The 254,764-nt window shown below is 42.6% G+C and overlaps 2 protein-coding genes and 1 non-coding gene across 5 annotated transcripts; 1 reads left to right on the forward strand and 2 right to left on the reverse strand.

Annotated features, from left to right (window-relative positions):
* The first annotated feature begins 4,277 nt into the window (after positions 1–4,277).
* Positions 4,278–130,897, forward strand: RASAL1 (RAS protein activator like 1). Of its 2 annotated transcripts, XM_089655420.1 has the most exons (21): positions 4,278–4,573; positions 49,842–49,898; positions 85,833–85,946; positions 91,044–91,105; positions 92,119–92,248; positions 97,276–97,357; positions 100,699–100,845; positions 101,002–101,093; positions 102,597–102,714; positions 102,789–102,939; positions 103,980–104,044; positions 104,509–104,621; positions 115,216–115,408; positions 115,609–115,746; positions 118,610–118,754; positions 123,672–123,844; positions 125,282–125,422; positions 125,562–125,697; positions 130,143–130,263; positions 130,470–130,549; positions 130,645–130,897. In XM_089655420.1, the coding sequence occupies exons 1-21, from the start codon at positions 4,509–4,511 to the stop codon at positions 130,764–130,766; spliced, it is 2,445 nt and encodes an 814-aa protein (XP_089511546.1). In that variant the 5' UTR covers positions 4,278–4,508; the 3' UTR covers positions 130,767–130,897. The 2 variants fall into 2 exon arrangements, with proteins under 2 accessions (XP_089511546.1, XP_089511547.1); XM_089655421.1 differs by lacking the exon at positions 115,609–115,746.
* On the reverse strand, positions 110,724–111,015 carry LOC149443648 (signal recognition particle RNA). Its single transcript, XR_016306644.1, has one exon.
* Positions 130,898–136,203: 5,306 nt separating the features above from the next.
* On the reverse strand, positions 136,204–243,358 carry DTX1 (deltex E3 ubiquitin ligase 1). 2 transcript variants are annotated; one of them, XM_089655423.1, is made up of 10 exons: positions 242,714–243,358; positions 241,305–242,001; positions 207,254–207,944; positions 169,680–169,741; positions 166,240–166,401; positions 154,286–154,347; positions 150,646–150,804; positions 149,735–149,896; positions 148,958–149,047; positions 136,204–144,551 (listed from the first exon to the last, which is right to left on the reverse strand). In XM_089655423.1, exons 2-10 carry the CDS (start codon positions 241,558–241,560, stop codon positions 144,333–144,335), a joined length of 1,863 nt encoding a protein of 620 aa, XP_089511549.1. In that variant the 5' UTR covers positions 241,561–242,001; positions 242,714–243,358; the 3' UTR covers positions 136,204–144,332. The 2 variants fall into 2 exon arrangements, with proteins under 2 accessions (XP_089511549.1, XP_089511548.1); XM_089655422.1 differs by having other exon boundaries at positions 242,678–243,358.
* Between the last annotated feature and the right edge of the window lie 11,406 nt (positions 243,359–254,764).

Below are 254,764 nucleotides of genomic sequence, written 5' to 3' on the forward strand. Positions count from 1 at the left end.
TGCACCATCTATAGCTCGCCTTAGGCTACTTTCACACTGAGGAGTTTTTCAAGCGTTTTTGCGTTAAAACAAAGCGCCTGAAAAGCTCAAGAAAACTGCTTCCCTATGTATGTGAATGTATATCTATGTATGTTTTCACACTGAGGTGTTGCGCTTGCGGTGCGGTGTAAAAACTCCTGCTTGCAGCATCTTTGGGGCATGTTTGGCTAGTTAAAAAAAACATAACATAAAATCCTACGCTATAATATATATGAAACCCCCTGATAGTAAGACAATCAATAAAAAATAAGCAGCCACCTTAATATTGCAGGCAACAATATATCAAATAATAAAACATAAAAATGTGGCGCTACATTTAGCCAAAAAAATTATAAATTTGTGCAAACACATAAAGTGAATAAAAAGTCCACATGAGAAGTTCACATATGTGAAGGAAATATGAAACAGAATAAACCCCTTTAAGGGACATCAATGTTGTCATAAATACTTCAAATCTGGGGCAGCACAGTGGCTAAGTGGTTAGCACTTCCGCCTGGCAGTACTAGGGTCGTTGGTTCAAATCCCAGCCACGGCACCACCTGCCTGGAGTTTGCATGTTCTCCCTGTGCCTGTGTTGGCTTCCTCCGGGTACTCCGGTTTTCTCCCACACTCCAAAGACATGCTGGTAGGTTAATTGGCTCCTGTCTAAATTGTCCCTAGTATGTATATGTATGAATGTAAGTTAGGGACCTTAGATTGTATGCCCCTTGAGGGTTAAGGACTGATGTGAATGTACTATATATATATGTAAAGTGCTGCGTAAATTGACAGCCCTATATAAGCACCTGAAATAAATAAAAATAAATAAGAAGATGAAGGGAATCCACCAACACCTGGAAAATTCTGCCTTTTACTGGACAAACTTGACCCCCTCGTTAAGGTTGGGTCAAATTACACGATATAGAATCCAAACGTATGCCACGGACCTGAACGCTTCATAACGTCAAAGGATTAAACTGGCCCCCAATAGTAGATGAATGGAAGCACTTGCTGGATAATTAAAAAAATTGGCTACAATCCGGACACTGGTAGAGCTCCAAACTTTAACTTCATAGATTGAACAGAGAAAAAAACCTGCAAAAAAGATTTATCCTCATAGAGGACAAACCCATTCAAGAAACAAAAAAATCCTCATAGTGTAGTAATTTATTAAAGATTTATTGCCCCAAAGCATATTATAAGCATATCATAAAACTTACATCAATGTATTGATAAAATAGCATGTCACCAAAAGATGGAGGATATGTTTCAAACCATTAGAATGGCCACGACGTTCTGGTATGTGCTCTGGCTCCTTCCTACGCGTTTCGTCATTGGTGACGTCGTCAGTGTCCTTAGGCTCCATTCACACCTGATGATGTGGACTCACAGGTGGAATTTGCCACAATTTTGGCCATGATTCCAAACTGCATGGCAACTGCTGCAAATGCTTGACGTGCATTTGGGTGCCATTCATTCTAAATGCCATACCCAAACATGGTGTGATTTTGATTCGATTGTCATGTGGAAAAACGAGCCTTTAGAAAAATCATGTGAAGGGCAGGATCTAGCCCAGCAATGGGCAAACTACGGCCCGGCGGACCATTTAATCCGGCCCGCGGAGCGTGATAAAAAAAAAAAAACAGCCAGGGCAGGCAAACATTGGCTGTCAGGATGTGTGTAGGCGGGGCAGCATGATGAACGTGAGGGGAGCTAGGCTCCTCTCACAGTCTGCCCTGAAGACCGGAACGGCGCGGGAACACGGCGAGAGGAACGCGCGGAGCAAAGGTAAGTAAATTGATACAGGGGGGACTTGGCTTACTACTTGGGGGGGGAATAGTACTATGGGGGATGAAATACTATATGAGGGATGAATATGGGGAATGAATTACTATAGGGGGGATGAATTACTATATGGGGATGAATTACTATATGGGGGATGAATTACTATGGGGGATGAAATACTATATGAGGGATGAATATGGGGAATGAATTACTATATGGGGGATGAATTACTATATGGGGGATGAATTACTATATGGGGGATGAATTACTATGGGGGATGAAATACTATATGAGGGATGAATATGGGGAATGAATTACTATAGGGGGGATGAATTACTATATGGGGATGAATTACTATATGGGGGATGAATTACTATGGGGGATGAAATACTATATGAGGGATGAATATGGGGAATGAATTACTATATGGGGGATGAATTACTATATGGGGGATGAATTACTATGGGGGATGAAATACTATATGAGGGATGAATATGGGGAATGAATTACTATAGGGGGGATGAATTACTATAGGGGGGATGAATTACTATGGGGGATGAATTACTATATGGGGGATGAATTACTATATGGGGGATGAATTACTATATGGGGGATGAATTACTATGGGGGATGAAATACTATATGAGGGATGAATATGGGGAATGAATTACTATATGGGGGATGAATTACTATATGGGGGATGAATTACTATATGGGGGATGAATTACTATGGGGGATGAAATACTATATGAGGGATGAATATGGGGAATGAATTACTATAGGGGGGATGAATTACTATAGGGGGGATGAATTACTATGGGGGATGAATTACTATATGGGGGATGAATTACTATATGGGGGATGAATTACTATATGGGGGATGAATTACTATGGGGGATGAAATACTATATGAGGGATGAATATGGGGAATGAATTACTATAGGGGGGATGAATTACTATAGGGGGGATGAATTACTATAGGGGGGATGAATTACTATGCTTACTATGGGGGAATATTACTATACTTACTATGGATGGCATGGTAGTGGCTGGGCCGGCCAGCAGATAGTGGGGGGCATAAAAGTTTTGTAAAATAACTCTTTTTATGCTTTTCTACCTTAAATTAATCTAAACATTTAATGTTACAAATTTTAATTTATATTAATTCACACATACACATCATTCATCTACTCTTGGTCCGGCCCCCGGGTCCAATATATGAACCCATTGCGGCCCTCAAGTCAAAAAGTTTGCCCACCCCTGATCTAGCCTGTCTGATCCGGGGGTGAAACGTATCAGCACACTTCCATTTTATCCTTGTGGCTATGTGCACTGCGGCGGTTAGGCTGGGCTTCAGTGTCTGATGCTACTGGTCCTGGGGGTGCGAGACCAACACCCCAGCACCCCCCCAGATTGCGCCCCTGTTCGGGCAATAAACACACATAGAGCAACCTATTGAAGTAAATAGGTTGCCCTATGCGCAATACGTGGAACTGCTTAAAAATCACCCACACAAAATCACGAGTGTGAATGGGGCCTAAATATTATGTGCTAAGGGCCGGCTCACCCCACGATTCAGGAACAGCACAATCCTGTGCGATTCGCATGTAGCTCGCTGCAGTGCAATTGCAAGCCCTTTCTTTTTGAATGGGCTGAAATCGCACGGCACTACTTTTTAAAACACTCTGTAACAGGATCACATGGTACAAAATTACAATGTGATCCGGTGTTGGGAAATCTATTGTTGCTGGTGGGGGGATCTATTGTTGCTGGAGAGGTACAATGCGATCCTACGCCTGGGGTGTCGTCAGCATTTTATTGACAACCACTGCAGTGTGTTTTGCATACGGGTTGGATCGCACAGGAGCACAGCACGCTGCTGTCCGATTCTGGTGTGAACGGGTCCCAATAGCAGTTCCTCTTTCCTGCGTCAGAATGTTGTGGGGTGTGTAGACCAGGGGTGGACTGACAACTCATGGGGCCCCTGGGCAATAGGGGATCATGGGGCCCCTGTGTCCTCGCCCGCACTCAAACCATACCCAAAAAAGCCTATGAAAGGTACCAGGGGCATCCCATGGGGCCCCCTACTGCCCCCGGGCCCTCCGGCAGTGCCCGAGTTCCGAAATGGTCAGTCCGCCCCTGGTGCAGACCTGTGAAGGCCCTCCAGTGTAATGTTTGGGGGGAACTTGTGTACCCCTACACATTTGTCTGATAAAAGAAATAGCATTGAGGAGGGAATCTCCCTCCCAGGTCTTCCCCCTGACAGAGGTCTCTGACTAGACCTAGAAGGGTTAGCTCTCCTCCAGCCCCGGATGAATGGAAGGAAGGCCAGCATCCAGCCCCGTGCCATTGGATCAGCAGGGCGCTTGTCTGGCAGCAGAGTCGTGCGGAGCTGTACACAGGTAACCAGCGGCTCGTCCTCCTCACACAAGACTACCTGCAGGGGGTCGAGCCTTCCCTCCTCCCTCATGCAGTTCTCGTAGTCACCACACTTCGGAGGCAGAGGCAGCACACAGCCGTCCCTGCTCACATCTCCGCCGCTGACTACCTGTGGATAGTGTGAGGGAGAGAGAGCGGGAGAGGGAGCGATGGCGCGGAGCCCTGCCCGGGCTATGTTCTATAGGAAGACACACACCGCATAGAACTATGACGGAGAGCCCCGGACTGCCAGTCATGTGTACAGCCCGCTGAGCACACCGAGCACCATGGCCAGGAACACCGCGCTCTATTTCAGGCTGGTGGAGGGGAAGAACCTGCCGGCTAAGGATGTGTAAGTCCTATTGTGTCATATGTACGCTCATCACCTCCTCCAAGAAGTTCATACAAGTGGGAGGACGGCGCTGCTGGCCATAGAGGGGCCAAAGCATTCACCTAGGGCTGACTGGAGATTCAACTACGGGTCCTACAGGCACCCCAATATCATTTATTGAAGCCACAGTCTAAAAACCCCACAATGAAATATATTGCAGGTTACCAATATTGGATGTGGTGGCTGCTTTAGTTTTCTTTTTAGGTCTTTTTTCCTTTATTTTCACCTGGTGATCCCTCCAGTAACTCACTCCCTATCTAATCACCTGGCGATCCCTCCAATGACTCCATATCTAATCACCTGGCAATCTCTCCAGTAACTCACTCCATATCTAATCACCTGGTGATCCCTCCAGTAACTCACTCCATATCTAATCACCTGGTGATCCCTCCAGTAACTCACTCCATATCTAATCACCTGGTGATCCCTCCAGTAACTCACTCCATATCTAATCACCTGGTGATCCCTCCAGTAACTCACTCCATATCTAATCACCTGGTGATCCTTCCAGTAACTCACTCCCTATCTAATCACCTGGCGATCCCTCCAATGACTCCATATCTAATCACCTGGCAATCTCTCCAGTAACTCACTCCATATCTAATCACCTGGTGATCCCTCCAGTAACTCACTCCCTATCTAATCACCTGGCGATCCCTCCAATGACTCCATATCTAATCACCTGGCAATCTCTCCAGTAACTCACTCCATATCTAATCACCTGGTGATCCCTCCAGTAACTCACTCCATATCTAATCACCTGGTGATCCCTCCAGTAACTCACTCCATATCTAATCACCTGGTGATCCCTCCAGTAACTCACTCCCTATCTAATCACCTGGCAATCCCTCCAGTAGCTCACTCCATATCTAATCGCCTGGCGATCCCTCCAATGACTCCATATCTAATCACCTGGCGATCTCTCCAGTAACTCACTCCATATCTCATCACCTGGTGATCCCTCCAGTAAATCATGCCCTATCTAATCACCTGGCGATCCCTCCAGTAACTCCCTATCTAATCACCTGGCGATCCCTCCAGTAACTCCCTATCTAATCACCTGGCGATCCCTCCAGTAACTCCCTATCTAATCACCTGGCAATCCTACCAATAACTCACTCCCTATCTAATCACCTGGCGATCTCTCCAGTAACTCACGCCCTATCTAATCATCTGCCGATCCTTCCAATAACTCACTCCCTATCAAATCACCTGGCAATCCCTCTAGTAACTCACGCCCTATCTAATCACCTGGCAATCCCTCCAGTGACTCACTCACTATCTAATCACCTGGCGATCCCTCCAGTAACTCACTCCCTATCTAATCACCTGGCGATCCCTCCAGTAACTCACTCCCTATCTAATCACCTGGTGATCCCTCCAGTAACTCACTCCATATCTAATCACCTGGTGATCCCTCCAGTAACTCACTCCCTATCTAATCGCCTGGCAATCCCTCCAGTAGCTCACTCCATATCTAATCGCCTGGCGATCCCTCCAATGACTCCATATCTAATCACCTGGCGATCTCTCCAGTAACTCACTCCATATCTCATCACCTGGTGATCCCTCCAGTAAATCATGCCCTATCTAATCACCTGGCGATCCCTCCAGTAACTCCCTATCTAATCACCTGGCAATCCTACCAATAACTCACTCCCTATCTAATCACCTGGCGATCTCTCCAGTAACTCGCGCCCTATCTAATCATCTGCCGATCCTTCCAATAACTCACTCCCTATCAAATCACCTGGCAATCCCTCTAGTAACTCACGCCCTATCTAATCACCTGGCAATCCCTCCAGTGACTCACTCACTATCTAATCACCTGGCGATCCCTCCAGTAACTCACTCCCTATCTAATCACCTGGCGATCCCTCCAGTAACTCACTCCCTATCTAATCACCTGGCGATCCCTCCAGTAACTCACTCCCTATCTAATCACCTGGCGATCCCTCCAGTAACTCACTCCCTATCTAATCACCTGGCGATCCCTCCAGTAACTCACTCCCTATCTAATCACCTGACGATCCCTCCAATGACTCCATATCTAATCACCTGGCGATCTCTCCAGTAACTCACTCCATATCTAATCACCTGGTGATCCCTCCAGTAACTCACTCCCTATCTAATCACCTGGCGATCCCTCTAGTAGCTCACTCCATATCTAATCGCCTGGCGATCCCTCCAATGACTCCATATCTAATCACCTGGCGATCCCTCCATTAACTCACTCCCTATCTAATCACCTGGCGATCCCTCCAGTAACTCACTCCATATCTAATCACCTGGCGATCCCTCCAGTAACTCACTCCATATCTAATCACCTGGCGATCCCTCCAGTAACTCACGCCCTATCTAATCACCTGGCGATCCCTCCAGTAACTCACACCCTATCTAATCACCTGGCGATCCCTCCAGTAACTTACTCCCTATCTAATCACCTGGTTCACGTATGTGTGGGCCGCAATTTGTGCAGGCACGAGAGCCCATTCATTTGAATGGACTTAGGTGTCCCGGGACATGCAGGGAAGAAGTCCCTGCACTATTTGGGAAATCGCAGCCCGCACGGGAAACGAGGTTCCCAATATGGTTGCGATTTCCAGTGTAGGCGGCATGCCAGTAGAATTAATGTCATATTCTTGCGGGTCCTGCATTCCTCTGTGTGGGTGGTGCAGCTGCAGGTATTTGTGCGTTTTGCGCAGCGGCACCACCCACACAGATGTGAACCAAGCTTTAGGGGGCTCCATTCTGGATGGAGGAGCAATGGAGACACCTTTGGACAGCAGCATTGTCAGTTCTTGGGGGAGGGGAGTGTTGGGGTCTGATCTGGGGGTGTAAAGTATCAACACACTTTAATTTTATCCTTGTGGTTATGTGCATCACGGTGGTTGGGTTGGGCTTCAGTGCCTCATTCCGGTATCCGCCTTCCCTTGTGCCACGGGGGGTTGGGTATGATCAAAGCATCAGCCCCCCACAGCACCCCTACATCTGGTCCTGGTGTTAAATGTACTAGCAGCCAACATCTAAAGGCTCTATGCACACTAGCAGTTTTTTAAGCTCCTAGAAGCTGTTATTAGCATTTTTGTTCTGCTCCTAGAAGCTAAATAGTGTTCTCCTATGTGTCCATGCAAAATAATTTTGGCCTCTGTTAGCAAGCCTCCAGTGGGCGGGGTGAAACGTGTCAGAGGGCATGGCCAGTACAACGGCCGAGGCCATTCCTCAACATTGGACTCCTGGGGTCGGTTGAACAGCGTCCATCCCTTCACACTACTTTAAGCTATTCAAATTTTTTTAGCTTCAACGTCTAGAAGCAGAAAAATAGTTATTTTTGTAGTGTGTTTTTGGAACATTTTTCCAGCAGAAAAAAAGCTAAATGCTACTAATAGCTTTTTCTCCTTTTCTTCTACGTGTACTGTAAAAACGCTAATAAAACAACAATGCTCCTAAAACACTATTACCAATGTTTTTTTTTATCCAGCATTTTTTTTTAGCTTAAAGTGGTTCTAAAGGCAAAAGGTTTTTTACCTTCATGCATTCTATGCATGAAGGTAAAAAACCTTCTGTATGCTGCTCCTCCTAATACTCACCTAAGCCCCCTCATGATCCAGCGATGTGTACTGGAGTCTCGGCTATCCCGGGACTCTCTCTTCTCATTGGTTGAGACAGAAGCGAGAGCCATTGGCTCCCACTGTTGTCAATCAGAGCCAGTGAGAAAAGAGAGGGGACGGGGATGGGCTGCGGCTTCATGTGTGAATGGACACACTGAGCAGCGGGTGCCCCCATAGCAAGCTGCTTGCTGTGGAGGCACCTAACAGGAGGGAGGGGCCTGGAGTGCTTGCGGGGGACCAGAGAAGAGGAGGATCCAGGATGCTCTGTGCAAAGCCACTACACAAAGCATGTAAGTATAGACTTGTTTTTTTTTTTTTTTCTTAAAAAAGACTAAGCCTTAAAAATAAGAAAAATCTTTAGTGCGCATGGAACCTAAACTTGACTTTCTGACTTTCTGAAAAATGCTGCTAGCGACACCCCCACCCATACCCATAACCCTAACATTTTTTTTTTTAATTTTACATAGGGGACAGGTCCCTATTTTAGACAGGTTCCCACTTCCTCAATTCTAGGCTAGAATGATGTCTGCTCAAACTGCCCTCTGCCCACGACCTCTTGGCACATGTGACACAAAGCTGCAGGATTAGTCCCACAGCACCACACAATCAGGAGGTGGCTGTGATTCTCAGAAAGTCATAAGCAGCTCCCAAATCCAAGATGGCATTGCCAGGGACCCGCAGCAGTAAGAAGGTGGGAAGACAGCGCTGGACACCAGGGACTGGTAAGTACCTCATTTATAAAGATCAGCAGCTACAGTATTTGTCTTAACTTTTATTTTTTTTTAAAAAAGGTTGAGGTTCTTCTCTAAACTGTTACAGCCACAGTTTTGTTCCTTTTGGGACAAAGGTGTTGTAGAAATAAAAGCTGGCTATTGTAATACTTCGTACACACGATCAGAAAATCAGATGAAAAATGCCACTTTCGGTGCGATCGTCCTGTAATCTGATTGTTAGTACACAGCTTTCCAGAGCCGATCACAACACAGCTGAAAAGAAGAAACACAAAAAATTTTCTCGGACAATACCAGAATAAGCAATTTTTGTTTAATCAGTACAGTAGTTGTCTGAAAAAAAGACCACGCATGCTCAGAAACGAGAGAAAACATTACAATACATTACATTACTTCCGAAGTTGTATTCTGTTGTACAAGAATTTTCATAATTTTAGTAACCTCTCCATTTTTGATATGAGACTAGCGTGCAAAAAAAACCAGACGATCATTCGTTCAATATTCTCATCGTGTGTACAAGGCATAAGCACCCCTGTAAGTTATTATTATTATACAGGATTTATATAGCGCCAACGGTTTGCTCAGCGATTTAAAATATAATAGGAGACAATACAGCAACAATACAGTTCAGTACAAGAGGGTTAGGAGGGCCCTGCTCCTTGGAGCTTACAATCTAAGAGGGAGGGGCTAGTGGTACAAAAGGTAGTAACTGTGGGGGATGGACTGGTTGGAGGAGTAGAAGTTTCCATTATTAGCTGAGGGCAGGATAGGCTTCCTTGCAGAGAGAGGTTTTCAGAGATCGCCTAAAAGTGAGCAGAGTAGGCGATAGTCTGATAAATTGGGGTAGAGAGTTCCAGAGGATGGGGGAAGCTCTGGAAAAGTCCTGGAGACGAGCATGGGAGGAGGAGACAAGGGAGATAGAGAGCAGGAGGTCTTGCGAGGAGCGGAGAGTACGGTTTGGGTGATAATGGCTTTATAAGTTATTGTTAGTGTTTTGAATTTTATCCGTTGGGCAATGGGAAGCCAGTGAAGGGATTGGCAGAGAGGGGTGGCAGATACAGAACGGTTAGTAAGGTGGATGAGTCTGGCAGCAGCATTCATGATAGACTGAAGAGGGGATAGCCTGCGATGAGGTAGGCCAATGAGGAGGGAGTTACAATAGTCAAGACGAGAGATAACAAGGGAGTGAATAAGTTGCTTAGTAGTTTCCGGGGTTAAGAATGGGTGTATCATGGAGATGTTGTGGAGGTGAAGTCTACAAGATTTGGACAGTGATTGGATTTGGGACTGAAAGGACAGATGGGAGTCTAGGATTACACCTAGTACCCTGGCATGAGGGGAGGGACTGATGACTGTGTTATTGATCTTGATGGAGAAGTCAGGGGAGGGGGCGCGGGCTGGGGGGAATACTAAGAGCTCAGGTTTGGAAAGAATGAGTTTGAGGAAGTGAAATGACAAAGTGGTAAATAGTTTGACTCATCCCTCTGTCACTTTTGCTGGACAGCTTGGTCTGTTAAAAGAAGTTGACTAAAGCTGGCCATATGTGGTTAGTTCTATTTCAATCAGCTGGTAGGCTGGAAAAAACAAACAAACAGATTCTTCCATCCACACAAACAAGCTGCTTGGGGGACTATTCCCAATTCCGCTGGGGCAGTACATTTTGACAGCAACACCTGCAGCTGTCAGAATACACTGATTAGTGTCTGCAGCTGTTTGTTGTTACATGTTCCTTTGACTTCTTTTGAGCAGGGGAGCCTACACACTAAGGGCTCGTTCACACTTGACTGTTTTACCAACTCTTGCCAAACACCCCTATAGCGTTTGGCAAGCGTTGGTCCGGCGTTTGCGGAGCATTTTTTAACGCTCGGCAAATGCTCCGCAAACGCCGCATGAGCGGTTCAGCAGCGGTTGCTAGGCGTTTGCCGAGCGTTAAAAATGCCCCACAAACGCCTATAATGAAGTTTGGATGGTGTTACCGCTCCGCAAATGCCACGCAACCGCACCGCAAACGCCGGCTGGCCGTTTGCAGAGCGGCACTATAGACTAGAATAGGAGGCTTCAACGCCTCCTGACTCGACCAGAGGCGTCCGTTTTGCCGCACCGCGACACACCGCTACGCTACCGCTCCCGTTAGAACAGCACCATGTGCTGCAATGGGCAGAATTGTCCGAGGCATTTGGGAAGCGGTAAAAACGCTTCCCAAACGCCTTTCTGCCGCTTGAAAACAAGGCTAGTGTGAACGTAGCCTAATTGAAATGTGTTTAGTCCCTGCTGGACCAGGCAAATTTTGATCAGTGTATGGTCAGCTTTATTGGTCAGAGCACCAGGTGACTAGAGAAAAAAAGAGCATTAAAGGATAAGTTCACCTTTTGACCAAAATAAATGCACATTTTTTTACAGGTAAAAAAAAAAGTACATTTAATATTTTTGGTTGCAGGCACCTGTAAAGCATTGCACCAGTGATCAGTAGATCACTGGTGCCATGCAGGTCTCCTGCAAACCTATCAGTATATCTGCTTGCCCTTGCGGGATGGATGGGCAAGCAGATATACTGACAGGAAAATTCAATGAACTACCAAGGCGCTCCACAGCTCAGACAGAAGCTTACTAGTTAGGCACCAACTGTAATGATTTTAAAGCTGACCTCCATGGAAAGGAAAGTGCTCCAGTGTAGTGAGGTTGCCCCCACACTGCAAGGGTTAAATGCTTATTTACATCTAGCAGTTTTACTTACCTGATCCTTCATTCCCAAAGGGCTCCCTCCAGGCTGCTACTCTGATCCCCACAGCCTCTTCTTCCTTATACTCTGGTTGTTTCCTCTGAAGTCTTCAAGTCCAATGCAGTGGCCATAGCCCTGTACTGGCCACTGAATAACAGTCCACTGCCGGAGTATAGGAGAGCGACGGCTGCAGGGGGGCAGAGCATCAGGTAAGTAAAACTGTTGTTGTGGTCCCCTAGACCTAAATGAACGTTTAACCCTTGCAGTGTGGGATCAGCCCCGCTTCTAGGTTGTATTCTGCTTTTCCTCAGAGATGAGCTTCAAGGAGCATTGGCTATCTGTCTCCTGAGATTTGTCCAGCCCTATTTTAAAGTATACTTAAGCCCAAAAATTCAGATGTATAGCAGCTTTATCTGTCTTTAGAAGTTGTGGCTGCATTAGTTTTCTTTTTTCATTTTTTTCTCCTTTATTTTCACCTGCCAGTAGCACACTTCCTGTATCAGGGTGAAATGATTCACTCGCTGTACTATATCTTTGGAAGAGCACTTTTGTTACCTCAGGCTTCTGATTTGGGCTACAAATGCCTCCCCTTTTCCATCTGCATAACCTAAAGGAGGCATTTTGTAGGTAACAGGGGCAGGAGCTAATAACTTTGCTTGAGATGTCAGTTCAGGAAACTGGAAGTTACAAACATACTGCATTTCTATCAGGATGAACAAGTATTTTTCTGTACTTGCAGAAAATGCACTTAGCCTGGAAAAAAGAAAACTAATGCAGCCACCACATCTAAGGAATTGTAATCTGCAATATATAACATTATTGTTCTTGGGTTTTGGTATAATTTAACATGTTAATGTAATTTTCAATATGTTTAACTCTGCCACTCAGGCACTTCCTGTTAGGGGATGACAACTGTCTCCCTGCTCTGCTCATGTGTTGCCACATGTGCCCCTTGTGGATACTACAAGTGGCCATACTGGCATATATTCTGCAGGCATGCTTCACCATTTGTAACTAAGAAGAGGAAGTTCCCTTGACATCACTGGACTGGTTAGGAGACTGCTAGAAAGGGTATGTATAGGGGATTTTTACCTTGCCTTTACATCTCAATTGTGTTTTGTTTTGGGTTTTTTGTTTGCTTTTTTTTTCATTAACAGCACTCAGCAGGGAGCACCCAGTAAAATCCGATCTAACTGCTGCCTTCCATACTTGTCAGTAATTCAGTAGATAGTGATGTGAGGACCAGGATGATAGTCTGTGAGTACAGCCCTTTACAGACACATTAGAAGTGTCAGGCCATGTATTTCTATCCTCACAGGTTCACTATGGGGAAATCTGCACTCACCTTGGTGCTCTGTGATCTCCATAATGAACTGCAGCCTTAGGCATTTCTGTGCTCTCTAAATTCCTTGGCCATTTTTAATATCCGTAGAGTTTACAGTAGGGGGTACGTTATCCCATGTGTTTTTATTATGAAGGAAATCTCTACCAGAGTGCATGCATGTTGTGTATAGAAATCAAATGGCACTACAGAGAGAAGCTGAGAAATCAAGAAAAGCTCATGAAGGGTTACATATTAGACACACTGCCACACTGTTTCTGCACATAGGTGGTATTTGCTAATGCTGGAAGAAACAATAAAAACTCCATCAAAGTGTTATCAAACAAAATGTTACTTTATTTACATAGTGCTGGCATATTCTTGCACTCCCTACCACAGTACACACACCACAACTATTTTGGATAAACGCCAGTTCACTTTCCAGTCTTGTGTTGTGTTTTGGGTTTTTTTTTTTGTCCATATTTTTTTTAATCAAAGGAGGAAACCAAAGCACTCCCACACAATCAAGGGACCCCAGTATTTCAAAGTGAGTACCCCTGAGCCTCTGTACTTACGTTTTTCCATCTATACTATGCTTGTTATTTAAATAAACAAAAAATTAAACATTTACAAATGCTTTAATACCTTTTTTCAGGGCTTGACAAATCCCATGCTCCAGGTTGCCATGGTGACTAGAAATTGCGCCGTCCGCCTGGGTTCACACACACTGCCTCCCATAGACTTCAGAGGGAAGTCGCGCCCCATAGGCTTGAGAGGGAAGTCGCGCCCCATAGGCTTGAGAGGGAAGTCGCGCCCCATAGGCTTGAGAGGGAAGTCGCGCCCCATAGGCTTGAGAGGGAAGTCGCGCCCCATAGGCTTGAGAGGGAAGTCGCGCCCCATAGGCTTGAGAGGGAAGTCGCGCCCCATAGGCTTGAGAGGGAAGTCGCGCCCCATAGGCTTGAGAGGGAAGTCGCGCCCCATAGGCTTGAGAGGGAAGTCGCGCCCCATAGGCTTGAGAGGGAAGTCGCGCCCCATAGGCTTGAGAGGGAAGTCGCGCCCCATAGGCTTGAGAGGGAAGTCGCGCCCCATAGGCTTGAGAGGGAAGTCGCACCCCATAGGCTTCAGAGGGAAGTCGCGCCCCATAGGCTTCAGAGGGAAGTCGCGCCCCATAGACTTCACTGGGAATAGCAATGTCAATAGTAACCCTATGTGAACACTTATATCTGCATGCCACTCTACTCTATCACTTGCGAGTCTAGAATGCCCCGCTTCACACTTGCACAGGACCCTTTTCATAATGGCACTCAAAACAAAAATGTGTGTGGATCGCATCTGTGTGAACCTCCTCAACAGGAATACAAAATATCTAGCCTGTCATGCGAATCTGTGAGTTTCACAACAAATCCAGAATCACATATATGTGAACCAGGGCAGCTCCATTCACACCTGGGCATTTTGGGATTGCAGCAGAATCACTGTGCTTGTAAAATGCAGGTTCATGTGCCATTATTTTCAATAGCGTCTAAAACATGGTGCGGTTTTGCCGTGATTGTCGCGTGGCAAATCGCATCACATGAAGTCCCGGTCGCTGAAAACCCACACTACACTAAAAAAAAAACTGGCTCCTAACTTTTTTTAGCTGGCTCCTAGATTCAAAGCAAATTTGTCAAGCCCTGCCTTCTTTTATGACTATTAGACAACACTACTGAAGATTCAACAAGCCGTATTGGTAGTAGGTATGGAGTATCACTAGATCTTGAGGCCTGGTTTTTGTGCAGTCTTAGTTTACAACTATTTACAACTGTCACATTTTGGCGAACCCTTTAGAGAATAGTATATATAGGCAAATAAATACAATTGTAGGTAGTTCAGGCATATGCAGATACACGAATATTAATCACGTCAAAGTAGATTAAGTTGTTTAATAGTAGCATGGCATGGGTTCTCCATATCTTTCACTAGCACAAAAATCTTTGTTGGTTTGACTATTTTGTCTCATCAAAGGATCATCTAATGTCTGCATAGTTTGCTCATCAGAAGGAAGAGGGAGTGTGGAAAGTCATACCAAAAGGGGGGAGTTTAGGTAGGATCAGAGAACATAAGTGCAAGGTTGGGGTGGGGGCAATAGTTCCCAACTAAGCCCTTCTTGACTGCGACAAAGAGAGATTATATTTATGAGTACACCATGTTTCAAAATTCTTTAGAATAACAAAATACTATTTAGGCAGCCCACATAATTGTGTGTTGGTCCAGCCTATAATATTCTGCTTCCAAGGGATGTTATAAATACACGAAAGAGTTCTTTCCAAGGAGGAGAAGCGGGCTTTCAGTTGCTGCAGGAAAATAAAACTGACCGGGTCTAGTAAAGGCTGCTGCTGGATCATGGGCATGGTCGCCATTGCGACCTCTATTGCCACGTCCACGTAGGTTACTAAAGCCTAGTACACTTGATCAGAAAATCATACGAAAAATACCGCTCATCGATCATATGATAATCCGATTGTTAGCACACAGCTTTCGTCTGAAATGATTCAAAGGGACAAACACAAAAATATTTCTTGTACTATACCAGATTGTAATATTTTTGTTTGATCAGTACAGTTTTTGCCCAAAAATACAATACATAATACAAGAATATTTGTAACTTTAGTATCCTCTGTGGAGACTAGCATGCAATAAAAAAAAAAAAAAAAAACAGACGATCATTCTTCCAATATTCTCATCATATGTACAGGACTTAAGAGTTACAAAATGTAGAAACTCTCTGTCTATTGAAGGCATAGGCGATTATGGTTGTGTTACACATAATAAAAGGCAAACAGGGATATGTGAGTTAAACCTGAGAAATATTGATTTTGTCTCAGGAACTACCTCCAAGTGTTTCATAAATTGAACATAGGGAAGAGGGAGAGAGGGAGGCAGCCCTGACGAGTTCCATTGTTGAAAAAGAACCATTCACACATACTCTGGCCAGTACCTACTTTCTTAATTTCTATGCATGCTGGTCTAAGTGCCAAAATTTTCAGTTGTTTTTGGTTTGTTTATCAAAAAATAAAAAACCCAGTGGTGATTAAATACCACCAAAAGAAAGCTCTATCTGTCTCAAAAAATTATAACATTTCATATGGGTATAGTGTTGCATGACCGCGCAATTGTCGCTCAACGTGCGACAGCACTGAAAGCTGAAAATTGGCCTACGCAGGAAGGGGGTGAATGTGCCCGGTAGGCAAGTGGTTAAATAAGAGAAAATGCATAACATTGTGGTCCTGAATTAAATTCACTAGCTGTTACACACAATGCATTTCCATCCTATTTATCTCTTCACAGTGTTCTATTTGCAGGCTGCCCTCCTGGTGGTTTGCAATGATTAATGACAGCACTACATATGGAATATGCTGTTTCTCTTGGGATTTTAACCTTACTGGAGTCTTCTAACACCCTAGTATGAGTGACGCTGCATTCACACAACAGCCCATAGATCTTGTTCCTTGTTCAAGCTCCTGTTGACAGGTGTTGTTTTTGTGCTTTTGACGTGTTAGGAATTCATGTCAAACACTGGTAAGCAAAGTCAGAGTTCAGAAGTTGCATTTGAATTGCTTTGCATTGGGCTGCATTTCTCTAGGGCACAGCGTGACCTATTCTGTATATAGTCTTAATAAAGGATCCATGAAAATCTTTTGTGTGTATGTACATTCTATAGAAATAATTTTTGGGCTTCCTGGCTTCAGGAGAGCAGATCGTTAGCACATTAGCAGCTCTCTGACTTCCATCACCTTGTAGGGTAAAGTGCCTGTGCCTCCGTTTATAAGGGCCCATTTACACCATGCCGTTTGGGCCCATTTACACCATACCATTCGGGAACACTTGCACAAAAATGCACTGGCCCTCTGCAGACTCACGCAGGTGGCATTAACTGCCCCCATGCATCTAGCAGACACGCTCTTTCTCGCCCATAAAAACACGTGGTACTGCAGTACCATGTTTTTTGGTGTGGCACAATTTTAAAAATCGCAGTGTCACTTTTTTGTGTTTCTTGCACATAGGGCAGGCCATTGAATTTAATGGGCTGCCTTAAAACACAACGCATAAGAATCCGCAAAAAAGCGCATGTGCTTGGCTGTAAACGAGGCTTTATGGCACCCTTACACATTATAGATGCTAAGTTTACTGCAATGGATTAAATATTTAATCTAATTAAAGGTTTAGTTTGCCTTTACAGAAAAAAATGTAAAGGTGAACTAACATTGGACACCTTCCCCCAACCCCCCCTATTCCCTGCTGTACCTACCTCTAATATTCCTGAGCTACCACGGCCGGCCCAGAGGTCTGGGGATTTGCACTCCCTGCTGTTCTGCCTCTTCTCCATCAGCTAGGACGGACCAGATGGACCATCTATGTGAATTGAATGGAAGGCAGGCAGTCTGCATTATGAGTATTCGTCCCAGGGCACTTACTGCTTTTGGTCCCCTTTGTGATAAAAAATAAAGTTTAGTGAAGAAAGTAGTTGCAAATCAACCCCACCTCCGACCAAAAAATTGTGCCCCAACTCTATACACGCTCATACAAACATAAACATACATGGCGCCTATATTCAAAAATGTACATTTGTGCTAAACATCTTGCATATCACTGTGCATGCCTGAGTGAGAGCAATAGTTCTAGGGTTATTAGTCACAGCTAACTCCAAAATGATGACCTGTAGGGGTATTTAAAGCATCACCTATAGGAAATTTAGGGTACCAAAGTTTGTCACTGTTCTACTGGCACATGCAATTTTAAGGCTTTTAATTTTTTGGATAAAAAACTGATTTTATGCTTCCAAAAAATTGGGTAATATATTGTGTTTTTGTGCCCTAAAATTAACTGTAGTGTGTCTTTTTCATACACTTGCTTTATAAACCATTTGGCTAATATCATGTGACACAGAAATTTGGGACTACTTTCATTTTATTCTCCAGGGTTTCTACCCAGCCTATAGTACAATAACAGCTGGGCGAGACCGCTCTCATTCTGGGAGGATGTCAGACGATGTCCTCCAATTCCTGGTGCGCATGTGCTCCCCCGGGGGCACGCAGCACGGCGATCGGTAGTGAGCTGTGTCCCTCAGACACAGCACATCACTGATCAGAGAAAAGAGCCAATGACGTTAGCTCTTTACCATGTGATCAGCTGTGTCCAACCACAGCTGATCGCATGTAAACAAATGCTGGTTATCGGCATTTCCTTTTCTTAGTGCTGTCACTGTCTTAGTAAAGAAAAGCTGGTAACCGGCTTTCCTGTGACAGGGGACGTTTGCACTGATAATCAAGGCACTTATCATCAGTGCAGCATATCAATGACCATTAGTGCAGAATATCGGTGCCCATCAGTGCAGCCTCATCAGTGATTGTTCATCAGTGCAGCCTCATCAACGCCCATCGGTGAAGAAGAAAAATTACTGTGCTAAATTTTATAACAGAAACTAAGGAAAAGGTGTTTTTTACGGCTTTTTTCATTTGTTTAGCAAAAATTTGAAAGCCCAGCAGTGATTAAATACTACAAAAAGAAAGCTCTATTTGTGTGAAAAAAATTCTAAAGCTTTAATTTGGGTACAATGTGCAATTGTTATTCAGAGTGTGACAGCACTGAAAGCCGAAAATTTGGCCTGGGCAGGAAGGGGGTGAAAGTGCCCAGTATTGAAGTAGTTAAACAAGCCTTTGGCAAGTCTCGGCAGGCTTTAGCTAGCTTTGGCACTGCCTGAAGCATGTCAAAGTCTGTTAAAAATTTGTTTATAGGTCAACTATCACAAAATATTAATTCATTATTTAGTTTTGTAAATAAAATTAGGATGCAACATGTAATCATGTCACTTTAATGGTAATTGTTGTTTGTTCCTAATTGTTTTATGTTTGCAAAATTAGTCCGAATTTGGTGCGATTGGTATATTTTCCTAAACTCCACACTTCCATGTTTAGGAAAATATGTGCATATGTGGGACAACACAAGTACAGGGGCACTTTTATGGCCTACTGTACGCCCCACCTGCAGCTCCCCAGCCATGGTAAAATGCAAAGTGTTACTTGTATACACCAGGCATATTTTATGCCTATGTACATCTGTGTGCATGAGGCCTAATGGATTTCAAGAAAGCTGCTTAAAAATGGTTTTATTCCATGAGAATATTTTCTGATGCACTTTACATTTGGGTTTACAAGCAGATTCTATAATACCTGCACTTGGAGTCCCCCTGCAAAGTCCCACAAATACCTGCTGCACCTGTCAGTGATATATACCTAATGTAGCTTCCTGTGATGGTATGGCAACAATGCTACATGGCTTCTGAATTAGGAGCAGAGTCGCCACGCATGTATACTGTCCCTGCTTGCACCACAGAGGGGAGAAAAGCTGTTGCAGTGGGTGTGACTGTCAACATTGTCACTGCTGATTCACAAGTCTGTAGCTTGTCAATCAGCACTTGGCCACACATAGACCTGCCCATTGCTTTCTGGATTGACAGCATTTCCTCTTTTGCTGGAACCCTCCTCTGTAGACTGCAGTGTCTGAGAGGGGATGCATGTGAGACCCAAAGTAGTATTAAAAGAGAAGTATGGACAAAGCTTTTTTGGGCATACCTCTCATGGGTGATATAGGAGTGCTCTTAGTTTTGCTCTCCTGTGACCCAGAATCATCTGACAGTGGGCTAAAGCCCACTGTTGGCTAAAGTCACAGAGTCATTCCAGACTCTGGAGAGACACAACGCCACTGAGAGCCTGAGCTAGCTGCTCACGCCCCCTCTCCTGCTCGGCCTGGATGGGCAAAGCACAGATCAATGACTGAATGTCTTGGACCCGAGAACTGAGCAAACAGCAGTCATGTGATTGCTCAGTTCTTGGGCTTAGAGACAGCAGGGGACATCTGTAGCATCAGACCAATGCTGTAGTTGGTAGGTGAGTATGTGTGTGGGTTTTTTTTTTTTGTTTAAAGTAATTTTTCCCGTAAATCAGAAACTTTTTTTTTTTTTTTTAATTTCCTCCTTGGAGCTTACTTTTTCTATTTGTCCCATGGCCATGCTGCTGTATTCCCATTCTCTCTGTGCTGCCAGGACCTGTGGAGGCCTGTGGGAGTCTCCTCTGTACTTTCAACTCTACATGCAGGCATTTAGAATGCCACACACACAGCCAGTGTGAGGGTGACACCGAGCAAATGCCATGTCTTTTCCTTCTTGACAGTGGCTCTGTGTCCTTCTGTCTGCGAGCACAATACTCTGAGCGGCTGCACGTAGAGTTACAGTACAGAGCGGGAGCGTGCATGTTGCAGAGACACACAGGACTCCACAGGCCCCAGGGGCACAGAGGGAATGGGTATATAGTGGTACGGCCAGGGTACTTGTTTAGACTTTTATAAAGGAGACTTTAGTTGTAATTTAAAATCACAATATATACATTTTAAATTATCAATAAATAGTAAGTGTTGCAGTATTGCATGTACATATATACAAATAAAGATTGAAACCAAACTAAAAATAGGTATATGCAAAACAATATACCAATCAATATTATCCAATGCGAGTGAAATTAAAGACAAAAAAAATTGTACCCTTTAAGTTAAATAAAGTGACTAAAAAGACCAGTAAAAAAAAAAATGTCCACAGAAAGAATGTCACATAGTCCACAGTAAAATTTGTGTGTCAGTCCCCTTTAAGAGAAACACTCCATAATCGTCTCCCTCTCCTCTGCAGACACCGGTGGCACCCAGCACCACAGTGAAGGCAAGATGCGGGCTTGCCAAATGTACCGACCTCTGTATTCAGAGTAATCAGTAAATGCTCAAATAGCTCAACAACAGTGGCAACTCTCCACTCCAATCCAAACGTTGTTATCCCGGACTGCTCCTCAGATGGAAGTCAAATGCAAAGTAGGCAGATATAAGCATGTAAAGATAAAAAGATAAACACCTCTCATAGTGTAGGCATCATAAAACACAAACCTCCCCCGTGACGTCATCGCGTACACGTTTACTGGAAGTTGATGCTATTCATGCCAGTTTTGTGAATATACTGATATGCACGTGTTTGCTTATGTTTGTAAGTGTGGTTCTTGCCTAATAAATCGTGTTTTACGATCCACAGTACAAGTAGCCGGCGACTCGGAACCTTTCTTAATGGAAATCTTTATTGGTTACATAAATACAGGATCCATAAACTGACGCATTTCAGCTTCACAAAGCCTTATTCATAGCATGGATTTTCATTAGGAAGCTTTCCGAGTTGGAGGCTACTTGTATTGTGGATATTTGCTGTGAGGAGTGGACACCTCAAGCCAGTGCACTGGTTTCTTGTCTCCATGTGGCGAATAGAGCAGTTGAGCTTTCGTAAGATTTGTTTTCCGGTTTTTTATGATGCCTACATTATGATAGGGGTTTATTTCTTTATATATGATTATATCTGCCTACTTTGAGCCAGTCCGGGATAACAGCGTTTGGATTGGAGTTGAGAGTTGCCACTGTGGTTGAGCTATTTGAGCATTTACTGACTACTATGAATAAGGAGGTCAGTACATTTGGTAAGCCCACATCTTGCCCTCACTGTGGTGTTGGGGGACTGGTGTCTGCAGAGGAGAGGGAGAAGATTGGCAGACAAATTTCACTGTGGACTCTTTCTTCATTTGATATTCTTTCTGTGGACATTTTTTTTCCACTAGAGTCTTGTTAGTCACTTTATTTAACGTAAAGAGGACTATTATTTTTTTTTTTTGTCTTTCATTTCACTCACATTGGATAATATTTCTTGGTATATTGTTTTGCATATACTTATTTTTAGTTTGGTTTCAATCTTTATTTGTGTACACGTACATTTATTGTTGTCCAATAGAGGTGTTTGCTGTTCACACAGGTTTTTTTATGTTTAGCACAGTTTTGTGCGTTTTCCACTTTTTAAGTATATGTTAAATTAGCTTGCTTCATTAAAGCATTGTAGCATGGAAAATCAGAATGAGTGTACAGTGTTTACATTTCTGGCTTGTAGTACACAGAAAACTGTATTGGAACTGTATCAATTACTTTTTTTACTGCTGGACAAAAATTGTGGCTGTTGGAAGCAACATGGGTCCCTATGACAACCATTCCCAGCTGCTCATTATTTGACCTAAACCAACAAAGTGATCAAAATGCATGCTGCATTTCCACATGTCTATATTTGTCACATTTATGTGTGAAGAGGCAGAAAATTTTATTAAGGCATGCCAGAACTTGTAGTTCCAGAACAGCTTCTGGGCTGCAATAGGAAACCTGTGAATGGCTAAACATAATCTGTTTATTGTAAAAAAAAATATGATGTAGTACATATATATATATATAATCTCAAATGATGTCTAAGAAGCACATAAAAGCTGCATTGTACTCTTCATTACGCCAATGATTTTGGCAAACAGAGCATAAACCTTATTATTTGTTTGCAGTTTAATGCCTAGGAATTAGGAGATCTTTCAGCAACTTTGTATTTGCCATTAAAGTACATATAAACCTGATCACTAGAATCTCACATAAGCTTTAACATGTTAGTGTCATTTCAAAAGTTAATTTTAATATTTTTTACATCTGCTACTTTCATTTAAGCTAGGTTCATGTCTGTTCGTTTTCCCTTTTTTCCCATTTTTAGTGCATTTTTAATGAATGTTGTAGAGCATTGACACGTTTCCATTTTGTGTTGCAGTACAAATAAGTACGTTTTACATTTTTGATGCCTTACTACGTATTTTCACGCATCTTTGGCTTTCTGTAGTGATATAATTACTGATGGATCTGCTTATGAGGGGGCTTAAAATGCATGTGAATGCATTACATGTGCATTTTCATAGGTTGTCATAGACTTCTGTTGGCCTCCGCTTATGAAAGTGCACAGAAAAGTGGACATGCCAAATTTGAAACAATAGAATGCAGCACAGACTCTACTCTCAAAAGTTTTAGGCAGGTGTGAAAAATGCTATAAATTAAGAATGCTTTCAGAAATAGAAATGTTCAGTTATTTTTTTCAATTAACAAAATGGAAAGTAAGTGAACAGAAGAGAAAATCAAATCAATATTTGGTGTGACCACTTTTGCATTCAAAACAGCATCAATTCTTCTAGGTACACTAGCACACAGTTTTTGAAGGAACTTGGCAGGTAGGTTATTCCAAACATCTTGGAGAACTAACCACAGATCTTCTGTGGATGTAGGCTGCCTTATATCCTTCTGTCTGTTCATGTAATTCCAGTTAGACCATGATGTTGAGATCAGGGCTCTGTGGGGTCCAAACCATCACTTCCAGGACTCCTTGTTCTTCTTTATGCTGGGTGTACTGCATTGGGTGTATGTTTGGGGTTGTCCTGCTGTAGAATAATTTTGGGGCTAATCACATGCCTCCCTGATGATATGGCAAGATAGAGAAGTATCTGCATGTATTTCTTGATTTGAGTTTATAATTGACCCTGAGCAAATATCAAACTCTGTTTGCAGAAATGCAGCCCCATACTTGCAGGGAACCTCCACCATGCTTCACTGTTGCCTGCAGACACTCATTAATGTACCGCTCTCCAGCCCTTCATTGAACAGACTGCCTCTTGCTACAGCCCAATATTTAAAATTTTTACTCATCAGTCCAGAGCACCTGCTGGCATTTTCCTGTACCCCAGTTCCTCTGTTTTCAAGAATAGTTGCGTTGCCTAGCCTTGTTTCCAGGTATGGCTTGACTGCAGTTCTTCCATTAAGACCACTTCTGGCCAAACCTCTCCAGAGAGTAGATGGGTGTACCTGGGTTCCAGTTCTGTGCATGTGCTGATGGCACTGCTGGACATGTAATGTCAAGATGGGTTAGGACACAATGCTCAGGTGTAATGGGGCAAAGTAAGAATAATGGGATTCTCCATCATGCGATTCTCCATTTTGTTTCTCATGAAGCAAAATGCTCAGGTGTAAATGGGTTCTTAAGGGTTGCTGCTGGCGAGTCAGTTTTTGTTAACATAGGCACTCCTTCCAGAACGACATCTTGCAAGAGCCCTACCGCTACCCACAGTGTGTGGATAGACACTTGGGAGCCAAGACAGCAGCATTGTTTTACTGGAAAAAGAATCACTGTATATATGGAGGGAGGGAAAGGTGGAGAATAGGCAGTGTTCTGTAATCAGCAGGGATAGAAACACTTGGGAGTACAGTGCAGCAGAGGCAGCATCCTCCACTGGCTGCAATAAGTTATCAGTTCACTGAATTTCTGGCAGGATAAATGGATGTTTTTCTGTACTTGAAATAGGCCTGTACTGGATAGATGAAGTGGATGTGTGTGTGGGTTCTTAATTTTTTCCCCAGGTATACACCTTAATACATGCACAAAACATTGTATGTGAAAATGTTTTGAAATTTTGAGCAGAAAACTGTCCACCCTGTAGCCAGAGATAGACCACTATGGGTGGTCTATAAATAGTGCTGCTATAGCAGACTTACAGTTGAGCTTTCATGTATGAAAGCTGTTAGATCGTGAAGACTGATAACAAACGTGCTTTTTTTTTCTGTTGCCCAACATTCTCTTATCTTGGCTTGCATTTATTTCTACATTTTTGTTCTTTCTATCCAAAATCGTTATTTTCCACTTTTGGTAGCTGATATGAATAAAGCAATAAACTCAAAAACAAAAATGTAATATATTGCAGCTTACCAGTGCTTAGATGGTTATTTTCACCTAGTGAACTGGCCAGTAACGCACTTCCTGCCTTGGGCTGTCTTACTCTTCCATGAATAAGCAACATAGCCACTCTGGCAGGGCCGAGACAAGAGGGAGCAGGAGGGGCAGCTGCCCCAGATGCCTGTAGCATGTGAGGTGGAGCAGGGGTGGGGACGCAGCCAGAATTTCTGCAATGACAAGCTGACAGGAGTAGTAACAGCTGCATCACTACTCCTGTCAGCTTGGTGCCGGATTACATATGCCAGGTCTTGTCAGGAGATGGGGGCTGGTAAGCAAGCTGTAAAGTCCCGATTTGACAGTCCCAAGGCAAGAGCACTACAGTGACAGGTGTGTGAAGGAGAGAGCCAGAGTGACAGGTGTGTGAAGGAGAGAGCCTGGAGGAGGCAGGGGATGTGCTTTCTAGCTTCACACTCCTGTCACTGTAGTGCTCCTTCTCTGAGCTCTCTCCTTCACTCTACTGTCACTTTAGTGCTCTTCCTCCCGGCTATCTCCTTTATACTTCTGTCACTGTAGCACTCCTTTTCCCAGGTTTTCATTGTGCACTTTTATGACCTTCTAGCTTCTGGCATCCTAACAACCAATGACATCAGTTGATAAGGTTCAAGTGGGGGAAGTGGTGGTGGGGTTTTTTTTTTTCTTTTCTTTACCCCCTCGTTCCTCCTTGCCCCCTCCCTCCCCCACCTCGCTCCCCTTTTTCTTCCCCTCCCCACTTTGTTTTTTTTTTGTCTTGGCAGGACGTTGGGGGAAGGCAAATGGGAAGAGGTGTTCATGATCAGAGCTCCACCCTAAAGTGGAATCAAGAGTGGGATTAGGACCACAAATGATTCAGAGGCAAAAGAATAGCCTAAAAAGGGAGGGGATGGGAGGTTGAAGCGGAGGGAGAAGGATATGGGGGGGGGGGGGTTGGCAGCCTTAGATTATGCAGGATAGTAGGAGATATATTAGTCTGGAGAAATTCTGGATAACGAAGGAGAAAGTATAGTGAAGAGAGGGAGAGAAAGGAGATGGGAGAAAAGAGATGGGAGGAGGTGAGAAAAAGAGAAGAACGGAAGAGATTCACTTTGCGACTTATAATGTTAGAGGTTTAATTAGTCCAGGGAAGAGATTTAGGATATTTAAAGAACTTCAGCATAGACTCTCTTCAGTGGTATTTCTACAAGAGACACACCTAGTACAAGAAACAAATGTGAAGCTACAATTCAGATATTATCCAGAGTAGTATTATGCAGATTCCCCAATTAAACGTGCAAAGGGAGTGGCAATAGGATTTGCGAAAAACATAAGGTTTAAGTTGGATGAGAGATTGGTAGATCCGGAAGGGAGATTCCTGTTCTTGAAAGGAAAACTGCAGGAAATAGAATGTTCATTAGCAAACATTTATTGCCCGAATAAGAGCCCAGAGGTATTTTTAAAAAATATTCTGAGGAAATTAATGGATTTCCAAAAAGGTAATTTGATTGTGGCAGGAGATTTCAATTTTTGCATGGATCCACAGATGGATGTGTCCTCTCCGGTGCAGAGAGATAGTAGTAGGTCTCTGAAAAACTTGAAAAAATTTTTATTTCAATGTCAACTTGTAGATATTTGGAGAATTAAGCATATGAAGGAAAGAGACTACACATTTTACTCTCATGCACACAAGATGTATTCAAGACTGGATTACATACTGTTGGACCATAGACTTTTTGAGTCTCTGGTTAAGCTAAACATAGTGGTTATGTCGATTTCTGATAACACTCCTGTCACAATGCAGTTACTTTTGGGAAATGAGCAGAGGCGAGGAAACTTATGGAGGTTGAATGAGTCACTTCTCCAGGATCAAGAAACGGACTGGAAAGTAAAGAAGGAAATAGAGCAATTTTTTGAAGAAAATTACTCTGAGGAAGTGACGGTAGCTACGGTGTGGGAAACACATAAGGTCTATATCAGAAGAATTTTAATAGCGATAGGAGCAAAAAAGAAGAGGGAAGGAAGAAAAAAAATAAACACACTTTTAAGTGAACTCTGTGACTTAGAGCTGACACAAAAAATTAAATAACAAAAGAGATCACACAGAAGATAATAAACAAAAGAGAAGAATTAAATAATTTCCTGGAAGAAGAGAAGAGGAGAGTGATAATAAAATAATAAATGAGAGATATAGATGGGGGGGATAGACCAGGAAAGTATTTGAGGACTCAGAGGAAAAAAAAACTAGGAATTATATTGAGAAAATAAAAGATAATAGAGGAGAATTAGTTCACTCAACCAAAGATATAGTAAAAGTGTTTAAAGAATATTATAATAAGTTATATAATATTAAGCCTCATGGTACCATAGGAGAAGAGGAAGTAAGAAAAACAGAAGACAGGCATATTTAAAAAAGGCAGGATTACAGAAGTTAAGCGAAGAACAATTCAAATCCCTGGAAACAGCAATAACTCAGGAAGAAATACACCTAGCATTAAAAAAAGTCCAGGATCCAGGTCCAGGAAAAGTCCAGGATCCGATGGGTATACAGTGAGATATTATAAAAAAAAAATGAAGAAATATTACTACCTAAACTGAGAATATATATGAATGCTTTGGGAGGAGAGATGGAAATGAGGAAGGAATTCTTGCAAGCTCATGTGGTCCTCATACGAAAGGAAGGCAAAGATGACACTGTTCAAGCTATAGACCAATTTCCATATTAAATACAGATACTAAACTATTTGCAAAAGTGCTGGCAAGTAGATTGAAGGACCTAATGCCGAAATGGATACATATAGATCAAGTAAGGTTTGTCCCAGGGAGAGAGGGTAGAGACCACGGATTAAGATCCCTGTTCCTCATACAAAAAAGTAGGAAACAGAAAATCCCAGCGTCATTACTCTCGATTGATGCTGAAAAGGCATTTGACAGAATAAATTGGGGATATATGTTAGATACCTTGGCATGGGACCTAGAATGAGATCTGCAAAATACTCACCATGCCTCTTTTTAAATTCCTTGGGGTGTTTACTTTCCATAAAAGAGTTATTTGGGGGGGGGTTTGGTGCTATCCTGGCATGTCAGGACCTTTGAAACTGTGATAGGTAGTGAGGAAGTGAAATGAGGAAGTTACGCACCTTCAGGCTTTCAAAGTGGTCATTGGATTTCAGGCTCCTGTATGTGGCTGGGCTCCCAAAAAGTCTCACACATGTGGTATCCCCATACTTGGTAAAAGTAGCAGTATGTATTTTGGGGTGTAATTCCACATATACCCATGGCTTGTGCGAGAAATAAATAATTTAAATGACAACTTTGTGTAAAAAAAAAAAAAAAAAATGTTTTTGTCATTTTCCAGAAACTTGTGGAAAAAAGTTTTTACATGGACTCAATATGCCTCTCAGCAGATAGCTTAGGGTGTCTACTTTCCAAAAAGGGGTCATTTGAGGGTGTTTGTACTATCCTGGTATTTTAGCACCTCAAGAAATGTGATGAGCAGTCAGAAAGTAAAAGCTGTGTAAATTCCATTATCTATACCATAGTTTGTAAACGCTATAACTTTCACACAAAGCAATAAATATACACTTCCTGGGATTTTTTTTAACCAAAAACATGTAGCAGAATACATTTTGGCCTAAATTTATGACGAAATTTTAGTTTTTTTTGGATATTTTTATGACCGAAATGAGAAAATATTGTTTTTTTTTTAAAAAAAACATTTTTCTTCAAAAATTTTTTTGTTCATAGCGCCAAAAATAAAAAGTTCACAGGTGATCAAATACCACCAAAAGAAAGCTCTATTTGTGTGAAAAAAGGACATAAATTTCATTTATATACCGTATTGCATTTAATTGTCAGTTAAACTAGCGCAGCGCTGTATAGCAAAAAAATGGCGTAAATTGTAGTATCTATACCGTAGTTTGTAGATGCTATAAATTTCACACAAAGCAATCAATATACACCTATTGGGATTTTTTTTTTACCAAAAACATGTAGCAGAATACATTTTTGCCTAAATTTATAACTAACTTTGAGTTTACTATATATTTTTTATAGCTGAAAGTAAAAAAAATAGTTTTTCTTCAAAGTTTTCGGTCTTTTTTTGTTTATAGCGTGAAAAATAAAAAGCGCACAGGTGATCAAATACCACCGAAAGAAAGCTCTATTTGTGTGAAAAAAAGGACGTAAATTTTGTTTGGGTGCAGCATTGCATGACTGCGCAATTATCAGTTGAATTAGTGCAGCGCCGAGTAGCAAAAAGAGACCTGGTAATTAACCATTAGCCGCCCCGGCCAATGGCCGTTTGGCGGCCGGCAAAATCCTTCAGCGTTCCGGGTGGACGCCATATGGAAGTCAAGGAAGCTCAATGGACTGCGAGAGCACTGCCCAGCATCTTCACAACAAGCCATCAGCCGCAAAGGCTGACGATACTTGTAGGCATTTATTCACAGGAAACTGTGAATGAATGATGCATCCATGTGTGCAGAGCCCCGCAAGGCTGTGTTATATTCAAATTGTGACAATGAGCGCTGGGAGAAGATCACTAGTCTGTTGTCACAGGGAGGAGGGGCAGCAGGGGAGAACTGCAGATGCTGGAACATGTTCCACCCTAAAAATGGATGTAACGTTCCAAAAGGTTAACTTATCCTCCATCAGATGCTAATTGGCCACACCACTGTCTCTCACCCAGCACCTCACAATGTGTCCATGAGCAGCGGAGAGCAACTGGGACTAGCGGAGTGCAGTCTGACCAGCCAGAGATGTAAGTGTGGCCCCCTGAGTGATAGACAAGAGACCTAGGCTTGGGCTATTATTTGTAATGGAATTACCTCCTGGCCTTACCACTAAATACTCAAATGGATATGTGTTGTGCTGATGTTTCATATTTGGGGATCAGTGATGTCATCCTCTTTATTTATAGAGTGTTCTCTAATAAAGCTGGAGAGGTGGGGCAGGGACTTTACACTCTCCACCTTGTCCAACCAGAGAATAATTTCATTCAGAAAAGTCACAGCATTATCTGGAGTATGCCATTGGTGAGCGTCTGACCTCCTGTGTTCACAATGCTTCAGACCAGCCGCTCAGCTCAGGACCCAGAAGAGAGAGCAGATCACTGGTATAGCAGTATCTACTTCAGTGATTTCCAGCTTCCAGGAGCATCAACTAGGTATGTTTTATAAATATGTACTGTAACTACTGTATGAAAAATATACAATACCTGGATTTCATCTTTAAATGACACCAAGGTGGCAACATTTTTGCAGCTTGAAATTTGCAAGCCACAGACAGTCCTGCTGCAGCCTTGTGGAATGGTCAGTGGCATGGCTGCGGAGGTTGCAACTTTCAGTGGGTGGCCCCGTTGTAGCTGTCTTGATCATGAGCCAGACTCTCCTTGCAATTATGTGGAGGAACAGGGGTGCAAGCTGTATTTTAGTGTGTGTCCAGGGGAGATGTAACACCTTTTGAGGGTTAAACTCTGTCAAGCTCTGTTCTAGCTGCAACAAATGTGAGTTTCCACCTTAAAATGATCTAACAAATGTTGTTCCACAAGACCTGTGTGTCCTTTTTGTTCCCTTCTGTTAACCTTTGTGGATGTCCTCTATTTGGTTTGGAGCTACTGGATCAATTGCATCATTTTTTGAAAATGTCTTCCACTCTGCACACAGTTGCTGGAAATTGCCACTACCACTTTGTCCCAAGGATAGAACTTATCATGCAGTGTGCGCTTTCTGCTTGTTTCTTTTGAACTACCGTGTATGTTGTGCCACCTGTTTAGTGTCGCACAGAGATTGAGCTTTATTGTTCTGAATCTAGGCGCCCGTTCAGATTGATAATAGACTTATAGCTGGTTGATTTTATCAAAATCTAGCAAACATATGTCATATATTGCCTGGGATGTATAGTATTGTATAGTTAACTGTGTGGGGAACAAAAATGAGACATAAATGGGTAGAATAATGACCTTACTGGGTTGTTTTGTGGACTATATCTATAAAGACACAGTAATCCTCGAGGGATGGTTCTTGAATGAAAGATCTGTGATCTCTTGATTTAAAAAGCATCTTTCTTCACTGAGACATTTGCATTAATCCCATGTCCCTCCTGTACCTAAATGGACACAGCCCACTGTGCAAAGATATTGTTCAACACATGCCATAAGAAGCGTACATTAGATCTGAAAATTCAGTTTTTTTTTTTCCTGTATAAGCAGCAGTGATCTCAGAGCATTATCTCTACCCTCCCTTCCTGAGACAAATCCAACCTGATCTCTATGTATCCATTCTGGCATCAACTTTTTCAGTCTGTTTGCCAAAACCTTTGCAAATATTTTGATGTCTACATTTAGCAGCGCTATTGGTCGATAACTCGCACATTGCGAGGGATCTTTATCTTCCTTCTGTATTAATACTATATTGGCCTGTAAAGATTCTGTCCTTATCTCTATCCCCTTCCCCAAGGCGTTCATGTAGATCTTCATCTTAGGTATTAAAAGCTCTTTATATTTTTATAGTATTTGACCGTATATCCATCTGGACCCGGACTTTTCCCTCCCGCCATGCTTTTTAACGCTGTTTTTATTTCCTCTGCCGTAATTTCTGCTTCTAGAGACTCGAGTTGTATTTCTCTTAATTTCAGTAGACCAGCATCCTCTAGGTATGTCCTTCTTTTCCCTCTGTTTACTGTTTCCGTTTTCTCGAACGTGTCCTGAGGTATGATATTATACAGCTCGTTATAATACTCTTTAAATGTACAAGCGATATCCTTGGTTGAGTGTACAAATTCCCCCTTGGGATTTCTTATTTTCTCAATATAATTTTTATTTTTCTTCTTTCTTAAAGTTCTCATAAATACTTTCCCGGCCTATCTCCCCACCTATACCTTTCACGTGTTATTTTATTAAAAACTCTTCTTTCTTCTTCATTAACTGCATTGTCTCCTTAGATCTTTCCCTTTTATGCACCTGTTCAAGATCGTATATATAATTTAATAATCTATCTATCCTTTCTCTCCTTTCTTTTTTCTTTTTTGTCCCCAGTGCAATGAGTAGACCTCTAATGTAGGCTTCATGTGCTTCCCACACCGTTGCAACCGACACATCCTCCGTTTCGTTCACTTCAAAAAACCATTCGATTTTCCTCTTAATTATCTGAACGAACTCTTCATCTATGAGAAGTGCCTCATTCATCCGCCATACATACCCTTCTCTCCCTTCAATACCCCATCTTAACTTCATTGCAACTGGGGCATGATCTGACAAGGTGCTTCCTTCAATTTTTACTTCCACCCACTCTATCATCCGATGTTCCACTAATATGTAATCTAATCTAGAATAAGTCTTATGTACATGCGAAAAGAAAGTATAATCTCTCTCCTTCATATTCCTAATTCTCCAGATGTCTACCAGTTGACACTCATGCAACATTTTCTTTAACATTCTCAAGGACTTGCTTTCCTCCCTTCTCACACAGGAATTAGTGTCCGTCCGTGGATCCATACAGATGTTAAAGTCTCCTGCTACTATCATACACCCCCTTTTGAAATCCATTAATCTCTTCAACACTTCTCTCATAAACATCTCCGGCCTCTTATTTGGACTGTATATGTTTGCTATTGTACACTCAGTGCCCCGTAATTTACCTCTCAAAAACAAAAACCTTCCCTCCAAATCTGTTAATCTCTCCTCCACCTCAAACCTTATATCTTTTGCAAAGCCTATAGCAACTCCTTTTGCTCTTTTAATTGGTGAGTCCGCATAAAACCATGTTGGAAAGTGTCTAGTCCTCAATCTAACCTTTGATTCTATCTCTAAGTGTGTTTCCTGCAGGAATACTACGGAGGATTTTCTATGTTGTAGTTCTTTAAATAATCTAAATCTCTTTCCTGGGCAATTTAACCCCTTTACGTTATAGGTTATATATTGAATTTCTTCCATCTTACTTTTTACCTCCGGGTTTATTCTTCCTCTTCCATCCTTCTCTTATCTTGCAGAGTATTACTACCCCCCTACCCTTTACCTTTCCAAAGTCCCTACCCCCCTTTCCCACCAACCCCTTCCACCCCCCCTCCCCTATTTGTTCTTCCTTTAATCTTTTTCCATATCTCTTCTCTATCTCTGTAGTTATGGAATTTAACAATTATATCTCTTGGTTTTTCTACCCCTTTTTCTTGTTGATACTTCCCAATCCTGTATACTCCGTCCAATTTAAAACAAGATCTGAAAATTAAGACATAGTGATTAATGCCAATCAAGTTGACATACCCCAATCCTGCAGGAGGATGCTATCATTCCCTGTAGTTACAGTGTTCAGATTTCAGTACTCCCTTGTTAACCCATCCTTATTATAGTGGAACTTTTAAGAATTAATGCAGATTTGCTTCCTAGCTGGTTATTGCAACATGTCAGCTGTTATATTGATTTATTGACTTAATTTAGATTCCAGTATCCCGTCTATGCAGATGACACTGTCTTGCAGCTCCCAATACCCCTTTCTTGCTATCTCATAATCCTCTCTATCTGCAGTCTCTACTTTATGTCCTCATACTTCTTTAAACCAATTATACATAAATGGAATGCCATTTAGCTCTTGCTCTACTTAGCTGCCTGAAAAAAAAAACAATTACTGTTGAAAACATTCAATAACTCTAAAGCAGGCCATACACTGGTAAAATTTCTTTCAAAAAAATGTAATCTAAGGACCATTCGTTCGGTTTTCGACTGATTAGATTAAATGGATATTAGTTTTTGAATGTGGTAATGAGGAAATTCGAAGGACCAGGATGGAACATTTTTTTTGTATGAATTTTTGTGAATGATTTAGTTCGAAAGTACATTAAGTCCAAAACTGAATGTTAAACTCAAGCAAAATTAAGTACTTTCAAACAACATTCACCAAATCATCAATTGTACTGATTATTGTACGAATATTTTATTCAAAATTCTATTAGGGTATGGCTTTACCCCCAAGCTTGTTATATTTAAAGCGATTCTAAAGCTTCATTTTTGATTTTTTTTTTTTTGTAAAATAACAAACATGTTATACTTACCTGCTGTGTGCAGTAATTTTGCGCAGAGCAGCCCAGATCCTCCTCTTCTCGGGTCCCCCACAGGCTCTCCTGTCTCTTACTGTCTGTCAGCTGCCCCCATAGCAAACAGCTTCACACATGGAGCCGTGGATTGGCCCCGCCCCCTCTCTCCTCATTGCCTGACTGGCTGTGATTGACAGCAGCAGGAGCCAATGGCTTCCGCTTGCTGTCTCAGCCAATGCGGAGGCAGACACTTGAGACAGCCGAGGCTGTCATTCACATTGCTGGATCACGATGAGGCTCAGGTAAATATTGAGGGAGCTGGAAGAGCTGCTGCACACAGAAGGTTTTTTACCTTCATGCATAAAATGCATGAAGGTAAAAACCTTCAGCCTTTACAACCACTTTAAACATATCCTGCATCCAAACCTCACTCACACAAGAAATTGCTAAAATGCTAGTGCATATACTTGTGACAAGAGGAAGGTAATACATAATAGGGAAAACCAAGGGAATATGGAAATTACATGTTAATATTTAATATTTAAAGTTCAAGTTAAAAGGTGAAAAAATAACTGCAAGGGAAATTACAGTCTATATCACATGCCCCTTGTGTGCTGTTGTCTCCTCTCTTTAAGAAATCCTCCTTTGTTTTCCCCCCTCCATGTAATGTGTCGAGTGCCTGACTATGTCCGCTCCTCCATTCATAGAGCCTGTATTATAGCTGCTATGAATGAAAAAGAATCTAAGAATGGAGGAGGGGCGGATGATTGAAAGATTATTCCCCTCCATTCATAGATGATGTTTCATTTAGACGTTGTACTACTGACTGCTATGAATGGAGGAGCTGGGTGGAAAGGCTAGGCATAGTCTCGAGTACTCTTGAAGACTGCCCGCCAGAGCTCTGTTGGCTCCATTAACCCCTGCCACACTGGAAGATTGCGCTGGTAGGGCAATTAGGAGGAGGAGGATTTCTTCTAAAGGGACAGGATACACAGTTTAATGAGTTTGAAAAGTAAAAAATTTAAAAGGCAGAGAAAAAAGGTGGATGGAGTACTTTTGTCTAATTTCTGGGAGATTTTGAAGTATCTGTGAAGGTGGACCAAGAGGATCTCATCTGATATTAATAAGCCTTTGGAGCAGCAGTGATGATTTTTGGAGGAAGTAAAGGAGTCACTATATCATCATTTTTCTAGACGCTGTTCACACTGGCAATATAAACAGGAGTTTGAGGCACATTTTAACAGTTCTCAGACTCTATGTAAAGCAGTCTGCAATTGGTAATATAAACAGCCTATGAACGTGAAGCATTTTCATCTTGTTGCTGCTCTTCAAAAATGAATCTTCATGTGGAGTTTGGAAAGAGCTGAAGCTTTTCGATTCCTTCCATTCAAGTCTATGATAATGTGCCATAACACTCCATAAACAGCAATTTTATCAGTGTATATATAGGGACAGCACTGTCTATAGTGCCAGTCTTCTATTTTATCTGTGGTCAGCACTTGAAGAATTCCTTTATCTTTCTATGAAGGTGTCCTGTAATTAAAAAACAAAACAAAAAAAAACCTCTCCTTTCTGATGCTACAGTACTAGCCTACCAAGGAGGTGGACTAATATCTCCAAGGTATAGGTAGAGTAAGTGTTCGACCCTCTGCTTAATACTGCTTGAGAGGCCCAACCCCCCCCCCCCCAAAAAAAAAAAAGTGCTTATTTGCCAAGTGTCAGCTCTCATTGCTGACTGGGCCTGCACCCACCAGTAGGGGATGATGGCATGGTGGGAGATTTACATCCCCCTATGAGTATGTAGATGACCACAACACTCATGCAAGCAAGGAATTAAAAATTCCATTTTGAAGCTAGAAGATCATCAGCCTTTTGGCTTCTACCAGTGATGTTCACGGTTTGTGTTACTTTAGAGCACCTGCTGTTCTAAGTCTTCCTCTATGGAGAATGGAAAGACCTATGCAAGATGTTTGCACCCCCAAACATATATTAGCCTTATATCTGTTTAAAGAGGACTTTTTTTATGATACTGCAGTGTCCTGCTTTAACAAAGCAACCACCATTCCTGTGGAAGTCACTTCTGTATTTTAAGAACCCCCCCATAAATTATTGGAGGCTGTCTCTAGATCTGAAGAACATCTCTTTAGATCGACTGTGAATCCCATTCTCAAGGATGCCACAGGGGGCAAGAACATCCATTTTCATCAAACATCTTTGACTGAGGCACAGTTTGAGAGAGTTCGTCCCTTACTTCAGGTAGAAGAGTGTCTTTTTTTTTTTTTTTCATAGCTTCCCAAATGTTTTGATAAATCCTCCTTGGCATGGTCAGGGGGGACTTCTGTTAGCCTTTGTGGACACTTACAATAGCTTACATCTCCAATGTTTGGGTTTAACTAGAATTTCTTCATTAACACTAGAAATTCTGAAGGACCCTCTGCACACTGGTATATACCCTTTCAAGCAGACTATGCAATAAATAGGGATATTTAGTTCACACATATTGCAATACATGCTTAAGCTGGCCAACTGCGTCAAAGTAATCCCTCTATGGCCAGTCCTACTCTGCTCTGCCTACGCAAATGCTACTGTGGACACAATGCTAACATAGGGGAAAAGACGCAATGGGGGAGAGCTACAAGGTTCAGGTCTGGCTACTAGTGTTAATATGTGGTTACACCCCTTTAGCACCTGATGGATAAATGCATGCACTAGCTGTTGGGATTTGAGCACAGGTATCTCTTGTTTGTTGTATTGTTGGGTCAGTAGCCAGACCTGAACCTTGTAGCTCTCCCCCATTTTGTCTTTTCCCCTATGTTAGCATTGTGTCCACAGTAGCATTTGCGTAGGCAGAGCAGAGTAGGACTGGCCATAGAGGGATTACTTTGACGCAGTTGGCCAGCTTAAGCATGTATTGCAATATGTGTGAACTAAATATCCCTATTTATTGCATAGTCTGCTTGAAAGGATATATACCAGTGTGCAGAGGGTCCTTCGGAATTTCTAGTGTTAATATGTGGTTACACCCCTTTAGCACCTGATGGATAAATGCATGCACTAGTTGTTGGGATTTGAGCACAGGTATCTCTTGTTTATAGGTAGACACAAGTCTCACCTATCCGTGTTTATGAGCATGCTCTTGGTACTGAGATGTCCATTACATGAATATCTGGTTGTTTCCATTAGTAGTAGTGATGTTAACAGTTTTTGTTTGAGAAAAAAACTACTGTTCGATACTTTTGGTTTGCAGTAACCTTTTAAATGTTCTGAAGTTTTTTGGGGTATTCCTTCTTCTCCATACAAGAAGTACTGCTTGGATTGAGAATAAGAAAACACCCTAAAAGCTTGTTCTGAAAATGTAATTGTTAATGAGCATAACAAATATCACAGACTGTACTCAGTGGTTTTTGTTGGAAGTGCATTAATACAGCTATCAGCTTTTGCTTGAATAGAAATGAGAGGTACAGAATGGAGCATTCATCCCTTTCAGCAACAGATGTACTCCTTTTTAAGGTACAGTTGTGGCCAAAATTATTCAACCCCCAATGCTGTAAAGGGGTTTAGGGACTATAGTGTACATTTGGAATTGTATTCAGAATCAAATCCTACAAGGACGTTGTAACTACCCAAATGCAACTAAAATGACATCAATTGTTTATGTAATACAGTAGTAAATGGTTCTTATGTGGTTTCTTCATTGCCACAATTATTCAACCCCTTAAAGACTACCACTCTGAAGAACAGAGGTTCATACAGGTGCTTTCCATCAGGTATTGAAAACACCTGTGGATGTCACCGAGCAGCAATCAAGCATAATAAGCACCAATTAGGCAGCTTTAAAATGACTGTGATACTCAGCTCCTTCTAGACATTTACTGGTGTGGTTACAAACATGGTGAAGGCAAGAGAATGGTCCAGGAAGACAAGAGAAGAGGTGATTTCTCTTCACAGGAAGGGCAATGGCTATAAGAAGATTGCAAAGATGTTAAACATACCAAGAGACACCTTAGGAAGCATCATTCGCAAATTCAAGGCAAAGGGCACTGTTGAAACGCTACCTGGTCGTGGCAGAAAGAAGATGCTGACTTCGACTGCTGTGCGCTACCTGAAGCGTAGAGTGGAGAGAAGTCCCCGTGTGACTGCTGAGGAACTGAGAAAAGATTTGTCAGATGTGGGTACAGAAGTTTCAGCCCAGACAATAAGACGCACACTGCGTAATGAAGGCCTCCGTGCCAGAACTCCCAGGCGTACCCCCTTGCTGTCTCCAAAGAATAAGAAGAGTCGACTGCAGTATGCCAAAAGCCATGTGGACAAACCACAAAAGTTGTGGGATAGTGTTCTGTGGACTGATGAAACAAAATTAGAACTGTTTGGGCCCATGGATCAACGCTATGTTTGGAGGAGGAAGAACAAGGCCTATGATGAAAAGAACACCTTGCCTACTGTGAAGCATGGTGGAGGGTCAATCATGCTTTGGGGCTGTTTTGCTTCTGCAGGTACAGGGAAGCTTCAGCGTGTGCAAGGTACCATGAATTCTCTTCAGTACCAGGAGATATTGGATGGAAACGTGATGCAGTCCGTCACACACCTGAGGCTTGGGAGACGTTGGACCTTTCAACAGGACAATGATCCCAAGCATACCTCCAAGTCCACTAGAGCATGGTTGCAGAGGAAAGGCTGGAACATTTTGGAGTGGCCATCGCAGTCACCAGACTTAAATCCGATTGAGAACCTCTGGTGGGACTTAAAGAAAGCAGTTGCAGTGCGCAAGCCTAAGAATGTGACTGAACTGGAGGCCTTTGCCCATGAAGAATGGGCGAAGATACCCGTAGATCGCTGCAAGACACTTGTGTCAAGCTATGCTTCACGTTTAAAAGCTGTTATAACTGTAAAAGGATGCTGTACTAAGTACTAAGATTGAATGTCACTTGGGGGTTGAATAAAACTGATAATGCTGTGAGCACAGAAAAGACATTTGTGGTTATTTCATTATAACTGTTATGTTATATTTGTCTGACCTACAAGTGCCTCTTTAATGTAAATGTAAGCAAGATGACTGAATGATCAAAAGCAATGTCAAACTGGCCAAAACACTCAATTTCAGTGGGGGTTGAATAATTTTGGCCACAACTGTATTTTCTATTCAAGCATAACGAGCTCAAGACTTTTGTTTGTCATCATGATCTTGCTTGTGTACACCAGGCCATGCTAAAGTGTTTCCTTTTGCCAGTAACCTGGTGTTCTGGGAATAACACCAGAGCTCTTATTGTTTTTTCAAGCATACCCAGTGTCCCTAATCTAAGAATGTTTGTAGGCAAAAATTGCGTATGCCTTGGGACATTCATACTGTATAAAGGCACATTCCGTTTATCTATAGAGTAACACACTTTCTACTTTATCACTCAATTAAAACCTTGTTACACCAATAATGCTAATATTACAAAGTTATCTTTACTAGCCAAATATATTATGCAAGAGAACCTCTGTGCCTATCTTGGTATGTAGGTTTTTTTTCATGCACTGCCAGCAGACTGTGATAGAAAAATAGTCCAAGAAGACAAAACAGCAACAAGATAGTAGACATGTAGGATGCACTTTGATATCTGTCTTCTTTGTATGAACATTTATCCAATAGAATGCTTATTTAAAAACTATTTTAATTCCCCCAGACAGACCCTCCCTGCAGGGTACTGCTAACAGAATGATCTGCATGCCAAAACTATGCATTTTTTTTATATCCAGATGGATCCTCCCTTTCTTTCCTCACGCACCCACTCTCTCTCTCCTTGTCTTCATCAGCACTCATTATTTAATTAGAAATCCTAATTAAAAAAACAGCTGATGATAGCTGGTGGGAGGCAGAGGAGGTGTAGAGACAGGCACAGATTCAGATGATTTAACACATTTTGTGAAGACTGAAAAGAAAATTCCATGTTCATTTTGTTTGTGATTACATAATGTTCACTCTTATGAGTGGCTACTGCAGGTAGCATGTTATTTCAAGAGCTGGTAATTTTGGTTGGTGGGCTTTGGGGCTTTTAACCGCTTTCAGTACACCCTATCCCTAGGTTCACACCTAAGCGTTTTCCGCAGCATTTTGCAGAAACGCAGTACAGTCCATTTAAGATGATTTCCTATGGGACATGTTCACATGTCCACGTTTTCACCCGGTGCGTTTTTTGGAAAGGGTCAGGGACTTTTCTGAACACAAAAAGTTGAGTTTTCAATGGAAATTCTGCAGAAAAGCATGTAGTGCGTTTTTGCCGCATTTTGATGCAGTTTGCATTTTAAATCTGCCTAGCAACAAGAAAAAAAACACGCTAAAAATGCAGATACCAAATCGCAATGCAAAATCCAATGTAGAAACGGCTCAAACAACCTGCATAGGTGTGAAATTAGCCAAAGCAGATTTTCTGCTGCAGGGCGGACGTTTTGTGCAAAATCACATATATACACGCTTGTTTGGATTTGTTTTTACCAAAAATATGCAGCAGAATACATTTTGGCTTAAATTTATGAAGAAATTTGATTTTAAATTTTTTTACTGGATATTTTTTATAGCAGAAAGTAAAAAATATTGTTTTGTTTATTTTGTTTTTTTTTCATTTATGGCTCAAAAAATAAAAAAACCAGAGGTGATCAAATACCCCAAAAACAAAGCTCTATTTGTGGGAAAAAAATTATATAAATTTCATTCATGTACAGCTTTACATGACCGTGCAGTTGTCAGGTAACCTCTTGGCGCCTCCTGGCCCTTTAAGGGTTTCAGAAGCCAGGAGGCAGGGTGGGGTTTAGGGTCATGTAACCACTGTGACACGCCGTCACGGCGGTCACATGATCGGGAAAGGTCCCGATTGAAAGAGGAGATCGGGACCTTTCCGTGAGTACTGGACATGTGTGCTGAGAGCGCGCCCTCTCAGCACATATGTTTTTTTTAATAGAATGGATATGTGCGGCCGCTCGGCGTCTAGGCCCGAAGGCCACACGTTTCCATTCAGCCAGTGTGAAGAGGTTAAAATAACGCAGCGCTGTATAACATAAAATGGCCTGGTCATGAAGAGTTGTAAATCTTTCGGAGTTCAAGTGGTTAAATCCCTATCAGCCTTTACTACAAAATGCAACCTCATTATTTCCTATACAGCAAATAACTGACAGACATAATGTATAATTTTGTTGCCTATGCAAGACACTGTACAGAAATGCTGTGCTTTCTATGAGTATTGGTCACCTACTTGTCCTCAACTCTGTTTTAATGAACTCCAGGCTACAATTTTATTTACAGCGGAGCTCCACCCAAAAGGGAAAGTTCCGCTTTAAGCCTTTGTTTGTCCCCCGCTCCCCATTAAAGATTGGCACCTTTGGGGAGCGGGTACCCGAATTTGACAGGTACCCGCTCCCACTTCTGCTGCGATCGCCTAGTCTTGTGGGACACGTGACAGGTCCCAGAAGACTACGGGGCCATTCACAAAGTGCAGCGCTTCTCATGCATGCGCAGTGGGCACCCAGCTATGAAGCCTCAAGCTGTCACAGACGGGTGCCCACACTGAAGATGCCGGCACCAGGGAGAGAATACAGCCGGTGAAACCAGCAGTGGTGAGGACACCGCTGGACTGAAGGACAGGTAAGTGACTATATTTTAAGTCAGCAGCTACAGTTTTTGTAGCTGCTGACTTTTATTTTTTTTTTCCAGGTGAAATTTGGTTTAATAATACATTAATAACATCTGAAGGACAGATACACTTCTACAGAATGTAATTGTCTACTGTATGTTTATGTGCTATCACCAGCCAGGTAATACTAAATATGAAAAATATGGAGCTCTTTCTTTGGGCACATGGTTGTCAAGTGTGTTAATAAACACATCATCTCTTCAGGATCTTTGAATGATAGCAGGATGCTTCTGAGAATGTGATTGATTGACTGATGATAAATTAACATTTTGTGCAGCAGAAAGTCAACCATGCACAGCGCAGTGTGGGGAGAATTTATCACATAGCAAATCATCACACGTTGCAACTTATTTCTGTAGGACAATGATACATTTTTCATAACTGCTCAGCAGTGACATGATGAGTGGAATACAAGGAGGAAAAAACTGATTTGTGGCAAAGGTCAAATATGTATCTACTGTAGATCTAGCATTAGAGCAAATTCTGTTTTAAAACACATTGGGATTGATTATTTTTAAAAGAAGGTCATTCACAGTAGACCACACACATTAAAGCCTTCCTACCACCACCCTTTAATTGATTGCTTTAGTAAAATAAATAAATGCCCTTTTTTTTTATTTACCTGAGGCAATGGCCATGTGACTGCCAGCCCAAGTCTTCCCTTCAGTTTACTTTTTCTTCGGGTGTCCACATTACTGTCAGCATGATGTGTAGACTTGGGTGGTCAGTGGTGGATCCCCTCAGGAGAAAGAGTAGGACTGATGTCATGACAAGCAATAGCAGGGGACTGGTGGTCTTGGAACACCATCACAGTGCTGGGTTAGAGGTCCTTCTCACTGGATATGGAAACAGAGAAGAACTGTACAGTGCATTTAGGTGGGTATAATTATTTTTACCAAGTAAGGATGGGGGGGGGGGGGGGGCTGTGGGGATGGGATAGAGGGGAGGTTTGAGGAAACCAAAGTTCTTGCCCTGAGTTGGGCTTTAAGACATGTTGCTTGCTGTTTAAAGAAAAACTAGTATGAATTTATTTGAATAGCAAAACATGACCTGCAGGATTTTGTTTCTGGCACACAACAACACAATGGCTTGTGTACAATCATGTCAAAACAACCTATATAAATTGTTGACTTTTTTATTATAAATGAAATGCCAAACATTACATCTACATTTAAACAGTGTCTACAGTTAAGGGTGATGCAACTGAACAAGTGACACTTAAAATTTACATGGTGTGTTAATTCTCATAATCTAAATAGGTGAAAATGCAGATTTCTCACATGGAAAAACTAAGTACATTCCTACATTTATCAATACTTCAAATCCATTAGCATTAGGATTGGGTGTTCTTGATTATGTCTCAGTGACTGGAACCTTCTTAGAGAGTAGCTGGTTGAACCTCCGATATGTAGGGGATTATTTACTAAAACTGGACAGTGCAAAATCTCTGGTGCAGCTGAGTGTGGTAGCCATTCCGCTTCTAACTTCAGCTTATTTAATTAAGCTTTGACAGTAAATCCTGGAAGCTGATTGGTTTCTATGCAGAGCTGCACCAGATTTTGCACACTCCAGTTTTATTAAATAAACATCCCTAGGGTTTTAGAACTGGCTGGCCAGCAAGTTCAGCCAAAGAGTTGACCATTAAATGGTAATTGATGTCAAAACGCATGCCTCTTCAATCAGAATGAAATTTTACCAATTAACCTGCACAGGAAATGCACCAGAAAAATCCTTTGTTGTCCAAAAAGAACATTAGAACAAGACTATGGTTTGCCATTGAACATGTAAGCAAACCCGGCCTTCTGCAACAATGTGCTATGGACTGATAAATCAAAGGGGGATTTGTTTGGCCATAAATATCATAATAGTAGACATGTTTGATACAAACAACATTTTCGGAGAAGTACCTCATACCAACTGTGAAGCCAGGTGGTGAAAATATTATTGTTTGGAGTGACTTTGCTGCTTCAGGGTCTGGGCAATTTGCACACATCGCGTCAACTATAAATCCTGCATCATATCAAGTTGAAGTTATTCTGGAATTATACATATCCCTGTATATTGTGATCACTGAGAAACTGCTAAAAGAGAAGTCTGGAAATGTGAAAATCAAACATACCTACTACCCTAGGGGGATGCAGCAAAAACCACTCATTCAGTTCTCGGTCTTCAGTGAGCAGAGAGCGCTGGGCTGTGCAGGGAGTGGGGGTGGATGGCTCAGGCTTTCAGTGGCATGCTAAAAGGCTGAGCCAGCTACCGGTCAGGCATCTGGATGAATCCTGACTTTAAATTCCGGATCTCTCAGGGTCCTGGACCAGCTCAGTGATGTCAGCTGACAATGTACTTTAGTCTGTTGTTGGCTGAAAATGGGTCATGAGTGCAGAACGAAGTGCACTCCAGTGGTCGATAGGAGTCCACAAGAGCTTTGGCCCTACTTCTCCTTTAATGGTTTATGGAGACAGTCTCTTTAAAGAAAAGCTCAAGGCTCGCCCACAAAAATTAAAAGCCAGCAGCTACAAATACTGTAGCTGCTGACTTTTAATATAAAGGCATCTACTTGTACAAGGGTCAAGCAATGTCATCATCCGAGCAGATTCTTCAATCGGCTTCGGGTGCTGGTGCCAGCATCTTCAGTAAGGAAAACTGGAAGTGAAGCCTTGTGGCTTCCTACTGCACATGCGTGAAGCATGCTGCGCATTGTGAATGGGCCGCAGTCTTCTGGGAGCTTTGAAGTGTCCCAGAAGGCTGTGGGAATTAGGAGGAGGCTGAACTTCCAGCTCAGAACACTGCGGCGATCTGACCCGGAAAAAAGAGCGGGTAGCTGTCAAAATCAGGTACCTGCTCCCCCCAGAAAAAGTGCTAAATGTGGGAGTGGAGGGGGAAGGAGACAGACAAGCCGAGCTTCCCCTTTTGGGTGGAGTTCCGCTTTAAGGTTGTACTATAAATAAACCCATATGCAGCCCTGATGATACATTTTCACTAACATTAAGACAAAATGTACCAAGTACACATAATGTATATTTTACCCAATAAAAGCCAGTATTTATCATTTGAATATTTTCCCTGGGTTCCAGTAACATTAAAAAACATATATTTTACTAAAAACTTTCATAGTCATGCTAAAAGATATAAACTTGCAAATGTTATTTTTAAATGTAAATTGACAAAATGATTGCAAGAGATGTGTTTTGAACCTGAATAGATGAAGAGAAGACTGTGGGGAACTGGGTATAGGTCCTATTCCCCTTTACTAGAGTTTACTTTTTCTTTTATATTAAATAAAACTGTGCAGTTGAGTGTACCCTACTCTGATCCTGCTAATCAACCCCCCCAAAATACAATGATTTAGTTGTGATGCTTTATACCTTGCCAATATTACTCTTCCAGATTTGGCATAGTTTGGTTGCATACCCTAGTAGAAGTTACTTTGCTTGCTATTCTTGAACTGATATTTAGAACCACACTAGAGATTAATGAATGAGGAACTATGGATTCAGACCTCACTTCAACTCTTTTACTATATTAAAGGGAAAGAACAGGTAATTTTAATAAGCACATATATTGAGTTCAGTATATTATAGTTCTAGTGAAGTCAAAACCAAGAAAGCATAAGTTAGAGGTAGCCCCGCCTACACCATTTCACATGCCAGAGAACTGGGCCAGAATTGACAGGGATGTGATGAGTAAGCAGGCAGACCTTCATATCATAGGGAAACCTAGGGATATTGATTAATAACAGCCTGTGGCATTCTTCACACTGCTTGAATCTAAACACAGTATGTTACCTACCCCACATTACTTTTCTGTGAGTACTGTGCTTTAGGTCATACATGCCATACTGTCAATCCACACCATACTGACATATTAACAAAACAAAGTCATTTATACCACTAAAATTACCAAATTCCACCAAATCAATTAATGTGTACACTTTTACTAGTTTATATTAATTTATTTTCTGACCTCAACATTTTAAATGCTTCTTGTTCCATATGTTTTTTTTTAATACAGAGATGTGTAATTTAGCCACTAGAGGGAGCAAACGCTCAGTTTGCAATCTGCCTTCCATCCTAACAACTGTTGAGTTAAGGTTTTGGTCACACAGGCAGTGCTTTGTTTCCATAAGTGCAGGTTCACACATATGCAGATTGGATGCGGTTTGAACCATGAAAAACATTGCTTCCTATGGTTCCTGTTCACACTCTTCCAGGAATCCTCACACACTGATCCAGTAAATATCCGATTGCCTCTCGGGGGATCAGAAAGGAATTTTTTTTCCCAGGCGGAGCAAATTGGATTGTGCTTTGCTGGGTTTTTTTGCCTTCCTCTGGATCAGCTGTGGGTATATGATTATAACTTTTTTCTGTGGTTGAACTGGATGGACTTTTGTCTTTTTTCAGCCAGACTAACTATGTAAGGAGTGTGAGGGCATTTTGGGAAATCCACCCACACCATGTTACTACCAAAAAAATAAAGATGGGACCAGCAGCAGAGGACTAGAAGCTCCTCCTGCTTAAGTTTCCCTGCAGACAGGCTAGGAAAGAGCTGGGTCATGTGACAGCTGTATAGTGATTAGGAAAAAGATAATTAGATGTTTTTTTATTATATTAATTACAGTGTCAGCCCAGCTGTGTCATGTGATTAGCCGTGGCCAAATCACAGCTAAGCACAAAAAAAAACAAAACACTGAATTAATCAATGTCATTCGGGTAAATGCTTGCTTCTAGCAAAGTAATTCTTTGCTATAAGCAAATTGTGTAAAAAAAAAAAAAATAAAATACTGATCACTTCCCCAAAGTAGTACAATGTTACTATGGTAACATTGTACTACTTTGGTCATAGTGAAATATAAAAAAAATCTTTAAAAAATTTAAAAAAATTTAATTTTTTTTTTTCATACTGTCACCAGTCATTGTCCCTGATCACCACCTAGCCAGTTATATGATGACGCTGTACTGCACTGGTGACAGTATGTAAAAAAAAAATAGTGAAAATATTTTTTTTTAATTTTCCGAAAAATTCTGACAAAATACAACTTCACAAAACTCGCCATGCCTCTTATGAAGTACGTCAGACTGTCTACTTTGCAAAAAGGGGTCATCTGGGGGATATCTGTACTGTTCTGACATTCTTGGACCTCAAGAAATTAGATTGGCTGTCAGTACTTCAGGATTGATCAATATTCAGATCTATACCATAGTTTGTGAACTCTATAACTTTCCTACAAACTAAAAAATACATCCTAATTTAGGTTATTTTCACCAAAGAAATGTAGCAGAATACAGCTCGGCCTAAATTTATAAAGAACAAATAATTATTTGCAAACTTTTATAACAGAAACCAAGAAAAACATGGGTTTTTTTTCACAATTTTCGGTCTTTTTTGTTAATTTAGCAAAAAATAAAAACCCCAGTGGTGATTAAATACCACCAAAAGAAAGCTCTAGTTGTGTGAAGAAAATGATAAAATTTTAGTTTGGGTACAATGTTGTATGACCGCGCAATTGGCATTCAAAGTGTGAGAGCGCTGAAACCTGAAAAATGGCCTGGGAAGGAAGGGGGTAAAAGTGCCCGGTATGGAAGTGGTTAAGTGGCTGAGGAGTGGCTATAGGATCTCACTGTGTTTATGACTGTATCATGACCGGTATGGAAGTGGTTAACATAGGAAATGTGTTACTGGTCTGGTCATCAGCTGAAAATAAAGGAAAAAAAGATTGGTAAGAAGCAATATATGAAATGTTTGTTGTTGAATTTTGATATGCTTTAAATCAGGCTTTTTCAAACTTTTTATCCTTGAAATGATTTTCAGGTCTTGGGTAACCTATGCTAAAAATTCTATCTATAGTGCATGCAGGGGCAGACTGACCAGTCGCATTGTTGCTCGATGGCCTGGGGTCAGTAGGTCGCTCCACAGATGTCATACAGGGGCAGCATATTTTGATCTGTCTGAATGTGTCCGCCTGAAACCCAGACACATTATTTAGACAGGAGTGTGGCTCTGAGCGGGACCTGGCAGGATGGGAGTGGATGAGGAGAAATATGTACCCAACAAACGGGATTGCCTGTGACAGTATGGGGGAGTGGAGGAGGAGGCAGCGGTAGCCTCAGATCCCGGAAGTAGCTCACCTTTCACTTCATGTAGTGGCAAAACTAGTCAAATAGATATAAAGATAACTGTGCAGTGCTAAAAATGAGACTCCCTAAACCTAAAAATATTTTTCTTTATCGTACATCATGGGACATAGAGCAGGCAATTCATGACTATGTGGGTTATAGGCCACCTATAGGTGAATGGACACTGGCCCACCAATCAGAGAGAAGGTTCTCCTCTATATAACCCCTCCGATACATGAAGTACTTCAGTTTTTTTGCCAGTGTTTGTAAGGTGGATGGTCACTGAAAATGTTGATTTGCTCTAGGAGTACACCTGAAAGTCCAGGATGTTTCCATTAGAGAATCAGGGACTTTAATCAGATCCATCCGGAAAGCTTTGAGCCAAAATGGATGGTACCCGAGCCTCGCTGGATAAGAAGAATCCTCAAGGTTTTGCCTGTAATGCAGCCTTATGGCACAGGACCCTGCACAGATGGAACCCTGTGCATTTTCAAATCTGACTAAGGCATTGCCAGGAGGGTGCTATACGGGACCAAGGCAGTGGCCCCTCAGCATAAGTCCTTGAAGGTCTGTATGACAATGCCCGCCGTGAAGGTTGATGCCTGACGGAGGTCGGTCAATCACTTTTTTCTTTTTCAAAAGGCAAACCACTTTTCATTACAAACACAACACCTTTGCCAGCACTTTGTAGAACTATCCATAAACTAGAACAGCCAGGTGTGCAAGTTCCATCCAACTCTCTCACAATGTCCTTTACGATGACCATAAATTAAAATGATCAGGTTACAAAAGTGTTTAAAGTTAAACCGGCCATAGATATATGGGATCCTGGACGGCACTGCAGGGACCGGCCAATATTCAATCCATTTTTGAGTAGGCTGGTTGTACTGATCCATGGATTGACTTCAGTACAACCAGCCTGTCTGATTTTTTTACATTGCAATTATTACCGGTGGCCATAGCTGCCAGCAGCGAGCATTGTGTTCTAACAGCTGGTAAGGCGCCTCACCAGCAGAACACAATTGCATTGCAGGAATTGAGTGATCTTTCTTTCCGTCCTTTTCCCTGCAGGAGCAAATTGGATCATGCTTTGCTGGGTTTGTTGCCTTCCTCTGGATCAACTGTAGATGTAGGATTATAACTTTTTTTTTTCATGGTTGAACTGGATGGACTTTTGTCTTTTTTCAGCCAGACTAACTATGTGGTTGAAGGAAAGAACATTGTATCATCTATGGCCTGCTTTAGGCTAAGCCATGGGAAGTAAAATTCATGTGCTGTGGGTGACCCATTTAAATGGCATAAACAATATCCAGCAATTTTCTAACCTGACATATGATTGCTCTCTACTCAAAGATCTTTTGTCTGAAACTTCCTCACAGCAGAGGACCAGTTTAGAAAACCGTCATCTAATCTCTATGGGCACTCAGGGTTGCTAATACAGGAAGTCCCCGAGTTACAATCATCTGACTGACATGCGACTCATACTTAAGAACGGAGGCAACGTGGCATCATGCTGGTCCCCAAAACCCCCGGGTGGCCATCTTGCTGCTTACCGCATTCTGCCACCTACTGTCCGGTGGACCTGTCAGCAAGCCCACATTGCTGCATGGCCAGTTAAAGTTTTACTAAACCCACAACAATAAAATCAGTCTGTATATGCAGTAAAGCATGCTTGTTATACTCACTGTGGAACCTAAGGGGTTAATCCTCTGCATTCTGTAAAAATGCTGTTTGATCCTGACTTCTTTGATCATCCCCTTCCAGTGTCCCCCTCTTATTTACTGATAAAGCATATTGTGTGGAGTCACTCTGCACATGCTCAGTTTGGTGTGTATTGCTAGAGAGTTTTATTTTTCTTGGGAGAGTGCATGTAGTCAGCACAGGGCCAATCAGCACTGTCCAAGCAGAGATCAGGGGTTCTGCATCCTCCTAGAGCAAAATTAAAATTCCTCCTACAAGCTTTTGATAGACACTGATAGAAGTCACAAAACCTCTATATACTGCTGATGAAAAAAGGTATTTAGCAGTTTATATTTACTAAAATAATTGAATTTCCATATTCTGTGCACTGTGGTAGACCAGATATAGTGAATGCAGTGTCCTTAACCCTTCCCTATGCTATCCAAAACGTAAACATAATTTTTGGCTGGAGCTACACTTCGAAAATGTATCTGTTCCAATTTACATACAAATTCAACTTAACATCTATTGAACCTATATTGTTTGTAACCCTTGGGACTGCCTGTACAGAGTTTCTGTTGTGCAAATTTGTCTCAATGTAGCAAATAGTTCAGCAATGACTAAATTGAGTGATAAGAATTGTTAAAATGTAACTAAGCTGGACAGTATGTAGCTATTGTAACTAAATATTTGATCTTTTTTTTTTCTTCCTCTCAAAGGTCAGGGACCAGTGACCCATACTGCATAGTCAAGGTGGATAATGAAGTTGTGGCACGGTGAGTTAAAATAAAGGTTCTGAAATACATTTTTTGGTGAATCAAAAATTGTACTTTATCACTGATCTCGCTCTTGAATAAAACAAATAAAATCCTTTCCAATGTTCAATCTATGGTTTTCATATTTGTATAATAATATATTAAACTTGTAGCACGGTTCTGTCTGCCTTTTTTAAATGTTTAAATCTGTATAGCACTGATATGTTCCATAGCATTTTACTAAAAGACATGAGCCATCAACATTTATCTTTTCCAAAAACAGTTTAAAGCCCAGCTGCAGCCAAAGCTTGTGTTTTTTGTGTATGTGTGTTTTTGTTTTTTTGTGGGCTTTTTTTGCTAGAGTATTGATAGATTTATTCCCATGTCAGACCTTTACTACTGTCTGTGTTCCCATTTGGTGGTTTTCTTCTGTCAGACAGAACATAGGGTAAGAAAAATATCGCTCCACTTCCTATTTGATGGGTGTCAGACCAGAAAAGCAGTAAGGAAAAGTCCCCAGTAGGCAGAATGTTCTGGAAGTGTGAAGAAGGTTTAGAACCTCTGTCAAGATTATATGCGGTTTGTTTTCTCATGAGGATGATCCCCTACATCCTGTCAAGGTGACAGGTGTCAGAACAGGAAGAGAAAATAAATCTCTATGGGGAAATTGACATCATGTATGACATTAAAAAATGGCTGCAGTTAAACTCTGCAGTTGAAATACATATATGTGAGATGTGTAACTGTTAAAAACATTTTGTAATGCTGTTTAAACACTTTTCTGATTCTTTCACTTCTACTAATGCTTAAAACAAAAAAAAATAATAATAATAATTGGAATATGATTATATCTCATATTATATCTAATATATTTTTATTCTCTCTTCTCATTCTACCACATTTGGCCAATGTTTGGGAGGAACATAGGAAAGAAATGGGGAGTGCTAGAATACAGTCCCAGATATATATTCAAACAATGTATATATAAACCAAATAAAGGTAAAAATGTAAGTCTATACATGTAAGGTAAAACTTGGGGACATGTATAATCTGGCATTATCCTAATGGGTATGAGTCCAGGAATAAGAAATGTCTCCTTGGTGGATGTAAGTCTTGGGATAGAAGGCAGCCAGCTGTCAGAACAAGAAGCCACTCTAGTACACAAAAGGAGAGAGGGAAAACACAGTGGCGCCACTCTAAGTATAGATGTTGGATAAAATCAAGCAATTTCAATAAGTTTAAACACTTACAAGTGTAGAATAGAAAATGGCATGTCACAATGCAGTGTGTCCCAGCGGTGCGACGGCTAGATCCTGTGCAATCATCCTCCTTGTGCCAGCCTCTCTGATGGTGTCCAGGGCTCCGGGGATAGCAGAGAGGCACAGGGGAGCTGGCAGCTGATCACGTCACCTGGAACCAGAAGACTGTGTGTGGCACGCGTGTGGAGCATGCGCGCTGCTTTCTCAGGCCATGAGTCGGCCATCTTGAGTGAGTTTTATATAGGAAGCAGGGGCAGGTGGACTATACAGTGCAGCAAGCCTGCACATGCTTCGGTAATAAACCACTGGGAATTATTATATGCACTCAGAAGACCTAACAAGCACATAATGGCTATTGACATGCTGAAAATACATTTGTAAATACATACAATACTTACAATGGATGTTTTCATAAAAAAAGGGACTGCTTTCATAAACAGACCATAAGGGTCCTGTGAGGATGACAATGAAACAAGGATCAGACAATAATAATAACACAAAAGGAAGGGGTAATTAAATATTACCAGATGAACCTGATGGTGCAAAATAGAATGCATAAAGGATCAAGAAGTTTTTAATACTAGATAATACAAACTGGTGCATTATATGTTAGGGAATCTAGGGGGGTCAGCCGAAATAACAATAAATGTTTAGGACAGACCTTGAACATTATAGTATTGGAAAAGGAGGGAGGGGAAGGAAAAAAGGGATTGTATGTAATGCAGGGGTAGAACCAAGTTGCATAATAGGAGATATTATAGAACAGTATTTAATTCCAGTTCTTCGTTGAGGCCACCAGAGGCCAGGGTATCAAGGGTGTAGATCCAGAAGGTTTCTCTTTTACAGAGACACTTATAGCACTCTGCTTGAGGGAAACCTTTGGGGATGGATTCAATAACCCACACTCTAAGGCCAACAGAAGACTGGGAGTGAAATTCAGAGAAATGTTTGGAGACACTCAATTTATCCTTCCTATCATCCACTCAACGCCTATGTTCACCAAATCTTTGGCACAGTGTTCTGATGGTGCGGCCTACATAGTGGAGTCACAAAGGGGCAGAATAAATGATCAATAATGAACTCTGATGAACAGTTATGACATTCTTCTATATTATAGGTTTTTCCTTTAGTGGTAAGTTGTTTTTTTGTCCGTGTTTGACATGTTTGGGAGGAAACCCACACAAATGCATACAGTTAAACCATACATATGTTATGCACTGACTCACTGCTACGGTGTATGAAAACTGGAGAAAAGCATAAAAAAATATAGAACAGCTGCCAACATGAACCAGTCATATTCCTTGCTTCCCAGTAAATGAAAATGAAATGGCTCCTACTTTGCTTCATTTTTCTTTTCTCCAGTATTTATGCTATCGGTTTGTACAACCCTATATTGACACTTTTATTCAGTTCAGACACAGATGCATATGTGGTTCCGTACAAATAATGGTATCCAGATCCTCATTTTAAGCTATTCACCATGATATTTGATTAATATGTGGAAAAGTATTGTGTTTAGACAGCAACGTAAGTTTAGCTAATGAATAGTACCACAGAACTAATTGGGCCCCAGACACAAGGGCTTTCATACTGCTGCTATAATAAAGTATGTGCTGCCAATGTTAAGTGAAATGAAGCAGAGTGATGTCAGTGGCATTTGTCTAAGCAGGGTCACCTTGCTGCTATGTTAATTTGACAGTTATAGGTTTTATTATGTACATGCACATACCTCTACTATATCAAAAAGGACAGATTAACTGATTTATTCTTAATGGTTGTTATACATACTGCTGAGATTTAGGAGTAAATAATTGTTCCTCTGAATAGGTCATGTCCAAGGCTGAAAGTAGTTGTGTCAGAAATATACAGTTTCCCCATTGTCAATATCCGATCCTGTCCACTGAATATTACAGTAAGGTAGACACATGCCCTCCCCATTTCCTGACCTGGATATCTAATGCTTATGCCCTGGGCCTTACAAAGGTGTTCTCTCTTGTGTTTCTCAAGTAGGGAGAATTGTAAAAGGTACCCCTCCTTTTTACTGAAGTGCGAGTTTCTCAGCATCCCTTTATCCTGTTTCCATGGAGACAGGATAGAGTTATAGCTCTCCCTGAGCTTGTTACTAAGCTTGGAGTAAAGCCTTGTTATACCCATGGGACGCATTGCACCCCTGATATATCTGTACATCAAAGGAGCTAGAATGTTTGAACACTGCTTAACCCATGAATACTTCAACTGGAAATTTACTAGGAATGTTACTGTCAAAAGTGAATGCTTATCTGACATGGTAGAATTTCTGACATGCCGGGATTGCTAGCTGTCACATTTGCTTGTGCTCTCAACCAAACTGTCAAACCATCAAATGGCTGAACTCATGACTGATCACATGTGCAGCACCATGGCAGTTGCAGATCAGAAGCTAAAAGCGGTGGCAGCTTCCTTGGCTGAAAAGGATGGGAGGGTTTAGTTCCACTTTAAGTGCCCATTCACATATGCAGATTGGATGCAGTTTGAACCACATCCAATCTGCATGACATGTAAAATAACATTGCTTCCTATGGTGCCTGTTCACATATGTCCAGTGCACAGTGTGGTTTAAAAAAGAGTCATGTAAGATTTCTGAGCAGTGCAGTCCGGTTCAGGTGCGGATTACAGGCTATTGATTTCTATGGGAACCATTTCTAAACCTGATGTGTGAACAGCTTAAAATCCTGAGCTGATCCTGTCCTGAACCTGACATAAACCTGACATGAACCAGTGAACAGCTACTGTGTCAACTAGCTGTGAAATCTGAGCTTCAATCTGCACTGCACATGCGTGAATCAGCACTAAAGCTTAACGTGGTAGTCAAGCCACTTTGTATATTTTTACCTAAAGGTAAGCTTACAGTGCCTTGAAAAGTATTCATACCCCTTGAAATTTTCCATATTTAGACATGTTACAACCGAAAACGTAAATGTACTTTATTAGGATTTTATGTGATAGACCAACACAAAGTGGAAGGAAAATGATAAATGTTTTTCACAATTTTTTTACAAATAAATATGTGCAAAGTGTGGCGTGCATTTGTATTCAGCCCCCCTGAGTCAATACTTTGTAGAACCACCTTTTGCTGCAATTACAGCGATTGGGGATGTCTCTACCAGTTTTGCACATCTAGAGTGTGAAGTTTTTGCCCATTCTTTGCAAAATAGCTCAAGCTCTGTCAGATTGGATGGAGAGCATCTGTGAACAGCAATTTTCAAATCTTGCCACAGATTGTATCACGTTCCTGGTGATGGAGGCCAATGGAGAGAGGGCTTCCCTTGCAGCTAAGTTCCGGACTCCCCTGAGAGTGGGACAGCGGGAGTCTGGCCCAAAGTTGCACAGGTCACCTGTAGGAGTGCTGGTTGGTGGTCCACTTAGAAGCACAGCTGGTGCACGGAGATAGGTCTGCAGACAGGAGGCGCCTGTGCGTGGTATGCAAGCCCTTCCGGGATTTGGATGTTTACTGGATAGTCAGTTCAAGCCAAGGTCAGGTACCAGGTGGGAATCAGAGCGGTCGTAGCCAGATGGGATAGCCGAGGTCATTCACAGAGGAGCGATAGTATCCGTAAGCCAAGCCGAGGTCAGATCAGGGGTAAATAAGAGTAGACAGATCTAGGAGCAAGCCGAGTTGGTAACAGGAAATCACAAGTCAGAATCACAGGAACCAGGAACAGGGCACGGGGAGCTAGAGATCATCCAGCAACCAGAGGAAGTGATGAGCCTCCTTAAAAAAGGCCGTCTGGCACCAGACTGAGGCTGATGTGTACCTCTGCGGCCATGTAGAGTACCGGCAGAAATGCCAGATCTTCCAGAACTTCTGCCATGGACAGGACCATGACAAATTGGATTTAGGTCTGGACATTGACTAGGCCATTCTAACACATGAATATGCTTTGATCTAAACCATTCCATTGTAGCTCTGGCTGTATGTTTAGGGTCGTTTTCCTGCTGGAAGGTGAACCTCCACCCCAGTCTCAAGTCTTTTGCAGACTCTAAAAGGTTTTCTTCTAAGATTGCCCTGTATTTGGCTCCATCCATCTTCCCATCTCTCTGACCAGCTTCCTTGTCCCTGCTGAAGAAAAGCATCCCCACAACATGATGCTGCCACCACCATGTTTCACGGTGTAGATGGTGTGTTCAGGGTGGTGTGCAGTGTTAGTTTTCCGCCACACATAGCGTTTTGCTTTTAGACCAAAAAGTTCAATTTTGGTCTCATCTGACCAGAGCACCGTCTTCCACATGTTTGCTGTGTCCCCCACATGGCTTCTGGCAAATGGGACTTCTTATGACTTTCTTTCCACAATGGATTTCTTCTTGCCACTCTTCCATAAAGGCCAGCTTTGTGGAGTGCATGACTAATAGTTATCCTGTGGACAGATTCTCCCACCTGAGCTGTGGATCTCTGCTTCTCCTCCAGAGTTGCCATGGACCTCTTGGCTGCTTCTCTGATTAATGTTCTCCTTGTCTTGGTAGATTTGCAGTTGTGCCATACTCTTTCTATTTTCGGATGATGAATTAAACAGTGTTCCATGAGTTTTTTAAAGCTTGGGATATTTTTTTATAACCTAACCCTGCTTTAAACTTCTCCACAACCTTATCTCTGACCTTTCTCTTGTGTTTCTTGGCCTTCATGATGCTGTTTGTTCACTAATGTTCTCTAACAAACCTCTGAGGGCTTCACGGAACAGCTGTATTTATACTGAGTTTACATTACACACAGGTGGACTCAATTTTGCTACCTAAGTGACTTCTGAAGGCAATTGGTTCTACTAGATTTTAGTTGGGGTATCAGAGTAAAGGGGGCTGAATATAAATGCATGCCACACTTTTCAGATATTTATTTGTAAAACATTGTGAAAACCATTTATCATTTTACTTCCACTTCACAATTATGTGCCACTTTGTGTTGGGCTATCACATAAAACCCAATAAAATACATTTACGCTTTTTGGATGTAACATGACAAAATGTGGAAAATTTCATGGGGTATGAAAACTCTTTCAAGGCATTGGATAAGAAAGCTTACCTGCAGGTAAAATTAATATCTCCTAAATATTCACCATTTTGGAGATATTCTATGGTGCAGCAGCTAGTGAATGGCTGTGTGCTGTGGCCGAAACTCCCACCAGATTGACATCATCGACGACTTGGCCATTCAAGCAGCCGCAGCTGCAAACCCAGAAAGAAGACTGGGTGAAGATGGAAGCCTTCTGTAGCAGTGAGCGCACGCTGCCGGAGGGCTTCATTCTAAGGTAAGTCTTTCATAATACTTTCCTACTAGCACATTATGATATGCAGCAGGAATTTATTTTTTAACAAGTTTATTACTACTTTAAAAGAGAAGTACAGCCAGAACATTTTTGGTCTTTCTTCTCTCATGGGTCACATTTACTTTTGTATTCCTGCAAGCTAGAATCAGCTGTTGTCACAGAGCCTCTACAGACTCTGGAAGGATACAGACAATATTGTCAGGATCCCCCCAGCTGCCTGATTGCCAGCTGTGCCCACCCCTCTCCAGGCGGGTGCTCCAGTGAGCCTTAGAGTGGGAGAGCAGAAAGTGGTGACTAACGATCACTGCTCTCTGCTCTGAGAAGACCGAGAACTGAGCAATCAGAAGTCATGTGATCTCTCAGTTTCAGGCTTAGAATCGGTGGGGGACAGTTGCAGCATCACACTGATGGTGCAGCATAGAGGTGAGTTTGTATGTTTGTTTTATACTCCCAAACTTCTGCTTTAATTGAACAAGCTGTGGCTAGAATCTGATTTGTTACTCTGCACAGCTGCTTCATATTCTGTCTGTCCAGCTTTGATGAATTCCCCTCACTATATCTTGTCTTTTTATTGCTGTTTTGGTCCTTTTTACCCGCTTGTCTACTTTGTTCTGTATAAATCTGCTTTTTTTCTGTCTTGCCTACAAACAAGGGAACAACCATTCCCCATTTTCACTAAAAAGTATATACTTTTACTGTCTGCCAGCAGAACAGAATTTGTGGTCCCTTACCCCAGTATAGTGCTTTGAAATAAATTGGTATCATAAAGGTAGGCAAGATAACCATAATAGGAAATGTGTGTTACATTTTAACATTAACGTCTGTGGTACATGGTAAACTGTTCTTTTTACAGTACCGTAAAATATGTCAGGGCTAAATAAATATATAAAACTTTGTGTGTATGTTTGTGACTGTGTTTAAGACATTAAAGTGAAAGGTTGCAGCAGTTTGACTTGGTGGGGACTCACTGATTCCACTAGGTGGCATCAACTATTAGAGTGTACTCTTAGGCTGCATTCACACTTGAGTGTTTTGTAGCTTGAAGCTCGAAGCTGCAAAAAAACCTCAAACTTCAAAAATTAATTGTTCTCTATGGTGCATGGTCGCACCTGACCTCAGGAACAGACACCATAGAGAACAATTGATTTTTCGTTTGAGCGATTTTGGAGCTTGGAGCTTAAAGCTACAAAACACTTAAGTGTGAATCCAGCCTAAAAGTGCATTTCCACTTTTGCAGCCGAATTGGGATAACATTGACTTTATATTTAATACATGTTCCAATTCAAATAGGATAACTTTAAAATAAACAAAAATGTTGCTTATCTTGTTTAGATGCTCTCTTGACCCTCCAGCAAAGTAAAAATTCTAGGCAGTTCTTTGTTTGCGAAGGAAGTTGGGCTGCTCATAATTAACCCTGGCTTTACTGTGCAAGCAAGATATACATTAACAGTTGTAACTAGATTTGAACACTGTCTGTCCTAACAAAGGGTTGACGGTAAATAGGCTGGACTTCTTGCATTGTATTTTAATGGAACAAGCTCACTCTAACATTGTTTTAAAAAAAACTTGCATTCAGCCATGATACCTCCTCCTGGGAAATTTTTAAAAGGTGGGAAATATTAACCACTTCCCGTCCAGCCCATGTAGATAAACGGCCGAAAGGGAGCGCTGCTGATGCGGGTGGACGTTTCTAAATGTCCCTCCGCATCCATTGCCAGTGCACGCTGCCTGCTGTATGGGACCTCTGTGTGAAGTCGTGTGATGGGACCTCTGTGTGAAGTCATGTGATTGGCCAATAGTAGTAAACAAGATGTCACTTCCTGACATCATTGCTTACTATTTATGAAATCTGTGAATGATCACAGAGGTCACATGGTACAAGGATATTAACAACAGCCTTCTACCATGTGACAAGCTGTGACCAATCACAGCTCTCACAGTATTTCTCAATGGCTTCAGGAATGCAGCCAGAGAGAAGGAGAAATGATTGCTTTTACAGCCCCACAAGTAGTACAGTGACACTGTACTGCTAGGGTGACAGTATGTTAAAAAAAAATGTTGAAAAATTATAATTTTTTTTATATATTATATATTTTTTTTTATAATTTTGGGTTATTTTTTTTTTCACTAAAAAGATAGATGAATAAATTTTGGCCAAGATTTATGAAGATTATATAGCAAACAAATAAAAATCCCAGTTGTGAATAAATACCACCAAAATAAAGTTTTATCTGTCTCAAAAGAATTCTAAAAAATAAATATGGGTACAGTGTTGCATGACCACGCAACTGTCATTCAAAGTGTGATAGCACTGATAGCTGAAAATTGGCCTTGAAGGACTGGACTTGAAGGGGGGTGAAAGTGTCCGGACTTGAAGTGGTTAAAAAAATACTTTTTCTAGGCATGCTGTGTGAATTGGAACACATAACCAGCATATGGTGAGGTTTTCTCAAATTTGACAGAAAAACTGGAAATACTCCTTCAGCTAGCTATACATCAATAGATTTGTTTTGTTTGGCCTGCTGACTGTACAAAAGAAATCTAACCAATTTTTCTCTTCATACAGTGTGGGTGGATTAATCTACCCTGCTGGGGTATTTTATCCTGACAGCTACTAGCACCAGCTGTTAGAATACTTAAACAGTGCCTGCAGCTGATTGGCTGCGGTTGCTGTTCTGGTGGAAATTTTCAACCCATCTTCTTCAACAAAATTCAGTCAAGTCAGCAACTTTTGTTGAGCCAGCAGGCTCACCCACTGTTAGAATTTGGCTAATATTTCTGAGCAGAATGGAATTCTGATTGCGAATGGCCAACTTTAAAGCAAAACTAAACCCATTAATTTAATGGTTTAACCACTTTCTGACTGCCCTATAGCAGAACTACTGCTACAGGACGGCATGGCTGCGCAAAATCATGTATATATACATTTCCGGGTAGGGGGCACATGCGCCCTACAGCAGCTACAGCTGTTGATCACTGGGTCCCGGTCAGAGATTCTTCGCCAGTACCCAGCGATATCTGAAGAACACTGACAGGGGAGAGGTCTGTGTGTAAACAATACAGATCTCTCTACTCTCAGCACTAGCATGCTGCAATACAAAGAAGCATGCTTACATAGTAAAACACACAGAGCACACATAGTAAAACAGCACACAGTTAACCCTTTGATCGTCCAAGATGTTAACCCCTTCCTGCCCAGTGTCATTAGTACAGTGTTAGTGCTTTTTATTAGCACTGATCACTGTATTAATGTCACTGGAGATGTCCGTGGCAGTTAAGTCCCCCTCCCCCCCCCCTCCAGTGTCAGAATGCCTGCCGCACTCCCGCTATAAATCGCTGATCACTGCCATTACTAATATAAAAAATTGTTTTAAAAAAATCCAGTATATATACCGCCATTTTTAGACACTATAACTTTCATGTACATCAATTAATTTACACGTATTGGGATTTTATTTTAGCAAAGACATGTAGCAGAATACATTTTGGCCTAAATTTATGGTGAAATTTGATTTTTTACAGTTTTTTTATTGGATATGTTTTATAGCAAAAAGTCAAAAATATTGTTTTTTTTTTTTTTTTCAAAATTGTCAGTATTTTTTTCTTTATAGCATAAAAAAGAAAAAACACTGAGGCGATCAAATACCACCGAAAGAAAGCTCCATTTGTGGGAAAAAAAGACATATATTTAATTTGGGTGCAGCGTTGCATGACTGCGCAATTGTCAGTTAAAGTAACACAGCACCATATCGCAAAAAATGGCCTGGGCAGGAAGGGAGGTAAATCCTCTGGAGGGCAAGTGGTTAAAAAAACAGCTACATTCCCGGTGTGCCAGGAATGATACCTGTCACAATTGCTTTAGCTTTCAGCCAAACTATCAATCCATCAAATGGCTGGTATCATAACTGATCACATGCACAGAATCATGGCTGTTGCAGATCAAACAGAGGCTAAGATGGCAGCTTCCTTGGCAGAAAAGGATAGGATTCAGTTCCACTTTCAAGCAGAACTAAACCCAATGATTTAACAGATTCAAAAACAGTTACGTTCCCAGCATGCTGGGAATGCTGTCACATTTGTTTGTGCCCTCAACCAAACTGTCAAACCATCAAATGGCTGGGTCATAACTGATCACATGTGCAGCACTATGGCAGTTACAGTTCAAACAGAGGCTAATATGCCAGCTTTCTTTGCTGAAAAATATAGGAGGGTTTAGTTCCGCTTTTACCTTTTTATAGAGGTTTAAGTGTACAAATTATGCAAACCTTCAGTTTCAAAAGGCCTGCAGGTGCGGGTGAATGCTGGGCTATTGTAGTACGTAAAAATTTTGACACTTCTGAATATTGGGGGAGCTTAGAGCATAGAACCGCTCCTCACATTTGCTCTGGCCCATCACTATGATGCAGGGGCTTCCCTAGGGTTGGTGTCACCCGGTGCGGTAACACTTGGTGTCACCCCTCCGATGATCCCCACAGGATGGATCGGATCTGTGGATTGAGCATAATGGATTGGAGTCCGATCCATTATGCTCCCCAGTCCGCAGAACCAATCCATCTTGCCGGGATCGTCTGCTTGCAACCTATACGGGGTTAACTGATCTTTCAACACCGGTCTGGTCTGCACATGCCTGAGAAGTGATGTCAGATGGAGGAGGTTCCTGCTATCGTGGCCACATTTCCTTGTTACGGACAAGTCCCGGATCTTGCACAGCCTTACCTAGATTCCCACGGGGGCTTGCTTTAAAACTTTCCTTTTTATGGAGCTCGTGGAGAGGGTCCGGTGTCATCCCGTGCGATAGGTGTTGTAGCAATCTTGCACTCAGAGATGGACGCAGTGCCACCATTTTGTCAAGGCACATCCATTTGATAAGAGCATACATTTCTCCCTCAATCCTTTATTCTCCTTCCCCCTCCCTTGGTGAGAGGCACAGTGACAGATGTGTAAGTGTTAAAAGTTGCTGGCAGGCTAGAGCAGCAGGGGGCCCAGCGCTACAAAGCCCCCCCATAGAGACAGCAGACTCTCTGTCCCAAGGCCTGTGTAAACTCGCACCTCCTAACCAAGATAAGGCAGTTTTTCCCTGGACTTGAAAGAAGTTGGAACCTCATAAACCCTAGCAGCCAGGTGACAGAAGTTAAATGAACAACCTCAAGGTCAGTTGTCACCTATGTTTCATATCATGGATTATGAAGCTGTCAGTTTTAATGCAGAGTCCATCCGACGATCCCGCCCAAAACAGGGTATTGGCCAGTACTCAGAGCCACCCCCCCTGCAGGGGGACTTTAAAAGACAGGCTGGCAAGCCTAAAAAGTTAAGCTAAACACATCTCCCAATTTTAACATCGTAACAGCAGGAGATCAAAGACCCCTCGCTCTGCAGCTTGGATCTGCTTACCTTAAGGCTGAACATGGCAAGTAACTTAACCTTTTAACTTCTCCCTGTTATCTCTTTGCTGTGCTGTTTTCTATGTATATATAAATATATATCTTAGTTACATTTTCTTTGTAAATATTTTATTGCACCTGTTTGACTCTTTTAGTAATAAATCTTTCTTTCTGAAAGTGTTAAACTGTTTCTAAGCGCTTACTTGCAATTCACAAATTCCTGCCTTTTGAAGAGATGCTACTGTGTTTGTTTAATCCTCTGCCCAATCGGCCTGCGGTGACCGTATTGGACAGGCGACTTTTCAACAATTACAGTGTATATTTGATAAAGAGAGTTTCCCCTTTCTTTGTACAAAAAGGGGTGGTGGCAGTGAAGGGTTAGTTGCGTAATTAACCCGACCCAGTAACAAGCGCATTCAGGCTGCCGGTGCGTCGATTGCATTCCATTAGCTGGACAATCGTTGTGCAGGGAGCAGCTGAGAGTGGCATTGTTACGCACGTCACACCGCAGTTTTAGATTGGCCGGTCCTTCGGTCACGAGTTTGGTGAGAAGGTCTGGGGTCTGACGTCGCGGGCGTGACGTATTGTTGGTCGCGGTCGTGCGATTGTTGCATGTTGGTGGCGGCGATCGTGCGTCGGTGACAGGCGTCATCCGGTGCGGCAAGCACCCCTCGCACCCGCCTAGGGACGCCACTGCTATGATGGGCTCTCTCAGTGGTCAGTAGGAATATGCAGAATGCACAAATGGCTAGGAACTCTGACACTATGAGGAAGTGCTGTACTTGCAGGCTTTTTGAATCGTCTGCAGCAGTTTATTTTTTTTTCTAGAGACAAGCTCTTCTTAAGGTAAATTGAGTGCACTAACTTTAAAGGATAAGTTCAGCTTTTGTAACATGTTATACGTTACACCCATATTCAGGGTATAACATGTTACAAAAGGACTGGTCCGTGATTCCCCGTTGTGACAACTAGCTGAGGATCATCTCCTCTGCTAGTTAACACTTAAAGAAACCATGGCTGTGCAGAGCTCCGCCCGCCTGCCAGGCCATGTCACTCATTCACAGAAGTCTGGGAATGGAAAAACTACAAACTTCAACAGCCTTTGAGGGTGTCCGCTTGTAATTCTCAATGAACTAGTGCATTGATTCTGCCTGTCAGTGTATATTTGCTTGACCATACGAGGTACGAGCAGACAAATACACTGATAGGTTTGCAAGAGTCCTACATGGCACCTGCAATCTGCTGATTGCTGGTGCAACATTTTCCAGGCTCCTAAAACAAAAAATAGTAAATGCACTTTTTTTTTTACTTGCAAAAAATATGCATTCATTATTTTGTTGAAAGGTGAACTTATCCTTTAAAACAGTTGCTGTGTTAACCGTATAGCATTGGTAGCTAACCTAAAGTGACACTAAACTAAAACAAATCTAAACTAACTAAACTAAAACAAAACAAAATCTATTCAAGTACAGTATGTGCTTATAAGGCCTCATGCACACTGGAAATTGTTAATGCTGCTATTAGGGGCATCTGGTGCTTTCTTTTTTTTCTGCCTCTAAATGCCCCAGCAGCAGCGTTTTGGCAGAAAAATACTTGATGTGTGTAAACGTCAAGAGTTTGAGCGTTTAATTCTTTTCAATGGCCAGAATAAATTATTATTGTCAATGAAATGGAAATGGACTAACGCCCAAGTGGTTAATGGGCCTAGACGCATTTACAAACATCAAGCCTTTTTTCTGCCAAAACATTGTTGCCAGGAGGAAAGGCGTCTAGGAGAGATGGGCAAATGCCCTGTGTGCATGAGGCCAAAAAATAGCTTCTGTTGCTCTCCATCTCCTCCAAGTCTCTACATTCTTGCTGCTCTGATCCAAATTGTTAGATCGTGTGTACATTCATTCTTCATGATCCTACTGTATGAAGGAACATTGCCATCTTCTTTTGCTTGCTCCTGAGATGGACTAAGGACTATGGGATCTGTAGTGCGCTTAGAGCAGTGCACTTGCCCATAACTAAGTGGGGGTACTGGGGGAAAAAAGTTAAGAAGCTCATAAAATACGTGTTTTAATTTTTTTGGCTGAAATAGCTTTTTAAATGCATACATAAATGCGTACCAGGACTTCAGAAGCCACTACTATCTATGTCCCCTATTGACAAGAGTGTCTTTGGACTTACCTTTAAACAGACTTGGCAAGTTCGTATCCCTGGAAATGTCACTATCTTCTGCCCCTGTGCATACCATTGTTTCCCCATCCTCACTGCACCAGTAGAATGTCCCTGCAGATATCACTGGCTCAGAAATGCAATGTACTTGCCACATGTCACTTTCCCTGACCTCCTGGGCTATCTAAGGGCTGTTCAATAATATACTTCCCAGACCACTGCTTCTCACTAAACAGAAAATCAGCAATATGCCAGCACAATGATGATGAGCGAAGTGCAGTAACCCATAGTAACCAGACATTTCTTATCTGATTCCAATAAACTGAAACTGGGTGGGATGCTATGGGTCACAAAATCCCTGTTGTTTTTTGTACTGTGTATAGAATAATCTTGAAAAGTATGTTTACTAGATTTAATTTACAGGGGAAAATGGAGCATTTGGTTGCCATGGTGATGTTACTGCAGTAAAAGGATGGCCATAGGACTGTACTAAATCCTATAGTGAAAGCGAAAATTATTCATAAATAATACATATACCATTTTGGAAATATTTATAAGCTTTAATGTTTCCAACACCAGCTGCTTAATACATCTGGTTAACAGGCTTAGATTAATTTGTACAGTGATATTAGAGTTGGAATGGGCTCACATAAGAATAATTGCATTCATAAAAATTGAATGAGATTTTATGAAACATTGATTGCATACTTTTGAAAAGTTTTAATTAACTCTAAGCAGATTGAAGAACTGGCCATGTATTAACAATCAATGGTATTTTTTCAATCTAATTTGCAATTTTATTTTTTTTTCAAGATTTTGGTGTAATCCAGTAATACAATAACACTAGCAGTAGGGCCCCCTCAACCTGGCCTGTGCCTAATTCATGAAAGCTTTACGTGAGTACTGTCACCCGGGCCAGTGAAAGTAAAAGTTCTTACTACTGACACTTTTTAGACTTCATTGTATTCAAAAAGAATTATTGACATTGAAGATAAGCAGGCTGAAGGTATTTAAGACCAATCTGAGTTGGTATACAGAGAGATGCCATTGCTTAGAGTTGGGCATATGCGCTTTGAAACTCATGAATGTTACAGCTTCCCACACAGAGCTTCTGGGTTTCCCAGACTCCAAAGGCTGTCAGCGTCCTAGTAACTAGTTTTTCAGCCCCATTTTACTGCTGACTGAGAGATTCCCTGGCTGGTAGCTAAACATAAACTTGGTTAACCACTTGCCCTCCTGAGGATTTACCCCCCTTAATGACCAGGCCTCTTTTTGCTACTCGGCGCTGCACTAATTCAACTGATAATTGCGCGGTCATGCAATGCTGTACCCAAATGAAATTTACGTCCTTTTTTTCACACAAATAGAGCTTTCTTTTGGTGGTATTTGATCACCTTTTGCGCTCTTTATTTTTCACGCTATAAACAAAAAAACACCAAAAATTTTGAAGAAAAATTATATTTTTTACTTTCAGCTATAAAAAATATATAGTAAACTCAAAGTTGGTTATAAATTTAGGCCAAAATGTATTCTGCTACATGTTTTTGGTAAAAAAAAATCCCAATAAGTGTATATTGCTTTGTGTGAAAGTTATAGTGTCTACAAACTATGGTATAGATACTGCAATTTACGCCAGCGCTGCGCTAGTTTAACGGACAATTGCGCGGTCATGCAATACGGTACATAAATGAAATTTATGTTCTTTTTTTTCACACAAATAGAGCTTTCTTTTGGTGGTATTTGATTGCCTGTGCGTTTTTTATTTTTTGCGCTATAAAAAAAAAAAAGACTGACAATTTTGAGAACAAAAAACAATATTTTGGACTTTTTGCTATAAAACATGTCCAGTAAAAAAAATTTAAATCAAATTTCGTCATAAATTTTGGCCAAAATGCATTCTGAGACATGTCTTTGCTAAAAAAAAAAACCCAATACGTGTAAATTAATTGGTTTACATGAAAGTTATAGCGTTTACAAATGGCGGGAAAGATACTTGGATTTTTTATTTTTTTAATACTAATAATCTAATAATGGCGGCAATCAGTGACTTATGGCGGCGATCAGCGACTTATGGCAGGACTGCGAGACTGCGGCAGACATTCTGACACTGGGGGGGAACTGACTTGGGGTCACTGACATCCCCAGTGACACCAATACAGTGATCAGTGCAAAAAAAAAAAAACACTGACACTGTACTAATGACACTGGAGAGGAAGGGGTTAACTTTTTTGTTCACTGAAAGGGTTAACTGTGTGAGGGGAGTGTTTTACTAGGGGGCGGGGGGGTGTACTGCACAGGGAAATGCTGATTGGGAGAGATAAACTCTTCTCTCCCGATCAGCCTATCAGGAGCTGTCGGAACTGACAGAGAGCAGAGCTACTGCAGCCCTGCTCTCCTGTCAGTGATTGCCGCTAATCGGCGGGACACAGCCGGTAATGACCAGCTGTGACCCGGTGACTGACACCCGCGGCCGGGATCAGTGGTGCAGGCAGGGCGGCGGCGCGCCTCATGCGCGCCCCCTACCTGTTTTGCAAAAGCGCGTTTTAAAACGTGCTTTTGCCCAGCCGTGCCGCCCTGCCGCCGTATTTCTACAGTGGCTGGGCGGCATGTGGTTAAAGTTTGTTTGAATGGCACCTGAAAATGGAGAGTGTTTTTGGTGTGATTATGGCGCGTTTTGCCATGCGTCAAACATACCGTGATCGCGCAAATACATTTTGTTTGGACGATCGGGGCACATTTGCCACACAGAAAAATGCATCGTGATCTCTGAAAAAACGCCACGCATTTTCAGGTGCCATTCAAAAGTTTTGTTGTGTATTGAGTTAAGGAGTTGTCTAAGCTTACATATAAATGTGGGGAATTAGTCTAAAGTGTTGTAGTTCAGGGTTAAAGTATAACTAAAAACAAAACTTTTTTTGGTTTTGGATAGAGTGGACCTGGGGGGCCCAAGAGGGATTCTCCTAATTTGCAGGAACTTCCTCTAACCCAAAGAAAGGGTAGTTCTTTTTCATGTGTGATATTGTAGCAGGATAAAAGGAGACTGTGACGATCACGGCGGCAGACCCCAGCCTTCTCACCAAACTCGTGACCGAAGGACTAGCCAATCTAAAACCGTGCGTAACAATGCCACGCCTAGCTGCACTCTGCACAAAGATTTTCCAGCTAATGGACCACAATATGTGTACCTGCAGCCTGGGAGCGATTGTTACTGAGTCAGGTTAATTATGCAATTAACCCTTCACACTGACACCACCTCCTTTTTGTACAGAGAAAGAGGAAACTCGGCAATATTAGCAGTACACTATGATGTTTGAATAATTGTTTGCATACACAATGTCACCGCAGACAGATGTATGTAGACGTTTAAAACACGGTAGTGCTCTTCAGAGGCAGGGATTCTTAGTTTGCATTAAAGAGCTTTAGAAACAGTTCAACACTTTCAGACAGTAAGATTTATTACTAAATGGTCAAAAGGATGCAATAAAAATATTTACAGAAAAAGATGTAGCCAATATATATATATAAATATACAGAGAGCAATAACACAGCAAAGAGATAACAGAAAGAAGTTTAGGGAGGTAGAATACTTGCCGTCAGCCTTGGTTTGAGCCGCTTTCAAGTGTCGGAACAAAAGGGCGCCTTATCTCCCGAAGTTGGTTCCTGGTGTTAAAAGGGAGATTTCTTCAGCTTCAACTCAGCTTAGCTTCGCTTAACTCCAAGCATAACAGCTTTTCTAGGAACTCAGCAGGGTGTCTCCCTGAAGCAGAGAACCAATCGCCTCATTTGGGGAGGGTGTTGCAGGCGGAGACCCAAGCTAGAACCAAAATCCCTTTCAGCTTATATCATGATCAATAATTTGCCCTCAGTGCATGTAGCAGCCTAACCACTAGTATATTAATATGCAGAAGCATCTGCTGAACGTCTAGATATGAAATATGACATACCTGCTTGAGACGATTAAGGAGATATCATTTTCTGCTCTTCTGTAGATGTCAGCTAGGGGGTGTAATATATCAGGCGACTTGTATTAAAGTGACCGATCTGAATATATGCCTGGTCTTCTTGTAAGTCTTCCATATGCCAAGATATGAAATCATAGGGGAAAGTAGATTTTTAATGTGATGTCTGTTTTACGACTACCTGGAATGCCTTTGAAGCTCAGTAAAGGACTGGTTTTATGGCTTTACGATATCCCAGATTGAGAAGCTAACAGACATCCGGACACCAGCTAGGTTGGGATTTATAACCATGGAGCTCTCCCACTGGGCTCTGTTGCCTTTTGAACTCGGCATACACACACAGACCACATTCCTGAGGGGGGGGGGGAAATTGGAGGAGGGAGACTGATTTGGGAGTAGAAATGATACAAGATGGAGGATCCTTAGCAAGATGGATGACCTCGTCCATCTCTGTATGCACAATTGCTACAGAGACCATCATTGCAGTTGAGTTTGCTTGCTTTAATTTTAGGCCAGAGATGGATGCAAATATGTGCAGGGAGTCCAAGAGGATAGGTAGAGAACTGAAGTGATGAATGCCAAAATATTGTTGGCCAGTAAAGATATATGTGTAGAGCCCTGCAGCACAATGCCTTGAGTGTTCATGTTGGATCTGATATGTTCCACCAATGGCCCTAGTGCCAAAACAAAAAGATGAGTTAGAGGGGGTAGCCTGGGTAGGTGCCTCTTTTAATGGAAAAGTAGAATGATTGGGATCAAAGATATCAAATTGCTGCCTTTGGTTGGGAGTAAATTGTCTGGATTTATATGAGGAATGCACCCTGTTTGCAAAGTGGCCGAAGTATATCACCTGGCAGATTATGTCAGTTGCTTGATATTTAGGAATAGAATGTGTAAGTAAAATACAAAGAAAGGTGGACCATTTGTCTGGTTTGGGCATCATGAAAATGCTCTCTGTGAGCACGTTGGGGTCTTCCAGCCTCCATTTTAAGTGGTTAAAAGTTTATCTGTCACGGTCAAATCCCCCCCAGCCTCCCCTCACATTTAAGTGGTTGAAAAGCTTCATGAAGTTGGAAAGCTTCTTGTACTCCTTAAGGACTACAACTTAAGTTAACTAAGAAGCCATCTGGGCTGGCTCATGTACAGGTTTTTAGACTTTTTAATGGGTAGGAGAGCTTTATTTTCAGTAATGTCTTCATCTAAGGCAGGGGTCTCCAAACTATGGCCCTCCAGGTGTTGAGGAACTTAAATTCCATGGGGCCTTACAAGACTCTGACAGCCACAGGTAAGACTCCCAGAGGCAGAGACATGATAGGATTTGTAGTACTTCAACAACTGGAAGGTCATAGTTTGGAGACCCCTGATCTAAGGCATCTCAGCAGGAATTTGGGAGGGAATGTAAGGAGATGGAATCCAAAGGATGAGATGTGTTCATTATAAGTGGAATGGGGTATTGGAGTTCATGTAGAAACTTAGTGGAGTTCCTGTTTGAATGTTAAATCTAATCTTTAGGGAGATGTAAGTGGAATTGCAAAAATCAAGTTTTAGTCACCAAGACTTCAGCCCATATGGCCTTGGCATTTAACATCATTTTGGTCCTCTAGAGGTGGTCTGTCTTGTCAATCAAACACAGATTTGGATCAGTATGAGAGTTTGAGGTTGGTGGTAGACGGTGATTTATTAAATTGTTTGGCTGCATTGGCTAAATCAAGTTCAAACTGCTGGAGGCGTTGTGTCCATTTATTTTCTTTATCGTACATCACGGGACACAGAGCAGGCTATAATCCTTACTATCTGGGTTATGCATCACCTATGGGTGAATGGACACTGGCAGACCAAAACAGACAGGAAGTCCTCCCCTATATAACCCCTCCTACACAGGAAGGACATTAGTTTTTTCACCAGTGTCTGGAAAGGATGGTCACCATAGTTCAGTTCTCTGTGAGAATGTGGTTCAGTTCCAGGAGTGGTTCTTATTTCTGTCCAATAGGGACCATATATCATCTAAGTAAAACTTTGTACTTAACCTTCACTGCTGCCACATTTCTAGTGCAATATCTGGTGGTGGCCCAGATTTGCTTCCAGTGTGATTGGTCTACAGGTTGTTGAAGTTCTTTTTCCTATCTAGAGACATAAAACGGGGTAGTGGGTTTGTTTAGTGGTCAGAAGATTGTATACAAGAGAGATCATCACTACCGAGTGTGGGTTATTTTTGTATTTCTATTCAAATGGTGTAAAAGTCAGGGGCCTGCCGCCTACACAGACGTTCGATAAAATAATGTATTTGGTGAAAAGCATTTTTGTCTTTTTACAATGGCACCTGAAAGTGGGTGGGATATATACAGTATTGGGCAGAAAGTGAACATGTTGTCCCGGAATTTGATGTGCTGAAAACAGAGAATGTGGGCATAGTAAGTATTTGAGTGACTTAGACAAGGGCAAAATTGTAATGGTTAGACAATTGGGTCAGAGCATCTCTAAAACTGCAGCTCTTATGGGATTTTCCCGGTCGGCAGTGGTCAGGACATACCAGAAGTGGTCCAAGGAAGGAAAACTGGCAACAACCTCTTGGGTGGCCAAGGCTCATTAATGCATGTAGTGAGTGAAGGCTGGCTTGTGTAGTCCGATCCAATAAAAGAGCTACTTTAGCTCAGATTGATGTAAAAGTTAATGTTGGTTCTGATAGAAAGGTGTCAGAGCACATAGTGCATCGCAGTTTGTTTTCTATGGGGCTGCGTAGTTGATGACTGGTCAGGGTGCCCATGCTGACCTGTGTCCACAGCCAAAAGTGTCTACAATAGGCACCTGAGCATCGGAACTGGAAATGGAGCAATGAAAAAAGATGGCTTGGTCTGATGAATCACATTCTGTTTTACATTGTATAGATGGCTGGTGTAAGGGACCGCCTGGCGGTACCACTAGCACTCCACTGAATAGGCGTCCCCAGCGCACGGAGTCTAAGTCCCAGGGTGCTTGTTCACCAGGGCCCCTGATGGTGGGGATGGACTTGGAGCCCCCTGAGACCAGGTCGTGGCTACCGGGTGCGTCCGTCAGTGGTAGTGGTATGCGCCAAGGGCTCCCACGGGGAAGAGTCTGATATGAGGAGGTCAGCAGACCCCACTGCACGGGATGGATGGATGAGCAAGGTCAGACGGCCCGGGTCGGTAACAGAGAGGACGGCAAGGTACAAGGCAGCGGACATAGAATGGCGGAGATCGAGAGGATCCCTGACATTGCCCCCCCCCTACGGGCAACCTCCGGATGCCCACCCGATCTCTCCACCACGGGTGATCGCGAAAGAACCTCCGGACAAGTCTAGGTGCATGGACATTCTGGGCTGGTTCCCAAGAATTGTCCTCAGGGCCAAAGCCCTTCCATTTGATTAGGAATTGGGCCTGGCCCCCCCTCCTTCGGCACTTTAGGATTGATTCCACCTCAAATTCTTCTTCTCCCTCGACCGTTATGGCTTCCGGGGGTCTCGATTCTCGGTCAGGGAAGGCATCTGGGATTACTGGCTTCAGCAGGGACACATGGAAGACTGGGTGGATTTTGAGTGTGTCAGGAAGGACGAGTTCGTAGGCCACTTCGTTGACCATCCGTTTAATGCAGAAGGGGCCTATAAACTTGGGTCCCAATTTCTTCGACGGACAAAGCATCTTTACATTGGACGTCGCTAGCCAAACCTTCTCCCCAGGCCGCAACACCAGATCTCCCCTCCGTTTCCTGTTGAATGCCTTCCTGTAGTCTTCCTGGGCCCAACTGATGGCCTCTTGAAGCTTCTTATTGTTCGTGGAGAAAAACGTTACTACATCTTGCGTTGCTGGTACTGGGCATTCCGGGACCAAATCCGGGAGGAAGACGGGGTGAAAACCATAGTTGGCAAAGAACGGGGACTGTCCCGTCGCTGAGTGACGGGCGTTGTTGTACGCGAATTCCGCTAGGGGGAGAAGTGGCATCCAGTCATCTTGAGTAAACGAAGTGTAGCATCTCAAGTATTGCTCCAGGGTCTGATTGGTTTTTTCGGTTTGACCGTTAGTTTGAGGGTGGAATGCAGAGGAAAGGGACAATTTGATGTCCAGGGCTTTGCACAGTGCCCTCCAAAATCTTGACGTGAACTGGACCCCTCGGTCCGAGACAATGTCTTCGGGGACCCCATGCAGCCTTACTACCTCACGAATGAAAACTCGCACAGTCTCGGCTGCCGAGGGGGTTTTCTTCAACGGGATGAAGTGGGCCATCTTGGACAAGCGGTCCACGACCACCAGGATTGCCGTGTGGTCTAGTGATGGCGGAAGCTCGACTATAAAGTCTAACGAGATCTTTTGCCAAGGCCGTTCAGGAATCGGTAAGGGTCGCAGCAGACCCCAAACTTTGTTTCTGGATGGCTTGTTCTTTTGGCAGGTGATACAGGACCTTACGTAGCCCTTACAATCTTTAGCCATGTCCGGCCACCAGAAGGAGCGTCGGAGAAGTTCCAGGGTCTTTTCTGGGCCAAAGTGCCCCGCCATCGGATGGTCATGGCAATGGCCCAAGACCAGGGTTCGGGCTTCCTCCGGCACCACAATCCGATCTTCCCTCCATAGGAGTCCCCCCTTGTTCTGGAGGAGCCCTCCGGCTGGGGTAGAGACGGTTGTGGATGCCTCCATTATCTTGGAACGAAGGTCCGACTGAAGGGCCAAGAAGTTACCCGAGGACAGGATGGTGTCGGGTACTGGGATCTCCTTGGCGTCCTCGTACATACGTGATAACGCATCTGGCTTAGTGTTCTTTGATCCAGGCCGGTACGTAATGTGGAAGTTGAATCTAGAAAAGAATAGTGCCCATCTTGCCTGTCGCGGGCGTAGACGCTTGGCGGTTCTCAGATATTCTAGGTTTTTGTGATCAGTAAATATTAAGATGAGGAGCACAGCACCTTCCAGCAGGTACCTCCATTCCTCTAATGCCGTTTTGATCGCCAGTAGCTCTCGATCACCGATATCATAATTCTTCTCTGCTGGGGTAAGCTTCCGTGAGAAGAATGCTACAGGATGGAGCAATTCCTTGGTGCCTTTCCGCTGGGAGAGGATGGAACCTACCGCATTCTCCGATGCATCCACTTCCAGGATGTAGGGCAGGGCGGCGTCTGGGTGACCCAAAATGGGTGCCGAGGTGAACAACTTCTTCAAGGCTTCAAAAGCTTCCTGAGCTTCTGTTGTCCATCTGAACCGGGTTCCCAGCTTGGTTAGCTGAGTAATGGGGGAGACCAGACCCGAGAAGTTCTTGATGAACTTTCGGTAAAAATTTGCAAAACCAATAAATCGTTGGACGCCTTTCCTGTCCGTGGGTTCAGGCCAATCCAGTATTGCAGTGACTTTCTGGGGATCCATCGCGACCCCCGCGGTGGAGATAATCAGGCCCAAGAAAGTAATGCTGGATTGTTCGAAACAACATTTCTCTGCCTTGGCGTACAACCCATGCTGCCGCAATCGCCCCAATACCCTCGCTACATGTATTCTGTGTTCCCCCAAGGAAGGGGAGAAAATCAAACTGTCGTCTAAATAGACGATAACAAAGACATCCAGGAAGTCCCTAAAAATATAATTCACAAAGTGTTGAAACGTGGCCGGAGCATTACACAACCCGAACGGCATGACCAAATATTCAAAATGGCCGAAGCGGGTGCGGAAGGCCGTCTTCCACTCGTCCCCCTCCCTTATGCGAACCAAGTTGTATGCTCCCCTCAAATCCAGCTTTGTAAAAACCACTGCTGTTTTTAAACTTTGGAATAACTCTGGTACTAACGGCAGTGGGTAACGGTTCTTTATCGTGACCCTGTTCAACTCCCTGTAATCGATACACGGCCTCAAGGTTTTGTCCTTTTTTTCAACAAAGAAAATTCCCGCCCCCGCCGGTGAAGTGGAGGGGCGGATGAACCCCTTCTGGAGGCTGTCCTCGATATATTCCTTCAGGGCCCCCAATTCGAGCTCCGAAAGGGGGAAGATTCGCCCAAAAGGAATTTCTGAACCGGGTAACAGGTCAACGGGACAGTCATAAGGGCGGTGGGGGGGTAGAGTATCAGCTCTCCGCTTGCTGAACACTTCTAGAAACTCATGGTAGGCTGCCGGGATTACCTGTTTTAATTCGGCTTCCCCCTCAGAGCACAGGAGGATTTGGGGGACCCCCGGGCCCGAAGTGCGGCAGTATACCCGACAGTATGGAGAAGGGAACGAAATTACTCCGGTCTCCCAGTCAATTTGGGGGTTATGGGCCCGTAACCATGGGAGCCCCAAAATGACTGGGAAGAGGGGTGAAGCTATAGCATCCAGGCGGAGCAGTTCCTGGTGCTGGCCGGCAATGACAGTGGCGATGGAGGGGGTTTCCTGGTTCACTACCCCTGATTTTATCCGGGAACCGTCGGCCAAATAAATATTGAACCCCTTCTGTTTCAATTGGAGAGGAATACCCTGCTGGTGAGCAAAATTAATGTCCAAGAAGCAGCTGCATGCCCCCGAATCAACTATGGCCGATACTTCCACGGTCCTTTCCGGAAGCTGAAAGGAAAGGGGCACCACTAAGTATTGGGATGGACTAACATTGCCAATGGACAAGGCAGAAGAGGTGCACTTACTCAGTTTCTGCGGGCAGGATCGTACCATGTGACCAGCTTCACCACAGTAGAGGCACAGGTTCTGGGATCGTCTGCGCTGATGTTCCTCTGGAGATAGTTTAGGCCGTGCCAGGCCGAGTTGCATAGGTTCAGGGATATCTCCAGGTGGCCGGTTCTAGATGTTTGGCCTAGGTGCTTGACTGGGACCTTGAAATGACCCCCAGGGATTTCCATGACCCTGGCCGGACCTCTCAAACCTGCGTTCCCGCAGTCTACGGTCAATCTTAATAGTCAGTGCAATTAAGTTCTCTAAAGTCTCAGGCACCTCCACCTGGGCGAGCTCATCTTTCAGGCCTTCTGATAGGCCTATACGGAACTGATGCAGGAGAGCAAACTCGTTCCAGCGTGTGTCCCCCATCCAGCGCCTAAATTCAGACGCGTACTCCTCCGCCGCTCGGCGGCCTTGCCGGAGCGTGTACAAAGTAGCTTCAGCAGAAGCTGCCCGCTGTGGGTCATCGTATAGGATGGCCATTGCGTCAAAAAAAATGTCAACCGAACTGAGGTGAGGGTCATTTTTTCCCCGCAGTCGGTGGGCCCAGTCTTGGGGTTCACCCTGCAGGAGGGAGATGACGAACCCCACCTTCACGGATTCAGTCACAAAGGTTCGTGGTTGCAACTCAAAATAGAGAAGACAGGACTCACGGAATGACCTGAAGCGTGTGCGGTCCCCGTGAAAACGTTCCGGCAAGGGTACTCGGGGTTCGGCCGCCGGGAGTGGGGCGGATGCCCCAGAAACCGGCACAGGGGCTGCTACGGCCGGGGGTGCGGGGACCGCGGCCTGTGGGGCAGAAATGGATATAGTGCAGGTCTGGAAGTGATTCTCAATCTGCTGACATCTGTCCTGCAGGGCCGATACTGTGTCAAGTTAGACAGGTACCTGCAGATCTTCTCAAGCGGCGAGGGCCCTCCTCTAGACTCAGTCATGGCCTTCTGGTACTGTAAGGGACCGCCTGGCGGTACCACTAGCACTCCACTGAATAGGCGTCCCCAGCGCACGGAGTCTAAGTCCCAGGGTGCTTGTTCACCAGGGCCCCTGATGGTGGGGATGGACTTGGAGCCTGCGCTGCCAGTGGTGCCCAGCGGGCGGCCGCGGCTTCTACTGCGCATGCGCGAACTCGAACGCCGCGGCCGGCCCGGACCTAGTGCTCGAGTCCCTGCACAGGGCGGCACACTGCGCCTGCGCCGGGACCATCGCGGCGGGAATCGAGAGGATCCCTGACAGCTGGGTTCATGTGCATGGGGAAGAGATGGAGTCAGGATGCACTATGGGAAGAAGGCAGGCTGACAAAGGCAGTGAACTGCTACTGATGTCTTGGTGTCAGATACTACAGCATACCTTCAGAGGTCTAGTGAAGTCCATGCCTCAACGGGCCAGGGCTGTTTGGTGACAAAAGGGGGACTTACTCAGTACTAACTGGGTGGTTATGTTATGGTGGGTAGTGCAAATGTTATGGCTGATCGGTGTATATAATTGGTACCGGGAGTGTTCAAGTTCTGAAATCAACATGGAACCAGGGGAGGCTGCATTAGCCTCATTGGCATAAACACCACTAGCGGGTAACAACTGTGATAAACTAGATGCCTTCCTGGGGTTTGAAACATGAATGCAGAGTCACCAAATAATCATGTAAAAAATTCCACATGACTTGAAATAAGAAGAGCGCTATTCTCCATGAACTGATAATGGAAGCCACATGCAAAAAGTTTGTGAGGCATGAGGTAACAGCTAAGCATACTGAATCATTGATCAACTCATACCTGCTGGAACCGTGCCCACATTCTGTTGCTTATTTTCATGTGGGTGGATAGAGGGGGATAATGGTGAAAATGCTGGTGCTGGCCCCACATGCTGGCAGAGTCACATCAGCAACTTCCAAAATAAAAACCAGGCAGCGCATGGTTTCTAAACCAGGAATGGCCAGAGCATGTGGGCTAAGAATGAAAATATGCATTAATAAAAGGTTGGGCAGTTTTAAAAATGACACAAAAAATAATTTTGGGTTTAATGACACTCTAACTCCTTTTCCTAGAATCACCTGGGCTCCTGGAAACGCCCAGAGTAATATACAATATATTGCCAAATGTATTGGGAAGCCTGCCTTTACACGCACATGAACTTTAACCTCCTTGGCGGTATAATTCTTTCCGATTTTTTGTGCTGAAAGCGGTACCATTTTTTTTGCATGGAAATATGTAGTTTTTTATTGTAGGCTGTAATTTTTAGGAATAACTCACTGAAATCTGTACGAACAAGAGTCTATTAAACATTCCGGATATGATAAAATTTGAAACACGAAATCATAAATTATAATTTAATAATCATAAAAAATAATATAATAATAAATTTAATTCAATAATATAATCAAACCAAAAACACTGAAATTTGAAATACAGAGGCAAATTCGCACATCGCTGAGCAAAGTCGCAAAATCGTTTTCCGTGTCTGACGAATTTCCCCACGAATCATCACTCAATTCTGCAAGTGGTTCTGATTTACTATCGCTGTTCTAAAACCGCTTTTGACGTAAAGGGACGCTTTTTGGACGCCATGGACTTTTCTAAGTTTCCAGGCAGAAAGAACAAAATGCAGGCAGGGCACAGGACAAAGCAGTAGGGACAAAATATATGTGAAATGCATTGAAACAGCAATGACAGCATAAATGACATTTTATTAAAATTTCAAATTTCCCGCCGGTTCTGGCGCCCGTACGTCCCAACGTCACAGGGACCGGAACACAGAAGCCGGATGCCGGCATCAGCCGGAGGAGATGGCCGGGGACGCTGCAGGGGACACATCGCAGGAGCAAAGGACAAGGTAAGTGCTGCAGGGACCCCCAGAGCAACGCCGCATAGTAAGCCCGAGTGTAGCTTGGGGTTACCGCTCTTGGTATAGAAATTTTACCCCGAGCTACACTCGGGATTACCGCTAAGGAGGTTAATGGAATCCCAGTCTTAGTCAGTAGGGTTCAATATTGAGTTGGCCCACCCTGTGCAGCTATAACAGCTTCAACTCTTCTGGGAAGGCTATCCACAGGGTTTAGGATTGTGTCTATGGGAATGTTTGACCATTCTTCTAGAAGTCCATTTGTGAGCTCAGGTACTGATGTCGGACGAGAAGACCTGGTTCTCAGTCTCCACTCTAATTCATTCTAAAGGTGTTCTATCGGGTTGAGGCAGGACTCTGTGTAGGCCAGTCAAGTTCCTCCACCACAAACTTGCTCATCCATGTCTTCATGGACCTTGCTTTGTGCACTGGTGTACAGTCATGTTGGAACAGGAAGGGGCCATCCCCAAACTGTTCCCACAAAGTTGGGAGCATGAAATTGTCCAATATGTCTTGGTATGCTGATGCCCTGAGAATTCCCTTCACTGGTATTAAGGGGCCAAGCCCAACCCCTGAAAAACAACCCCACACCATAATCCCCCCTCCACCAAACTTTACACTTGGAACAATGCAGTCAGGCAAGCACCGTTTTCCTGGCAAGCACTAAACCCAGACATGTCCATCAGATTGCCAGACCAAAAAGCATGATTCATCACTCCAGAGAACATGTCTCCACTGCTCTAGAGTTCAGTGGTGGCGTGCTTTACACCACTGCTGTCAAGGTCCTACCTTTTCCCAGAGGTTATGTTACTCCATGTGCTGGCATCCATCTTGGATTTATGCTGAGCATGGTGGGAGGCTTTTATGCCTTCAGGTCTCTGAGGTCCATCCCCCAGAGGGGTGTGGCTGAGTACATATAAGCCTGTGATCCGCACATGCTCTTTGCACTTGTGTCTTGTGTCTTTGTCTTGCTACAGCTCTGTGTATATGCTCGTGACTCTTCTGGTATTTGACTCGGCTTGTGACTAGACCATTCTCTGTGTTTTCCTTCGATCTGACCTTCCGTTGCTGAACCCGGCCCGTGACCTGTGATTCTCTGTCTACTGTTCTGTACTGTTTTGTCCCGTTGTTGTTGACCCAGCTTGCCTGACTACGCTATTGTCATTCTCACCAGCTACACGCCATTGGCGGCGGCCATTACCGCAGCCGGGGTGTCTCGGGGGCCGCGACCTGGTTCCTGGCTGCGTCAAGTCCATCCCCACCATCAGGGGCCCTGGTGAAGGGCAGCCTGGGACTTAGACTCCGCGCCCTGAGGGACTTCGGTCTGTTGGTGGTGGTTGTCGTCAGCCAGTGCGTTACCCTGCCACTAGGCCTACCTGTCCATTCCACAGCCCTGCCCTGACAACTGCATCTGACACTTTGCACTGCGCTTGGTGATGTAAGGCTTGGCTGCAGTTGCTCGGCCATGGAAACCCGTTCAATGAAGCTCTCTACACACTGTTGTGCTAATCTGAAGGCCACATGAAGTGTTGGGGTCTTTAGCTATTGACTCTGCAGACAGTTGGCAACTTCTGCCCACTGTGCGCTTCAGCATGCGCTGACCCCGCTCTGTCATTTTACGTGGCCTACCACTTTGTGGCTGAGTTGCTGATGTTCCCAGTTGCTTCCACTTTGTTATAATACCACTAACAGTTGACTGTGGAATATTTAGTAGCAAGGACATTTCACAAATGGACTTACAGTGCCTTGATAAAGTATTCATACCCCTTGAAATTTTCCACATTTAGACATGTTACGACCAAAAACATAAATTACATTTTATTGGGAATATATGTGATAAAGTGTAAAAAATTGTGAAGTGAAAGGAAAATGATAAATGGTTTTCAAATTTTTTTACAAATATCTGAAAAGTGTGACATGCATTTGTATTCAGCCCCCGAAGTCAATACTTTGTAGAACCACCTTTCACTGCAATTACAGCTGCAAGGCTTTTTGGGTATGTTTCTACCAGGTTTGCACATCTAGAGCGTGGAATTTTTGCTCATTCTTTGCAAAATAGCTCAAGCGCTGTCAGACTGGATGGAGAGCATCTGTGAACCACAATTTTCAAGTCTTACCACAGATTGGATTTAGGTCTGGGCTTTGACTAACACATGAATATGCTTTGATCTAAAGCATTCCATTGGAGCTCTAGTTGTATGTTTAGGGTCCTTCTCCTGCTGGAAGGTGAATCTCCGGCCCAGTCTCAAGTCTTTTTCAGGCTCTAACAGGTTTGGCTCCATCCATCTTCCCATCAACTTTGACCAGCTTCCCTGTCCCTACTGAAGAAAAGCATTCCCACATCATGATACTGCTACCACCATGTTTCATGGTGGAGATGGTATTTTCAGGTTGATGTGCAGTTTTCGTTTTCCACCACACATAGGGTTTTGCTTTTAGGCCAAAAAGTTTAATTTTGGTCTTTTCTGACAAGAGCACCTTCTTCCACTTGTTTGCTGTGTCCCCTACATGGCTTCTTGCAAACTGCAAACGGGACTTCTTATTGCTTTCTTTTTGCCACTCTTCCACAAAGGCCAGACTTGTGGAGTGCACGACTAATAATTGTCTTGTGGACAGATTCCCCCACCTGAGCTGTGGATCTCTGCAGCTCCTCCAGAGTTACCATGGGCCTCTTGGCTGCTTCTCTGAATAATGCTTTCCTTGCCCGGCCTGTCAGTTTAGGTGGATGGCCATATCTTGGTAGGCTTGCAGTTGTGCCATGCTCTTTTTATTTTCGGATGATGGACTGAACAGTGCTCCGTGAGATGCTCAAAACTTGGGATATTTTTTTTATATTCTAACCCTGCTTTAAACTTCTCCACAATTTTATTCCTGACCTCTCTGGTGTGTTCCTTGCCCTTCATGATTCTGTTTGTTCACAACTGTTCTCTAACAAACCTCTAAGGGCTTCACAGAACAGCTGTATTTATACTGAGATTAAATTACACACAGGTGGACTCTATTTACTAATTACTTGACTTCTAAAAGCAATCGGATCCACTAGATTTTAGTTAGGGGTATCAGAGTAAAGGGGGCTAAATACACCACACTTTTCAGATATTTATTTGTAAAAAAGTTTGAAAACTATAATTTTCCCTAAACTTCACACTTGTGTGGCCACTATGAGCTGGTCTATCACATTAAATCCCAATAAAATAAATTTATGTTTTTGGTGGTAACACGACAAAATGTGGAAAATTTCAAGGGGTATGAATACTTTTTAAAGGGACTGTATTGCACTGATGGCAACCTATCACAGTACCACACATGAATTCACTGAGCTCCTGAGAGCGACCCATTCTTTCACAAATGTTTGTAGAAGCAGTCTGCATGCCTAGGTGCTTGATTTTACACACCTGTGGCCATGAAGGTGATTGGAACACCTGAATCCAATGATTTGGAGGGGTGTCTCAATACTATTGGCAGTATAGTGTATGTTTATTGCCCTCAACAGCTCAGAGAAACTGTACCTGATGAAACATAGGGTGGCTAGGCAGGTGGTCTGCATTTATGTGTATGGTTCCCCACTATTAGTCCTGGTGTGCAGGTAGCCGGACAGAAGCCCAGTAGCACACAGCTTTCACCGAAGACCCAGCCACTGTGGAGAGAACTTCCCCATTTGCTGTCAGAGTTCTGTATTTCAAGTGGGGAGGCCTTGTGCCTAAAGTTGCTCACCTGTGTTACTAGCCCCTGTATTAGCAGCTCTGAAATCCCTCCAGCTTGTCACTTGTATTTACTAGATTTAGCCTGGACTTCACTGTGAGTCCTGTCTGTGAGGATAAGTTAGTTAACTGATTATATTATGTACTGTTTATTGAAGTAGTGATTTTTCTCTAGGCTTCATTACTTTAGAACCTTATTGAGACACTGCACAGCTTCATAATCTTTTAACATTGTTCTGTACAGTATGTATACTCTTTACTATTCTCACACTGTTTGTAGTGTTAGAGTATGTTTGTGTTTGACTGGTCAGGTCATAAAAGGTTGCAGAAATTTTACTACGAGCACTACTAATCACAAATGTATGGTAGTGTACACTGCTAGAAACAGAAATGCCTTTACTAATGACACTTAGGGTCATATTTACAAAGCAGTGAGTTTGATATTCATCAAACACTTTACTGCAGGTGAAGCAATCAGTTGATGCAATTTAAAACATATACACCAGGTATAGGGTTGCTACCTTTTTTTTGGTAACAAAAAATAGTGGCCTTCTGATCTCTCTGTTCATAACATTGGCAAAATCCCAGCCAGGTGACAGCCCTAAATATGAAGATACAGTCAAGTCCATAAATATTGGGACATCGACACAATTCTAACATTTTTGGCTCTATACACCACCACAATGAATTTGAAATGAAACAAACAAGATGTGCTTTAACTGCAGACTGACAGCTTTAATTTGAGGGTATTTACATCCAAATCAGGTGAACGGTGTAGGAATTACAACAGTTTGCATATGTGCCTCCCACTTGTTAAGGGACCAAAAGTAATGGGACAATTGGCTTCACAGCTGTTCCATGGCCAGGTGTGTGTTATTTCCTCATTATCCCAATTACAATGAGCAGATAAAAGGTCCAGAGTTCATTTCAAGTGTGCTATTTGCATTTGGAATCTGTTGCTGTCAACTCTCAAGATGAGATCCAAAGAGCTGTCACTATCAGTGAAGCAAGCTATCATTAGGCTGAAAAAACAAAACAAACCCATCAGAGAGATAGCAAAAACATTAGGCTTGGCCAAAACAACTGTTTGGAACATTCTTAAAAAGAAGGAACGCACTGGTGAGCTCAGCAACACCAAAAGACCTGGAAGACCACAGAAAACAACTGTGGTGGATGACCGAAGAATTCTTTCCCTGGTGAAGAAAACACCCGTCACAACAGTTGGCCAAATCAAGAACACTCTCCAGGAGGTAGGTGTATGTGTGTCAAGGTCAACAATCAAGAGAAGACTTCACCAGAGTGAATACAGATTGTTCACCACAAGATGTAAACCATTGGTGAGCCTCAAAAACAGGAAAGCCAGATTAGAGTTTGCCAAACGACATCTAAAAAAGCCTTCACAGTTCTGGAACAACATCCTATGGATAGATGAGACCAAGATCAACTTGTACCAGAGTGATGGGAAGAGAAGAGTATGGAGAAGGAAAGGAACTGCTCATGATCCTAAGCATACCACCTCATCAGTGAAGCATGGTGGTGGTAGTGTCATGGCGTGGGCATGTATGGCTGCCAATGGAACTGGTTCTCTTGTATTTATTGATGTGACTGCTGACAAAAGCAGCAGGATGAATTCTGAAGTGTTTTGGGCAATATTATCTGCTCATATTCAGCCAAATGCTTCAGAACTCATTGGACGCCGCTTTACAGTGCAGATGGACAATGACCCAAAGCATACTGCAAAAGCAACCAAAGAGTTTTTTTAAGGGAAAGAAGTGGAATGTTATGCAATGGCCAAGTCAATCACATGACCTGAATCCGATTGAGCATGCATTTCACTTGCTGAAGACAAAACTGAAGGGAAAATGCCCCAAGAACAAGCAGGAACTGAAGACAGTGGCAGTAGAGGCCTGGCAGAGCATCACCAGGGATGAAACCCAGCGTATGGTGATGTCTATGCATTCCAGACTTCAGGCTGTAATTGACTGCAAAGGATTTGCAACCAAGTATTAAAAAGTGAAAGTTTGATTTATGATTATTATTCTGTCCCATTACTTTTGGTCCCTTAACAAGTGGGAGGCACATATGCAAACTGTTGTAATTCCTACACCGTTCACCTGATTTGGATGTAAATACCCTCAAATTAAAGCTGACAGACTGCAGTTAAAGTACATCTTGTTCGTTTCATTTCAAATCCATTGTGGTGGTGTATAGAGCCAAAAATGTTAGAATTGTGTCGATGTCCCAATATTTATGGACCTGACTGTATGTCTCGCATTCACTGGTTTATAAATGTACCCCTTAGAAACACCCCACCTTTTATGGACTCCTGGGAAGATAGGTGTGTTGGGGGTGCTTCCTGTGCTGTCAGGGCATAGGTGAAAACAGTAGCCTCAGTTTTCTAACACCACCATTAAAAACTAATTACATATTCCCCTACTTAACTACCTTCAGCCAGGGTATTAGTTCCAGCACGCAGTGCAGCACTTGAATTATGCAGGAAACTTTCCACACTTTTATAACAAGTACCATAATTCTAATGAATATTGTGTTCTGGTTTACATCTAGCCTTAGACAAATCAGGGAAGGTAAAAGAAGGAATTACACATATTCGGAACCTAACATACTGCTCCTAATTGAAGCTAGGAATTTATAATATGCTAGCAGCCACTGGAAAAAGTTAATATACTAACAATAACAATGGTACTTCATGAAAACTAAATGTAATTATTCAAATGCATACACATCATAGTCAGCAATTTATTTTAAAAAAACTCATGGAGTATTTGGGCACTGGTAAAATGATGTACACACAAAAAGCCCACTTTAACCACTTCCTACATGTAGGACGTCATATGACATCCTCAGTGTAAATTGGTTATACGGGGATGATGCCTGCAGGTACAGGCATCATCCTGGTATCACCATCGTTTACATTTTACCAACCATTTGGGTATTACTTTTTGTTGTGTTCACTAAAATTCTTCTAGCAAAAAAAGCAGATTGTGCAGTAGCATTTTCTTTTTTAAAGCTCCAAAAACTGGATAAAAAAAAATGCTGGCAATAACGTTCTAGTACCGTTCAGAAGCATTTAGGAGCATTGGAGTTTTATTAGCATTTTTACAGTACCTGTAGAAGAAAAAATAAAGCTAGAAAAAGGCTGTTAGGGGTGTTTTAGGAGTGTTTAGCGGATTTTTTTTTTGCTGGAAAAAACGCTCCAAAAAACCCTACAAAAACAATTTTTATTTCAGCTCTTAGATGCTGAAGCTCAAAAAATGCTAATAGCTTTAAGTAGTGTGCATTAACACATAGGATAATATTATTTTGTTTCTGGGAGCCGAGAAAATGCTAATAACAGCTTCTAGAAGCTTAAATGCTAGTGTGCATGGAACTTTAGAATTGGCCTGGGTGGCGAGTGGTTAAACAATAAAGATCCTTGCTAGAACTTGTGCGCACAGCTACAGAATGGCCATACAGTGTGTATAAGTGCCAGTGAGCGCCAGAAACCAAAATAAAGCAATTCAAAGCAACCTCACCTATCCATCTATGTCTCCATGGCATTTCTGGCCCTGGCAGTCCTTCGTAAGGGCAGATGAATATTGTAGCATTTACTTCCTGGAATTCATCTGACCTTAGCTCAGGCATGCAGGCAGGAGGGTGTGCTTCGCTGAGAAAACCCCTCCTGAAGACTCCTGAGACGTATGACATCATTTGCCTAGGCCTGGAAACCAGAAAGTAACTGAAATGTTAAAAAAAAAAAAAAATCAAACAAGTAAATATGATATACTTTCTTACCTATTTTCTAATGCTAGCAGCATAAGAATTATAGTCAATGTTGATTGGGAGAGTGAAGTTCCATTTTAAATTCAAACCTATCTTGAAAGTGATTTGTGGTGCAGAAAGCAGAGAGAGAGGAGGATGTTACACTGCACAGGCACCAGTACACATACCCCTACTTCCCTCCCACTGATGCTGTACATAGATATCTTTGATTATTTTGTAGAGAATTACACACAGCTCAGATTAAGGTTAATTTAACACAGTGACTGTCTTTACCGGGTGTAATTCTCAGTGTATTGCTTTCACTCGTTGCCAGGATTTAGACTTTACTGGTTATAGAAACGGCTCCCAGGAATTCAGATGCCCCTGTGCCTCTGCACAGGCGATATGTCAGGACCTACTCCATCTTCAAAAATGTTACTTTTTAATAAAAGTTGTACTTTGTACTGTAATAACATTTATGTACATTTGTCACTGCTCTCTGTTTTAATTTTTAACTTTTTGAGACAAACAATATTATATTGTTATCAAAGTAACTGAAAGAGAATGGGTAATCTTTTCAAGATTACTTGTAATGGAATGCAGGGCATTTCATTAAGGTTCTAGGTGTAAGAATAAAACTGCAAAGTATCCCATATGGAGGATACTCCCATAGATCTAATCTAAGTTGTACCCTAATCTGTCTAAGCTATTTTTGTATTGTGAGAGAGGTACTACTGTTGCATGATCACGTACATGACAAAAGCTAGACATGATATAGGGACACCTGCCAATTCCTGTGCGAGATGCCCAGATGTCAGTATATGTGTATACTCTTTTACTATTTGAAAAAAAAGTTGTTTATACAGAAGTTAGCTTTTCTGTTTAAATGATAATAAAAATAATTGGAAACAAAAAAGAGAATGGGTTAATGTTGTAGGTGTCACATTTTTCTGTTGTATTTCTTTATAGCACAGCCACTGTCTGGAAGGATCTGAACCCATTTTGGGGGGAAGAGTTCACCCTGCACCTCCCTCTTGGCTTCCACACACTCTCATTCTATGTGATGGATGAAGACACAATTGGGTAAGATGGCTTGATTTTCTATTTCTACTATTCTGGGTCTGTGTGTATATGCAGACATGGACAAATTTGTTGGTAGAAATGATGGGCCATGTAACAACTTGACCACCAGAAGGTTTTGCCCCCTTCATGACTAGAGCATTTCTTGCTATTCAGCACTACGCTATTTGAACTGGCAATTGCATGGTCATGCAACATTGTAAACAAATGAAATTTATATATTTTTTTCACACAAATAAAGCTTTTATTGGTGGTATTTTCTAATTTCTGTTATAAAACCTTTCCAATAAAAACAATCAAATTTCTTCAGAAATGTAGTCCAAAATGTATTCTGCTATATTTTTTTGGTATAAAAAAAAACTCCTAATAAATGTATATTAATTGGTTTGTGTGAAATCTTCTACAAACTATGGTATATATACTGGAAATTACACAGCTGTAGACGCTATACTGGTGGTAATGGTGGTGATCAGCGACTTTTAGTGCTATAGTGTGATAGTGTGGCGGGCAATCTGGAGGTAGCTGAACAAAAATGTCTGTTAAAAAAAGAAATCCAAATAAATGTATATTAATTGGTTTGTGCGAAAGTTCTAGTGTCTACAAACTATGGTATATATACTGCTATTTACATAGCTATGTAACATTACTAGTAATGGCGGTGTTCAGTGATTTATATTGGGACTGTGATAGTGTGGACAGCAATCTGGTGCTGGCTGATACTGGCTGGGAGGTACAGTAACTAACACTGACATCAATAGTGATACTAATACAATGATCAGTGTTATACTGTTTACTATCACTGTACTAATGACATTGGCTGAGAAGGGGTTAACATCTAAGGGCTAATCAAAGGGTTAACTGTGTGCCGAGCAGTGTGCAATGTGTGCTGCATTTACGCTACTATATGTTTGGTTTTTTCTCCCTGCTTTGTAGGGAGAGGAAACAGCCAGATCGCTGTTTTCAATACACAGATTTCTGTGTTTTTGTGTGTGATTGACCACAGCCAATCAGCTGACTTCAGTCAAAATCTTTCAGCTACCAAACTTGTGCTGTGTCCAGTCACAGCATGGGTTGGCAGGGGATGTGGGCATGTGTGCCCCAAATGCAGGAGAAAAGCTGTAACGTGTCAGTACGTTGGCTGGCCTGCAGCTGCCGCTTACTCACAGTACTACTACTCTGGGCAGGCAGCAAATGGTTAATAGTGTCCTGTCATCATTCAAAGCATGTTCAAACCTATAAATGGAGAAAACAAATCTTACCCAAGCTCAACTGCTCTATTCACCACATGGAGACAGGAGACCGGAGCACTGTCCACTCCTCACAGCAGATATCCACGATAGCCGCCAACTCGGAAAGCTTCTTAATAAAAATCTTTATTGGTTACATAAATACAGGATCCATAAAGCTTTATTCATAGCATCATAAAAATGAATAAGGCTTTGTGAAGCCGAAACGCGTCAGTTTATGGATCCTGTATTTATGTAACCAATAAAGATTTCCATTAGAAAGCTTTGAGTTGGCTACTTGTATTGTATAAACAGAGTAAATCCTCTACCTGGTGCTCATCAAAGCGGACCATTTAAAAAGTGAAGGCATATATGCAACCAGCAGAAGGTGTCAAAAATGGCTTAGGGATATGTACAGAAAAAAACAGAGTAGAAAATAGATTCAAGGAAAATATCCATTCCAGATTTGACTTCAGAGAAGTGGGTGAACTGTTTTTTTCCACGTCCCTGCTATAGTCATTTTAGAAGCTAGAAGGACAAAATGGTTAAGTTTGAACTATTTCTTAGTAACCCCAGGAAGTTTGAAATGCAGAAGTGCTACCCAGCAGATTCTGAATAATGTGTGCAAAAGATAAAAAACTTTAGACCAGAAACGACTTTTCATCAGGCAGCAACATATGTGGGGGACGTCGCCAGTAACTTGGCATCCTCTGAAACATAAACTCGAATGTCCGGGGAATATATGGACCAGGTACCATCTGGTAAGTACCTTTTAAACTGACTTTAAGGTGGTGGTGTTAATGGAGCAGGATGCAATAGTGGACAACGTTCAGTAAGATTTTTTTAGTTTTATGTAAAACTTTTATCCAAAAAGGAGCAAACCTGATGTTGTAATTGTTTAAAATGTGTTAGCTTGAGTTTGGCTTCAAATTTTTTAGTGTATCTGAATCTGCTAGTATATCTAACACTCCCCCCCCCCCCCCCCCCAGACTGGCTATGCTGCCATCCAAAGGTATCTCTGTTGCTCCTTCATCCAGAGTGTAGGCATCCTAATACAGGAAATTGTGTTTTTGACTGGATCACCAGGTGGAAACAGAGGGGAAAAAAGCCTAAAAAAAACAATTCAGCCACCACATGTAATGATTGGTAAACTGTGATATATTACATTGTTTGCTTTGGGTTTTAATAGCACTTTATTTGGTACTTTGTTGTACCACACTGAGAAGAATCGCTGCAAACAAGTGATTCTGTAACTCCAATGAGACTTCTTCAGCTGCCAACAGATAGACTGGCCCACTCTTCTAGAGAAAACTGCTCCAATTGTCTCAGGTTTGAAGGGTGCCTTCTCCAGACAGCATGTTTTTGCTTTATATACTGTAGATATTTGATAGGATTCAGATTAGGGCTCGTAGAAGGTCACTTTAGAACATTCTATTTTGTTTTCTGCCATTCTTGAGTGCTTTTGGCTGTGTTTTGGGTAAATATCTCTTTGGAGGACCCATGACCTGTGACTGAGACAGAGCTTTCTGATGCTGGACAGTACAGAACTCCTTGATGGTTTTGAGATTTCATATTGCCTTGTTCAGACTTGAGGCACCCCATGCCAGACACAGTTAAGCCAATTTTCCTTTAGAATCACTTTAAAGCAACCAGAAGGGTCCATCAGTGCAGACAGCGGACATAATATGCAAATCTGTAGTAAAAAAAAAAAAAGGCCTCTTAGGATTTCTTCTCTTCACGTTAAAATGGTTAAGGCATTCTATTCTATCCCCTCAGCAGCCCTTTCCTAATATTACCTGAGCCCAATCTTGATCCAGCGATGTGTGTGAGAGCCAAGGCTCAGATGCCGTGGCAGGAGCCATTGGCTCCTTTTGCTGTCAATCAGAGCAGGGCTCTGGAGGCACTCGGCGGGGGAAGGGGTTTTGGGTTGGAGCCAGGGGTGTCGACAAGGTAACCGATAAGAGGAGGATCGGGGCTGCTCTGTGCAAAACCATTGCACAGAGCAGGTATGACATTTTTGTTATTTTAATATAATTAAAAAATTGAAGCTTTACAATGCACAGAGTGGCCCTGAACCTACTTTTCTCAGGTCCACAGCCAGTGCTCCTGGCTCCTCCCCTCCACCGAGGGCCCCCTAGAAAGATACTTTCTATGGGGGCACTCATGTGGGCTTGCTTCCAAGCCTTGTTGTCTGTGTCTATGGAAACAGAAGAGAAGATGGGCACAGTACATTTCGCTTTAGAATTCCTTGATGGTTTTGAGATTTCATATTGCCCTGCTCAGACTCGAGGCGCCCCATGCCAGACACAGCAAAGCAGCCCCAAAACATAACCCAGCCTCCTCCATGTTTCTCAGTAGGTACTGTATGTGGTGTTTTCTTTTGAAGATTTTTTTCTTATGTGTACTTTTAGCGGATGTGACTTGCCATAAAGCTGTAGTTTTGTCTCATTTGTTCACAGGAAATTCTCCCAGAAGAATTGTAGCTTGGCAATATGCACTTTAGAAAATTCCAGGCTGGTTTTATTTATTTTTTTTCAATAATGGAGTCTTCCTAGATATTCTTCCTTTGAGCCTACTGTCACTTAAATAACAGTGGATGGTGCCATCGGACATTGATTTACCTTGACCTTGGAATTCAGCTTGTATCTCTTTCAAAGTTTTCCTTGGCACCATACCTTTCTGTTCAATCTGGGGTCAATGTTACTTTTGTGGCCTTGTCCAGGAACGTTGGCACACTCTCACTTAAACGTCTTAGTAATAATTGAACTGTTTTTAAATGAGCATCAAGTTACTTTGAGTTGGCCTTATACCTTTGAGATGCTGGTCTATAATTTCACCCCTGATGCTGTGAAAGGTACCTTCATGTGGTATTTAAAGATAGATGTGTTGTGAATAATAAAGATGATTATTGCATGGCAAAAAATACTAAAGGGTCTGTTTATAAAAGGAAAAGCTGTGCAAATGATTCAGCATTCATGAATAATCCTTGTAATGTGTCTAATATGTGTTTTTCCCACAATCGACAGCTTCATCTAGTGGCGATTCCTGATATACAACAATCCGGAAAATACTACTGTATGGCCACTGGATGAAGCTGTTGTTCAAAGGGAATAACCATATTAGACAGATTATGGGGGTTATTTGCGATGGTAGGTAATCATCAATTAATCAGCATAAACCACATTTGTCAAACACCAGTGCTACTTAATTCCTGTGACAAACTAATTCAGCTGTGGGACAAGAATATCCTAAAAAACGTTTCATGGATACTTGAGGTTTAGAATTGAAAGCTTGTCATAGTGATCTATTAAATTTCATTCTATCTGTTTTAACAGTTTTCCATGGTTAAAAAAAAGAAGCTATAGAACTGCTGAAATTTTTACCTTTCCTGAAGAAATGCTGTGCCAGGTTCCAATGAGTGCTGGTTGCATGTCTGAAAGCCTGGACCCTTGGTTATGTAAACTATGCTGAGAGAGAAGGTGGGCCAGTGTGAACCCTTCAGCAGAAATCACATTACCCAGTGCCTAGATCTTCAGATGTAGCCACCTCCAAAGGGAGACTGGAGCAGCATCTTCTCAAAGGTTGTTTATTCATCCCAGCAAGACTGATAACAGATTTAGTGTCTGAGTATACAGTAGATCTGCCTTAATGTCTTTCTCCTTGTCTGTCTACTAAGGTTATAAAGCAGTCAATTGGAGACATGGTTCAGCTGCATATACATATAGACCTTATACACTGGACCCAGCGTTACTGTGTGTTTAGTGTTTATCTGTTTGTCATGTGCATAGCAGTGACATGTCTGTCTATATATCTTTGTGTGCCCTGTCACGTAACAGTCACCTGAAGTCAGTGTTTTTTTTTTACTGTCTAACAGGCATGATGACGTTATAGGCAAGATATCACTCACTAAGGAATACATTTCATCACAACCAAGAGGTAAACATTCCCTGCATGTGCTTGAGATTTAGAAAATTGTTGTATAAACAGCAATGCATAGATAGGAAATATTCAGTAACACTGCAAAGAGTAGTTATGTGCAGTCATGAAAACCAGTCAGATACCAGCTCTAGGCAGGTTCGTGTACTGAGACTAATAGATTTTGGCCTCTGTGGTTTGTGCTGTGCACATCACACTTCCTTCACAGAAAAAAGCAGAGTATACAATAGCACCAAAATAAAGCATTTGTCTTCGTGTTTATACCTACAAAATGGCAAAAAATACCCAAACTAGTTGTTGGTTTAAATATCTTTTATTTTTCTGCCAACTAGTATGTGTCGGTGATTACCACATGTCATTTAAAAACTGGCTTTATTATTATTATTATTGCTTAAGGGGTCAGTCCACCTAAAATAGAAGTGTCAGTTTTTTGCAGAAATTAGGAATCTAAACCACCGGACAATTTTTTAATATATGGCAGGAACTCTTTTGGTGATATCTCTGCTTATATGGCTCTGGGTTTGCACACCTGCTGTAGACCATTATGATGAGAACCCCTGTCATTGTTGGAGTTTTTATTCATTATATCATTGGGAATTCAACAGCAGTTGCTGGAATGCACGAAGGTGATTAGGAACATCCTGATTGACAGGATCACAGCCAGAATTTATTGCAGGGAAATCTTGCTTTAGGAGCATCGGAGATGTTTAGTAAGTCGGTGGCTGACTCAGGGGCGGACTGACCATTCGAGCACTCAGGCACTGCCCGAGGGCCCTGGGTAAGTAGGGGGCCCCATGAAATGCCCCTGGTACCTTTTTTATAGTCTTTTTTGAGTGTGGGCAAGGACACAGGGGCCCCATGATCCCCTATTGCCCGGGGGCCCCATGAGTTGTCAGTCCCCCCCTGGGCTGACTCATCCCAGCAGGTTCTACCTCTAACTAAAATATCAGTTTTCGGGGAGGATCTGATCCTTTACTATGTAGATAAATTAATATATTCTGTGTGTTCTTCAGGTATTGACAGTTGGATTAACTTGAGTCGAGTAAATCCTGATGAAGAAGTCCAAGGAGAGATCTATCTTGAGTTACATATAATGCAAGATCAACACAAATGTAACCTGCACTGCCATGTCTTAGAGGCCAGGTAAATGCTGTTATCCATTTTGTCCTAGTAATCCCCTGTATACGTGATGTGATATAGTAGAAATTAATTTTGATAAAAGAACCAAGGAAGATATTAGGGCAAAAATAAAGCAGTTGTCACTTGGGTCACCTAAGGGTATCTGTTAATACCCCAATAATCTCAAGTGTTATTTAAATTAAATTAAGAATTACAATGATTAGGCTACCTCTGACCTCCCTAACGGGATATAAAAAGCACCTCTGGCAATCTTATTATTTGTGCACAGATATTTTCCAACAAGTTGAGCAGGGCCTCACCCTTCACTATTCTATGGGGTAGGAAGGATCAAATGTACTGTATACATCCACCAAGCAAAGTGGCAGGTCCTGGGGCTCCAGACACTTATTCAAGGACAGGCAGAGAGGGACACATCTACCTGTTTGTAAACAGCATTTACCACTTAAAAGGGTGTTCAATGCAATCTTCCTCATTCTGCACAACTACACATACACTAATGTGCACTTAAGCACTCACCACCTCTAAACCAACAATCACTTGTTGCTCATGCCAACACTACACCGACTTGCACTTCTCCACTCCTAGCCACTGCACTGGAGCACGCTTCGGCATTTCCTGCCAGTACATCAGTGCACACTTCAGCACTTTCTGCTACTTTTCTGGTTCACTTCGATACTCTCCATCACTACACTGACGCTCATAAAGGCACTAGCCCCGACGTGATTTCAGCACTCTCCGCGCCAATACAATGATGCACACTTTGACATGTATTGGCACTGGCTATATTTGTCCTGTTCAACAAACGAGCCCGTTTTTGCTAGTGATATATGAAATAATGACTTGTGGTTGGAAACCAGAGCAAAGAACTACCAGGTATAGAGAGAAAGCAAAGGCAGTAAAATGAAAAAAGTTTTGTCCCAATCCCAGTGCATTTGGTACTACTGTCAAGCCACTGATCTCTACTTGATTGTATTTGATATTATTTATTTATTTCAGGTTCTTAACTCGTATTCATACATACACATACTAGGGCAAATCTAGACAGGTGACAATTAACCTACCAGCATGTTTTTGGATTGTGAGAGGAAACTCATGCAGGCATATTACCAATGAGAGTCCGTCTCTTGCGTCTGTACACAAGGTTGCCATTAACAGCTGCTCCAGTTTTGACGACTTCCCCTTTTTGTATCTATCCTGTTACAAAATTATATTGGGGTGAATTCAATCATCTATACTGCCCGTTTCTATAACTTTACTGACATGAAATTAAAAAATAATTACCTCCAGTACATCGATTAAAATTCTAAAGAGTGTCTTGAAATATGAATTCGAGATTCTTTTTAAAAATTATGCAAATCCCATTATTTCTCCTCTGTTAAGTGGAGGTTGGCACTGCACTTCTCAACTGCTGACATACATTTTTGATACTTCAATGTAATGTCTAACCAATAGAAAGGCTTGGGGTGGAAGTGGCCAGAGAAACACTTGGCTTTTTTTAAAAGAGAAGTTTTACACCTTAGTTTCAACTGTCTGAACAGTTGGTTTCTGTAGATAAGTTTGACATGCACTTTGTACTGAAGGTAACATCTGCCTATGCTTTCATCATATGGTCAGTATAAATTGCCCATGTTTGTGACATTTTTCCTTTTAACCTTGCAAAGATTACCCAGTAACAAATAAAGTCAGAACCAGAATCAAAACATACCTTTTTTTGTGTGGCAATAATTTATAGAACCTGAATGATTTCTATGGGTGAACGCCACACATTATTACTGCTTCATTAAAAGCCCACCTGTGTCCTTTAGCTGTTGTCTAAGCCTGACTGTATGCCAGCATTGCCTCTGAATACATGCTGTTTCCTAAGATAGCAATAATTATTTGCACTTGAGAAATTGCAACTTCGATTTTCACACACCATCTTTTCTTTCTGCCTCAGCAGCTGTCAAAGACAACATATTTAAATGGCTCTTTTGTCTTCCTGCAAAAGGCAGTGCCAAAAATATCAAGAGTTCTTCATAAATGTCAGCTCTTTGCCAGTAATCCTTATTTGCATATCTATGGGGTCAGTAACTACTGCCAAAATCCAGTCTCTCCTACCCAAGACAATAGTTGTGTTAGGGTGCCCTATTATTCTGTACTTTTCAAACTTTGCTTATCTCCATAAAGATTCTTCCCAATGGTTTTTCTTTTCACAATGTATGTGCTTGGGAAATGCAACCTTGGTTCTAGACATTTAATGACAATTTGCCAGCTCTGAGCGTGAAGCAGAAAAGACTGTAGTTTCCTAGCAACAGGTTTATGTGCCTAGCAACCTAAGAATCATTTGAAGTGTGGGGATCGCTGAAGCAAATAAAGGCCTGAGGAGTATGCAAAGGGCTTTCACATAGAGGGTGGAAATAATGACTGGCACTCTGTGGCACAAAACATAGTGGGTGTGTTGTGTTTAGTTCGCTAGCACATGGTTTCTAAACAATGCAGGGAAAATGTACAATGTGCTAAACAGAACGATATTCTTTTACATGCATTATCATAGATGAATGCGAAGGAGTTGGCACTACAGGGGACTCTAAGATTGTTGGCTGATGCAGTGACATTTACAGAGCAGAATTTATGAACATGCAGGTGTGGCCCCTAGTGACTTGAAGTCATGGTTCATTTCAAACCTGCAGCACAAACATAAATCTAGCATTTGCTTGGTTGTTCAGAACAAAATCTCCTCTTTCCCCCTTTATTTACTGAAGGATCCTAGTGCACGTCATCTTTTAGCAAAGAGCCGTGAGGAGTAGCTGTGCCTAAGAGAACAAGGAGAGTATACAGAGCAAGGGCTTACTTTAGGGCTTGTGTTGGGTGTTCCGGTCAGAAATTACCAGTATAATAAAGTCTATTAAATCTTATCTGTCCCACCATCTGTGCCTTCGATCTCTGCTGTTAAATAGAGCTATGTTGTTCAACGAATCTTCTGCATCTAACATACTTTTGGGTGTGTTGGATGCTATTTACCTGACTGCATGCTTTTTCTTCCACCACCCCCTATGTCATTATTGTGTCCTGTAATAATGTTGGGGCAGATTGATTGAAGTAGTAGTGGGTGACCAGACATCCAACACCCCCAGGTGTGTCAGATACAAAAATAAGTTACAAATGTGTTTAATGCCATTTGAAGACCCTGCAAGTACAGAATACCTGTTACTCTGCTAAAATGTACTCTGCTTCTAAGTCCTGTTCTAAGCTGACAACACAGAGCCTTGGTAGACTTTCAGAGACTTTTGAGTGCTGTCAGCCAGGGCACTCTCAGATTCATACAACACAAAGGCTAGTCATTTTGTAGCTTAAAGTGTTACTAAACCCAGGGCCCTGCATTCACTATATCTGGTCTCCCACAGTACACACAACATGGAAATGCAATTATTTTAGTAAATATAAACTGCTAAATACCTTTTCTCATCAGCAGTATATAGCAGTCTTGTGACTTTATCAGTGTCCAGTGGAGCACTAGTTAAAGCTTGTAGGAGGAGTTTTCATTCTCCCCTATGAGGCTGCAGGACCCCTGACCTCTGTCTGGACAGTGCTGATTGGCCCTGTGCTGATCCCATGCACTCTCCCAAGAAAAAAAAAAAACCTCTCTAGCAATACACACCAAATTAATAATGTGCAGAGTGTCTCCACACCATATGTCTTATCAGGAGATAAGAGGGGGACACTGGTAGAAGGGGAGGATCAGAGAAGACAGGATCGAACATCCTTTTTACACAATGCAGAGGATTAACCCCTTGGGTTCCATAGTGAGTATAACAAGCATGATTTACTGCATATACAGACTGATTTTACTGTTGTTGGTTTAGTAACACTTTAAGGTTAAAGCTAGGGTCGGCACTTTGAAACAACACAGGGTGTGCATGTCAAATTAGCATGATAAATAAGATCATACAATACCAGAAGGTACACCTCCACTCAATAATCTATCTTTGACCAAGCAAAAGGGGGCCAGGCCAGGGGTACCCAACCAGGCCTTCCAATGTTTCAGAAATTTACCAGGGCTACCTCTTTGTTGAAAAAACATCTTCTCCCTTGATAGTGTGTCATTAATTGCCTTAATCCAATGAGCTTTTAGTGGGGGAGATGGGGATAGCCATTTTTGTGCTATAATTTTCCTAGCTAAGAATAGAAGGCGGAGAATAGCAGTCTAAATCGAAAGACTCAAAGTTCTCCTCATATAACCAACCAAGTAAGCATAACTTAGGGTCTAATGGGGGGTGAGAGAAAAAATATTATTAATCAGGGATATTACCCCAGTCCAATAATGCACCAATTTGTGGCATTTCCACAGCATATGTAATAATGTACCACTTTTTGCCTCACAGTGTTGGCTTAGGGGAGTATCCCGTCTGTGCCATTCAAATAATTTTTGCGGGGTACGATGAATTATTAAGCCTGTGTTTTCATAAGAATTATATGCTTTTATACTGTATAGTTTGATAAACTTGTTTAATAGGGGGGTGAGCTTAGTTATGTAAATAATCATTTTACTTCCACTTGACTAACTGCAATAAAATTAAAATTACAATAACACTGAGGGAAAATGAGGGGATTGTTAGGAAGAAATATGAGTACCTCTTCTATTATGGTACCCCACACAGGAAAAGTTAGAAATCCAGCTGGGTGGGACATACTGCAGTTCTTTCTCCTGGCTCAGCTGAGGAAAAAAATAGCACTTTAGACTGATTGTTGCCTGATTAAATGAGGACATTGCTAACTACATTTACCATAACTGCTAAATGTTTACTTAATCCCCTTTATTTTTGTTTTTATTGTCTTCTTGTTGCATTAAACTGTTTGGAGAACAGAAGTACTTGTGTTTTTTTTCTTGTACAGTTTTCATAGAAAATGTCTCTTCTAGTGAACATTTGAAAATAACTTCCTTGTAATGAAAGTTGTCCGACTGGTATGCACTGCTGCTAGTGAGTTCAGTTAGGGCTGATTTGAAATATGACGTTCCTTGTTGTGTAAGATTTCATCATTTGCCTCCCTAGAGATTTGGCACCTCGGGATATCTCTGGAACGTCAGACCCCTTTGTACGTATATTCTGCAACAATCAGACCTTGGAGACCTCAGTAAGTACACTCCTCCTCTATGGATAAGATAATTGCCTGAACAATTACACTTTTGTGACTGCCCCACATACACAATCACTTATTCTCCTTTTTGCTCCAGGCTTCTTGCAGTTTGTTGTGTAAGCCAAGTTTTAATGAAATCTAAACTGTGCAATAATGTTTGCTAAACATTTGTTGGAATTAGGTTAACATGACACTACGAGGGGCGACTAAAAAGTTCTCAGCCTACCCATGAAGCATTTGTCTTACCAAATTTCTCTCAAATATCTTTTTCTTTGTTTCAGTTATTGAAGACTTAAGCGCAGAAGGTCATCATTGTCTGAAAGATGGAGAAAGTGAGCAAATGTGCTGTTATCCAATACCTGCTGAAAAAGGGAATGAGTGGACAGGACATCCGCAAGGATATGATGGAAACATTAGGGGAGGATGCCCCTTCCTATTCCACTGTTAAAAAGTGGTTGGCGGAATTCAAGAAGGGGAACCCCTCTGTTCAAGGTGATCCTCGCAGTGGAAGGCCAGCAAATGCCTGTACGGCGGAAAACATCACAGCAATCCGGGATCTCGTAATGGCAGATAGGCACGTGACAGAACGTTTCATCGCAGAGAAAATGGGCATATCCCAGGAACGTTTTGGACACATTTTAACAGTAGTGCTGGACATGCACAAGGTGTCAAGTCTGTGGATCCTGAAAATGTTGACTGTTGAAAACAAATGCGACAATCAGCAGGTATTGGATAAGAGCACGTTTGCTCACTTTCTCCATTTTTCAGACAATGATGACCTTCTACGCTTCAGTTTTCAATAACTGAAACAAAGAAAAAGCTATTTGTGAGAAATTTGGTATGGAACCTTGCAAAGATATGTATTATGAGTAGCAAAAATAAAATTGGGCTAAGACAAATGCTTCATGGGTAGGCTGAGAACTTTTCAGTCGCCCCTCGTAAATTCTGGTAAGATTCAATATGTATGTATTTTTACTCCCAAGTCCCTTCTATTGCTTTCAGCCTACTCCAATACTCCAAATTCCACTTTTTTTTTTTTGTTGCTAGAGAATGGCTAGGTTTGTTCTTCCATGGTGTATGAAGGTAGTCACTCTTTCTTGCTTGCTCTGAGATAGACAATGGAATTTGTAGTGTGCATAGAGCAGTGTACATAAGCGCAACTAATGCCTCGTACACACAATGAGAATATTGATGATCGTTGGGTTTTTTTGTTTTGTTTTTTTGCATGCTAGTCTCATATCGAAAGTGGTTAATAACGTTGCAAATTTCTTGTACAACAGAATGAAAATTAGGAAGTGATATATGTGTATTTGTGTATTTGTAAGTGTATTTGTAAATGTATTTGTATTGTATTTTCGGCCAAAACTGTACTGATTTAACATAAATCATACAATCTGGTATTGTACGAGGAACATTTTTGTGTTTGTCCCTTCAAATCATTTTGGATGAAAGCTGTGTATTAACATTATCATACGATCGCTTAGTAAGTGCTATTTTTCGTGCAATTTTCTGATTGTGTGTACTAGGCTTCAAAGGAGAGGTTTGGCAGCTCACGATGGATGTTACAAAGAGACAGAAAGACATAGTAAAAAACTATTTCATGAAAAATGGATCACAGGGCCATTAAGTAGTGGATGTGTATGGATTATTTTTGAAGAATAAGGATATCGTTTAGTATCACTTTAATTTGAACCTCATGAAAACATAAATATATCATGCGTACTGTGGTAAATGCTAAGAAGAAACATTTAAAGCTGAACTTCAATGATGTAAAAAAAAAAATTAAGTATCACTCTTAATATTGCCTTATATACCCTGTACTGCAGCAATGCGGCTGAGAGTGAATGAACCAGTCAGGCTCTAGCGATTTGCTAAATGTTTTCAGTCTAACACCAGGGGAATGCTTACAGGAAAGAGCAGAGGGCTGATCTCACTCTTTTTTATTGGGCCAGGATGTGGTGGGTTCTGAAGAGGATCATCTTGCTTAAAACATATCGAAACCAAAAACAAAATTAATATATTATAGATTACCAGCCACTAGGGCAGGATTTTCCCCCTTTTATTTTCACTGGGTAATTCTATGAATAACACATTTTCCTTCCCTTCATGGTTACGTTCTTTTACTGTAATGTTTCTATGGAGGTAGCCATGCTTGTCACACAAGCTGGACCAGAACATGTTTGCCTTTGCCCATCTCCATTACATGATAATTTTTGGGATTAGTGGTTTATGCCAGAACAATATAATTGTGCTTATCTTTTAGCATACATGAAGTGACAAAGACACTGCATTTCTGGCAAGATTGCAGACAGGTGTTTACTGTACTTGCTGAAAATGTTCATGGCATGAGAAAAGGAAACTAATTCAGCCACCACATCTAAGGACTGGTAAACTGCAATAAATAACTTGTGTTGTTAGGTTTAGAGACACGTTACCTGTAGTCAGATCACAAACCTGGTTTTGATGTCTGGGAGTGGTAACTGTATCACATGACTGGCTGACATTACAAATGATTCTTCATTATTTTATTATTAGTATGTTAAAATAAATAATTACATATAAATAGGAATAGATAAAATGTTTATGGACCTTTCTAATAAAGGCATGGAGCATTCTGCAAAGCACAGTAAGGGCCTATGTAGAGAACAGCTTTTCTTCCCATATCAGTCAGTAGGAATATAAAAACCATTTAGAAGGAGGTCAGACACATATCAAAAGTACAGTACCTATAAAGAAACTAAGTGATCTCAGAAGTATCTCAAATACAAACTTGATGCATCTGCTGATCTACCCATGCCTTAAACGTGTTTGCTTGCAATGGGCTATACTTTGCACATCACCAGTACTTTTTGTTCTCTCTTAAATTCTTATACAGTCTTGCATAATGTGGGACAATGCAGAGTCTGTATTCACAAGATGTCCGTATTCTCACTGCTATAGAGCAGTTACTTTGTTTTGATTATTTGTTCAAAGTTACTCATTGATCATAAATTGGCTAAATTCCAGCAGACCTAGCCTCATGTGTAGTTGTTTGGTAATCTTGTCCATTTATGAAATGTCCAGTCATTTGGCAATCAATGCCGTGTTCTTGTTGCTAGGCAGCAGTGAGGAGCATTTTCATGGGGGATTTTCTTGAAATGCCTTTTTTTGTTTGTTTAAAGTGACAACTGACAAGGTTTTTGATGGCTGCCTATACTATGTCTATGGAAGTACCCGATTTAACAGAAAAAGTTGGAATTTTACTTGTTTGTCTGTTTAAAACGCTAAAGTGCTTGATTATTCTGTACAGCATGTGATGTGATTCAGTTATGCTATGCTACTAAGTAATTTGTTGCCAGGTAATTAAAAGAACACGTTTTCCTCGCTGGAATGAGGTCCTAGAATTTGATTTACGAGGAATAGAAGAACTGGATCCTGGGGATCAAGTAATCAGTATTGAAGTTTGGGACTGGGATATGGTTGGAAAAAATGATTTTCTTGGACGTGTAAGTGTGTGTCCTTATATTATTTTTATTTGTTCATACCTTGTCTCTCCTTCCTATTGTTTCATTAGATTTCTTTACCTGTTGTATGAATGACCTTCCTTTCTTCTGTGACTCCACATGTCTTCCATCACTCACCCTGTCAACACCCCCCTCCAGGTGTGCTTTCCCTTGGAGCCCCTTCACAGAAATCCTGCGGTGACTGGCTGGTTTCGTCTCCTGCCATTTGGAAACACGGATGAGGAGAATGGGTAGAATACTGCTTGTTTATGTTATCATACCATGACATTGTTTCCAAAAGGAGAGCAGTGGAGCAATGGGACAATGAACCTCTCCCTACATTATAAATCTAGTTTTCTCATCACTTTAACTCGTCCAGAATGTGCACAGTAGCAGGGGTTGTTCAATAGTCACCGTTCAATTCCATAATGAAATAATTAACAAATTCAAAATAAAACATAATTTATATAAAATATGTTTTTATCTGAAACTAGCAGTAACAAAGAAAAATGAATACGCATCAAGCAAAGAGCACCATGGCATACTTTTTTATTTTACGAAACTCAAGAAACGAGCATATAGTAACAGATATTTTTAATGGGACTTGTTTAGTAATTTTGAAGAGGTTCCACCACTCATCCATGTGACTTCCTCTGTTCCCAACACTCAGTTGAACTGATAAAGCTACTTGAATGAGAAGTAAAATGTCTTCATTGTTACTGAACAAGTCCAAATGAATATGCTTACTACCATCTATATCATGACCTGGATAAATTAGAACTTTCACAGACATTGAAGAGGTTTTACACTGCATCCAAATCAAACTCCCAGTCCCTCGCTCCCTTTACCTGCATTCTGGCAGTTTCCGATGCAGTGGTCAAGTTATTGTGATGCTTAGCTTCAGCTTTGAGGAGTAAGGCGCCACAATCCTTGTTCAATTTATCCCATACTTTATCCTGCACTTATGTTATAAGCACATTATGTCTTTATCACATATACTGTATGAAGGCAGTTGTTTCTGGGACTCAGATATGCCAGTAGTATAAAACAAAGTCATTACATGCATTGCCAGATAGTTTTGTGAACTTAAATTTCATTTCATCATTGAAGGTCAGTTTCAATCGGGGAAAAAAGTATATCTGAAGCTTATATGCAGCTTATTTTTTAAGTATTATCATGTGATGATTGTATTTAGTTTTATTGTAACCGTATGGCTTTGTGCCTCTGATGCTGCTAGTTGGCTAACTCCAACCTTTAAAGCCTCTGACAGTTTATGAACTGGGGCTAAATGCAGATAACACCTATACAAAAATTAAATGCTGGCTCTTATAGTTTAGCACACATATATGTTCTTTGCACTTTGTTAGTAATTAAAGCTCTTTCGGCCATATTAATTAAGACAAAGAGCAATTTTCAATGCAGTGCAGCAGCCCATAATGAACATTCAAGCAGCATTCATGTTTTATCATTCTGACTATAGTTAAATGTTGAAAGTTAAAATGTGATTAGTTGCCTGTTGCTGTTACTATAAATGAGTAACTTCTTGTGGTGTTAATGAGATATTAATGTACATTTTTCCATATGCAGTCAGCCAGTCACGTGACTTTGCCCAACATATTATCAAAAGATTGGTATAACACATTAAAATCAGTTTCATGTTTGTGTTTTTCCTGGGGTTTATAAATTACCTCTATTGTTTGTATGCCACTGTGCATCCTATTTGGTCTTGTTTCACACTACTATTTTTTTTCTAGCGGTAAACTTGGATCACTGCGTGTCAAGATCAGCCTGTCTGAGGAACGTATCCTGCCCTCTGTGTATTATCAGAACCTCATTCAGCTCCTGGTAGAGTCTGTTCAGTCCCCTGACCAGGTGGGATGCACAGATAGTTGTCTCAACACTGGTAGCTAGTGGGGTGTATGTAACATTTCTGTGCTTTTATCCAGGGTGACTGCAGTCTGCTGGCTATACTAGAAGACATGTGTTCTGCTGAGAGCCGACAAGAAGTGGCAGTTAAGCTGGTGAAAATATTTCTAGGACAGGGTCTGGCAGTAACCTTCCTTGACAGACTGAATATGCGAGAGGTGAATCGAACTGGTGAGGTTATGTTTGTCAAATGCTTCATATTGTCAATATGTTCTTCATGCCCCTATCCTCCATTACTTTATTGCTGTCTCCACATGCATGTTGGAACATTAAAAGAGAAGTTTGGTGTTATTAAAAAAAAAAAAAAACACACACACCTCTATGCTGCAGCATCGGTGTGATGCTGCAGATGCCCCATGTTGGCCTTAAGACCGAGAACTGAGCGACCACATGACCTCTGATCTCTCAGCTCTCAGTCTTCTCGAAGTGGAGAACAGTGAATGTAAGTTACTGCTCTCCTCTCTAACTTTCCAGTGCTCACTGTATAGTCGGGATCTTTCTGAAGCCTAGAGCTAGAGCGCACTATGAGATGACTCTGGGTCACAGAACTGCAAAAGTAAGTGCACTCCTATGAACCGCAAGAGAGTTATGGCCAAAAAACTTTGGTCAGTAAATGTCTTTTAATATGAACAGAATTAAATGTGCTTCTAAATCATGGGGACCTTTATCCTTTATGCACTTCATTGAAAGTTCTGAGTAATGTAAATTTTTCCAGGTGCAAAGACTTGTCTAGTCCTGGAGTTCTCAGTTTCATAGGTGCTCACCACCAGGTCTTTTTAGGAATCTTTAACAGAGAGAAATGTGAAGACTGCCATTACTAGCGACCTTCCGGAAATGCTAGCTGCCTGGATGTCATGTTTATTTATTTACTTCAGTTCTTTCCTAGTCCCTGGCCTAGAACAATTCAGCAAGGGAAGTTAGAATTCCTTATTTGTGTGCTTGTTCTGGGCAAGTACCAGGAAATAATGAAGTCTCTAATTTAGCATTGCAGCCTCCATATTTCTCTCAACACAGGTTTTCAAAAAACTTGGCCCTTTTCTGCATCTTAGGAAACAGAGGAGGCATTCCTCCACCTCCGATTTTTTAGCTGAATTGATGGAAGAATAAGAAAATGGGGGGTTAACTCCATGTTTTGTAATAGTTAGAGTTTAAGTGTTGTAAATGCAGTGCCAGACAGTCTTCTTAAATTTTTTTTTTTCTCCCATTTACAGCTGACCCAAATACTCTTTTTCGGTCAAATTCACTTGCTTCAAAATCAATGGAGCAGTATATGAAGGTAAAGTGAAACATTGTTCCTGCTATATTTCTTTAATTCTATCTACTACAGCATTCTATTTTCCCCTTAAAGTGAAACTCTAGCCAAATGCCATTTGTCTAGTTTGGAGAGAGTTAGGAAGGGTTACACTTAGGTTACTTTTGCTAATCCTTCCTATTGAAATAGATTTCTTCAGTGAGATTGGATCTACTTAAGAGGACCTGCTGTCCTCAATTAAGACTTCCCCTCTTTGTCTCTTTTTATGATAACTATAAAAGTTTAGATTTCCCCTCACTTTCTGTCTTGGTCTTCAGGACATATATGCTTCTCACTAAAGGAGACAGACATAAATTATAAAGACAGAAGTTCTGTGTCTTCACTACCCCTTTTAAATGTAGGGAACATACACTGTGGCTAGAGTTCCACTTTAATTTTATTCTCTGCACGTCATTTAAATCACCTACAGTTTGCCATTCTTCTGCCAGATAGTGGGTATGCCATACCTTCATGAAGTACTACGACCCATTATTACCCGGATCTTTGAGGAAAAGAAATATGTTGAACTGGATCCCTGCAAGATTGATCTAAATCGCAGTAGGTAAGAAGCCAAAACAGGCTACAGAGCATATACACTTGAGATTCTCAGACTTAAAGTAAAACCTGTGCTTTGCACATGTAGGGCAAAGCAATTGGTTCACTGGAATTCCCACCTCCACAGCTGCATGTACCTAATTTTGCTTTTCTCCACTAAAAGCCTGGTTCCCTTGCATGGGAAAAGAACAGGTTAGTTAAAAGGACTCGTATTCTGTGTTCTCTGCATCACACTCTCTTATAGTCTGAAATATTTTAAAATGTTTAAAGAAAATAAAACTGCAGCATATGTGCATTCAGAAACATTTAATGACTCAAGATGAGAAAACTCCCTGCAAGCTACCTGAGGAATCACAGATAGCTCCCATAGCGCTTAGATAGGTAGAGATCATTTCATATCTTATGGTTGTAGTGTGTACCACCTTAAAAATGGAAAAAACAGCCTGTAGCTTCTGCTAGTGCTGTTACTAGTCTGGAATTTGTTAGAAGTTGTAAGACTTCAAAAACATTTTGGATACTCATGCTACCCCCAGATGTCCTGTACAGAGACAGATCTCCTAATAAACTTTTTACACCTCCCAGCTGTTTTACAGCCCAGTATCCATTTTGTGAAGTCTTTTTATTAAGAAGAGGGTCATTCCCATTGTTTATCCAGCAGTGTCACATAAAACACTGACCATTGCTGTAGAGTTTTTAAGGATGTTTTAGAAAAAACCTTGCAGCCTGCCATGGCTGTAATGTTAAGGAAAAAAGCATCCAAGAGGCACTGGGACCTTAATCGTAGTTCATATAAAGTAGTGAGAAGATCTTCCCCATTCTGATGCTCGGTGTTAACTTCAGCAAGTCGTCTTCACCATATCTACATACCTAAATACACTGAGTTGCTGCCACGTGATTGGCTAATTAGCAATTTGTGTTACCAAGCAATTAAAAAGGTGTACCTAATAAAATGGCCGGTGAGTGTATATACCAATAGAAAGAGCACCATACCAAATATGAAGAGTCTTAGTTGATTTATTGGTTTTCGCTAAAAAAAAAAAAAAGCCAATGTGTTTAAAATCTACTATTTGTCAAGTGCTTAGAGCTCCTGCTGGCTACCCTACACAATTGCATAGCCAGGTTAATAGGTGTTTTTCTAGCTATTTCCCAAATGAGTCTCTTATTGGTGAACATGTAGAGAGCAATTTGATTAAAATGTTGGTCTACAGAAGAGGCATAAGAAAAATCATTTTCCGCACATGCCCTTTGAGTGTTACTGTTTCTTTGGAGTTGCATTGGACACACTCCTCAAGGATGTCACTAAGGGAACGAGTACCTTTCCATCTAGCAAAAAAAGCATAGACCTCAAGCTTGGAAGATTTAATATACAAGCAATGTGTCACAAATGTCAAACTAATAAGAAATAAATAAAGGAACGTGTCATAAAAACAATAAGTCCATAACCAGATCATATAGTAAATCTATCCAGAAGAAACATAAGTAAAACAAAATACTGTGGTATCCAAAACTTGCAAGTGGCTGGACATGGAACCCAACACTCAGAGGTAAGTATTTTAGCTTACTGAACGTTTAACCTATAAAGCAGAGTTAAACAGCGCATGAAATATCCCCGGGCTGAATGGATCTCTCCTTCGTTTACTGTTTATTTTATTTCAGGTACTTATATAGCGCTGTCAATTTACGCAGCGCTTTACACATGTATATTGAACATTCACATCATTGAACATTCACATACTGTTGAAGTCAAGACAGCTCTCACACTAATTCTTGGACATTACTGGATGGATCTCTCCCTCCTCTAATTATACAACAGATGAAGCCTAGGCAGCTCTCACACTGAGATCTCTTGATTGCCTTCTTGTCTCAATGATAATATGTCACTCTGCACAGCAAACATGTAGGATAAGGAAAGGCTCACATACTGTAGTAATAAAACTTTTATTTTGAAAAAAGTACTGATACCAGTTGGAAAACTTACAGAAATGCCACTGACAAGGTCAGACATTTATGAAACCTTCCCTCTGGGCCTCAACTTCAGACAAGTCCTCTCTGACATGAAGAACATCCCCAATTTCCATGGTGGTAGGGCATGCGTTGCTCTTTATGGGACATCTTGAAAGACAACTTTTCAAATGCCTGGGTGCAGGTGTTGTTTTCTAAGGGCTACAACCTAGAGTTCCGCTCTCAACCCCTGGTCCACTTTATGTCTTCCAACTATCCTGTGTCACTGCACAGGTTGAAAAACCTGCATGTAGCCCATTTAGATTATCTGGATCTGGGGCTTATTGCCCACTTTCCCATGGCGGAAGGTTTTCAGGAATTTTCTTACATTTTGTTGGTTCGTAAACCAAAAGAGGATATTTATCCCATCATGTATCCCTAGGCTCTCAATCTTTTCATTTTGGGCCCAAAATTTCCAAATGGAATCCATCAGATCTGTCATAAGCTCCCTCCATTGTAGAGGCTATCTGGCATTTATAGACTTAAAAGCCTCCTATATTCATGTTCCTATTTTACCAGCACATCAGCAAATCTCTTCTGCTCCCTGTGTGTCCACCAGGGTTCTTGCCCATTTGCTTGCTTTGTCATGTTCACAGGGCATCCTGATTGTGTGATATTTTCATGATATCCTATTGGGGCAGCAGTTGGCACAGCTCTTAACGACAGTGTCACGCCTTATCCTAGACACATCTCAAGCAAAAGTTTTACTCCCTCAAACTCTCTCCTTCCAGACTTGGACTTTTCTTTTAAGTCTAGTAACTATCTATTTTTGCATTGCAGTACCATTTAGCCTAGTTTTACTTCAGACCCCTACAACTCAAAATTCTGCCATCCTGGGATATTTCAGTCATTGAACAAACCGATTTGCCTGTCACCAAGAATAGGTTGTCTGTGGTCTGGTGCCTCATGAGTCCAACTCTGGAGCTGGGGAAATCCTTCTGTTTGATCTATTGGAGGATCCTCACAATGGATGCCAGCTTGACAGGCTGAGGAGGAGTTGTGGATACCTTGTTGGTGCACAGGACTTGAATGCTGGAGAAATCCCATCTCCCAAACAACAGTCTGGTGCTCAGGGCAATTTGGCTGTTCCTATAACACTTCACATCCCAATTGATGAGTCATCCAATCAAGATCCAATCAAGCAATGCCACAGCAGTGGTGTACACCAACCATCAGGTTGGAGCAAGAAGTCTTTCCAGAGCATGAGAAAGGATTCTACCTTTATCAGAACTTTACATTCCAGCCTTGTCCTTCATTTACATTCCAGGCACAGACAGTTACAATAATAATAATAATATTATACAGGATTTATATAGCGCCAACAGTTTGCACAGAGCTTTACAAAATGAAGGTAGACATTACAGTTAAAATACAATTCGCTACAAGAGGAAAAAGAGGTTGAAAAAAGACACAGGTCATTCAGTTATGTGAACTGGCAGGCAGACTTCCTCAGCTGACAGCAACTGAATCTGGGAGAGTGTGAGGCACACCTGAAGGTATTTCAGTGTCTGTCGCAGGTGGAGAACACCGGTTGAGGACCTCCTGTCCTCCAGATTCAAAAACACACTGCGCAGGTTTGTCTCTAGGTGCAGAGATCTTCTGGTGGAAGCAGTGGATACTGTGGTAGCTCCATGGGATTCATCTCTGAAACTCCCTCCTTGTCCACTGTGCAGAATTAAGATGGTATGCAATCCAGACATCTTCATAGATCTGGACTGGCCCAGGTAGATGTGGTATTCCTACTTCATCAGACTCCTGGCAGACACTGCATGGGCACTTCCAGATCTGCAGTATTTTCTATCCCAAGGACCAGTTTACCATCCTACTTTATAGTTGCTGGCTTTAATAGCATGGCATGGCATGACTGATAAAGTCCAGTTCTTGAGGGATAGAGGCCTCTGATTCCTACAATGTTGAGAGCTAAGAAGGCCATTTCTCGCTTTCTTTGCGAGGAAAGACTTTCATCCTAGAAAGTGGGCCATATCCTGCCTATTTTACAATTACGTCTGGACCAGCATTTGACTCTGAATAAAGGAAAGGTTAGTGTACGTTACCCCAACATTTCATATTCCTGATATGTGAATGTTTTCCCTTGTACTTGTGTTAAACAGTACTTCATTCTTTGTATTTCTTCCTTTGTGTGAAATTCTTGGTTATCCTGCCAATCCCCCTGCTTTCCTATTTCAAACTGATCATGCTGGGCATAGAAGCGTCATTTTAGCATTGGCCAGTTTTCTAGTTGTGCTGGAAGCATAGCCTGCCTGTCCGTCAATGGCCAAGACTTGTGTTGACACACCCACTTGTATAGTTTTTCACTGGGAAGATCAGTGTATTGCTCTTTCTGTGACTCCTGTTGACATCTTGTTCCAGAGACTGCTAGCCTCCCATTATTTGATTAAGACTTTCGTACAAGGTGGCTTCCATGTAGCTTTCCCTATGTGTTTACCCACCACTACATGGAATTTGAATTTGGCTCTTTTGGCACCTCAAAACTGCCCTTTTGAACATTTCTTTCTTTCTACGCTTACTTACAAGTTTGTTTTCCTTGACACCAACACCTCTACAAGGCACATTTCTGAATTAGTAGTCTTGTCCTGCAAAGCACCTTTTCTGGATTTGCAAGAACCTCTTCTGAAAAGGTTTGCAGAGACAAGGTAGTGTTGAGGCCTAAAGTCTCTTTCTTTCCTATGGCGGTTTCAGTCTTTCATCTCAACCAGCGGCTCCTGTTCAGCAGTAGTGGATTTCCCATTATAGTTTGTGCTATGAGTTTACCTTGCAATCACTACTTCCATTATTAAGACGGTCTCGCTCTTTATCGCCGCAGATGGTCCACGCAAAGGGGAATCAACTTCTCACTCAATCATTTCATTTAGACAGGTTTTGCTCATGATTTTAAAATTTGAATTCCACCCTTTCCTGTCAAGGCAGTCTACTAGATCTGGCAGAGTTAAACAGGTGGATGTTAAGGCATACAAGCTTCTGACAAAAGGTCTTTCGGGCAGCTATTTTACCTGAAGACATTCCCCAGGCTTTCTTCTGTTGTTTTTTAGTGGGCCTGTTTTGTTTGCCTAACTCTGAGTTAGACTGCTTTCAAATATACAAAATGTCTTTGAATCTTGTGTCTCAGGAGCATGAACATAGGATTTTTGTACTTGCCATAAAATACTTTTCTTGGTATTCATTGAGGGGCACATATCCCACCCCACTGTGTTTATAGTATTGTTCTCAACACTGCTTTGTTACAAAATTGAGGTGTGCTGGGAATAGAAGGTATTATACCAGGCTGGTCACTGATTATTTTTGTCAGTTCCCAATCTACCTATTTGCGACTGTAGAACCCGAATGTCTCTGAACCCAGTCTTTCTCAATAAACTCCAAAAAACAGTGAATATTATATAGGATGTTGATATTGTTTAATCATTAATAGAACTAAAGGCAAAACAGTTTTTTGGATTTTTTTTTTTATTTTGGATAGAGTAAGAGAGGATTAGAACCTGGCAGGTTTGTGTCTTCATTTGTGTCCCACTGTGGAGACGTACCTTTACTTTCTGCCCTATAGTCAAAACAGGAAGTGAGTGGAAATCCCTGGTTGTCACAAGAGCTACCAGAACTACTGTTCCCAATAGAGGATTTCCCTTTTATTGCTGTCCAGTGGACAACCCCAAGACAAATTCGATGATAATGATAAACATGGCAAAGACAAATAGAGAGAGTGAATCTACCTAATGGAGACACATACAGTAATAAAAACCTCAAAACATAAGAACAAACTGGGTACTGGAAGCAGATTTTCTAAGGATCGCTGAAATTGTTACTGGGCACACTGGCTTTGGTTTGGCAGCACTCCACAAAACCGGGACCACCCTCAGGAAAAAGGGAAAGGACCCAGAGTTGAGAATCCACATGCATACAATCCAATGAGAGCACAAAACAAAAGTCCAAGCGTCCAGGGAGATTAATGATAAGATTAATTCAAAGAAGGACAAAGCCAACATGTTTTTTGAGCCAAACACACTCCCCTTCATCAGGGCTTAAGAATTCTGCTTAAATGGACTCAAGTGATCAGATACCAAATAAAACTGCACTGTTTTACTGCTTGGAAAGTTTTAGGAAGGCAGGTTACGCCAGTGTTAGTGAGTGAAGCAAAGGGTCTTTAGACTCTTGGATGATTCCCACTACTGATCGGAACAGGGGTTTTGACATGTTCCGTTTCTAACCTGGGCTGGTTCACCCCTCCTTAGGACAACTTGGTGGCCCCTGGGCTCCCCAAGAGCCACTATATTGATACAGAAGTTAATGCAGACACCCTATCGACATAGTGCAGGGTAGACCAGAACTCCTGGACTCACGCAAACCTCAGCCTCTTGAATAAATGGGATTACAGATGCACAACGGCATCCCGGTCATTCAGTAACATAACGAATGTCGTTTGAAAGTACCTCAAAAAAGTTTGTTTTCAATACTCGATTTTGGAACGAATAGACTTTGCTGAACTAAAACCACATTTGTTCATTTGAAAAAAAAAATCCATCCAGCTGCTTCAAATTTTCTCATCACTACAGTCAAAAACAAATGTCGATTTGAACCCATTAACCATTAGAAGCTAAATTCTACTAGTGTGTGGCCAGCATTAAGCAAACATTTGTGCCATTCTAGGGACAGGCAGTTAAATGTTGGGCATCTGGGTTAGCTGTCGGTCTCCCCATTTTGATGCATTATTGGGCATCAGGGATAACTGTCAGTTTCTCCATTTTGATGCCTACCTGTATTGAGGAAAAACAGGGTATACTCATTTTGAACAGAAACAGAAGACTAAATGGTTAGCACTTCTGCCTGGCAGTACTAGGGTCGCTGGTTCAAATCCCGACCACGGCACCACCTGCCTGGAATTTGCATGTTCTCCCTGTGCCTGTGTGGGTTTCTGCCGGGTACTCTGGTTTCCTCCCACCCAAAGACATGCTGGTAGGTTAATTGGCTCCTGTCTAAATTGGCCCTAATATGTGTATGTATGGATGTGAGTTAGGGACCTTAGATTCCACGCTCCTTGAGGGTTAGGGACTGATGTGAATGTACAATATATATGTAAAGCGCTGCGTAAATTGATGGCGCTATATAAGTACCTGAAATAAAAAATAAATAAGACTAATCTGAATGCAATAAAATACATATAAGCTTTAATGAAAAATAATACAATGCACTCACAAACAGGAGGTCATAGAAGTGTTTATGAGCCTTTGGAGAGGATCTGGCAGTCTTCTCTGGCTAGCAGAGGGGCTGTTTGAAGAGGGAAGTCTATCTTTGCTGGATGATGAGTCAGATCTGCTGGACCTACGAGATACTGGAAGACTAGCAGCATCCTCACAGCCCAGAACACATACTCCTCCAGTTTGCAGATTAGCAGTGGCATTGCTAGGTCCAGGCTTGATAAATGGGGAGGACCCCCTGAAACGTGTAGCCATAGCAATGCTATTACTTTTGTGCAAACCAGAAGAATAAGCTCTTTCTGTGCTGCAAGTATTCTGCTATCTTTCAGCAATTTGCAGGTCCAGTGGGACTAACTCGGTAACATCCAGCAGAGTTTCAATATGGACTTCCCTCCGCAAACAATCCTTCTGCTGGCCGTGAAGAACTATCAGATCTTCTCCATAAGCTCACTTTAAGCTGCCCTCCTGTTTATTAGTGCCTAAAGGATATACTGTATGTATTTTACTGCACCCAGGTCATTTGTGCTTTGTCCTCTGTCTTAAGTTTCTGTTCAGCATATGAATAATTCCTGCCTTGAATCCTATAGGTCTTTTAATGTGATAGCCATGCAGCACCTATTATACAACATTTTGCAGGTTTAACCCTCCATTGCCTAGACACCTTATAATGCAAGTTAAAACTGCTCTTATTTATTATTACAGGTACTTATATAGCACTGTCAATTTAGACAGCACTTTACGTATATATTGTACATTCACAGCTTTTTTTTTTGTTTTAATTCATTTGGTTTTTGAAAACATTAGCAGCCTGGCTATTACAGGTGAAACTCGAAAAATTAGAATATCGTGCAAAAGTTAATTTATTTCAGTAATGCAACTTAAAAGGTGAAACTAATATATGAGATAGACTCATTACATGTAAAGCAAGATAGTTCAAGCCGTGATTTGTCATAATTGTGATGATTATAGTTTACAGCTCATAAAAAACCCCAAATCCACAATCTCAGAAAATGAGAATATTACATTCAATCAATAGAACAAGGATTGTACATAGAACAATATCGGACCTCTGAAAAGTATAAGCATGCATATGTACTCAGTACTTGGTTTGGCCCCATTTTGCTGCAATTACTGCCTCAATGCGGCGTGGCATGGAAGCTATCAGCCGGTGGCACTGCTGTGGTGTTATGGAAGACCAGGATGCTTCAATAGCGGCCTTCAGCTCTTCTGCATTGTTCGGTCTCATGTCTCTCATCTTTCTCTTGGCAATGCCCCATAGATTCTCTATGGGGTTCAGGCCATGAGAGTTTGCTGGCCAATCAAGCACAGTAATCTTACGGTCATTGAACCAGGTTTTGGTGCTTTTGGCAGTGTGGGCAAGTGCCAAGTCCTGCTGGAAAATGAAGTCAGCATCCCCATAAAGCTCGTCTGCGGAAGGAAGCATGAAGTGCTCCAAAATCTCCTGGTAGATGGCTGTGTTGACCCTGGACTTAATGAAGCACAGTGGACCAACACCAGCAGATGACATGGCTCCCCAAATCAACACAGACTGTGGAAACTTCACACTGGACTTCAAGCATCTTGCAGTGTGCCTCTCCATTCTTCCTCCATACTCTGGGTCCTTGGTTTCCAGATGAGATGCAAAAGTTGCTCTCATCAGAAAAGAGGACTTTGGACTGCTGAGCAACAGACCAGGTCTGTTTTTCTGTAGCCCAGGTAAGACACTTCTGATGTTGTTTGTTGTTCAGGAGCCGCAAACGACAAGAGTAATATGACATTTGAAGCCCATGTCCAGGATCCGTCTGTGTGTGGTGGCTCTTGATGCACTGACTCCAGCCTCAGTCCGTTCCTTGTGAAAGTCCCCAACACTTTTGAATGGCCTTTTCCTGACAATCCTCTCCAGGCTGCGGTCATCCCTGCTGCTTGTGCACATTTTTCTTCCACACTTTTCCCTTCCATATAACTTTCTATTAATGTGCTTTTATTCAGCACTTTGGGAACATCCAACTTCTTTTACAATTACCTTTTGAGGCTTTCCCTCCTTATGGAGGGTGTCAGTGATGGTTTTCTGCACAACTGTCAGGTCAGCAGTCTTTCCCATGATTGTGATTCCTACTGAACCAGACTGAGAGACCATTTAAAGGCTCAGGAACCCTTTGCAGGTGTTATGGCTTAATTAGCTGCTTAGAGTGGGACACTTTGAGCCTAGAATATTGCACCTTTTCACAATATTCTAATTTTATGAGATTGTGGATTTGGGGTTTTCATTAACTGTAAGCCATAATCATCACAAATAGGACAAATCACGGCTTGAACTATCTTGCTTTGCATGTAATGAGTCTATCTCATATATTAGTTTCACCTTTTAAGTTGCATTAACTGAAATAAATGAACTTTTGCACGATATTCTAATTTTTCGAGTTTCACTTGTATGTTGATCAATAACTTGTTGTTCACTAAGGACATAGATGTAGATCACAAGTTTCCACGTCACTCTGATATGCCTGACCTGTATGCTTGTTGCTGGTCAGTAACTCAGAATTGACAGCCATGCGACTAGTATTTGTCAAATCAATTCACAAAGCTTAAACAACAGTCTAAAGCTGTTTATCGGTGAATCTAATTTTTTTTTTTTATTAGCTAGACAGCTGATTGAAAAAAACTGAATGGATTCCCCCAGCCACACAATTCAGGTTGATGGAGGAATACGCCTGTGTTATTGTATTGACAGTGGGGACTGATATGACAAACATTTTCCAATGAGCTCATTTGTGAAAAGTCAGTTATTAGACCACTTTCTCATGAATGGGAAAAGCCATAGATCAAAGTCCCTACTGAACTGTTCAAATTTTAATCCATGTATGACCAGATTAAGCGATTCTGTTTTTAGCCATGTGACTGTTATTTTCAAATTGCATTTGGCTCAAGTGAAAATAAGTCACTTTTTGGAAAATAAGTATACTTCTCTTAGTTTGTTAACTTTGTAAATTGAGTTTATGGTCTTTTAGTGTATGATGTTGTAAGGATTTTCTTAAGAATTAACAATCTCATCATCTCTCACAGTGACTAAATGGTTAGCACTTCCACTTATCAGCACTAGGGTTGTTGGTTTGAATCTCAACCATGGCACTACCTGTGTGGAGTTTGCATGTTCTCTATGTTGGCCCCAGTATGTGTATATATGAATGTGAGTTAGGGACCTTAGATTGTACACCCCTTCAGGGTTTGGGACTGATGTGAATATGTAAAGAGCTGTTTAAATTGATGAAGCTATATATATATATGTGCCTGTAATAAATAAATAAAATCTCTTTATACAAACTAAACCTGTTTTTTATGTTGGTACTGTACTAACATATAAGGTAAATGTGTTGGCTCTGTTAATTCTTTCTGCAGGCGTATCTCTTTTAAAGGTTCAGGTTCTGAGCAGCAGATCCGTGAAAGCAGTGTGGAGTCTTTGAGGGGCTACTTGAGTGACATCATTGATGCCATCTTGGGCTCAGTAGAACAGTGCCCACCAGGTATGCGTCTTTGCTTCAAGCAGCTACATAAGCGTGTGGAGGAACGATTTCCTGGGGCAGCCAGTCAGGTGAGAATAACATTTTCATTCCCACCAGCATGTAATGGGGAGCATGTTGACACCAGTGGATATGCAACACCCCTGTTTGTCAATACATAACCTTCTGAAAGTGGGAATGTTCCCACAAATTCCTGCATGGAAAATCTGGTGGGAGGGAGAGACAATACTTCAGTGGATACCTTCCAATAATGTTTTCTGCTTGAAACCAGGATGTGAAGTATGCAGCCATCAGTGGTTTCCTCTTCTTGCGCTTTTTTGCTCCTGCCATCCTGACACCTAAACTGTTCCACTTACGAGAGCATCACGCTGATCCACGCACTGCACGCACTTTGCTACTGCTGGCTAAGGTATTCCTCAGATGAAGAGGAAGTTTAGCTTTTCTCAGACTGTTTTTTTTGCAATGCATGCCATTTGCAGTTTGTATTGCCACTTAAGTCCATGTTATTTCCTTTAAGTACTTGTCAGTCTTTTTACGTCAAGTTTATATTCCTGTCAAATGAATGTACTTCAGTGTTTTATTGCACTTATTAACAGTTACACTGAATGCTACTTGTTTTGTGGTAGTTTTTTTTTTTTTTTAATAATTATACATATATATAGTCCCTGCCATACTTTCCAGATAGCCCAATTGAATTTTTTTTCCATTACATGTTAAAAACAGAAGTTCATGTTATATGCATTTGCTAAGTCAATGGCACCTCAAATTAGTGTCCCATAAGCTGGAAATACACTGTGTAAATTCCAGCTGATTCTTGATGAACCAGCTAAAATTCAGTACATAGTTGGCTCCCTTGGCCCCCTCCCACTCGACATCCCTCGACTGAAAGATTGTCAGCTGAATGGTGCCTGGATCCAGCCGCTGTTTGGGTACTCGGGCAGGTGCTGCCTGCGGCTTTCAGAATATAATAACCCGACAGGAGTGTTGTTGGCAAAAATGGAGTAATCTGGTAGATATTTTTTGTCCAGGCTGCAAGCTGAATGAAAATATATCCATATATGGCCAGCTAATTATAAACGATCTAAATTACCAGCTTTGGGACATCTAAATTAATTCACAGCCTAAATGCAGGCTCAAATGGAAGCAATCCCTCCTTAAAGGTACAGCAACGCAGCAATAGCCCAGACAAGGCAGTTAAAGACTCTAAAGGCATATCTATATTGGCATGGGACATATTTATAGGGCAATGATGTCACAATCATCACTGCTGCTGTGTACGAGTGGGAAAAAAACAACAACAAAAGGTACAGCCTTCTAAGTGTAAATTTATTAAGAAAACAATGGTTAACCACTTCCCCGCTGCTCTATTACAGATATACTGCTACAGGGCGGCAGGGGTGCACAAAATCACGTTTATACAGTATACGCATTTCCAGGTGGGAGGCATGTGCGCTGTCAATCACCGTGTCCTGGCCGGTGATTACCCACCGGCTCCCAGTGATTAATGAGCATCTCCGACGGGAAGGAGGACTGCTTTGTTTACTAACAGTCCTTCTCCCTGTTGGCTCGGACACACTGCTCTGGATGGCTGTGAACAGCACAGCTATCCAGAGTAGTGTGCTTACAGTGAAGCACCAACACACCGACCCCCAGTAACACACTCCCAGCACACAGTTAACCCTTTGATCACCCCTCATGTTAACCCCTTTCTGCACAGTGCCATTAGTACAGTGTCAGTGCTTTTTTTTAGCACTGATCACTGTATTGGTGTCACTGACGTTTTTTTTTATAGTGCAAAACATAAAAAATGCACAGGCAATCAAGTACCACTGAAAGAAAGCTCAATTCGTGGGAAAAAAAGGACGTAAATTTAACTTGGGTGCAGCATTGCATGACCACGCAGTTGTCAGTTAAAGTAACGCAGCGCTGTAACGCAAAAAATAGCCTGGTCAGGAGGGGGGGGATGAACTCCTCAGGAGAGCAAGTGGTTAAAGATAAAGTGAGAATAGATATGTCATCCGACTATGGGGGTACTGCTGGGCAATCCCAAGGGTTTATGCAGAGTTCGTCAGGGAAGCCGCCAGGTGTTGCAGAATAATGGCAGGAAGCAGATGGAGACGATTTGCAGAGTTCCCTAGGGAAGTTATCGGGTATTGCAGAGTAGCGCCTGGAATCAGCCTTAGATGGATGAAGACCCGGCAAACCAGAATGGAACACACAGGGAAACCAGAAGTCCGGAGCCGATACTGAAGCTGGATGACATCAGACATATGGGCATGGCTACGCATTTTAGGGCGATTCACCATGCCTTTTACAAGCCTCAGGTCTTTACCACATATGAGTGCATTGTATCTTTTATCATTGTTTTCTTAATAAATTTACACTTAGATGGTTGAACCCTTTGTTGTTTTTTTTTTCTTGCATTAATTGCATACAGAGGTTTCTCCCATACTAAGTGAAAAGAAGCTGCAGCCATTAAACAATGCCTGTGATACTGAACATTTCCATTGAACTTTGTTTTTAGGAGCTATCTTTGGCTATTAGCCACTCAGTGGTTGCGCCATAAGAGAGAATTATTTTTCCTTTGTATGTGTGGAGCTGAAGGGTGGGGAATCTCCTGCCACGAGTTCATTTATTAACATAAAATTCTCACAAGATGGGTTACCTTAAGCGAGATTTACTTAAACTGGAGCACTCAGAATCTGGTGCAGCCGGGCATGGTAGCCAATCAGCTTCTAACTTCAGCTTGTTCAGTTAATCTTTGACAATAAAACCTAGAAGCTGATTTGTTTTTACTCAGAGCTGCACCAGGTTTTGCGCTCTCCAGTTTTAGTAAATCTCCGCTTGTGTCTCAGCAGTTATGAAGCCAGTATGTGCAGACTGCACTTGTTGACATACAGAACCTTAGGAAAGAGAACCCTACAAATTTGTATTTCAAAAAATACCATAAAAATAAGGAAAATTTAAGCAAAAAAGCCACCTCAAAATTACAATCAAGTAAACTGTACAAAATGCAATCAAATGTATACTCATTAAAAATGTAAAAAATACAGCATGGTGGAAAGATCAAATATACGTAATGTACTATTGTCATGCTACCTCATTGCCATGATGGCAATTTATGTGTGTAACATGGTATTGACCATTGGTTTTATTATCTGAAGTCAAGAAGTTTCTCAGGTCTTGTGTCAAAAAAAAGCTTTACTCTTGCTCAGTTGTCCAGTGCACATTGTCCAGTATATTACTTGCTTATCTTTATTCTTTATTTTTAGGTAGTACAGAGTATTGGAAATCTTGGGCAGCAGCTAGGTCACGGAAAGGAACAGTGGATGTCTCCTTTACATCCTCTCATTCAGCAAAGTGTGGGCCGCTTGAGAGATTTCTTAGACAAACTCATAGACATGGAGAGCGATGTTGGTGTGTGGTAATAGTAGGCAGCAAATCTGACTGCCATCTTTCATCTGTATTCATCCATCTCAGTTTATATTTCACTTTAGTCCTGCTGTTTGTCTTCCTCACACCTGTTCCACTTTCTGTGTGATGTGCCTCTGACACTTAATATGGATGGAAAAGGGATTCAGATGAATGTCTGTTACCAGGATACTGGATGCTGCTTCTCACCTTGCATTTTCATTAAACCTTACAGTTACTGTTGGATGAGTGTGTTCTGTGCTGTAACACAAAAACAAATAGGCTGAATTAAGCAGTGGATAAATACACTTTAGACTGGATTTAAACCTTTTTTTTGTGTGTGTGTTTTTCGTGTATTTTTCAAATCTATTGGGCCAAAAATGCCCACATCTCTCTGAAAAAATGTTTAATTTTTTCTAGTGGCAGATGTCTAGCAACAAGCATCATTTAAAACAATAGGATTTTTATTGTTAAGCATTATGTAGGTTCAAGCTACAGGTATGAATGTGCCTTGGAGGATCTAGAAAGAACCTTTTTGAAATTTTCTAATTCTGCCTGTGTCTGCTTATAAAATAAACGGGTTGCTTTTGCCATGAGGCAGTTGCAGATCCATGGCCAAGGTAGTAGGAAGATAAGATAAAGCACTTAAAAATAAGCAAAAATTTGTTTCTTTATTTTTACCTTATATAACCAAATGTTGACACTTGCAGCTTGACCTTAAGATGGTAGAGCATCTGAGAGTAGTCCAATGCTGTCTCATAGGAACTAACCCAATTTCAGTTCACAGTTCAGAGATTACTGCTGACTGGTTGCTATGGCTACTACTTGTCCAGGGACTAAATTGGTGTCCCAATCTACTTGTCCAGAAAAAAAAATACATTTTAACCAAAACCGTATTTAAATAGGTGCTTTATTATTACATTACATTACATTACATTGAGTTTATATAGCGCCAAAGGGTTTGCTCAGCGCTGTACAATAGAGGGGGGGGACAATACATGAAACATTACAGCAACTACAAACAGCACACGAGGGGTTATAGGGCCCTACTCTTTCGAGCTTACAATCTAGGAGGGAGGGGGTAGTGGTACAGGAGGAAGTGGCTGTGGGGGATGGAGTGGTAGGAGGAATGAAGGAGAGCAGCAGTTAGGTGAGGGTGGGGTAGGCTTCCCTGAAGAGGTGGGTTTTCAGGGAGCGCCTGAAGGTGAGGAGGGAAGGTGACAGTCTGATGGATTGGGGTAGTGAGTTCCAGAGGATGGGGGAGGACCTGGAGAAGTCTTGCAGACGTGCGTGTGAGGAGGAGACCAGGGAGCAAGATAGAAGGAGGTCCTGTGAAGAGCGAAGGGTACGGGTAGGGTGGTACTTGGGAATCAGGTTGGTGAGGTAGTTAGGGGCAGTGTTGTGAATGGCTTTGTAGGTCAGAGTGAGTAGTTTGAATTTGATGCGTTGGGCGATAGGGAGCCAGTGGAGGGAGAGGCAGAGGGGGGTGGCAGAGGTGGAGCGGGTGGTGAGGTGGATGAGTCTAGCCGCTGAGTTCAGGATGGTCTGAAGCGGGGAGAGCCTGCACTGGGGTAGGCCGGTGAGGAGGGAGTTCCAGTAGTCAAGGCGTGAGATAATCAGGGAGTGCACAAGTAGTTTAGTGGTGTCTGGGGTAAGGAAGGAGCGTATTTTGGCGATATTGCGGAGGTGGAGTCTGCATGTGTTTGTGAGTGATTTGACATGCTTTATGGCATGTCTGGGGCTCTTAAAAACAAAAGGGGCTTTATGGTGACTTTTTGTGCTGTGTATCTCCTCCTTCCCTCCCTGCCTGTCTCCAGCACTGCACCTGGGGACTAGCAGGGAGGGGAGAGACCTTGCAGTGTAATGAGCACCAATTGGCTACTCATCAGGAAAGGGGGGTGTTAGGCTTATCCTTTATCCCTTTCGCTGCCAGAGCCATTTTTGCATTTTTTGCACACGTTTAAAAAATAATTTAAGGCCTGAAGATTACACAAAACTCCAAAACATGCTATATATTTTCTGAAACCAGAGACCCTAGAGAATAAAATAGTGGTATTTCCAATTTTTTATGTCACATGATATTATCACAAAGCTCTAGGAAATGTAAAATTTCAGTAAAAAATACACTTAAGTTAATTTTAGGGCACAAAAAGTAATACATTATCCAATGTTTTTGTAAAATTTAAAAGACGAGGTTGCATTGAGTAAATAGATATCCAACATGTCAAATCTTAAATTTGCATGCGCTCATGAAATGCCAACAAACTTTAGTACCCTATATTTTCTATAGGTGACACTTTTAAAGCCTTTTATAGATCATCAGTTTAGAGTTAAGGAGGAGGTCTGTTGCTGGAATTATTGCTCTCATTCTGATGTGCTCGGCGATATGTAACATGTATCGCAATCGTCGTTTTCATGTGTGTGCGTCCCAAAATGTACTTTTATGTTTGTGCGTGTGTAAATATGCGGGGGGGGGGAGCCTTGAAAAATCTGGGAAGGGTTATATGCTTGGGTGTAACTTGTATTTTAAAAAAAAAAAAAAAAATTTATTTTCACATAGGGGACAAAAAATTCCCTATGGGATGATTGGTGACAGGTTCTCTTTTTTGAGACATCCAGGGTCTAAAAGACCCTGCATGTCTCCCCTGTGCTCGATGGCCGGGAATCTGTCAACAGGGACCGGAAGTGATGTGACATCACTTCCAGGTCAGGACAAGGAGGAGAGGGGACTGGACGTGTCTGCTCTCCTCCCTTCTCTATACCCGCATCCCAACATCTGGTCCTGGGCTCGCAGATGGGCAAGCAGAGCCCAGGACTTATAGCAAGCAAGGGTGGCAGCAGCTGGCACTGTGGGCTGTGTGCAGGGGCGGAGTGACAACTCATGGGGCCCCCGGGCAATAGGGGATCATGGGGCCCCTGTGACCTTTCCGAAACTCAAAAAAGCCTATGAAAAAGGTACCAGGGGCATCTCATGGGGCCCCCTACTGACCCCGGGCCCTCGGGCAGTGCCCGAGTTTCCAAATGGTCAGTCTGCCCCTGGCTGCATGAAAGCAATCGGGTGGCAGTGCTGCCGCCCAAATGCTTCCACCTAACAGATGAGCCCTGCTGCTTGCCTGCAGCAGGGTTAAAGGCAAAAAAATCCTACCTGCCCGGCGCCCGGAACTACATGTCCTGGGCGTCGGGCGATATGAATTGCACATCCCTGCATAAGAACTAGTGATAAACAGAATAGCGAAGTTGTGATAGATCTTATTTGTTGTCTCCACAAACCGTGAAACCGTAATCTTCTTTAAGGTAGCTTTATCTTTATTGACGTTTCCTTAATAGGACATAGACAACTTTAGCATATATTTTCCAGCCTTCAAAGGAATGCAGAGGCATTTCCTCATTTCTCATGCAGGAAATGCCAACCATTATATACAGTACATCCTTAGCTGAGTCACTGATTCCAGGAAATAATCCTGTTGTCTTTGTGTTCATACCATGACTGCTAAGTGATTGACATAGATAAGTGTAATACATCTTAAAGCTAATGATAAATGTTTGTGGTAGTATGGTGTGCAATTAAAAAAAATGTTTGCCTCTTGTACATAATGAGATATGTAGACGCCTAATGGAGCCTTGGACAACCAGGTATTCTCTGTGGCTGACCAAGGGATGTCCATTTGCAAGAAAGTCTTTACTACTGATTTGTGTTGTTATAACAATATTGGTATATATTTACAAACTTTTCTTTAATTTGCCTGACTGGTATTTGTACAAAGCTTTCTACCTCTTGCTTAGCCTGCCTGTTTTCCCTGTTATATCATAGATGTTGCAAAATGCTGCTAGTATTAGTATTTTACTACACATGGCAGTTTTATGTCCAGTAATAACATTAGAAAAGTACTAACTGCTTCTGCTGGGAGACACCATTTTAGCCTAAAATGTCTGCCAACACAGAAGAGATGATCTTCATCCAGAGCTGTTCCCATCCCTGCGTGGATGTAAACTCTGGCATTTGTGTGAGAGTACAGCCTGTGCATCTCCAGCATGTCATTGATTTTGTCAGAATGGCTGCACGGAACACCCATCGTTCCCGGGTGCATAAACACAACTCTCTGCCCGGAGGTACTGGTCTTTGGGAGGCCTTAATGATTAATCTACAAGTTTCTGTATTTAAAGTATAAACTTAAAAACAAACATTAAATATATTGCAGTGTACAAGTCATTAAATTTGGTGACTGCCTTTTTTTTCAGGCTAAGAAAATATTTAGCAAATACAAAAAATACCTGTTGATCTTGTCAGAAATGCAGTGTGCTTGAGCAGAACAGACAGCAAAATATTATCTTTCTTTTGTAAACTACTAATCCCATGTAATGAAGATGAACAAAGGCAGAAATGTTTGAAGTCTAGTCTGGATGGCAGCCATGGCTTCTTCAGTAGATAGAGTGGGGAAATGAGTGTAGATATGAAGGGTTATTAGCAGGATTACTAGGTGAAAAGGAAAAAAAATCATGACAAAAGTAAAGCAGCCACCATATCGAAGGACAAGCTGTAATATGTTACATTTTTGTTTTTGGGTTTAGAGACACTTTAATATACAAACAAAAACATGAAAAAAGTACTTACCTTAAATACTCCTTCATAGTTTCATAACTGACCTCTTTAACTTTTTTTGTTTTGTTTTTAATCACACTTGATCTCCAGAAATTAATTCCGTTAGATATAGGTCCTGCACAGTAATACCCATCATGATCATTATTTCCTTGTGGTTGTCAGTCTCTGTCTCCTTCATAACCCCACTGGCATATAACAGAATGTTACAGGATCTTTAGCTGTTAGTTCTCGGGCCTTGATGCCAAGAAAGTTAATATATTTTAATACTTTCTGACACCTGTTCCTACTTCCAATTGCTCACCTGTTCATTCTTTCTCTTGCAGAGTGTGGACATACATCTCGCACTCTTTTTCATCCATCAGTTACTATTAAAGAAGGCTTTTTACACAAGCGTAAAGCTGAAGCTGTAAATCTGGTTACCCGTTTTACTTTCAAGAAAAGATACTTTTGGCTGAGTGGCCAGACTCTATCCTATTCCAAAACACCTGACTGGCAGGTAAGTGGCATATAAAATAAGGTACACAATCAGAGAACTGGGGTCATCAGTTCACAAAAGCAGAGAAATAATACCTTGTGTAAGACTGTACAAGGAGCCAATGTTTGATTTATTGGTGTTCTAAGCTAAATCCCCACTCCATAATCATGTTTACCTGTGGTCACGTGACACCACAGCCCAGAGTTCATTCCTCTTTTTTTTACTTCTGCTTGGGTCCTTCTTCAGATGTCCACCTTGGAGTCTGCATGACAGGGACACTTCCTATTCAATGCGCAGTGACAGGTTCCTCTTAGGATCCAGAAGAGGACAATGTCATCAGAGAGGGGGATGGTAGTGCACTGGTGATCCTGGACTCCACTTGCAGCACTGTATTTGCAGTCTCTCGGAATGGGTCTTTAACTCAATACCTCTGACAATTTCAACAGCCTTTCCAATCATTACCTGATTTTGCCAGCTGGAAGGATTGGCCAGTGGCCATTTAGTGTATCTTTCTTCTGTACATTTAAAGTAGTTCTCAAGGCTCAAGGTTTTTTACCTTCATGCATTCTATGCATGAAGGTACAAAACCTTCCATGTGAAGTAGCCCCCCATACTACTTACCTGAGCCCCATTTCTATCCAGTGCATGAGAATCTCAGCTCTCTGGGGAATATCCATCCTCATTGGCTTAGACAGCAGCTGAAACCATTGGCTTCCGCTGCTGTCAATCACAGACAGTGAGCTAATAAGGAGAGGGAGGGGCGGGGCTGAGCCTCAGCTTTATTTGTGAATTGACATGCAGAGCAGTGGCTTGTGAGCAAACCTGCTTGGGTGCCTCCATAGCAAATCGCTTGCTCTTGGGGCACTTGGCAGGAGGGAGGGGCCATGAGCACTGGTGGGGGAACCGAGAAGAAGAGCCTCTCTGTGCAAAGCCACTACACAGAGCAGCTAAGTATGACATGTTTGTAATAAAAAAAAAGTCTTTAATATCACTTTAAGTGAATGACTGAAAGAAAATATCTTGGTCTACTTAACAACATAGCAATGCCTAATTATTTGATTATTCTTTCTGCTTCATAATACTCATATTATTGCATTTCAAGACCTTAATGAGACTCATTCTGCAGTACTGGGCTGCATGCTGGATATCCACTGCAATATGCTGCAATTATGCAATAACATAGGCTATTAAATTGGCCTTGCACATTACAGTCTGATTGTATGATAGACTTTAAATATACCATTAACTTTGTGCTGTAGAGATCTATCTGATTTGTATTATTAAGGTTACTAAATAATAATTTTAAATTATTTGGGTAGATCTAAAGGACCGGGGTTGTACAGGTTGTAATATGTATGGCCATGTACAAAATAATTGGACAGAATTGTACAATCAGATTAAAATATGCATTGATAGCTTAAGGTACTTCGCATTTAATGCTTTACTTCCTTGTTGCAGGTGCGCTCTTCTATACCAGTGCATCGGATTTGCGCTGTGGAGCGAGTCGATGAAAATGCATTTCAGCAGCCAAATATGATGCAAATCATTACTCAAGATGCTGAGACACAAGGTTGCCACATTATGTATATACAGTGCAAGGTGAGAACCAATAGTCAAGGTTTTATATTACCAGTACCATTTAAAAGATTATGCAAAAACTAAGAGAGGGGAAAAACTGTGTAAATATTAGAGTAAAAATGGCATTTTTTCTTTTTACTAAATATTATTTTCTTTATAGAATGTTAATGAACTGAATCAGTGGCTTTCTGCCCTGCGTAAAGTCAGTCTGTGCAACCAGAATTTGTTGCCAACATATCACCAAGGGGCCTATCGTAATTCACATTGGACATGCTGCCTGCAATCTGACCGAACAGGTAATATGCCTAGCCATAGTACAGTGTGCTTGTGAGCATAACTCCATGTTGTATAATCACTCAATATCTTAATCATACAGTACAGAGCACAGGTGGAGTATTCATACACCATGGGTTATAGTCTTTTACCTTCAGATGATTGAATACTGGCAGAACTTTAGAGGACATGCCCCCTGGGTAACTCCCCTATAATCCTACCCAACTCCATGAGTCTTCAATTTTGTTCTAGTGTCTGAATGTGACTAACCTTTTATCCACCACAGAAAAATCGTTCCAAGCTTAGATTTTTTTTTAATTATTTTATCTTAACTTATCCTTCAAACAATCCCTCACTGTCTTCTAATGTCAGCATAGAATCAGTGTATCCAGATCAACACAACCTAGGTAAAACCTTGGGAGCCATTCCTGGACCCCACCCTGTGGGAGCAGCCTGTAATGTTGCCACGGGCAGTGGATCCTGCATGGGCACTCACCTTGGAACTTGGTGCAACATTTTGAGTTAGCCGCAGTGTGCTATACAGGTCCAGGGCCATGGTATATTGCTATGGAATTCCCTGAAGATTCCTTTGGGGGCATGCCTGAACTTTAAATACATACAGTCCTGCATTGTGGACAGGTAAGATATTATTTACCCTGTATCTTTAACCATTACTGTAAAAATGGGTCTGTGTTTGGAATGTATTCACTTCAAAGTGCAAACTTTTCAACCACTCAGAAGTCAGTCTCTGATGGATAACTAGGTGCTACATTACACCACTGGTTCACAATTTAATGCCACTGAATGATGCATCCCTGGCACTGGAGCAAGAGCTAGCTCTAAAACCTGTCTCAGCATTTGTTCTAGCTCATGATTTAAGGATTGCAACAAATGGCTTATTGTGGCTCTATTCTCGATTCACATGCATAGAATCTTATGGCTAAAAGCTTGGACAGTTGAAGCTGCCTGTAAAAGGTGTCTCACACGTATACCTTTCCAAGGAAGATGTCTGCTTGGTGAGGCACTTGACCACTTCATCAGAAAGGTCACAGGTGGGAAGGTTTTACTTCCACAGCTGAAGGTCTCAAAACCACCCTCCTCAGGAACCCCTAGCTCCTCTAAACGCAGAGCATCTGTCTGCTCTAACCAAGCTTCATCTTCAAAATCTGAGTACAGCCCTTCTTTTTGACACAAGGCTTAGTCCACCAAGCCTTCCCCAAAGCCCTCTTCACAGTGAAGTTGCGTCTTTGCTCCTAAGGGTTCGGGGATGTCTGATACAGTTTGCCTCTCTGGGTCACAGATGTCCCAGACCTTTGGGTTCAGTCTGTGGTTTAAAAGGTGACAAAATAGAGTTCAATGCTCTACTGCCTCAATGCATTCTTCTTTCAAATGAACCAGAAACTGCCCAAGGACAGTTAACTTTGCAGAATACCCTGAACCATCTCTTGTTCCAGGAAGTCATTGTGCCAGTACTGCCACAGAACAGAGTTTTAAAGGATTCTGCTCAAACCTGTTCACAGTACCAAAACCCAATGGGGTTTATCCTATTCTGGATTTAAAATTTCTCAGCTAATTCCTTCAAATTCCAAAATTTTGCATGGAATGCGCAAGGTCCATAATTGCTTCTCTGAGACAAGGGGAATCCATGGCCTCTGTGAACATCCAAGATGCCTATCTCCATTTACCCACCTAATCAGCACTTTCTGCACTTCACATTAGCAGACAACCACTTCCAGTTTGTCGCACTGCCCTATGGCATGTCCTCCCAGAGTATTCACAGTGGTCTTAGCACTCTCTGCTGGCCCTTCTCAGAACTCAGGGAATTCATGTCACAGGCTATCTATATGATCTTCTTCTGAAAGATTAATTTAATTTCCTGCTATCCAAAAATGTCAACAGGACAATTCAGATGCTTCAGGCCTTTGGCTGGATGGTCAATTTTAACAAATCTGCTCTCCAGCCTTCCCTTCACCTGGAAAGTTCTGGTCTTGGACCCATCCCAAGCACAAGTCTTTCAGAAAAAGTTCTAAAAGAAATAATGCTCAAGAATTGAGAATCAAGAGACCTCCTATATTATATTGAGATTCTCCATGAGAGTTCTAGCCTTAAAGGTAGCCTCCTTTGAAGCAGTACCATTTACCCAGTTTTATTCAAGAAATCTCCAAACAAAACCTCTTGTCAACCTGGAAAAAGCAGGCTCCTTCTCTCCATTTGCCCATGCAAGGAATTCCCTTTCTTGGTGGATAAAACTTCAAGCCCCATCAGTGGGGAAACCATTCCTTCCCTATCACTGGAGAGTTAGCACAACAGATGCAAATCTCTTAGGCTGGGGAGGAGCATTCCAATACCTTACAGTCCAAGGAACATGGTAACTGAGTAAAGCTAAGCTCCCCATCAACATCTTGAAGCTCAGAGAAGTCAGGTTGGTTCTGCAGCACTGGGCCGCCTTCTGAATGGGGCACCCAGTCAAGATGCAGTCAGACAATGTCATAGCAGTATCTTATATCAACCACCAGCAGTCTGATTGCCTTGAATGAAAGGAACCAGATCATCTCTTGGACAGAAACTCTCTTTCCAGCGATCTCTGTGGTCCACATCCCTGGAGTGAACAACTGGAAAATGAATCTCAGCTGCCATCACCTGAATCAACCAGAATGGGCCCTTCATCCAGATATCTTGAATCTAATATGCAAAACATACTCAGATTGCTAGCAGACTACCCCTGTCCCCTTCCCAATAAACCAAATCTGCTATCTCAAGGCCCTCTATTCCATCCTGCTTCTTAAACCTGGTACACACTACTAGTTTTTTTTTTCATTCAACCAAGCAGGCTGAACGAAAAAAAAAATCTGACAGCTCACGAAGAGTTACTGTACTAACTATCTGATGTTATTACAGCGAACTCCTATGCTGTGCTATTGTGTTCTGACAGGGGGGACAGTGATTGGGAACCAGTTGGCAGGCCTTTTCTTCGGTCATGCCTCTTCGACAGAAGCCTGTCAAGTGCCTGGCTTCTGTCGGACTGGCTGTCATACACATGGGCCTAATGATGGCCAGTTTGTATTGAACCTCCTGTTGCTGCTCGACATTTGGCTTGTGTGTACTAGGTCAGTGTCTCTGGGTTAATGGCATGGCTGTTGAAACCCAGGTATTAAAGGATAGAGGGGTTTCTGAGTCTGTAATTCCTACCTTGCCAAAAGCAAGAAAAGCCTCTTCAAGGAAGATATTTTATCATACTAGGAAATCCTTTTTTGCCTGGAGTGAAAACAGACATTTCACCTTGTATTTTGGCCTTCTGACAATCAGGTCTTGACCAATGATTGGCCTTACTCTGAAGTACAAAAGTCTGGTCTTAGCTTTATCCATTCTTTTCCAAAGGCCTCTAGCTTCACTCAGACTTTTAAAAAGCTTTCTCCATGGAGTATCTCGTATTAAGCCACTTTGCCACTTCCTTGTGATCTTTTTATTATTATTATACAAGATTTATATAGCACCAGCAGTTTGCTTAGCACTTTACAATATAAAGGGAGACTATACAGCAACTATACAGTTCAATACAAGAGGGTTAGGAGGGCCCTGCTCCTTGGAGCTTTCAATCTAAGTGATCTCATCTTAGTTCTGACTGCCCTGCAGAAACCACCCATTCAATTTATCCATGATTTTCCCCTAGAGGATCATACAAAGTAGCCTGTTTGGTCACTGTTGTGTCTCCCAGACATGTTTCTGAACTGGGGATCCTTTCCTGTAAACAGCATTTCCTCATACTTCACAATGAAAAGGTTGTCTTGTACCAAAGGCCATCTTTTCTCTGAAAGGTGGTCTCCGCATTCCACTTCACAACGGACACCCTGCTTCAAAGTCCACAATTGCACAATGTATACGAAATATGATTGCAAGTGCTTACATTCTCAAAGAGAAATCTCCTCCTGTGCTTTAAAGTGCCCATTCCACCAGAGAAGTGGGAGTTTCCTGGGCATTCCGGTACCAAGCCTCTCTAGCCCAGTTGTGAAAGGACGACACATGGTCTTTTGTTCATACTTTTTCAAAGTCTTATCAGGTGGATGTCCAATCTTATGGTGATGGGCCTATTGGAAAGAGTTCTGTTTGCCTCATTGTTGCCTACCTTTCCTATTCATTTCTTGGGGACATCCCATGGTGTATGAATACTGTTTCCTCTACAGTATGATTAAAATAAGAGGACTTTTCACTTGCTTGTACATTCCATTTTTTTGGAGTACAATACTGGACACAGGACACCCAACATTCATTCCTTAGCTTAGTGTGTGTTGCTTGCTACAAAATTAAGGGCTCACAGACTGGGGAGGCGTTACAGGGAAGACACCCAGTGTCCACCTGAATATACATGCCTATAACCCATGGTGTATGAATCCTCTGCCTGTGTCCTGTACTGTACTTCAAGATGTGGAATTTACAAGTAAGTGAAAACTAATTTTTTTGTGTCCTACAGTTCGTGGTTGTAGCCGGACACATTTAGCTGTGACATTGGGAGACTGGAGCGATCCTTTGGATCCAGATGCTGAGGCTCAGGTGTTATATCGACATCTTCTATTGATCAAGGATATGCTCAGGTTTGCAAATGCTTCTTTTTATGCACACTATGATAATGCATGTAATTTCTTCATTGTTTGCATTTCATTAATGGATCTTAAGTTTTCGTTGATTTGTGGTGGCCTCCCTAATCTCTAGTCATATGAAGTAACCATTTCAGATACGTTTTCATATTTTAAAACACTGGCCGTATTTCTTGGCTTATGATATGCTTACTTTTTAATAGGAACAAGTACCTAGATGGTGCAGATGGTGTGGCCACAGGGAAAGCAGAAACAAGAGGTCCTACTGAGAAAGGATTTGAAGGTTCAGTATTACTGCTGCAGAATATTGCGACCACTGTGAAATTGTATCACATGACCAGTCTAGCAATTTATTTTTTTCATTTTTTTCTACTTCAGGCCTCATTGCTTCATCTGCGGCAAGGCGCTTGCTAACTATCATTGAGGATCTACAAAGAGCACACCAGATCTTTGAACGTAGGGAAAGAGAAGAGGCTCCTAATCATAGTAACTGTATTTAAAACAGAAGTGATGACAGCCTACACATCCAGACATATTCCAGTTCTTTTTATTGTTGTACACATATGGCCATTTTTCAGACTTTTGTATTTTTTGTTCCAAAGGTAAAAAAAAATAAATAAGGCCAACAAAACCGTTCACTACCTCATTTTTTCTCCAATGAAGAAAGCCATTTATTTCCTGAAGGATGTGATGTCAGCTGTTTCACTATTTGGTCCCTAAAGTTCTGCGTTTATTATGCTTTAAATAGCAATATCTATCACAGAATGACTTATTTTAGCTTTTTATAGAACCTATGTACAACTGCCCTAGCTGGTCTTGATGGTGGTGACTTATAACATTTAAAAGTGCAAATAATGTGTTTCAAATTGAGTTTAAAGGCCAGCTCCATTGATTGTACATTCAAATAACAGTGCATATATCTAGCAATTTAATTAGAACAGTTTTGCAACCATTCAAATTGAGCTACTTGGTATGGCCTTTTTCAGTCCTGATTTCATATCTGTGGGTTGGGAAGCCAGTGTTAAGAGGGACAATTGAATAAGTAGGTTTCAAAACCTGTCCCTTTCACTGTTGTTCCCCCGCCCTGAGATACATGGTGCCAATGATGCTCACCTCCTACACCTTTCCGTCTGCACTGACATTTAAAATCTGTCAAGCAATGAAGTTTATGAGGCAGCTGAGCTTTGGCGGTACCTGACATCTGTCAAAACCTCAAAAGTCTATGGACAACCTAAAGTCTGTGTTGGCGGATTTTGGGCTTATGTCAATGGCATCCATTTGACATCATTTTAAGACACTTTGGTAATCATTGACTGGTACATTTGACCTTGGCTTTTTTTGACCTGCATTTGATTTGTTTCAATTTGGTTTTGCACTCACATAGACTTGTATAGCAATGGAAAACCCATTTGAAGTGAAGAAATGCCTGTCAAATTAGGCCCCTAGAGCCCAACTCCAGGATATTAGCAAACTCCCCTCACACCCAACTCTGACTAACTGCTGGTATGAAATAAAAAAAAATATCAAAATTCCCATTAACTTACCTGAAGTCACAGTTACGAGATGATCTTCATCTTTTTCTGTTTGCCTTCTGGAGTTTTTTTTGGGTATCCATATCACTGCCTGTATGATGTGGACATCTCTTGTTTGTGAAGATGACCCTTGCAGTGGCTGGGTCCTCCTTTATAGGGTCTAGAGGCTGGAGAAGTCACAGGGTGGTAAAGGGACCATTGTCCAAGAAGATAACAAGCAGGGAAAAATTCCTGATCTCCAGGGCAGGAAATTAGCTTGGCTCATAGAGGAAACAGTGACTTTGAGCCACTGGAACTGCAAGATGGCTTAGAAAGAAGTGTTTGGTATCAAGACTGAGGAGTAAGGTAATTAAAGTACATCATGCTATTTATATTTCCTTTTTGCCTGGGGTTGGGCTTCAAGCTGGCCATATACAGAAAAGTTCTTGCCTGAATCTACACCTTAGCTACCTACAGCCTAAAATTGATGGCCAATTATGGCAGATGTGTGCATTTTTCGCAGTATGGTTGCTGAAGAAGTGGGATAACCGTTATGCAATGTTTCTTATCTGTGAAGGTATATTTATCAGCCTCAAAAGGCTGGCCAATCCTTGTACATTAATCAGTCTATGTCTGGAAACCTTTGTTTTCTTCAGGAACACTTATTTATATTCATGCTTTCCATCTGTCACGTACCACAGGACATAAGCAGAAACGTTCTGATCAAAAGAAATGATGATAAAAATAGGGTTTACATGAGTTTTAACAAACCTTTAGTTTGAGAACCAAAATCTTAAATGTACATATTTAAGTGTTCAATGAAAGTGCTTTAACTTTTGAAATATATATTGATATCTATATAAACATTCAATATTGAAGGAGAGTTGTTTTGTAATTAGATTGGACTTTGAGGTAATACTTTGTAAATATCTTTTCCAAAACAATGTCTACATAATTATCTTACACCAGCCTAGTCACTGTATATAGGCTTATCACAACTAGGGATTAAGTGCCATGACCTGAGGTTAACAAGACATTTTTTTTAATATCTGTTTCCACCTGTAACTCTCCTTAGTAAGCACATCTCAGATATACAGGCAAATGGCTTCATGTTGTACCAGTGTTAGAAGATGTAAAACAGTTCAGTCCTGGGCACAGAGCAAAGGTCATCAATTGAAGATGGGAAAAAATACATACCTAGCACATTAGCCTTTGCTGCCCCCCCACCTCGCTTTTATGCTGTGGGTAAAACACCTTTAGCAGCAGCCCTCTCACATGAAAGAATGTGTAAATTATACCTGTGTAAAGGAAAAAAAAATCAAAGACAACCTTCTGAAAATGCTGATTTCCTGGCAGTTTGTACTGAACCCTTCACCAAGTAACGTCAAATGCTTGTTGTTTACTCCTCTTTCAGGTCAGTCACCCAGAAAGTTCTAAAGCCTTTGGAGTAACATGACAGCCTAGTATCTAGACTTAGCAGCCCTTAAATTACTGTGAGTACAGATTTCCCTGAAAGGGCAGTTCCATAACAAGTAAAATCGTTTAATGGTCTGTTAATGCAGTGAGACACTGCAAGTGTACCATTTTCTGAATTTAATGTAATTCATTGTAGGCTTGCTTCTGTAGGATCCTCACATGCACTGCTGGGTAGGATTGTTGCTTGTCAGATGATTATTTGCTTTGCAACTTTGATTTCTCATTCTCTCCGAGTGCTTGCAATAAGCTTCCGGAGTGCAGGCTTAGGAACGCCTGCATCGTCATGCGTCTCAGCAAGTGGTTTACCAGTTTACTGACAAGTAGGGCAGTTGTAGCCAATGGAGAGACTTGGTGACATCTATACTGTATCTGGTAGTCTCCGCAGTTAGGCCATGTTCCAAGTGTATGCTTTTAAGCTTTCATAGCCTGCCCATTTTTGTTATGAAAAATCACTTATAGTTTGGTGTAATGGCTCTCCACTGTCAATACAAGAAACCAGTTTATATAATAAATACAACTTTTTGTTCTCACTATTTCCTCTCCTTTAAAATACTTGAAATATTTTTTAAAGTCTTATCTCTGTGCTTCAGTGACTCTATGTCTTTAGGATATGGTAGTTGGAAACTGCTATGTTCTGTATCAGCAGGCCATTTCTGCAGAGTGTATCACTCAATGTTGTGAACTTACATAGGAACCTTGCAGTCTGGAAACCTGAAACTTAGCTGATGTCAAAACTTTATCATTTCTATGACTTAGCTGACTAGTTCTGCTCCAAAGATAATACAGTGAAGGAAATAAGTATTTGATCTTCTGTTGATTTTGAATGTTTGCCCACTCACAAAGAAATGATCAGTCTAAAAATCGAATGGTAGGTGTATTGTAACACTGAGAGACAGAATAGCAACAAAAAATTCAAAAGAAATTCATGTCTAACAAATTATGCACTGATTTACATGTTCATGAGGGAAATAAGTATTTGATCCCCTTCACAAAACATGATTTAGTACTTAGTGGCAAATCCCTTGTTGGCAATCACAGAGGTCAGATGTTTCCTGTAGTTGGCCACCAGGTTTGCATACATCTCAGTAGGGATTTTGGCCTACTCCTCTTGGCATATGCTCTCCAAGTCATTAAGGTTTGGTGGCTGATGTTTGGCAACTCGAACTTTCAGCTCCTCCACAGATTTTCAATTGGATTAAGGTCTGGAGACTGACTAGGCCACTCCAGGACCTTAATGTGCTTCTTCTTGAGCCACTTCTTTGTTGCCTTGGCCATGTGTTTTGGGTCATTGTCATGCTGGAACACCCATCCATGACCCATTTTCAATGCCCTGGCTGAGGGAAGAAGGTTCTCACCCAAGATTTGACGGTACATTGCCCCGTCCATCATCCCTTTGATGCGGTGCAGTTGTCCTGTCCCCTTAGCAGAAAAACACCCCTAAAGCAGAATGATAAAGCTGAATGATAGGAAATAAAATACTTATTTCCCTTATGAACATGCAAATCAGCGCATCATTTGTTAGACATACATTTCTTTTGAATTTTGTGTTGCTATTCTGTCTCTCAGTGTTACAATACACCTACCATTCGATTTTTAGACTGATCATTTCTTTGTGAGTAGGCAAACATTCAAAATCAGCAGGTGATCAAATACTTATTTCCTTCACTGTATATATGTTAATATATATTCTATACACAGTATTTACCTCATATCTGTTATAAAAAATTGTGTATGTTTCAAAGTCATGCAGAACTCAAAAGGTATCAAACATATAACTCACATACAGATAATACAGATGAATTCCAAATTAATTTTATTCACATAAGCAAGGACATGCCGAGAGCAGATAGGATAAGGGGGTGAGGGTTGCTCCATGCAAGTCTTTATACTCTTCACTTGTACATCTTCCTGGATGTTTGACAGTTGGGATGGTGTTCTTTGGGTCATAGGCAGCATTCCTCCTCCTCCAAACAGTGAGTTGAGTTGATACCAAAGAGCTCGATTTTGGTCTCGTCTGACCACAACACTTTCAACCAGTCCTCCTCTGGATCATTCAGATGTTCAGTGGCAAACGTCAGACGGGCCTGGACATGTGCTTTCTTGAGCAGAGGGACCTTGCGAGCACTGCAGGATTCCAATCCTTGTTGGCATAGTGTGTTACCAATTGTTTTCTTGGTGACTGTGGTCCCAGCTGCCTGGAGATCATTGACAAGATCCTCACATGTAGTTCTGGGATGATTCCTCACTGTTCTCATGATCATTGACACTCCACGAGGTGAGATCTTGCATGGTGAACCAGACCTAGGGAGACTGACAGTATTGTGTTTCTTCCATTTGCAAATGATTGCACCAACTGATACCACCTTCTCACCAAGCTGCTTGGCGATAATTTGGTAGCCCAGTCCAGCCTTGTGCAGATCTACAATCTTGTCCTTGACATCCTTGGACAGCTCTTTGGTCTTTGCCATGGTGGAGAGTTTGGAATCTGTTTGATTGCTCCTGTGGACAGGTGTCTTTTTTACAGGTAACAAAATGAGATTAGCAGCACTCCCTTTAAGAGACTGCTTCTAATATCAGCTTGTTACCTATATGAAAGACACCTGGTAACCAGAAATCCTGCTGAATGATAGGGAATCAAATACTTATTTCCCTTATGCACATGCAAATCAGTGCATTATTTGTTAGACATGCATTTCTTTTGAATTTTGTGTTGCTATTCTGTCTCTCAGCATTACAATACACCTACCATTCAATTTTTAGACTGATCATTTCTTTGTGAGTGGGCAAACATTCAAAATCAGCAGGGGATCAAATACTTATTTCCTTCACTGTATATATGTTAATATATATTCTATACACAGTATTTACCTGATATCTGTTATAAAAAATTGTGTATGTTTCAAAGTCATGCAGCACTCAAAAGGTATCAAACATATAACTCACATACAGATGAATTCCAAATGAATTTTATTCACATAAGCAAGGACATGCCGAGAGCAGATAGGATATGGGGGTGAGGGTTGCTCCATGCACGTCTTAATACTCTTCACTTGTACATCTTCCTGGATTACAGCCTATTTTGGCAGGAAGGATTGAAGCCCTCTTTTTGTGCTTCAAAGACCAAAAGATAACAGCCTCCATGCCACTCTGTGCGTGATTTCAAAACAGTCCCTTAATGGATACTGATATCTGTGTTAAATAGTATCCTAATTAACAGACTGATAGATGTGTAATTTATAACAATCCAAACCCTCAGTGTTAGCTCAATCAGACTTCCTTACAAATTATGGAAAACACAATCCTACTGAAATAGATTTCTTTTTGTCTCTCAACTTTTCAACCTTCAGTCAACACAACATTTTTAATGGTGGCCATGTTGTCAAACATATATTGTTCAGTTACATGTAAACAGAATACAGCATGATTTTAATTTAAGTTTTTGGGGTAATGCAATATAATGAAATTATTTATCCGGTAAATGACCTTATGTCTCTGCATGAGTTTTGAAGTCTGCCATGAGTTTTAGAAAGGGTGCCAGTCTCCTTGTTGGCTGTTTGTTTTATATTTACGATGGCTATCATTGCTCACTTTTAAACAATGCTGGTTGCTTGGCTGCTATGATGAAAACCTGGTCTTATTCTTGTAGTATAACTGACCTGAAGCAAGTTTGTAGATCATGAAAGTCAGAGTAAGTACATGTTTTTGGTCTGTTCCAGACTCAAAGTATTAAAGCCAGAGGATCAGCATGACAGCCTCTGAAGAATTAGAGCAGGGATGTCCTCTTAGTGCCAAGTGAGGAAAGAAGCTATATGGATAGCCCTTATTCCTACAAGACTCTATTTATAACTTAAAGTGGTTGTAAAGGATCAAGGTTTTTACCTTCATGCATTCTGTGCATCAGAGTAAAAAAACCTTCTGTGTGCAGCACCCCTGCCTAGCCCCCCCCTAATACTTACCTGACCCCATTGCGATCCAGCGACGTGTATGAGAGCCTCGGCTCTCCTGGGACTCTCCCTCCTCATTGGCTGAGACAGCAGTGGCGACCATTGGCTCCCTCTGCTGTCAGTCATAGCCAGTGAGCCACTAATGAGAGAAAGGCGGCAAGCTGAGCCAGCTTTGTGTGTGAATGGACACATAGAGCTTCGGCTCAGGAGTAAGCCTGCTTGGGTGCCCCCATAAAAATCTGCTTGCTCTGGGGGCGCTAGGCAGGAGGGAGGGGCCAGGTGCACTGGCGGGGGACCCGAGAAGAGGAGGATTGGGGCTGCTCTGTGCAAAACTATTGCGCAGAGCAGGTAAGTATAACATGTTTTTTTTTTTTTTTTTTTATTGCTTTCAATATCACTTTAAATATTGTTTTTGGGTGGACTGGCCATTTAAAACGTCTGTAGGTTTACACTATATTCTTTTTAAAGCTGAACTTCTGGCAGGTTGCTAAATACGTGGTTGAAATAAAAATGTGATAACTGCTTTTACCTTCCAAGAGATTTGTGATTTTGTGTGGCTTGTTGTCTGATTTGGGAAACCCTGCCACACAGGAGAGAATGATCCTTGACCTTCACTACAGTAGCAGCACAACTTGGACAAGAACACTTGTGAACACCCCCCCCCAGACTGCTTTATGGACAGTGAAGGAGCAGCAGTGGTGAGGTAATCTCCCTGCTCTCGCTTCTTAGCAGCATAATCAGTCAGCACAGGTGTACTGCAAACAAAACCTGAATGCTGGACTCTTTGCCGCTTTCCCAGTTTGAGTGCTGCTGTAGAGGGAAAACAGAAGGCTGGTATATTAAAACAAAATCTCAAGTACTTACACTAGTTGCATGTAGAAATACATTTAATATATTTTTAAATGAGTACATTAACATTTGTGTAAATTGAAATAAGTACCTTCCACTTCTAACTTGTAAGCAGGACTGCTTCATGACATGCCTATGGGTACTATTACTGACAATGGGCATGGTCAGTGATTTACAATCCCACTCTAGAACTTAAGTTGGCCATACAGTATTAGATTTTTTTTTTTTGTTCAGCCTGCAGGCTGAATGAAAAAAACAAACAGATTCCTCCATCCATACTATACATCTTGGATGGATGACTTCCTCTGCAGGGCCATTGTATTCTGACAGTTGTTGGTAGCTGTCAGAATACCCCAACAGCATCTGTATCTGATTGGATTCAGCCACAGTTCTGACACCATTTTTTCACCTGGCCCCTTCAATTTTTCTTTTGAAGGATGTTGGATTAGAGGGGCCAACAGGACCACCTACTAAGCACATTTCCACTGGTTCATCAGGAAAGGCATGAAATGCGGCTAGTGTACAACAGCTTTAGGATTCTTTGTAGTGTGAGCCATTATCAGCAATGCTGAGGCAGACTGCTTGTTAGGGATGGTGCTGCCATGCTCATAGAAGTGAATAAGCATTTATGGAAGCAAATGTTGTACCAGTCATTTCAGCACTGCTGATCAATTGTGAGCTTGGATTTTAAAATAGCGCTGCATTCCTGTAGAACATAACATGGAGTTGGGGTGGGAGAGAACTCAGGTTAATGTAAAGAATTATAATAATGTGTTTTAATAGAAACACATAGCATGTAATTTTATATTTATATTACAGACAACGTTTTCCTGTACAAATACAATCTCTGCTAAGTGGTACTGCACAAGTTTTCGATGACAGATAGCACTCCTGAAATTATTTGTGAATTGTAAATCCCTCTCTGAGCATAAGGCTTCACTGTGTCTTGCAGAACTGTTTAAGGGAGTATAATAATCACTTGTGTTTATTGTATTTAGGGCCTTTGAATAGTGGCTATACACTTTCTGTTTAATAATATCAAGAGATCCACCCTACAGATACTGAGAATTTAAAGTGAACCTGTGTCCAAATCATGCACACTAAAGCATTTTAACATTCTGAACAAGTAGTAAAAGCACTTTAAAACAAGCCTTCATTCATCCCTGTACCTAAAAGCACAGTAAAGGAATTAATTTTCAAAATTGATATCACTGGCACTGTTTTTTACGACAACAGAATCTTGGCAAACACACAGAAGGTGATTCTAATCTGTTAGACACCAACAAAAACCTAACTTCAAAAACAAAAAAGCATTGAGCCATGGATGGATGGGTTTGCTTTGAATATTAAAAATTAATGATATAGCGGTTTCAGTTTGTGATGCTCAGATACAGTCGAATTATGCTTTAATAATATGTAAATAGTTTACTCTTCATGTCTGGGCACAGGTGCACTTTTACATGTCCAATGAGGCCTTATGGAACCAAGGCCAAATTATACTGCCATTTTCTGCAAGAGTCATTCTTCATACAAGGGACAATTTTCAGGGACTGAGGTCTAAAGCAGTCTAAAGCAGGTCTAATTGCTTGACTACTTGTTTACATCGAGGGAGGGTTTCAATGTATTCAGTAACAAAACCAAGATTAGGTGTAAAGATGGTTATATCTTTAAGCAGTACTTTCTTTATTCTGGTAACAAAGAAAAGGTATTGTGGATAGTTTTGGTATGTCTATCTAGCATAACCCAGCTCTTCTTCATTGCATATTTAAAGTGGTTGTAAACCTCAGACATGAAATGTGATCAAAGCATATCCCTCTATAGCAGTGGTTCTCAACCTTCCTAATGCCGTGACCCTTTAATATAGTTCCTCATGTTGTGGTGACCCCCAACCATAAAATTATTTACCCAGTAATTATAATTCATGAAGTGTCGTTTTACCTCCAATACTGCTGCTTTCAACACAGTAGCTGCTTTTAACAGAGTAGCTGCTTTCAACACAGCAGCTGCTTTCTACACAGTAGCTGCTCTTTACACATCGGAAATATGTTTTTTTTCCGATGGTCTTAGGCGACCCCTGTGAAAGGAATGTTCGACCCCCAAAGGGGTCGCGACCCACAGGTTGAGAACCACTCCTCTATAGTGTGTACTTGTCTCTATCCAGAGCACTAAGTGTAATTTCTCTCTGCTGCCTCCTTCCTTTGCTATCTGCATGAGTCCCTTCTGACAAGTTTTTCGACACCAAGAGAAAAATGTTGACAGGGAAGGAGTGCCAACAGATTGACAGTCTCAGCTTTGTTCCTTTGTGCTGTCTGAAGGGGTTGTGTCCCTTCCCTCCAACCAGCGCTTTAGGTTTCTTCACTGAGCACTGCACTATGTAATTACAGCTCTCCACCCCCTCAGTTCAGACAAGCTGTATAAATGCTGCACTTTGAACAAATGTAGAGAAGAGAAGACTGCAGATAAACAAGTACAACATATGTAGGATGATTTGTTTAATCTCTTTGTATCACTTGAATCCAGTCACTTCACTGGATATATGTAAGGGTTTACAACCACTTTAAAACAGAACTCCAGAATGTTCATTTTTTTTTGCAAACTTGCATTGGTCCATCTTGGCTTAATTCAAGTATCCATATCTGATTTTTGGAAGGTCTGTGAGAATGATGAAAATCACTGTAGTAGTCTGCACTACAGACAGTGAAAGTCAGGATCTTCTGGGTGCTGCTTGGTCAGAACCACAGCAATTCAGAGAACACCTTTTTTTTTTTATGGAGACCTTTACATCATCCACCCCTACTTTCTTCCTCAGCCAATCAGAAAACCTCTTGTATTCAATGAAAAATAATACAAGGCATTCTCTGATTGGCAGCGTTGCTGAGCGAGTGACATCCCATGTTCAGTGTGCAGAGGGACTGTTAGAGCAGCACCTGCAAGATCACTGCTATCAATGTATGTAGTGTAGGCTTCTACAATGGTTTTAATTATCCCCAACAGTCCTCCAGATATCAGATATGGATACTTCAAGCAAGCCAAGCTGGACAAATGTTAGTTTGCAAAAATATAATACTTGGAGTTTGGCTTTAACGTGACAGGTTTGTAGCTGAGCTGGTTGTGGGAAGCTGTTAGTATTCATAGCCCATGTATTACATGTGACCTTTCCTAGCATATGTTATTTCACTTCATTAGAAGAATTAGTGGGTTGGGCTTCAGTAAACACAGCATAAAATTGGGATATCATTATAGATTATTTATGTGTATATAGGATACATTAATTAAAAATTGCATTCTTAGTGTCCAGATAGACCTCAAATACAGATTGAGAGGTATGAAGTGAAAATAATAATACACTGATATTAGGTGCCCCCTAAAGCTCTGACTGTGCCACAACTGAGCATGAATCATGTTAACAAGTTCCCAACATAACTTTACCATTTCTTCCATTACTTTTCTATGACAAATATCTGCCATGCTTGTTTCCTAACATAACATCATTGTTAACACAGCTGGATGCACAGTATAGTTTTCAGAACTATTTTAGGATTTATATAAAGAAATTAAATGATAATTATCTCATGGTAACACTTCAGAAATTGTCATAATTACATTTCTGGATAACAGTATATAGCTCCTCTAAAGTAAGAGGGCCATTGAGGGGGACATTTAGGTTGGCTATGCATAGCTCCACATCTGCAAGTGAAGAACTATTGATTGTCAAATTGGGTCTGTGTTGGGGTTAATAAGGGTAATGAGTCATTTTGAATGAAAATATTCACATTATATGGGTCAAGAACAGACAAATCTGTCACCATCTGAAAGATGTGAGGGATCTGTGGCAGGTGCATGGCCTTCCAAAGAATTCAGACTCATAGGGTAGATATTATTTTTGCTGGAGGAGAATACGCTGCAGGTGGTCGGATGTTTAGTAAAATGTGGGAAATTGTGAATGGTCTGGGCCCTGTCAAAAAAGTAATTTTAAACTGGAAATCATCTTATAAATAAACTTGTGACTGGAGGCTGTATGTGTCATTTATAGTGTAGTCTATCCAGAGTAGCAGATTGTGCATTCCCTGCTGAGCCCTGATGACCATTAGAAATCTATAAAATGTCAGAAAGATTTTACCAACAACTTTGTAGCATCTTTTACATTGGATATAAATGTAATTTCGTGGTACTCTTACAGTATTTATGGGTACATTTTGTTAATCTGACAGATCACAATGTGTGGGGCCACTGTCATTTTGATGTCAGGTGAGAGCTTTTGGTAGTGTGACAGCACACTGCTATACAACCACAGGGTACCGTGTGCTAAGAAAAAAACTACATGAAGTTTCTTCTTGCTATATTGGTCATGCTCAAGAGAATCACTGTGGTTTAAATTCCAGTGGCAGGATTCAGAGTTCTGTGCCATGTAGAGGAAGAGCCCCGATTCATGTGATTCACCATGGCGTTTCCTTTAGAAAAACACTTTTTTATTTTAATATCATTTTGTTCTGACAGATGCAGTGCAAAACGTGTCCTGCATATCATGAACCTGTTGGGCATTTTAAACTTTTAAAAGGAACAAATGCCATAAGGTGCTTGTCACGCCGGTTGTCAAGAATAAAATGCTCCCCCCCTCCATCCCGATTTTACTGCTGTAACTGAGTAATTGCTTCCTTCACATTTGGTGAAAGCCTATCCCCAACCCAGTTGTTGTGGGTGATAGTGAATGCTTAATATCACAAAATGACATTACATTCAACTCTATGCACCACCGTGTGATGTGGTGCAGTGAGTTGTGCTATGTAAAAATCCATACATACTGCATTTTGTACATGGCGTACACCACTACACATGTATGGTGTGAACATCTGCCCTTGCGTTGATCTATGCAGTTCAATGGATAAAGTGTGAATGAGCCCTTAAAGTACTTTTTTCCATCTTTCTAGGTGCCCTGTAACATTAGCTGTGAGGTCAGACAAGACTCCCCAACCCACTTGGTGCATAGCCACCAAAAACTGCAGCCAGCATGGAGACTGCTGCTTTGCTAGTGAGTGGCTGTCTATGGGTCACAGCAAGGAATGCAGAGGAAGGTGAGGCTGACACATATGTACTTTGTCCCATCAGGAACTGAATACTGTAAAAAAAATACTACTTCGTAAAGTATAAAATAGCTGCCAGGTTCAGTCTGAATATATTTTTGAGCAGATATAAGGAACATCCAAAGAAAGGTTACTTTACCTACCATAGAGATACATTAAACACAGGGGAAGCCTGGATGTTGTATAGAGGATTCTATGATATGACAATGAAAAAATATATTACAAAACAGTTTATGCATTTTGACAGAAAAGAGCAATGAATTATAATTTTTATAAATGGATATATTTATGACAAATCTGCTACATTTTAATTATGAGCATCTAGATTCACCCTTTTTATTAACATAGTGCAAAGATGTGCAGTAACCTATACCAGATAGAAATGTTTCAACAGATAAGTCTTGACAGATACAGTAAAACTGTTTTTGATTGGCTGCTATGGGTTACAGCACACCTGTGCACTTTTGACTATGTTTTATAAGTCCAATGCTGTTTTCAAGCATACTGGCTCATTTCATGAATTCCTTATTGCTCTACACTCACCGCCTTCTGGTAATGTTCATTGCTAATGTGAACAAATGTATATATATCACTGATTTGTGTAGCACACACAGACACAACATGTACTTTGGTCACGCAAAAGATGAGACAGGAGGCTGCTCTGGGTTTTGGCTTTGAAGTAGTAGTAAGAAGGATGCTAAACACTCATCGGTTTGTGGGTGTGTTAGAGTGGTCAAGGCATTATACCTCACCATTGACCAGGACTAAATGCCAACCATGACATTAATGGTTTATATAGCATATTAGTCTAACGCCCAAAGTTCTGCACAACGTGGTGAATTAGCGCTGCTTCTCCCATATTCATTGAGTTAAAGCAACTTTCTGCATTCAGATTGCCTTTTTCCCAGTAATTTCATGCTTCGTAGAGTGATTCTTTGCTATTTGCACTGCCCATGAGGCCTGAGATGCTGTGAAGAGTGCTTCCATGCATCACTGAAATAAGTGAGATGTTATACATCTCCAATTCTTTGCAAAAACATCACACATTTGCCCTTTAAGTAATCAAGGCAGTATGGTGGAGTCTCCACTTCTGGTAGGATGAATTCCCCTGAAAAAGAAGGGGCAGTACTAAGCAGGGCAAAGCTGACAATGCTCTGAGCCAGCTGCTGGGCCTATGGGTATGAAAGGGTCCAGCATACTGACTACTAAAGCCGATCTTCACTGACCCCCTGCAAAGTAAGTTCAGCTAGCACATTGTCCAAGTAGTTGGGATCTGGATATCCATGCCCTGTAAGGTTTGATCCAAATTCAGTCTTATGATGAATCTCGTTCCATACCACTGTGTTAGATTCTCCTGTCGTGCTGGAGGTACCAATGGAAAATATCAGGCGGCGATCCCATGCTGCTACCAGCAGGCGTAATACCTGGAAATCAGAGCATATTTCAAAATTCAAATAGACCTACTACCACCTTTTTTTTTTTTTTTTCTTTTTAGGAAACATGACTCTACCAAAGGGCTAGTTTCATGGTGCTGTGGGTATCTGAGTATTGGAAGGTATATAATGACAAAAACAATTGTTCCTACAGGATGAAATACACACAGTGACTTTGAAAGCTCACATGACTGATGCCAGGCCAAACCCTGCTTTTTATTTTGAGTTGTCAGTTTGATGTTTGAGTGTCTTTGATGATCTCCCTCTCTACCTTTTAAAACCTCCTTCCTTTGTGTACGTGCTCTGGCTCCAGAACTTTGGACTGTATACAGACCTTATGATTATGTCTTAAACATGAGCTCCAGTCGGTTTTCTGAAAATTAAAAAAAAAAACTGTAGCTGCTGACTTTTATTAATTGGGCACTTACCTGTACCAGGATCCAGCGATGTGCTTACCCTCAGGGGACACCGGGGACTGTGTTCTAGGTGTCGGTATCTTAACTGTAAGTATATGATCCAAACGCACACGTTCCTGCGTTAAAAAATGGCTGTGTGTATGAGTGGGTGCTGCAGTGACCGTCGGCTGGAACCGAACAAAATCAGCAAAGAAAAAATGTCACCAGCACACCGAGGATCACCAATATGGGTCCAAAGGTTTTAATAAACCATCACATAGTTACAGCAAGGCAACGTTTCGGAGTCTCGCAGGACCCCTTCATCAGGCATGTGACAAAAGCTTGTATCTTAACTGTGGCACCCGGCTGTGACAGCTTGTGGCTTCACAGCCGGGTGCCCACTGCAAATGCGTGAGCTGCACTGCACATTGTGAAAGGTCCCGCTGTCTTCTGGGACTTGTGACGGCCCAGAAGACTGCGGGAAGGGAGGGGGAAAAGGAGAACTTCTGCTCAGATGCCTAGGCCATCTGAGAAGAAATGGGAGTGGGTACCTGTCAAAGCCAGGTACATGCTCTAATCCTCCTCCCCCCCCCCCCCCCCCCAACAAAAAAAAATGCCAAACTTCAAAGAGGAGCGGGGGAGGAGGCCTTAAAATAAAACTTTTACTTATGGGTGGAGTTCTGGAGTTCCTCTTTAACAAGCCTGTTGCAAGGTACAGTTTAAAGAAGATATAAACCCGAGAACAAAAATGTAATCTCTTGTAGATTGCCATTCCTTAGATGTGGTGGCTGCATTTTTTTTTTAGGCAAAGTACATTTTCTACAGGTACAGAAAAATACCTAAAGATCCTGCCAGAAATCCAGCGTCCTTGTAACTTTCTGTATACTATAACAAAATCACTATGTATCAGCCTTCCCAGCTATCTTCTGTGGACTTCAGAATGCCCCCTCTGTGTAATGGAGATATGAAGAGGGGGAGGTGATCTTCTATAGACACAGTACAGTGGGTAAATGTTGTCACCCTAGGACAGGAAGTGCATTACTGGCAGAATCATCAGGTGAAAATAAAGGAGAAAGAAAATCAATGCAGCCACCACCTCTAAGGACTGGTAAGCTGCAATATAGAAAATGTTTGTTCTTGGGTTTAGATACACTATAAAGGAATGCTGTACTGAGAAAAATGTAAGGACACTGTTGTCTTCCTTCTAATATGCTAGAACTCTGTCTCTAGTCTGAGTACTTTTAGTCACTGACATAGAACAAGCATACAGCTAGTAAAGTCTGAAGAAAAGTAGAACTCCTAAATTAAGTGGAATTATTCTGTGAAGAGCACAAAACTGTAGACTGTATTGGCACTGACTTATGTATTGCAGTACTCCATGTACTCACGTTTTAAAATGCCCGCACTTTTTTAATAATCACATTAACTTTTTAAACTTGATTAAAAAAGATATTGCAATGTAAAATGTGTTTTCTTTGTAAAAATAAAATTCTATTGTCTTCACTATTATGCCATAAAAGAGATGTATGGTCAAAGCTTTTTTGGTCATACTTCCCACATTATGGGTCACAGGAGTGCCCTTGTGATCTCCTATGGCCCAGAATTGCCCACCAGTGGGCTAAAAGCCTGCTATCGCCTGATGTCACAGAGGTGGTCTGGGCTCTAGAACAGTGGTTCTTAACCTTTTTGGAGGTACTGAACCCCACCAGTTTCATATGCGCATTCACCGAACCCTTCTTAATTGGAAAAATAAAATATGATTTTTAAAATTCAAAACATAGGTATATATTTATACATAGGTGCACAAAATGAACAAAACCGTTAAGAACAAAACCATTAAAACATGATTTTCACACAAAAACAAAAACATAATAATGAATATTTACTGCACGAATCATATGAGTCGGGTGTGGGTCTTCACCTCTGCCGAACCCGCGAGACTGACTCACTGAACCCCTGGGGTTCGATCGAACCCAGGTTAAGAACCACTGTTTTATAGTAATTCATCCCCCATATAGTAATTCATCCCCCATAGTAATTCATCCCCCATATAGTAATTCATCCCCCATAGTAATTCATCCCCCATAGTAATTCATCCCTCATAGTAATTAATCCCCCATATAGTAATTCATCCCCCATAGTAATTCATCCCCCATATAGTAATTCATCCCCCATAGTAATACATCCCCCCTATAGTAATTCATCCCCCATATAGTAATTCATCCCCCATAGTAATTCATCCCCCATATAGTAATTCATCCCCCCTATAGTAATTCATCCCCCATATAGTAATTCATCCCCCATATAGTAATTCATCCCCCATAGTAATTCATCCCCCATATAGTAATTCATCCCCCATAGTAATTCATCCCCCATATAGTAATTCATCCCCCATAGTAATTCATCCCTCATAGTAATTAATCCCCCATATAGTAATTCATCCCCCATATAGTAATTCATCCCCCATAGTAATTCATCCCCCATATAGTAATTCATCCCCCATAGTAATTCATCCCCCATATAGTAATTCATCCCCCATAGTAATTCATCCCCCATATAGTAATTCATCCCCCATATAGTAATTCATCCCCCATAGTAATTCATCCCCCATATAGTAATTCATCCCCCATAGTAATTCATCCCCCATATAGTAATTCATCCCCCATAGTAATTCATCCCTCATAGTAATTCATCCACCATATAGTAATTCATCCCCCATATAGTAATTCATCCCCCATAGTAATTCATCCCCCATATAGTAATTCATCCCCCATATAGTAATTCATCCCCCATAGTAATTCATCCCCCATAGTAATACATCCCCCATATAGTAATTCATCCCCCATATAGTAATTCATCCCCCATAGTAATTCATCCCCCATATTGTAATTCATCCCCCCTATAGTAATTCATCCCCCCTATAGTAATTCATCCCCCATATTAATTCATCCCTTATATAGTAGTAGTAAGTAAGTAGCAAGTAGTAAGCCAAGTCCCCCCTGTGTCAATTCACTTACCTTTGCTCTCGCCGTATTCCCGCGCCGTTCCGGTCTTCAGGGCGGACTGTGAGAGGAGCCTAGCTCCTCTCACATTCGTCACGCTGCCCCGCCTACACACATCCTGACAGCCAATCACTGGCTATCAGGATGTGAGTGGCAGCGAGACTGGCCAATCATTGCATTTGAGCGCGCTGCCCTGGCTGTTTTTTTTTTTTGGATCACGCTGCAGAGTCCCTGCCGCCCGAGAGGAGGGAGGGGAGCGGGCGCCCGGCACACAAGAGCCGCATTAAAGCGTGTAAAGAGCCGCATGTGGCTCGCGAGCCGCGGCTTGCCGACCACTGGGCTAAGCGATGTTGCGTGACCACCTGCAGCCAATGATGGACAAGCGGGGCATGTCATCACGAATCATATGAGTCGGGTGTGGGTCTTCACCTCCGCCGAACCCGCGAGACTGACTCACCGAACCCCTGGGGTTCGATCGAACCCAGGTTAAGAACCACTGCTCTAGAAGCATCCTGACAATAAGGTTGGGATCCACCCAGATGCCTGACCGACATCTGGCTCAGCCTCTCAGCTGCTGCAAGGAGACTGAGCTAGCTGCATCAATACCCTGGAGGGGCACAGCGGAGAGCTGGTGACTGGCAGCCACTGCTCTCTGCTCAGTGAAGACTGAGAACTGAGTGATTAGTGATCACTCAGTTCTTGGACAGCATCACCCCAACGAAAGAGAGGGCAGGAAATGAAAATGAATGTCTGGGTGTTTTGGGTTTTTTTTGTTTTTTTTTACTATGCTCACGCTTCTTTAAATAAAGATCACATTTTACATCTTAATCAGACAGAAATCCTGAGATGTTACACCTTTATCATACTTGTATATCATTGAATGTTCTGCATAAAGGTCATCATACAAAATGCATTTTACAGAAATGACTATATTGCAGCCATTTTTGCTGGCATTACTAGAACGGTGTTGTTTTTGTAGACCCATCGCCATGGCACTCACCTTCCTCCCTTTATCATTATCTGGCAAGTAACAGTGACGTGGAAATCCTCTGGCTGTGAACTTCCGTCCTGGGTTGGGATGCTCAGGTCCCTAAAATACAGATAATATTTAATAATGAATAACATTCAAAAATTCTGGCAATCAAATCCCTACTTCATAATGGACATAATATAATGGAATATAAAAGTGCAAAAGTTTAACTTGCTTGTTGGTCTTTAGACTCTAGTGACTCTGAAGTCATCTAAATTTGCATGTTTTTTTTTTTTTTTAAATGAACATTATACCATCAACAGAGTGGGGAAGAGACAGAATCCCCTGTTAGGTTTTTATTGAGATTTTTTTTCCCATTATGGAGACTTCCTCTCACTTTGTGTCAGGACAGAAAGTGATGGAAAATCTCTCCAGTGGGGACACAGACTGTTTGTCTGAGCTTTCAGAAAAAAGGGGCCGAAAAGCTGAAATTACATATTGCAGAGCTCAGTGAACAGAGCTCTGAGAGCTAATTGGAGAGAAGGGACACACCCCCTCCACACAGCACACAGGAACCGAGCTGAGGCTATCAATCTGCTGGAGCTTCCTCCCCAACACCATTTTTCTCTTGATGTCAACTTGTGCACTTAAACCATACTTACAAAAACATTGTCTACAGTATTTTTCTGGAACTGTACATTCAATCCATAAAATACATTAGATATTGAGAGGAATGTGAAAATGGAGCATTCATATTGGCATTGCACTTTATTTAGAATTTTTATCATGTTAAGTCATGACTAGTACCTGCATTCCGCTGGGGATGTCATACACTATACGAATAGTCTTGTACTCTGGGTATCCTGGGAGGGAGTGAGGAATGACATGAAACTCCATCTTCCCTGGAGGCTGTGTACCTGTCTTCTCTCCGTAGATTGCTTTGCAGGTGGGACATTGCAAGCTGCCATCCTGTAAAGATACCATTTTATAAATATAAAGAAGATCCAACAATTCTTATCCCAGGATAATATGCACAGGAACATAAGTGTAGCACCATCCTAATTAGCTAGGCAGAGCTAGCCAATTATTTTTTTTCAGTTAGAAGGCTGAGTAGCAGTGATAGCCAGAGGATCAAATTTGGTCAGGACTAAGAGGTTCTGCAGATCAGCTCACTGATACCTCTTCCTGATCTAGAGCCTTGCAGAAGTCTCTAGAATTTAGTGGGCAGAGGTGAGGAGGAACCGGTCTGTACCCTTGAGGAATCCTGACCAATCCCCAGGCAGGAGGTTTGGCATGGGGTCAGGACAGCCCTTAATAGTGGACGAGCCTTCTCAGAGGCAGGAGAGTTTGAGTGGAAGATGGACTGAGGAAAAGCTGTAGGAGCCTGGGAGGGAGCCCGGTGGGAAGGGGTCTACCTACAGGCAGGAAGCTTGAAAGGATCATTCAGACCTCAGTCCCCCAGAGCTCCTTCCCTGCACCTGTGGAGCAGGGAAGGAGCCAGCCCAGCTGAAGACAGCTACCGACCCACCAGCTCACAGGAAAAAGGACTGAGTGTGTAATCCTACACCCTCTGGGCCAGTTAAGGGGAAAGGAGCATTTGGGTGGGAAACCTGACTTGCTCTATACCTGGGACTGTTTATCTGAGTAAACTGACATAATTATTAATGTATATAAATAGTAGCAGAGATGTTGTTTTATTTTGTCATACTACAACCTACCTTGTTACCATTATTATACATGGCCACCAGGCACAGAACATGGTACATATGAGTACATTTCCCCAATTTTCCAACCAGGTCTGAGCGAATCCCTTTGTGAGTCAGGACACCTTCATACCCAGAGGCTGTGACCAGACGCTCCATGCAGATGGTACAGTCCTAAAAAGCCAAAAGAAAACCTTTAAACAGAGTTCCACCCTGCACCTTACCATATAATGTCATTTACCCTTGCAGAAAGTACTATCTAATGTGAAAGTTACATGACCGCTACCTTGCCAGAATGTGTGAATAACATAACCACAGCAACTTTGCTTTGGCCATTTATGGTGCAACAATACTGATATTTAAAGCACAGTAAAACATAAGGGAAATAGGTTTTTTGTGCACTATTGTAAAACCATTTTCTTGAAGTAGAATAAAACCATTGTAATGTATACAAAATAAAAATAGAAACAATACGAGCGCTGGATAATCAATCAGAGAGCGGCTAGCATGAAAGGCAAATACCAGGAGCCTCAAAAGTAATAAATAAATAAAACGACCATGCAGCGCTAATGCATAAAGTGATGTATACACAAAACCCTTTGGTGCAGGTGATAAAGTAAAACACCACTTAATCATAGAAAGGATCTTTAAGAATTAATCCAAAAAAGTCCAAAAATACTAATGATGGTGAAAAACTTATAACAAGAGTGTTCTTGTAGTGCACAACACATAAACGTTTTTCGGACAAAAGGTGACACAATGCCATCGCACGAAACGCGTTAGGGAAGTGCTGCATACCCTGTGACGTCACTCTGCATGGCCCCTGTGGACGGCCGGCGGCCATTTTGGAAATCCCCTGTTACCAGCTGCTCACTACACATGTGAGTAAGACCTTTTAAATATTTTGCTTATTTGCTCCAATGTGGATAATAAAGTACTACACTATCAGAATCTCCTATTGTCTTGGCTCATTACTTCCGAGCCCCCCCCTCCTTCAAGGCTTATTTGGATGATCTGGTGGCCACATCAGGATTGGTTAGACCCCCCCCCGGTGGTGAGACGACTACACGCCTTCTGATATCTGGTGTCCCTGAGGTTGTGATGTTTGCCCAGCTGTTGCAGGCCTGATGACCACTCTGTGATCCAGTTCCAGTTTGCAGTAGCCGGATGACCAGGAGTTGGTTAACACTCAAAGGCGCATATAAATTGCGCTCTCTGGTTAGTGCAATCTACACTCATTTTCTGCGGGAGGAATATGGTCACAGAAGTCACATATTGTGTCACCTTTTGTCCGAAAAACGTTTATGTGTTGTGCACTACAAGAACACTCTTGTTATAAGATTTTCACCATCATTAGTATTTTTGGACTTTTTTGGATTAATTCTTAAAGATCCTTTCTATGATTAAGTGGTGTTTTACTTTATCACCTGCACCAAAGGGTTTTGTGTATACATCACTTTATGCATTAGCGCTGCATGGTCGTTTTATTTATAGAATAAAACCATTGCACATAGCAGTCTTGATCCTTTTCTTGGATCCCCCACCGCCACTCCTAGCTCCTCCCACCGCTCAGCCTGTGAGGAGGGAGAGAACTGTTATCATGCACAGCGCTGGATCGAGATCGGGCTCAGGTAAGTATAAGAGGTGTTGGGGGAGCTGCACTCAGGTTTTTTACCTTCATGCAGAAAATGCATGAAGGTATAAAACCTTCAGCCTTTAGAACTACTTTAGGTGAAAGAGGATGAAGCATTCAGGAGTTAAACACTAGAAAAAAAAATGCTGTATAACCCCTCCCACTTTTGTCATGCCTCACTTTTGTAGCAAAGCAATCGGAGGAATAGATCATAAGAGAAGTGAAGGGGACTTTGTCCCTTAAATGTACTCTGAGAGAAACATTTTATTGTAAGTAAAAAGTACAATTTTTATTAACGTACAATTAAAAGCACTTGAACTATACAGGTATATAGGAACATCCAAAGGCAGTCCAACTGAGATGTGGTCAACCCAGCAAACAAAAAACTAACATGGCCACGTATTGCCATGGTTTAGGTGAAAGGCAGAAACCACTTTTGGAAGAAAAAGAGGACTTGGGCCTCAAAACAACATTGTATCTGTATAGGACAAGAAAGGTTACGGCCTAGAGATTAAGGACAGCACTTCAGAAATTCAGGAAGGCAACCATGTGAATAAGAATAAACAGAGGAATATCAATAACAGATTCAAGGGGAGGTTTCTGAAGAACCAACAGAACCAGGTTGAGATCCCATGGTGTCACTGTAGGACATACAGGGGGGAATAATGTGAGTGGCACCCTATACAAAGTTCTTCACTAAGGAACGAGAGGCAAGCAGTATTTAAAAAAGAACCGCTAGCATGGAAATCTGATGCTTGATGGTGCTCATAGACAAATGTTCATCCAGACGAAGAAAAGGATCCTGAAGAAAAGGATTCGTCCCACCAACTTTTTGCGATGGAATTTCCTTGCCTTGCACCAATTTAAATATGCTATCCAGGTGTGATGTAAGACTTTGGTAAAAGTCAATTTCCTAACTTTTAAAAGCGTGGGGATAACAGACAGAACTCAATCCATCAGGACCTGAGCTTCACCAGCCAGGCCGTGAAAGCCAGCAATAAAATAAAGGGTGGCAAATCAGTCCCTGGAACAGAAGGTCTGGATGACCATGGGAAGGGTTCGTGTGCCAGAAGTTTGATGAAGAACTGCCTCTGCCTGGACCAGTTCAGTGCGATGGGGAGACAGGATTCAGAGAACATGCTACTAATCCTCACCCCTCAACTTGGCATACTCCACAGGGAGTCTTCAGGGAATTTCCCTTTGATTGGTTTCTGAAGACCAGTCACGGAGCTCTCAAATGTACACAGACTTGTTTTAATATCTGAGAACACCCCCCCCCTTACAATCCCTTTGTTTATGCCCTGTATCTAGTGCACCATTATCAAGCTCCATGTTTAAACCCCTTAATACCAGCATGTTTCTTCATTTCTGTAAAACTGCAGCAAAAAATAAGATTACCTTGGGGTGTCTAGTTTTCAAAAAGGGCTTATTTTGGGGGGTATCCTGCCATTTTTATTGTAACAGAAAGTAAGGGAAATGTTTTTTTTTTTATTTTTCAGGATGTTCAGTTGTTTTTTTTTTATATTGTGATTAAATCCCACCAAAAGAAAGCTCGGTGTTGCATGACTGAATAGTTGTCAGTGAAAGTATCAAAGTGCTGAAAAACAGTCTGGTAATGAATGTGTGTTACAGGTTGGTATTAAGTGGTTAATTTACCCATGCTGACAACACACATTACATTCTGACTGTTTGAGGGCCTACCTGACTGGATATAAACGTAAGATAGCTTAGGACAGGGGTGGGCAACTGTGGCCCTCCAGCTGTTGTAGAACTACAAGTCCCATGAGGCATTGCAAAACTGACAGTTACAAGCATGACTCCCACAGGCAGAGGCATGATGGGACTTGTAGTTCACCAACAGCTGGAGAGCCACAGGTGCCCACCCCTGGCTTAGGAGGAACCTAATACTACAAAGCTGCTAATGTAAAAGACAGTGCATTAAGATTGTAAAATGTATATTGTAACATCTGGCCAGATAATTATAACCATCAACAGCGTTAACAGCCTAATTATTAGGCTTACCTCATCTGGTGGAGACTTCACTTTCTGTATGTATCTTCGCACTACCTCTTCTGGATTCTTACCTATTAATGACAGAAAGATAAATTCAATTAATATAGAAAGCAGTGATCTCTCTGTAGAGATCTGACAATCCCTCTGTTGATGCAGAAAGACCTGAAGCTTTCCAGTCAGAAAAGCTTATGCTCCCTGCTGCTTGAGAGACCTCTGCTTCCACGCACAGTGCAAGGGTCCTTCTCTGCAACATTCTGACAGCGGACATATATTTCTACTGTGGCTGATTAAAAAAAAAAATAACTCTAAGACTTTGCACACCTTTTGCTTTAATGCACCTGCAATATATTTACAGTTGTGTCCAAAATTATTCAACCCCCACTGAAATTGAGTGTTTTGGCCAGTTTGACATTGCTTTTGATCATTCAGTCATCTTGCTTACATTTACATTAAAGAGGCACTTGTAGGTCAGACAAATATAACATAACAGTTATAATGAAATAACCACAAATGTCTTTTCTGTGCTCACAGCATTATCAGTTTTATTCAACCCCCAAGTGACATTCAATCTTAGTACTTAGTACAGCATCCTTTTACAGTTATAACAGCTTTTAAACGTGAAGCATAGCTTGACACAAGTGTCTTGCAGCGATCTACGGGTATCTTCGCCCATTCTTCATGGGCAAAGGCCTCCAGTTCAGTCACATTCTTAGGCTTGCGCACTGCAACTGCTTTCTTTAAGTCCCACCAGAGGTTCTCAATCGGATTTAAGTCTGGTGACTGCGATGGCCACTCCAAAATGTTCCAGCCTTTCCTCTGCAACCATGCTCTAGTGGACTTGGAGGTATGCTTGGGATCATTGTCCTGTTGAAAGGTCCAACGTCTCCCAAGCCTCAGGTGTGTGACGGACTGCATCACGTTTCCATCCAATATCTCCTGGTACTGAAGAGAATTCATGGTACCTTGCACACGCTGAAGCTTCCCTGTACCTGCAGAAGCAAAACAGCCCCAAAGCATGATTGACCCTCCACCATGCTTCACAGTAGGCAAGGTGTTCTTTTCATCATAGGCCTTGTTCTTCCTCCTCCAAACATAGCGTTGATCCATGGGCCCAAACAGTTCTAATTTTGTTTCATCAGTCCACAGAACACTATCCCACAACTTTTGTGGTTTGTCCACATGGCTTTTGGCATACTGCAGTCGACTCTTCTTATTCTTTGGAGACAGCAAGGGGGTACGCCTGGGAGTTCTGGCACGGAGGCCTTCATTACGCAGTGTGCGTCTTATTGTCTGGGCTGAAACTTCTGTACCCACATCTGACAAATCTTTTCTCAGTTCCTCAGCAGTCACACGGGGACTTCTCTCCACTCTACGCTTCAGGTAGCGCACAGCAGTCGAAGTCAGCATCTTCTTTCTGCCACGACCAGGTAGCGTTTCAACAGTGCCCTTTGCCTTGAATTTGCGAATGATGCTTCCTAAGGTGTCTCTTGGTATGTTTAACATCTTTGCAATCTTCTTATAGCCATTGCCCTTCCTGTGAAGAGAAATCACCTCTTCTCTTGTCTTCCTGGACCATTCTCTTGCCTTCACCATGTTTGTAACCACACCAGTAAATGTCTAGAAGGAGCTGAGTATCACAGTCATTTTAAAGCTGCCTAATTGGTGCTTATTATGCTTGATTGCTGCTCGGTGACATCCACAGGTGTTTTCAATACCTGATGGAAAGCACCTGTATGAACCTCTGTTCTTCAGAGTGGTAGTCTTTAAGGGGTTGAATAATTGTGGCAATGAAGAAACCACATAAGAACCATTTACTACTGTATTACATAAACAATTGATGTCATTTTAGTTGCATTTGGGTAGTTACAACGTCCTTGTAGGATTTGATTCTGAATACAATTCCAAATGTACACTATAGTCCCTAAACCCCTTTACAGCATTGGGGGTTGAATAATTTTGGACACAACTGTAGCTGATGTAAACTGAAAGTTTAATTGGCCTTTAAATAACCCTATAAATCAGTGCAATGACAGGTTTATAGGGCTGTTCTAATTGTATAAAAGGAAACCTGTACTGAGTATATATTGTGCTTGCAATTGCTAACATCCACTTTTGCAATAGTTATTTATTACAGGTACTTATATAGCTCCATCAATTCACGCATCGCTTTACAGAAACAGTATATATTGCACATTCACATCAGTCCCTAACCCTCAAGAGTGTACAATCTAAGGTCCCTAACTCACATTCATACATACACATACTAGGGCCAATTTAGACGGGATCCAATTAACCTACCAGCATAAATATAATTCCTTGGTTTTCATTCTGGTCCAGTAGCTTTAGTACTTTCCAAATCACTGACCAAGAAGAAGTATGTAGATTCATAGTTCTGACTCTGCTGATTTGCATGTTTGTCCCAGGTCAGTGTCTCAGAAAGTATTGATACCGAAAACCCAAGCAAGTAGCATTTTACATTTATATTGCATTTTATACAGAAATCAACGGTAGCATGTTCCGTATTTTCATTGATTCAGGTGTGCTTTAAATGAAATGGAAGTGATGTAAAATAACTGGATATAAAGTCTTTAGTAGATAGAATGTCTAATCAGCAGTGTGGTCCTTTCAACCACAATTTCTTTGGTCCTTTTATACACTAATTTGTTAAAGTATTTTTAAAGCTGTGTTTCAAAAGAAGAAATCCTCTTTGCGATGTTGAGTTTAAGTATAGGTAATCCTCAAGATAGATTAGGAACCATCACTAAAGAGCCTGCCAAATGTTTCTGAAGCTTACATCAACTTTAGAAGCCAGTAAACCTATAGAAGAAAAAAGCAGTCTGATGTGGTTCCAGTTCACCTCCCCAAAAGACTAGGGATAATGGGCTGTTACAGAGCATCAGTCATCTTTGCAAAGCTCACACTTGCTACACTGAGAACAAATGATCATAATATTAGTGTGCAAACAGTAGAAACTCTTGCTGTATTACTAAGTGTCTGTAAAATACAATCTGCCACCTGAGCAGAATGTATGGAGAATTAGGTGACAATACAGATATCCGTACAATGACCATAAAAATCTTGTACAGACAAGTATGTAATTTTATGTAAGTCCTGACAAGTTATTACCAATAAATTACATCTCAAACAGTCCCATTTCCAATAATCTTCCTGTGGATAAGTATACAGCTAATATACTGTATTTAAGCACCTTCACTTTTAGGAACACTTTAAAATGACAGTTTCAAAGGTATGTACAAAGGTAAATGTAAGTGCACACTTATTATATGGGCTTATTACTGCAATTTTTTTCTTTATTATTTATTTCACTTCTTTAAAATGTTCCCCACATTTACATGCAGACCAAGCTGTCCAACACAAGTGGTAGTGCCATGACTTAGTACAAACCATAAGAGCCCACTGAGATGCATGGAAAAATATGCATTCTTACTGCACGTTACTGGAGAGCATGTGCTGTGGTGCAGTACCATTATTATTATTATACAGGATTTATACAGCACCAACAGTTTGCTCAGTGCTTTACAATATAAAGGGAGACAATACAGCAATGATACAGTTCAATACAAGAGGGTCAGGAGGGCCCTGCTCCTTGGAGCTTACAATCTAAGAGGGAGGGGCTGGTGGTACAAAAGGTAATAACTGTGGGGGACAATGCACATTCATTTGACAATGCACATAAACGTTACACTGTGGCACACAACTCACATGATGTGGTACATTGCTTTAAAAAAAACATCATGTACATTTTTTTACTATATTCTCCAAAAACATTCCAGAGCTAAATCCAGGGGTTTTCTTCAACAATATTTCAGTCCACAATGCCTCAATGGGTACAGCCCTCCACAGACTGGGAAAATCTTCAATAGACTGCAAAAAACACACGGGAGGGTGCAAACTCCTCATGTATTACCATAGACAAATGTATTGAATCCACCAAGACAAATAGACACTTACAAACAGATAATAACAGCAAGCATGTAATTAGTGTAGTTCAGCCAAATGTAGTGTAACCTGTCCTAGGACCAAACAGTTGGAAGATTGACACGTTTCTGAGGACAGGCTCCCTTCCTCAGAGCTAATCCAACCTAATATTCAGTAGCCATTTAAATGGTCTTGAATCAATAGGGCCCTCATCCCAGGAAACAAGCCTGTGGGTGGAGTCTAAATCACTACAATGGGTAACCCGGCAAGCTATACAACAAATTGAAGGTAGCCTTTATCCATAACACCATGCTATTCGACACCCATACAAAAACAATGAAAATAACTATGATATTAATAAAAACAATATACAAATGTTAAAAGCATGTAAGTCAGCCAAAACCACCTCCACATATGAAATTGCACCTTATCTCAATAAATGTACAGTATATGTGTATACGAATGTGTGTACATGTAAATCAACCCAATCGGTAGCCACTTTATCATATGTAATATAAATCCCATGTCTAACCCTTGCACTGTATCTGCTCCCCAATGGAAAAGACATCACTCTCCATGTGTATAAACTGCTCATCCACCATCCTGGTGACTAGAATGCATGCTAGTTCCCCTGGAATGCAAAGGGAACCAGGAGGACCAAATGTGCGTCACTTACAAGGAGGAACTAAAATGGCCACTTGAGCATAAGCACAATCCATATAGTTTGTTATCAGAATGCAGTATTATGCATGATAGTTGTCCTTTAAAGATGATTTTTTTTAACAACAAATGCTCCAAATACTCTGGCTATCACAATCACAAAGCAATAACCTGTTTTTGACATTCTAGAAAGGTGAAAATGAAAAACATGGTAGCGCAGCTCACCATGGCCAATATGTTGACATTCCTGGGAGATACTACGTTTGCAGCAACAAGAAAAATTCACAATCATAGGTGCAGGAACTCGACCCCAAGCTGTTCCTACTCTTGAACCTGTTTCTACCGCTAGTGTTGTCCCTAACAGACAGGTATGCTCTTCCTACACTGGCCACTTTGCAAATGTGCGCCAAAACCAGGGAATGACTCTGCATAACCCAGTGTTTCTCAACTCCAGTCCTCATGGACCCCCAACAGGTCATGTTTTCAGGATTTCCATTATTTTGCACAGGTGATTTTATCAGTTTATTTATTTATTTATTTATTTATTTATCGTGTTTATATAGCGCCAAAGGGTTTGCTCAGCGCTGTACAATGGGGGGGGACAATACATGAAACAGAACAGTAACATCAAACAGTACACAAGGGGTTAGAGGGCCCTACTCTTTCGAGCTTACAATCTAGGAGGGAGGGGGTAGAGGCACCGGAGGAAGCGGCTGTGGGGGATGGAGTGGTAGGAGGAGGGAAGGGCAGCGGCTGTTAGGTGAGGGTGGGGTAGGCTTCCCTGAAGAGGTGGGTTTTCAGGGAGCGCCTGAAGGTGAGGAGGGACGGTGACAGTCTGATGGATTGGGGTAGTGAGTTCCAGAGGATGGGGGAGGACCTGGAGAAGTCTTGCAGTCGTGCGTGGGAGGAGGAGACCAGGGAGCAAGATAGAAGAAGGTCCTGTGAAGAGCGAAGGGTACGGGTAGGGTGGTACCTGGGGATCAGATCGGTGAGGTAGTTAGGGGCAGTGTTGTGAATGGCCTTATAGGTCAGGGTGAGCAATTTGAATTTAATGCGTTGGGCAATGGGGAGCCAGTGGAGGGAGAGGCAGAGGGGGGTGGCAGAGGTGGAGCGGCTGGTGAGGTGGATGAGTCTGGCCGCTGAGTTCAGGATGGTCTGAAGCGGGGAGAGCCTGCACTGGGGTAGGCCGGTGAGGAGGGAGTTGCAGTAGTCCAGGCGTGAGATAATCAGGGAGTGTACTAGTAGTTTAGTGGTGTCTGGGGTAAGGAAGGAACGTATCCTGGCGATGTTCCGGAGGTGGAGCCTGCATGTGTTTGCGAGAGATTTGATATGAGGTTGAAAGGAAAGGTTTGAGTCCAGAATGACGCCAAGGACCTTGGCTTGCTGGGCGGGATTGATGGTGGTGTTGTTGGTAGTGATGGAAAGGATGGGGGGGGGGGCGCGGGCTGGGGGGAAGATGAGAAGCTCGGTTTTGGAGAGGTTGAGTTTGAGGAAATTGAGCGACATCCAGTCAGAGATGTCGTTTAGGAGGTGAGTGATGCGGGCGGAGAATGAGGGGGTGAGGTGAGGGGTGGATAGGTAGATTTGAGTATCATCAGCATAGAGGTGGTAATTGAAGCCGTGGGAGTGTATGAGTTTGCCAAGGGAGGAGGTGTAGATGGAGAAGAGAAGGGGTCCAAGGACAGAGCCCTGGGGGACCCCAACAGAGAGGGGGAGAGAAGGGGAGGTGGCACCATTGTAGGTGACACTGAAGGAGCGTTGGGATAGATAGGACGAGAACCAGGAGAGAGCGGTGTCTCTGATGTCAAGGGAGAGTAGTTTATTAAGGAGGAGGGGGTGGTCGACTGTGTCAAAGGTCGCAGAGAGGTCTAGGAGGAGGAGGACAGAGTAGTCGCCTTTGGCTTTGGCGGTTAGTAGATCGTTGGTGATTTTGAGGAGGGCAGTTTCGGTGGAGTGTAGGGGACGGAAGCCGGACTGTAGTGGGTCAAGGAGGTTGTTGTCATCTAGGTGGGCGCTTAGGCGATCGAAGACCAAGCGCTCAAGGAGCTTGGAAGTGAGTGGCAGCAGGGAAATTGGTCTGAGGTTGTTGAGGTCAGTGGGGTCCAGAGAGGGCTTTTTGAGTATGGGGGTGATGTGCGCATGTTTTAGGGGGGAGGGGAATACGCCAGTAGAGAGGGAGAGATTAAAGATGTGGGTAAGGGAGCGGATGAGGGAAGAGGGGGGTGACCGGAGGAGTTGAGAGGGGATAGGGTCCAGGGGGCAGGTAGTGAGACGGGCTTCTGAGAAGACTCTGCTGACTTCCTCAGTGGTAGTAGGGCTGAAGGAGTGCAGTGATGGGGGGGTTACGGTAGGCAGGGCCTTGGGTGTGGTGGGGGGCAGTGCCGTTGCGAGGTCAGAGGAGGGGAGAGATGAGGGGGTGATAGAAGGGGGGAGGCTAGATGGGGAGGTAGATTGCAAGTTGACTATGTCCTTGCGGATAGCGTCAATCTTGCTGTGGAGGTGAGTGGCAATCTCGTGGGCGGTAAGTGAGGTACTGAGTGGAGGAAGGGGGGGAGAGAGCAGGGAGTTGAAGGTGGAGAAGAGTCGGCGAGGGCAGGTGGAGAGGGTGTTAATCAGGTTAACAAAGTAGGCCTGCTTGGCGGCGTGGAGGGAGGAGGTGTAGGTGAGGAAGGCAGATTTGTAGAGGGAGAATGCATGAGGGGACCTGGTTTTGCGCCATAGTCTCTCCAGCGCACGACTGCGGCGTTTGAGGCGTTTAGTGTGGTCGTTCTGCCAGGGTTGGAGTGGTCTGGGTTTGATGTTGCGTGTGGTTAGGGGTGCCAGAGAGTCTAGTGTAGCTGATAGTGAGTCGTTGTACGTGGAGGTGGCTAGGTCAGGACATGACAGTGGAAGGATGCTGTCGTGTAGGCGGTCGGCAGCCGAGTGGAGGGGGGCCGGGTGCAGGTTGCGGAGGTTGCGGCTGGTGATGGTTTGGCGCACTGGGGGGGGGGAGTTGGGGGAAGGGGAGGTGGAGAACGTGAGGAGGTGGTGGTCGGAGAGAGGGAAGGGTGTGTTAGAGAACTGGTTGAGGGTACAGAGGTGGGAGAAGACGAGGTCCAGGGTGTTCCCATTGATGTGGGTGGAGGATTGGGTGTGTTGTGTGAGCGCGAAGGAGGAGGTTAGGTGGAGGAGTTGGGAGGTAGCTGGGGTGTTGTCATTGATGGGGATGTTGAAGTCGACGAGGATGATGGTCGGTAGCTCAGAGGAGAGGAAGAAGGGAAGCCAGGCGGCGAAGTCATCCAGGAAGCGGGCTATGGATCCAGGGGGCCTGTAGATCACTGCGATCCTTAGGGGGGTGGGTGAGAAGAGCCGGATGCAGTGAGCTTCGAAGGAGGAGAAGGTTAGGGAGGGGGGGTTAGGGAGGACCTGGAAGGTGCTCAGCGGTGATAAGAGCAGGCCGACACCACCACCTTTGTGACCGCTCAGTCTTGGTGAATGGGACCAGATGAGACCTCCATGGGAGAGTGCCGCAGGGGAGGTAGTGTCAGTGGCCTGTATCCAGGTTTCGGTGATGGCTAGGAGGTTGAGGGAGCGGGAGATAAAGAGGTCATGGATGGCAGTTAGTTTGTTGCAAACCGAACGGGCGTTCAGAAGTGCAACCGAGAGAGGGGGGATGGATGCGGGGAGGAGGCGCACAGGTATGAGGTTGAGGGGGTTGCGGCGGCTGGCGGGGGCAGGGGGGTCTCTGGAGGGGGGGAGAGGTGGTGAGGGGCCAGGGTTCGGGGAGATGTCCCCAGCGGATAGGAGAAGGAGAAGGGTGAGGAGGGTGGCATGGGAATGGGAGGTGTAGGAGCGTGTGGGTCTGGTAGTGGTGGCACGTGGGTCGACCGGGGAGTGGAGTACCAGGAGGAGGTGGTGAGTGCCGTAGTGTGGAGAGGGCAGAAGTGAAGGGGCAATGTAGAGCTGTTTTGGGGGGGTGGGCGGGTAGAGGGAGGCGATTTTTGGGATGGAGGAGAGGAAGACGAGGAGGAGAAGTGGGGTGGGCATGCTGGGGTGAGTGCAGTGCTGTTCGGGTCGGGGGAGGTGAAGGGATACGGGTCAGGGCGAGGTGATGTGGAGAGTCTGTATCACCGTGAAGTCCATTAGAGTCCTTCTGTAGCTGCAATCTGTGAGTGCAGTATGCTGGCGTCCGAGGGGTCTTCAGTGGGTCCAGTGGATCGGCGAGTGGAGGGGTCGTAGGGTGCGATGTCTGGGGGTGTTGGTAGGCACAGCGTCTGGTGATGTTGGCGGCTCGGTGGCTGGAGATTCGCTGGGTGGTCCGGGAGATTCGCTGGGCGACATCTTGATTCGCTGGGTGGTCCGGGTGTTGGGTGACCAGAGGTGATAGCTGGGTGCCCGGTAGCTGGGTGCTGGGTGTCCAGGGGTGGTAGCTGGGTGCCCGGTAGCTGGGTGCTGGGTGTCCAGGGGTGGTAGCAGGGTGCCCGGTAGCTGGGTGCCCAGGGGTGGTAGCTGGGTGCCCGGTAGCTGGGTGGTAGCTGGGTGCCCGGTAGCTGGGCGGTGGGTGTCCAGGGGCGGTAGCTGGGTGCCCGGTAGCTGGGTGCAGGGTGACCAGGGGTGGGCCCAGAACCGACGTATGGGTTGGGCAGCGGAGCAGCGATCAGTGGGCCTGAGCTGATTCCTGGTGGTCAGGGATGGACACAGGGCTAGTGGGGAGGGCCCTGCGAAGGCTGGCAGGTCTGTGGGGATCGGTGCTGGCAGCTTACCCGTTCTGGTGGTGCTGCCATGCAGGTATCCGGGGGTGGTCCTGGGCTGCTGTCAGCTTGGTGGTCCTTGCTTGCTGTTCCTGGTGGTCTAGGGTAGTCAATGAGGACCCAGGGCTGATGGGGAGGGCCCTGGGCAGGCAGGCAGGTCGGTGGTACCCGGTATTCAGAGCGGAGACGGTCCGGGCGGGTGTCCGGCGATGCGGTCCGGTCGCGGCAAAAATTGAGGCCCCGGCTTCGGGTGCGCGGGTAGGCCGCGATTCCCAGAGCTCCGGGAAAAGGTCCAGGAGCTTACCCTGGTGGTCGGGCTGGGCCGGGAGTGTCTTAGGGGCCCCGCTGGGGTCCGCTGCGGGCCGGATGGCAGCGGATTGGGGCTAGGAGCGCAGGAGCTCCTATCGCATGTCTGCTCCCGCCGCCATCTTGCTTAATATCTTGTCCCTGCCTTAGTTTCACTGCCTTAGTAATTACCACAGCTGTTTCATCTCAGGGAAATCCTGAAAACATGACCTGTTGGGGGTCCATGAGGACTGGAGTTGAGAAACACTGGCATAACCCAAGATAGCCACCAGGGTCACCTGGTGGCAGCATAGCCAACTGAAACGCTGCTCCAGAGAACCATAGAGAAACCAAGTTTCTCCTGATTTCCACCTCCACCAGCACTGCTGCTCTGAAAAAAGTCACCTACAGTGGAGAAACTAAACTGCACCTGACTACACTCCTCCCCCCATAAGATAGATGCTGCCATTGGCATCAAACACAACACACATCAGAATAAAACAGTAATAACAAGGATATCATGGAAAGAAAACGTTAAACAATGTAATCATAATACTTTGAAGGTAATTGTCCATGATTAGACCCAACTGGACAGCGGACCCCACTATCTCCTATGGGGTCACAAGCAGAGTCCTTGTCTTCTATTGGGGCCTCTGCTCCACAGGGTTGTGGGTCAGCGGAGCCAGCTACATCCCCTTTCTCTGAGCCAGAGCCCGGTGTCCATGGAATCAGCAGAACTCCTATTCTGTGGACTGAGGTTTCTGGATTGTCCATAGACTTCAAGCTGGAGCCAGCATCTTCTGGGCCCACAGGGTATGGAGACTTTAGCTTGAGAGGCGGCAGGTACCACTTGTAAGGGACCTCCTGCACCAGTGGAACATCTGTGGAGCTGGTTTCTTCTTGATCTCTGACAGGCTTAGTGGAGCAATCTTCACTTAGTGTTCATGGTCGTAGCAGGTTGCAGTGGACTCGACCCTTGACAGGTGTGGGACCCTCCGATACCATGTCATACACTGGGATTAGAGGGACAGGCTGTCTCTACCCGATACAGGGTGCACTCCCACTTGGGCTCCAGCTTGCTGCCCCTTTTGTACTTGGGATTCTTTACGAACACCTTGTCCAGGTGTTGTATATGATCTTCAAAGGACTTGGAGAAGATGATAATAACATCAACATAGACTAACACTGTCCCAAAGTTGAAGTCTCCCAGGCATCTCTGCATTAGTCGTTGGAATGTGCTGGGAGCTTTGCTGAACCCAAATGGCAAGCGGTTCAATTCTAACAGAACTAATTGAACTTGTTCACCAAGGCCACTCCCTATGGTGCCATGAAGGTTCCTGATCCTCCTTGCACACCCGCTGCCAATAAGGGCATATCCTGCCGATTGCTGTCAAGTGTTGGACAGGTGCAGCGTGGTTCGGCAGCAGTAAACACGTGGAAGCCCACAGTGCAATAACCCTTGTATTGATGAACTTGCAAACAGTACAACGGTGGATCTCACCCAACTTGAGACTTACAGTCAATGCAGGGGAGAGTCAGTGTCAGGGACAGCACAAGCTCAGGTCTTATGTGTGCAACTCAGTAAGTTCCCTTTTGGGTTGCACCAGCCAGGCCACATTACACCGCCAAAACGTTGTCTTCAATTCAGGCCGAATTGAAGACATCATTTTGGTGGTGTAATGTGGCCTGGCTGGTCCAGCCTAAAAGGGAGCTTACTGAGTTTCACAAATAAGACCTGAGCTTGTGCTGTCCCTGACAGATGGGTATGCTCTCCCTACACTAGCCCTTTTGCAAATGCGCACCACCGCCTTGGGACAGAGATTTAAAAAGACTCTGTGTGACCCAAGATGGCCACCAATGTCATCTGGATGCAGTTGTGCCAACCGGAACTCGGCTGCAGGGAACCATAAAGAAACCAATTTTCTCCTGACATCCCCCTCCAGCTGCACTGCCGCTCTGATGTGTGCCACCCACAGTGGAGAAACTAGACTGCACCTGCCTACACCCTTGTTCTGTTATGTCTTAAATACTAGTAGGGAGAAGTCTCTGTTCAAATTATTTACTTCTTTCTGTCCACCTGGGAATATTGGATGTTCCCACTTACTTTTGTGTGTTCCAACAACCAGAGATCTTACCAATAAGTCATGAAGACATAAAAATAAATTGTCAGGTGGCTTTATTCTCCATCATCTGTCAAAAACTGAAATATCAGTTTTGGGTGGACTGGCCCTTTAAAATAGAAAAGCCCTCTAAATCAGATACAAACAGGGATATTATTGCCTGCATACTTTATATACTTTATTGTATTAATCAGTGATGCACCTTTACATGTTTTGCTGTATTACTTACTTTTTTTGAGATGCTTCTTTTTAGTTTTTCTGCAGATGCCACTGATACCACTGACAGGTTTGATATCCTCTTTGCTGACAGGAGGGGGATGCAGGATGGGTTTAGGGGCTCTGGTTAGGCAAACAGGCAATCCAGCTGCGCACATCAGAATTCCAGTCATTCCTGTGAAAAAATGAAGAAAACATGTCTAACAACTTATACACCAATATGAGCTACAGTTTTCTATGTATTCATGTTCAATATAACTGCCACTGAGTTGTTTTTACCAGGAAATATTTGTATTTTTTACATGCCTGCAGGGCAGCTGGATGAATACTTCACTCCTTGGCCTTCTCTCCCATCTTATTTTTTTACAGTGAAAAAAGTACACAAAATGCTTTTGTATGGAAGCTGTTTTACCTTTTAAATTATTTGTATTTTGGTCCATCTATTTATGAAATATACAGCTCTGCCACACAGCAACAGCCATGTCCTGCAAAGGCAGGAGGAGTTTTCATGCAACTATAGCGGCCCATTATTTTTGCTTTTTTAATGTACCTCTCCTCTGCTCCCCAATTGAACAAAAAAAAATTAAAGTAATTTTTTTCCCCTTAACTTCAGGTTCAGGTCCATCATTCTCACCTACAGAAGGGTGACACACCCAGATCCCAAGCATGCGCAGAAACGCTGAGGGCCACTCCAGGAGCCATTGTGGTGTTTCTGCTCATATGCATGGTCCTGCCAGCTGCCTCCTGGGAATTCTACATCATTCATCTCAGGAATTAATGATGCGGAATCTCACACGTGTATAGACTCTGTGTGGTTCTGCCAGGTCCTGTAGACCTGGCAAAGATCCCTGTTGCGCATGTGCGCATGCACCAGATTTGAATGCAAGATGGCGGCTAGAGGCATTCAAAGTACAGAGAGCCACCCAACTGGAAATGCAGCATTCTGGTAGAAACTGAGGAAGGACTTTCCACAACAACTGAGTCTTCTAGATACGCTGCATGCGATTAGGCTTGCACCTGACTGCTTGCACACTGGTTCTGACAGTGGAGGGCCTCCCACCTGGCTGCAGATCACTTTCCCAGCCACTTTTGCTTCCACAGATGTGGCCTCTCTAAACTGCTGAGGGAGGGAAGCGGAAAGCATATCTTTCTAAGTATGTCCAGAAACCCAGGGAACTGTGAGAAATGAACTTAAAGGGGATTTCACCTGCATCCGTACAGAGGCAGCTCTCTAATTAGACAAATTAGGCGATCGCCTAAGGCCTCGTGCTCACAAGGGCCTCACGGCCGCCTAATCTGCCTGACGCAGCCAGCTTCTGGCTTAAAAGTGAAAGTGATGTGGCAGCTCCATAGCTTTCACTTTCACGGAATCAGCACAGTGATTTCCCCCCTCCCGCCAGAGCCCCCTCCTCCCATAGTTCCAGGGATCTCCGCTCTTACCGGAGCCTGGGAACACTACTGCTGGCTAGGAGAGGGAAATCCATGCCTCAATCTCACATGCAAGCAGTGAAACCGCTAGTGATGTCACTTCTGGTTACAGATGCACCCTTTCCTGACCGGTACAGCCAGGGGCACAAGCCGATCTGTGTTTGGTTAGATGGTATGAAGGGCAGGGGAGACACTGGAATCTATTAGGCACCTAATATCTCCATAAAGGGTACCTGTCACCTGCTCAGTGCTATCACATAGGAGTTTATAAACTCAAGTATAAATCAAGTAAAAATAAATGAAAAAAGAAAAAAGTTTTATAAATTAAAATTATAATAAAATATATATAAATACCCTACCCCCTGTTGCCCTGCACACCAGTGCAAATGCAACCGCAAGCCCACGGTGTGCATGTGTATGTAAACCAAAGTCGCACCACACGTGTGACATATCGCCACGAATGTCAGAGTGAGAACAATAATTCTAGCACAAGAGCTCCTAGTTAACTCTAAACTGATGAGCTGTAAAGGCTTTTAAAGCATCAGCTATGGTGATTTTTGGACACCGTAGATCTTGGTGATATGCGGGCCCGTGCAATTTTAAGACATGGAATGAGTTTTTGCACTAAAATTCATTTTATTATATTTCTTCAGAAAATGTGCATTCAATAAACAGTTGTGCAACTATTATGTGACATAAAAATGTGCAAATATCATTTTTTATTCTACAGGGCCTCTGCTTTCAGAAAATATATAATGTTCTGATGGTTTATGTAATTTTATTGCCAAAATGTTTAATTTTTACATGTATGTGAAAAAAAAAATTGATCTGGAGCCAAACTGATTAATGCTGCTGTGGACACACTGTCACACTGTCACACTTAAGCAGGCCTTGTGGTGGCCAAACAGCTGTTTTGCAACGTGACTTTACCTTAGAGGTGACAGGACACCTTAGCACTGCTGTGCGCAGGCAGCATTAAGAGCCCTGTCACACCTGCCTCTCACGTAACCTAAGACTTCTGGAGCTCCGCTCACCAGTCAATGAGTGACATCACCCCTTCCATTCACTGCACAAGGATCTCAATCTGGGAAGGCCTGCTGCGTAGCTGACAGATGGACAAACGGATAAGTGTGAGTGGGGCTTCATGTCTAAGTTTTGCCTAGGGCCTCACAAAGCCTAGAGCTGCCTCTGCATCTGAATATGGTAAGTAAACGGGCACTGCAGTACATACCAGGGGCGGACTGACAACTCATGGGGCCCCCGAGCAATAGGGGATCATGGGGCCCCTGTGTCCTTGCCCAAACTCAAAAAAACCTATGAAAAAGGTACCAGGGGCATCTCATGAATTTATGAATTGCAAAAAAAATTCATAAATGCATTGAAAATCAATTAATCCATTCCAGAGGTCAGAAAAAAAGTAAAAAAAAGTATTATCTGTTCAAAACTCTTTATAAAGTGCATTTTAAAGACACAGTACTGTACAGGGACATGTTTAAAAAAACATTTGTAAATGCACTGAAAACCAATTATTCCGTTCGTATTGCGAAAAAAATTCGTAAACCGAGCCATTATTTTCAATAGATTTTCATTTGTAAACCAAAAATTACGTTAACCGAGGCTTTTGTAAACCGAGGTATGCCTGTGTCATTAACTCTACAACAACATTCCCTATTATAATAACTAGGCAGGAATCACACTTTGATCTCGCTGTTACTGATCAGGTTGGAATATCATATATGTGACTTTTTTTCAACTGGAATAGTCCACAGTGTAACAAAGCACCCAGCCATTTTCACCAACACCATGGTATAGGTCAGCTTACTAGACACAATATTTTGTCATATACAGTAGAAGGGCCTACCCAATGCTTCTTGTTGATAAAATGTTTAATTTGATAATTTCTGGAAATGATCTAATATTTTATTTTTTAGGCATGCTGCATGCTTAATGTTTAAGTATATTTCTGCATTTTGTCTTTTTGTTTTCACTTCAAGCCATTTAGACAGCAAGCCTCTATTTACTGACCTGCCAGAGCTGGATGCACAGGGCCTGTTCCATTTAGATTCTTCACTGGCAGAGCTGGCACCCTGAAAAAAAAATAGACAGCCATTGTAAGTGAGCAGCATACAGATATCGCCATTGCACCATGTCTATGTAAAATTATATATACCTGTTTCTATGCCTTCAAATTGGCTTTGCATGATAATCCATCCATAGGCAACAGTTTCTCACATGATATACCATTTCATTTCATAATCGTTTAATATATGGGCAAAGAGAGACTGCAAACAAGCATTTATAATTCTAACAATTCACTGTACTGTTACACATCATATTGGTTTGTTGTGTTTTCCATCTAGTTAAAGGAAATGGATAATGGTTATGCATTTATTTTATTTCTCTACTAAAATGAAGAATTACAATTATTTTGTCCTTTTTTTGTCTGGTAAATACGGTAGTAAACATTGTACATGAATGTTTCATATCTTCTTTTTCAGCCAGCAGATGGAGCTCAGGGCTCCTTTTAATGTTTACTGGACCAGTCTAACAAAAAAAATAAGAAAATGAAAAGCAAAAAAGCTATTTGTTGACAGAGCTCAATTTACATACAACTTTGGAGTTGGAGCAGTGCCCCCCTACCACCTCCTGCTGTGTACAGATGGCTCTGTTTGAAGTGTCAATCATAGAGAGAAAGCCTGTAGGAAAACAGATTCTGCAGTGCACTTGTTTTAGAAAAATGATAATACTTTGTAAATCCTGTGTCTCGGGTGCACATTTATTAGTAAAAATAGATCTAAAACATCAGTTTAAAAACGTTTTTGAAAATCTGCTAAAGACTGTTCTAGTTTCTCTTTAAAGCAAAACTATTATGATAAAAAATGGGAGCTGACATTGATGTTTTATTTTATTTGGTTTTTGAAAGCTGCATTACCCTGGTTTTCATGCTCATCATATAGCTTCTCTAATAGGTAAGTCACTGACCTGAAACAGGCAAGTCAGGACTTCTGACTGCATGGCTGTTTCAGGAAAGCAGCATGTAGCCCATGACCAGGGGCAGACTGACAACTCATGGGGCCCCTGGGCAATAGGGGATCATGGGGCCCCTGTGTCCTTGCCCGAACTCAAAAAAGCCTATGAAAAAGGTACCAGGGGCATCTCATGGTGCCCCCTACTGACCCCAGGCCCTCGGGCAGTGCCTGAGTTTCCAAATGGTCAGTCCGCCCCTGCCGATGACATTGGAGACCAAGCAAACAATGGAAGTTATTGTATGTTATGAAAACTCCCTTCACAATAAACAACTCTCATATTTTCCACATCAGTGTAATATTTCACATAACATGAACTCATTTCTGATCTATAGAAACCTGACATACCAAAGTAAACTGTACAGAAGTGGTGAGGTGGCCACTCACCTTCCAAGCAGTGTTATCTTCATGCTGGTGGGACTGTGTGCGGCTAAGGACAGATGAGGCTTTCTAGCAGATCTCAGTGCTAGAAAGACAAGCTAGATATATATATATACCTGTGTGTGATGACTGAGCCGTCCCAGGTGTGACATCACACAATGCGTAAAGCCAGCTTCTTGACAAAGACACCACCTGCTCACCCCATTGATAAACAGGGATTATGAGAGATTAAGGGCTGAACGCTGTATGCCAGACACGTAAGGGATACACACAGCTATTTATATACACAAGCTTATGGACAAATGATCAGATCTACTTCTTGGGTCATAAGTCAGGAAATTATTTTCAGTATATTCCTGGTATCACTACACACAGTACTGCTTACTAAATTACATTGACTGCTGGACCTCAGGGGACTGCAATGGAGAAATGCTGTAGCTTCTGATATTGCCCTCTAAAATGCAGTCTTCTACTTCAAAAGGGTCTATTTGTGCTACACAGTTCACTGGCACTGGCATTAGTGGACAGGGCCGTGGATAAGGGGGTACCACCAGTCCTCCTGTAGGGGGCCCAGGCCTGCAGGGGGCCCAGACAGCTGGGTTAACCGGATGTGGGCAGGGAGGTGATGGGCATGGCAGGATGGGGGAATTACTGGAATTGATCCCCTGTATGGTGCTCTCTACAGCATACTCCCCTATCCCACACCCATCACCCTCCATATGCATCATATGTTTCTTCCTGCTGCCCATGCCCCCTTTTGTCCCCCCCACTGCCGCAATGCTGCCGGCTTTCCTCCGGCAGCTGCAAGCACACAAAAGGATCCTTCAGGATGGAGAGCAGGGGAAGGGTCTGGTAATATGTCACATTTACCTGTCCCTTCCTTTCTTAAATGAACACAATGAGTGACCAGTATCACTCACTGTGTTCATTCATAACTGAAGCCTAGTAAACTGTGTTTATTTGGAGAGGCGCCCTGTCAGGTTGGCTGTATGGGGCCCCGTAGTTTCTAATAGCAGCCCTGTTAGTGGATGTTAAGCAAAACACAGTAATCCACAGCAAACACAAATCACCGTATATTAGAGTACAATAGCAAATGAAAGCTCAAATCATATTGTGGGTAACTGAATGCAACTGTATATACCATGACTTTAGATGAAAGCCTATTTTTATTGTAATACTGTATGTTTTATTATACTGCTTTGAGCATTGTTACACTTCACATCAATAGGGCGAAAAGCTGTTTGCCAGATTTAGCATCCAATGGCAGCCAATCAGAGTTCACCTTACTGTAGTTTCATCAAAATCTGGTTTCTGAATTTGCTGGATTATTTTAGCTCATTGTACTGCTTTGCCAATTTTGAGTCTTAAAAGTGTACTAAACCCACCACAGTAAAATCAGTAAAGCATACTTGTTATACTCATTGTGGAACCTAAGGGGTTAATCGTCTGCATTGTGTAAAAGGATGTTTGATCCTGTCTTCTCTGATCCTCCCCTTCTACCATTGTCCCAGCTCATCTCTTGATAGAACAGAACCTTGGGGCAAGCTGCACATGTTCAGTTTGGTATGTATTGCTAGAGTTTTTTTTACTTGTGAGAGTGCATGTGATCAGTACAGGGCCAATCAGCACTGTCCAGACAAAGGGTCAGGGGTCCTGCAGCCTCATAGGACAATAAGGGGAGAATTAAAACTCCTCCTACAAGCTTTAACCAGTGCTCTGCTGGACACTGATAGAAGTCACAAGACTGCTTTAACTGCTGATGAACAAAGGTATTTAGTAGTTTATATTTACTAAAATAATTGCATGTCCATGTGCTATGTATTACGGGAGTCCAGATATAGTGAATTCAGGGTCCTGGGTTTAGTCTTTAATTCTCAGAGTAGTAGATTTTAGCAGCTATGTTTAGCAGTGTTTTAAAGGTTAGGAGGAACAAAATATGGGGGCCACAATGTAAAAGTTTGTTCTCCTTCCTATGTAAGGATTCCTGCCTTCTTATCCCCCAAGTAAGGGTGTACTATATGCAGGGGTGTATTTACGGCAAGGCAAACAAGGCATTTGCCTGCACAACATTTTTCAGGCACCACCCCCTGGCAGAAGTGACACATGTGGCAGCCGGTAACTGAGGATGGGGAGCAGGTGAGGCAAAGACACAGCAGTGCAGGCTGCTCAAGGGTGTCTGACTCTCTATCCTGGATCATTGTCAGAGATCAGTGCAGAAGGAAGACGTTGGGCTTTCCTAATCATGGCTCCAGGGGTGGCCAGTGAGTGAGTACTGGAATCTCTCTCTCTCCCCAACCCCCCTGCGATTTTACTCTTGCCTAGGGTGGCACACAACCAAAATGCACCACTGACTATATGGACCTGATTACTTGTATGAGGGGAGCCTACAATGTTTACTGTTTTTCTGTCCTTATATTTTTATTTAATATTATATCTACAATTTAGTCTTCACAGTAAAGCACATGGTGCTGTAGCTGCAGTTAGGTCCATATATATTTGGACACAGGCTCCTTTGAACACATGATATAGGTTCACAGCAATAGATTCCAAATGCAAATACCACACTTAGAATCAACTCCAGACCTTTTACCTGCTTAATTGATGAAGAAATAACGAAGGAGTAGCCCACACCTGGCCATGAAACAGCTTTTGATTCAATTGTCCAATTACTTTTGGTCCCTTGAAAAAGGGGGGATGGCTACTCTTCAGAGCTGTAATTCCTAAACCCTTCCTCCAATTTGGATGTACATACTCGCAAATTTAACCTGAGAGTTTGTTTTGAATATGTTTTGGTAAATACCTGATAAAAAAAAACTAAAATTGTGCCTCTGTCCAAATATATATGGACCTAACTGTATGCTAGTTTTTAGCGGGGGACCCCTGACATCTGATAATTATTTCAAGGGTTCCTCTGCCATGCCTCCTCCCTCCTTCCTCTCCTCCAATTTGAGATATTGTTGAATTTTCAGTAGATGTGCACAACACTATATGCAGAATTGATTCTGCCATGTGAATGAGTCCAAAAGAAGAAAAGAGCTAGAATAGCTGAGCTGCCCAACAAATTAAAACTTTAGTCAGACATATTAACATGGGGCATCGTGGAAGGGGGGGGAAGAGGGTAAATGTGTGTGGAATGGGGGGTGGGGAAAGGAAAACTGGTTCTCAACAAGGAGCTGTGGAGGGGAATTAAGGCAATGAGGTGGAGAGGATTGTTGGTCGGTTTCATCATGGGGCACTTGGGAAGGACCAGTTAAAAGAAACACTAGTACACCCCCCTGGTTGGTTGTGGCTATCCCATAAACCAGGTTGCGAAAATGTGAAACTGTCATATTTTTAAAATCGGAGTTTAAACAATCCTCCCTACTATCACTCACTAAATTCATTTCCTGCAACCCATGCTGCTGGAAAGAATAAATATAGCAAAATCAAGAGGAAGAATGAGGAATACATGGGGATATGAAGCAGAATATTTTAGAGGGTCCTTTGTAAAGACCAGCCAGTAAAGCATCAGTAGAAACAGAATTCCCTTTACTCAGGTTACAAGCTACAAGGGCACTCTGTGCTTGGCTTTCTAAGGCTGGTTCCACATCCGGGAATTCCAATGTCCATGCTCAGAGTGGAAATGAATGTGGTCAGTGGTATGCTGTGATTGAAATGTTACTTACAACCTTCAGATTGGAGGGAAACAATACAAAGTTTGGTAAATGCATGTACAAAGCCAATTAAGTTTATCTAAACCCAAAACCAAAAATGTAATATATTACAGGTTTCTATCCCTTAAATGAGGTGACTGCATTTTTTTTCACGATTTCTTTTCTTTACATACAAATGGGGATTCTCCTAGTAAGTTACTTATTGGTCCAAGATGACAACACTCACAAAGCCTACTGTATAAGGACAACAGAAGCAGGACACAACTACTGAAACCTCCCCTTCTCCAAAACATAGATGAGCAGGGTTCCTTAGTGCCCAAAACAATGAAATGGATAAAGAGTGCAGTACAATCCAGAAGAATAGGAAATTATCAGCTGATGAGATTTCTGGCAAGATCAACAGGTATTTTGTTTGCCTTAATCAAACCATTAAAACAAAACACTTTCAATTATATATTGAACAGACCAAAATGGAACAATTTAGAAATGTTTTAGTATCCTAAAACTCTGTTTAATTTTAATATTAAAAGGTACTCACAAATGTCAAGGGAAAACAAGCATGGAAACACCATTCTGCTCTGAGAAGGGAGAGGGAATGATGGTGTTACCACTATAGCTCCTCCCTACATGTTTCATCCACACAGAAGTCTTTAAGGGGCATGGACATCTTGTTTTTATTATTTTTGGTTTAAAGATACAGCACAACACAATTTTTCTTCATTTTAGTTACTGTATATGCAGCTCCTGTTATTATAGTTAACCTTGTCCCTTCTGGTCTGGGATTCTATAGTTTTAGACTAGGGCTTGATAACCAGCAAAGGCTAGAGTCAGATTAGGCTTCCAGTGTATGTGTGGGAGAAATAGTGCCCCATTGTTGGTATTAGTGACACAAATGATGGGGCACTATTCCTCCCACTGACACCAATGATACTTACCTTGCTGACCCCTGCTCCAGCCTGGGCTTGCTCCCTCCCTCTCCTATCTTACAGCCTGCATACCTGGCTGCAGCAGCAAAATTTGCACTTACCTGTCAGCTGTCTTCCTTCTCTGGCCGCTCTCCTCTTCACTTGCTCCGGCAGCTCCCTCGATCTTCTTTGATCTACGCGCGCTGCCACTCGGCTCCTCCTCTCCAAGCTGCACCTCCTCGTCGGTGATTGGCCCCCTGTGTGCCTCTCCTGAGCTACAGTTCCGGTGGCCAATCAGCGGCGAGGAGGCGGAGCTGTTGAGTGATCCCGGAGGTGTGGCCAGATGACAGGGGCAGCATATCATCCCACCCACACATCCCCTGAGACAGAGGAGCGGTGTCTCGGTTCCTAAGACCATCGGAAATATGTGTTTTCCGATGGTCTTAGGCGACCCCTGTGAAATGGTCGTTCGACCCCCAAAGGGGTCGCGACCCCCAGGTTGAGAACCGCTGATCTAGTTCAACTCATAAAGAGAAAAAAACACACACGCAAACCTCCATATACACAATCCTATTCCCACAGTTAATCCAGTGGAATGAAAAAAAAAATAAAGCATGATCCAATTTGCTCCAGTGTGGGGAAAAAAATCCTTACTAATCTCCCAAGAGTCCATCAGATATTCCCTGGATCAACTTTACCTATAGATGCACTAGCATATTCAAATAAATTAACAAATTGAATCAAAACACCAGCTAATACTTTATAAGCAGTTACAGCAAACAGTTTTTTCCTTTTGGGATAAAGGTTTTACATGAACAAATAAAAGCTGACCGATGTAAGCACCTCTGCCAGTGTCTCATCCCTGTAACTGACAAGGATAGCTTGTTCTGTTGAAAAACAACAGGTTAACTGGACAAGAAAGATTAAAAAAGAAAACAAATGCAGTCACATCTAAGAATCGGTAAGCTGCAATCTAATAAATGTTTGCCTTTGGGTTTATTGTCACTTTAAGCCTGGAAGTCTCCCCATATATTTGTTGAACAGGTACCACTTACTTTGGATGATAAGTTTTGCTAGAATGCTCTATCACATGCAGACCATCCCATCACTGATAATACATTGAACAGAGCTTTTATTCTGGAGCTTATTATATCTGGAGAGGGAAAAAAACTAAATTTGCCTTAGTCAAATTGCAGCTACCCAAGCAATATGCCAACCTTCCCAAGACAATATCAACTGCTGCACCAATACAACTCTAGGCGCACACCTCCCTGCATGAACCTCCTAAAAAAAAATAAACAGAACATACTACTTTACAGCGCTGACTCTGTGGTCATCAAACAGTAGCATAAGAGGGGTACACAAACTATCCAACACTCTTTAGACCAACATGGCAAACCTATGCCTTTCCCTTCTCTACAACATAAATATGGCATACTGAGTTCTCATTTATTACAATACTAGAAGATTAGGCATTTTATTTGTTGAAAAAACTAAGAGTAGAATGGCTGACCAGAACTTAGTGTAGCAGCTGGGCGGATGGTAGTAAAAGCCACAATGTGGCCGGCCACTCGCTTAGCAACCATGAGAGCCCTGAAAAGGGCCAAGGCACAGAGTCTAAGATGTCGTCAGGTCTTCACCACAGCTCTCCAAGGTGGAGATGTTACACTAAAGGTGATAACTAAGTTGCGGTCCTCAGACTAGCCTGAGAAGACCACAACTGACAGCAGGTGAAAACTTCCTTACAACACTGGGGCACTGGACTCCCAAGGTAGAAGGGTACATAGGGAAATAGCAATAGAGCAAAGAAATACACTGAGAGACAAACAAGAAACACAAGCTGGGAGTGCACAGGTGCTTATACTGAGGCTGGCTGGAACTCACAGGCGATCACACTAATGCAGAGACAAAAGTGAAAAACTGAAGTGCAAAGAGAGACATGGAGGTAAAGGAAGATGGAATGCAGTTAGGAGTGCACAGAGTGACACACTGGGAACACAAGGCTGGAAGCGGGCTAGACACACTGGGAACACAAGGCTGGAAGCGGGCTAGACACACTGGGAACACAAGGCTGGAAGCGGGCTAGACACACTGGGAACACAAGGCTGGAAACAGGCTGGAACACACTGGGAACACAAGGCTGGAAGCGGGCTAGATACACTGGGAACACAAGGCTGGAAGCGGGCTAGACACACTGGGAACACAAGGCTGGAAGCGGGCTAGACACACTGGGAACACAAGGCTGGAAGCGGGCTAGACACACTGGGAACACAAGGCTGGAAACAGGCTGGAACACACTGGGAACACAAGGCTGGAAGCGGGCTAGACACACTGGGAACACAAGGCTGGAAGCGGGCTAGACACACTGGGAACACAAGGCTGGAAGCGGGCTAGACACACTGGGAACACAAGGCTGGAAGCGGGCTAGACACACTGGGAACACAAAGCTGGAAGCGGGCTAGACACACTGGGAACACAAGGCTGGAAGCGGGCTAGACACACTGGGAACACAAAGCTGGAAGCGGGCTAGACACACTGGGAACACGAAGCTGGAAGCGGACTAGACACACTGGGAACACAAGGCTGGAAACAGGCTGGGACACACTGGGAACACAAGGCTGGAAGCGGGCTAGACACACTGGGAACACAAGGCTGGAAACAGGCTGGAACACACTGGGAACACAAGGCTGGAAGTGGGCTAGACACACTGGGAACACAAGGCTGGAAGCTGGCTAGACACACTGGGAACACAAGGCTGGAAGCGGGCTAGACACACTGGGAACACAAGGCTGGAAGCGGGCTAGACACACTGAGAACACAAGGCTGGAAGCGGGCTAGACACACTGGGAACACAAGGCTGGAAGCGGGCTAGACACACTGGGAACACAAGGCTGGAAACAGGCTGGGACACACTGGGAACACAAGGCTGGAAGCGGGCTAGATACACTGGGAACACAAGGCTGGAAGCGGGCTAGACACACTGAGAACACAAGGCTGGAAACAGGCTGGGACACACTGGGAACACAAGGCTGGAAACAGGCTGGGACACACTGGGAACACAAGGCTGGAAGCGTGCTAGATACACTGGGAACACAAGGCTGGAAACAGGCTGGGACACACTGGGAACACAAGGCTGGAAACAGGCTGGGACACACTGGGAACACAAGGCTGGAAGCGGGCTAGATACACTGGGAACACAAGGCTGGAAGTGGGCTAGACACACTGGGAACACAAGGCTGGAAGTGGGCTAGACACACTGGGAACACAAGGCTGGAAGCGTGCTAGATACACTGGGAACACAAGGCTGGAAGCGGGCTAGACACACTGGGTACACAAGGCTGGAAGCGGGCTAGACACACTGGGAACACAAGGCTGGAAGTGGGCTAGACACACTGGGAACACAAGGCTGGAAGTGGGCTAGACACACTGGGAACACAAGGCTGGAAGTGGGCTAGATACACTGGGAACACAAAGCTGTACAGCAAAAGACTAGAAGGAAGCTGGACACACTGAAGAAACTAGGAATTCTGGCTATCACTAGAGGCACAGGAAAAGCTTAAAGAGTACAAGGCAGGGGGGTCCCGCTGCTAGCATGTAGATGTTATGCCCAAAATTGAGAAACCCACACACTAGACTTTGAAGACAGCACCCCTTCTGTGATTGGCTGGAAGCCAACAGCTACACACAGAGGGAAAAACCTGATGCTAACGCATGGATCAGGTGAATATGTTTCCACAAGTAGATTTTCCAAGATTTTGTGAAACTCAAAGAAAAGAAGAACAGTTACATAGTTATACCAGACCATAAGGGAAGCTAAATATAAAGATCCTCCAATACCCTTAGAGCACATCAAGATAAGGGCAACCCTAGTTCAATAAACACCTGAGGACAGCTGGCACAGTATACATCAGCACTGGGCAGTAACCAAACAAGCAATTCTGAGCAACACCTGGAAGGAAGTACAATTTAAAATAATTCACAGTGTCTATTGAGCATTTAATGTCCCTCTAAAATCTCCTCCCTCTGATTGGATAATATCTTGGAATATTGGATAATAAATACCAGATGGTCTGCATAACCCTGGGAAAAAGAGGGTGAACTCCAATGCCTATCCAAATGGGAAATTATAAGTGTATTAGGCCTTAAGAATACCATATTGATATAGTGGCTTTTTCCCTATTCCATGAAGACTGAGTACTTGAAGTTGACTTTATTCATACTGATAAATATACTATAGGTAAAATGAACATTACAAAACATAAAACAATTCAGCACACCAAACTCCAACGTGATCAAAATACTGTATCTAGAGTGGGAACTTTTCATAGAGCAACTGATAAAGATCATGAGCATCTTCAAAGTAACTGTGTGATACATTCCAGAAAATCTACAGAGAACTCTTGATAAATTAGATGAATTGTAGTAAGCTTTATCTGGTGTCTCTGCTTCTTTTTATTCACATTCAGTTGTAAGAGATTAGAAGAAATTACCAAACTTAAAAGGTGGTGATGTTGGTTTCTAGTTGACAGTGCCTGGTCTGGTTTATGGTTAAAGTGTTGCTAAACCCACAACGGTAGAATCAGCCTGTATATGCAGTAAAGCATGCTTGTTATACTCACTGTGGAACCTAAGGGGCAGGGGCGGACTGACAACTCATGGGGCCCCCGGGCAATAGGGGATCATGGGGCCCCTGTGTCCTTGCCCAAACTCAAAAAAGCCTATGAAAAAGGTACCAGGGGCATCTCATGGGGCCCCTACTGACTCCGGGCCCTCGGGCAGTGCCCGAGTTTCCAAATGGTCAGTCCGCCCCTGCTAAGGGGTTAATCCTCTGCATTGTGTAAAAAAAAAGGATTTTGATCCGGACTTCTCTGATCCTCCTCTTCATCTACTGTCCCCAATCCATCTGCTAATAGACCAGAGCCTTGGGAGCAAGCTACACATGCATGTAATTAGCACGGGGCAAATCAGCACTGTCCATACAGAGGGCCAGGGGTCCAGCAGCCTCATAGGACAATCAGGGGCAAATGAAAACGCCTCCTACAAGCTTCGACCAGTGCTCAGCTGGACACTGATATAAATCACATGACTGCTCTAATGTCTGATGATAAAAGGTATTTAGCAGTTTATATTTACCAAAATAATTGCATTTTCATGTTTTGCGTACTGTGGGAGACCAGATGCAGGGGCCTGTGTTTAGTAACACTTTAAGCTGATACTGTTACTGTATACTTCTGGACGTGCTGCCTTTGACAGGTGGCCACTCACATGTTTTGGCATCAAGCGCTTTCCTCTAGCATATCTCTTATTTCTGTATTTTTGAATAGTTAGTAGGAAGGTAATAAAATACAATGTAGTATTGTACTCTGTATGACCCTATGCGTGTAAGGCGACTTGTAGACAGTGTAAGTTCTCATTATGTGCTGTATTGTTAAAGCATTCCATTAGTGCAAGCTGTAATATACTGTTCCCTGCAATGTTTAACAAAATAAAACCTGCTTTAAATAAAAGAAACAGAAGCAGAAATATGGGGTGACATCTATTATATTTCTCCTTTTAGTGACACAGCAAAGAAAACTTTTGCCAAACGATAAACAATTTCTTCCATTCGTGAGAACAGTTTTCTGTATATACACATTTTATACTTTAATATTTTTTTTGCTCAATGACAAGTTTGTGATAACTAGCTTGCATGCTGTCACTACACACAACACAAAACTATCTGCTTTTCCCTTAGCTGGAAATGAGAGATGACAGAGGATGAGAGGATTAAAGAGGTGTTTGTGTTTGCTGGATGCTGTATTTGTCTGTAGGAAGTAAAGGGATTAGGAATGCTGTCTAGGTGGATGAATATTGTAAGAACCTCCATGCTTCCCGTGAAACAGCATTGGAAATTAACTCTATTTTACAGTTCTGTTTGTGTGTTTTTTTAAGTGATATCATATAATGATTATCATATATATTTATAAATGATATCATATCTACTAGACAGATTGCATTCTGCCTTAGGGCTCAAACCCACAGGTGTTCCTACCAAGCCAGCCATTTGGCGCAAAGCTGCAGGGAGATCAGGTTCTTCTAAACCCTATGAGGATTGCCTCAAGAAGATTTTTACAGACAGCAAGGTAAATGCATCATCTTGTATTTACTTTGTTCACCATCAGCAGAAGATTCCCTGTGTGTATGAGCAGGTGCAATCTTTATAGTGTTCAGTAGAACCCAACCTACGCAGTACACTATTCTTGTACCAAATGCAGCGCACACTAAAAACATCCCAATGTGCTAGAAACGGGACATGGTCATGAACTCATATCAACATACAGGTCCTCCTAAGGATTTAGTGAAGCACAGGAGAGAGACAGGTAACAAAGGAAGCTGAATGCATCATATTGTATTTCACAGAGGGTTCCTGGTAGAACCATGTCACCCCCTCCTTTCATGTTTTCTCGAATTTGACAATACACACAAGGCATCCCAGTGTGGTATAAAATTACAGACCCACCTCCAGATTACTGAAGCATGGGATAGAAACAAGTCCAAGTAAGCTTTCTTAAATGTTCAGTTCTTAAATGTAACCTATGAAGGTTTGTTAGATATTGTCTGTATTCAATTTGGTCATGTTAATATGAAATATTGCATAGTAATATTTTGCATTCCTCATTTGAGCCAATTGGTGGAGCTCTGGGCACCATTTCACATAGTTAACCTTACACAATTCTCAGCTATGCTGAAACAAAGCCTGTTTACAAAATAAATCAGTCATCAGTGACTCATGCTTAGTTAGATGGCTCAGGTTTCAATTAGACAAGCAGAACCTCAAAGCAATCTGTCCTGCTGTGCTGTCTCCAGGATAACTCACAGTACTCTGGCATCCTTTGGCATTAAATCTTTTGATGTTAAATGCTTATTTGTAAACTAAAGATATTTTACATATAATAAAACAAATTTAATACAGCTGTTAAAATGTCTAAACCTGGAAAAAATAAAAAATGTATTGATTACAGAGTAATTGTCAGGAGCGTGTAATGTTCCTGACCTATGGAAGTTGCTGGTCTCATTCCAGCATCCTGGTTATGGGTGAGCTGCACCCACCCTTAAATAATCAAGTCCAAAGTAAGCTTTCTTAAATGTTCAGTTTGTAAAAGTAACGTATGAAGGTTTGTTACATACTAGATTGTAAGCTCGAAAGAGCAGGGCCCTCAATCCCCTCATGTTTTGCATTGTATTGGTATTGTTCTGTCACATGTTCTGTCCCCCTCTGTAATGTACAGCGCTGAGCGAACTATTGGCACTTTATAAATACTGTATAATAATAATAATAATATTATCTTTATTTATTAAATTTGGTCATGTTAATATGAAATATTGCATAGTAATATTTTGCATTCCTCTTTTGAGCAAATTGGTGGAGCTCTGGGCACCATTTCACATAGTTAACCTTACACAATTGTCGGCTATGCTGAAACAAGCCTGTTTACAAAATAAATCAGTCATCAGTGACTCATGCTTAGTTAGATGGCTCAGGTTTCAATTAGACAAGCAGAACCTCAAAGCAATCTGTCCTGCTGTGCTGTCTCCAGGATAACTCACAGTACTCTGGCATCCTTTGGCATTAAATCTTTTGATGTTAAATGCTTATTTGTAAACTAAAGATATTTTACATATAATAAAACAAATTTAATACAGCTGTTAAAATGTCTAAATCTGGAAAAAATAAAAAATGTATTGATTACAGAGTAATTGTCAGAAGCGTGTAATGTTCCTGACCTATGGTAGTTGCCGGTCTCATTCCAGCATCCTGGTTATGGGTGAGCTGCACCCACAATTAAATAATCAAGTCCAAAGTAAGCTTTCTTAAATGTTCAGTTTGTAAAAGTAACGTATGAAGGTTTGTTACATATTATCTTTATTTATTAAATATGGCCATAAGCAGCAGGCAGAAATTTCACCATTGTGTTGGAGAGGATGTGGAGATAGGGGTGCAATGGCACATATATGGTGGAGTTGCCCAAAAATACAGAATTATTGGAGAGAAATAATCCAACTTATTCAGGAAATATATGAGATCAATTTTCAGAGAGACCCATGGAAGTGTTTATTTTATTATTTTGAGATGGCATTGCAATTACATAAAAATAAAGCAGTGTATCATTTAATTAGTGCGGCAAAGGGTTTGTTTCCTAAGTATTGGCAGGAGATCGAGGCACCAAGGATTGGAGACTGGATAGATAGAGTGAAGAGTATTGGTAAAATGGAGGAATTATGTCATATGGAAGAGGATAAAATGGAAAAATGTAGGAAAACATAGCATAGCTGGATGAAATTTAAAACCTCGAAAATATACACAGAATTGATTAGAGCATTCCTCTTTTGAGCCAATTGGTGGAGCTCTGGTCACCTTTTCACATAGTTAACCTTACACAATTCTCAGCTATGCTGAAACAAGCCTGTTTACAAAATAAATCAGTCATCAGTGACTCATGCTTAGTTAGATGACTCAGTTTTCAATCAGACAAGCAGAACCTCAAAGCAATCTGTTCTGCTGTGCTGTCTCTTGGATAACACACAGTACTCTGGCATCCTTTGGCATTAAATCCTTTGATATTACATTTTTATTTGTAAACTAAAGATATTTTATATATAATTAAACAAATTTTAGACAGCTGTTAAAATGTATAAACCTAGAAAAAAATTAACATATATTTAAATTGATTACAGTGTAATTGTCAGGAGCATGTAATGCTCCTGACCCATAGCAGCTGCTGGTCTCATTCCAGCATCGTGGTTTTGGCTGAGCTGCACCCATCCTGTCTGACTATCCATCTGCAGGGCGATTGCTAGACACAGCCTCTGGGTGGTGTTCAAACCTGTTTTAATCCTGCAAACCCCCCAGTGTCATGCTTGTGATAGTGCTTTAAGCTCCCTGTTTCCCTGTCTTGTTCCCATGCCTTGACCTTCATCTTCGAGCCCTGCTTTGCCAGCTAGTTTGGATTACCTTAGTATTGACCTTGAATAGGACTTTGACTATGCTCTGAACTCAGCCTGTCTTTTGACCACAGATTTGACCCTGACTACTCTCAGAATGCTGTCTGCCCTGAACCTGGACTGCCACTGACCATTCTGCCTGTCTGCTAACTGCAAGTACCTGTTTGCTGTGCTCAGTTTGCGCCTGTCCGAGGGTGGTAGCCAGGCACTATAGCATTGTGTATAAGACCTGGGGGCTACCAAGTACCATTAGACCTGCTTGCCTTATGGGAAAAAGGGCTGCTATAGGTGAAGTACACAGAAACCAGCTATAGTGCCCAACCACCAATGCTAGAGGTAGGCATGACAGTAAATTACTGCATGCATATTTTCAGAGCTTCGCCTCAGGTCCCATCTACGATATTAGGCACCCTGGGCAGCAATTTCTCTGTTCCTGTTTCAAGCATCATAGCACAGTTTAAACCATTACCTGGGTACCACAAAGCTGTGAACTGTGCTCCTCACAGCTGTGCACTGGGTAAGAGGAACGACTTTCCTTTGCTTTCCTTTGGGCACACAATCGGCTACATGACACAGTATATGATGCTCTATGCTTTATCATTTCTATTTTAAGTGACCACTGAGAGTAGTACTATTTGATCATTAAATGACCAATGTGCCTTATTGATTTTTAATATGTATTAAAAATAGGCATTACAATATTAATGTTACAGTACAAAATCGTACCATGTTATATTAGTGAAGAAGCAAAGACTGTATTGCAAAAAAGATGGTAGTAGGAAACCACAAACAGCATGTTTTTCCAAATAAGTACTTGATGACATGTTATAAAAGATTATATAATTATAAATCTCATGTAATAGACAAACATAAAACCAACACAGGTGTTCATTTTTATGAGCCAATCTTGTTCAAATATAATATTCTCTTGCAATAAAAACTAAGATCAATTTGTTATGATTCTTTCTTAAAAGAGAAGTATGGGATGGCTTATTTTTCCCAAATTATACTTACCTAGGTGGATGTAGCGTTGGTCCAATGCTACATCTGTATCCCGCCGGCTGTGAGTGTGAGAACTCAGCGATCACATGACCTCTGATCGCCGCAGTGAGCAGTGACTGTCAGTAACCACTGTCTGTTCTGCTCTCCCCCACCACTCACTGGAGTGCTGGGCTTCGGAGGGGGAGAGAGCTAGCTCAGGTTCTCAACAGATCGGTGAAAGGCTAAGCCAGGCGCTGCTCCAGACTCTGGGGTGGATTCCAGCTGAACCGGATGAGTGATGTCAGCCGACAGTGGGCTTCAGCCAGCTGTCAGCTGAAAACAAATCACAGTAGTGCAGAACGAACTGCAATTCTGTTGTCCACAGGAGAAGTACAGCCAAAAGAGCTTTGGCTATACTTCTCCTTTAATGTTTCTGGTCATGAATAATTTTTTAAAGTGATACTAAACATTCATTTTTTTTTTTGTAAAATAACAAACATATTATCCTTACCTGCTGTGTGCAATGGTTTTGCACAGAGCAGCCTCTTCCCGGGTCCCCTGCAGGCTCAACTGGCTCCTCCTTTCTGTCGGGTGCCCCCACAGCAAGCAGCTTGCTATGGGGGCACCCACTGTCCTGTCTGTCCATTCACACAGAGAGCTGTGACTTGGCCCTGCCTCCCTCTCTCCTCATTGGCTGACTGGATGTGATTGACAGCAGTGGGAGCCAATGGCTCCCGCCTGCTGTCTCAGCCAATGAGGAGGCAGAGACCCTAGACAGCTGAGACTGTTTTGTACATCATTGGATCTCGATGGGGCTCAGGTAAGTATTAAGGGGGCTGGGGGCACTGAAGCACATAGAAGGTTTTTTACCTTCATGCATTGAATGCATGAAGGTAAAGACCTCAAGCCTTTACAACCACTTTGAATAGAAGGTTTTGAGTGTAAGGTGAAGATGGTATGAGCTGGTATTCAGTTGAGCCACTGCTTAACCCATTTTAGGCTTAGAAACAGTAGATATTTGCATTATGTAAGAGCCAAAAGATAGCTGAAAAGCCACCTATCTGATAGTTAGGAAAAAGTTACTTTTTATGGACACATCAGGTGTCTATTTTTAAAATATAGAAACAACTCAACCGCTTTTTAAAACATCATGCATGTGTTCTTGGGAGTGAACTCCAGGATAAGCAAATGTCTACGAACATGAGAGGAACACAATATGTTTCTACTTTTTAAGTCCTTGCTGCCATAGTTCAGTAATTAGCACTAAGGAATCAGTAGTTTTGGTGCCTTCTCCATCACATCAGCAGAGAACTAAATGTAAGGTGTACAGAATCAGAGACGTTGGCACTGCTCTGCTGCTGGTAATTATTAAACATGGCTGTGCCAGAGTGAATGTGGTATTCCAGTAAAACATTATACTGTAAACTGACAAGAGTCAGGAAAAATGTTACTTTAGCTAATTGATAAACTGATGCATGTTCATGTTTAACGAAGGAGGGTTTTAATTGTAGACTAGCAAGCATGTGCAAGGCCATACAAGGTTAGAGTTGTATAGGAAGGGTGCAGAAGAGGAAAAATATGTACATACAGTTGCAAGAAAAAGTATGTGAACCCCTTGGGATTACGTGGAGCTTTGCATGAATTGGGCATAAAATGTGCTCTGAAGGTCATCTAAGTCACAACAATAGAAGAACACAGTCTGCTGAACATAATACTACACAAACATTAGATGTTGCCAAGGTTTAATTGCACATAACATGTAAACATTCACAGTGCAGGGAGGAAAAAGTATGTGAGGCCCTAGCTTAATGACTTCTCCCAGAGCTAATTGGAGCTAGGAGTGAGCCAACCTTGACTCCAATCAGTGTGATGATATTGGATGTGTTGCTGACAGCTGTCCTGCCCTTAAAAAACACACACCTGTTTTGCGTTTACTGGTTTCAAGAAGCACTGTCTGATGTGAACCATGCCTCGCAGAAAAGAGCTCTCAGAAGACCTGCGATCAAGAATTGTTGACTTGCATGAAGCTGGAAAGGGTTACAAAAGTATCTCCAAAAGCCTTGATGTTCATGTGTCCACGGTAAGACAGACTGTCTACAAATGGAGAAAGTTTAGCACTGTTGCTACTCTCCCTAGGCGTGGTCATCCTGTAAAAATGACTGCAAGAGCACAGCGCAGAATGCTGCATGAGGTAAAGAAGAATCCCAGAGTGTCAGGTAAAGACCTACAGAAATCTCTGGCACATGCTAACATTTTTGTTGACACATCTACAATAAGGAAAACATTAAACAAGAATGGAGTACATGGGAGGACACCACGGAGGAAGCCATTGCTGTCCAAAAAGAATATTGCAGCACGTTTGAAGTTTGCAAAAGAGCACCTGGATGTTCCACAGCACTACTGGCAAAATATACTGTGGACAGATGAAACCAAGATTGAGTTGTTTGGGAAGAACACACAACACTATGTGTGGAGAAAAAAAGGCACAGCACACCAACATCAAAACCTCATCCCCACTGTAAAACATGGTGGAGGGAGCATTATGGTTTGGGGCTGCTTTGCTGCCTCAGGGCCTGGACGGATTGTTGTCATTGATGGGAAAATGAATTCCAGAGTTTATCAAGACATTTTGCAGGAAAACGTACGACCATCTGTCCGCCAACTGAAGCTCCGCAGAGGATGGGTGATGCAACAGGACAATGACTCAAAGCATACAAGTAATTCAACAAAACAATGTCTGCAACAGCACAGAATACGCCTTCTGGAGTGGCCCAGTCAGAGTCCTGACCTCAACCTGATTGAAATGCTGTGGCATGACCTTAAGAGAGCGATTCACACCAGACATCCCAAGAATATTGCTACACTGAAACAGTTTTGTGAAAAGGAGTGGTCCAAAATTACTCCAGATCATTGTGCAGGTCTGATCTGCAACTACAGGAAACATTTGGGTGAGGTTATTGCTGCCAAAGGAGGGTCAACCAGTTATTAAGTCCAAAGATTCACATACTTTTTCCTCCCCGCACTGTGAATGTTTACATGTTATGTGCAGTTAAACCATGGCAACATCTAATGTTTGTGTAGTCTTATGTTCAGCAGACTGTGTTCTTCTATTGTTGTGACTTAGATGACGTTCAGAGTACATTTTATGCCCAATTCATGCAAAACTCCACATAATCCCAAGGGGTTCACATACTTTTTCTTGCAACTGTATAAAACAAATTAAACCAAATACTGTAAATGTATTTTATAGGTGTTGACTCAAAGGTAGCTTTTGCTGTTATGTTGGTTACAGCGATTACAACATGACAACGAATGAAGCATCACTAAATAATTAAAGATTGGTGATATGCACTGGAGGATGGAATTAAAGTTGAAGATGGGATGCTAAGCACACCTGCTAATGTAACAGAGGAATAATTTTCTGTTTCAATAGTTTTTTATTTGGTTTACCATTAAAAAGCAAGCGATACATACCATTATGGGGATATGTATTACAGTACATTCAGTACAGCAGATATGATCAGCAGTTACAGATGCTGATAACATTGGCAGGAAGGTCCCACAGCAATAGCCATAGGGTGCCCATAGGTGACAAGGCGGGTTAACCATAGTCATAATTCTAAGCCCCATTAAATAGGTGAAGATCAGCCACCATAGGCCTACGCAGATTCAATTATCTGATCAATACTACCCATAAGGTTGTGGCATCACCTAATTTTCATGGCATAAAAGTATCACTTGTGTTGTACACTTGCGTTGTGTGAGCAGTAGAAGAGACTAGAGTCTCAACAATGGAAACCAACTTACTTTAGAAGTAGGAAGAGATTGTAGGGAATGGAAATGAAAGAAAAGTCGAGAAAAGAAGAAAAAGAAAAGAGAGTAAAGGTACATCCATTCTGGGATCCAATACCAACAGGTCTCGGAGCCACCCCTAAATGTCTGGAACCTGTAGATAAGAGAGCCAGGGGTTCCACACTTTTTCAGAGATGGTTTGTTTATCCCGTAGGAGAATTACAATCTTTTCATTGAGCATGATCCATGTCTATTTACACTTCATCAAGGCCAGATCAATGACTAGACTTTTCCAGGCTGTCGCTATGGCGATCTTAGCTGCTAGGAACATTAAATGGATCAAAGTCTGGGAGTGTCTCGGGATATCAGCCACTGGAGTATTCAGTAGTACTGTCCGAGCATCCTTGGAGATGTTGACAATGGTAACTGAATGTATAAGACAGTGGACCCTTATCCAAAAGTCACGTACCTTAGGACAGGTCCATTACGTATAAAGAGCTGTTCTCACCTGACCACAACCCCAGAAGCAAGAGGGCGAGGAGCTGTGGAACATTTTAGCAAGGTGATCTGGTACCAGGTACCATCTGGTATGGACCTTGTAGCCTGTTTTGATCAATGCTAGATTAATGTTTCCTTTCAGGCCCTCCATTCCTCATCCTCAGGGAAGATGTCCAGGTCCCTCTCCCATGCCATTTGGTAGGAAAGCTTAGTAGTCAATGTAGTAGCCAATGTTGAGATACAGCCCCACTGTTGAGTCTGTTGGATACATCTATTTTCAAATATTGAGCACACTGTGAGGTCAGGGCTCAGTTTCTGTAAGGAGTGGAGAAAATGGAGAATTTGTAGCAAATGGAAATGTTCAGAGGGGCATCTCAAGAGACTGCACAAAATAAGAGGAAGGTCAAACTCCCTTATGGTCAAGAAAACGATGTGTGCGGTATAGGCCTTTGTTCAACCACCAGCTGACATGGGTGGGTTGCACGCATGGTGGAAATAAAGGGTTATTGCAGAGAGGAGCAGTCGGCATATGGGGAGAGGATAGTGGCCATCATTTGCTACAGGAGTCCCACAGGTTTAAAGAATGTGAGAGAGTCGGGCACATAATGGCCCTTCGATGTCTGGAGGGGATCCAAGACATCACATCAATTGGTGGAAGGCAGGCCTGGGCTTCAAAAGGTATCCAATCGGGCCTGTACAAGCTATGATGAAATACATAGTATTTTCTGAAGTCAAGGACTCCCAATTCATCTAACTCTTTAGGGGCATATAACATTACGCGGGCCAATCTGCAGCCTTTATGCCCCAAATGCAGACCTGATGGCAGGTCTGTACTGACTCCTATTTAACATGATTTTGAAAGTGATTGCTTAATTCTGAACACAGCTACATCCCTAGTTATAAGAGGGTGTGCACACTTATGCAACCACATTATTTTAGGTTTTTATGTTCACTTTCCCCCCTAAAAGATTTCAGTTTGTTTTTCAATTGAGTTGTACAGTTTATAGGTTACATTGAACCCTGGTTCACACTGATGCAGTGTGGAATTCACAGTGTTTTCAGTGCGAATTCCGCACTGCATCAGAATCCCATCCCGTTCATGGGAACCGCTGCGGGAGTGTATGTTAAGTTAACAACACCCCGAAAGCAGTCCGCAAAATGTGGTGCGATGTGAAGAATCAGATCACACAGGTGTGAATACCTATGCAATCCAATTCTAGTGCGGACCCAAAAAAGGGTCCTGCATGTTTTTGGTGTGGGTGCGGTGCGAATAGAGCCATACAAAATGTATGGCTCTGATCGCACCGCACACAAATCGCATGTGATTTGCACAGGAATGCAGTGCGGTTCCTATGCGAATCACATGCGATATACCGAGTTGTACATATGTGAACCCAGGCTTAAGGTAGAAAAAGTTCTGAAATGATTTATCTTTTGTCTCATTTTTTTACATCACAGAAACCTGACATTTTAACAGGGGTGTGTAAACTTTTTATATTCACTGTAGATATAGAGTCCTCTGCATTACCATGTTCAGGGGTTACCTAGGTCTTTCACAATCCTAGCTTGGTGTGTTCTAAATATGATTTATTCATTTTTTTTTGCATGGCTACATGTATGAATACAAGAAAACAACATGATCTGCTAAGGAATGAAAATGCTATGCATCTTCAGTCATACTGGACATAACAGCATCTCCGGCATTCTGAGCTCGCTAGACCAGTTTTGTGCACAGGGCCAAACTGTCGGCGCCTGACGGGACTACATTATAAGCAAACTGGCAGCCGCTTTGACCCATGAAAAAATTGATGCAGTGTACTTTCCTCATTTATCAAACTGCAGCCCAGGGATAAAACTAGAAAAAAAATGACAAACACTGCTTTAGTAATATCGGATACAAAACCTGTCTTGAGAATTTCCCTGAAATATTAGACTAAAAGATTAATAGGTCTCAGAGCAAATGCTATCATAATGGAGGATGCTTTAGCAGAGAAGGCTTGTAATATTTTCATGATGCAACACTTGCTGATAGATCCCAGAAAACCCCCCTGTGCTGTTATATGAAAGAGTGCTAGTAATACATATGTGTAGTATGAATCTAGGTATAGCCCACAAATGTCATTCCCTCATGAGCTTTCATGTGCTTGAAGCAGTGCCCCAACCTGCTCTGCTGTACAGCCTTCTGTATATAGGTTACATTGTGCTTTGTGACAATAGGAGGAACCTAGAGCCTGCCGTATTAATGTGGATTCTGTTGCTATGTAAAGCACCTGAGCTCTGCTACTGTGGCAACTAGAACATGGTCCTGGCAGCTGAGTGATAGCGAGAGGGAGAGTGACGCTGGGTTCTTGTAGCAGAATACATTTCTAGACCGCCATAGCCTGATAAAGATATGTACAGGGAGGGGAATTCACTAAAACTGGAGCAGACAGAATCTGGAGCTGCTATGCATGATAAATTCCCCTCAATGTATTTTATACACAAAGGAACTATACACAATAGCATGTATCTGGGGCATTCCTTGCTGCAAACGTTTATGAAATCTATATTTCCAGAAAGAAATACACTAAAGCAGGGGCGGACTTACCATGTGAGCACTCAGGGCCCGGGGTCAGTAGGGGGCCCCATGAAATGCCTCTGGTACCTTTTTTATAGGTTTTGTTTAGTGTGGGCAAGGACATAGGGGTCCCATGATCCCCTATGGCCCGGGGGCCCCATGAGTTGTCAGTCCGCCCCTGCACTAAAGACAAGACTTTAAACTTAATAAGTACCAAATATATCTAGACACAAAATTACATGCGGTTGTGACACAGCAAACATCTGCGATACACAAAATTGTAAGTAGATGACACAATAAAACCATTAGAGCTGAGCCTAAATGATGGCTCCAAGATCATTCTCCTAACTGGCATGCATGAGAATGCCTGATGTGTCTCTTAAAAGACTTTATTATAATTTTTTAATACATTTTTTAAAATAATGTAGCCACTTCAATACAGGTCACTTTTACCCCTTTCCTGCCCAGGCTAATTTTCAGCTTTCAGCGCTGTCACACTTTGAATGACAATTGCGCGGTCATGCAACATTGTACCCATATGACATTTTTATAATTTTTTTCACTCAAATAGATATTTCTTTTGGTGGTATTTAATCACCGCTGAGTTTTTTATTTTTTGCTAAATAAAACAAAAAACACCTGAAACTTGAAAAAAAATGCACTTTTCTTCGTTTTGGTTATACAATTTTTTTTTATTATTCCTTTTTTTTCTTTTTTTTCTACTATTTTATTTTTCAGCACACTGTGACCAAAGCAATACAATGTTACCATAGTAACATTGAACTACTCTGGGCAAGTGATCAGGATTTATTTTTTTTTAACACATTATGATTGCTAATACCAATGTATTTCATTGATATTTTCAATCATTGTTACTGAATGAAACTGATTCATTCAGTCTTTTGTTGTGATTAGCAAAGCAAAGCTGATCACATGATACAGGTGGGCTGTGATTTGCCCTGTCTGTATCATGTGACTGCCTTGACCAGTCACAGCTAACAACATAATTGTATACAATGGATGGCATCACAGGAAACCATACATTGTATACAATTGACATATGATCTGCTGTGATTAGTCACAGAGGTCACATGACACTGGCAATGGGCCAGTGTAGTGATATGTCATCGGCTGTGTCCTGTGGACACAGCCGGTGACAGATTGCACCGCTGCGTGGCCCCGCGGCCGCATGAGTGGCTCGTTTTGACAGGACGTCATATGACGCCCAGTCACAACGAGGAGTGTCTGCCCAGCCATCAATCTGCTATAGGCCGGGCTGGAAGGTGTTAATTACTAATTACAATTACTTATAGGTAACATTGATCCAGGGAATATCCGATTGCCTCTCAGGGGATGAAGAAGGAATTGTTTTCCCCTGCAGGAGCAAATTGGTTCATGCTTTGCTGTTTTTTTTTTTTTTGCCTTCCTCTGGATCAACTGTGGGTGTAGGATTATAACTTTTTTTCTAATGGTTGAACTGGATGGACTTTTGTCTTTTTTCAGCCAAACTAACTATGTAACTATGTAACTATATCAAGGATGTTGGCAAGTGTCTTATGTGACCGAACAGAGGCAGTGACAGACACTTTTTATCAAGGAACTGAGGTCTCCTCTGCCCCCAGTCCATACAGATGGGACACACTGGGCATGATTTACTAAAGCTAGAGAGTGCAAAATCTGAAAGTGTTACGAAACCCACAACAGTAAAATCAGTCTGTATATGCAGTAAAGCATGCTTGTTATACTCATTGTGGAACCTAGGGGGTTATTCCTCTGAATTGTGTAAGTAGGCTGTTTGGTCCTGTCTTCTTTGATCCTCCCCTTCTTTTACTATCCCTAATCCATCTGCTGATAGTACAAAGCTCCAATGAGTCACTCTGCACATGCTCCGCTTAGTGTGTATGGCTAGAGAGTTTTTTTCTTTGGTAGAGTGCATGTGATCAGCACAGGGCCAGTCAGCACTGTCCAGACAGAGGGTCAGGGGTCATGCAGCCTAATAGGACAGTCAGAGCAAAATTAAAACTCCTACAAGATTAACCAATGCTCAGCTGGACACTAATAGAAGTCACAAGACTGCTCTAACTGCTGATGAGAAAAATTATTTAGCAGTTTATATTTACTAAAATATCTCCTTTGGAGACCAGATATAGTGAATGCAGGGTCCTGGGTTTTGTAACACTTTAATAAGAATAAACTGCCATTTAAGTACCTGAAAGTAACTGCTATCCCAACCAAGGCACCATGGAACTGATGTGAATGTACAATATATATGTAAAGCACTGTGTAAATTGACGATGCTATATAAGTACCTATAATAAATAAATAAAAATAAATATTACCCAACCCTGGCCATTTCTCAGCTTCAGTATCACTAGGTTTGCTTTCAATGATGTCTTATGCATTACTTTTGTCACATGATCATGAATTAAGCACAATTCACATTAAAAATTTCTTGGAGAAAATGTACAGTACTGTTTAATTTATGCCTACAGTATGTTAAGTTCAACCTGCAAATGATCTTTTGACTTTGCTTTCACCGTATGAATAACATGTTGCCCCGTGCTGAGAACATCCAAGGTTGTCCCAAGGTGCACAGCTATTTAAAATTAATCCTCTGACTTTTTACAGAAGAAAAAAACAAAACCCTAGTAAAAGAATATAGTGCAGTACAAATATAAGACGCATTTAAAAGCTCAATAACACTATAATGATTAGCAGTATCGCATATATAATGTAGAGCACAACATATAGAATGGAAGAGTGAGAGGTATGTAACATACAGAGTACAGGATGGGGCAGTTTTGAGTATGTAACATACACTGAGACTGAAAAGAAAAACTAAAAATCCTCCTGCGCTGATACGGAAATATCCTAACCAATAGCGGCCAACACCCAATAATAATACCAATCAGAACAAAAAAAATGAATGGTACAGCGCTAACTACAAAAGTGAATAGAAATGAATAAAAATAAATGTGTATCCATATAATCATGAAGTGCTAATAAATCAACAAACCCAAAATATACATATAACAATAAAGTGCTAATCAGAACCGTGATATGAAGTGGACAATACTAGTGTATGGGTCACCTCAGTGACCTAAAAATAGTGATAAACAGACACAATATATAATGAAATAAACTGGTGTTAAGTGTCCTTGGTAATAATCAAAAAACCTTTTAAAGCAAGTACTAATAAGTCCATAAAGTAACAAGTGCTGATAAAACGTCATGCAATGTATTAAACGTGAACACTTTGTGCAAGTGCCGGCACACCTTAAATCCACTCCAGCTGCAGTGCCTCCTCACCTCCTTCCTGTGACCCAAAAGGGCCCAACAAGCATTCAGGATCACTCTGGATCCTTTATATCTCTGGCTAATACCTCTCCAGAAAGCCAAGGATCATAAACGGTCTCCTGTGCACATGGTCTGATGCTGCCACATGGTTGGGATTGTGAGTAATATACCCTACAGAGTATCCTTATAAATGCAGAGGAGGAAGCATTTGGAGGCTGAACAGGAGACCAATTATGATCCTTGGCTTTCTGGAGAGGTATTAGCCGGAGATATAAAGGATCCAGAGTGATCCTGAATGCTTGTTGGGCCCTTTTGGGTCACAGGAAGGAGGTGAGGAGGCACTGCAGCTGGAGTGGATTTAAAGCGTGCCGGCACTTGCACGAAGTGTTCACGTTTAACACATTGCATGGTGTTTTATCACGTTTTATCAGCACTTGTTACTTTATGGACTTATTAGTACTTGCTTTAAAAGGTTTTTTGATTATTACCAAGGACACTTAATACCAGTTCATTTCATTATATATTGTGTGTGTTTATCACTATTTTTTGGTCACTAAGGTGACCCATACACTAGTATTGTCCACTTCATATCACGGTTCTGATTAGCACTTTATTGTTATATGTATATTTTTGGTTTGTTGATTTATTAGCACTTTATGATCATATGGATACACATTTATTTTTATTCATTTTTATTCACTTTTGTAGTTAGCGCTGCACCATTCATTTTCATTTTTTATACACTGAGACTGACCTCTCATTATTAATTCTTGAGTTTTGCCTTTAATATAACAATGGGTAGCAGGTATATATAGTATAGGGACTAGTGTGCTTTGGGTACTCAGAAAAACCATTTACCTAAGGGCTGGTCATATTTACAGCAATGGATGCCAAAGTCCCATCCACAAACTGGCTGCTAGGGGAGGAAGCAAGAAGGTCAATATACAGTAGTTACATTCTCTGTTCTCCCTAGATGAAACAAGCATTTAAAGTAGTATGTATCAAATACTTGGTGCGCTACCCTTCCTAAAAATGAATTTCATAAATGGCATACTGTATGTGCCTTTTTACTATTACACAATCTAAAACACAACATTAATATAAATTAATGCAATCAACCAAAATCATTATAAATCATAAAGTGCTCAGTCCAACATAAAATCTAACAGTGAAAATAAATCTTGAAGGTGTTCAAACGTAATTCCTCCACCAAATAAATAATCTTTCTCCTACCAAAGGTGTTGATCTCAATGTCCAGGGATCAACATATGCTTTTGTACTCTCAATCGGCACTCAACACTGTACTGGTAAACTCTCCTGGCCTCCCCTTCACAGTATGACCGATCAAAGAACAAAGAAGGAATCCTCCAAAAGGTAAGGGAATTAATCCCTCCAAGGATGGTGTTATAACGTTAAACCCAGTTTTTATTTAAAAAGTAGACATATACTCACAAAAGTATAGAATCAGAGCTCATATCAAACAGACGCCGGAATCTTGTGTGTCGGCTTGTGTGTGACGTCACCGGCTAGGCTCCGTGGCCTAGTTGGACTGAGCACTTTATAATTCATAATGATTTTGGTTGATTGCGCTAATTTATATTAAGGTTGTATTTTAGATTGTCTAATAGTAATTAGGCACATGTACCATTTATGATATTCATTTTTATAAAGGACAGCGCATCAAGTACTTGATATCTATTATTTACAAGTTCTATATTCAGGCTCATTAATGTAATTTTAGCACTTTTTACTAAGCACAATTAATTTTTTTCATATATAAAAGCATTTAAAGCAGACCTTCCCTCACAAAACAATTAGTTGTACTTATACTCTTCCTCCCCTCCTGTTTGCAATTTGCAAGAAAAAGGATGAAAGATGTTAACACTGCCCCCCACCCCCCTTTCCCCCAGCCACCACCACTTGAAGCCTTCTAGGATAGTCGTGTCATACATCGCAGGAGGTTCCGGGGCCATGTAGAACCTATTCTGCCATAGTGTCATTAGGAGGACAGCTGCTTGGACTAGAAAGAGACAGCCAGCCTCCTTATGATGTCACAAAGGCATGGCTATGAGAAACCTGGCATGTGGCAGCTTTTACTGGCATACAGCAGGACAACCCAGGGGGCAAAGTCCCTTTTTAACCTTAGCAGTATGGGGGAGGAAGCTTTTTTATTTCCCCAGAATTTAGCTTTAAGAAAGCTAGAGCGCTTTACCATTTTACCATTCTCACGAAGAGAGAGCAGGCACTGCAGGCACAGTAGTGATGGTAATGCTTCCATTAAAGTGAATTAGGTTTTTTTTTGGAGGAAGGTGCAAAGTGTAAATATCATGTGCTAAATCCCAAAGCAGATTTCAGTTGACGTAAAATGTGGGTTGCCTTGAATGAGGTTGGAAGACTAGAGATTGTTTGTACAGGGCTTCATTTAAGAAATGAAGAGTATTTAATGCTGAGTATGTAAACACAGGAGCGTGCTATGGCTCCTGGAACGAAGGTAAGTAACTAGGGTGTTGATGAATTGGAGATTAGTGTAGTTTAGCTTGGGAGGGTTGGAGGGAAGTAGCAATTTTTCCCTATGTTTTGTGTGAGTAAAATCAGAGTTGAATTTTTTTCAAGGTGCAGGTGCACTAGGCAGCTGCTTGATAAGTGAAACATATTAATTATACTTACTTATATAGTGCTTTATAGATGGTGTGTCTATCTAAAGTTGTATTTTGGAAAGGTGAAGTAGGCTTGATAGTTTGGTGTAAAATGTTAACTAGCGTTAAAAGTCATATGTCAGAATTTTGTATTTAGCCAGTACTATTATGGTTTAACTCTGTAGCAGGGGCGGACTGACAACTCATGGGACCCCAGGAAATAGGGGATCATGGGGCCCCTGTGTCTTTGCCCACACTCAAACCACAGCCAAAAAAGCCTATGAAAGGTACCAGGGGCATCTCATGGGGCCCCCTTCTGACCCTGGGCCCTTGGGCAGTGCCCGAGTTCCCAAATGGTCAGTCCGCCCCTGCTCTGTAGTGCTTATAAACCTACTAGAGTTTCACACAGTAGATGACAGTATAACCATGTACAAAGGCACTTAAAATGTTTGTTTTTTTTACCTTAAAGCGGAGTTCCAGTGAAAATAAAAAAAATAAAACTGTAGCTGCTGAGTTTTAAAAAACAGCTACTCGCCTGTCTCTCAATCCCACTGTGTCCCCCCCGCAGCCTGTTTCACCGGCAGCCCTGTGTTCCTGGAGCTGGCATCTTCAGTGTGGGCATCCAGCCATGACAGCTTGCAGCTTCACAGCCGGGTGCTCACTGCGCATGTGCAAGAAGCGCTGTGCTTTGTGAATGGTCCCATAGTTTTCTAGGCGATCATAGTGGCAGTGGGAGCAGGTACCTGTCAATTTCCCCAAAGGTGCCAATCCTTAACGGGGAGCTGGGGCCAGTCCTTAAAGCAGAACTTCCCCTTTTGGGTGGAGCTCAGCTTTAATGCATTCCCTGCATTAGAGTAAAAAACATTTAGCCATTTGCTGTGAACCCCCCTCCATTCCCCAAATACTTAGCTGAGTCCTGTCTGCTGGTCTTCTCTCCTCTCTCCCTGCTCTCACAAGCTTGACTAAAACCAGTGGGAGCCATTGGTTTCTGCTGCTGTCAGTCAAACCCTGTGAGCAGATATCAGGCCGCAGGCTGAGCCGGCCTGTGTGTCCATGGACACACACAGCCTGGCTTTGGATCAAGCCTGCACATCTGCCCCAATAGCAAGTGCTTGCCATGGGGGTAGACACAGAATAGGAGGAGCCAAGATCGATGTCAGGGCGCTGTGTGCAATACCACTGCAGGTGTTTATAATATGTTTATTATTTTAATTTAAAAAAATAGCCTTTACAAATGCTTTAGGCCTCATTCACACTATGTGCAGAGATGTGAGTTTCATTGCATTCATTCTGCAAGAGAATAAAGAAAACAGTTGTTCTCTATGTGCCCCGTTCACACCACAACACTAGTATAATGCAGAAAAAAAACTGACATGACATAAACATTATAGTGTGAACAGGGCACATAGAGAACAATAGTTTTCTTTGTGCTCTTGCAGAGAATGTATGTTACATAATTCTGCGCAGAAAAAACCTGACTTGACGGCAGTGTTAAAACGACAGTATAAGTGTAAAGTCTGTATAGAATATAATGTAAGCACACAGTTGGTAAGTCATGCAACTGATGTAGGATCTCATCGACTTTTCCTGCTCATAGTTCTATAACTAGCTTCTCATTTTTCATTTGACATCTTCCCTATATTGTAGTCTTTTTAGTATGAACAAGATGCGTAGGGAAAACCTGCAGTCCTGACTAACAAGGACAACAGGGACTTCAGGAACAAGCCATCATTCTCAACAATGGTTGATATTTTTCTCCAAATATTAGCAAAAAATAATAAATAAATATGCGTTTCCTGCAGTCATTCGTTAGAATGCGTCCCATTACAGGACCTTTATCTGTCACTTTTCACCACTATTCATACATGTCCTCCCTATCCGTGCAATACCCTTGGATGTTTATCATCTCGACCGACTGCCTTTCTTTATTTTGTGATTTGTTTCCCACTGTATACAAGTGACTAATTTTTCATTCTAATGTAGGTGACCCCTTTTTCTACAGAATTTTTCAACAGAAGCAAGATTAATTATTTGCAAGTCTACTAGAGAAATATCCTGTTTGGCCTTCAGTCTTGTAACTCCTAATTCCTTAAAGTGTATCCAAACCCTAACAATGAACATATCTTTTTGCACCGTTTGCTGTGTTAAATATACAATTAGAAGTGGTTTGTTATTTCCGATCTGTCACAAATGGAGCATAAAGGGTGCAAGGATGATGGAGGCACAAGATACCACCATCAGTTGTGCATCTTTGGAGATTGACCAACATATAGGTAGGTTGCCTACAATAGCTAGCACATTAGGGTTGACCCAGGCAGGGGGAAGTAGTTAAACCTTCTGCTCCTTTTTCCCAGGCTTTTTGAACCCAGCCTACCCACTTTGTGCTGCTAATATAAGGGTGGAAAGCCAGGTACAAGGAGTCCTTGCTTGGGTAAATCACTGATGTACCTGCTGCTAGTGGAAGTCATGTCCTTGTTCTGGACTGTGGTGCGGTCATGGGTCGGGGTGCCATCACACCACTCTGTAGGGAGGGGACTGCTGGCACTGCAGTGCACCCAAAGATGCTGAACCTCTCAGAGTCTGCCAAGAATGGACTTTTCACCAGCTAATGGATTATCACCTGTCAGTCAGTTAGGGATAGGATGTTATGGTACTATGTTTTGAAGGAAGGAAAGGTGGTTAGAAGGAAGGGAGGGTTGGATGGAAGGAAGGAAGGAAGGGGTGGGTGGGTGTAAGGAAGGGATGGGTGGATGAAAGGAAGGAAGGGGTGGGTGGAAGGAAGGAAGGGGTGGGTTGAAGGAAGGACGGGGTGGGTGGAAGAAAGGAAGGGGTGGATGGAAGGAAGGAAAGAAGGGGTGGGTAGAATGATGAAAGGAAGGAAGGGTGGGTGGATGAAAGGAAGGAAGGGGTGGGTGGATGAAAGGAAGGAAGGGGTGGATGGAAGGAAGGAAGGGGTGAGTGGAAGGAAGGAAGGGTGGGTGGAAGGAAGGAAAGGGTAGATGGAAGGAGGGGAGGGGTGGGTTGGTAGAAGGAAGGAAGAAAGGGAGGGGTGGGGGGGTAGAAGGAAGGAAGGGAGGGGTGGACGGGTGGAAGGAAGGAAGGGGTGGATGGAAGGATGGGGTGGGTGGATGGAAGGATGGGGTGGGTGGAAGGAAGGGGTGGATGGAAGGAAGGAAGGGGTGGGTGGAAGGAAGGAAGGAAGGAAGGGTGGATGGAAGGAAGGGAGGAAAGGGTGGGTGGAAGGAAGGGGTGGATGGAAGGAAGGAAGGCGTGGATGGAAGGAAGGAAGGGATAGTTGGAAGGAAGGGTGGGCAGAAGGAAGGAAGGGGTGGATGGAAGGAAGGGAGGAAAGGGTGGGTGGAAGGAAAGAAGGGGTAGGTGGAAGGAAGGGAGGGGTGGGTGGAAAGAAGGAAGGGGTGGGTGGAAGGAAGGGAGGGGTGGGTGGAAGGAAGGAAGGGTTGGTAGAAAAAAGGAGGGGTGGGTGAAAGGAAGGGTGGGTGGGTGGAAGGAAGGAATGGGTGGATGGAAGGAAGGGAGGGGTGGGTGGAAGGAAGGAAGGGAGGGGAGGGTGGGTGGAAGGAAGGAAGGAAGGAAGAAAGGAAGGAAGGAAGGGGTGGGTGGATGCAAGGAAGGAAGGGGTGGGTGGAAGGAAGGAAGGAAGGGGGTGGATGGAAGGATGGGGTGGGTGGAAGGATGGGGTGGGTGGAAGGAAGGAAGGGATGGATGGATGGATGGGGTGGGTGGAAGGAAGTAAGGAAGGGGTGGGTGGAAGGAAGGAAGGGTGGGTGGGTAGAAGGAGGGGGTGGATGGAAGGAAGGGAGGAAAGAGTGGGTGGAAGGAAGGAAGGGGAGGATGGAAGGAAGGAAGGGGAGGATGGAAGGAAGGAAGGAATGAAGGGTGGGCAGAAGGAAGGAAGGGATGGATGGAAGGAAGGAAGGGAGAAAATGGTGAGTGGAAGGAAGGAAGGGGTGGGTTGAAGGAAGGGAGGGGTGGGTGGGTGGAAGGAAGGAAGGGTCGGTGGAAGGAAGGAAGGAAGGAAGGAAGGAAGGAAGGAAGGGAGGGGTGGGTGGAAGGAAGGAAGGGAGGGGTGGGTGGAAGGAAGGGGGTTGGGGTGGGTGGAAGGAAGGGAGGAAGGGTGGGGTGGATGGAAGAAGGGAGGGGTGGGTGGAAGGAAGGGAGGAAGGAAGGAAGGGAGGGGTGGGTGGAAGGGAGAGAGGAAGGGGTGGGGTGGGTGGAAGGAAGGAAGGAAGGGGGGTGTGTAGAAGGAAGGAAGGAAGGAAGGAAGGGGGGGTGGGTGGAAGGAAGGAAGGAAGGAAAGGGGGGGTGGGTGAAAGGAAGGAAGGAAGGGGGGGTGGCTGGAAGGAAGGAAGGGAGGGGTGGGTGGAAGGAAGGTTAGGTCGGACTAACCATGTTCAGTTTCCTGCCCACACATCCTCTAAAGCTGCATGGACTGAAGTGTGGGCGGGCACAGGGGGAGGCAGAGCAGATCCAGCCTCTCTCCCCTCTTCTATTGGTGCGGAGGATGGAGGGAGGGGCTGGGCAGTGAGAAGAACACAGCGGCAGTGGGAGGATGGTGTGTAGGGGGGGGGGGGGGCAGAAAGAAAACAACCATTAGGTGTGCTCTGTGCAGCAGTGGGGGCGGTGACAAGCAGCGATTTCCTGTATGGCTTTAAGGAGATCCACGCTCTCTATTTATCCTGTTTATCCTCCCTTACTCTATCCAAAATGAAAAATAAAGTTTTACCTATAGTTCTACTTTAAGGTTGATTTCAGCTGACCTCAGCCTCTGCCCAGTCCTGGGCATTGGTCAGTGCATGCACGCACACAAAGGTACCCCGTGTGCAGGCGTGGCCCAAGAATCTGGAGAGCTTACAGTCATGTATGCAGTTATAAGGACCATCTGCCACCCACCCCCTACAAGCATGATGGCAAATCTTCACGAGAACCCAAAGTTCCCCCATCTGGACACAAGAAATAACTGGTCTGCTAGACAACCATACACACACATATACAGTTCACATGTACTGTATCTCTGTTGCGACAAAGAGATCTGACCCTGTCTATGGCAGATATGATAGCTTCAACACATGAACACTAATCTGCATGCAATCAGATTGTCCTTCTCATTCTCACAGATGTACTGCAAAGGGTTTTTTTTCCCTCACTTACACTTCAAAGTGGATCTAGTGTCAGATATAAGCTTTAAGGTTAAGTGATGTGTCAGTATAGCACTTACAAGTATGTATTACCTCTTCAAAAGATCACAGTCTTCCCCTTGGCTATGCCTTTATCTTCCTTTCTCCCAAGAAGGCTGTTGCCATGTTTAGTCAGACTTGTACAATTTTCCCTTTTGCGCACTATACTGACACACTCTCTGTTGTGGGTGCTAGGTGGACTGACTTTTGTCACCGTCAAAGAAACTCTATAAAGATATGTCATCCACACACCAAAATGACCGCTTTTATTGCATTTGAGTCCCACGATGACACAATTCACAATGTGACTCAAATGTAATAAAAGTGATTTCCTTTAAAGTCACTCTAGTGTGCAGACAAGATATTTTATGATGTTTGGTCAAGTATTACCTAAGGACAATACCTACTTCCTAGACTACGATGCTGGCTAATGAATGACACAGTTATGTGTCTGCACAGTAGTAAGTGCACTCTTGGCTGTGTGGACACACCTCCATGTTTGTGGTGTCTCCTTTCATTAGCCAGCTGGAAAGGAGACACCATGCATGTGTGTTTCTGGCCAGGGCTGTGTGCATTCATTGAAACACACAGTGCCTGGAAAGCCATGCCACAGTTCCCTCCTTGCAGTTCCTGACACAGCTCCAGGAGCCAATTTTTCCCCTACAACAAGGATGTTTGGCAGAACAGAGTGGATTGTGGAGAACCCAGCGGCAGTAACACGGACAGAAGATAAATGGTTGGGAATGAGGGTTATAAACATAATGGGGTATTATTTTACCCTAATAGTATGTGTAAATTAAAGTAAAAATCATTGAGCCATTAGTACTACTTTAAAATTAGCTTTTCATAAAAAGGTACAGTTTTTTTTATTTTTTTTTACAAAATGATACTGTTGAATATTTTGACATGATTTATAATAACGGATAGGGCCACTCCTAAGCCCATTATACACAGTTTACTAAGGTCATTTCTGACTAAGGCCCCTTTCACATGGGACGGACTGACAACTCATGGGGCCCCCGGGCAATAGGGGATCATGGGGCCCCTGTGTCCTTGCCCAAACTCAATAAAGCCTATGAAAAAGGTACCAGGGGCATCTCATGGGGCCCCCTACTGACCCCGGGCCCTCAGGCAGTGCCCGAGTTTCCAAATGGTCAGTCCACCCCTGGGCGGACCCATCAGTGGATCTGCTTGCTCAGCAGGGGATTTATATGCAGGTCTGTGTCTGCTCCGCTTGTGCAGAGTGGACATGGACACAGTCTGCTGTTCTCTATGGGTGGCTGGATGGAAACAGGTCGCCTATCCTTTTCCATCCAACTGCCATCCGATACGACAGAAGGAAGGGGAACGGGTCCCCACCTGTCTCTTTTTAGTGTATTTGGATCAGATTGGATGTTGGCGGGTGTAAATGGACACATGTTCATTTACACCTGCCGCTCCATTGAGGATAATGGAGGTTCTGATATCATCCACTTGAAAAACAGGTAGTTGGACTCGATCAGAAAGTCCATGTGAAAGGTGACTAAAGAAATGCAACCTCATCTATATTGGTACAAAGGTTATTATGAACATCACTAGTTTGCATTCAATAATGTTGGGTAACATAACCAATTATAGTTTCAGAAGTTCAACTTTTTTTTACACAAAAACACAGTTTTAGGGTATCAACAACGGAGAATCAAGAACAAGTGGAAAGTTATGTCACATAGCCAGTTAAGATGCAAATACTGCTTAATGTTTTTTCTTTATAGCAGAACTAAACTCAAAATGAAATAGCTTACAAGCAGGAAGCCTAGTTATCACAGGTGAGACATGCAATGTTTCTTCTGCTATGAAAAAGAAACTAGGGATCCCTTTTTGTTTGTTGGATGAATTTAAACGTAATAAAAATGATTGAAAAAAAATACTGTAAATAAAAAAGAAACTAGCTGCCTGGTACAGTGTTCTGAGCTGTGCATGCACTACTCCATTCACATTTCCACCATGGTGCCTGCGTGCCAGGATGACTTAAGGCTAGGTTCACACCTGTGAGGTCACGCAGACTGCGATTTGCATGGGCATGAGAGCCCATTCATTTGAATGGGCTGCTGTGCCCCTGAACACGCAAGAAAGAAGTCCCTGCACTATTTTTGAAATCGCAGCCTGCAGGGGAACTGAGGTTCCCAGTACGGGTACAATTTTCAGCACAGACGGGGTGCAATTAGGATTAATGGCACCCGCTTGGGTGGTTGCGGCTACTGGTATTTATGCGGGACAAATGTGAACCTAGCCTAATTACTGCACATGTGAGGGAGAAGATCCCAGCATGGGACCTCACAGATGCTGGACCAATGTTGGGTAGGTAAACATTTGCAGAATTTAGTTCCGTTTTAAGGCAGAATAAAGTCATGGAGGGATTAACACTGTTCCATGTCCCTGCATGGTGCATGGTGACACACACGTGTAGGTTTGATTGGAGTCTTAGAGTTTCCCTTTGTCTTTCTTACTAAACTGCAGCTCATGGATGTGAACCAACCACATCGTATGACATGGCACCGGATATGTAGTATTAATTGTGTTTTTAACTTTGTTAATAAAGACTTTTACATTTATATTGACTGTATTCTCTCTGGCGGCACATTTAAAGTCCAATTTTTTTCTCTCTGTCCTCTCCTACCTCCTTGGTAGGGTGAAGGAGGATATTTTTTAGTTGCTTTCACAGTAGGGATGGTGTCCCATTGAGACAACTGAATATATACACTTTGAGGGCCCCACCACTATTAGTATTTTATTGCAACCACATAGTAAAGAATAGGATTTCTCCTTGACATGCATTTTCCTACATTGAAATTCAAAGGTTTGGTGTCATCCAAATGGACAATTGTCAGTAGGCCCGTAATGAAAATATACGTTCCTGAAATTAACTACTGCATGAGGTTTGTTTGGGGTCAATATATAGATGCAAGGTTTCTTTCAGTTTTTACACAGTGAGTAAAAAACATTCAGGGTAAGGAATTTCCATTAAGCAGATGCATCAAAAAGACATAAACCCGCAAAACAGAATTGTTTTTCTGCAATTATCAGTCACTTAGTTTGCCAGATTAAAGTATATCGTAAAAATGGCGGGTGGGGGCGGGGGGTGGGGGCAGAGTAGAGAATGGTAAAACCCATCAGGTTCTATTCCTGTATTATAATTGCAACAGCAAGCAAGGGAAAGGTCTTTCTAGACAGTTGTGGAACAGGTATCCCCTTTGGAAGATTTGCCCTATATTGCTGTTGTGGTGACAACTTAAAATTTAGGATTTTCCCTCACTTTGTGTTACGTGGCAATGGTTGCCAGGATAAATTGAAAAAAAGAAAAAAATTGACCAAAGGATTGTTCAGGGAATGCATGTTTTATGAAATACTCTTCCTTTTGAAGCTAGAGAGAAGGAAGACTGGAACACTCTCCCAAGATGCATCTGGAAGAAGAAGGCTGTGCAGGCTGCTTGTGACCAGTTGGCAATATTGATCTGATCCCACATGATCTTTCCGCATAATCTGTTATATTTTTGGGTCTGTTGTGAAGCCAACTAATGGAATGTCTATGGTGACTATTAGACCCTATATATACTTTAGTGTAAAATTAAAAAACAAATATTCCAATCTACAACCCAAAGGTTAGTTTGATATAAGCAGGATTTTCACTAACAAAAACATTCAATTGATTTGACTCACCCTGGAGGAATTGAAGCCCTACTACTTGTCCCACTTGTTCTCTGAACCCCTGGCCTGTTCAGGTTGTTCTGTCCTGGGTATGGGGCTGATCCTGGTACACTCTGACTTCGAGAAAATCCTGAGCTATTTCGGATTCCTCCTGCAGGACGGCCACCTTCCCCTGTTCTGCCCCATCCGGCACCTCCACCACTGTATGTATTGCTTTGCCTTATCCCAGGGGGGTGTACTGGCGGAGGGGGTGGAGGTGGCAAGTTGGGTGGGGGTCCAGGGGTAACCTTAATTTTCTGGGAGGCTAAGATAGCATTGGAGGCAGCTCTAGTACTGTTTACTAAGAGACATTGTGGACAGGAGCAAGGTAACCCAGAGCCAGATCCAACCGGCCATGACTGAGACTTGGGTATGGATCCCATTGTAAGAGGGTATGCCAAATCCATGCGTCTTCTCAGTCGCCGCTTCCGATGAGTCTGACGGTTAACTTGACACATGCTTTGGAAATGCACTAAGTAACAGAAGCCAAGAGTCGTAAGATCCAGCCAAGGGTGCTGTTTCTCATAAGCATTCTGGATTGCAATGCAGATTTCTGTATCATAAGGAGTCCACGATCCTGCATCATTCTCCCATTCCCATACTATACCCTTGCCAGGAGCAGATGATGGCTCAAAGAAACTGCGTCTTACTGGGCGAACAGTACCTGCCAAGAAATGAAGAAATACAAGTTATTAAAACGATCTGCACAACTTAATAAAAAAATATTCCACCATTCCAACAACTATACATGAACCATATTAAGATATTATTCAGTAGAGATAATATAATAATATATAAGTTTTGAATTTAATTCATGAAAAAATTTGGGAAATATTTATAAAGCAGTGAATCTGACATTCACTTGTCACTAGAGGTGAATCTTCCTGGTGCATGTGTTTTAAATGACAATGACTGATTCATCAAGAGTAAATGTTTGGTGAAAGTAATTCACTGCTTTATAAATATGCCCCTTATTCTTAGCCATTTTAGTGAGACAGGGCCTTTTTTAGAGCTCCATGTGACTTGGTAAATATCAGTGATCAACAAAGAAGTAAGACTGTAAGGAAAAGTACATGATGAGTAAGTCTTACCAGCGTGACACTGTGACATTGCACCATGGCTGCAGCAGCGCATACAGGTACTGGCAATCTGTAAGATACCGACTCAAACTTGCAATAGCTGACAAATAAAACTTGGCTGCCAAATCTATTTTTGCTTATTAATGATTTTGAGTCCTGCAGCATTGTGCAGAATATTCCCATGCCAATGAAAAGCGTACAGGATCTATACCTTGAAACAAAGATGGTAGAATGGAGTCCTAGGGAAGGTAACAGCATAGGCCTTCCATCCCTTTAGGGCTCATTCACATGAGCCAAAGCCATTTGCCTACTTTTATCACCATTGAGCTGAGTGTAGGCAGCCTGTATAAAGTGAATGGGAGCACATTGGCTGTATGGACTCACTTGGGCAGCTGAGTTTGACAGGTCTGCAAGGACGAGTGCATGGACTTGGATGCACTAGATCAGCATCTGGGTCTGTGCACCTGTCTCTGTATTTGTCAAACTAGGCTGTGTGAGTGTGTCTATACAGCTGATCCATTCCCATTAATTTTCTATAGACTGCCTAAATGCAACTCAGTGGTGAAAAAAATGGACTATATGGCTAACTGGACCCTTAGCTCTTAGGTTGCCTTGTTAGGTTGCCTTAGAGATTGTTCTATGTGAACAAATGGATATCTGCATAAATTCATTGCTAAGTAATTTAGTTACAAGATACATTAAAGTGGAGGTCCAGTCAAATTAAAAAAAAAAAAAGTCAGCAGCTACAAAAACTGTAGCTGCTGACTTTTAAAAAATAGACACTTACATGTCCCTCGGTCCCCTGGTGTCCTCACATCGACCAGGTTCACCGGCTGTCCTGTATTCCCAGTGCTGACATCTTCAGTATGGGCACCTGGCTGTGACAGCTTGCGGCTTCACAGCCGGGTGCCCACTGCGCATGTGGAAGTAGAGCTGTGCTTTGTGAATGGTCCCATAGTCTTCTGGGACCTGTCACATGTCCCAGAAGACTACAGGGGGAGGACAACTTCCACTTCCATTCGCCTAGGCGGTCGCAGCAGAAGGGGGAGAGGGCACCTGTAAAATTTGGGTACCCCTCCCCTCTGCTCCCCAAAGGTGCCAATCCTGAATGGGGAGAGGAGGACTTCTCCTTTTGGGTGGAGCTCTGCTTTAAAGTATCATTGACACTGGGCCCATGAAACAGTACAAGCCCACCCCTGATTCTAACTCTAATAATCGTAACAACTGAAAATAAAATCTTATTTTTTCAAGCAATGACTCTAGACCAGTGGTGGTCAACTTAGCAAATATAGTGGGCCTCAAGTGTACAACCCAACATGTCCAGTTTAGTTCAACACAAATTTGTGTTATGCTAAAGCTTAATAAAATGCATGTGCACCAAAGTAGAAGGGCAGTGAAGAGGTAGAAAAAGTGAATGACTTTATTACCTTTCCTTCTACTTTAAATGTTCCCATGGCTATGTATAGATTTAGTTTTTGGTCACAGCACAAACACATTTTCTATCCTAATTCTGCCAAATTAAACAAATTAAAGCAACAAAAACTATGCAGTATGTCTTTGCAATATATGCACATTTCTCCTTGGTTTGTCTCCTTAAAAACACTGCAAATACAGAAAAAAAAGTCCACACTTCTCTTTTAAAATGGTTATAAAGCCTAACCATTTTTTTTACCTTACTGCATTCCTTGCATTAAGGTAAAAAATGTTTAGGCATCAGTATCCCCCTTCACCCCCCTTTTACTTACCTGAACCCTCATCATTCAACACTGTGCACTTCTGCAGCTCTCCTCTCCCTCTAGTTCTGGGTCTCAAAGGCTTTGCTGGGGCATCAGGAGCCATTGCCTCCCGCTGCTGTCAATCAAAGCCAGTGACACAGGGGCGGGGCCGAGTTCCGCTGTCTGTGTCAATGGACGCAGACAGTGGGACATTGGAATGAACACACACAAGTGCTCCCATAATTTAAAAAAAATTAGATCCACCAACAATTATGTAGTCTGAGAGCCTATCCAACTAGATACAAATTCAGGGATAATTTACATTTGCTTCAAAATGTGGTACTGGGCATGCTTTTTTTAAGCATTCTGAATGCCAATCAAAGCACCTGTCACTAAATAAAATAGTAAGCTTACAGTCCTATTTACACATTGCGTTTGCTTTTCTTTGCTTCGCCTTAAAATTATACCTCTTGTCACTTTCTTGATGCTTCGAAGCATCTGCAAAGCCTCCATAGAAGTCTATGACAAATCTTGCTAGCTGCACCTGCAGATTTTGAGGGGCTTTTATTCGTTTTGCTTTGATTTCGAGGTATTGCAGGTATGTGATATCCCAGCTTGCACTGGGAAACCAACAAGCAAACCGGAAAGACGTCATCAGCAGTCACTTTCGGTTTATGTGTATATGTTCTCGAAGTTTCTGGTGCAGACATCACATCTGGTGTGCAGCGTGGAGCAGTAGGAAAGTAAGCTGGGTCCAGACTGGAGTGGAGCAACTAACAAACAGCACACATGGAAGGTGAGAGAGGACTGAGCGGTGAAGGCTCAGCAGAGTTGGCAAACCAGAGCAGGAGAAACTAGCAATGTTACACGTGGTGTGCAGTGTGGGAGCAATATAACAGGAGGTAAGTGTGGACCAGAAAGACAGGAGGATCAGCAAACCAGAGGATCAGCAGAACTAGGGGTTACTACTGAGTGGGGGATCAGCAGAGCTGTGGATTACTACTGAGCAGGGGATCAGCAGAGCTGGGGGTTACTACTGGGCGGGGGATCTGCAAAGCTAGGGGTACAACTGAGTGGTGGATCAGCAGAGCTGGGGATTACTACTGAGCAGGGGATCAGCAGAGCTGGGGGTTACTACTGAGTGGGGCATCAGCAGAGCTGGGGATTACTACTGAGCAGGGGACCAGCAGAGCTGGGGATTACTACTGAGCAGGGGATCATCAGAGCTGGGGGTTACTACTGAGTGGGGGATCAGCAGAGCTGGGGATTACTACTGAGCAGGGGATCAGCAGAGCTGGAGGTTACAACTGGGTGGGGAATCAGAAAGGCTGGGGGTACTACTGAGTGGGGCACCAGGAGAGCTAGGGATAATATGAGGGCATTAATAAGCTGGGCATCTGCTCAACAAGGGTACCAATGAGCTGGGGATCTGCTGAGTGGGGGGTACTACTGAGCCAATGGTATACTGGGCCCCTTTAAAACAAATAGAAAACCAATACACACACAGGGAATTTGCCAAGCTTCATTACAGCTTAAAAAAAAACACCACCGAAGCATCAAAAACACTTAGTAGATTGTTTAGGTAAGGCTTCTACTATGCACTGTAGTTTTGGTAGATCTGCAAAGTGTGAATTAAGATTGCACATTCAGATTACAAAGTGTATGACTAGTTATTTTTTTCAATAATGTACAATTTACAGACAATTTTGACCACTTTCAGGCAGCTTTATGTTTTGACCCAATTGAATCAAGCTACTATCAATACTTTTTTATTTTTTCACAGTTTCCATGCAAATGTTTAATATTAGATTTACAATCAAAAGCTGTGTGTATGGCTGGAATAAAAGTGGCAAGGACTGGTTAACATCCAATCTTCTATTCGCCTTTGTGGAGGTGACTTGACACCTGAATAGTAAATGTTCAGGCTGGGTGATAAGGAACAAGTACAAGGATCTTATCATGACTTCCTGAGGAATCAGATTCCCTGCTGTGTGGGCATGTTTCATGTGCATCATTAACCAGCTTTGGTAAATACATCTTTATTAGTTAAATAAATCAAATACAAGTATTGTAACATTCTAAACCTAAATAGGTCAGTCTATTATATCTCATTAGTCTGTAGTAGTGGCTCCATTCTTTTTCATAGGACTTGAAATATTAAGCTTGAGTAGCTGCCAATGCACTGTTTACAAATGTGATATTTGTGTTTTGCACATCACCCCTAGCCCATATTCCCGTTCTTGTTTTGTTTTGTTTCGAATCAAACCTTGCTAAACACCTCATATTTTGATTGTTCTCCTGCTGAGATACTGTATTTACTGCTGGATTTAAGAATGGTGAGAACTGATCATTCCAGAAAAAGACATATAGATAAATAAAAAAGATAGATAGATAGATAGATAGATAGATAGATAGATAGATAGATAGATAGATAGATAGATAGATAGATAGATAGATAGATGGAATAGATAGATAGATAGATAGATAGATAGATAGATAGATAGATAGATAGATAGATAGATAGATAGATAGATAGCATATAGATAGTTGGATAGATGATTATATTATAATAGGTAGATAATTATAATAGATAATAGCAATAAATAGATAGTTATAATTATTAGATATGCATATATATAGATCAATAGACAATTATATTATAATTGGTAGATAATTATAATAGATAATCTTATTATATTATTAATTATAATAGATAATATTAATAATAGATAGATAGACAGACAGATAGATAGATAGATAGATAGATAGATAGACAGACAGATAGATAGATAGATAGATAGATAGATAGATAGATAGATAGATAAATTATAATGAATACATCTGCATATAGATGGATTGATATATAATTATATTATAATAGGTAGATAATTATAATATATATAGATACTGTAAATAGCTAATTACAGTGCCTTGAAAAAGTATTCATACCCATTGAAATTTTAAACATTTTGTCATGTTACAACCAAAAAAGTAACTATTTTATTGGGATTTTAGGTCATAGACCAACACAAAGTGGCACATAATTATGAAGTGGAAGGAAAATGATAAATGGTTTTCAACATTTTTTTTCAAATAAATATGTGAAAAGTGTGGCGTGCATTTGTATTCAGCCCCCCTGAGTCAATACTTTGTAGAGCCACCTTTTGCTGCAATTACAGCTGCAAGTCTTTTGGTGATATCTCTACCAGCTTTGCACATCTAAAGAGTGACATTTTTGCCCATTTTTCTTTACAGAACAGCTCAAGCTCTGTCAGATTGGATGGAGAGTGTCTGCGAACAGCAATTTTCAAGTCTTGCCACAGAATCTCAATTGGATTTAGGTCTGGACTTTGACTGGGCCATTCTAATACATGAATATGCTTTGATCTAAACCATTCCATTGTAGCTCTGGCTGTATGCTTAGGGTCGATGTCCTGCTGGAAGGTGAACCTCTGCCCCAGTCTCAAGTCTTTTGCAGACTCTAACAGGTTTTCTTGTAAGATTGCCCTGTATTTGGCTCCATCCATCTTCCCATCACCGCTGCCCCAGTCTCAAGTCTTTTGCAGACTCTAACAGGTTTTCTTGTAAGATTGCCCTGTATTTGGCTCCATCCATCTTCCCATCAACTCTGACCAGCTTCCTTGTCCCTGCTGAAGAAAAGCATCCCTACAACATGATGCTGCCACCACCATGTTTCATGGTGGGGATGGTGTGTTCAGGGTGATGTGCAATGATAGTTTTCCACCACACATAGCGTTTTGCGTTTAGGCCAAAACGTTTAATTTTGGTCTCATCTGACCAGAGCACCTTCTTCCATGTTTGCTGTGTCCCCCACATGGCTTCTCACAAACTGCAAACGGGACTTCTTACGGCTTTCTTTCAACAATGGCTTTCTTCTTGCCACTATTCCATAAAGGCCAGATTTGTGGAGTGCATGACTAATAGTTGTCCTCTGGACAGATTCTCCCAGCTGAGCTGTGGATCTCTGCAGCTCCTCCAGAGTTGCCATAGACCTCTTGGCTGCTTCTCTGATTAATGCCCTCCTTGCTGGCCTGTCAGTTTAGGTGGATGGCCATGTCTTGGTAGGTTTGCAGTTGTGCCATACTCCTTCCATTTTCAGATGATGGATTGAACAGTACTCCGTGAGATATTCAAAGCTTGGGATATTTTTTTATAACCTATCCCTGCTTTAAACTTCTCCACAACTTTATCCCTGACCTGTCTTGTGTGTTCCTTGGCCTTCATGGATACTGTTTGTTCACTAATGTTCTCTAACAAACCTCTGAGGGCTTCACAGAACAGCTGTATTTATACAGAGATTAAATTACATACAGGCCGACTCTATTAACTAATTAGGTGACTTCTGAAGGCAATTGGTTCTACTAGATTTTAGTTAAGGGTATCAGGGTAAAGGAGTCTGAATAAAAATGCACACCATGGTTTTCAGATACTTATTTGAAAAAAATTTTGAAAACCATTTATCATCATTTTCATTCCATTTCACAATTATGTGCCACTTTGTGTTGGTCTATTACATAAAATTCCAATAAAATACATTTACATTTTTGGTTGTAACATGACAAAATGTGGCAAGTTTCAAGGGGTATGAATACTTTTTCAAGGCACTGTAGATTATAAAATATAGATAGATAGATAGATAGATAGATAGATACTTAGATTATATTAGTTAGATGGATAATTAGAACAAATAGAAATAGATGGATAGATAATTGGTATATAATCATAATATATAATAATAAAAAAGACAGATAGATAGATAGATAGATAGATAATTAGATTATAATAGATAGATAGATAGATAGATAGATAGATAGATAGATAGATAATTAGATTATAATAGTTAGATAGATAGATAGATAGATAGATAGATAGATAGATAGATAGATAGATAGATAGATAATTAGATTATAATAGATAGATAGATAGATAGATAGATAGATAATTATAATATAATAGTTAGATAGATTGATAGATATAATTATATTATAATAGATAGATAGATTGATAGACAGATAGATAATTAGATTATGATAGATAGATAGATAGATAGATAGATAGATAGATAGATATTTACATTATATTAGTTAGATGGATAATTAGAACAAATAGAAATAGATGGATAGATAATTTGTATATAATCATAATAGATAATAATAAAAAAAAGACAGATAGATAGATAGATAGATAGATAGATAGATAGATAGATAGATAGATTGATAATTATATTATAATAGTTAGATAGATTGATAGATATAATTATAATAGATAGATAGATAATTAGATTATGATAGATATATAGATAGATAGATAGATAGATAGATAGATAGATAGATAGATAGATGGATGGATAGATAGATAGATAGATAGATAGATAGATAGATAGATTGATAATTATAATGTAATAGTTAGATAGATTGATAGATATAATTATATTGTGATAGATAGACAGATAGATAGATAGATTAATAGATAGATAGATAATTAGAGTATGATAGATAGATAGATAGATAGATAGATAGATAGATAGATAGATAGATAGATGGACGGACGGACGGGCGAACAGACAGACAGACAGACAGACAGACAGACAGACAGATAGATAGATAGATAGATAGATAGATAGATAGACAGACAGGGACAGGCATATGGACACTGCAGATTTTCCCCATCTCCTGCCACAAATGACTCCTCTGAGTCTACAGGTCTGCGGTCACAACAAGAAGCAGATAATTAATAATCCTTTTGGGAAATGTGTGTTGTGTATGAGCTGAATCTGTCCCTGAAGGCCAATCTGTTTAAAGAGTCCCTGGGCAGGAGAAGTGGCTTCACAAGGCCTTTGCGGTATAGCTGGCTGTCTTGTATTACAGTGCCATACATGGTGCACTGCATTCCCTTCCCATGAACACACTGACATGACTGCATGCTTGTTGTTGGATTTGATTTACAAACCTACTGTATGCAAAATAAAATCGGAGATTACAAATTTGAACTCTGTGTATTATACGGGGCAGGTGTGATGTACTGAATGTAAGATGAAAGGACTAGGCAAGCCAGTCTGACGCAGATCCCACCTCCCCATTCTCTCTCCTTGCTCTGCTGAGTGGATCTGGAGAGCTGGGGACTCTATACCTAGTGAATGCAGCCAGGGCAGGGCTCTCCTGCGCTGGGAAAACATCAATTAGCCAAATAAAATACCTGATTTGCACATCTTTTAAATAGTGTGCATTGCACTCTTCTGATCTTATCATTATTGCTAACATAAAAAACCCCATAATAATCAAAATGTAATAAATAAAAGCAATGCCCAATGACTATATGCAAAGTGCCATAATCCACAGCATCCAAAAAACATTTGAAGGGCCACCATGAGTCAGCAAGTACTAGACATAATTCACATCCACTGTTACTAAAGCTGGCCATACACTCATAGATTTCTTTTGTTCAGCCTGCAGACTGAATAAAAGAATTGTAACAGATTCCTGCATTCACACTGGACAGCTGAGATGGACAAATCTCCTTAGCTGATTATTGTAGTTTTAGAGCCGGCACCACAGCTGTCAGAATATCTGAACAGGGCCTGCATCTTTTTGGAAGCAGACACTGTTTGGCCGACAATTTTCCATCGCGTTCATTCAACAGATATTGTTTGGTGAATTGACTTTTTCAAGCTTGGTGGTGCCAATAAGGGCACCCATGGCTTGATTTTCATCCAGATTAGGTGGATGGAATGCTGAAGATGTATTTGTAACTAACAATGAAAAGACGCTGTTCCAGGTAGATCCCGTTACATATGTTCCAAAAGGGTGCACACCCAGCTCGTATGCTGCACATGATACCAGGAAAAAGTCCGGACAGGCTGCACTACCAATATGATCCACTTTATTAAAGTTACATGAAATCCAAGGCAGGATACATACAGTGGGGCAGAAAGAACTGACGCGTTTCGCTCATAACATGAACACTTCAGCACGACCAACAGGTTTGTAGTGCCCCTCTAGATAGCCAGGGGGAGCTAGTTGCTCATTTTTAGATAAAGAGGCTGAGTAGCAGCCTGGGGAAATAGGCAGTTGGGTCAAATTTGGGTCATGGCTGAGAGGCTCTGCAGGTCAGTTCCCTTACACCTCCCCCTACTCAGGAATCTTGGAGAAAGTTCTAGAAGCAGTGGGCAGGGGTGAAGAGGGGCTGGCCTGCACACTTAGAGTACTCTGGCCAATCCACAAGCAGGAGGTTTGGCAAGGGGCCAGGGCAGCCTTCAAGTGTGACTGAGCCTTCTCGGCAGAAGGAGAGTTCAGGTGGAAGATGTGAGAGCAGGAGCTGGAGTGTGGAGACTGGGAGGAGACCTAGGGAAGGGGCCTGCCTCCAGAATGGAGCTGACAGAGGGAAAGCTGAACTTCACCGGCCCCCTGAGAGAGGACCTTCTGTGGCACTAAGGAAGGAGCAAGTCCAGCAGAAGGCCTGAAGGCAGCTACCAACCTAAAGCTTGCAGAAGAGGGACAGTGAGTACTTCTACACCCCCTGGGCTGGAATAGAGGAGAGGGCATTTGGGAGGGAAACCTAACTAGCCCCCATCTGGACTGTGCTGTTCAAAGCTGCAGCCTCTAAATCCACATTGTCCAGGGGTTCCTCCAGACAGCTGGATAGAAGGGGACTATCTGGGGTTTGGGGTGGTATGCCAGTAGAGGCTGGATAGCAAACCAAGAAGAGAAACCCTTCTGAGGGGCCTACATAGTTCCAGGAAGTTGTCCTCAAACAGTTCCTTGGGCATCCCATGTATCCCTCATCCCCATCCAAGTTCAAATCCCCTAATAAAATCCCCCCAAAAACAAGTTTAATGACTGTTTACTGTCTCTGGAGTGCAAGTTTGCAGGGGAATGCATGTTGCCTGGCTGTGCAGGACTATAGAGGGACCCAAATCTTCAGCAACTCCTAAGAGGTTAGTGCTACAGGTTCTTTGTGCTGTTTCTGCCTCTCCTTGTCTGAGCTCTGCTGTACAGTGGACTACAAGAGCTTGATACCAGGTCAAATTCAGGCATTTACACTGTTTGCATTTAAAAACTATATTTATTGTTGTACTCTTGAATACAAAGCTACATAAATGTGTGTATTTTGTATCTGCTGCAAGGTCTGCTTTAATTATAAAATGAAAGCCAAAATTTATTACTACAATTTATAACACCACGGCCCCATTACATTGTGTTAAAGTGATTGTGAAGGATCACTTTTTATTTTTAAAAATAACAAACATGTTATACTTATCTGCATTGTGCAATGGTTTTGGACAGAGCAGCCCCAAACCTCTTCTTCTCAAGTCCCCTGTCAGTGCTCCTGGCTCCTCCCCCTGCCAAGTGCCCCTATAGAAAGTCATCCATGTGCCCCGCCCCCTGCTACCTCCCTAATGGCTCCTGCTGCTGTCTCTGAGCCAATGAGGAGGGAGAAAGCCAAGAGAGCCTCTGATCTTGTGCACATCATGGGATGAAGATCAGACTCAAGTGGGGGGGGGGGGGGGGGACTGCATGCAGAAGGTTTTTTTTTTACCTTAATGCATAGATTGCATTAAAGTGTTATTAAACCCACAACAGTATAACCAGTCTGTATATGCAGTAAAGCATGCTTGATATACTCATTGTGGAACCTAAGGGGTTAATCCTCTGCATTGTGTAAAAATGCTGTTTGATCATGTCTTCTCTGATCCTCCCCTTCTCCCAGTGTCCCCCTCTTATCTCCTGATAAGACATATCATGTGGAGACACTCTGCACATGTTCAGTTTGGTGTGTAGAGGTTTTTTTTTTCTTGGGAAAGTGCATGTGATCAGCACAGGGCCATTGAGCACTTTCCAGACAGACTTCAGGGGTCCTGCGTCCTCCTACAGGAAAATAAAAATTCCTCCTACAAGCTTTTACCAGTGCTCTCCTGGACACTGATAGAAGTCACAAGCAGGGGCGGACTGACCATTTGGAAACTTGGGCCCCCGAGGGCCCGGGGTCAGTAGGGGGCCCCATGAGATGCCCCTGGTACCTTTTTCATAGGCTTTTGTGAGTTTGGGCAAGGACACAGGGGCCCCATGATCCCCTATTGCCTGGGGGCCCCATGAGTTGTCAGTCCGCCCCTGGTCACAAGACTGCTATATACTGCTGATGAGAAAAGGTATTTAGCAGTTTATTTTTACTAAAATAACTGCATTTCCATGTTCTGTGTGAGACCAGATAGAGGGAGTGCAGGGTCCTGGGTTTAGTAACATTCTGAAAAAACTTCTTCCTTTAGTACTACTCTAAGGCTAGTTTCACACCTATGCAGAATACATTTGAGCCATTTCTGCATTGCGTTTTGTGTTTTTACACCTGCGTTCTGCAGGTTTCCCTTTTCATTTTATTTTCTTGTTGCTAGGCAGATTAAAATGCAAAACACATCAGAAATGCATCAAGAACATGGCAAAAACGCAGCAAAAATGCACTACATGTTTTTCTGCAGTGTTCCCATTGAAGTCTATACAACCAAAAACTCTACTTTTTGCATTCAAAAAAGTTTCAGACCCTTTCCAAAAACTGCACTGGGTGAAAACGTGGAGATGTGAACATGTCCCTTAGGAAATCATGATAAATGGACTGTACTGTGTTTCTGCAAAATGCTGCGGAAAACACTTAGGTGTGAACCTGGGGTAAGTACTTCCATAACCTTGTTGATGCAAGTGCCCCAATTCAGGTATATTTTATATTCTAATAAGACACACTTGGATTATTGCGGTCCAGACATATGATCCAGGCTCTATAAAATGCTTTGAATAGGAAATACATGGTAATTGTACCTTTGCAAACCATTTATGTGCATAAAATCTGCATTGCAATAGCCGTGCTTTAATGTGTAACATATTATATCCAAGCAGAACAGCTTGGAGTGTGGCTTTTTAATTTTTTTTTTATTATTAATAAACTCAGTATACCAAACCAGCCAGCGTAGCAGAAAACGGGAACAAAACTTTAATGCGCCTGCTGAAAGAGATGCATAAAATGTGTTTACAAACTGCAGAAAGGCAGAGGCTTACCACATTTTCTGCTTTTATTTCATCTATTTATCAAGAGTGTGTGCACACTTTCTGAATACGAAACCCAAACTAAAGATATATCAAGAACAGAAGAAAATGTCACTCAAAATTCAACCTGCTATTTCGCGAGAAAGGATCTTTCATATCTTTTCGCTTGTATTGTTTTCTCCCATAAATTTTTGTGAAGCTTTCTCTGAATTCTAAATCATATTATTCATGAAAAGGAGAGGACATTGGGATTGTTATAAAGTAAGAGGCTATATGACATGACATAATAAGTTAATATTGGGGCTGTTAAAATAGTTGGTCTGCATTGTGTAAATAACATCTGATTAGATATACAGCAGAGAAGAAGCCCTATATGATAGGACCCAATGGCAGTATTATTGTAAGGCCCACATTCTCTATCCTACACTTAATTATTCATTTAAAGCTAACAGCCTTGCATGAATGGATTAATAAAGGGAAAGACTGAAATACTTTTACTGGCAAAAAACCCTCCATTGTTGGTTACATAATCAAATGCTTAAAGCAGAGCTCCAGTCAAACCAAAGAAAAAAGGTCAGCAGCTCCAAAAACTGACTTTTAAAAAACAGCTCACCTGTCCCACAATCCAGCGGTGTCTTCCCCGCAGCTCGTTTCACTGGCCATCCTCGCTCCCCAGCTCTGGCAGCTTATATGTGGGCACCCGCTGTGACAGCTTGCAGCTTCACAGCCGGGTGCCCACTGCACATGCAGGAGGAGAGCTGCACTTTGTGAATTGTCCCATAGTCTTCTGGGACCTGTCATCATGTTTCCTAGAAGACCATGGGGAGGGTGGGGCCCGTGGGCAGAATGTGGTCCTTTGTTTGCCTTTATCTGGCCCTTGGGGCACTATTCCTTCCACTGACACCAAAGACAGGGCACTATTCCTTCCACTGACACCAAAGACAAGGCACTATTCCTTCCACTGACATCAGAGATGGGGCACTATCCCTCCCACTGACACCGAGGATGGGGCACTATCGCTCCCACTGACACTAAGGATGGGGCACTATCCCTCCCACTGACACCGAGGATGGGGCACTATCCCTCCCACTGACACCGAGGATGGGGCACTATCCCTCCCACTGACACCGAGGATGGGGCACTATCCCTCCCACTGACACCGAGGATGGGGCACTATCCCTCCCACTGACACCAATGATGGGGCACTATTACTCCCACTGAGACCGGCGATGGGGCACTCTTTCTCCCACTTACACCGACTATGGGGCACTATCCCTCCCACTGACACCATCGATGGGGCCCTATTCCTCCCACTGACACTGAGGATTGGGCACTATCCCTCCCACTGACACTGATGATAGGGCACTGTTCCTCCCACTGACACCGGCGATGGGGCACTATTCCTCCCACTGACACCGAGGATGGGGCACTATCCCTCCCACTGACACCGAGGATGGGGCACTATCCCTCCCACTGACACCAATGATGGGGCACTGTTCCTCCCACTGACACCGGCGATGGGGCACTATTCCTCCCACTGACACCAAGGATGGGGAACTATCTCTCCCACTGACACCAATGATGGGGCACTATTACTCCCACTGAGACCGGCCATGGGGCACTCTTCCTCCCACTTACACCGACGATGGGGCACTATCCCTCCCACTGACACCGTTGATGGGGCACTATTCCTCCCACTGACACCGAGGATGGGGCACTATCCCTCCCACTGACACTGATGATGGGGCACTGCTCCTCCCACTGACACCGGCGATGGGGCACTATTCCTCCCACTGACACCGAGGATGGGGCACTATCCCTCCCACTGACATCGTTGATGGGGCACTATTCCTCCCACTGACACTGGCAATGGGACAATAATCCTCCCACTTACACCAACAATGGGGCACTATCCCTCCCACTGACACTGATGATGGGGCACTATCCCTCCCACTGACACCGACGATGGGGCACTATCTCTCCCACTGATACTGACGATGGGGCACTATCCCTCCCATTGACACCGAGGATGGGGCACTATTCCTTCTACTGACACTGATGATGGGGCACTATCCCTCCCACTAACACTGAGGATGGGGTACTATCCCTCCCACTGACACTGAGGATGGGGCATTATCCCTCCCACTGACACCAATAATGGGGCACTATTCCTCCCACTGACACCGGCGATGGGGCACTATTCCTCCCACTGAAACCGGCAATGGGGCAATAATCCTCCCACTTACACTAACGATGGGGCACTATCCCTCCCACTGACACCGACAATGGGGCAATATCCCCCCCACTGACACCGTTAATGGGGCACTATTCCTCCCACTGACACCATTGATGGGGCACTATTCCTCCCACTGAAACCGGCAATGGGGCAATAATCCTCCCACTTACACCAACGATGAGGCACTATCCCTACCACTGACACTGATGATGGGACACTATTCCTCCCACTGACACTGATGATGGGGCACTATTCCTCCCACTGACACCGGCGATGGGGCACTATCCCTCCCACTGACACTGATGATGGAACACTATTCCTCCCACTGACTCCGGCGATGGGGCACTATTCCTCACATTTACACCAACGATGGGGCACTATTTCTCCCATTGACACCAATTATGTAAATTTATTTACTCCCACTATCCATCAAGCCTATGGCATGGCTTATTCCCATCGATGCCAGGGCATTTTCTACTCCCACTGGCCATAGTCTGGCCCCCCTAAAGTTTGAAATTTTGGAGACCTCTGGCCTAGGCGATCACAGTGGAAGTGGAGCGGGTACCTGTCAAATTCAGGTACCCACTCCTCAAAGGTGTCAAATCCTAATGGGGAGCGGGGAGCCAGTACTTAAAGTGGAACTTCCACTTTTGGGTGGTGCTCCACTTTAACTTATTTCTCTAAAATCCTCTATATTAGGGCTGGTTCACACCAGGTGCTGTCCAGTGAATTTTTAATCTGCAGAAAAAACGCACGCACAGTGTTTTCTATGTATTCCAATCAACCTAGTTTACACCAGTGCAGTGCAATCCAGTGCAGTCAACAAAAGTAGAACATGCTGCATTTTTTCTGTATGGAACATGGCAAAATGCATGGAAAATGCTCCAGAACATATGTAAATGCACCAGGAACGCATTGCAATGCACATGTCCAGAATTGAGATGAATAAAAAAACGGGGAAAACGCAATGGAACACATCAAAAATGCTCAATCAGAAATGCAATTTGATCACAGAAATTGTGGTGTGAACTGGCCCCTAATGTTCCTCCACAATGCCTGTGGTGAGGATATGCTAAGCAAAGACTGAACTTTGAGAGTTAGCAGCCAACAATGGCACGTTCTCTAAAAGGTGTGGTCTGGTTCAGCCTGTTGACAATCACTGATCCTCCTTCAAATATCAGCCTCCAGGCTGGCATTATCTTTATATAAGGTCTTGCCTTCATCATAGCCATTTTGAAGGCTCAAAGTAGAACTATGATATCCCATTATATGTTGCAGCACTTAATTATAAGTACATCTCACTTACAGTTTTCTTAGCCCCCCTGGACAGTCCAACAAATACACATTGAACCTACCAGTGATGTATAGCTAATGTTGCTTCCTGTGATGGTTTGGCAACAATGCTGCACTGCTCCTGAAGTCAGTGCAGAGTTGTCACCCTCATGTATGCTGTGCCTGTGTTGCTCTACGGATAACAAAATATTGCCAGGGTTGTGACTATCAGTATAATCACTGCTGATAATATAGCCTGTAGCTTGTCAATGAACACCTAGCAACACCTAAAATGTTACTAAACCCAGGCCCCTGCATTCACTTTATCTGGTCTCCCACAGTACACAGAACATAGAAATGCAATTATTTTAGTAAATATAAACTGCTAAATACCTTTTCTCATCAGCAGTATATAGCGGTCTTGTGACTTCTACCAGTGTCTGGCTGAGCACTGGTTAAAGCTTGTAGGAGGAATTTTCATTCTCCCCTGATTTCCTATTAGACTGCAGGACCCCTGACCATCTGTCTGGATAGTGCTGATTGGCCCTGTGCCGATCACATGCATTCTCCCAAGAAAAAAAAAACACTCTCTAGCAATACACATCAATCTGAGCATGTGCAGCTTGCCCCCAATGCTCTGTTCTATCATCAGATGGATTGGGGACAGTAGAAGAAGGGTAGGATCCGAGAAGATAGGATCAAACAGCCTTTTTACACATGCGGAGGATTAACCCATTATGTTCCACAGTATAACAAGCATGCTTTACTGCATATACAGACTGATTTTACTGATGAGGGTTTAGTAACACTTTAATTCTGCCCACTGCTTTCTGGACAGCACTGCCTCTATTACTGAAACCCTCCCACTGTGAGCTGAAGTGTCTGGGAGGGAGAGTATCTGAAACACAAAGGGAGAATTTGGCTGATAAGTCTGTTGTTCAACAGAGCATGCTGTCCTGTAGATGTAGCAGTTATAGGGTTGAGACAAATAATTTAACACCGACAGTAGTGCTTACAGATTTTGTATACAGTATATGTAAAGCTTTTATCTCAAAAGGAACAAATCTGATGCTGTAACTGCTCAAAAAATGTTATCTGGAGTTTGGATTTAGTTTGTTTAGTGCAGGGCTGGGACAAGGGGTGGGCAGGAGGGGCGGCTGCCCTTGGTACTGTGGTATCACATGAGGTGGGGGGGGCATGCCACAAGGAGATTGGAGGGGGGATTTTTGTTGAGAGGGTGGATTTGGGGGGCAGCAGGGGGTAAGAATTGTTCTAGGTGGGGAACTTTGGGGGAATGCTAGGAGTGGTGATTTAGGGGGATTGTGTTGGGATGGGGGAAGAGGATTTGTGCTAGGAGGGGGGGTTTGTGCTAGAAGAGGTGATAAGCTGGGTGGAGGGGAATTGTGCTAGGGGGGGAAATAACATTGGGGGAATTTGTGCTGTTAGGGATTATTAGGGGGGGTTTGTGCTAGGAAGGGGGATTATTGGGGGGATTTGTGCTGGAAGGGGGGATGTGGAGGGGGGAGAAAGTGGACTTGGAGGGTAAATTTGAGGGGTAGAGGGTTTGTGCTAGGAGGGGTGATCTTTTTTTCCTGGGGGAGTGCATTTGTGCTGGGGGAATTTGGGGGGAGGGGGGGGGTGGAAATATTGTGCTGGAAGGGGGATTTCAGCAGGGGGTGGATTTGTACTGTGAGGAGGGGAAATGTATGCTTAGGGGTAAGCATGCAGGTTGGTGATCAATTTTTTTATTTTTTTTGGGAGGGGGGGGGGTTTGCTGACACATAATGCTCATACATCTTGGGGGGATGCAGTTTGGCATCTTCACCCTGGGCTCTAGATGACCTTGTCCAGGCACTGGTTTAGTGTATCTAAAGACAATGCTACCAGAAACACACCTCCTGTATTAGAGAGCCCCCACTCTGCATGGAAGGAGCACAGGGGCACCTTTGGACAGCAGCATTGTCAGTCTGAGAGGAGAGGAGTGTTAGGTGTACAAGCAGATTCAAATACACTAACAAATTGAAGCCAAACTCCAGCTAATACTTTATAAGCAGTTTCAAGAATGTTTTTTTTAACTCTACAAGTAATACATCTGCAGGAAAGATTGTTCTTTTGAAAAACAACACTTCACTTTTGAAAAACAACCAGATCACCAGTTGAAAATAGAAGAAAGAAAGCCTAAAAAAGAAAACTAATGCAGCCATCACATCTAAGAACTGGCACCCTGCAATATAATAAACATTTGCTTTAAGGGTTAAACCACTTGCCCTCCTGAGGATTTACCCCCCTTCCTAACCAGGCCATTTGTTGCGTTACAGCGCTGCGTTACTTTAACTGACAATTGCGTGGTCATGCAATGCCGCACCCAAATGAAATTTACATCCTTTTTTCCCCCCACAAATTGAGCTTTCTTTCAGCTGTATTTGATCGCCTGTGCGGTTTTTATTTTTTGCGCTAAAAAAAAAGACAATTTTGAGAAAAAACAATATTTTGGACCTTTTGCTATTAAACATGTCTAGTATAAAAATAAAAAAAATCAAATGTCATCATAAATTTAGGCCAAAATGTATTCTGCTCCATGTCTTTGCTACAAAAAAATCCCAATACGTGTAAATTAATTGGTTTACATGAAAGTTATAGTGTTTACAAATGACGGTATATACACTGGAATTTCTTTTCTTCATTTTTACTAGTAATGGTGGTGATCAGCAACTTATAGCGGGACTGCGGGACTGCAGGACTGCGGCAGACATTGTGACACTGGGAGGAACTAACGTGGTGTCACTGATATCCCCAGTGACACCAATACAGTGATCAGTGCTAAAAAAAAAGCACTGACACTGTACTAATGGCACTGGGCAGGAAGGGGTTAACATGAGGGGTTAACTGTGTGCTGGGAGTGTTTTACTAGGGGGTGATGTCAGTGTGCATCACCATCCAAAGCAGTGTGCCCGAGCTGATAGGGAGGAGAACTGTTAGTAAACAAAACAGTTCTCCTCCCCGTCGGAAATCATCGGGAGCCGGTGAGTAATTACCAGCCGGGAGCCGGTGATTGACAGTCGTGAATGGGGGCGTGGCATGTGGCCTGCACACGCCCCCTACCTGGAAATGCAATATCACGTATATATACGTGATTTTGCACACCCGTGCTGCCCTGTAGCAGTATTTCTGCTATAGGGCGATCGAGAAATGGTTAATACTGCTTTAGGTGAATACTGTACACAAATTCATTTTATACCATTTTTTTAGATAGATTGTTTTCTTCTGGCAGTAAAATATAGGTCTAAACCAGTGGTCGGCAAGCCGCGGCTCGCGAGCCACATGCGGCTCTTTACAAGCTTAAATGCGGCTCTTCTGTGTGCCGGGCACCCGCTCCCCTCCCTCCTCTCCCTCCTCTCGGACGGGCGTGTGCAGGGCGGCCGCCCCCTCACCTCCCCTCCCCTCCCCTCCCTCCTCTCGGACGGCCGCCCGCTCCCCTCCCTCCTCTCGGGCGGCCGCCCCAAAAGTCAGGACTCTGCAGCTGTCAGGATGTAGGCGGGACAGCCAGATGTAGGCGGGGCAGCGTGACGAACTCCTCTCCTCTCACAGTCCGCCCTGAAGACCAGAACGGCGCGGGAAGCACGGCGAGAGGAACGCGCGGAGCAAAGGTAAGTGAATTGACACAGGGGGGACTTACTATATGGGGGATGAATTACTATATGGGGGACTTACTATATGGGGGGACTTACTATATGGGGGGGGACTTACTATATGGGGGATGAATTACTATATGGGGGACTTACTATATGGGGGGGGACTTACTATATGGGGGACTTACTATATGGGGGACTTACTATATGGGGGATGAATTACTATATGGGGGATGAATTACTATATGGGAGATGAATTACTATAGGGGGGATGAATTACTATGGGGGATGAATTACTATATGGGGGATGAATTACTATGGGGGATGAATTACTATATGGGGGATGAATTACTATAGGGGGGATGAATTACTATGGGGGATGAATTACTATATGGGGGATGAATTACTATGGGGGATGAATTAATATGGGGGATGAATTACTATATGGGGGATGAATTACTATATGGGAGATGAATTACTATAGGGGGGATGAATTACTATGGGGGATGAATTACTATATGGGGGATGAATTACTATGGGGGATGAATTACTATGGGGGATGAATTACTATATGGGGGATGAATTACTATGGGGGATGAATTAATATGGGGGATGAATTACTATATGGGGGATGAATTACTATATGGGGGATGAATTACTATGGGGGATGAATTACTATATGGGGGATGAATTAATATGGGGGATGAATTACTATATGGGGGATGAATTACTATATGGGGGATGAATTGCTATGGGGGATGAATTGCTATATGGGGGATGAATTACTATGGGGGATGAATTACTATATGGGGGATGAATTACTATATGGGGGATGAATTACTCTATGGGGGATGAATTACTCTATGGGGGATGAATTACTATGGGGGATGAATTACTATTTGGGAGATGTATTTTCAGTTTTAAAAATGTGGCTCTCAAAATAAATTTCAATCGTGGTTTTGGCGAGATTTGGCTCAGTTGAAAAAAAAGGTTGCCCACCACTGGTCTAAACAGAGAACAGCTCTTACTAGTAGTGTATAATAAAATGATAAAAGAAGAAGAAACACTGTTACATATGACTGCTAACAGTGTAATTGTTATTGCGTTTACTACATTGTTTCAATTCATATGTAACTGTTTCTTCCTTTTTTCATTTCATTACATTATCAACAAATACTGATGCTGACCTAGTACAGTTTATTTAATCTCACTCTAGGCTCCACATCATTGTGTTTTTACATTAGTGCTATTTAATCCCCACTGTTTTTCGCTTTTTTTTTATTTTCATTTTTTTATTATAAAAAGACCAAACATTTGCAAAAAATATTCTCCCACACACCATGGGTATACTTAGAATGAAACCCCCAAAATGCATTCTGCTACTCCTCCTATGTATGGGGATAACACTTTTTACTGTTTGGGCTTAATATGCACCCTGCAGTTATAAGCACATTTATGTAATTTTGATGATACTGGTGCTGACAAAAGGCTGTTTGCCACAATCAGATTGTGACAGTGCCGACAGAAAACTTACAATATTGCCAATATAATATATTGGTATTAAATTAAAACATTTATTATATTACAGCTTACCAATTCTTAGATGTGATGGCTGTATTAGTTTCCTTTTTAAGCTTTATTTCTTCTATTTGCATCTGGTGATCCAGCCAGCAAGCCTGTTTTTCAAAAGCACAAGCTCTCTAGCATAATGTATCAGTTTACATGGATAAGACAAACCATTTACCACTGGCAGGGGTAATTAACCACTTGCCCTCCTTACTGACCAGGCCATTGTTTGCATTACGGAGCTGTGTTACATTAGCTGAAAATTGAACGGTCATGCAACGCTGCACCCAAATGAAATTTACGTCCTTTTTTTCACACAAATTGAGCTTTCTTTCAGTGGTATTTGATCGCCTGTGCGTTTTTTATTTTTTGTGCTATAAGAAAAAAAAAACAACAATTTTGAGAAAAAAACAATATTTTGGACTTTTTGCTATTAAACATGTCCAGTAAAAAAAAATTAAAAAATCTAATTTCATCATAAATTTAGGTCAAAATGTATTCTGCAACACGTCTTGGCTACAAAAAAATCCCAATACGTGTAAATTAATTTACGTGAAAGTTCTAGCATTTACAAATGGTGGTATAGATAATGGGATTTTTCTTCCAATACTAATAATGGCGGCAATCAGTGACTTTTAGTGGGACTACGGTGGACATTCTGACACTGGGGGGAACTAACTCGGTGTCACTGACACCCCAGTGATCAGTGCTAAAATAAAAAGCACTGACACTGTACTAATGACACTGGGCAGGGAGGGGTTAATGTGAGGGGTGATCAAAGGATTAACTGTGTGCTGAGAGTGTTTTACTAGGGGGCAGGGGGTGTGTTCTTCACTGTAAGGACACTGATCGGAATGGCTGTACTGTGCATAGCCATCCCGAGCAGTGTGCACGAGCTGACAGGGTGGAAGATTGTTTGTAAACAAAACAATCTTCCTCCCCGTCGGAGATGCTTGGTAATCGCCGGTGGGTAATTACTGGCTGGGACCTGATAATTGACATCCACAGCCGCGAATGGCGGCGTACATAGGGCACGCGTGCAGCTCGGGCGCAACTCACATGCGCCCCCTACCCAGAAATGCACAATGACATATATATATATACAGGTGCCGCAGTAGTAGTCTCACACTGTCTGTACAACTTTGTCCCATACATGGCATGTTTACTGAGGACTAGTATTGGGCTGAATGTTTGAGTCGAACCTAAGTTCAATTTGAACATTGACCGTTCTTGTGTTTCCCTCCGTGCCCCAAAATGCACTGCTCCCTGACAGTGCATTGTGAATGGTCAAAGCAATGCAAAGGTCAGGTGCAATACTTTGGCCAATCGCAGCACAGGATGATGTCACAAGGGGGTTGGGTTGAACCTCCGCCCCCTTGGGACATCATGACAATATTTAAGAACTGTAATCGCGGTGCAGCTGTTAGACGGCAGGAGCCAGTGTCACGAGCGGAGCAGGTTTTTTTCATTTTTTTTCTGGGTCGGTGGTGGTGGCAGACACCTTGGTTGACGTTGGATCTACTTCGAGGGACATTTTTTATATTTTTGTTTTTAATAAAGGATTTGAGATTGTCTCCTGTCCTTTGTACACTACACTTTTTTTTGTGAATGGGTAACCCATACTCATTCACATGGGGGGGGCAGGATCTGGGGGCTTCCAGATTCTGATAAGCCCCCTGCCTGCAGACCCCCACAACCAAAGCCCAGTGTTGTGGGGAAGAGGCCTTTGTCCCCATCAACATGGGGACAAGGTGCTTTGGGGAGGGGAGCCCCCCTGCCCCAAAGCCCCCCCCTCCATGTTGAGGACATGTGGCCTAGTATGGTTCAAGAGGGGGAGGAGCGCTTGCTCCCCCCCCCTTTCCTGACCTGCTAGGCTGCATGCTCGAATAAGGATCTGGTATGGATTTTGGGGGACCCCCCCACACCACTTTTTTTTAAATATTGGCATGGGGGTTCCCCTCAAAATCCATACCAGACCTGAAGGGCTTGGTATGGATGGGAGGGGGGACCCCCACTTACAGCTGAAATGAATGAATGAATGTTTCACTCCTAAAATACTGCATGAATTAATAATATAACTCCAGCAGTATTTTAGTAACTGAGCAGAATCGTAGCATACTCAGATGCTGTAAGATACCGCTCAGTAAATTGTTCATGTTCGAAGTTCATGGTCAGACATTCTGTAGGTTTGAATATTCAACCGTGAACAAACAGGGGGGTGTTCGGCCCATCACTACTGAAGACATGCTGCTTGACATAAGGATGAGGGACTCTAACATTTTCCCAGGGTGTATACATTTCTGCACCTTTTTTTTTTCAAAGAAATTAATGGTTGGCCTAATTTTGAGATGTTATGAGATGAGAGGTTACTTCTGCTAGGGCAGAGAGAATCGTCAGTAAAATGACAAATCTCATTATGATTTCATATTGTACGCTGGCTGTGAAGAATTGGGTAGGTGGACCAGTAGCATTGCAGTTTGTTTTTCTTTTGATGATTCCCATGTTTAGAGTCAGGCTGAGAAATGTTTTAAATTCTGATACAGTGATAGGTTTCCATTGAAATGGTCTGGCATTCCTGAAGCTGTATTAGGCCCTTTTCAGATGGGACGGACCCCCCCAGCGGATCCGTTTGCTCAGCGGGGTATTTCTCTACTGATATCTGCTACGCAAACGAATGATAGGTCCGTGTCCGCTCTGCTGCTGCAGAGTGGACACAGACACAACCTGCTTTTTCCTATGGGGTGATCAGATGGAAATGGACCACCTGTCCGTTTCCACCCGAATGTCATCTGATTTGATATGCCGTTTTTGATGTACAGGATTGGATCAGTCACTTGTACGCTGAAACCCACCAGTCCATAAAGGTCTATGGATGGTCCAATCGGGTCTGCCTGGAAAACTGACACTTACTGGCAATAAACTGTCAGATGTGAAAGTTGCATTGCTCTACAAATAATTACCAATCTACTATTAATATTTTGGTGAAAGACAAATAAAAAAAATTGAATAGCGTAGAATTTTCTGTTTCCACCTTAAAGTGATTTTAAATGTTCGATTTCTCTCTTTTTTTAATACCGAACATGTTATACTTATCTGCTCTGTACAATGGTTTTGCACAGAGCAGCCCCGATCCTCTTCCTCTGGGGTCCCCAACCACTTTCTAGGGGTGCAGTCATGGAGGCTTGATCTCGAGCTGCACTGTGTGCCTCTATTGACACACACAGTGCAGCTCAGCCCCTCCCTCTGCTCCCTCCTCACTGGATTTGATTGACAGCAGCAGGTTCCAATGGCTCCCGCTGCTCTTACTGAGGAGGGAGAATGAGCAATGTCGCTGCTCTCGGGCACAGCGCTGGATCGAGATTGGGCATTAAGGTAAAGAAACCGTTAGTTTTTACATCTACTTTAATACCTGATTGGGCTGTACATGGGTGGACAACAGAGGGAAACCACAAAGGATGTGAAAGGGCCTCTGGGACAGTAGTAAGGCTCTCTATGACTGTTATCTTAATTCTTTGTGGCTGGTGTTGCAACACCCCACTGCTATGCACTTCATTGGGATGCACCACCCTACTGGTGCTTACTTATGCATTTCACTATGATGCACTGCACTGTTCCCACTTGTCTCATTAACTTCACCAGGATGCATCACACTGCTGGTACCTGCCTCCTGCACTTCACTTGGACACGAACACTCCTAATGCTCGATGGCATACTGTAGTACTCCTTATTCTTTGTGCAGGGACCTCTTCATCCTCTGATTCCTTCTGGTAATACACAATTCTACTCTGAATGTGATTGTGAGGTGTCTTGCTCCCATTATCCCTACTAACAATTACATATGCCTAAATGTTGACCCAAAAATATTATCAGGGCTGACAATGAAAATGTATCAAATTTGTAGACCAGGCAGAAATGTATGTGACCTATTAGAAAAATGACTAATGGTCAGTACACCGTATATATCTTACAGTATAACTATGCTGACACAGGCTCACGATCAGCCATTGTCAGTGCCCCCTACTCTCCCCTGCAGCTGCCACTCCCTGACAAAGGACCGAATTCCACTTTGAATTTCTTCTCCAGAGATACACCAGCTAGAAGTAGCAATATTTTGAAGAATAAAATCCTGTGCCACATTCTGTGTAACTTTACCTACCTACAATAAACAATAAAGCTATATTACAGTATTTCTTCAACTATGCATCCCTCCTCCTCCCCATTCCCTTCTCCAAGCTAACTGATTGACTCCATACTGCACTGTCCACTGTTAACTCTTTCCTTTAGCCCGGGTTCACACTGATGTGGTGCATAATTTGCAGAGGTTTCTGTGCGAATTCCGCACTGCATCACAATTGCACCCCATTCATTCGAACCGCTGAAGGATGTGTATGTTAACAACACCCCAAAATCGGTCTGCAAAACACGGTACAATGTGCAGAATTGGATCACAGAGGTGTGAATACCCATGCGATCCAATTCTAGTACGGACCAAAAAAAGGGTCCTGCATCTTTTTGGTGCGGATGCGGTGCGATTTGAGCCATACAAAATGTGTGGCTCAAATCGCACTGCAGAGAATTCGTGATTTGTACAGGAATGTGCGGTTCCTGTGTGAATCCCATGCAATTTGCTGGACCACAGAAGTGTGAACCCTGGCTGAAAGACTACAAGTTCAGGGAAGCAGCACTGAGAGAGAGCCAGCAGCAACAAAAGTTGTATACAGCAAGTGCTGGGATGAAAATTTTCCCAGATATTATACCAGGGAATGTTTATTTTATTGTGCTCAATGTGTTAGTCTACAAAAAACAAAAGGTTAATGCTACTGTAATAATATGCATTGCATGCAATAAAATCTTTAAATGGAAAGCATAATAAAAATGAGCAAATTGCATATGGTAATACAGACCTGTTATACTTTAGTGAACTGACCTTTACTTTTAGCCAGTGGCAGTCACTTACTGTAGATAGTAGGAACTTTCAGATACCCACATGCAGCCCCTGCAGAGTATCCTGGGACCCCCAATGCTCAGGGTGCTCTGTAATTAATTATATGGTAACTGATGCATGCCCTTTCCTACCTATATCCCTTATAATGGATGTTAGGGCTGCCCAACAGTGTGATGGGTGAATAGCAAAGTTGGGGGGGGGGGGGGCACAGTGACAGGAGGTTTGGTCAGTAATTGCATTACAAAATGACCTGCATTTGGGGGGGTACCAGAAGGCTTTACAGGACAGTCACCTATAATTACTGTGAATCCCCCCTCAATCCAGTTTTCGCTAGGTCCACACAAACATACGGCTGAAGTATATACGTATTATTATTATTATTATATAGGACACATACAGTATCTTACAGAAGTCCGTACACCCCTCACATTTTTGTAAATATTTATTATATCTTTTCATGTGACAACACTGAAGAAATGACACTTTGCTACAATGTAAAGTAGTGAGTGTACAGCTTGTATAACAGTGTAAATTTGCTGTCCCCTCAAAATAACTCAACACACAGCCCAGTGGTGTATTTAGGTTTTGTGCTGCCCTAGGCAACACACAATTCAACTCCCCCCCCCACGAAGAGACCCTGACACCAATCAACACCCCCCTCCCCCACGAAGAGAGCCTGACGTTGACCAACAACACCCTAGCCCCTGCCCCCACACAAGAAAGCCTTCTACTACCATTGCACCCCATACACTGGCCACCCCACCCACCCCAGTGAGAGTAAAAAGACACTCACCTTCACAGCTTCGGACATCCCCGGGAACAAGAGTTGGGCTCTGCATACACCATCAAGCAGCCCACAGCCTCTCTCGGATCCTACTTGGTCCCCATGCTGCGTGTGTCCCTTCTTCCATCCCTTCTTCTGGGGGATGGCGCTGCCCCCCTGAAAAATGCTGTTGCCCCTTTGAAAAATGCCACCCTAGGCAAATGCCTTGTTTGCCTTGTGGTAAATATGCCCCTGACACAGCCATTAATGTCTAAACCGCTGGCAACAAAAGTGAGTACACCCCTAAGTGAAAATGTCCAAATTGGGCCCAATTACCCATTTTCCTTCCCCAGTGTCATGTGACTCGTTAGTATTACAAGGTCTCAGGTGTGAATGGGGAGCAGGTGTGTTAAATTTGGTGTTATCGCTCTCACTCTCTCATACTGGTCACTAGAAGTTCAACATGGCACCTCATAGCAAAGAACTCTCTGAGGATCTGAAAAAAAGAATTGTTGCTTTACGTAAAGATGGTCTAGGCTATAGAAGATTGCCAAGACCCTGAAACTGAGCTGCAGCACGGTGGCCAAGACCATACAGCAGTTTAACAGTACAGGTACCACTCAGAACAGGCCTCGCCTTAGTCGACCAAAGAAGTTGAGTGCACGTGCTCAGCGTCTTATCCAGAGGTTTTCTTTGGGAAATAGATGTATGAGTGCTGCCAGCATTGCTGCAGAGGTTGAAGGGGTGGGGGGTCAGCCTGTCAGTGCTCAGACCATACGCCACACACTGCATCAAATTAGTCTGCATGGCTGTTGTCCCAGAAGGAAGCCTCTTCTAAAGATGATGCACAAGTAAGCCCGCAAACAGTTTGCTGAAGACAAGCAGACTAAGGACATGGATTACTGGAACCTGTGGTCTGATGAGACCAAGATAAACTTATTTGGTTCAGATGGTGTCAAGCGTGTGTGGCGACAACCAGATGAGGAGTACAAAGACAAGTGTGTCTTGCCTACAGTCAAGCATGGTGGTGGGAGTGTCATGGTCTGGGGCTGCATAAGTTCTGCTGGCACTGGGGAGCTACAGTTCATTGAAGGAACCATGAATGCCAACATATACTGTGACATACTGAAGCAGGGCATGATTCCCTCCCTTCAGAGACTGGGCCGTAGGGCAGTATTGCAACATGATAACGACCCCAAACACACCTCCAAGATGACCATTGTCTTTCTAAAGAAGCTGAGGGTAAAGGTGATGGACTGGCCAAGCATGTCTCCATTGAGCATCTGTGGAGTATCCTCAAACGGAATGTGGAGGAGCGCAAGGTCTCTAACATCCACCAGTTCCGTGATGTCGTCATGGTGGAGTGGAAGAGGACTCCAGTGGAAACCTGTGAAGCTCCGGTGAACTCCATGCCCAAGAGGGTTAAGGCAGTGCTGGAAAATAATGGTGGCCACACAAAATATTGACACTTTGGGCACAATTTGGACATTTTCACTTAGGGGTGTACTCACTTTTTTTGCCAGTGGTTTAGACATTAATGGCTGTGTGTTGAGTTATTTTGAGGGGACAGCAAATTTACACTGTTATACAAGCTGTACACTCACTACTTGTAGCAAAGTGTCATTTCTTCAGTGTTGTCACATGAAAAGATAGAATATAATATTTACAAAAATGTGAGGAGAGTATTCACTTCTGTGAGATACTGTATAGTGCCAAATGAACTCTTTTACCTACCTAAGGCTTTGTGGTTTGGTTCTTTCACTCTTGTAAATTCTTGTGACACCTCTACTACACTGCACAGCCAGGAAAAGCACTTTACTACAGTTTGGTTCAGCAAATCTGCTTGCTGGATCATCTCCCTGCCAACTGGATGAGGTGATGCTGTTAATGTATTGTCTACTGAGTAGGCTAGACGTGGAATGGTGACATAGGAAGCTGCAGAAAGAAGGGTTTCTTGTTGGATGTACAATGTGCAGATGTGTGTATAAACCGCAGGACAGACAGTACAGAATTATCAATCTTTTGGCAGGCAAAATCATACCTGTACATGTATTTTCAATGGGTAATTAGCTGTTTGCCTGGGGTTCCCCTTTATATCTGCAATCACCATCCCTACTTCTTATTCAGAATAAAATATTCACTTGGATATATTTACTTTGATGTTAAGTTTGATGCGATATGAGCAGCTGTGTGTAAAACTATGTTTACCTCTATAGTCCCAGTGTGAAGATCCAGTACAGTTTCCCTGGCCATTTCTTTTTCATGACGCTGCAATTCTTTCTGTTAGAGGATTCCCCATTGGAGACAATAGGTTTGATACTGAGATCTGGCAGGCATTGCTGTTTGCAGCATGAGAAGGAATTTACCTTTGCACTGTAAAGGTAAACATTTGCAGAAGACCACCCCTAGAATCCTCCACCCAAGATGATATTAATATGTTTTTTGTGTACAATACGGTGGTAGAAATACTAGTTTGCATACATGCTCTATGTTGATTCAACTGTATAGTGTAAAGTAGAACACCAGCCAAACAGAGTTGGCATGTATTTGTATGTGAACTGTTTTACCTGCCAAAATATTTCTAACTGTCCAGACACTCAGGTGATTCAGTAACGATGAGACAATGAGACACTTCATATCCAGGACAGCAAACTCACTTTTCTGTAGCCCAAATATACAGCACAGCTTGGTTACCTACTCACCCCTACCTGCTGATTGGACATGATAGCTCATCAGAAGTCCTCCCTATGCCATTTAAACAGGAACAAAACCCTCTTTTATCTTTTACAGCCAAGGAACCTGCCATCTCAGCCTCTGGTCTGCATTTGCTATGGCACTGCACATATGATCAGTTATAGCACCAGCCATTTGATGGCTTGACAGTTCAGTTAAGAGCACAAGCAACTGTAACTGTATCATTCAAGGCATGTCTTGTATGTAACTGTTTTGGGAAACTATTACATTGATGGGTTTGGTTCAGCTTTAAAGCAGTATTAAAGCGGAACTAAACCCATCAATTTAAGGCCCCGTTCACACCATACATAATTGTTCTGCATGTGCCCTGTGCACACAACTCTAGTATCATGTGTCAATTTTTTCTCTGCATGAATCTGCAACGTACAGTATACAAGCCTTGTTCACACCAGTGTGCAGAGACGTGAATTTTTCAGCATGTGCTCTGCAAGGGCACAAACAAAACCATTGTTCTCTATGTCTTCTGTTCACACCACAACACTAGTATAACCTGTGGATTTTTTGTGTGCAGGAATTTGCAACGTATATAAGGTCCCTTTCACATGGATGTTCCTTTGCTCGTTTTTCATCCATCTACTGATGGATGAAAAACAGCCAACAATGCATCTCTATGGGCAAGCAGATGTAAGCGGATGATCATACGTTGACATTCGTTTACATCCGCGTCCGTTAACATTTGTTTTTTGAAACAGAAGAAAGCCCTATTTTTGTTCTGTAAAAAAAATGGAACGGTTGAAAAACAGATGTAAATGTACAAACGGTTTTTACATCCATTTTTGCATTGGCAGTGGATGTAAAAAACAGAGGTAAAAACTGATATAAACAGATGAAAAACTGAACCATTTTTTCTTTGAAAAAACATGACTGAACTGATGAAAAAAAATGTAACGCCCATGTGAAAGGCACCTATACCTAACTGAAATGTGCATGAAAACTGATGTCTCTGCAAGTGAAATCTGTGCATATTTTCCAAGAGTTTTTATTTATTTCATGTACTTATATAGTGCCGTCAATTTACACAGCGCTTTACATATATATTGTACATTCACATCAGTCCCTAACCCTCAAGGGGTGTACAATCTAAGGTCCCTAACTTACATTCATACATACACATACTAGGGCAAATTTAGACAGGATCCAATTAACCTACCAGCATGTCTTTGGAGTGTGGGAGGAAACCGGAGTACCCATGTTGGCACAGGGAGAACATGGAAACTCCAGGCAGATGGAGCTGTGGTTGGGATTGGAACCAATGACCCTAGTACTGCCAGGCGCAAGTGCTAACAATTTAGTCACTGTGCTACCCATTTTCTGCATAAATGGTGTAAACGAGGCCTAAAATTCACTGAAATGCGCAGGAAAACTGATGTAAACTGATGTCTCTGCAAGTGAAATCTGTGCATATTTTCCATCAGTTTTTCTGCATGTATGGTGTAAACTAAGCCTAAAACTTACTGAAACGCACCTGAAAACTGATATCTCTGCAAGTGAAATCTGTGCTTTTTTTTCCATCAGTTTCTCTGCATGTATGGTGTGAACGAGGCCTTACAATTGCAAAAAAAACGAGTCACATTCCCAGTATGCCAGGATTGCTAACTGTCACATTGGCTTGTGCTCTCAACCAAACTGTCAAACCACCAAATGGCTGGAGTCATGACTGATCACATGTGCAGCACCGTGGCAGTGGCAGAACAGAGGCTAAAATAGCATCCTCCTTGGCTGAAAATGATGGGAGGGTTTAGTTCTGCTTTAAACCCAAAGCCAAAAATGTAATATATTATACCTTATCAATCATTAGATTTGGTAGCTGCATTAGTTTTCTTTTTTTTAGGCTTTTTTCCTCTGTTTCCCCCTGGTGATCTGGACTGTAACATACCTCCTTTGTATTAGAATGCCCCCACACCGAATGAATAAGCACAGGGGGCACCTTTGGACAGCAGCATTGGCAGTCTGGGGGGAGGGGAGTGTTAGGTGCATTAGCAGAAATACACTAACAAATGGAAGCCAAGCTCCAACTAGTACTTTTATAATCAGTTACAGCAAACAGTTTCATTCCTTTTGAGATAAAGGTTTTACATAAATAGATAAGAGGTGATCTTTGTCAGCACCCCTTCTAGTGTTAATACAGTTCTAGTGTTTATACATATACAGGAAAGCTTACATAGTTAGTCTGGCTAAAAAAAGACAAAAGTCCATCCAGTTCAACCATAAAAGAAAATACTATGATCCTACACCCACAGTTGATCCAGAGGAAGGCAAAAAACCCCAGCAAAGCATGATCCAATTTGCTCCTGCAGGGAAACAAAAATTCCTTCCTGATCCCTTGAGAGGCAGTCAGATATTCCCTGGATCAACTTTACCTATAAATAGTATCCAGTTATATTCTGTGCATCTAGGAAAGAATCCAGGCCTTTTTTAAAGCAATCTACTGAGCTGGCCAGAAACAAATGTTGAGGGAGTCTATTCTACATTTTCACAGCTCTTACTGTGAAGAAACCTTTCCATAGCTTGTTCATGTGAAAAACAGACTTTCTGGTCACCAGATGAAAATAAAGGAAAGAAAGAAAAACAAGAAAACCAATACAGCCATCACATCTAAGAAATGGTAAGCTGCAATATAGTTAATGTGTGATTTTTGGGTTTAATACCGCTTTAAAGGATATGTTTTGGGAACATGTGACATGTTGCACCCGCTTTTAGGGTGGAACATGTAACATGTTCCTGATCCTGCAGCTGCTTACGGCTGTCCCCCCCCCCCCCTCCTCAATGCGACAGAAGTAGGAGAAGTTCCCCGTACTAGCTCTCAGTTTTCAAAATCAGTGCGGTCGTGTGGGGCTCCGCCCATATGGCCGCATCATTCATTCACAGTCTTCTGTGAATGAATGGACTACAGGTCCCACCAGCCTTAGCGGCTGTTGGCTTGGAGTTCTCAATGAACTACCACTGCGCTGTAATCGCTGTGGTAGTTCATTGAGTTTTCCTGTCAGCAAGTATTGGCTTGCCCATACAGGATGTACGAGAAAGCAGATACACTGACAGTGTGCAGGAGAACTGCATAGCACCAGTGATCTGCTGATCGCTGGTGCAGCGCTTTACAGGCTCCTAACACAAACAAAAATAAATGAACATTTGTTTACCTGCAAAAAATGTGCTTTTATTATTTTTTGTTGAAAAGTGAACGTATCCTTTAACTGCCATTCTCTCTACTTGCACATACTTATCTTCCTTTTTCTCCTCCAATATACCATTTGGCCAAAAGATTAACTCTTGCATAAGCTTCAAGTCATGACTTGGGAGCTTTCACATGGGCTGAAGACTCTCCTCGTCACAGCCATGGGTACCTGAGCAACCAATTCCTAAAACACAAATACTGCCAACCTGGGAGGAAGAGGAGTTCCCAGAAGTATGATTTCTTGGCTGAACATAACTCGGAGAGTAAAGGGAAATGATTATGTGCAGCTGGGGAGGGCAGCGGTTAACTTTAAGTGGAACATAATAACTTGATAAAAAATAATGTTCTTTAGCATGGAACAAACAATTCACATTAATAATTATGCTACCAAAACTAGTGTGTGCTGTAAATTGCCTCCAGCAATCTTACTGTTTCTTCTTGCTGGAGGCTGATATTTTGCTGAAGCCCAGAGCCCCTGAGCAGCTGTAAATCTTTAGAATGTCAGCAGTTTGGCCTTTAGAGTTTCTGCACACTTCCGAAAAATAGAGAGCAACTGAAAATGTACAGAGCAGGGTGAGACAGTGTATTACTGCATTTTACACAGTATAGGTACTTATTTTTAATATGTTACATAGCTATACCTGCAAAAGGGACTAGCCTGAAGTGATCTAGCAGGACTTAATTTTCTGACTAAAAATCCACTTTAATCTATAGCTTTGAACTGCATGAGACACACACAAAAATATGTTATGTAATATAAACAGTAATGCATTTGACATTATGATAACCCACTGTGGCTTCTACACATTATATAATACTGAGATATGTTTCCTCCTAGGGTTACCTGTATCCTGGCGGTATTGATGCATGGTCTGCAAGTCAATGACATATGGGGTTAGCTGTGTGTCCACCTGTCCTAATGCCACTCGTCCACGGCCATCTTCTCGCAGGGCACTCTCAATGTGATGGCACACCGTCGCAGTATAAGGCCTCCAGCGTCCATGCTCATTCAGCCACTCCCAAACCACGACTCGTGGCGGTGCCCCTTGACCTCCGAAATTCTGACCAGTAACTGGCATCAAGACATTGGGGCGTGACATGGCAAACAAGTCTTCAGCTGTGGTGTCAGGCAAGATGAGTCAGTGTATTGCAAAGCTTTCCTTGGAAAGGCTTTAATAAAGCTGCAGTTACGGTTGATGGTCAAATTATACATTCAAATCTAGCTTTTCATGTCTGAAAATGCCAAAATAAATGCTAAACACTACATGGTAAAGAAAAAAAAAGCTGATCAAGGGGGGGGTCTCATATTCAAGAGCCAAAAGCCAATATGTTCTGAAACCAATTACAGGGCCCTTCACCGATCACATGAATAATTCTTTCTTTGCCTCTTCTGTGGCACTCAGTGTTCAATGTCATTATGCCTTGTGATATAATAAAAAATACGTTAATCCTGAATCCATCAACCTCTGATAGTTAACTGTCAGCTCTTGTGGTCATACGTCCATAAACCCAGATATGCGTTATTTTGAAGGTTCGGGTTCCTATAAGAGACGTATAGAAAGAATTACATACTGTAGTGTATTTTTTTGTATGCTTGGTTCAATGCACTGTCACACTGCAATGCTCAATGATTGCAAATGTAGCATGCTAATGTTTTTAGTATGCCACTGCTGTTTATATATATATATATATATATATATATATATATATCCACACAGTATGTATATATATATATATATACATACATACACACACAGTATATACACTCTATATATATATATATATATATATATATATATATATATATAGAGTGTATATATATATATATAGATAGTGTGTATATATATATATATATAAATATAATATATTATAGAAACATTATAGAAACAATAGAAACATGCATTTCAATAAAGGTGATTGGCAGATGGCACCACTGGAAAAGAAATGGTTAATATCCTCCATGTATATAACGAACAGAACATCATAAACTGATTGCCCTGCAAATCCAGAGACACACAGCATCTTCCTACTGCAACAGATACACAGAGACATAAATTAGCCCACCAAGGCCATGTATGCAGGAAGGGTCCCCCACCCCCCTTCTATACCCAGATTTCTAGGATAACATTGTTGCCACCTATGTAGCATTGGGGGGGGGGGGGGACCCTCCAGATGTGTCAGATCATTAACAAGCCTGTGTTAGGGGAAGGTACTCACTGTGGATTCATCTAGCAGCCGGTAATTGGAACATACATTGTGGCTTGGGGTCTGAGCACCCTTGTGAGCTGTTGTGATGATGGTGGGGGCGCAGTGCTCCTGTGCTTGCAGAAGGGATGGAGGAGGCTGACATGTATGTGTCCTCCCCCCAACCCCCCAGATGGGTGCCGGGTGGGTGTGCTCAGGTAGGCAATCTTGCTGCGGTGGTTTCTAGTGGCTGTCAAGTGTATTGATGATGGGCTTTTGTAGTTCAGATCCGGGTCCTCGGTTGGAAAACAGTGCAATCTCCCAAGGGGTGGGGTGATCGGGGCTAAGTTTCTCTGATCAATAAGGGGGGGCTTTACCCCAGATCGGTGGAAGACCTGCAGGATATAGGCAGGGGCTCTTCTTCTATGTGTGCCTTCACGCACGATCCTGATCCTCCTGACACCATCTGCTCCCTCTGTGGGTGACTGTCATTCTCCTACCTCCCCTGTACCTCTCCCCTCCATCCCCCACCACTCTACAACAGGAGCAGTAGCGGAGTCCTCCCTGTGCTGCTGCTGGCTCAGCCTGAACCTTCTAGTCCCAGTGTGTGTCTGTGTGTCAGTCCTTCCCTCTGCATCCCTCTCCCGATGTCTGTCTGGATGGCTCAGCACTGCTGCCTCTGCCTTTACTCCAGGGACATACAAATACCGATTGTACAGACCAAGAAAGGGGGGCACAGCAAAGGGAGGGGGGCATTGCTCGCTGAGATTGCTGCAAGCACTTCTAATGAAGCCATAGTCATGGCTCTCCAACTAAACGGATCGCAGGAGAACTCACACCAGGCGATTCCATTCCAAAATTAGCACCCCCGGTCATTTATTTATTTATTTATTTATCTATCTATCTATCTATCTATCTATCTATCTATCTATCTATCTATCTATCTATCTATCTATCTTTATCTATGTATGTATATATATATATATATATATATATATATATATATTTTTATATATATATATATATATATATATATCTAGATAGATAGACAGACAGACAAAGATGGACAGATAGAAAGAGAGATATATATATAGATATAAATATCTATCTATATATCTCCCGATCTGGCTATGAGCATGGAGACATTGCAATGATCAGATGCTGCCCTGGCAGGCTAGAATATTGGTATAGGGGGTGTCAGGCAGAGGCCGGCTAATATCTCCAGATCTGGCTATGAGCATGGAGACATTGCAATGATCAGATGCTGCCCTGGCAGGCTAGCATATTGGTATAGGGGGTGTCAGGCAGAGGCCGGCTAATAAAACACAGACTTCTTGCTCTGCTGTCACCAGATCTGACAGCTGACACGCCCCTTTCTAGTTAGAGTGCTGCAAGTAGGACACGTTGCTGCGCTCTGTACATAATGCTGATGGGGGACAAGCACAGTCTGTTTTCTTCCTGGAGGTTTAAGGGGTTAATTTAGTATTGTATTGCAGCCGTTTAGTGTTAGCGCTGTTTTTTTTTCTTGTTATTCCATCACAAATACATGTTAGAGTTATGGAGTTTGTCATTTCTGACCTCATCTGAAAATGCCAATTGCCTGGCTGTCTATGGCATTGACGTGTTTGAATCACTGACTCAGAACAAGCATGTCAGAATGTCAGCAAGTCAACATGTTTACAAAAAATAAAAGATGATTCCTGGAGTCCAGTTTTATTCTTGGTCCACATCTGTGTGGGTGGTGCCGCTGCGAGACCTGCACATATACCTGCAGCCGCACCAGCCGCACAGAGGAATGCGGGACCCGCACATATACCTGCAGCCGCACCAGCCGCACAGAGGAATGCGGGACCCGCACATATACCTGCAGCCGCACCACCCGCACAGAGGAATGCGGGACCCGCACATATACCTGCAGCCGCACCAGCCGCACAGAGGAATGCGGGACCCGCACATATACCTGCAGCCGCACCAGCCGCACAGAGGAATGCGGGACCCGCACATATACCTGCAGCCGCACCAGCCGCACAGAGGAATGCGGGACCCGCACATATACCTGCAGCCGCACCACCCGCACAGAGGAATGCGGGACCCGCACATATACCTGCAGCCGCACCAGCCGCACAGAGGAATGCTGGACCCGCACATATACCTGCAGCCGCACCACCCGCACAGAGGAATGCGGGACCCGCACATATACCTGCAGCCGCACCACCCGCACAGAGGAATGCTGGACCCGCACATATACCTGCAGCCGCACCACCCGCACAGAGGAATGCGGGACCCGCACATATACCTGCAGCCGCACCAGCCGCACAGAGGAATGCGGGACCCGCACATATACCTGCAGCCGCACCAGCCGCACAGAGGAATGCTGGACCCGCACAAATTCCTGCAGCCGCACCACCCGCACAGAGGAATGCTGGACCCGCACATATACCTGCAGCCGCACCACCCGCACAGAGGAATGCTGGACCCGCACAAATACCTGCAGCCGCACCACCCGCACAGAGGAATGCGGGACCCGCACATATACCTGCAGCCGCACCACCCGCACAGAGGAATGCTGGACCCGCACAAATACCTGCAGCCGCACCACCCGCACAGAGGAATGCGGGACCCGCACATATACCTGCAGCCGCACCACCCGCACAGAGGAATGCGGGACCTGCACAAATACCTGCAGCCGCACCAGCCGCACAGAGGAATGCGGGACCCGCACAAATACCTGCAGCCGCACCAGCCGCACAGAGGAATGCGGGACCCGCACAAATACCTGCAGCCGCACCACCCGCACAGAGGAATGCTGGACCCGCACAAATTCCTGCAGCCGCACCACCCGCACAGAGGAATGCTGGACCCGCACAAACACCTGCAGCCGCACCACCCACAGAGAGGAATGCGGACCCGTGGGTGGGTGCCATTAATTCTAATGGCATGCTGCTCCCAGTGGAGATCACAACCGTTTTGGGAATCTCAGTTCCTGTGCAGGCTTCAATTTCCAAAGAAGTGCAAGGACTTCCCTGCATGCTTTGCAGCTTCTCCTCTGCTGTTTACATAACATTTCTAAGGACTACATATCCCATGGTACCTTGCTGCCTACAAACAGGGATTCCTGTACTGACTCCGCCTCCTGAAACTCCTTCTCTCAGCACCTCTGTAGTTCAGAAGGCAGGCTCTGTGAAATGTATGACACAGCAGTGCCTACCCACAGAGCATAATGATTACCCGTCAAAGAATTCAAGAAAGTAAATGTGTGGGGATCAGTCAGTCGTCTCCAAACTACGGCCCGAGGGCTGGATGTGGCCATTTTGCTTGTTTTCATCTGGCCCTTGGGCCATTATTCCCCCCACTGTCAGCAATGGTGGAGCATAGCTCCTGCCCCTGACACCTACCATGGGGCACTATTCCTTCCACTTACACCAATGATGGGGCATTATTCTTTCCACTGACATCAATGATGGGGCACTATTCCTTCCACTGATACCAATGATGGGGCATTATTCTTTCCACTGACACCAATGATGGGGCACTATTCCTTCCACTGACACCAAGGATGGGGCACTATTCCTTCCACTGACACCAACAATGGGTCACTATTCCTTCCACTGACACCAACAATAGGGCACTATTCCTTCCACTGACACCAATGATGGGGCGCTATTCCTCTCACTGACACCAATGATGAGGCACTATTCCTTCCACTGATACCAATGATGGGGCACTATTCCTCCCATTGACACCAAGGATGGGGCACACTTCATCCCACTGACACCAATAGGGCACTATTCCTTCCACTGACACCAATGATGAGGCACTATTCCTTCCACTGATACCGATAGGGCACTATTCCTCCCATTGACACTAATGATGGGGACACTGTTTACTCTCACTGACACCAACGATGGGGACACTGTTTGCTCCCACTGACACCAAGACATCTTCTACTCCACCTGGCCACAGTCTGGCCCTCGTAAAGTTTGAAGGGCAGTAAACTAGTCCTTTGTTTAGAAAGTTTGGAGACTCCTGAATTACGTCCACAAATTAGCATGCTTAGCGGCCCTTCAGATGTGAGGTATGAAAAATTAGATGTAACCAAGGTTTACCAATGAAATTAAAAAAATATATAATTCCTGGAGTTCAGCTTCAACCTGTACACTTTTTTCAGGTCAGTAAATATTGAGATTACTGAATAAGCATGACGGGCAGCTAAGTAGCATTTTATAGTGATGTGAAGGGGGACTGAGGACACTGATGTAAAGGGGGGACTGTGATGTGAAAGGGGGGGGGGCTGATGACACTGATGTAAAGGGGGGACTGTGATCTGAAGGGGGGGGGACTGAGGACACTGATGTAAAGGGGGGACTGTGATGTGAAGGGGGGCACAAAGACACTGATGTAAAGGGGGACTATGATGTGAAAGGGGGAGCTTAGGATACTGATGTAAAGGGGGGACTGTGATGTGAAGGGGGGACTGAAGACACTGATGTAAAGGGGGGACTGTGATCTGAAGGGGGAGACTGAGGACACTGATGTAAAGGGGGGACTGTGATGTGAAGGGGGGCACTAGGGACACTGATGTAAAGGGGGACTATGATGTGAAAGGGGGAGCTTAGGATACTGATGTAAAGGGGGGACTGTGATGTGAAGGGGAGACTGAGGACACTGATGTAAAGAGGGGACTGTGATGTGTAGGGAGGGGACTGAGGACACTAATGTAAAGGGGGGACTGTGATGTGAAGAGGGGTGGCATTAAGGACACTGATGTACAGGGGAACTATGATGTTAATGGGGGAGCTTAGGATACTGATGTAAAAGGGGGAGTGTGATGTGAAGGGGGTGGGGACTGAGGACACTGGTGTAAAGGTGGACTGTGATGTGAAGGGGGGACTGAGGACACTGATGTAAAGGGGGGACTGTGATGTGAAAGGGGGGGGGCTGATGACACTGATGTAAAGGGGGACTGTGATCTGAAGGGGGGGACTAAGGACACTGATGTAAAGGGGGACTATGATGTGAAAGGGGGAGCTTAGGATACTGATGTAAAGGGGGGACTGTGATGTGAAGGGAGGACTGAAGATACTGATGTAAAGGGGGGACTGTGATGTGAAAGGGGGAGGGCTGATGACACTGATGTAAAGGGGGGACTGTGATCTGAAGGGGGGGACTGAGGACACTGATGTAAAGGGGAGACTGTGATGTGAAGGGGGGCACTAAGGACACTGATGTAAAGGGGGACTATGATGTGAAAGGGGGAGCTTAGGATACTGATGTAAAGGGGGTCTGTGACGTGAAGGGGGGACTGAGGACACTGATGTAAAGGGGGGACTGTAATGTGAAGTGGGGCTGAGGATACTGAGGTAAAGGGGGGGCTGTGATGTGAAGGGGGGACTGAGGACACTGATGTAAAGGGGGGACTGTGATGTGAAGAGGGGTGGCATTAAGAACACTGATGTACAGGGGGACTATGATGTGAAAGGGGGAGCTTAGGATACTGATGTAAAAGTGGGACTGTGATGTGAAGGGGGGGGGGGGACTGAGGACACTGGTGTAAAGGGGGACTGTGATCTGAAGGGGGGGACTGAGGGACACTGATGTAAAGGGGGGAATGTGATGTGAAGGGGGGGCACTAAGGACACTCATGTAAAGGGGAACTGTGATGGGGGGCTGAGGACACTCATGTAAAGGGGGGACTGTGATGTAAAGGGGGGGGGACTGAGGACACTCATGTAAAGGGGGGGATGTGATGTGAAGGGGGACTGTGATGGCAAGGATCTGAATCATAGCACAAATGTGAGATTTGGTCCTCTGCTGGAAGAAATGTTTGCTGACCAGCCCTCCGTGATTCCTAATTCAATACCCCTGGTTTAGATCTTCTTTAATATTAACTCCTAGTACCAGTCATTAGTTCTGATCTGTATTTTCTTCCCCACTGATCTGCAGAGCATAAGATAAGCACTGCTGGCTGGATGTTCCAGTAGTGAGCAGAGAACTTGATTTTGTAAGCCTCCCATGCAGGAGCCCATTGCATTGATTCCAGTTTTATTTTGCATGAGAAATGGATAGAAAATGGACACAAAAACCAGAAAAGCCTTTGTGTATGGCCAATGGTAGCAGTGCAATCAGTGCCTGGTAATATGTTACATCACTAATACTGCTCTATAACAGGATGACACTGATGCTGAGACAAAGATAATCTCTCACTTAGGCCTCATTCACATGGGAATACTAATCCGTTTGCGCATGTGAGGGCCATCTTCATCCATTCGTGATGCCTAGGTGTTCTGTGTAGGGGCATGCAGGCAGCCTGTTGAAATCAATGACAGGTAGCCAGCTGCACAGACCTGTGTATGCATCCCAGAGTGCACATCTGTGTGAGTCCAGTGCACAGATCAGAACACAGTCTGTCTGCATCCTGATCCATGCATCTGACCTGCATAGAGTTACACTGTGGTATGCCCATGTGAATGAGGCTTTATAAAAGTGTGAAGACAATAAAGTATGTTTATTATTTAGCTTGTAATTGTAACATACATTTTCCAGCATACTGGCAGATTTCATCAGGCAACAGATTTTTAAATGACTGACAAGCATTTCTGTAATTACTGCAAAGATGTTTATGGAGATTTCAAAAGGAAACAATCCCTTAATATGCTTTCCCATATACAGTAATATCTATTAGCAATGTGGTCATTATGTTTTTTGCTGCAGTGTTCAGCAGAAGCTACTGAACTTTATTATATTTCAGCCTTCAATGACCCCAAAGGCTGTCTTGGGACACAGTGGTTTTGGGGTATGTTCAGGACTATACTAAACTGCAGACTGTATGATCCTAGCCAAAAACAGATTCATTTACAGTCAACAATGGTAGTCAGTATCGCTGCTGGGGAAGGGGAGGTCTTTTCCATATCAATGGATTGCTCCAGGTTATATTAAAAGCAAAGTAACACCAGGTGGACATAGGTTAACCTGAACCTTGTAAAGTGGCCCCCAGGTTCATAAAGTAGGCTCCTTGGATGCTTGCTTGCCACCTCAATTTACCTTCAGAGTTACACATTTCAGCAACTATTGACCATAGTATGTGAGCCTTCCCAATAAAGACACAAGTGGGGTTGTAAATATTTGTGATGGTGTCCATAGGAAAATCATTAAAGGGTTCCCTGTCTCTCCAATCTATATCTGAAGGGTAATTCCTATTGTAATATAGCATGTTAATGTTCATAGTAATGGTATAAAGGTTTCCACATTTTATATTCATTAAAGTCCATCTCTGGATTACAGTTTTATTGCTCAAAAATGGACTCAAGCCTATGTTTAAAAAAAGTAGCTCAGGATGCAAAACTCACCTTCAGTTCAGAGCTGTCCCCCACAGTACCCTTTTTTCACCACAAGATGTCCTTAGCCTTCCTAGTCTTCCATGTTGAATGATACCCAACATTACTTGACCTATCAGACTGAGCACATATACAGTACACATGGTAATTGTAACCCTCAGTACTGGTGTAAGTGGCCGCAATAATCTCCCTTCATTGGTGGTCAGTGGTAGTAACATTAAACCCTCCTTGAGGCCAGTGGATGGTGGTCAGTAAACCCCTCCCCAGCATTGGTGGTCAGTGGCAGACTGTAATAATAACCCCCCTAGCATTGGTGGTCACTGGCAGGCTGTACTAATAACCCCACCAGCATTGGTGGTCAGTAGCAGACTGTAATAATAACCTCCCTAGCATTGGTGGTCAGTGGCAGGCTGTACTAATAACCCCAACGGCATTGGTGGTCAGTAGCAGACTGTAATAACAACCTCCCTAGCATTGGTGGTCAGTGGCAGGTGTGTCAATTGCAGCGTCAGACCCCAGCCCTTCTCACAAAACTCGTGAACGAAGGACTAGTCAATCTAAAACCGCGCTGTCACGTGCGTAACAATGTCACGCCCAGCTGCACTCTGCACAAATATTTTCCAGTTAATGGACCACAATCTGTGTATCTGCAGCCTGGGAGTGATTGTTACTGGGTCAGGTTAATTACGCAATTAACCCTTCACACTGCCACCACCTCCTTTTTGTACAGAGAAAGAGGAAACTCGGCAATATCAACAATAGCACTATGATGTTTGAATAATCGTCGGTATACCACTGTCACCACAGGCAGAGATATACTGCAGTTTAAAACACACACACAGTAGCGCTCTTCAGAGGCAGGAATTCGTAGTTTGCATTAAAGAGCATTAGAAACAGTTCAACACTTTCAGTAAGTAAGATTTATTATTAAAGGGTCTAAAGGGTGCAATAAAAATATTTACAGAAAAAGATGTAGCCAATATATATAAATAAACAGAAAACAATAGCACAGCAAAGAGATAACAGAAAGGAGTTTAGAGGGTTAAAGTACTTGCCAAATGTCCTGGTTTAAGCAGATCAGGTTTCATGAGCCAAAAGGATGCCTTATCTCCCAACCTTAGTTCCGATGTTAAAAAAGGGAGAACTCTTTCACTTAGCTTAACTCAGCTCAGCTTAGTTTTTTCTAGGAGCTGCACAGGGTGTCTCCCTGAAACAGAGAACCAATCGCTTCATTTGGGGAGGGAGTTGAAGGTGGAGACCTCAGGATATGACCAGAGCCTGCCCAAATTTTATTCTCGGTGAATTTAGCAGCCTTGCCACTAGTAGATTAATATGCAGACACATTTGCGGAACGGTTAGATATGAAATATGACATATCTGCTTGAATGGTTCAGGAGATATAATTTTCTGCTCTCCTGTACATGCCAGCTAGGGGGTGTAATATACCAGGTGATTTGTATCAAAGTTAGCCATTTGAATCTGTGCTCCATGTTTGTGTAAGTCTTTCATAATTCAAGATATGTAATCATAGGGGAAAATGGATGATGAATGTGGTGTCTGGTTTATGATTTATATGGAATGTCTTTGAACTCAGTGAAGGACTTGGTTTGTGGTTTTACGATATCCCATATTGCACAGCTAACAGACAGCTAGGCCCCAGCTCGTTTGTGGGATTTATAGCCATAACACCCTCCCATGGAGTTTGCTGCCTGTGATCTGCATCAAACAGACCATATGTAACTCAACAGAGAGGGAGGGGGGAATGAGGAAAGCTGATTTTGGAGTAGGACATGATAGAAGATGGAAGACCCTTAACAAGATGGAGGACCGTGTCCATCTCTGTATGCATGATTGCTACACCACCCCCCTCATGTTGTTGCATGGGAGGGAACTGTAATTTCCCTCCTGACGCAACCGACTTCTGCTGCTGGTTTGCCTGACCAGGACTTAGACCCATTGGGTCCAGAGGTTCAACTTGGGGTGATCTGGTATCTCTGCACTGCAGGAGAACCAGGTTCCTTCTGAGAAGGGTGCTGTTTTCCCCAGAAACACTGGTGTGCCAACCAAGTGAGTTGTCGGGGTGTCATATGCTAACATATTGAGATGTAACTTCTTGTTGAAGGTAGAGAATTTCTGCTACAGCAGGCTGTACTAATAACCCCACCAGCATTGGTGGTCAGTAGCAGACTGTAAAAATAACCTCCCTAGCATTGGTGGTCAGTGGCAGGCTGTACTAATAACCTCCCTAGCATTGGTGGTCAGTGGCAGACTGTAATAATAACCTCCTTAGCATAGGTGGTCAGTGGCAGACTGTAATAATAACCTCCCTAGCATTGGTGGTCAGTGGCAGACTGTATTAATAACCCCAGCGGCATTGGTGGTCAATAGCAGACTGTAATAATAACCCCCCTAGATTTGGTGGTCAGTGGCAGACTGTAATAATAACCGCCTTAGCATTGGTGGTCAATAGCAGACTGTAATAATAACCCCCCTAGATTTGGTGGTCCGTGGCAGACTGTAATAATAACCTCCTTAGCATTGCTGGTCAGTGGCAGACTGTAATAATAACCCCCCTAGATTTGGTGGTCAGTGGCAGACTGTAATAATAACCTCCCTAGCATTGTTGGTCTGTGGCAGACTGTATTAATAACCCCAATGGCATTGGTGGTCAATAGCAGACTGTAATAATAACCCCCCTAGATTTGGTGGTCCGTGGCAGACTGTATAAATAACCTCCCTAGCATTGGTGATCAGTGTCAGGCTGTACCAATAACCCCACTAGCAATGGTGGTGAGTAGTGAGCTTTAAACCCCACCCCCCTCATTCCAGCAATGGTGGTCAGTGGCATTCTTCGGCTGTAAGGTTGTGATAGTAACCTTCCATAACATTGGTGGTCAGTGGCAGTCTTAGGCTGTAATATTACCCCCCCCTTCCCCAAGTATTAGTGATCAGTGGCAGGCTCAGGCTGTAATAATAACCCATTTCCGCCCCCAGCATATTCCTTCACTGCTTCCCCTAACCATTGTCCAGACTTCCCTACTTCTACCATCTGGAGGGGATCACTCCACCTGACAGTTCCAGCTTCTTTTCAGTGCCAAAGACATCGAAGGCATTCCAGCACTGGACACTACTGCCACTCTGCATGTCACTGGTGGCCACACCATGGTACCCTCCAAGTGTTGGTACCCAGGCTAAACTACCCTTTGGACTACCACTGTTTTCCAGCCATTATTACAGTATGTATTTATTTATCTATTTCAGGTACTTATAAAACGCCTCAATTGACACAGTGCTTTACATATACAGTATATTGTACATTCACATCAGTCCCTAACCCTCAAGGGGTGCACAATCTAAGGTCCCTAACTTACATTCATACATACACATATTAGGGCCAATTTAGACAGGAACCAATTAACCTACCAGCATGTCTTTGGAATATGGGAGGAAACTAGAGTACCTGGAGGAAACCCACACAGGCAAAGGGAGAACATGCAAACTCCAGGCAGGTGGTGCCATGGTTGGGATTCAAACCAGCAACCTTAGTACTACCAGGTGGAAGTGCTAACCCTTTAAGCACTGAGCATGCAATCTTTCAAGTAGAAGCTGCTAGAAATGACAGAGGAGCAAATTGGCATGGCATGTGCCGTTGGGGCATTTTTATTTTAGAGGCTATCCCAGCAATTGCGTTTTTAATGTAACAATTTGAGAAACAGCTGAAGTTAATAGTGGAATTTTCCCTGTCAGTAGGAATGATGGTTTATGTCTGTGCAGAAAGCAATGCTTCAGGTAGGTTTTCCATAGCCAACAGGTTTTGTTGTATTGCTGAGTAAGATGTTTTGATATGACAGGTGCAATGAACAGCCAGTGGGTGGCAGCACATACACATATATTGATACTAAACTGCAAATTGTAACATAAATGATACATATTAATTTAGTGTAGTTTCACTACAAGGTTTTTGCTTTGTATTAGACCTTACTAGGCCTGGATGCAGAACTAGCAACTATGTTATGTAGCTGAAGATGTATTTTGATGCCCTTTAATACATAGTGAACACTTTGCTTAGCTGTTTGTATGTCTATTTACAGCCAGACTCTACGTATTATTAGTAAGTATATTAGATCTACCATTAGGTAGTAGTACAACTAACTGATGATTTGATGTAAATTGCATGGACTGCTTAAGCTGGCCATAGATGGAACAAATCTTGGCTGATTCAGCAGGGACAAGCTGAGATTCAATCCAATCTATTGGCAGGCTGGTTGTACTAATGTTGATCCATCGATCGACTTTAGTACTACCATCCTGTCGGATTTTGTGCATGCAATTTCTGCCAGAGGCTATAGCCACCCGCAATGATCATTGTGTTCTGCTGGCAGAGAAGGCTCCCTACGGGGGGGGGGGGGGGGGGGGGGGGGGGGGGGGGGGGGGCGGGGGGGGGCGGACACTGTAGCTCCACAGGAGGGATTCCCCCATCAACGCTGATGGGGGATCAAGTCATTTTCTTTTTGTTCACCCATAGTGGAAGGAAAGGAAATTGTATCATCTATGGCTTCCTTTAGATTGTCCTCATATTGCATAGTTTTAGTAAATTATTGTAGAGATTTTACAATCAGATTTTACAATGTAAAGCCAGCTTTAGGCGTTATCATTTTATGACAATCCCAAGAAAAAATGGACAGCAAAGAAAAAAGGCTCATGAAAAAATGCTTGGTGCAATTGCCATGGAAAGGGTCTTCCTAAAGACAGGTAAGTGTTTATTTCAGGTATGTCTGTGCTGTCA

Source organism: Staurois parvus, unplaced genomic scaffold, assembly GCF_062004578.1.
Source record: "Staurois parvus isolate SC_StPar_1 unplaced genomic scaffold, SC_StPar_1.0 ptg000840l, whole genome shotgun sequence".
NCBI lineage: Eukaryota > Metazoa > Chordata > Amphibia > Anura > Ranidae > Staurois > Staurois parvus.

Bases quoted from the DNA above. Each gene is read 5' to 3' on its own strand.
- DTX1 (XM_089655423.1), bottom strand. From the start codon at position 241,560: ATGTCACGCCCCAATGTCTTGATGCCAGTTACTGGTCAGAATTTCGGA. The intron at 169,742-207,253 runs GTGAGTCAAATC...TTTTTTTTTCAG, and splicing joins AGGGCTTCAATTCCTCCAGG to GGTGCCAGCTCTGCCAGTGA. The intron at 150,805-154,285 runs GTAAGCCTAATA...TTGGCTTTTTAG, and splicing joins TGAAGTCTCCACCAGATGAG to GACTGTACCATCTGCATGGA.
- RASAL1 (XM_089655420.1), top strand. From the start codon at position 4,509: ATGGCCAGGAACACCGCGCTCTATTTCAGGCTGGTGGAGGGGAAGAAC. The intron at 4,574-49,841 runs GTAAGTCCTATT...TTCCTCTCAAAG, and splicing joins AACCTGCCGGCTAAGGATGT to GTCAGGGACCAGTGACCCAT. The intron at 125,698-130,142 runs GTAATATGCCTA...TGTGTCCTACAG, and splicing joins CCTGCAATCTGACCGAACAG to TTCGTGGTTGTAGCCGGACA.